We start from the raw sequence: 288,358 nt of genomic DNA on the forward strand, positions 1-288,358 counted from the left end.
GGCGACAGTCTGAATGAGTCCATGCTGATCCCACAGCATACACACAGAAATATATTTTGACTTCCTCATCTCAGGTGTTATATATTTCACTTGTTGATTGTGATCATTTATTGTAATTTGATTAGACAGAAATTCTTTATGCTGTCTAACAACTTTAACAGCACATTTACCTACGGCAGAAATGTGTTGGTTATGTCTGTTTTCTTTTCTGCCCCAAAAACAGGAAGAGGAACTCCTAATGACTGCATGCTAATACTGTGCGCCTCCTAGTGGTAGAATGTTTTTTGTTGTTGTTGATAAACCAACATCAGCATTTAAAATAGCAGTAGATTATTGGACAATTATTTTAACTCTATAAAGCCAATAAATGATCAACAATTATCAACAAAATAAGATATTTTTTATTAAATCTGAGAGCTTTCTGACCCTGCATTAACAGCAACACAACTGACATGTTCAAGGCCCAGAAAGGTTCAACCATAATGTTATGAAGCTTCTAGAATATTTTTTGTAAACAAAGAAAGCAAAATTAACAACTTGCAGGGTCAGAAAGCTCTCGGATTTCATCAGATATATTTTAATTTGTGTTCCGAAGATGAATGAAGGTCTTACAGGTTTAGAACAACATGAGGGTGAGTTTTCATGACAGAATTTTTACTTTTGGGTGAGCTATCCGTTTAATTGTTTTGCCCCTGATTGAAACTACAGAGCTTTGATCATAAAGACATTAATGACATATATATGACATATAAAGATCTCACTGATTTAGATTACAAGTGCTCAGATTTTACTTTATGATCATATAAATATCAGCAGCTGCATATTCCAAATTGTCACTATATCACACTGTTAAATTAGCAGCATTGACATAACGTAACAAACTTCTATTAACAAAAATAAATAAAAACACACCATGTTTATATGCCTACTATAAAATAGTAAATTTCACAAAGTATAAATAGGTATACAAAATTGAAAATCAGTAAACACTGTGTAAACAAATAAATAAGAAACGTAGAACGTTTATTAACAAAACGAATAAGAAAGCTTGGAATCATGGCATACAACTTGATGTAATATATATATATATATATATATATACAACACTGTGGAACCAAATAAATATGAAATTTCCACTATCACCTTAGATAAATGGCAGAAGTCAACAGGCTTTTCAAACTCCAAAATATTTTTTAAACAGGCGCTTTTGCATTTCATTTCGAAACTCTTCTGCCATGGTCTTGATGAAATTCATGATCATACGAATTTAAGACTTGCTGCTCTGATTTAAGATCTTTTCAAGGCCTTAATTCACGGAAAAGTGATTTAAGACTTTTTTAAAACCCGCGGAAACCCTGTGTGTCTCTTAAAGGGACATTTCACCCCAAAATGAAAATTCTGTCATTTATTACTTTATTAAAATGGCTCTAGGCTGACGCAGAAAAGAAGAATTGTTGAATAAAGTTATTATTTTAGGTCTTTTTGCACACAAAAAGTATTGTCGTAGCTTTATAAAATTACGGTTGACCCACTGATGTCACATGGACTACTTTGGTACCTTTGGTACCTTTCTGGACCTTGAACATGGTAGGACCCTTGCAGTCTATGGAGGGTCAGAAAGCTTTTGGATTTCATCAAAAATATCTTAATTTGTGAAGATGAGCGAAGGTCTTACAGGTTTGAAACGGCATGGCAGTAAGTAATTAATGACAGAATTTTTATTTTTGGGTAAACTATCACTTTAACCTGCGTGAAAATGACCATGCAAGATCACTGAAATCAAAATAGGTTATGAGCCTCTTTATTTTAATTCATGATTTCTGAGGCAGTGACCTTTTTGCTCACTTTCAATTTCAATCATCAATTTCAATCAGCAATTTGCATAGAACATATTTCACTGCAGGCCAGGAGAGCTACAAACAAACCATTATCTATGGATGTTTCAACATGTTCCCAAACTTTGACTGATCACTGTGAATGATCCTCATAAATTAAATTTTCCTTGCTCTGAAACAGTGCCTGCAGCGAAACGCTCCATGGTTTACACTAGACTGAAATGTGAGTCAGTAACGGGAAATTGTCTAGTGTTATGCAACAGATTGAATGTGAGCCGTGCTGTTCGTCCAAAGAAAATAAAGCTGAAGCAGACTAAAAAGGGCAAGAACATTAGTAAATACTCTCTTTACTGTCTAACTGGGCAATTGAGTAATTTCCTTGCCTTTCAAATCATATTTACTCTGTGGCTAACCTTCTATCCATTTATGTTTGGAACCTTTTAGAAATAGACTATATATATTTATGTTTAAGATTAAGTCACAAATGTGAGTCATAATGTAATATGAATAATAAAATATTGTCTGGTCATTAGTAGTTTTTTGGTAGTGTTTTACCAGAAAAGGAGCTGGAGGTAATTCAGCTCTCCAGAGAAAGAGCTGCTCCAGATGTTTTAGGCTCCTCCTCTCGTTCTGCTCTTTCTCTAAACATTCCAGCCAACTCAGTGCCTCTGCATGAGGGCTTTTCCACTCCGCCTGTCATACGCACATACTCACACACTCAGAGTTTCTAGGCAGTCTCCTCCGGTCTTTAAGATGAGAGCCCTTCAGCTCCTTGTCCTCGTTCTCTGTGGCCTGGTGGGGGCACAGCAGCAGGCCCTTATGGACTACTTGGAAAGAAGACTCCTTGCTATTGAGGTAAGAACAACAATGCTCTCCCATCCAGACCCTGGCCTCCAGTTACAGGCTGACATGGAGTTTTGAGAAGAGTGAAGCTATGGGAGAAAACAACAGAGTGAGTTTTGGATGAATTGTGGATTTAAGCTACACGTTAGATCATTAAAACTTAGTCGGTTAAGTTCTGTTAGGTTGCTTATAGGAGAACCCTCACAAAAATGGCTAAAACGTAATGTAATTACCAAACAAGTATGTATTTACATAAATATATAATGTATACACACACTACTGTTCTAAAGTTTGAGGTCAGTGAGATTTTTTTAAAGAAATGAAGTTGTATTCAACAACGATGCATCAAATTGATCAGAAGTGACAGCGAAGACATTTAGAATGGAAATGATCTCTATTTCAAACACATGCTGTTCTTTTTAGCTTTCTATTCATTAAAAAATCCTAAAATTATCGCAAAAATATTAAGCAGTACAAATGTTTCAACACTGATAAGAAGAATGTTTCTTAAGCAGCAAATCAGCATGATTTCTAAAGGATCATGTGACATCAAAAACTGGGGTAATGATGCCGATAAATTACATTTTAAAACATATTAAAATAAAAACTGTGTAGAATATTACAGTTTTTACTGTATTTTCAAATAAATAAATGCAGCCTTGGTGAAAAGAAGTGACTTCTTTTTAAAAACATTACTAACACTTTTCAACTGAAGTAATTTACATGTATTTTCTTTGAGTATTAATGGTTTTAAAAAATTTATGAGAAGTATTTCATTCATATCTTGTAAATGTTAGGGCAGCTAGAGGCCAATTTTACTTTGAATGCTAGGTAAAGAAGCTCCCAGTGGTACTATGGTGATATTTAGAGCAAAATTTGTCACTAAACGCAAGTGTTTTTTGCACGTAACATACAATTCTAAGCACAAACTTATTCAAAATTATAACTGTACATAAGTGTTTTATTGGTATACTTCTTTTAAACTAAAAATAGGAAAGTATACTTTTAGTCTACTTTTTATGTACTTCTTAGAAATGGCCTTTATGTACTTCTCAGAAATATACTTAAAATGACTTATACTTAGAAGAAGTCTAATTATATTTGAGCTATACTTGTGCTCCTAGAATCTGTGTTTTCATTGTTATACGGTGGGGGGTGCTATTACACATCTTCAGTACAGAATTTCCAAAAAACCACAAGTGAAGAAGAAACTGAAACAACAGATGCTTCCATACATAATCTAACAGTGTAGCGTTATGGAATAAAATGTCGACCAGTGAAGAGGAAATAATGACTGTCAAGCTTTGGGGTGTTGACCGACTCCATCTATGTTTTAATTTTTAAATAATTCTGAATCTTACCCACATTCAAGTGTTTAAAAAAAATGCTCAAAAAGATGTTTTGTGTTCAGATATTCAAATTATATATACAAATTATTACCTAGATAGGGACATAGTAGTATACTTAAAGTATGATGTAAAGTTCACTTAAAGAAAACTAGTGAGTATACTTGCAGTATAAAACTAGTAGTTTACTGAGACTATACTTCAAAGTGTACTAAAAATGCTACTACAAGTATTTAATTAGTAAACTATCAGTATATCTATAGGTTCACTTTTATTATACTTGCAGTACAAGCTAAAACATTGATGTAAACTAGTTGTGTACTCTGTTATAAAGTATACTTAAAAGTATACTTTTATATACTAGAAAGTGGGCCAAGGAGTACTGTTAGTATACTAGTATACTATTATTTGTATACTTACTATATAAAGTATACTAAAAATATACTTAAACTTTACTTACGTATACTTAATAAAATAAACCTGAAGTATACTACTTTTTGGTAAGGGATGTCTGACAAACACACCAACATAAGAAACATACGGACATGCACACTATCTCACTTCCTTTCTGCATTTGCTCCATTGCCAGGATTCTTTCTTCTTGAGTCGGTCACCCGATCTCCCTCTGTGTCTTGGATTCGGCCACATGAAGGAAATTTTGTCTCCTGTTTTCTCCCTGTGCTGACTCTGCACGTACAGTTCTTCTCAGACGAGTCATTTTGTGTGATTATGCTAAAACACACTTTGCTTCTTCTTTCCTTCCACTGAGTCACAATTCAAAAAAGAACATTTGCTGCCAAAGGTTGATCCATCTGCAGCGCAAATGATGCTGTTCCAATGCCAAAGCTCTCATGAATTCCTGCAGCTGTCAAGGGAGGGTTTATATTAGAATAATTTACACTCATGAGACTGCCTGACTCAGTATTTAGTGTGCTCGAGTTCACGGTTTAAAATGTATAATTGCTTAGAACGTGCATCGGCAAAAATCAATGTCTGCATGCATGATCTATGATAGTAATGTCAGTCAAGTCAAATTTATTTATATAGTGCTTTTTACAATACATGTTGTTTCAAAGCAGCTTCAAAGCAGAAAATCTTATTCTAACATACAAGGTCTTTAAAGTTGTGTTTTGGGCCATTATGCTTTGGCATAGTGTCTGTCGAGTGAACTAAAACTCAAAACACAATATGGCTTAATCCCTAATCAAGTTGTTTTTGCTGCGCGTTTCAAAGCGAAGCGATCCAGTGTTTTCTGCACCTCAGAATGGCTCAGTTCACAGCGAATGCAGTGAACTTGTTTATTGCATGTGTTGTGAGTTTAGCGCGCATCTGGCAACACAACGGCCACCGGTTATGCTTTATTTTCGGTACAAGCGAGTCAGTTGGTAGTAGGCTACATAACTATAATATCAAAGGTTAAAATTAACTGATAGAGTTCATTTACATACAGTCTGTATACAAACGCTTAAATTACTCTCAATGAAGTTTTTATAATAACAAAGTTACAACTAGATGAGTAAAGTCTGACAACAAACTCTAAGTTGGCTTGAGAAGGCCTAGTCTGAAAATTTGAAGCAGTTGTAAAAGTATGAAAGATGATGTTGCTGGCATGATTTATCACATTGCTTACATGATTTAACATATTGTGAGCATGTTTTAGCATGATCAGCTTGTTGTTTGCATTTTCATAGGCTGATTACAATGTTATTAGCATGATTAGAATGTTGCTAGCATGTTGTTAGCATGATTCACAAGTTAGTACTAGCATAGTTCTAGCATGAATAATCTAATAACATGTTATTAGCATGATTAGCAAGTTATTGACATTTTCTAGCATGATTAACATGTTACAAGCATGTTGCTAGCACGTTTCTAACATGATCAGCATGTCACTATCTTGTTAATAATATGTTGTTAGCATGATTAGCATGTTACTAGCCTGCTGTTAGCATGATTCACAAATTACTAGCATGGTTCTAACATGAATAATCTAATAACATGTTGTTAGCATGACATGATTAGCAAGTTATTCACGTTTTCTAGCATGATTAACATGTTACATGCATGTTGCTAGCACGTTTCTAACATGATCAGCATGTCACTAACATGTTACTAGCCTTTTGTTAGCATGGTTAGCATGTTACTAGCCTGTTAACATTTTTAGCAAGTTAGGGACATTTTCTAGCATGATTAACATGTTACTAGCATGTTGCTAGCACGTTTCTAACATGATCAGCATGTCACTAGCATGTTACTAACATGTTGTTAGCATGATTAGCATGTTACTAGCCTGTTGTTAGCATAATTCACAAGTTACTAGCATGGTTCTAGCATGAATAATCTAATAACGTTGTTAACATGATTAACAAGTTATTGACGTTTTCTAGCATGATTAACATGTTACAAGGATGTTGCTAGCACGTTTCTAACATGATCAGCATGTCACTAACATGTTACTAGCCTTTTGTTAGCATGGTTAGCATGTTACTAGCCTGTTGTTAACATTTTTAGCAAGTTAGGGACATTTTCTAGCATGATTAACATGTTACTAGCATGCTGCTAGCACGTTTATAACATGATCAGCATGTCACTAGCATGTTACTAATATGTTGTTAGCATGATTAGCATGTTACTAGCCTGCTGTTAGCAAGATTAACATGTTACTTGAATGTTGTTAGCATAATTAGCTTGTTACTATCATGATTAGCAAGTTACTAGCAAGATTTGAGCATGATTAACAAGTTACTAGCATGTTGTTAGCATCATTAGAATGTTGCTAACATATTTCTAACATGATTAGCCAGTTACTGGCATTTTGTAATCATGATCAACATGTTACTAGCCAGTTGCTAGCATTAGTATTTTTCTAGCATGTTGTTAGCATGATTAGCATGTTACTAGCATGACTGGCAAGTTACTAGCATGATTAGCATGTTGCTAGCATAATTAGCAAGATAGTAGCATGAGACTTTCTCAAGCCAACTTAATTACATGATTATATTTTTCAATTAGTTTTTTGAAATATAAACATCTAAGTGGTAACATTAGTTGTCATAAAAACTTAACAGATTTATTCAAACATAAATTTAACACCGAAGAACAGTAAAAATTATAATGAATATTTTGTATGGTGCATATATTTAGCAAAATACTGTTCTCTAGTGTTAATTTTTTTAGCTGACTAACGAGTTTATGGTCACCGAATATGCTTTTTTCAGTTCAGTCACTCCACAATAAACAGCGCCAAAATGGCATTTACTGTATGAATACTGTAATAACTTTGAAAGAATTTGAAATCTATATCCAAGGTAAAAAAGCACAAAGCTTATTGCGATTCACTGGATGGGTGGTGCACTACAAAGTTCCATTCATTAACAGGCTAGACGTAAAAATGAGAGTCGATTAAAATCGAGAAATCAATATATTATATATTGCTACACTATACAGTATGTAGGAAGCTGTTTAGTACACTTAACCACATAGCAACGCCCTCAGAACCACCCTAACATTATGGTGATGACTTTTAACCCGAAGAACCACTCACATTTATTTCAAAGCTAATTGCTAGCCTTCACTTCATCTTATCATATGAAAGCTGCTCATTTCACAGATACGTTTACAGCTGACTAATTCAAATCTCTTTTATTGAGGCTCTTGAGACTTGTTGTTGTTTATTTCTTCATTGGCAGGATCGCATCTCCTTGTGGCATGAGCAGACCAGCCGCTACGCCTCAGAGCTGCGCGAGTTCAAGCAGCAGATGGTGGCACAGCTAGAGGGCCTGGACAAGAACAAGGAGGCGCTGCGGAGCGAGTTGGACACAGTGGGTACACGCGTAGACCGCGTGGAGAGAGAGATGGACTACCTCGAAACACAGAATGGAGCGCAGCCTTGCGTGGATGTAGAGGACAAGCTGGTCGAGCAGCAGGTGACGGTTGTCAAGGAGAGGAATAAAGCCAAGTACTCCAAACTCACAGGTAAAGAGCTTTAGGTAACATTCCACAGGCGCAGATACTAGTAATGTTTGCCTCGCAGCATGATGGCACTGGCCATAGCTGGCTCATTCAACAAATTTAATACTCCAAAGAACTAGAGGCACAGTTTCCATGTTTTTGTTGTGCTGTTGAACTATGAAACATAAACATAAAATGGTGATTTCGGCCTCTTTCACTTTCTCAACTTATAATCATTCAAAAAGGTTAAATTGATTATATTTAATTGATTATTTGCAGTAAAACTGTTAAAAAAATGTTTGTAATTTTTACACAAATTGCAGTGTACCTTCAATCATGTAAAAAAAAAAGAAAAATATATAAACACTTGGTAATAGCAAATAAAAGTTTATCAGTAACTACAATAATAAAATTTCATCCAACATTTTATGACAGCAAACCTGTCACCTACAACCCTGTACCCATTCTGACATATATGTCTGATGTTAATATTTCTAAATAAAAATAAATTAATTAAAAATTAAATTATATTTAATCACTGTTTTGTCTGTATTATTTATATACTATTATGCCATTAATTAATATTTTGAACTAGCATTTATTTTTATATTTTTTTAGTTTTCGATTTTTAAGCCAAATGTCAAAATTGTCCTATTGTGTGACTGTCTCAAGCATGGTTAAATAAATTATAACTTTTATAAATTAAAAAGAAAAGTGTAAAACATTTAATAAATACCTCTGGCATAATTGTATTAATTGTACAAGTGTCTATTTTAGTAGTGTAGTTCATTTATTTCTGAAAGCACAGGAACTTGATACATTTTATCTCTGAAAACAATGTCCTTTGGTTTGACACCATGTCCTGATTTTAAATCGCACAATTCCAGAAACAAAATTTATTAGTTGAAGGACCCCCATTCATGATTATGTTACTGAACCCCCTTGTCAATGCATTGGTAAATTTTAGTCTCTTTTTTGGAACCACTACAAAAGTGTTACATTTAGTTGTCCTTTGGTGTGACACCCCTAAATTATATTGTTTATTGTTAAACTGTATTTTAAACTACATAATCATGGAAAATTGTGCAAATGTGTCTTGGTAACCGCTAATGACAGGTTAGGTTGGAATAGCAGGGTCATTAATTGACACAAAAGGATGAAACGTCCTTTGGTGTGACAGATGATGTCCTCCGGTGTGACGCCTGTACTGTCACACCAAAGGACAAAGATGTCACACCAGAGGACAAGGTCTCTTTAAGAAGCATTTAAAATAATTACATAAGATTTGTTTACTCCTTTTATTTTTTATTATAATTTTCAGTGTTTTTACGTGCAATAATTACATTAAACTATTTTCTGATGTTTTTGCAGAAAACTTGTACTGTTACAATGTCATGAAAATAAGTATAAAATGTGATACTTTGTTTTTGAAACAGAAAGAATTGAGGGAGAGAAATTAGTGGCAGAGAGAGGACACATAAATATGTCTCAAATCAGAAAATATTATAAAATATGTCTTTTTTAGACACATTTTAGAAAATGAACAGGGATCCACCAGAAGGGAGGAGATCCTAAGAGAACGATGCAAAAAGTAAATAGAATCAAAATGATGCCTTAAAAATAGTAACCATATATTTTTTAAAAATTAATTCTCATTTTAATGTATACAGACTACGAGACTGAATTTTGTTGATAAAAAATTATTTTGATTTGTTTAAAAAACATGTTGATGTTGTATCAAAATTACTCTTTCTTTCTCCTCTGACATGTTCAAAATTAAATTGAAATACTTAGTTAGTGTGACATAATGTCCTATGGTGTTACATACATAAAAGAACCAAAGATTTGTTTTTATCTCAAAATATCCTTAAAAAAAGTTGAGTATTGCAATAGGAGAGATATAAATATCACTTATCTTAAAATGGTATAATTTTCAGCTGTTTTGAATGAATGACTTGAAATCGTCCAACAAATCATGGGGAAAAAATTATGTTAATTATAATTTCATATTAAATAAATAACACTATATGAAAATAAGTGTCTAACAAGGAAGATACATTTCTCTTATGTTATTTGTATATTATTAAGAGTTTTTTTTTTTAATTTTTAATGTCACACCATACAATTCCGTAAAAATGTAAAATAAATAAATTAATTAATTAATTAAAGAATTGCAGAAGTTAGTGACCTATTATATTTTCTCAAAGATCAAACTTCACACTATATAAATATATGTATTTTACAAAAAAAAAAATTTTTACTGCCTATTTGTCAACTAACATATATATAGTGTTCATTTATTTTTTATTTTAGTGTTAGTAATTTTTGTCTTTAACATACTCTCATTATTTTAGTTAGTTAAAACTTATCAATTTTTTTTAAGTTGAAGAGTTTAATTTACATTTTTAATTTTTCTTTTAATTCATTTTTATTTCCATTCCTGAAAATGTCTGTAATAGTTTTAGTTTTAGTTAATAATAACAAAACTGTCAGGTTTGAAAATCTTCAGGTTTGAAAATCTTCCTAGAAAATTAAGAGGAAAACTAACTGTTAAAAGTGCCAACTACACTTCATAGATTCAATTTTAAGAAACGAATGAATCGAAGTTTCTTTGAGTAAGTGGCATGAGAACGACAAGAAAGCAGCTCAATCACACGAAGCTCTGAGCTATTATAACTTTGGCAGACTTTAATACATAATGCATTAAGTAGTGGGTCTAATCTTCCTAAAGTCCTCGTTTAGAAAAGCACTTAGAGGTACTAAATAAAATGTATTATTATTCCATCATTGAGAAAGACAGTAATTATACTGCTGGAGGACAAATCATGATGCTTTCCATATAGCGTCTCTACACTTCAGCAGCTCTACATTGCCTTGTCATAGCAAAACGCCTCCAATCTGATTAACCCAGACTGTCATTAGTGTACTGTGCGTTCCCATTAGGGTTTAGTGTTAAATCTGACTTTATTGGAAAGCACATAAGTAATATCATGAGGAACGGATGCACTTTGAAATGGATCACAAGAGGGCAATTATTGATATTCTAGTTTGGATAGCACCAAATATCTAATGAATAACAATGACGGATTTAATTTTTCCTTATTTTTAGACTGTAGTGACATGATCTCCAGCATCAAAGCCATGAAGATCCTCAAACGAGTGGGCGGCGCTAAGGGAATGTGGACCAAAGACATGGGAAGTGCCAGCGGGAAGGTTTACATCTTAAACGGGACCGAGGATAATACCCTGTACGAATTTGGTACAGTCCGTGAATTCACCTCCTCCCAAGGCACTTCTTCGGCCACCAGCGTCGAGCTCCCTTCAGCGTGGCGTGGTATGGGTCATGCCGTCTACAACAACCACCTGTACTATCTGAAGCAGGGTGCGGAGATGAAACTAATAAAGTTTGATCTTCAGAAGAACATAGTTGTAGACAGTGCCGTGTTTCCAGTTAAAAACCAGCTCCCCGTCTACAACCTGAATCCTGAGACCTTCATCGATTTAGCAGTGGACGAAGAGGGTCTGTGGGCCATCTACGCCACTCAGGAGAACGAAAGGCACATCTCTTTGGCCAAGATAGACTCTAAAACACTAGACATCGAGCAGATGTGGGACACCCCTTGTGTGAGGGAGAACGCAGAGGCGGCGTTCGTCATCTGCGGTACCGTCTACGTGGTCTACAACTCTAAACTACCCAGCCGCTCTCGAATTCAGTGCGTGTTTGATGTCAGCGACATGGTCACGAATGACGACGCTCCAAATGTATACTTCCCCAAACGATACGGCACTCATGCCAGTCTCAAATACAGCCCTGTGGAGCAGCTGCTCTACGCTTGGGACGATGGTTATCAAATCCTCTACAAACTTCAAATGAAAAAGAAGCTGGAGGTGTAGAAGATGTACCGAAGACAAAAAAGCAGAGAGGAGAGGAAATGCCCATGTTATTGGCTTGCTTTATCTTACGCAACCCAGCTGGGTCACACATCAATACGTTGAGCTTTGTAGTTACACAGAGAGGACAACATATGATTGATTGGACACACTTGTTTGGTTCAGTTGTTTGCTAGAAATCAATGTACCGGGCTTAAGAAGACCCCCTTTTTAACTTTGTTTGCCTGGAGCAGAACTAATAAAATGATTTTATATATTATGTTGACATAAAACGTGCTGTTAATAAATAATTGTACAAACACCACAAATAATTCTGCTGTTAACCATTACAGCAATACTGTACATATAGGCAAGAATCTGAAAGATTCATAACTGCACAACACAGATATATCTATGGTATAATGTCGTTATCTACCCTAAAGGGGTTTATTTTGAGTTGAATGATTTTATCACCTTACCTGTATGATCTTTAAGCTTCCGCTAAAAGGGAAACATAGTCCACGTTGATGAACTCTGCAGGAATATACTGTAAGTCTTCTGAGGTAGTCACTTTTCAAATGAGTTAAACTTTTAATGTTTCTCAGGAATATTTGTTTTCGTTTTCCATTCTACCGCTTGTCTTGCGATTTTAAATGTAAAACGTTTTCTGTGTTAGCAAGAAATGAAATAAAAACAAAACAGATAGAAGCCAGGAACTTTAATCACACCTTTCAAGTACAAGGGGATGTTCTGAAACAGTAACTGTACATTACAAATACAAAGTCTCAATATAAAATTGAAAAGTGGCTCTGAATCAGGCATTTCACACAGAAACACCAATTCCAGTGAAGATACAATGAGTTCCAGCCAGGCCAGCCAACAAAATACATAATGTTATCTGAAGAGAAAACACCTCAAAGGTGACAGGAAAAATACAGAACAATGAACATTTATCAGGTTTTATGTAAAATACAAAATTGGTCTTTGTAAAACAGTGCTTCTAATTTACATAATGATATAATTTCAAGTCTTGTTAGAAAGCCAGGGATTTTTGCATCCTTTAGATCTGACACACAATCCTTGGTATTCATTATGGTTTTACTTTGGAAGCTACAATTACTGCGTGATAAAATTATGATGGTTTTAGCCCACTGTACATAATGGATGTAGCTGTACATGGCTGCATTTAACTGAGCTGAACTTAGATCGAAGAAGAAAATAATGGCAAATGAATCAAAATACTCATAGATCAGCAACATAAAATTTTAAATACAGACAAAGCAAAAACTCTACAGATGATGAGATATTTGTAGACAGGATACAAATATACAGGATATTCTTGGCATTATCGTTTTTGGTGGCAGAACAGTTTCACTACTTCACAAACAAAAGGAAGATCAATGGAATATATCTCTGCTCTGTAAACAATATACAGTTCGGCTAATATATCTCAACATATTGAGGACTTCATATATCTCCATTCATAAAAATCTCTTAACACATGTATTTTATATTCAAAGAAGACAAAAAAGAACTAGAAGGAAGTTAAGGCTAAATATGTAATAAACTATATCTTCAAACTATTATAATGTTCATTAAAATATAATATACATCTACCAATTATACAATATTCATCAACAAATACAGCCTTTTACTCTTCTGAGTTGCTTAAATTCATCTTGAGGTGTATCGTTTAACCTCTTTGAGCTTGTGTGGCTTGTGGATTTACCCAATGTAGGAAAGCAACACTTCAATCCAAACACAAAAAAAGCTAAAACTCGGCTAGGCTCAGTTGCACTTGGAAAGGTTTAGACGGCACCCTCTTTCTTCCCGCTCCATCACACGTCAACACAGACATAAGCTGTGTCACACGTTGTCTGAGGACAAATCTTGGATCTCACCATCAGTCCCTGGGAGATACTTGGCTTGAAGACTTAGGGAGAGGCCATCCCTTCTTTATGGGCTGGATGGGAGTCTAGGGGATGGGCAAGACCCCTGACTGTCAAAACTTGCGGTGCGAGTCTTCCACTGAAAGAAACGAGAGATAAAATGATTGAAATGAAAATGTACTTTTCCACTCTGCAAGCTTTTGAGGATAGACATTCACCTCCTTCTCGGACTTCTTGGGCTCTACGAGCGGATGCCAGTGAGCGATGGGTTTTCGAGGATAGGCGAGCATCTCATTCCAGTGGTCTCTCCCAAGCCCCTCGGCATGGATCCCTACACGACAGACTCCAATGATCTCATTGTGTCCCACTCTATACACCAGGAGAATGAAGAATAGATTGTGAAACGCATAGACAACATATTTGTAGATTGAAAATATCACACATTGAATAACACTTACAGATCGTAGTCCATAACTGATATGTGCAAGCTGACTTGATCCATATTCTCTGGGGGAATGTCAAAGATAATCGCTTCATTATACGTTGGATTCAGTGTGTTCTTTTTTATGGAAGTTTTCTTCTTTTTCAAGCGTCTCCCATCACAAATCAGTGACACCTTCACGTACGGATCTGCCAACAGAGCAGGGAGGTGTGACACGAATTTCTCAACGTATCTTACGCCTTGTCTTTCATGGTCTGAATATGTCTGACTAAAGGACTTGTAATATGCTTACTGACAATGATAAATGTGACTGTCCAAATGTGTAAACAGGAAGATGAAGCCTAGCAGACTGGTGCAAGAAAATAAAGACACAGACAAATAAAGGACAGCAGCATACCTGAATAACCAGTAATATCCATGGCTTTGAGGTTCCTACATTTGATGACAGTAAGTGTGAGTCTCCCTGCAGTTGGTAAGTAGCAGAGAGAGAACATTATCTCTCCCAGATCCACACTCTCCTGCAGAGTCAAATGGAGACACTCAAAATCTAACAGATCATGTTGGCAATTGATATTTCTCCCATATTTAAAAGGGATAGTTCACCCAAAAATGAAAATTACCCCAAGTCATCCTAGATGTATATGACTTTCTTATTTCAGACGAATACAGTTGGAGTTATATTAAAAAATGTCCTGGCTCTTCCAAGCTTTATCATGGCAGTAAATGGGTGTTGAGATTTTGAAGCATAATAAAGTGAGTCCATCCATTATAAAATGTGCTCCACATGGCTCCCGGGTGCGTTCCAGTGGATGGCGTAGGACGTATGTGTAGTTAGAAGTAACGAACATGGAAATGCCAAGAAATGAGCAAAACAAATATTCAATATAAGATTTCAACATAAGCCAAGAGGAAACTGGTTTTCCTTTGCTGTAAACAAAACTTGGTTCTGGCGTCCTACGTCATCTACTGGAATGCCACTGTCTTGTGAACGTGCGTACGACAGTTAGCAGAAGCTAGAGAGTATGGTTTATAAAGTTTTAAATATGGATTTTCTTACACAAATGCACTGCTTTGCTTTAGAAGGCCTTTATTAACTTCCCAAAACTGTGTGGAGCACTTTTATAATGGATGGATGCACTTTTTTAGGCTTTGAAAATCTCAACCACTGTTTACTGCCATTATAAAGCATTTTCCAGAGGGAAAAACGATGCAGGGGGTCAAAACTTTTGAACAGAATGAAAATGTGTACATTTTTCTTATTTTGCCTAAATATATATTTTTTCATTTAGTACACTTCAGAAGCTATAGAAGACACTCACATGTTTCCAAGAAGACAAAATAAGTTTAATTTAAACTAATCTTTAAATATATATATATATATATTTTTTTTGCCATTTTTGCATTTTCTAGATAGGACAGTAAAGACTTGACAGGAAGTGAATGGAAGAGAGAGGGGAGCGGGATCGGGAAAGGTCCACGAGGTGGGATTCGAACTCGGGACACCCTAAGCGCAACCACATCATTTGTCGGCGCTCTGCCCCCCTGGCTCTTAATGCGTAATTTTTCCTTCTAAAGCATCAGTGAGTGTTTAAATCTTCTGTAATAGCTGCATATTAGTCCCTCAGTTGTCCTCAGTGTGAAAAGATGGATCTCAAAATTATACAGTCATTGTTGGAAAGGGCTCAAATACACAAAAATGCTGAAAAACCAAAGAATTTGTGGGACCTGAAGGATTTTTCTGAAGAACAGCAAACAGTTTAACTGTTCAGGACAAACAAGGGACTCATGAACAACTATCACGTAACAAAAAAATTCAGGTAACTGGACTATATGTAAGTGTCTTTTATGTGAAATATCTTATTCAGGTCAGTGCTAAATAAAAAATAAAATGCATTTAGTACGATCCCTCTTATTTTGTTTAAATAATTAACATTTTGCAGATTCTGCAAGATGTATGTAAACTTTTGACCTCAACTGTATATGATGCAGTAGCAGTAAATAGCTACAACATCCTCTGTCAAGTAGAAGCAGTGACGGTCTTGACTCAAATGGTGCCCTTGGCGAGACCAGACAAGACTCAGAAAGCTGCTTGGAAAAGTTCAATTTCAATGAAAGTGTCGGGTGGAACTGAAAGCATGCTGCACAATGCTGTCAAACTGCTGCGGGTGAGTGATACAGAAGTTGAGTGCGTGTCTGAGAGCTTTGCTCTGGAGAACCCTAGGCGACGGCATATACGGTCTATGCCAGAAACACCCTACTGAGTAGAAGAGATACAAACCTGGAACTCAAAACACTACACTCACATGTAGTAGTAAGAGTCCTGATGCAACAAATAACCCCATATCAGGATGTGCACCACAAAAATCGGAACAAAAAATAACCTTGAATAAAACAACAGTTTGGCAATAAATGCATCAGCAAGTTAAATTATTAAATTTAAAAAGAACCCTTCTGTCCTGAATACTATTAATATTTTATTATAAAAACAGAAGATAAAAAATCTCAGTGTTTTTTATCCATACAATGAAAGTAAAAAGATTTTTGACTCTATATTTGTTTTTGACACATATGTTTTTAATTATATGTACAAATTCTTTGATGTATTTTGAAATATTTCCATAGAAGAAAATGAGTTATACTGGTTTGGAATGACATAGAGAGTAAATGATAAGAGAAGTTTCATATTTTGGATGAACTATCCCTTTAAGACAGCTGAGATTATTGCAGACATATAATAAGGCAATAATTTTTCCCCTTAACGTTTTCAGAACTTAATATATGTACATTGCATAATTTATCATGTTTGGTAATTACCATATCACACCCCATAGGACACTATGTCTATGGATCATCTAATTATTCTCTGTGTTTTCAGCAAAATACTCAATACAAGTGAATTCCTATATTGGAAAACCAAATCATTAGGGTGACGTTAATGTGACATAAGCCACATTAATGTGATGAATCACCAGTGGGGTCTGAACTCACTAAGTAGTAAAGACGATAAATTGTCTTACGCTAGTGGCGTACTGGATGTCCTTCCAGATAGATGTCTCCCGGGACAGGTCTGAAACTTCAAAAAGGTTTTCCAGTATCACCTCGCCAATCATGTCGTGCCGTGAAAAGCGGTCAAAGTCAAAGACGCTCAAATGGAGCTTTCTGGACCCCAGCTCCTCGTACGGGACCGGAAACTGAAACGTCTCGTCAAACGTGGGGTTGAGCGTCTTGCGGTGCACGCGAGTCTGGAATTTCCGTTTGCGGTCAGGGAGCAGGTAGATCTTGACGTAAGGATCGGAGCTGCCGCACAAATCCTTCGCGGGTAGGTCGAACGCCTTGAGGATGGTGACGAGGAGGAGCTCTCCCTCGTAATCGTACTTTAGCGAGAAGCTGATCTTGCCGCATGTTTTGGCAGTGCCGTTCTTAGATGACTCCTCGGCTTCCATTGTGCTCTGTTTGTAAAGTTCCGGTTGGATGCGGCCAAGAGAGGCAGCGGTGCAGGTGGGATGGTCCTCCACGTCTAAAAATTCACTTCCGCGGTCCAGACTCGTGACGTGGTGCATCTGTCTTGGAAGGTGCTTTTTGAAGGAACTATGCCTGGCAAAAAAAGATTTGGCTGCTGAATTATACTGATCTGATGCACCGGTTCAAACAAAAGACACACCAGGTGTTAATCTACATTTGAATTATAACCCATGATTGAATGCAAATTGATGGTGATAATTCTGAACATGCTGCAAAGTTATAGACGTAGCATGGTTTTCCACCATCTGACCTTCTTTGTAGTCAATAAAACCAGAGACCTACTTCAGGTCTAATTCTGTCTGACATTTACAAGATTTCCTAAGTAATAACATGATTAGGAATGACTGGAACTAACCTCATAATGGCTTTGTATATACAGTAAACCATGATGACCTATATGAAGGTCTTCAGACACAAACATTTCTTCATTCTTCCAGAACACTGACCTGTTAGAGGAGGCCGGTTCGGTTGTTTGCCGTGAGATACGCGTACGTCTCAGCAGATGATCCTTCATGGACAGCTGCACGTCTGCGGGGATATCTGGCGACGTATGACTAATCTTCACTGCCGCCTCCAGAAAGTTCCCGGGATCCTTCAGCTTGTCTGCTGCCATAATGTCTCTGAGGGTTGGGTAGTAGTCACCGTGACCTTCTTCTCTGTGCTGGTCTCTCTCTGGCCGGGTGGGGGCAAGGGCGGTGGCGCTAGAGGAAAGCACTTTGCTGCGCCAGGGCACCCAGCACAGCTTCCAGGTGGCGACGCTGATGACACCCAGCAGGGCCAAACCACAAACCACAAATACAAGCAGCAGGAGACTGAAGGAAATGTCTGGACAGAAGATACAACATGGACAGAAGTGGACATTGTAAAAGTGCACGACTAATGGGCCTCTAGTTAGATTTCCATCAATGTTTCAGTTACACAATTATAAAGTGAGCTAAAACAGGTTCAAGTGAGTGTATGTTGATCCAATATGTGTTTATAAAGAATTAACATATACTAAATGTAAGCTGGAAATTACACTCCTGTACACAGTATACACATACTGGAAAACGATGCAAAACATAGTTTTTCAAAGACTATAACAAGTCATTTTTGCATATTCAACAAAACCTATATCAGCTTGACTCAAACTGGAAACTATAACTTTATACACTACCAATCAAAAGTTTTTGAACAGTAAGATTTTTAATATTTTTTAAAGAAGTCTCTTCTGCTCACCAAGCCTGCATTTCTATTTAAATATATTTTAAAATGTAATTTATTCCTGTGATCAAAGCTACATTTTCAGCATCATTACTCCAGTCTTAATTATCACATAATCCTTCAGAAATCATTCTAATATGTGGATTTGCTGTTTAAGAAACATTTTTTAAATTATTATTATTATTATCATCAATATTTAAAACTGTTGAGTACATTTTTTTCAGGACTGATGAATAGAAAGATCCAAAGATCAGCATTTATTCGCAATAAAAAGTTCATTCAAAAGCTTGAAGTCAGTGTAATTTAATTTTTTTTAGAAATAATATAGAAATAATGACTTCTATTTATCAAGGATGCTTAAAATTGATCAAAAGGTATGATAAAGAGATTTATAATGTTACAAAAGATTTCTATTTCAGATAAATGCTGTTTTTACAAACTTTCTATTAATCAAAGAAAGCTAAAAAAAATTCTACTCAGCTGTTTTCAACATAATAATAATAATAATAATAATAATAAATGTTTTTAAAGCAGCAAATCAGAATATTAGAATGATTTCTGAAGGATCATGTGACACTAAAGACTGGGGTGATGATGCTAAAAATTCAGCTTGGAAATCACAGGAATAAATTATATTTTAAAATACATTCAAATAGAAAACAGTTATTTTTAAATAGTACAAATATTTCAAAATGTACCGTTTTTTTCTGTATTTGGATCAAATAAATGCAGGCTTGGTGAGCTGAAGAGACTTCTTTAAAAAACATTAAAAATCTCTTGACAGGTAGTGTATTTGACTTTAAAAACTCTTGAACTAAAAGTAGAATTTGACCTAGATTACACTGAGCTGGATAACATTTGGTGACAATTCAGCAGAATTTGCATCAAAAATGTAGAATAAATCACATGAAAGCATATTTTCAAGGTGTAAAGGAAGATCATTTTCAGCGGCAACGCTGCTGCGGTCTACAAGGGTAGGTAACCGTTTTATCAGCTACCTTAAAACTCTTTCAAAATGGCCTTGGGCCAGCAGGCAATCCTTATTGTTGAGCCCTACCATATAAAATCAGCAACTGCAAGCAGTTCTGTATAAATGAGATGAAAAAGAGCCGCTTATACATCAAAGAAAACCTGTAGAGGCACTATCAATGACTTATATTATGTGTCTGTTTGCTTTAGCCTGTGGTGAAGGTAATTTAAAGAAATGTTCTGATCATGCCATGACTGTTGCACACTTCTTGGTCAATCACCACAGAGCACTCACATAAATATTAATCAGCACATGCTGAGAAGACAAACTCCAACATAGTTGTAGAAATGATCATTCAGTGTAAAGCACCGTCTGGTGAGGCTGCTTGCCTCTTTAGAGGCATGGCAATTGGTTTGTATGCCTTCAAAATGAGTCTCTAAAAATCGTCAGACCGCCAAAACTTCTCGGCACCGTTGTGTAGACGGTATTAACACTGAAGTTCACCCATCTTCCAGATGGAATTGCAAATGAGCTAAATGTAATTACAGACTTCTTCTTACAAGAAGAGCAGGTCATTGGTCATTCCTGCTCAATGGCAACAATTATATATCTGAGTGGATGAAAAAAACGCTGATCTATGATTATTAAAAATGCGTTGAAGTGCACGCCTCTCAGGGATGGAGCACTTGGCTGGCAACCAAGAAAACAAACAGGTGCAGCATCGATGTACATTCTCATTTCAATCACACTCTCACAGTTATTCGCTTCTCCTACTGGGGGACTGTGGGAGCACATAAACAACTTGACAAAATAATTAATGTGCCAATAAACGTGGAAAACTGGCCACTTGGGAGGCTTTGTGGCGAAAAATTATAAACGTACACCACACGCTTGTTGGAGATTCAAATGTAATAATTCGTCACTTAACTGCAGATGTGTCATTTCTGATTTCTGTACACTCATAACAGAGCAAATGTACCAGAGACAACCATTCTGCACAGCTGGTTGCTCTTGTTAGGTCTTGTCTTTAATAAAAAACCACAGGACCAACATTATCATTATCAGGACTTATAAAAGTACCACTATTATTATTTATAGTTTTGTTTTTATATATGCAATAGTGCTGTCGGCACAAGTTCTGTTAGGATAAACTGCACAATTCCCCTAAATGTAATGTAATGCTGTAATTGTTTTTGAGCTATTTAAAATGTCTGCACAAATCAAAACAAAATGATTGTATCTGCCCAGTTAAAAGAATAGTCAATCCACCCTCAGGCCATCCAAGATGTAGGTAAGTTTGTTTCTTCATTAGAACAGATCTGGAGATCTGTTTTTATAGCATCACTTGCTCACCAGTGGATCCTTTGCAGTGAATGGGTGCCGTCAAAACAAGAGTTCAAACAGCTGATAAAAACATCACATGATCCACAAATAATCCACACAACTTTAGTCTATCAGTTAACGTCTTGTGAAGCGAAAAGCTGTCCATGTGTAAGAAACAAATCCATAATTAACGCATTTCAACTTTAAACCATCACTTCCTGTAAGAGTCGACTCAACATATTTGTTTTTAACTGTTTTGGACTGCTTTCGCTGATAAACGAATGATTGGTGCATATTTTTGGATTTATTTATTACAAACATGCAGCTTTTGGCTTCATAAGACAATAATTGAGTCAAGCTTCTATCACCTGTTTGGACTCTCATTCTGACGGCACCCATTCACTGTACACTGGTGAGAAAATGATGTAATGCTTAATTTTTCCAAATTTATCTCAGTGAAAGAAACAAACTCATCTACATCTTGGATGGCCTGAGGTTGAGTACATTTTACAAAAGAATTTCATTCAAATTGTTCATTTTTGGGTGAATTATTAATTTAACTCTCAGGTTTTTAGTCTTTCGCATTTTGTGTGAATTATAAACATTGTTTACAATTTAAAAACAATGCTTCAAAAACAATAATGATATAAAGTTCATAGGTGGCCTGACTTGGACCCTCATCAAATCAGATACGCAGATAAGAACTGTATTATCCTCTCAGACAGTCAGACTCTTTTTTGCCACAAATGAAATATTAATGGGTCTGATGCAAGGTTATACAACCATTACACTGTTTACGTTTTGACAGCTTCACCTCACACAAGCTGGAGTGCATTAACAAGAACCAAGTGCAATCCTCTAAAGGCCTCTAAGACTTTGCAGGGATGTGAATGATCCTGTTTACATGCAGAAACAAAAAGACTAATATAACAGTACTGCATTCTTCTCAGTTTTATGATAAGTGCATGTAGTACTGAACAAGTGTTGTAGCCATACATGGCTATAAATATTGGATGGTTTTCTACGTTTGAAAGGAAGCCGTTCTACTTCTTGCTAAGCTTCATAATATCAATTACAAGTTGACTTGTCTACACTGAAGAAAATATGGGGAATTTAAAGGGTTTAATCATGTACATTGATTCTATGAATCAAGTTTCACAAACAAAACTTCACCAAATCCAATTATGGATTGACGTTATAATAAAGTGACACAATTAAGGAGTCTCAAATTGATTTTATATGGTTCACTGATGGGATCAATCTTTTTTTTTGTTCTCTGAATTATAAGATTGTACTAGCTCATTAATGAACTATTAGGGTACAACATGGCTAAAGGTGCCCCGGGGCAAAAGGTGCATTTGATACTATTTTGTTCTAAACCACTAGATGGCAGAAAAACGTGGGGTAGCACTTTACAAAACATTCACTTTTTTAACATACACGTGCAAAATTGGCTGATTCTTGATGCGATCGCGGGCAGCAGCGCAAAGTCGATTCTGTGCTTACTTGATCTAATATTTGATCTAAAATTATTCAATATATCTTGAGACAAAGGTCTTCTTAAAGGAGGAGTCCACTTCCAGAACAAAAATGTACAGATAATTGTCATCCAAGATGTTCTTTCTTCAGTCGTAAAGAAATAGTTTTTTTCCATATAATGGACTGATATGGTGCCCCAAGTTTGAACTTGCAAAATGCAGTTTAAATACAGCCTCAAACGATCCCAGATGTGTTTGTAAATGATCCCAGCCGAGGAAGAAGGATCTAGTGAAACGATTCATAAAAATAATACAGTTTAGATACTTTTTGTCTTGCTCTGCCTGAACTCTGTGTATTCTGGCTCAAGACAGTTAGGGTATGTCGAAAAACTCCAATCGTATTTTCTCCCTCAACTTCAAAAATCATTTCAAAATCATCCTACATCACTGCAGAAGTACTGACCCAGTCTTTGCAAAGTGAACATGCAAAGAAGATCAAACACCCTTAACAAAAATGGTAAAACAGCAATGGAGGACGATTTTGAAGTTGACAGAGAAGATGAGATGGGAGTTTTTTGACATACTCTAACTGTCATGAACTGGAAAAAAAAAAAAAGACAACACCAGCGTTTGACATTAAAAAGTACATAAATTCTATTATTTTTATGAAAATAGCCGATCGTTTCGCTACATAAAACCGTTCTTTCTCGCTGGGATCGTTTACAACTGCATTTGGGATCGTTTGAAGCCGCATTTAAACTGCCTTTTGTAAGTTCAAACTCGGGGCACCATATCAGTCCATTATATGGAAAAAAATGCTGAAATGTTTTCCTCAAAAAAACATAATTTCTTTATGACCGAAGAAAGAAAGACATGAACATCTTGGATGACAAGAGGGTGAGTAGATTATCTGTAAATCTTCATAACTTCTCCATAAGATAATTAAAACAGCCGTTTTTAAATAACTAAATAATATGGAAAAGTATGGTATTTGGGGTAAAAAGCACCCCTGCTGTTGGGGCTAAAAGGCACAATAATTAACATGATAATTAACAGAAGGCTGACTTTTCCATTTGTTGACATGACATTGCTAGATTCAGATGGTACATATCATGCATTATGTTGGGTGTCCATCTTGGAGATAATCACCATGTTTAGAATGATACCATCATATTTAAAAACATGATATTAATCATATCATATAATAAAATATCACTTGTTGTTACTGCTGTAAATCTATATTAAATTACTATGGTATCTCCTTCAATGCTTTCAGAATCTTTACATTTTAAAATGATTTTGTTTTTGCATTTTAAAATATATGTTTTAAATTAACATATTTTAATAACAGTATATTTCTTAAACAAAACATTATTTCACTTATCAAAATAAGCAGAAAATAGGACAAACTTTGCTAAAGTGATTGTTTTGAACAAGTATTAATTTAGGCATTATTAAAAAAAAAAACCTTATTTTATCTAAAGTATTTGTATCAGTACTGTGAGCCTTTTACCCCTTTCCACCTCATACGTTTATGAGATTTTTAAACAAAATAAACAAGTTGTATGATTTATTTTCACACAAATCTGTTGCACCAAAAATTTGTTCAAAACAAACGTATGTATTTTTCTACAGTCATACACTTTGGGAAAGTGAAAAGCACATTTTTTCTTAGGGCCTTTAGCCCCATTGAACCCTACCTATCGAAGAGTGCAAATTGCTAAGTATTAAATGCTCATTGAGTTAAGCAGCATAAACATGCTCTAAATGTTCCCATTTTCTAAGCAAATTGTTAGATACAACATTTTCCTCTCCCCATTAAGTTCCATTCAAAGCATGCTGGCAACTACATTGATTCACATTCACTTTACATAATTTAATCTAGTGAACTGCTTTCGACTGTAATTCTCTAAAATGTGAAAAGAAATCATGGTTAAAGCGAATGCAAGTAATACATTGCAAAATCTGTTTTTAATTTCTTGTTAAATAATGTGTGTATAAATAGAGTCTAACTTTATTGAGTAGCATTATTATTTAACCAGCCGAGGCTGAAACAAATCCAGTAAAACATTTCCTGTGACCAATAAATCTAATTAAGGCTTGTTAGGTACCAGTAGCGGACAGCAACCAAGCCCCAGGGTTTTTTTTTTAACTTCTCTTCAAGTGTCTTCCAATCTAACCTGGTAGCCATAGAAACCTGTCCATTAGACATATCCCACCCCCTATTTTAACTCTGCTACTTGAGAAGTACAGGTTTAGCGCCATTGTTGTTGTCACTGCTGCAAAACTGCAAACCAAGGCTATATTTTGCTTTCATCTCTCATGGTTTGTTTGAAATCCCTTATTCAGTTATCCGTCAACCCTTCATGCAATCATAAAAATAGTGCTGAACATGTTTGTCCAATTAGTTTCAGTTACAGTAGCTTTGTGATATAACAGTGGCGGTACTGACATCAAATGCTGTTCTGTTCAGCCATGAGATTAAATAGAAAAACTGATGAGGTAAAGTGTATAATATATTATAGCAGAACTAAACGCTTCCTTTAAAAAAAACAAAAAAAACTATGATTTTAAATAATAATTGCATTCAAAGACAATTACATTTCTTTCTCCAGAACAATAAACCCATTCAATTATTTACCTTATTGATTTGCCATATAAAGTAAATCAAATGCAATGAGAAAAGAGATTTATATGGGCCTAACACTTCCTTTCAACCTCGAAGACTCCATGTAAGCTCCATCAAATACTACTGAGCCCTATCAAATCAACCTCTGGAGGGGAGAGGGTGAAATCCAGTTAAATGTGCTCCTGCTATTAGCTTGCAGCCATTCACAAGTCCCTGTGGTATACGGTTGTGACAGCTGTGGTCAGTGGTGGCAAAGAGAACATACGGCTATAGCCCACTTTAATGAATAGAGCAGTGTGCTTGTCATCAGCACTCGAAACACAGGCTTAATGCAGATACAAAGCACTTTAATAAAGCATCTCGAAAGTGCTTCATTAAAATCGCTAAAATGTATGGTCGTGCCGGTATGTTGCGATGATTTGCTTTTTTAATCATTTATTTCATTCACTGCAGGACCAAGTATTCCCTGCATGAACAAACTGCAGGGTGAATTGATGCCACTAATAAGATCTTACGTCCTGGAGATAGTCTTTATACAGCTCGAAATAACACTTGCATGCTCGCATCAATCGTGTGGTAGGGTTCAAAAAAGTGAAAACTCCTAAATCAGAGTGGATTAAATAAAAATAACTGCCGTTAATATTTCCCTCTGCTCCTGCCGTCGTGGTCATGTTGTCAACATGGGAAAGTCTTCCTCGTTCTTGCCCTCCTCTAGCAGCAATTTGAAGACAAGCAATTACTCTGATTGCTGAGCGGCAATGGTCATAGGTTAACCTACGATTACTTCTCTCTATTGTAATTCCAGTGCCCCTAGTGTATAAAACCCATTTCAACTGTACAGTTATTGGTCTTATGCTATGTCTGTGTTGAGTTCTTGGCCTGCAGCCACCTACATTGATTAAAGCGTTTCACATCAGTGTGATTCATGCAATCGATGATTATGTTATAGCAACAAAATCAGCTACACTCTTAAAAATGCTGGGTTATTTTCTTTAACCCAAATGCTGGGTTCAACTTGTTGAGTCATTTTATTGGGTTATTTTTAATATTTTTACCCAGGTGCTGGGAAGATTTTCCTGCTGGATCATTTGTAACGCTGGGTTATTTTTTTTCTACCCAGCCGCTGGGTTGAGCCTGTCTCTGACGAAACAACCCAGCTGCTGAGATACAGTCAGAGTGTGGGCTTTTTAGTCCTCTACAGGAGAGACCCGTTCTCAGCGCCGCCGATTTGGTGCGCTTCTTCAGTGAAATAAAGGTTTGTATACATTTTATTTTATTTATAAAGTCTTTACTGTGTTGTAAATTCTATTATTTTACGCAACACAACATAAGGAGATGTCAGTCAGCTGCATCAGCAGCGGCTGTTCTGCAGGATGGAAATGCCTTTTGCCTTGCATAAAATAAATGGATTTTATTCATTATTGCACTGAGTTTAATTTAGTTTGGTATTAAAATATGTTCTCTAATCTCAGTACTGTTTGTTTATGGGCAGATTTTGGAGTCAGTCATGGCATCTTTCAGCTACAAGTGAAACGTGAGGCTGCGGTCTGAAGTTCGCAGTTACCCTGCCGAACAGCAGCCCTTCACCGGCTCAGATTTCCTCAACACATCGGCACGAGAATTAGTGCTATTTCAGTAAAAAGCAATTACAGAGAATGGTTGAATACACTAAAATTAAAATGCTACTTCTAAATGTTACATTTTTTTATGTCTTAAATGCTTGTTAAACAAGTTTAAATGTATGTAATGTTGTAAACTATGCTGTATTCACCTAAATAAATTAAATTTGTCTTATATTTGTCCATGTCTTCTTGCTTAATAATAAATGTTTATCTTTGGATTATTGCTGTTGTCTCTAGTAAACAATAGTTGACTTAAATAAAATAACCTAGCATGTTTGGTAAAAACATTTAACCCAACCAGCTGAGTCAAAATAACCCAGCATGTGTTCTGTCCAATATTTACCCTACGCTGGGTTGCCAAATAACCCAAGTTGGGTTGTTTTTAACCCAGCATTTTTTGGTGTGTATGGATACTTTTCCATTATTTGAAATGTATGCTAAATCTAAGACTTTTTTCTTCTGTACTGTTTATTTGAAAGTTGACAGTTGACAGTTGATTCCAGACTTATAACTTTTTGACATTTAGTATAACAGCAATGGGACGTTTTACTGTTCAGCAGCACTGTGTTTTGTATTCTAGAGCAGACCAAGTGAACAGCCAGGAGAGTTGTGTGATTTTGCCTGAAGCCAGGAGCGGGTTTTTTGAAAGTCGAAGCGCATGTGTTTTCTTTTGCTGCAGGATCGCTCGAAGCAGGGTTTCTCTTGCTCCAAGATTGCTCCGAGCGGGGGTTCCTCCCAGAGCGGAGTGATAGCTGGGACAAGGGCCAGTTTATGCATTACTTAGTGACATGCAAAATATGATGCTTTGGCTTATTTTTTAACTATTTTCATTGATAGTGAAAAAATACTTTCATTATTAATAATGGCAAAATACTGTAAAGAATGCTGCAAAATAAAAAGTAAATATTTGGCTTTCATAAAGCAGATTGAGACATGATGATTGGTGAGATGCAATGCCATGGATTATATTTCTTTAATTTTGTTTATTCTAACCTTTTATTTAACCAATCAATACATTAAAAATGTGAAACGGAAGTAATATTTCTGTATTAAGAAAAAAATTGTAGGGTGGGGCTTGATTCTATCAATCATTTTTTTGATTGGATGGAGGCAGACCTGAGTGTCAGCTTGCAGTTGTAATAAAGGGGTTTATGAGGACGAAATGATTGGAGAGGACTGGCATACGTGTATGGCATACTGGCATTTTTTACAAAGACTGACTCATGACATTTTGATTGAATGGCAAGGTCAATAATAAATGCTTAAAAATGTGACCACAAAGCCAGTTGTATTGTAGCATGGGTATATTTGTAGCAATAGCCAACAATATATTGTATGGGTCAAAATCATACATTTTTCTTTTATGCCAGAAATCATTAGGATATTGAGTAAAGATCAGTTCCATGAAGATATTCTGTAAATTTCCTACCGAAAATATATCAAAAGTTAATTTTTCATTAGTAATATGCATTGCTAAGAACTTAATTTGGCCAACTTTAAAGGTGATTTTCTCAATATGTATATATATATATGTATATATATATATATATATTTATATATTTTATATTTTTTTATATTTTTTTATATTTTATTTATTTTTTTATATATATTTTTTTTTTTTCACCCTCATATTTTGTATCTCAGCCAAATATTGTCATATCCTAACAAAAATTTCAGGTTTGTATCTCAGCCAAATATTGTCATATCCTAACAAAACATACATCAGTGGTAAGCTTATTTATTTAAAATCTCAATCTCAAGTTTAAAAGAATAGACCCTTATGACTGGTTTTGTGGTCCAGGGTCACAAATGTGTGCAGAATAATACAATCTGTAACATGCCTTTGGAAAATGCATAATGTGAATTTCTATCTCTGTTCTATCTCTATATCTATCTGAATTTCTATTACTTTAACAAGTTGGAAGGGAGTGTTGTTGATATAACGTGTGTAATTTATTTTGCATGGTTTTTTAAAAAACTAAAAATGATGAATATGAATGCAACTAGAAAAATTTCAAGAGAGCTTTTGAACTTCAGCTGAGTTCAACTTTAAATATAACCATTTAGCAAAGTCATAAGCAGTGCTGGATTAAAAAAAATCCTCCTAGTAATTAGGCGAAGCAGGAAAATCTCACTGCAGCTTTAACAAGTTATTAGCATGTTCCTCGCCTTCATTGCACCCCACAGGCTGATGTGTGTTCGGCACAGAAGAGAGAAGAAGGAAGTGCGAACTGAGAATGCTTATAAATACAGCTCATTACATGCAAAACTCAAAAGCATTGTTTTCACCCCAAAGGCCACATGCGTCGGATACAATTCAGGATGGTGTCTTTTCCAGATAAGCAAAAGAAATCACATCATGTGCCACTTTAGAAGTGCCATCCCCTTCCTTTAGGTTGAAACCGGGCTAGATTAGCATTTGTTGTGCAGGCGAAAGGGGAGTGTGAGCCAGAGATAAGGCGAGAGAAGAGCTAGCTTACTGGTCTTGATGGACACGGCCAGTCATTCACAGAATAGGCTCAAGTGAGTGGCCAATGCCGGTATTTGGCTACACAAATACCCCTAAATCCTTCTGTCAGCCAATTCTGAAAGGCAACAACAAGGGTCCCATGAAAGGTGAATTGAGGCATTTAAGATAAGCATTTGAGGACGACAATATGGGGTGACACGGTAGTAGCCGTACTGTAGCTTCAGAAGGCTACAGCCTTAAGCCTAAAGGTAAAAACTGTCTCTAAGTGTTTCCATCAAACATAGTGTACTTTGTGCCACTGAAAAAGCTAGAAGCTTTCCAGATAACCTCATACAGGTTTTAACAAAACATATTGAGGTTGGCCATATAGTTCGACCAAGTCATTAGTGCTGTACTGATGACACAGCGCCAATGCTACTATAAAAATACACCCATGTCAGCAAAAAGTCAACCAATATTAAGCATCCATTATCGGTAAAGCTGATAATAAAATCCTGCTACAGAGTTTGATGACAGAAAAATGATTTGAAATACAGACGCATTATAATAAGTGGTTAAACATACTTTTTACCAATTTTACTAACATCAAAAGATGTCTCATGTAGGTCACAACAAGTAAAATATTAATATCATTACTCAACAAGAAATCATTGTGTCTCCCGTATCTCTCGCCAGCGTATCGGGCGCAGCTGCTGCCGAGTTGCATTTCTTTTTATCAAAGACGTTTTATATATTTTTTCCCATTCCCACTTGTACTATAACAAGCCATTCTATCTTGGACGGCTAATGCACCGTCATTATCACCTAAAGGTTGGGACAGTGAGTCAGTGTAAAACTAAGGGATGATAAGCAATGTACCGCAGCCTGTTGTAGCCACATCTTTCGTTTGCCTACATTGCAGCTTTGGGAGATGCAGCTGACAACAATGCTTTAACACTATAACCTCCAGTGTGTTCAACTGCCAATGCAGGAAGAGGCTCTGGACGACCTGCTGAGATGAACCGTGATGGACCGAACTGCCACTGCACCAGAAAGCAGGTCACTGCACTTGCTGTACCCTCACTAAACATACACGTAAACAACACACAGAACAAAAGCATCCTGTGTATTATACACACTATATTCATCCTTCATGCTTTCAGCACCCCATTCACTCTGTGCTTGAATGAATATACATCTGGTATAAAATGTAAGCTCCTGCCCTAAGCAGCCCTAGGGCACCACCAACACCTTTTTTTTCCACTGCCATATGTTTAATATGCTCAAAGCTAAAGGACTTAGACACTATGGTGAGATCAATACAACACTGTATAAAAGACATCAACCTTTGTACTTAGGTCATAAAGACTTTCCCTGGGACGAAAGAGCCACAGATGGTGCCTATTAAGAGGTACTAAAAACTAGATTAGAAGGAAACGACATAAAAGTCTTCCACCCCCTCGCAAAGTTATGTTTTATGCAGATTTATTTCTTAATTAGCCTATTATGAAACAAGGCAGCCTATAATCTCTTTAGTAGTCGAGGGAGCTTCAAGATGTGTTAACGCAAATCATATGAACACCTGCATGCAAATATTATCAATGCTGCAGGAACTTTTAACTCTTTATTTAAACAACAAATACAACGAACAAAATCATAGTATAGATTATATATAGTCACAAACAGTCTTCAAGTAAAAAATATATAATGCGTCTTTGTGGGTAATGCGGTTGTGTCAAAGCACTGATAGTGAAAAAATACCCTTCCAACTTTATTGATAACACAAATATATAAATGAATTCTTACCGCTAAGCGTTTTTTCCTTCTCCCACTTCTGGTATTCCCACTTAAACTCGCTTTCTTGCAGTTTTTGAGACCCCCTGCCTCAAAACAGCTCTTGTCTTTCCGCAAGCTCGCCTCAGAATGAGCTCTCCACAGCAGCGCGAACGGGACCGCGTTTCTATGGCACCGCGAGGAAGCCAGCCATTGCTCAGCGAGAGGGATGCTGTATTGTAATTGTCTTGGGGCGCGTGCGTGCACACACACATACACGCACGCACGCACGCACACACAATACTTTTACCAAGACAGAGAACGGTCACAACTGCTTCAAACAAATAACCCCGCAGTTTATGCAACAGAAATCACTTTTGTTTCTTTAAAGTAAAAATAAATAAATAAAACATCAACCTGTTACCTTAGAAATTATATTAGATTTAATGTATAACTGTATTTAATTTACTGAAAGCTACACAAAACAGCTTTTTTTTTTTTTTTTTTTTTTTTTTTTTTTTTTTTTTTTAAATTGTAAATGTATCACCATATCATTGATGGTGAAAATCTATATTAGCCTACATTCAACAAGACATATTTACCAGATCCTTGCATTTCTTCTTATTTCTGCTATGCAGACTACATTAGGGCACATTTTACACTACATTCTTTTATTAATGTTTATCCACCTTATTCTTCAACGTGAAAGTAAGCTGTTCATTTGCCGCTATAGGGAAATGACGAGAAGAATAACAGCGTGCAGTAAACGGTAAAACTGTGTGCACTACAAACCAGTGTGTTCATAATTAAGATAATACACTAAAATATGGTAAGATATGCCAGTTTGCAATATCAAGCAGCAAACCCTGGTGAAAAAACCAGCATATGCTGGTAGGTATGTTTTGATGCTGGAATGCTGGTTAAGTAGGTTTTGATGCTGGTTTAAGCTGGTCCTTTGCTGGTTTTTGCTTGTCATGTTGCTGGTCAAGGACCAGCATGAACCAGCAAAGGACCAGCATCAACCAGCTAAGAACCAGCTTAAACCAGCATCAAAACCTACCTAACCAGCATCCCAGCATCAAAACATACCTACCAGCATACGCTGTTTTTTTCACCAGGGAAACGAGCTGTTTTGTACAGCTATAAATAGCTGGATGCGAAGCCAGACACATGGTCACGCCCATTCTTACGGGTAAAATAAGGTGGGTAGCATTATTATTATTAGACCTATTATTAGAGCAGACTGCGTGTTTAAATTGGTATATAACTTTATGAATTAATGATGGTTATGATTTGAAATACACAGGCACCAAAATGCCATGCTATAATATTTGTGATGCTCTCACTGAATTGTTTTTCATGTCAGCTGTCAGTTTTTTTTGTTTAAAATTATTTTTTTGCTAATAGCTGATATTATTATATATTTCAATTATCTACTAAATTGCTATTATTTCAAAAGTTAACTCATGGGAAATTGCATTGCTATAATTTTTTATTTATAATGAAGAACGTGTGACGTAAAAAGTATGCATGTTAATTCAAAGCCTCATGAATTTCAAAAAAACACTGAGAAGAAAGGCTTACTTGTTATTTTCGATTAAAAGGCAGGAAGGGTAATTATGAAAGACTTAAAAGGTTCAACTTTGAAATGCAATGAATCATGCAGGATGCTTTATTGTCAAGCTCCAAAATGACAAAGAAGTATTATAACAGTGATTCACACAACTTGTGCACTTTCAGTAATATAGTAGCTTTGCATGAAGACCATGAACATGAAATGGCAAACACAAAACAAAAGGTTCAAATTGTATTGCTATCCCTGGTGAAAAAACCAGCATATGCTGGTAGGTATGTTTTGATGCTGGGATGCTGGTTTGGTAGGTTTTGATGCTGGTTTAAGATGGTCCTTAGCTGGTTTAAGCTGGTCCTTTGCTGGCTTTTGCTGGTCATGTTGCTGGTCAAGGACCAGCATAAACCAGCAAAGGACCAGCTTAAACCAGCATCAAAACCTACCTAACCAGCATATGCTGTTTTTTTCACCAGGGATAGTATTGTGCAAAAAATTAATTTCAACCACTGGTTCTTCACATCATCATCTTTCGGCAATGAAAACAAAACAAACTTGCTTTCACAGCGCAGTACACAGCGTCTTCTTGACATGATGTAAACACACTAACTAGCTGAAGTGTTTGTGGGCAGGTATTTCAGGGGCAGGTGGGGATTATGCTAATGTGTTACCGAGTGACTTATATCGGTAACAGGCAGAGGATTCGAAAATATGACGACTCATTAAGGTGGTTTAGAGTTGACTCTTTCTTTTGAGAGACAATATCTTTATTTATCATGCACTTTTTCGATTAACAACTTTGCAGACTGTTTACACTGAAGTATAGCTATGTTATAAACTGCAAAAAATATATTTTTCCAATACCCATATGACCTGCTCTTTAAAGGGGTCCTATTATGCTTTTTCACTTTTTGAATTTTAGTGAGTGTGTGGTGTGTATGTTTGGGCATAAAAAAGATCTACAAAGTTACAAATCTCAAAGTCCACTCCAATGGGAGATATTTCATTTTTAAAAAATCCCTTTTCAAGAATTACAGCGAGCGGCTGGTTTGGACTACAACGTTGTTTTCCGGTTGTTGTGATATCACAAACTCATTAGAATATCATTCAAATAAATCCCGCATTTTTTTTAAACTGCTGTATACTACTGTATTTGCTATAACGTAAAATCTACTTAAATCTATGTTAAAATGAATGAATTACACACTGTAAAAAACGATTTGTTTAGTCAATGGCTGCCTTCAAATTTTAACTCAAAAAAGTTAATTCAGCTTGAAATGTTAAATTATACTAAGTGACAACTTAGATATTTGAGTTGATCCAACTTATAATTTTAAGGCAGCTGGGTTATTTACCCAGCTTTTAAGTTTAACAAACACAAATATCTAAGTTGTTACTTAGTACAACTTAACATCTGAAGTTGACTAAACTTATCTGAGTTGACTGAACTTAAAAATTTAAGGCAGCAGGGTAACAAATTATTTTAAGCTGACTCAACAATTTGTGTTTTTTTTTTACAGTGCAGTAGTATGCTGATGAATTAGATTTTTTAAATAGTAATTTGCTATAAAACAGTACAGTTTGCAACTGTAAATTAAATACAATCTGCCAGTTAGTTACTGTAAAAACCCTTTGAAATGTCTAACAGTGCAGTGTGGAGAGCTGCTTCAACGGAACTAGTCGAGCCATTTGTGCCAGGCCGGGGAGAAAGGTATTGTAATAATGTGAATTATGTAAAAAATAATGCGTTTTTCAAACCACCAGGCATGAGAGCATGTTCTAGTACACCCCCAAAATAAAATCAAGACTTTGTAAAAGAGCATAGTCATAAAAAAATCATATTTTGTGTTCCATGGAAGAAAGAGTGGGAAAGGGTGAGTAAATGGGTGAAATGTTCCTTTAATTTTAATCATGGATCCATGCAGGATCCAGGTCTGACTGTGTTGTATATATGCTCAGTGATGCATGCATGGCTGCATTAATAAGCTCCTCCGGTTTACAAACCCTATGTGTCTTGTTCTTACATTTATGTGGTTTGCTGCTACTTCTCCAGCTGCGATGTCACGGTTCCCCCTAGCCGACTTCTAGACAGATTAACATCAGTGATCTTGTAGCTGCATTGGGAGGGGGATGTGCTCTTGGATGTAGAGGGAAGGGTGGGTGAGCAGAGCCCTGGACTTTCATCTCTGCTTTTCTCAAAGGCAGTTAAGCAGCACAGAATACTCCATCCACACACTTTACTAAAACATACCGAAACCGCTTATGAGAACTTCAACAGATAATCTGATGTAGGCGCGTTCGAGCAGCCCACAGATATTTGCAATTTCATAAATATTATCTAAAAATTTCCACCAGTGGTGCAGTGCTATTTATTTCTTTTACACACAGCATATTTCAGTGTATTTTAAGCATGATACAGCACATCTATTATTAAAGACACAGTTTGCTTAGTGGTAATTGTGGCCTTGTTATCTTTTGTATCAAAACATGAATCAGGATTTTAGATTTCAAAATATGGGCTTTTAGAAAAGGATGCTAATGATGGCAGAGAGAAGGCTGAGGTTTGAATGAGGAGCCTCTGGAGGGTTCAGTCAAAAGCGCCAGGTCTGTTTTAATTTCCATCTCCTGCCTACAATGAGATACTGTACAACAAGGCTTATTCTAATGTAAATCATGTGGTAATTATGTGTGCTCTCAATCACATGGGCTAGGCTTTTCGCAGTGCAGACTGATTTTACAAACTAACAGAATCAAGCATGTGGGTTTAATTGGTAATTTATTCTCTGGACATGAGGATGTACCATAAGGCAGTTGTCAGCTATTGTTGAACTAGAATGGTAATGTGCAGGGAAAGCAAAGACTTTGTCTTCACTGAAAAACAAAAAGTCATCATTTACATACTATTATTTCTATGGAAGCTTGTTTCGGCCAAAAAATTAAGGTATTTGCCACTTTTTCTCACACAAATCTGACTTTATATCTCACAGTTTGGATTTTTTCCCCTCAGAATTCTCTGTCAGAAAGTTGTAAATACCATTTTATTTATTTATTTTATTTTATTTTTGTAAATTCTGTGGTGGAAGCAAAGAAGATATTATGAAATGTGTTTTTTTGGATCCCATTAACTTACTGAATGGACAAATAGTTTTAATCAAACTTTAATCATACTTCAAAATATCTTCTGTTGTGTTCAGTAGAAAAAAAAAAGTCACACAGATGAATAAATTATAAAACTTGGTAAAAATTATAATTATAAAACTTGGTAAAACTTGGTATTAAATTATAGTGGCATAAAAACAAACGCCCTAAAACAAATCAAATATTTTTGGATGAATGCATAGAGTTATATGATATCATACACTGCATTATATCAACACAAATCATTATACTGCATGTAAAGCAAAGGATCCAACGTGTGTTGAAGGGTGGGCAAATCTTAAAATCACTTAAACCTTAAAAAAGATGGAGGGGGGAACAATTCTTGATCATTCTTGTGTATAGGTCATTAATTATACTAATGGTGTATAAAGTTATTATTGCATGTTACCCGAGTGTCTCTGTTCCTTTGCTCAGTCCTGATAACTCAACCATGTTTGAAATCAATATTCACAAGCTTTGGATAATGATTCTGCCAGGCATGATAAATTTGCCTTTTGTCCTGTTTTGCAATACCAAGTCAATGTGTATGAATCTACGTGTGCTAGCAATACATGTTGACACACATGAAAAGAAAAGAAACGCTTACGACTCAAATCTCGCTCTCTATATGCACGCAGAGAGTGTGACCTCTGTGAAAAGCAGTTAATGTGGAACTGCTGAATAAAAACGGGAAAAGTGGCAGATAAGTAGGTGAGTAAAAGGTCTGTAAGAAACTTAATTAAAACAACTTGTGATAAACCTGTGGCCTGTGGATGGGTAATAAAGAATTGATGAGAAAATGAGGTTAAATGGTCATCACTGTCATTGTAGCGAAAAAAAACCTTTTTCTTGTTAATGTAAGCATTTCTGTAATTCCAATGTGTACCTTAGAAGCAGCCTTAATTTGTAATTCTTTTAAACCAAATTGAACCAAAACCAGTGCAAATGGTACAGTAAGCGATATCTCATGTGATACTAGTTATTATTCAGGTTATATGTTTGTGTGACCAAATCAAACCTATTGTGTTGCATGTCATATGCTAGTAAGAGTTACTTTGAAGTCTGAGCAGTTGGCTCAGATTACACTTATGAAATTATGTAGAATGATGTGGGCGTCAAGGCCTACACTGATCTAATGAATTATCATAAATGTATGACAGCAGATGAGTTTATGAACCCATCAGCTTGCCTTGGAACCACTGCAAGGCTGATTGTACCCCTGACCTCTCATGAATATCGGTCTCAATGGCACTTTGTATTTGCCGCTGTGTAATCAGCTTTATGAGCTGAAAAATTGTATGTTCTACTCCCAGGTGGTGAAAACAGTTTACTCCTTTCTGTTGCCAAGAATAGAGCTCCTGGGTGTTTGTACAGTTAACATGTTTATTTATTTTCCACTCTATTCCAGATCAAATTGTAGAGCTTACTGACCAAGCAAATGCTAAATTACATTTATTCATTCTATCAAATCAATTCTGCTTATAGTACCAAACACATCTTGCAGTCTATATGAGTGTTGAGTGTAATTTAAAGGGATAGTTCACCCCAAAATTAAAATTCTGTCATTAATTACTCACCCTCGTCGTTCGAAATCTGTAAGACCTTTGTTCATTTTTAGAACACAAATTAAGATATTTTTGATGAAATCTAAGAGCTTTCTGACCCTGTATAGACAGCAACACAACTGACATGTTCAAGGCACAGAAAGGTACTAAGCTCATTGTTAAAATAAACCATGTGACATCTGAAAATTCAGCTGTTGATATCATTCAAAACTACAAATCTCTCAATTTCAGTAAAAGCACATAGCACACACATCATGCTTTACCCAGGAGTTGTGCAAGCCCCACACTCCACTAAATATTGAAAATGCTGTTGAATTTCTTTTTGTTGAGAGGCTTGCCTCTGAGAGGCAGTATAACTGTCAGAATCTACATCTACTCGCAAGGCCTGTCAACGGCCGCATGCATGGCTTGTTAACCTCGGCCCATGCCACTGAACAGAGAACAAATTTAACACAATCAGGGATGAAATGTCACAGTCACCCATAACAGGCAGAACCTGGAAATTAGATTTTAGAAATGAGTCCATTTGGATGTTGCTCTCTGCCTAAACCGCTGAATCCCCTCCATGTCCTGCTACAGGGCAGCCTGTGATTCAATTTTCCGTTGTTATAGTCAGGCTCATTTTCAGTAGCTTTCTTTTTTTTTTGGCTCGGTCTCATCTTTTGAGATGGTAACAGCTTAAATGTCTTGATTCCTAGAAGTGATGCACATGGAGATGGACATCAGAGATCAATGTCCTTTGCAATGTCTAAACACATTTGGCACAAAAGGCCTCCAGTATCTTATTCTCAGTGGCATCATCCTAGAGATGTATACATGAAAGAAAGGGTGGTTTCAAGGGTGGATTTAAGCAATGTAGGATTTTAGGGATAGTTTACCCAAAAAATTAAAAATGTGTCATCTTTTACTAAGTCTCATGTTATTTAACAAACAAAATTTCTTCGCTGCTCTTTCAATTAAAATAAAAGAATAAACTGTCAAGCTATAATTGCACACTACAGTCCAGATCTTCTAAAGCTATTAAAAATCTGTGTGGGAGTATCCCAGAAATTCTAGTAATTGTTTGCTGAAAATCAGTTGTTTTGGAAAAACTAACTAGCTACAACCATTTCCTGAAAACTTTGTTGCACATCTGCTGTTCTGTCATGAAACTCTAGATGGCGCAGGCTGATGGGTCGTTATTGCAAAGTGATGAAGCGTTAAACTACTTGGCATAAGCTGACTGGTTCATATTGCATACGCAGTCAATGAGGTTGCATGAGTTCTTCTGAAACCCTCCACCTCCCCAGCTCCACCTGTACAGATCTGTTACATCATGCTGTGCAATGATTAATCGTGATTAATCACATAAAAGGTTTTGTTTTAAATATATCCATGCATGTGTGTATATTTAAATGTACATACAGTATATATTTTGAAAATATTCACATGTATTTACATTTATATATTTTTTGATATAATTAATATTATATATAAATATATTAAATATATATACATACCATATTTTTCTTAAATATATCCATGCATGTGTGTGTATTTTGTAAACAAAAACTTTTCTTTTGGATGCGATTAATAGTTGCACAGCACTAATGCTACACATTATTATATATGCTACTTGTGCAGCAGCAGTATGTCTTAAATACTCACGTATTTGTCACCATAAGTTCCTGTACTTGCTTTGCAGCAGCAGCAATTCAGCATCGTAGCAGATCTATTCAGCCAAGATCGAATACATTAACACTGTCATGTCTATTACCATGCTAAAATAGTCAGAAAGTTGTCATGATTGAACTACAGTTAATGGCATGGTGGAGTGAGAATTTCTGCTAATTTACCAGTTTCGGATCAAATTAATGTCAGAATATTGCTATTGCTATAATATTGCTATATAACAAACTGTGAGGACAAACATCTGAGGACTGCATATAAATTTATATGCATAATCAATTTTGTGCCAAAATTCATCGAAAAAAAATCCAGCGTTTTGCAAATAAACACAATCTGCTTTGCAAAGAAAAACTGAACTTTCAAACAAAACCTTTTCAAACAAAAAGTGATTGCAAATACAAAACTCTATCGGAGAGTAAAATGCAGAGGTATGGACAAATACATGTATTGTGCATTACAACTGTGAGACTCAGTTGCCGTTTTATGAGGAAACTTGGTTTGATTCTCTCACAAATGCGTGCAGGCAGATTTTCTCACGAATGCAATTGAGCAACTTCCTTTTCTAAAAACAGCAGATGGCGCTGTCGGTCAATTTATGCTAGTTTCCAGAGACCCAAAAGACCCGTTTAATTTTTCGGGGAATACAGCAGACCAACATGAGTGGGGAACAGGTGAGTTTCTGTCTTACTATATCTATAATGAACCAATGCTTTTCACAAAACAACCCTATTCTACAATGTCAATGAAATTCACACTAAGTGCTGTAAAGTTCTTAACATGATTTATTAGTTCAAAAACAGCAGAGACATCGAAGTTGCTCAATTGCATTTGTGAGAAAATCAAGGCAAGTTTCCCCATAAAAGGGAAGCTGTAACACACAATACATATATTTGTTCATACAACTGCATTTTCTCTCAAATAGAGTTTTCTATTTGCGAATCACTTTGCGTTTGTTTGAAAGTTTTCTTCGCAAAGCAGATTGTTTATTTGCAAAATGCTGGATTAGTCTGATGAATATTGGCACAAAAAAAATTATATCTTTTCACACAAATCTGTTCGAATATAGCACAAGTGTCATATACACTGTTAGACATTTCTGTAATTTCTACAGTTATTAACTGTAAATCACCCAGTATAATACTGCAAATTCCCTTTGCAGTAAATAACTGTAATAACCATTGCATTATGGGAATTTTCTCATACATACAGAGTCAGACCCCACATACAGAGACTTATTGTATTCCTTAAAATTGCTGTTTACTACTGTATTTGCTGTAACGGCCTCATTGGTGGCATTCTATTGAGGTCGTTTTATTTTCCTCATTTATTATATTTTCTCACAAATGCGTGCAGGCAGATTTTCTCACAAATGCACTTGGGACGGACTACACTGGATGTTTTGCATCACTTGTAATGATTGGAAAATCCGTTGGTCCTTCATGTCAGACACTGTGGGAGCGCTTGAAGTACATCTGTAAGTCAGAAATATACCGGGGGATTACTTTAATGTAAGCATTCACTGTAGATAGTATATTTAATGGGTTCTATATTGCCTTCTTTTGTCGAGTCACTCTGCGCTGTGCCACTCGTGTCCGAGGAAGATGCTGAAGCAGCGGGGCAGCGCCATGGCGTTTGCCTGGGGATGAACCCGTGAGAGCGGAAGAGTTACGGAGAACATCTACGCTGGGTGTCAATGCAACTTACGAGAGATTAAGACCAGCAAGTAAGATAAAAATATATATATGTTTGTCAGATTGTTGCACACCAGTTTAACCTAGTAATATTTACCCATCAAGATGGCAGTTCCAAACTTTACTATGGTAAACTGCACTGTCGTTTCAAACGGCTTTTGTCAGCTTGTTGAATTAAGTTACCGAACTAAAATAATTTTTAAGGAACAACGCTTATCTTATATTAACATTAGGTTAACTAATGTGAAATTTTGTTCAGGTAGCCTATAGCTAGGTTAGACAAGTTTTATGGCTAACTGTTAGCTGCCTTCTAGTTTTAGAATTAGTTTGTTATAATTATTCATGGAATTTAAGATTTACTGCATTTTGTTGTGTTTGTTTTTTAAAGGCAACTGCAATGAAGCATCAAAAAGACATGATCATGCCAACCACCCTGAGACTGATAGTTCATGGTAAGAGAACAACTATGGTTTTGAGATGTTTGTGTATTCCATGTGGGGTTTTCCTTTTAAAAGTGTGCCATTTCTACTTGTTTTTCAGAGAAGACATTTATGTCACTAACAAAGTGGATGGTGAGCAAAGGTGGAGGCCATGTTTTGGAGAAGCACCTGGGTTTTGCAGATGACTATGTATTCTTTGGCTGCATGTCTTTTTCTCCATTATGTTTCTGTTGCCTATAGATTCTTTGTGAGGATAAATCCAGAGGATACAACATAATGCACTGCAAAACGTCCTAAGACAGGAGAAATGGTGAAGATGCACTGTTCCAGCAGTGGAAGACTGTATTTTTAAACATTATACATGCATTGCTTTAAATAAAGTATTTGATATTTTGCAATTATTGTGTCTGTTTTAATTGAATGCCAGTAGTACCTATGTAGAGTAAATTTAAATGAATTCAACATAAAAATGATAAAATCTACTGAAATCTATATTAAAATGAATGAATTACAGTATACTGATGAATTTGACTTTTTTATAGTATTTGGCTGTAAAACATCTACAGTTTGCTACTGTAAATTCTAATTACAGTAACTTACTGGCAACAGTGTTGCTAGTAAGTTACTGTAAAAACTCTTTGAAATGTCTAACAGTGTAGATTACGATTCATTTTATGATCCTTTTGCATCTTTTTAGAAGCTTATATTATTTAAGGTGAATAAATGATGACATAATTTTCATTCGTGGATAATCTCTGTAGTTAAAGGAACCTTTTTTTTTAGTTCTGACACATACTGTCTGATGCCGGTGTGATATTGTGAAGTTGAGAGACAAGGTTGAAAAGCTAGATTGCTTCTCACATTTATTTCACTAGAAATATTGGGTGCCTGCAAGTATAAATTAACATTATTCATACTTAAGTTGATAGCACTGCCAAACCCCCAGAAGATTTTGCTATTATAAGAATAAGCTTAGTGCAAGTGAGAATGCTTAAGGCCCATAAAGAAAAATGACAAAGGATGTAATTTTGGCTGTGCCTAGTCTACACCTGTTCAGTAATTAACAAAGTCTATAAAGGTATGGTCACAAATTAGCTTGGCACACAGCACTGGGGTATGCTAAATAATTTAATCAGAACTCACAGGACTTCACCGGCACACAGGAATTCCCCAGTGGGTTACTGAGAATTAACTCCCCCGGTAGTTATTTCACACACACACAGCCACGCAAAACTCTCTATCTATCTTGTTCCTTCTTCAGCAGGGGAGGAGAACACATAGACAGAGTGTGTATGCTATTTTCCCTGCTGGTCTGATGTCTACTCGCTGTTTTATTTATTCATGGCCACATAATGCGGTAGCTGCAGTAGTAGGTCTAGAATGAGCGGTTGGCTCACTGCAGTGAAGCCTAGTGTGCTAAACTACTCTTCAGTGGCTAATAGTAACGTTCTGCTCAATGTGCTATAGAAACAGGGGGAGAGGTGCCACTTTGTAATGTGACCGGCATTCTGCATGGTTTCTCTTCATCTTTTTCAACACTAGTGGAAAGAAATGAGGTCCCCAATCCACATGCCCTCTATTGCTCAACCATTATACTCAGTCATATACCTCTCGTCATGTTTGAAAGGAAATGTAATTGATTTAACCTTGAGGGCTTCTATACAGCAGAAATGGGGTGAGAAAGATGGTCATCCCTAACATACGCTATCATCATGTGCTTGAGTAGCATTATATTGACTTTGACCGTCTTAAATTCACCTTCCTCAGCACCTCTTTTTATACAAGCAGGTCAATAAACTTGTAATGCTTGTTTACAAAGAGAATTAATGATGGAATGAGTGTTTACACTTTATGCTTTGGCTCTGATCGCCAGGCATGGGAGTAGCTATTAAAACACTATTAAAGAGGTCATCGGATGCCCATATTCCACAAGCTGATATGATTCTTTAGGGTCTTAATGAAAAGCCTATCACATACTTTGGTTAAAATTTCTCAGTGGTAGTGTAAGCAACACCATTAATACCTTCAGCTCTTTTCACAGCAACCTGTTTTGTTGCATGTCCTTTTAAATGCTAATGAGCTCCGCTCACCCCGCCGCTCTTTTCGGTGTGGTGACGAGACATCCTGTTTACTTTAGCCACATTTAGCCGCATTTAGCCGCATTTAGCCTTAAAGCTTGCTAACTAGCACATTATTAGGAAAGGTGATTTGCAACTTACTCTGTATAGGTGAAGCTGAATCACGAATGATTTGCGTGAACATAGATGCATGTATGTAGATCAGGGGTGCATTCCTTTAAAAAGGAAAGCAACATTAGTCCAATTAGTCTGCTATGTTCATAATAGGCTTGATATGAAAAAGGGGATATTAATTATAAGGATTAAAAAAATACCACTGGGTGAATTTTTATCATTATAGGGTGGCTGTGTACACACACTGCCAACACACATTTATGTTCAAACAACATTAAAAAGTGAATGCATTTGATGACCCCTTTAATTGATATTAAAAACCCCTTTAAACCCCTTTTGTTTTTAATTTTGATAAATAGAGAATTTAATATACAGGTCATTACTGAAATTGTCCTGGATATTCAGTGAATAAATGCATAGAATAGTACGAAAACATTAAGCATGATCTGTTAGTCTAGTGATAGCATTATATAGGGCCCTATGAAATCTGTTTTAATTTTTCTAAAATTCCATTTAATTTTTTTTTCCCCCCAATTCCATTTTTTTTTTTTCATTTTATTTTTTATGGATTCAGTTCTGTCCCCTTTTAACTTTTCTGGACTCTGTTTTAATGGTTAAATTAAATTTTATAAACCAAAAAGCATGCCTAATTAATACAAATTATGAAACGTACACAATTTAACAACAATTTATTAAAAGTTTAACAGAAATTACATTTTTAACGCCCTATGAAATACTTTTTTTTTTCTCAAATTCAGTTTTATTTGTACCAAATTCTGTGTTTTCCATTTTAATTTTCTGGATAAAATTGTAATGGTTAAATTAAATTTTAATAATCAAAAGCATCTTAATTAATTGGTTTTATTAGAAAAACACCTTTTTTATTTCTTTTTTTTCAGAAATACTTTTTTTCTGGTGAATAAATGAAGGCATATAACAGTAATTATAATGTTTTAATATATAAGTATAATTTTATTAGCAGTAGTACTATTATCACATGAAGTCATATTGTTACGGGATGAACGAGACGAGAGGCAAGCGGATCCAATTGCGAACTTTTATTTAATGGACGAGGCAAAGACATGGTCAGACAGGCAGGGTCAAAATCACAGCAAACAGGTATGTTGGGGCGATGCACAATAGAAGTCCGTGAGTCAGGCGTGGGTCGATCCGTGGCGAACATAATCCATAAAGGGGCTGAGCGAAGGGAATAATCCGTAAACACGAGCGAGGGTACAAAAGGCAGGCGGCTAGACAGACGAGAACGAGAAGACCAGGCGATAGAACTAAACACTAGGAACTTGGAACCGGGAACTAGGAAACACAACAATAACAACAACAATACTCCGTGAGTGCACTGAGGGGGAGCGGGGTTTTTAAGGATGCCTGATTGGTCACGGGGACTGACGCAATAAGAGCGGTGGAGGATGGGAGATGCAGTCCGAGATTGATAGTGACAGTCAGAGTGTGTAAGTGATGCGAGAGTGACATCTGGTGGTTGGTGGACAACGAGACACAGACCAGATTCGTGACATAGCCCCCCCCAAGGAGCGGCTTCCAGACGCTCGAGGGAAACAACAGTCCAGGGAGCGGTGGGGTGGGAGCGAGACAGGGCGAGGGCTGGAGGACCAGGTCCATGAGGGAAGCCCAGAGATTGAGGCAGGACCGACAGAGCAGGTACCCTCCAGGGTGGGGCCGGAGGCGGAGCAAGAGCCCTCCAGAGCGGAGGTGGAGCAGGAGCCTTCCAGGGCGGAGCCGGAGGCAGAGCAGGAGACCCCGGGACCTTCCAGGACAGCACCGGAGGCAGAGCAGGAGGCGCCGAGGCCCTCCAGGGCGGAACAGGAGGCGCCGAGGCCCTCCAGGGCGGAACAGGAGGCGCCAGGGCCCACCAGGGCTGAGCAGGAACCCGCATAATAGACTGGGACCTGGGGAGAACAGTGACAGAGGAGGCAGACAGAATGAGGGAAGAAGCAGAGAGTTTGTAGGGGGGCGCCACCTTCAAGGGAGGATCCACAGCCACGGCTGACACCTCAGGAGGCATTGGCGCGGCTTCTCCAACTGACGGGACCTCTGGAGCAGACTTGGGACCAGACGGGGCGTGACTTGAGTCTGGGCCGTCAGGCGGGGCGTGACTTGAGTCTGGGCCGTCAGGCGGGGCGTGACTTGAGTCTGGGCCGTCAGGCGGGGCGTGACTTGAGTCTGAAACCGCTTCGGGAAGACCGGCCATGATGGGTGCCGACTCAGGAGCAGAAAACATGACGTGACCAGGCTGTGGCTTGACTGAGATGGCCTGAGCAGGCTGTGGCTTGACTGAGATGGCCTGAGCAGGCTGTGGCTTGACTGAGATGGCCTGAGCAGGCTGTGGCTTGACTGACGGGGCTTTAGCAGGCTCTGACGTGGCGGCCATCTTGTGCGGTGGCTCTGGCGTGGCGGCCATCTTGTGCGGTGGCTCTGGCGTGGCAGCCATCTTGTGCGGTGGCTCTGTAACTTCACTTGAGACAGGAAACACAGTTTTAACCCGACTTGACACAGGAACAACAGTTCTAACTTCACTTGCCTTAGGAAGAGCAGCTCTGACTTGACTTAACACAGGAAACACAGCTCCAGCTTGATTTGACACAGGAACAGCAGCTGTAGCTTGACTTGACTTGGAAACTTGACTTGAATCAGGAAACGCAGCTGCAACTTCATATGGCTCAGGTATAGCAGCTGTGACGTGACGAAGCTCCGTTCTCGCCGCCATTTTGCGAATGAGCTCCAAGTTCGCCATCATTTCGAGAAGCCGATCCAACGCGGCCACCCCTGCTTGAGCGTGCTCCAGCAGAGCCGCCGTGTCGTGAGCAGGCCAGGCGGCCGGCGTGTTCGTGGCGTCGCGCTCCGGCGCGGCCGCCATTTTGCGAGCCGGCTCCACAGTAGCCGCCATTATATGACCGCGCTCCGACGCGCCCGCCACTCCGCGAGCGGGTTGCGCGACCGGCATCACTGGGGTATCGCGTTCCTCATTAGCGACCCCCACCGTGAAAGACGAGCCCACAGTCAAATAAGTACAGTCCATACCTGGATGATGTCCGTGAAAAAAGTTGCTGGATCCTTGTATGACGGAGTATTCTGTTACGGGATGAACGAGACGAGAGGCAAGCGGATCCAATTGCGAACTTTTATTTAATGGACGAGGCAAAGACATGGTCAGACAGGCAGGGTCAAAATCACAGCAAACAGGTATGTTGGGGCGATGCACAATAGAAGTCCGTGAGTCAGGCGTGGGTCGATCCGTGGCGAACATAATCCATAAAGGGGCTGAGCGAAGGGAATAATCCGTAAACACGAGCGAGGGTACAAAAGGCAGGCGGCTAGACAGACGAGAACGAGAAGACCAGGCGATAGAACTAAACACTAGGAACTTGGAACCGGGAACTAGGAAACACAACAATAACAACAACAATACTCCGTGAGTGCACTGAGGGGGAGCGGGGTTTTTAAGGATGCCTGATTGGTCACGGGGACTGACGCAATAAGAGCGGTGGAGGATGGGAGATGCAGTCCGAGATTGATAGTGACAGTCAGAGTGTGTAAGTGATGCGAGAGTGACATCTGGTGGTTGGTGGACAACGAGACACAGACCAGATTCGTGACACATATATTTGTCACAGTTTTTTAAAGTTAAACCAAACTTTTATTACTTATATTCCTCCAAAATCTGGCAAATTCCATGACACTCCACAGTAAATTCCATTTTTATGACTGGATTCCATAATTCTGTCCACGTTTTCCGCATTGCGCAATTCATAGGGCCCTAATACTATAAATACTTATATAAAAACCTAATACTTATAACTTTTTGTTTTTATAATATAGCAATAAAGGCAGCAAATGCAATCCAGTAATTTCCTTTTTAAATTTTAGACACAAAATCCTTTATTACATGCTTGCGTGTTTTCGTCATGTCCTTGAACAAGAAAATTTAGGGGTAACCATCATTTATCCACGCTCAAGATCAGTTGCGAAGCACAATTAGGCCTACTTTAAAATGTTTCTCCACAGATATCTCACCTAGACTTAGTATACAGTGGTATGCGAAAGTTTGGGAACCCCTTGCAGAATCTGTGAAAACGTGAATAATGTTAACAAAATAAGACAGATCATAAACATTTTGAATTTCTAGATCAAGGTAAATTGTACTTAATTTGTCTTTCGGGAAACATGCAAGTATCTCCTGTTGCTTCTGAAGGGCAGTACTAAATGGAAAAAAAATATATTTTAACAAAATAAGAAAAACTTCATCCTGTTCAAAAGTTTTCACCCCACTTAATGCATCGTGTTTCCATCTGGAGCATCAGTGAATGTTTGAACCTTTTTTAAATAGTTGTGTTTGAGTCCCTCAGTTGTCCTCAATGTGAAAAGATGGATCTCAAAATCATAAAGACACTGCTGGAAAGGGTTAAAATATGCAAAAGAATCTGGAAAACTGAAGAATCTGCAGGACCTGGAGGATTTTTCTAAAGAACAGTGCTCAGTTTAACTGTTCAGAACAAAAAAAGGACTCATGAACAACCATCACAAAACAAAAAAACAGAGATCATCTAAGTAACCACACATAGTATTAAGAACCAAGGGCTCCCAAACTTTTGAAGAGGGTTATTTTATAATTTCAGCTAATAGTTTTTTATTTTCTTGTGGACTGTATATAAACATCTTTTAAGTAAAATATCTTACTCGGGACAGTACTAAATTAAAAAAAAAACATGCATTTTGTATGATCTTTCTTATTTTGTTCAAATTATTCACATTTTCACAGATTGTGCAAGGGCTTCCCAAACTTTCGCCTGCCACTGTACATTTAAATAATAATACTAAATGAGAAAATAGTATTGATGTAAATGTAATCTACACTAATGTAACTATGGAAATAGTTAGTGTGACAATCTGTTACCTGTCTGTGTTTGATTCACTAAAAAGATCCAACTCATTTAAGACATTTGTTTGCAAATCTGACTACTCTGTCTCCACTGCTTTTGATTTCCCCTCTTAAAATTCATTTGTAGCGCTGTTTGCTTTGATTACCTAAAAATATCCGCTTTACAATGAGTACCTGTTGTGGAGTACCTGATTCTTTTGTTCCAGAAACTAATTACTACTGCATCTATATACCATGACATTTTTTTTGAATCACTAAAAAGAACCACCGACTCAAACAAATGAATCATTCGGTAACTACATGGCGATGTCGTAGATTCACTCACTGGCTATGTTGCTGTGACATCAGCAAAAGAATGTACGTGCAAGAACAAAATAACGTTTTGGATTACTAACAACCACATACAGAAAAAAAAAATCATCGCTTCATTGTCACATAACACACCTGCATCCTATTTTAGAGATGCATCCTATATTAGATACATCAGTGCCGCAAGCGATTTTATAAAGTGGTGGTGACTTAATTGACCGTGGCAAAAATCCACGATGCCTGTGGACACACGTAAAACATTGCTTTGTAGCTAGATTACAAAGATAGCATAAAGTGTCCTTATAAAAGCATAAAGTCTCATGCAGGCTTGAAAGCATCCAGGCCCTTGTACACATTCTTTGAGACAAAGTGAAATATAGAAAGATTCTTTGAACTGTGGGAGGCACACCCTGAATTATTAAACAAACAGCTTTTTTGTTACGTTTAGATCTGACATCTTTGAAATATTCATTCATGAGAAACTGAGGCATGACTTCAACACAAGCATCCCATGAATTCCTAATAAAAAGTGATGCTTTTTACTACAGTGCAGCTGCAGTAACACATGCTCTTCCGCTTGAGATCTATTCAAGAGGGATGTTGGACAATTGCTTCAGACAATTAACAGCAAACTGCAGAGTGCTGATCAGTGTTACGTACTCAGTGCTGCTCTATCGTGTCGGGTTTTGGCATTGCATGAGTGCTGCACCACCTGGCTCTCCTGATGCATGACCTTTGCTTTTTGGCAGGCTGGGTGCAGCTCCCGCCATGGGGTTGCGGAGGCCAGCGGCAGTCCTCCATTCATCTAGTATTACTGCCTGTGGACTGCAGGTTCCAGAGCTTCCCTCCACTGCTAGTCAAGTCAGCAGGCATCTCCCCTTCACACACTCAGTGCTTCCTTCCTAATTAGAGCTCAATCATTATGACTTTATGACATTATGAGCTGTGTTTTTTTTAGCTGTAGCATTACTCATGGAAAAAGCAGTATAGAGAATTGGTTTTATGGACATCAATTGGCGACCCAAAACAGTAGCTATGGTCACACTGCCAGTTTTTGGGATTGACAACCGCATTTACTTACAGGTGTGAGTCTCAAAATGTTCTGTTCAAACAGCAGCTTATCAGCGTCTCGAATACTGTTTGTATGAACGTGAACAGGAGTCAAGGCTGTATTCCTTACCAGTAACCATAGCAACAGTGACCAAAGTAATATCGACGTCGATGGCGACGTCCATGAAACTTAAAGTCTTATTACTTTCTCACAGGACAAGAGTCTAATCGAGCCGCGAGTTCATTCATCAAACCTTCATTAACCAGCTCCCGAAAGTCACTCTTCATTTGCATAAAGTTGAGGGATTCTGAATTGTCGCTGTAGCTCGATGTCGCGCTTGTCGCCGGAAATCGCCAGCTCTCCATTGAAATGAATGGGATCGTGTCGCTTTGTCGCTGCGTGTCGCTTGTAGTGTGAACGGGGCCTAAGTTACCGAAACCACATATGAAAGCACGAAACAGACGGTAGACGCGCGTTTCTCGAACTTAATGACGTGACGGACAACTAGTCGTCCTGTCCAGTTCCGTTCACACAGCGCGTGTTCCGAGAATGCGGTTGTGAGTCCTGAAAATTTACGGGTGTAAGTTCGGTTACAGAATGCGGTTGTCACCCCCGTAAATAACTGTACAGTGTGTGAACATAACCCTATTAAGGACTCAAACACAGGTCTGGCAAAGTATTGTGCTACTGTGTTAACGTGGCCATTAAGTCTAATGTGTGTTTAATGGAAGTTATTTTATATTTTCTTGTGAATTTTCTTTATGGTTGTCCATGGTTTTCAGCAGGACAAATTTGGCTAGCTTTTCGGTGTAAAAATATGATTTGATTGGATATGTGGTTTTGACATAAGCAATAAGCAATTACTAAATATTTAAATATTAATAATTCAAATAATTGTATTTTTTTTTATTTAAATCTAAATCAATATCAAAGATTTAATATTAATATTATACATTTTTTATATAAATATATTTTGTGCCAATTTATTACTTTCATTTAGCTGTTATTTTCTGGCTTCATCTGTGACACACCAGTTGTGAACTTGGTAAGAGTGAGATATATGTAGTGTTATATAGCAATAATTGTTGCTGTGGTTGCTCTTAAATGAGCAATAACGCATGTAAAATCTAGGTAGATTAGCATTAGATTACAGGTTAGAGGTTGCGGAATATTATGCTTTATGTCAATTTTAGGTGACTTAAGAAGTAGTTGAGCATTATTAAAGAGCTGGCATTAGTGTTTTTCTGTGGCATCAGTGATTCATGTTTATTTGTGGATAACACACAGTGGCATTCACTATCACTGTGGTCAGCGACAAGATGCAGGTCAGGGCCTGCAGTGGTTTATTTGATTTCTCCTGTGACAGAAAGTGAGAGTGACAATTAGATTCAGCGTCTTCCTCCATGGCAGTTGGCCAGATCAGGAATTCATTATAATTTGTATTGCTTTAGACATTCCTATCACCTGCCAACTAGGAGATATCACAGCTCCTTCGATCTTGTGTCCAAAATTCAATTTCATGTCAATTTCTTCTTGCATGACTGCCGTGAACCTGTAGTCTGGAGCAGTGCGTTGTAAGACACTCGCATCCATCTTTCTATGAAGCACATCAATGAAATTTCTCCATCCGTAGCTTAATTGTGCACTTGTCATTAGATGGGGGGAAAAAGGAGGTGCCACGGTTACAAATGATCTAAATCACCAATGACTAGCATCCTTAATTTAGAAGAGAACAACATCAAACACAAGCAGGCTCATTAGGCAAATCAAAAAGTGCCAGGTAACTAATGGCGATTCATTATTTATACAGAACTTACTTTCAAAAAGTCCGTTAGCACGCTTTTAATCGCAGAAAGTGGGCATATCTAAAAGGTCACCATCCTTTGAAGTCCTACCTCACTTTTGCGACATAAACATAAGCACGTCCTCCACCCACGTCACCCCCAACGAACAAGCTTCCCATCAAACACCACAGGAAACTTACCTGCGTTGGAGATGTTGGGGTTTTCATTGGTCAGAAGCACGAGGAAATCCTGACAGGTTCCCGGGTCTAGGAGAGGGCTGTCATCCAGGCAGAGGTCAACGATGAGGGCCACTGCCTTCTCGCAGAACATGTCCTGGTCCTCGGTGGCGATTGCACTCATTCTGTGAGCCCAAATCCCGAGCGTTTCGTCCCTTTATCATCTAGGTAGACCAACGGTGACCGTAGCACATCAAAAATAGATGCAACTACTTCTGGGTCCCTCTCTGTAACTCTTGGATGTTCGCATGTGGGCGGGTGATTGTCTGGGAAGGGGGGTTAATGAAGCAGTAGTATCCCCAGGTGCTCTGGGAGCCAAAGTGCTGCGTCACATTACGTCCAGATCTTCCTCTCAGCTACTGTTCAAATACAGGTCTTGGAGATTTTTGTCCCCAAGCCAGTTTTTGTCCACTCCCCTCCCCTTGTTCCTCCCTTCGCCTGTTACTCTCACATCGGATAGGGAAAAGGAGAGCTCCTCCTCCCGTCCACTGCTCCTCTCCCTTTCTTGACCCTGAGTCTTTTTCTTAATAGACTACATTCCCTAAAGTTTCTATTATTTAGTACAATTGAGTACCTGCAGTCTCTTCTTATGTTCTTGTGAAGGTTTTCTTTGATACTACAGCCAGGTTGTGAGATCTGAACATTTTTTAGTAGCTATTGATCACCTGATGATGCATTTTTGGTTGAATAATGGTGAGCGAGATCCTTGAGGGGAACTCATTTCTTGGGCCCATGCACTCTAACATCAATATCACGAAAAAGGGGTGAATGTCTCTTTTTTTCTTACTCTATTAATAAAATATTCCATCATGGAGAGTGGTACAGTTCTGTTTCAGCTGATTTGTGTCAGCTGAAGAGCCATAAGGCAGCTGAGATTTCCTTTAATTTATTTTGGCTTTGAATAAATCATACATCTTACACATATTTGATATTTAATTCATACTAGTGGTGTCAAGCGATTAAAACAAATATTACTGATACCAAATGATGTCTCTGAATTTTTTCCTAATATTTAATCATTGACTTTAGCCATTCAGCATTACAGTATAATTGAGAGCTTTCAATTTAACATTTATTGGACTTGTAATTTAAGTGACCTTAAATAATAAACACTTACATGCACAGTTTTAAGGCAGCTTTAGTCGCCTTTCTTGTAACTTCATGACTTAACTGACGACATAACTACGACTAACTACATACTTGTAATTTCATTTGGGTTTAAATATGATACAGCATTTTAATAGGCTATAACCTAATAGAATGCGTGCCGGCATATTTGTTTGACTCACGCCTGGCTCTGAAGTGACGTTGGAGTACGCGTCTGAAAATTGTCCTGTTTGATGTACTCGTTATTACGTTCTGCATCTAAATAAATGCAATTCTTTAGTGGTTGTTGGTGGGATGGCCAAACCTAGCCCTGCCCTTGTGTTAATTGCATTAAATATTTTTAACACGTTAAAATAAAAAATAGAAATTGCCTGCGTTAACACGTCAGTTTTGACACCAGTAATTTATACATTCCAAATTTTATGTATACTTAATATTTATATTAAAAAAAAAAACTATTTTTTGTGACCTCCATTGGTTATGCAAAACAAAGACACGCCCACTTTGTTATTGTTGCTATGTCTGAAAAAGCCACATCATTAGTGTTGCCAAGTCCACGGTTTTCCCGCGGAATTGGGCTACTTTAACACCGTTGCCGCGGGTTGTTTTTCATGTCTGTGGGTTGAAGCGACCCCAATAACGTTATATTTAGCCCCTGGAATGTGAACTGTACTGCTGCACCCTGGAACCCTTTTTTTTACCGGGTCCCGCCCTCGAAATGCGATTGGGCTTGTTTTGGGCTAGTTTTGAGTAGCAATTGTGCAGGTTTTGTTGTGAAAACCTGGCAACCCTGCACATCATGTTTTCTCACACAGTGAAAAATACATCACAGAGCAAAGAAAAAAAACTGACATTGCGCCGACAGACAAGACAGAGCAGGTATGCTTACTTTAGGTATGAAACAAAGTCAGAACTGTGGAAAGACATCAGTACATACCATTTTTCAAGTTCAAGTCCATTGATGTTAATCTACTCTCCTGTCTAGTTTGTTTGTCCAAAATAAATGGCAGATTCAGTGCTATGATCACCATATTGACAGCACTGAATGTAAACAATGCCACTAAACCGAAAGAAACTTGCATATTTTGCTGATTATTGCTGCTGAAAGTCATCAATTATTGTCATGTTTTTGGCTGTGCTAATCAGACGGAACATCTGGAGTACTATTGAATGCCAAAAGGCATAACAAATCAAGAGAAGAGAAGAGTACAAAAAACTGTCTGCGGAACAAAAGGCATTTGTGGTTGGCCAAACTGAAACAGGATTTCCAGGGCAAGAATCTTGACAACATTAGAGTTTGTTCTTATCATTTCCAGTCAGGTAGGTGAAATATCAGGCTAATCTCTTAATTAATATTGCTCATATGTATCTTTACCACCTCTTAACTTCAGTTTGTCAAAATATTGCGCCCTTTCCTGCTTACTAAGTCCTTCTCTATAGTAGCTTCCACACATTTTTTCAGGAGTTTAGACAGCATAAATTAGCATAACAACATATTCAGTAGTACATTAACGGTGCAATTCATGCTGTTGTTTACATCTGAGTATCCGATATGGCAACAGGTAACTGACCAATTGTGACCAATAAGTGCAAACTCTCTATTGGTCAGATTTCCTGTCAGTCAAACTCCCTGCGAAGGCTCAACTAATGCTTGAATTGTGTGGTCATGTCTAATGCGTGGTTTATCACGACAAGTAAAATTAAATCTGTCATTGTTAGGAGAACATTTAGGAGTGCTGCACTTCAAAACTGTCTCAGTTTCTACAGAAGACAAGATGTGTAGTAAAATCCTTTATTAAAAATTTACCAAGAAAGCAGAAGGGAGAGTGTAGCAAGGACGTGGCCTCAGTGCCGCTCTCCCTAAAACTTTTATGTCTCCATCTACAAAGCTTCTCTTTGCGCATAGAGAACTTGAAGCGTTTGTGTTACTAAGAGAGTGCTGAACTGAGAATACATTAAAGAGGGTTTGCTTCTCTCATTCAAAGTCACTGCATTCAACTGAAAACCTCTATAGGTTTTCACCAAGGATGAGTACTGTATATGGGACTATAAAGACTGAACCATATCATGGTTCCATGGAAGGTGACCTCATGTCACAATGTTCCTGTTCAACCAAAAAAAGGTGAGATTAAATGTTCCCTCATATCTTTTTGGAGGGGTAGAAATTCATAATTGATATTTTTCTTGTCGTTACATTGGGTACTATGACTGTACACGTTTGATTCTTTAAAATAAAGACAAATGGGAAATGAGAGAGAAAATTTTTTTTTTTTTTTAGGTAGATTTTATATACAGTTGAGCATAAAGTTTACATACTGTACACAGAATCTGCAAAATGTTAATTATTTGACCAAAAGGGATCATATGTACAAAATGCAGTTTTTATTTTGTACTGGCCAGAATAAGACGTTTACATATAGTCCGCAAGACAAAATAATAGCTGAATTTATAAAAAATGATCCTGTTCAAAAGTTTGTAACTGTGCTGTTACCTGAATGATCCATAGCTGTGTTTTTTGTTTGTTTGTTTGTTTGTTTAGTGATAGTTGTTCATGAGTCCCTTGTTGGTCCTGAACAGTTAAACTGCCCACTGTTCCTTCTCTGGATTCCTTGGTTTTTCAGCATTTTTGTGTATTTGAACCCTTTCCAACAATGACTGTATGATTTTGAGATCGATCTTTTTACACTGAGGACAACTGAGGTACTCCTATGCAACTACTACAGAAGGTTTAAACGCTCACTGATGCTCTAGAAGCAAAATGATGCATTAAGAGCCGGGGGTGTAAATTTTTGAACAGAATGAAGATGTGTAAATTTTTCTTATTTTTGCCTAAATATCATATTTTTCCCATTTAGTACTGCCCTTCAGAAGCTGCAGAAGATAGATACTTGTTTCCTAGAAGATAAAATAAGTTAAATGTATCCTGATCTTCAGATTCTAAAAGTTTTCACCCCCCGGCTCTTAATGCATTGTGTTTTCTTCTGCAGCATCATTGACACTTGAACCTTCTGTAATAGTTGCATATGTGTCCCTCATTTGTCCTCAGTGTGAAAAGATGGATCTCAAAATCATACAGTCACTGTTGGAAAGGGCTCAAATACACAGAAATGCTGAAAAAACAAAAATATTTTGTGGGACCTAAAGGATTTCCTGAAGTTTTTTTGCTAGGGTGAGAGTTATTTGCAACAAACTATTGAAGAAATTTTATTTCTGGGGTGTGATGTGATTCACTGCACCCCAATTATCTTATTTGCCTCTTTCCGCCTCCAAACTTAACTGAATCAAACACGTCTGCAGAAATGAGGAAAAGCCAGTAAGCAATAATATAGTCAAACAAACACAGGCAGAGTGTGAAAACTTTGAAGAAGAAAAACAAAACAAAACAGAATGCTTGTTCCTGCTCATATTCCTTAATAGGGAGCATCTGCTTGGAACAGGCTTATCTGCTCCTTCCGTGGAGGCCTAGAACACAGATGAATATTTCATATGCAAACAGTGTGGGGCCTCAGCTGCAACCTGTGACGGTCTCTACCAAGAGCATCTAGAGATGCACAGAGACCAGAGATGGAGAAAAATAGCCAGTCTCTGGAGAACTCATTTCAGCTATTCCGTTCTGTATGAGATGCTCTGAAACAGGTGATTATTTTGAGAGGTGAAAATCATCTCTGAAAAGCACAGCTGGAGCCATAACACTTTTTTTTCCTTTCAGTCAAACCATAAAATTGCAAGTATTTATAGGGATTCTTTCACTAAGGAATTCAAATATTGCATAAACCTGTCATTAAGTAAACCTCTGACAATAGTACAGATGGTTATACATACTTCACTCAGGCAAAATAAACATATATAGATACACTAACAGCCAAAAGTTTGGAATAAATCTATCTATCTATCTATCTATCTATCTACCCTGCAACATCTGCAACTACTTAATCTTACATTTCCTCAGTTTGACTTTGAAGCATGTTGATGGTCTCTGTATGACCCTGGCTCAGATTTACTGTATTTCTCCCTGCGTGCACGGCTGGGATAACTCAATTAGTATCCATCCTGAAGTGCTGAATCAGTATGCATAGATTTTCATTCAAACGGGGGGAACTCGAAGGTAATCCGTATTTTCCCACACAGCACATCCAGAATCACCTGTGGGAGTTACAGTACATGAACATGGCAGGTCAGTAATGTAGTATGCAGGCTGTGTTTTAATTTTCAGTGGTTTCTGCTGTCATATTGAAGGTATAATTTCACAGCATTTTAAAGGTTTCTATAGCTGTACTGGCAAAATCTAAATGTAATGTAAATGTGGGCATATCTTAACTCAACAGCTAGAGAAATAGAGGCAGTTTAGTAGCTGATCAGAAACTGAAATAGAATTTTAATCCATGTTCATGCAGTATTTCTGCTTTTTGACTTATTATAATTTAGACTGCACTATCTTCCCTTCCAAAACTAAATTCATCTCTCTGCCTGCGTTAGGGTGGCAGAACAGTTGGGATGCTAATAAGGTGCAAATTCCGAAGGAGGGCAACGCATGTGTCACCTTCTACAGATTCAAAGATGCTATACTGACGCAGTTCAAGAAATCAAATGTGCCTTCTAGGCAACAGCCCGCCAAGGATTTTACCCAAAAATGAACAATTTCTCATCATTTACTCACACTCATGTCATTTTTCTTTTGTAGAGTAACAAAGTTAAAGTTTATTAGAATATCTAAGTTGTTTTTATCCATACATTGAAAGTGAATAGGGGCCAAAGTATGATAAAGCATCACAGAAGTGGTATGACTTATACACTAAATTTAGAGTCTTTGAATACATGTGATCACTCTGTGTGAGGAACAGACTGAATTGGAAGTACATTTTCCTGGATTAGGTGTTATTTTTGGTTTGCAAGGCTGAAACTAATGTTTAATTCATATCTTCAGATTAATGAATAATGATTTCCTGTCTAAATGTTTTAGCTGTGTGTTTATTCTACTACAATAGTTCTCGCACCTCAGTTTCAATTGCAAAGTGTGAAAACCATACAGCTGAGCAGCTTTATGAAATCATGAACATATGTAAGCCCATTTCAGCCCAAGTTTACAAGAAAAAATGTCATGCTTCAGTACATGACAGTCATAATTATGACAGAAGGTCTACAAAGTAAATCATAATTGTGAGATAAAACATCAAAATTGACATAAAAATACAATTATGATAAAACATGAAATTTGCTGTTAAAATTATGACATAAAAAAGATGAAATTATGAGATAAAAAGCCATATATTTCATGTCATAATTTTGACTTTTTATCTCATTATTATCTCTTTCTTCCTTGTGTGGCTGAAATGGGTGTCCATTTTTGTCATTGAAGATAAAATATTTCGGACAACTCATCCATAGATCTATAGTTGAAAATGTCTTTCTGTATCATTTCCACTTTTTACACAAAGCACATATAAGACAGCTTGCTTGAGTCTTATTTCACATTAAATTTGATCCTTTTTTCTGTCATTGTACTTATATTTTGAATGTTGAATTAGTTTTTTAAGCATATTCCCTGATATTATGAAATTTGAGACTCCACTGGTGTTCCTTTTAATACTTTCCAGTTATATTCATTTAATTATTGTTTAGTTTTTTAGTGGCCCATTCTCTTTCAACCTGTAAAATACTCTTTTAGCCATCCAAATACACTTAGCAGAGCCCTAGATAGCAAAAAGAGCTCTGCTTTTTGACTCTGTGTTTGTGTAGAAACAGACATGGAGTCTAATTCGCGCTGACAGAATGATTAATAGTAACTCTGTGGCATAACACATTCTGAAGGATGAGTCTGTACTGTCCTAAGGAAAGTAAATACAGTAAGAGACCAATATTTTGTCCACAGAGTGTTAAAGCCTGGATTTGACATAAGTGGACTACAAATGCGAGTAAATTTCATGTCTAAAAAAAATGTATTCATTCATACTTGATCATTTTGCCAATTATATTAATAAAACCCAGAATCTATTTAGATATCTACTTTTTTTCTGAACGTGGAAGTCACACTCGACTGGAATGGTGCTTTACGTTTCCAGTCTCTGGTGTTTATAGTCCAATTAATTATTTTCCAAGCCGATAATATAACTGTCACGCTACGTTAAGAACATGAACATGAAGATAATCCAAATAAAATCTTTTAATAAGATTTCCAGATGATGAAGGTAAATCCAAAACAGAACGGAACTCAAGCATTCATATCAGTAATGACCGGCAACTGAAACAACCAAGGAGAGATCTTAATATATACGGCAGTAAATGAGGGACATACAGGTGCTGAGGGTTAACTGATAATTGACTAACGAACTAATGAGAACAGAAACAGCACCAAATACTGACAAACAGGAACTAAACACAACAAATAGTCCTTGGGTCTGACAGTTTGCCCCCCTCCCGGAAGGTGCGACCTCGCGCCGCAGGAACAACTAAAGGAGGGACGGAGGGGGACTTAGGAGGAGGACAAAGAAAAGGATGTGGGATGGTGACAGGGGATGGCAAAGGGCTGTCAGGAAGGCAGGCATATAATACTGGAGGAAGTTCAAGTGCAGGATGGACATCTGGGAGGAGGACGACGAGTCCATGTTGGAGATAATGGAGGGATGAGCCAGGGACAAGACAGGAGAGACTTGGAACAGGAGGAGCCAGGTGGGACCCAGGCCACAGCCATGATGGCGGGCCAAGGTGGAGCTGATGGAGGGAGGAGCCATGATGGAGAAAGGGCTGCTGACTCCAGGGGGCCAACAGACAAGGGAGAAGCAGGTGGTGGTGGAGTCCGAGGCGGAGACAGAGAGCCGACAAGCCAGGGTGACGCTGAGGGCTTTGGCGACTGAGGCGGAGAACCCGAAGGTCCGCAGCAGAGCCGGAGTGACTGAGGACCAAGGTGGAGGTGGGGGGAGGGAGGAGCCCAATGGAGCCGGTGGGACTAAGTGTCGAGTCGCAGCCAGAGGAGTGGAGTCCTGAGGCGATCGTGGGTCGATGACCAACCAAGGCAGAGCTGGAGGGACGAAGGAGGCTGGTGGAACTTTTGGGCCAGTGGATAAGATGGGGGAGCTAAGAGCCAGGGTGGAGCTGCTGGGTTGACGGACCGAGGCGGAGTCTGGGACTCAGAGGCTAGAGGTGGAGACAAGGGATCCTCCAGCACTGATGCCAATGGTGTCTGGCAGACCGGCGGCGAGCCCACACCACAGATGGTGAGCTGAGGGTGAGCTGGGGAGCTGGCAGGAACCAGTGGGAGTAGGGCAGATGAGTAAACAAAGTCCAGAACAGCAGGCGGGAGAGGGAGTTTGGGTGGGATTTTAGGATATTCCAACAGTTTATCAGGTAGAAGACATGGCATATCAGCATATTCATCCATATCCATATAATTCCCAGAGTCTTGAGTTTGCTCACCCACAGAGGTGCAGTGGGTGGGAGTTTTCTCCACGTCCACGTGCTCCACTGTAAAAACCACCATCGCCAGCGATTCAGGGCAAACAAAATCTGGGCTCTCCCAAGCCACAGCAGAAAACTTAGCTATCCACTCCAGTTTAATTAATTTAGACCAGAACACGAAGACACCTAAACGGAAGTTAGATTCCATCATGGTGGTGCTCATCGGTTACTCAGGAAAAAGGTGGATAATTGTGGTCCTTTGGACATTCCACTACTGTAGAAACCTCCAGCTTTTATATTATTCTCCTTAAGAGATTTTTCTGCTTTTTCCTCTAAAACAAGTGACTATAATGGAAAGTTTTAGTTCATATTATTCTCCCTGGAGTCAATGTGTCATCACTATTCTTGTGGTCAATACCTCTTTGGATGGTCTCCATAATACAGCATTTATATAACTTTATATTTATTAATGTACATGATCATGTGTGGATTTACATAATTATTTACAGTCAAATATAAAGATGTTTCTGAACATCTCATTGTGTATTTACACAAATTCCATTTTCATGCTCAACTTTCTGCAATGCTGCTTATCAGTAAAGACAAATGATACACACAGGAACGAACGCTATGGTGGTGGGTCACGAATGGCCACTGGCTTCCAGCAATCCAAGACTGTAGTATAAGATGGATGTCAGTGGATGCTAGAGTTAAGCTGTGATCTACAGCCTTGAGTGTCTTGTTTCCAGATGAGAAAACAACTAATGCAGAAAGGTCTCATTAGCTATCAGTCTATGTCCTGACCTGCACAACCGTGACACACCAAACAGAGAAACAGAGAGGAAGATTAAAGGATAGGGTAAGGCAAGGCGGATCACTTCGACTATAGAGGATTCCGCGGGTGTTTTATCTGTCCGGACCTTCACTCTTAAGTCTTTGTTAAAGTCAGCGAGCGAGGTCGTATTCCCATTAGTCTGTCAATCATCTAGATAGATTTACTAACACACTATTATGGCACCCTGGGAGAATTCACAATGCTTTGTGTTAATGCAGAGACCTGAAAATTGTGTTCGAATGTTAAATGGGCCATAAGTTATCACGTAAATTCACAATTAAAAAGCAATCGACTGGGACAAGCCCACGTTATGAGTCCATCATAGCTGTCAATTTCTCTTATGGTCACAGACTCTTTCTTTAGACTGTTTTGTTGAAAGCAAACAGTGTTTATTTTTCGTCTTCTTGTTGAAGAGTGTCAGTAATACTCACTGGGCAGATTTGAAGTAATGACATTGGGTATGTAGCACTTGATGCAAGGAATGCTAATGTGTTTGAGGTAATTTTGTATGTGTTTGGGAAAAAAATGACCTCTTGAATCCTCCTCATGTTCTTAGCTTCTGTAAACGTAATTAGGTTATATTTAGATGTTAATCAGACTTATATGATAAAAGTGAGGGTATTATTCTTACATGTTATAATCCTTTCTCTTATCTCAGCTTAATTTACTGAGAGAACTATTAGTAAACCGTTGATTCCTCTGAAACTGGTGAACTGATTTACAGGCAATAGCTTTGCGCATATTGAAACCTATTAAGCTATAGGTGATACTGAAGCTGATCGTTAAAAATAAAACTAAACTAAAATAAATTGTTTTTAATGTAACAGGTATTAAAGTATTATGTAAGGAATAACTGAGATAACTGGCCGCATCACCATCTCGGGTGTGTATTATTTTTTTATTATTCTTATACATTTTTACGTATCTTATCCACCACCTCTGTTGCTAATTCCAAAACATAATTTAAGACCTATCAGTGGAGGCCTGAGCCATTGATAGCAGACTAATTCAAACATGCGATATACGCCTCAATCGCGTCTTTCATGCAAGTTAAAAAATGTTTACTTGAACGTAAAATTTGCATGATCCATGGTTGTGTAAGCCAATCAACAAAAGCTCCAGCTTGACATGTCTGGCTGTATTGAATGTTTTTTTTTTTTTATTGTTATTGTGTTTTTATTCACACGAGTGACGCAAAAAACACGAGTAAACATAAGCAAGTAACGCAATGTAAACATTAGCTTCACGTTTGGTGCTGTATGCTACTGTACGTGCATGCGTGTGTGTGTGTGTGTGTTTGTAATGGTGTGTGCACACCAATAGCGAAATTTGTGTGAGTACATTACATATACAAAGTCGATGCAAAGAAGCAAATTTGCGACGAATAGACACGAATTTGTGAATGACACAAATTGGCTGATGTGATTATTGGGAACATGCAGTATATGCCTCAATCGTGTCGAGTATAAAATTTGCATGATGTGTTGTTGTGCAAGCCAGTCAACCAGCGCTTATTGACAAATTTGGTTGTATTACAATTTTTAGTTTTAAATTGTGTTTGTTTTTATTTGCACGAGTGACGTGAAAAATCTGAGTAAACTTAAGCGAGTAGCAAGTAGTAAATCTTCGCTTCGAATTTGTTGTGCACACTGTGTGTGAATTAGTCTGTGCATCTCTCAACAGTGTTTGGGAGCAGCATCTCTACTTATAATGAAACTGCAAGTTCATTATCTTAAAGGGGTCATCGGATGCTAAGTTCACTTTTACATGTTGTTTGAACATTAATGTGTGTTGGCAGTGTATGTACAAATCTACCTGATAATGATACAAATCCATGCAGTGGTTTCTAATTTATCTGTAAAAATACTATTCCCTTTTTCAAATCGAGCCATTCTCAGATGCCTGTCGTTGTGGCGTCACACCGACAGAGGCCGCTTCCACGATAGTTGATTAACATGAGCGTTTTACCTTAGATCAGCTGTAACAGTCCACCCTCTTTGTTTCGATGCCAGAGCAGGGATGTAAGTTAGACAAGAATATCTCGGATTGAACAATTGAGGTGTCGTGTTGCTGGATGTAATAATGAACATAGTGGTCATCATTTATTCCCGACATCTGAGCAGCTGAAGATGCAGTAGATTTGTTTGTGAAAGGAATGCGTCTGCCGATCTACATATATCCGTCTACGTTCGCGCAAATCATTTATGATCCAGCTTCACTTACAGCAGAAGTGAGTATAAAAGGTTTTTTTATGAATCTTTGCGATCGTCTTTCCTAATAATGTGCTAGTTAGCAAGTTAAACGCTAAAACGCGGCTAAATGCGGCTAAATGCGGCTAAAGTAAACAGGCTCGTCACTCCACAGAGAGAAGAGAGGGGCGGGGCGAGCAGAGCTCATCTGCATTTAAAGCAGCCTCGACCAGAATGAGATGATTTTTGCAGAGCTGATTTTTTCAAGGTAAAAAGGGTGTTGTTTTACACAACTATTGAGAATTTTTAACCAAAGTATATTATAGACTTTTCATTAAGACCCTAAAGAATCATATCAACTTGTGGAAAATGGGCATCCGATGACCCTATTAAAGAACAATACCGTTATTAGTGAAAAATGACATGCATTTCCTTGTGTGTGTGTGTTTTGATGTTTTTATTCAAATGAGTGAACGAAAAAACAAATATACATTTCGTGTTTGGTATGCACACACCTTACGGAGAGAGAAATATAGTATGTGCTTTCCATACATAATAAAACGCAATTTTGTGGCAAAAACATGGAAAAAATTTGGTGTTTTTATTCTATTGTTTACTATATATATTTGCTTGGTCAGGGTCTTTGTAGGTTTTGGTTCTTTTTTGGTACATAAATTAAATAATTTGGCGAAGTGATATGGGCACGTAAAGCGGTCAAGACCTGCCTGGAACTACTTTTGCCGTGCGTTTCCCTGAAAATAAAGGTGGGTTCACACCATATCGTAATTACCGTGATTATGAGATACCAACTTGTAAAAAGCATTAACATCCTTGTAAAACTGTGAACTGGGACTTTTTTGAGAGCTACAACTTGTACCACCTGACCACCTAAGATTCATTGCGCTATGTTTACGCATTGATAGTGTGATAGTTCAGAGTCCAGGGGTGTGAACAGCTCTAAGTAGAACGTCACATGTTGTCATCTCGAAATTACAGTAATTACGATATGGTGTGGATGGAGCGTAATCGCACACCTAGAACAGCCAATCAGAGTCAAGCATTCAACAGCCCCTTAGTATAAAATGTAAATTATTACTAAACATATTTACAAAAAGAAGTATATATTTACTGATTCTGAATATAACAAAAAACTAAAATCTCTAATATTGATTGATAACTCCTATTTGTACCGATATATTGCCCATGCATCCCTACAAAACTTTGATCATCCTTAACCGCCTGACACAGAAACATTATCTCAACCAGTGGTGATAATTTGACACATGACTGTAACTTTTTATGGACCAGTGGTAAAAATAGTGGCACAAAAATTACACTCATTTGCTGCTAGTGTTAGTGTACTTCAGACAGATTACTAAAGCTAGTTTGCCATGGACAAAATGAGACCATTTGAGACCCTCATAGACAAAAACAAGCTAGATCAGTACCTCTTCTGTTTACTTTCTTTACAACATGAACTAAACCATGAATTCAGCTAAAAAAAAATAGCCCTCACGGACATGTCATAACACCCGCGCTATGGAATCTGGCATTCATTATTCCCTCTTATTGCGATGGATGAGAGCTCCGCCGTAATGCAATCAGTCTGGAGGGGCAACCAAAATGAGAACTGTGAGCGATGGAGCTCCTGTAGGCACCTTAGAAGACTGCAGATCTTTAGAGGCCATCATCCATTTATTCACTTTTATACTTCTGCGTGTGGACGTGAGTGGAATCCTTGATTCCGGATCATTCCAGAAGGGTCATTTAGCCTCTCAGCAGCATATGACTAAAAATACACAAAGCTTCAATGTAGGAGGTTTCAGCAGGGCTAGTGTAACTGTGAACTGTGAGTTCACCATTGTTATCTTCGCTTCTTTTAACTGTGTCTAAGGAGAGATAAGAAGCTGCTGACCTCAGGTGGGGGCACTCTGGCATGTGGCCCTGTCTTAATGAGGCGAAATCCAATAGTTAGCTTTGTAATGAGCGGGGGTCAGCCTAAGAAAGACCCAAGCCTGTGGGCTAATCTATAACGTGTTTTCCAGGTGGGAGGATTGGAAATTGATTTGTGTCCATGGTGCGCTCTGTCTAGGCTTTATCTCTATACTAAGTCGAACCCGATCAGGAAGCAGGTGACGAAAAATGTAGCTGTCGGGCTTAGAGGTTATTTTAAATGTTAATTGGAATGGGTGGTTTGTGGACAGAAGTCTCGGATGAAGCTCAAAATGGTCTATAACGGCTCAAGAAATAATCAAGATAAGGTTTATTGCTGTGAAGTGATATAAAATGGAGGGTGGACAGAGAGTTATGCTAAAATTAACGTACAGCAGCTTTTCAAACCAAGGAGCAACTGTGTGTACCATGTGTGTTTGTGTAAGTGTGGGTGGATGGGTGGCACACGTATGCTTTACATGTGCTGTATCTATTAACTAGAAAACAACACATGGAATTCACACATACATTCAAATAAGTGGGAGGCTATTTATAGTCGCTAAGTGATCTTTTTGCTTCAACACTGTTAAAGGGATAGTTCACACAAAAATAAAAATGACCCCATGATCCACTCACCCTCAAGCCTGGGTCTATATGACTTTCTTCTTTCAGGTGAATACATTCGAAGTTTTATTAAAAAATGCCCTGGCTCTTCCAAGCTTTATAATGGCAGTGAATGGGTGCTGAGATTTTGAAGCCCAATAAACTGCATCCATTCATCATAAAAAGTACTCCACACAGTCCCAGGGGGTTAATAAAGGCCTTCTGAAGCGAATTGATGTGTTTGTGCAAGAAAAATATCCATATTTAAAATTTTATAAACCGCAAAATATATTATAAACTATAGTACGCATGCTCACACGAAAGTGGTATTTTATGGTGGATGGATGTACTTTTTTGGGCTTCAAATTCTCAACTCCCATTCACTGCCATTATAAAGCTTAGAAAAGCCAGGGCATTTTTTAATATTACTTAGATTGTATTCAAAGTAATTTTAATTTTTTAATTTTCATTTTTGGGCAAACTATCCCTTTAAGCTCACTTTAAGCTTCAAAAAAAAATTAGGTTTCTATATAATTTAATCACAGATAAACTTTACTTTTAGTTTAATAAGTTGCACAAATAAGCACCCACAACTAAATATCCAATATGGATTGAAATAAATCCACTCTCATACTTTTTACTTACTCATTTTTTTTTTTTGTTTGTTTGTTTTTTATTTTCATTTTTTTAATGGTGGTTATTTATTTTCCATTTTGTTTTATACAGATTTTTTTATTATTAAAATTGTTTTTATTAAAGCTTGGGGTCAGTAAGATTTTTCCCCCCCAGAAATAAATACTTTTATAAAACAAGGACATGTTAAATCGATCAGAATTTAGATTAAATACTTTCTATGTCATTTAATTCATAAAAGAAAGTTTTCTATTTAAATAAATAATAATAAAAAAAATAGAAAATTAAAAAAAAAATGTGACTTTCTATTTATCCTGAAAAGTAACTTAAAAGTAAAAACAGTGAATTCTACACTTTTTTTGTTTAATGGCTGCTGAAATTCAGCTTTGCCATCACATGAATAAATTAAATTTTGAAATATATTACAATAAAATGTTTATTTTAAATTATAGTATTTCAGAATATCAGTCAGTAAACTATTTAAATCAAGTGAATGTCACCATTTGTAAGCATAAGAGACTTCTAACAACATTAAAAAATCCTAAACTTTACCCCAAACCCTATCATTAAACCTAACTGTCATGCAAACCTTTCTGCATTTGTACATTTTCATTCCAGCATTATTTCATATATTCATAAAGCCGTTTTCCTTGTGAGAAATGTTGGCTGGTCCCCACAATGCAGGTGATTTTAGGTTTTTATGATCCTTGAGGATCAACCCCCTCCCACATAAATATGAACCTGCAATGCAGCTGCAACTGGCTAACTTCAAACCCACAGTGCTTTCTCTGTTGATGATAGCCTGCAGGCTGGATAGACTGAACTCAGTATATTTGTGCCTGAGGGAATGAAATCTGACAGCGTGAGCCCAGAGGGATATCTAGCAGCACACTCACTCTCACACACAAGTGTTAACAGCTCCTGTCACCAGAAAAACAGCAGAGACAAAGTGTAAAGGCCCAGGTGACTCAGAATTTCAGTCTGTAGATTTCATGTGATGGCAGAATCACTCTGATAGACAGTCCTGTATTTACTGGGTTGTGCCACCAGAGGGAGTAGATACATATGTATCAAAATCAAAGGTTTTACTTCAGTCATTTACTGCAGACCTACAATAACAATCTGTAGGCAGAGCTCAAAATTATCATTTGATAAGCTAAACATCCAAAAAGCTATGCACTGTGTATTTGTTCACTAAATGTTTTGAGTAGTTTTAAGCTTTTAGCAGTTTAGCCCAATAAGCACATACTTGGTAAATTTGCGTAACTTGCTTTTAAGTGCATTGTGCCGATTTCACAATAACAATGCACTAAGGTAAACAGTTTCCATCTTGCATAGCTGTATCTTATTCATAGGGGTCAGAGGTGGGTATGGTGGAAACAGAGTAGAGAAAATGCAAAAACTCACTGCAGACATGAGGCATTGGAAACTGGAGAAATAAACTGAAGGGAAAGGGCAAGACAGGGGAGTGAAGGAAAGGAACTGATTAAAAACCATCTGATCAAGACCTCAGGCAGTTTTTCTCTTTTTCTCCTCACTGTTTCTGACTGCAGACTTTGGCTGTATGCTGCAGACAGTTCCAATTTCAAGCATCCAAATTTATCCTTGAAGAAAAATGAACAGTTGAGTTGAGTAGGGGAGACCAGGGGCTATAGTGACAGGGGGAATTATGAAACACTTTATGTCTGAATTTCTGAAAATGATGTTGAATGTCCAATGTCCATTGATTGTCCATCTCCTCCAGCAATCTGTCACTCAGGTGAGAACCCAGTTCTTAAAAAGATAATGTATCCAAAAAGTAAAATTACCCCATGATTTACTCACCCTCAAGCCATCCTAGGTGAATATGTCGTTCTTCTTTCAGAGGAATACAACTGGAGTTATATTAAAAAATGTCCTGGCTCTTCCAAGCTTTATAATGGCAGTAAATGGGTGTCGAGATTTTGAAGCAAAATAAAGTGCATCCATCCATCATAAAAAGTACTCCACATAGCTCCGGGGACTTAGTAAAGGCCTTCTGAAGCGAAGTTATGCGTTTGCGTAAGAAAAATATCAATATTTAAAACTTGAATCTTATTTAAACTTTAATCCATATTTAAAACTGTAATCTCTAGCTTCCGCTAACTGTCGTACGTACGTTCACGAGGGAGTGGCGTTCCAGCATAGCGTAGCGTAAGCTCCGGTGAGAAGTGACAAATGCAGAAGTGCTGTGTAGAGAGAAAAACAAAACACCGGTCACAAATTAGAAGTACAAAACGAGGATTTGTAAAGGAATGTAATGTCGGAGTCTAACATATTCTCACCGGCGCTTATGCTACGCCTACGTCATCCGCTGGAATGCCACTCTCTCGTGTACCTGCGGACGTTAGTTAGCGGAAGCTAGAGATTACAGTTTATAAAGTTTTAAATATGGATATTTTCTCTATACAAACACATCGTTTTGCTTCAGAAGGCCCTTAATAACCCCCGGGGTTTAACCCATGTGGAGTACTTTTTATGATGGATGGATGCACTTTTTTGGGCTTCAAAATCTCAACACCCGTTCACTGTGAATATAAAGCTTAGAAGAGCCAGGACATTTCTTAATTCTCAAATCTTTTCTCATTGTAAATGTTTAATATTACTGTTGGCATATATGTGTGTTTCCTATACTTAAAGATTATGGATAGATTTATTATACAGTTTTTGCGAAAGTTTGTGAACTCCTTGCAGAACCTGTGAAATGTGAATAATTTTATCAAAAAGCATGTTATTTTTTTATTTAATACTATCCTGAGTAAGATATTTTACATAAAAGATGTTTACATATAGTCCACAGTACAAAAAAATTGTGTAATGCTTAATACTGTGTGTGATTACCTGGATGATCTATGACTGCTTTTTTGTTTTGTGATGGTTGTTTATGAGTCCCTTGTTTGTTCTGAACAGTTAAACTGAGCACTGTTCTTCAGAAAAATCCTCCAGAAGGAAACGCGATGCATTAACAGCCAGGGAGTGAAAACTTTTGAACAGGATGAAGATGTCCAAATTTTTCTTATTTTGTTGAAATTTTTTTTTTTTCCATTTAGTATTTCCCGAAAGACAAATTAAGTACAATATACCTTGATCATCAAATTCAAAAATTTTTCACCCCCTGGCTCTTAATGAATTGTGTTTCCTTCTGGAGCATCAGTGAATGTTTGAACCTTTTTTAATAGTTGTGTTTGATTCCCTCATTCGCCCTCAGTGTGAAAAGATGGATCTCGAAATCATACAATTACTGCTGGAAAGGGTTCAAATATGCAAAAGATGCCTGAAAACTGAAGAATCTGCAGGACATAGAGGATTTTTATGAAGAACAGTGCTCAGTTTTACTGTTCAGAACAAACAAGGGACTCTTGAACAACCATCACAAAACAAAACAAAAAAAAATAGGTCATAGGTTATCCAGGTAACCACACGTAGTATTAAAAATCAAGGGTTCCCAAACTTTTGCAGGGAGTTATTTAAATAATTTCAACTATTTTTGTTGTCTTGTGGACTATATGTAAACATCTTTTATGTAAAATATCTTAATCAGGACAGTACTAAATAAAAAAATAACATGCATTTCGTATGATCTCTCTTATTTAGTTAAAATTATTCACATTTTCACAGATTCTGCAAGGGGTTACCAAACTTTTGCATAAAACTGTAATGCGTGAGTTAAGTAAAATGTGAAATAAAGCTGCAGTTGGCCCCAGTCTGCTCTTCTGATATAATGGCCTAAATGTATTCATTCTATTTCCAAACTAATGAATTAATCGGCTGAGCTGCTAATCAGCTTAAGAGCCTGTAGAGACAGTTAGCCATGAGTCTGAGCAGACACACATGTTCAGCTCACAAAAGCCAGTGATAATTTCCAATAGACAGCATATGTGAGGACGATAATGATGAGTATATCATCAAGACCATCATTAATGTACTGATTTATTACTCTGAACAAGGGTAGTGAGATCATAAAAGCATGTTTACTTTGGCAAACAGGACAGCCTGTGTATATTTGCGTGCACATTTTATCAAAATTGAGGTAATCTGTTTTAATCTGTTTCAGATTATAGACCACGTTCAGGTTTAGGATAAGGGTTAAGACCAAGCAAACAGATTTACCCTCCCCTAAAATGTCTGACAAACCCAGTTTTTAAAAGCATAGTTGTTGCCAACCCGAACAGATTAGGGATTTGTCACACCTGATAAGAGCGATCCTTTACACGTCGATGGGATCTGATCCAAAACAACCCAGGTATAGATCATCCAAGTCTGTCGTTCACCAGCTCAGGGCACCAATCCTGACAGCTCACTGTTTTGGAACATTTTGTCCATCTCATAGGTTCAGGCACCTTCAGCATGTTCACATTCCATACACATGATTCACTGTCTATAGCAAGAACAAATAAATCTAAAATGTGATGAATAGTACAATGACTGAGTTTTTTTGCACATCAGTGACAGATCTTTTCTCCAGATGCGCTGTGTCAGAAATGGCTATAAAGAACCCAAATACTAATGATTGTGAGTATTTGCACAGAACATCGAGGCAGTATTGTCTGTTTTGCAGGCTGTCTGAGTAACTGTGGTTTCTGCTCAAGGTGTTTAATGTAGGGGAGATGGGGGGGAGAAAGAGCTGCAGAGGGTTAATACTCCACATATGGTCAGCTTGGCAAGCCAGGAACAGGTTTGCTTGTACTTAAAAGAGATGAAAAGAGATGGGGGTAGGCTGGGAAGAGAGTGCCTCCATTATTTTAACTCACTTGAGTCACCACTGAAATAGAGAACAACCATTTCTGAGGAATGTCTGTATGTGATTAATGTTGAGAATTTTAAATATACAGTCATGTGAAAAAGTTAGGACACCCTATTGAATTCCTATTGGTTTTCTGTATCAGGACATAATTTTTTTTAAAAAAAAAAAAAAAGGTGCTTGGCTGGTCTTATTTTGAAAATAAAACCTCAGATGAACAACAACACATGACAAATTGCACCGTGTCATTATTCACTGAACAAAAATAAAGCCAAAATAGAAAAGCCATGTGTGACAAAGTTAGGACACCCTTACTGTTAACATTGGAATTAAGAGGGTAAATAACAGTTAAGCACTGATAATTAAATACCTTTGATTAACTGATCATCAGCAAGTCTGAGCACCTCTATAAAAGCATAAGCTTTGGTAGTTTACTGGTCTGGAGACTTCAGGTATGCGTTAACACATTGCCAAGGAGGTAAGACATCAGCAATCATCTTAGAGAAGCAACTGTTGCTGCCATCAATCTGAGAAGAGTAATACGGCCATTTCCAAACAATTTGAAGTTTATTCACAAGTGGAAGACATTTAAAACAGACACCTTTCCTTCCAGGAGTGGACGTCCCAGAAAATTCACCCTAAGATCAGACTGTGTAAAGCTCAGAGAAATAGCAGACAACCCAAGAACTACACCTCAGACTCTACAGGCCTCAGTTAACATGTTAAATGATAAAGTTCATGACAATACCATTAGAAAAATATGGGACGAAAATGTCATGTTTGGAAGACTTGGCGGAAGAAAGCTTCATTGCAGCATTGCAGCACAGTTTAGGTCTGCAAAGTTGCATCTGAACAAAACACAAGTCTTCTAGAATAATGTCCTTTGAACAGACGAGACCGAAGTGGAGATGTTTGGCCATAACGCACAGCACCAAATTTGGTGAAAACCTAAAGAGCATATCAGCACAAACACCTCATACCAAAAGACAAACATGCTGGAGGAGGGCTGATAATTTTGGGCTTGTTTTGTAGCCACAGGACCTGGGCACCTCACAGTCATTGAGTTATCCATGAACTCCTCTGTACATCAAAGTATTCTACAGTCAAATGCGAGGGCATCTGTCCGACATCTAAAGTTGGGCCAAAATTGGGTCATGCAACAGGACAATGATCCCAAGCACACCAGCAAATCTACAACAGAATGGCTGAAAAGAAAAGAATCAAGGTGTTGCAACAGCCCAGTCCATGTCTAGAGCTCATCCTGGCTCAAATGCTGTGCATAAGCAAATGCCCACAAACCTCAATAAACTGGAGCAACGCTGAACAGAAGAGTGGTCCAAATTCCTCCAGAACGATGTGAGAGACTGATAAAGTCACACAGAAAATGAATGCTTCAAGTTATTGCTGCTAAAAGTGGATCTACAGGCAACTGACACATAGGGTGTCCTAACATTGTCACACATGGCCTTTCCATATTGGCTTTATTATTGTTAAATAAATAATGACACAGTGTGATATGACATGTGATGATGTTTACCTGAGGATTTATTTTCTAAATTTTAAGACCTGCCAAGGACCAGATAATTTTTTATTATGTCCCGATACAGAAAACCATGAAATTCAATAGGGTGTCCTAACTTTTTCACATGACTGTATATGCATGCGTCGTCTTCTCCTAAATAAGTTGGCTTCGAAGTCGAAGACTGACACGGAAGAGAAAAAATAGTCAGTTATTTTAGTTTTTTTTTGTGCACAAAAGGTATTTTCACAGCTTCATAACATTACGGTTGAACCACTGATGTCACATGGACTATTTTAACAATGTCCTTACTACCTTTCAGGGCCTTAAACGTGTCAGTTGCATTGCTGTCCATGCAGGGCCAGAAAGCTCTTGGGTTTCATCAAAAATATCTTAATTGGTTTTCTGAAGACGAACAACCCTGGTAAAAAAAACAGCATATGCTGGTAGGTATGTTTTGATGCTGGTTTAAGCTGGTCCTTTGCTGGTTTATGCTGGTCCTTTGCTGGTCCTTGTCCAGCAACATGACCAGCTAAGACCAGCATAAACCAGCATCAAAACATACCTAACCAGCATCCCAGTATCAAAACATACCTACAAGCATATGCTGTTTTTTTCACCAGGGAAAGGTCTTACCTGAGCTGAGGGTGAGTAATTGATAACAAGAATTTTCGTTTTTTGGTGAACTATCCCTTTAAATATCATGTTTAAAAGATAAAATTAAATGTCAGATTACCATGTAAGATGAGGATGGGGAGCCGAGCTTGGGGAAACGCCTGCGTGTTTAAAATAGGTGAGACACAATGTAGTTGCTGGTGGTAACATAGGACACGAAGGTTTTTTGTGGAATACTATGTATGTTTTCTTTTAACATGACACAAAGCTGTGTGTGCTAAAAAGATGTCATGTTGACTTTGAAAGAGGATATGCCATGTTCTTACAACGCAATTCAATAAGTTTCAGTAAACCTTGAGGCCAGAAAAGAGACAAAAACTTCGTGCGTCAACGACACAGTCAACAGGTCCTTTTGTGTCTCCGCAGCGCACGCAAGGTGAAGCACTCAGGACGTCAGTCAAGCATACAGATGAGATATTTTAAAGTAACTTAAAAGTTTTGCGCTATACTAGAGGGGCCATTACAGATTATACACGGACGTACATGTCAACAATATCAAACTTAGTTCAAGTGTATTGTCCGACGCTTGTTTTTTGGAGGACTGCCAAAAGCGCGTCAGAGCCCAGGTCTGCTCTACAGCTGATACTCAGCGGACGGTATGGTCGGGTGTCTCATCATTGAGAACAACACATGAATACGCCGAACTTGGAAATTAAGCCACATGGTTAACAGCACATAATGCATCGATACGGATCGCCACCCAAGAGCTGGCTTGGGCTTCGTTTACGACTAAGTAAGTGGAATTTTGCTTTACGTGTTACCGGCTGCGATTAATTAAAAAAGATGTGAGGTGTACCTGTATATTGTGCTTTTTTGTGAGGCAATAATGACAACTAAGGTAAAAACAGGGATAAGTTTTTATGAACTTATCCCTTAAAGGGATAGTTCATCCTTAATTAAGTCTATTTGCTCACCTTCATGTCATAAGTTTGATGAGAATGAATGACTGAAGATATCAAACTTTAAAGATGTTGCGAAATCATTATAGTAGTATGATAAATAGTGTAATGCCTGAGTAATTTCAGTAGAACATTCTGACCCTAAAATAGCCAGACTCTGTACAGTTATATTTGGCTGACTTAACTGAAAATAGTCTGAATTCTGTTGAACTTTTACTTACTGTAAGTTTGTCTGTCTGTTAAGGATTATTTCCTTTTATAGCAATGTAAATCCAGATTTTCACTTCCGCTCCTGGTTTTGGCTATTCTCATTCCTCAGAATTAGATTTGGGCTAAATTGTGTTTAAGTTGTGACAGGTAGACAGACGGCTCTGTGCTTTACCTCTACTGGCTTATCATAAGGAAATATGATCCACTCTGTATCAACAGTGAACAGCTCTGTTTCAACAGAGATTGCATTTACTTTGCAAAAACATGGAAAGTTAAAAATATATATATGATGCTGTGATAGAGTGATAAGAAATTTTGAAAAAAACTTTGAAATCCCTTTATAAACTCTTTATCCAGATAATATTTAGAGCAGCTGATGTTTACAGAAATTGGGAACTGATTCTAAATCATAAAGGGTGAAAATTATAATTAGAGGTTAGTATTAATATTATTCTATTTAAAGATTATACCCATGTATATTTTGTATTTATTTACATGCACTCTTTTACCAAAGGAACTCTATAATGTGCAACTGGTTAATTATAATTTTTTTTTTTTAACAAGATTGACCATAAGATCATTATTTTATATTCTTTTTGGCAAAAATAAATAGTTTGAAATCCTTATAAAACCTAGTTTGACAGTGGAAACAAAGTGACTCTTCCAACCGAAGGAATTCCTCTTATGTTCTGTCTGTGAGGTCCGGGGCCACGGTTATTAAATTCGAACTTCAAACTAACAAACGGGGCTTTTTATGAAGCTCACAGTTTATCAGTGAAGCTATTGAGTGGTATTTCTTAAAATAATGTCAAATATAGTCTAAGTGTTTGAATTTATGATGAAGAACACCAGTAATATAGACTTGTTTACTTGATTTTGTATAGGAGCCGTTGCACGGAACTGTCTTGTCTATTTGAGAACTGTCACTTGGCTGACTAATTTGCCATCTAGCCTCCAAACCAAGCCCATTACTGCTTTTAGATCGACTGGCCTGTTCGCCATGTGCATGACTGTCCTAATGCTAGTGTTTTAAACAAAGATAAACAATGTCAGGGGAATCACAGATCAGAGGATTAGCCTAGTTATTATAATTGACTGTAGTAGCTGTCACACCACAGTGTTCTTTCATGTGTGGCCAGCATGCTGGTGGTAACATATGCTTTTCATGCTGAGAATTGTGAGCTGAAGATAGCATTATGACCAGCAGAATGCAAAGCTGCAAACAAAAGTTGGGTGTGGTATGCCATGATCATTAGCTTTTAAACAAATTAATAATACTGTGTTATTTTACAATCTCACTTGGAGTGCTAATAATTTGTTTTTTTAAAGAAGTCTCTTCTGCTCACAAAGCCTGGATTAATTTGATACTAAGTACAGCAAAAACAGTAAAAGTTTTTAAATATTTTTAACTATTTAAAATAACTGTTTTCTATTTGAATATATTTTTAAAATGTCATTTATTCCTGTGATCAAAGCTGAATTTTCAGCATCATTACTCCAGTAATTCAGTGTCACATGATCATTCAGAAATCATTTAATATTCTGATTTGCTGTTCAAAAATTATTATTATTATTATTATTATTGTTGTTGTTATTTATTATCATTAATATTTAAAACAGGTTAGTACATTTTTTTTTTGGATTCTTTGATGAATAGAAAGATCCAAAGATCAGCATATATCTGAAATATAAAGCTTTTGTAACATTATACACTATACCATTCAAAAGCTTGGAGTCAGTATAATTTATTTATTTATTTATTTATTTTTTTTAATTATAGAAATTAATACTTTTATTTAGCATGGATGCTTTAAATTGATCAAAAATGATGATAAAGACATTTATGATGTTACAAAAGATTTATACTTTATTTATACTTTATTTATACTAAGTTTCTATTCATCAAAGAAACTTGAAAAAAAAATTCTACTCGGCTGTTTTCAACAACAACAACAACAACAACAACAATAATAGTAATAATAAATGTTTTTAAGCAGCAAATCAGAATATTAGAATGATTTCAGAAGGATCATGTGACTGGAGTAATGATGCTAAAAATTCAGCTTTGAAATCACAGGAATAAATTAAATTTTAATATGTTATTTTAAATAGTAAAAATATTTCAAAATTTTACTGGTTTTGCTGTACTTTGGATCAAATAAATGCAAGCTTGGTGAGCAGAAGAGACTTCTTTAAAAAAAATATAAATATAGAACATCTGGTTATATATATCTTTATTTGCTTGCTTATATGAGAGAGATTGTATGATTAATTTGAGATAAAAATTGAGATTAAATTAAATGACAGTCTTAGTCTTAATTGAAACTCTTTTGCATCTCGACTGAACAACAGTACACCAGACAGCAGAAACAAAACCACACTAGTATGCCTCAGTGATAATGTTCAACTGTAATTATTTCATGTAATAGCCAGATGAAGCAAGCTGTAAATATAAAAGGTGTTGTCGTACACCAGCTTGCAAAGAGAAATGTTTAGGTGAAGATCAAAAGAGCTTTGTTTTTTGTTCATGTCCCAGCGAATGATTGAGCTGACAGAGTCTGAGACTGCGGCGTATTGGCTTGACTGCCACTGGAAGCCTGGTCATTAAAACTAACCCCTGCACGTCACACTGCTCCAAATCACTACCATATGGCTGGAAATGTTGGATCCCGACAGCTAAGACTCTCCCATGCTACTCTCTAATTTGTTAGTGCAAAATTAGAAATTGTGGGAACTCTGGAGGGCACTCGCGAACTCTTGCAGCTATTCTCTTAATCTTTATCTTAACCCTTTCTCACTTTCAAAACTCTAAACCTGCTTTTGAAAGTCGTTCGTCCTCCATTACTTGCTCTACTTGAGCGTCTGTGAACCGAGTGATTTCTAAATCATTGCTCTATATGATACTGTAACCACATGGAGATGCATCGCGTTTGTGGGCTACAAGTAGGTGGACATCTCAAAAGGCAGCTTTGTATCTCTTGCCATTCTGAAAAGTCACAGGTCCAAATCTCCCTCACATCCCAGCATGCACTTCACATGTGGATGAATGCATCGCTTGTCTGGCGTGCTGTGTGGGTCAAGCCCCCCCTCTTTTTTCCCCTTCACATATTGGCTCACAAAGTCCAAAGCACCCTGCCTGGAAACTTTAGAGAAATCCAGTATTCTGAGAACTTTTCTCCATAAGAGAACTCACTCAAGTTTTAGTACGTTCTGTAACATGGGGAAACATGAAGAGCAGTAATATTTAAAATATTGATGTTTGGTTCAAGGTGTAAAGAACATCATCTTGATCTTCACAAGTGAGATGCCGTGTTAGATTTATCGGTTTGCGCTTGGATTGTGAGGCACAATGTTCTATTGGCGACGGCATGGCTCTTATGAACTGGAAACTCTGCCATGTACACAGAGTGAGCTGGGGGTGGAGAAGTACACCTGGACCTCCCTCATGGACATTACCCAGAAGTCTTGTGGTAAGAGTTTTTAAATGAATGGCAAACAATGTGAGACAGTTCGGTTGAATCATTACCTGTTTGTACCTTTATAGGTAAACTGAGGAATTGTTTTTAACGTTTGTATTTTTTTGAAGATATTACATAAAGTTTAAGATGGATAGGCTATGCATTATACCATATTCCCATGCCATGTGTCTTCATACAGCCAAATGCATTTTCATTGAATGACTAGTATATGTTGTCATCATTTACTCACCTTCATGTCATTTCAAAACATGCATGACTTTCTTTCTTCTGTGGAAAAACTGATGAGATATGAGATACTTAGCAAATTCTCCATGCTGCTCTATTCCATAATGAAAGTGGACCAAGACCTGTAATAAAACTATCATAAATGTAGTACAAACAACATATGCACAATCTTCTGAAGTCATATGAGAGTTTTGTGTGAGGAACTGGCTGAAATTGTAGTTACTTGCAAAATATCTGGCCTAGAAGATCAGTGGTCACCATATACTTTCATTGTGTGGAAGCAGCAACAACAAAGAACATTGTGCTATAAATAACTCCTTTTGTGTTCCATGGACAAAAAGTCAGTCATCAGGTTTTGCAAGACACAGCGGTGGAAAAAAAGATAGAGTTTAATTTTTTGGAGTGAACTGTGTGAAACAAAGTGGCTTTTTTGGGCTTTGTGTGGAGAACCACATGTTTGGTTTTCACTAAGTAGTCAGAAGGTTTTAGAGTCCACTGTGACACCGAAGTGCAGAAAAAGAAAATGAGTTTTAGCTTGTCCATTCTACCCTTACTGTTTGATCTGTGTGCTAATGCCCCAATTAGGACCCACTTAGAATGACCTTTGCCTCTGGAAGTATTTTGTCTGCCTAATCACTCACTCTATCCCTCTTTCAGTCTTTGTAGTCAAACAAATGGCCTTTTCTTATTGCCTGCATCTTTAGATTCCTTTTAAAGCTTGGGGGAAAATGTAGCAGTTGTGTTTCATTTCTGTGCCTCAAGTGGCACCAAATAGAATTTGTGAAAATGACTGTTTTAAAATAGGTTTCCACCCATCTGTTATGGTTATGTAAGCAGGTTGTGCCTCCCTGAACTCACAGCATCAGTTGAGCCAGTGTTGCTATGTTGGGCTCTATCACCTAATCTCATTTAAGCCCAAAACGCAAGAAGATTAGTTAGCCAGGAACAAAGAATCAGTGACAGCTCCCCTGCCAGTCTTACAGCTGGTAATGTTTTGACATTTTCAGAACTTCCAGTTCATATACTGGCATCCATGGTATCAGGTTGGTGTTTCTCCAGTGGATGAGTAGGAAATGAGTATCAAAGAAAAATATTTCCGCTCTAGCACTTGAGACAGTAGATGTGCTTAACGCTTCTTGGGAACTTCGGCAAACGACTGGGTAAACAGAGGGGCATGAAAAACAGATCCCTGGCATTCTGCACATTCCTTACATAGAGGATTTCTTAGGAGGTGCCCTCTGCCTCTCTGACTAAAGAAGGAGAAATGGAATATTCTTCATGGAGAGATTGAAGCGAGTATGGAGATGGAATGTGAGCAGTGTAGAGGATAATATCTAGAGTCTGACTTGGCCTATATGGTGATGTTATGCTTTCATGATGTTGGATGAAGCAGGCACTGTGTATCTAATACCATGGTGTATGAGTGTTTCATCAACCTCTGACACTTTTATTTTGCTATAATGGGTTTAATGCTTAGTTTTTAAGGCTTTACACTTATCCTAGACCCAGACGTATAAATTGTTACACATATTATCACTCTCTCAGTTGTGGCGTCATTTCCCCCACAACCAAAATTTGCCCCTGATAAAACTTTTCCAAATTAAACAAAATGTTTAAAAAGCCATTTCACCACAGAATAAATGGTGGTTGAAGATATGGTGCAAATGATATTTGTTCATGGTGGTTTAGAGGAAAAAAAGGAATTGGAAAACTGTTCAAAGTTGTAGTTGATAGTACACAAATTAAATAAAGTTATAATATATTCAAAAAGTCAGATTTGGTTTCTTGTCTATGTGGTCATCTGTACTCTGTAAACATCGATGGCTTCTGTTTGCCTGGTTTTGAAGTGGTAGCATTGCTAGAATGGAGAATGGGGGCAAAATTGATGAAAATATCATGCGCTTTTTTCACATTAAAACCTGTGGGTTTCTAGGTAAGTGGAATATCACTGCCATCACAGAAGGGAAAATCAGCCAGTCTGCCAGCAAACTTGTAATGTCTGGAAATCTCAGATTTCCGCCAACTTTTTTCGCTCTGTCTGTTTTTCTCTCCTTTTCCTCTTTCTTTTCCTTTTTGTGTTACTGTCAGTCTTTCAGTTTTTGTCAATCCATCTCTCAAAGCGTAACATTTATTTGCCATTTTAAATAATCTATCCCTAGTACGCTGGTAGTCAATAGTCTTTATCCACTTGACAACATGGCTTGAAATATGTAGTAGAAAACCCATGAAAAATTTACATTATTTAAAATATCCACATTGTTTTATACATATTTTGGATTATGGGGATCGCCATTATTTTGATGATGTTAAATGATTGCACTTGTTGAGCTACGGACACTACCTGTTGCTATTTTTACCATAACACAACTCAAGAAATAAAATACTGATATGATGACCACAGCTACTAAAAGAGCTTACATGTGGCAATGAATATAAGTGGCTTAAACCAAATGCAGTTTTCCCCACAATGAGTCTAAACGCCCCATAATATCAAGTGAAATCTGTGCTGAGAAACTCCTTCAGTGGCTGCGGCGTCGTGACCAGCGTCAGCATGTTTACATCCTGCAAGGATGGAATCTAGCGTTTCTCGTCTCTGCCATTTGTAAGCTCTTTCAGTAGCTGTAGTCTACTAAAAGCCTCAAAGGCTGAAGAGGTACTGAAGAGGAGAGAACAAAAATGTGGGTATTTAGGACGTTTTGTTCGTCCACAGGCATCTACTTATTCTTTTCTCCTCCTCTTATCGCTACGAAAAGCAGTGAGGGCTCACATCACTTCTCTTGTTGCCCTCCGACTGAAAATTACAACCAAAAGCCTTACAATGTGGCATCGTGTCAGTGTTTTATTTTCAGAGTTGTGTTGCGGTAAAAATAGCAACAGGTAGCGTCAGTAGCTCAACCACGTAATCAAAATAATGGCACCCCCATAGTCCAAAGTATGTCTAAAACAATGTGGATTTTAAATAACATAAATCTTTCATGGTTTTTCTACTAGTAAGAGACATAATTTATGTTATTTTAAGCCATGCAAGTCTTAATACCTGAGATTCCCTTTAAGGAAGGGATTTCATGGCTAAATAAACTTATACTGTATATGTTATAATGTGGCGTATCAGCATATTATGCAGTTAAGTAGTTGAGTTGTCGCTTACTGTATCACCAGCTCTTCTTTGTGGCTTTTCAGTTGTTGATTGAGTCATTTTTCAAACGCTCCCTCCTACATATCCTCCAGCTGCCTCTTCTTTTGTGTCCCATATTGCTGTTATGTCTTTTGGCTCATGCCCAAGGACATAACCTCCACAGGCTCACTGTGTTCACAAGAGTCTCTCCATGGTACCCTGGTACGAAATGTCTCAATCATATTTATTTCCTTCATTCATCTTCTTTATATTACTCTCGATACTCGATGCTTCCATAGAGAGCTGTTCAGTTGGTAGCATTTTCAAAGTTTCTTTAGTATTACTAATGGGTTTTTATAATGTTTTAGTTTGTTTCATTGTAAAAGGTGCTATGTAAATGTAAAATATACATGACTATGTAGCAACTTGCTAACAGCAAACATTTTCAAAGAGCAGTTTGAAAATTCACATTTGAGGACTGTGTAATTTATGCTTAAAGGAGAAGTTCACTTCCAGAACAAATGTGTACAGATAATGTACTCACCCCATTGTCATCCAAGATGTTAATGCCTTTCTTCAGTAGTAAAGAAATTATGTTTTTTGAGGAAAACATTTCAGGAATTACCTCCATATAGCGGACTTCAGTTGTGCCTGTGAGTTTGAACGTCCAAAATGCAGTTTAAATACAGCTTCAAAGTACTCTAAATGATCCCAGCCGAGGAATAAGGGTCTTATCTAGTGAAACAATGTCATTTTCTAAAAAAAAGTACAAATTATATACTTTTTACTTCAAATGCTCATCTTGTCTAGCTTGTCTAGCATCTGAAATCGGTGCATTCTGGTTTTATACAGTTAGGGTATGTCGAAAAACTCCCATCCCATTTTCTCCTCCAACTTTAAAATCGTCCTACATTGCTGCAGAAGTACCGAACCAGTGTTTACAAAGTGAAAATGCAAAGAAGGTCAAACGACCTTTACGAAAAAAGGTAAAACAGCGATGAAGGATGATTTTGAAGTTGGAGGAGAAAATGAGATGGGAGTTTTTCAACCCACTCTAACTGTATTGACCCGGATTACACCGAGTACGCATGTGCATCACAGAGCTAGACAAGACAACCATTTAAGGTTAAAAAGTATATACATTTTTATTTTTTTTTTAGAAAATGACTGATCGTTTTGCTAGTTAAGACCCTTATTCCTCGGCTGGGATCGCTTAGAGCCCTTTGAAGCTGCACTGAAACTGCATTTTGGACGTTCAAACTCGCAGGCACCATTGAAGTCCACTAAATGGAGATAATTCCTGAAATGTTTTCCTCAAAAACCAGGCCAATTTGGCCTACAACGTGTATGTAGTGGTTGATCTTTAACCTTTATTTGTATGTTGTTTCAGGTGAGAAGCCTGCACAGGAGGAGAAAACCGGCATCTTGTGTCAGCATCCCAACTGTCCCGATCGACGGCTTGCTTCCAAGGTGAGCTGTCAGAATGTGTCACATGGCACAGGGAAACCCTGTAGGGGTGACTCAAGCTTGTAAATGTGTTTTCGTGGACTCTTATGGACAAAAAATCCCAAGTATGCCAGTTGCATTTATCACATGGAATATTCCAGCACTATAATCATTTGTTAGCATGTGCGCTTAGGGACCTGACAGGAAAAACAAAAGTTTTGTTTGTCTTTGTGCTGTCGAAAGTTCAGTGGCGAGAGGGCGGATATGATGTTATAGGCGACATTTCATCAGCCTTCTGGGAGTCTGGGGACGCAGGCATGGAAAAGTGAGATTACTGCTCGCGTGTAGGGTATATAAGGCTGTTCGCACATAAACACACCTACACAAAATATCTCTCCCTTCCTGTCTTTCTCTCCCTCTCTCCCTTTGTACACACTGTCTCTCTTCCTATGCCTTCTCTGTTTTTTATTGCTGTTTATTGTATTAGAACCATTGCCAAACTGGTTTGACTTAAAAGCCAGTGTATTCCTCCCTGTGCCCCTCTTTCTTTTAAACGTCAGTCACTCCCATTTTTTTTTACTGGCAAGCCTGGTGCCTATTCATTACCAACACTTTTCACTTTTGTATTTTAACAGGTGTTCCTTTACCTTTAAAATCGTCAACTGCAATGCAGCCACAGTAATATGGATACTGATGTATTGGATACAGTCGTTGGTTAAAAACATGCCAGTATTCCCTTCGTTTGTGTATATAGAGAGACATAAATCAGACAGTTCAGATAATTTGAATATATTGACTCTGAATATATTAAAGTGTAGAATTTTAACCACTTTGAATGCATGCTGGTCTATTACCCAGCTCTAAACATCACATAAAAACAACTCATATCTGAATGGAGTGATTACTGGCCAAAATAATGGAGATTATCAAACCAGGTTTGTGAAACTAACAGTCTTTTGTCTAGTAAAACCAATGAGGCAGACTGTCTTGTTGAGCAGGTACAGATGAGAGTACTGACAGTTTTTGTATGTGAAAATAATTGCCAGTACCAGCCTTCTTCAAGCTCTGGATACAGATAAAGGAAACCGATAAAGTCTGTTTACACAGAGAATGTCTGATTCATTATAGGACATTGCAGTGATGTTTGCTTGTTTTTTTGGTGTCCTACATTTCCTGTCAGCTCAACTCTGCCAGTGTCCTCTGAACTTTAGCAAGCTTTTGAAAAGTCTCTCTGGGTAAACATGTCTGTTTCTAGTCTTCTCTGATCGAAGCCAGACTTAACTTAATGTACCCAGTGTTTTTATCTGAACCAGGAACACGCTTATGTCATTACCCTTAAAATATAGAAAGATGAGAGGGGCTCTTGTTTATTTGAAAAGGTTTCTGCTGAAAAAGAGCGAAGGAGAGTTTAAGTGTGTCTGTGCGCTTGTTTATGTTTTGAGGTCTTTGTGGCTTGTCTCTAGTGCGCTACAAGTTTCATGTAGGTTTGCTCTTCCTGTCTCCTGCAAGGGGTCAAGAGGTGAAGATACACAAAGTTAATGACTGTAGTTTGCTATTGATGTTTAGTTATTCTTTCTGCTAGCCGTATTTAAAGGTGAATTGTGTATTTTTTTCAATGTTAAAGGGATAGTTCAGCCAAAAATAAAATTAACCCCTATGAATCACTCACTCACAAGGAATCGTAGGTATATATGTCTTTCTTCTTTCAGATGAATACGATCAGAGTTTTATTAGAAAAAAAATGGCCTGGCTCTTCCAAGCTTTGTAATGGCAGTGAATGGCGGTCAAGATTTTGGGGCAAAATAAAGTGCATCCATCCATCATAAAAAATGCACCAAACAGCTCCAGGGGGTTAATAAAGGCCTTCTGAAGTGAATCGATGGGTTTGTGTAAGAGAAATATCCATATTTAAAACTTTATAAACTGTAATCTCTAGCTTCCACTAACTGTTGAATGCCTGATCACGAGAGAGTAGCGTTCCAGCGGATGATGCAGGATGTAGGGCAGGCGTAGTGTAAGCTCCAGTGAGAAGTGATGAATGTGGAAACTTAGAGGAGAGAGCAAAACAAAACACCGGTCACGAATTAGAAGAACATTTGTAAAGAATAATGTCAGAGGATTTCTATATAAGCCAAGAGGAGACTGGTTTTCTTTTGCTGTAAACAAAACTGGGTTTTCGCAATACTAGCATATGCTACACCTGCATCCTACGTCATCCGCTGAGATGCCACTCTCTCGTGAACGTGAGTATGACAGTTAGCGGAAGATAGAGATTATGGTTTATACATTTTTAAATATGAATATATTTCTTACACAAATGCATCAATTCACTTCAGAAGGCCTTTATTAACCCCCTGGAGCTGTGTGGAGCACATTTTTATGATGGATGGATGCACTTTTTTGGACTTCAAAATCTCTACCACCATTCAATACCATTATAAAGCTTGGAAAAGCCAGGAATTTTTTTTTATATAACACCGATTGTATTTGTCTGAAAGATGAATGTCTTATACACCTAGGATGGCTTGAGGGTGAGTAAATCATGGGCTAATTTTCATTTTTGGGTGAACTATCCCTTTTAAAATACTCTTATCTCAGAGACAGCTTTAAGTACATTAATATTTATCTTTTAGCTATGGAAGCTTGTTGAAGCCACAGGATAAAAAAATAAAAAATAAAAAAGGTAATTGTGACTTTTCACCTAACAATGAACTTTTTTCTCGCAGTTCTGAATTTATATCTCCCAATCCTGACTTTCCATTTTTAGAATTGTAAGATATAAAAACTTACAACTGCAAGAAAAAAGTCAGAATTTCCAGGCGTAAACTCATAATTCTGAGGGGAAGAAAGTCAGAACTGTCAGATGTAAACTAAGAATTCTGAGGGGAAATAAAAACAGAAAGTCATAATTCTGAGGAAAAAGTCACAATTGCCAGATGTAAACTCAGAATTCTGAGGGGAAAAATGTCACAATTGCCAGATGCAAACTCAGAATTCTGAGGGGAAAAAAGTCAGAATTGCCAGATGTAAATTCAGAATTCTGAGGGGAAATAAAATCAGAAAGTCATAATTCTGGGGGAAAAAAATCACAATTGCCAGATGTAAACTCAGAATTCTGAGGGGAAAAATGTCAGAATTGCCAGATGTAAACTCAGAATTCTGAGGGGAAAAAAGTCAGAATTGCCAGATGTAAATTCAGAATTCTGAGGGGAAATAAAATCAGAAAGTCATAATTCTGGGGGAAAAAAATCACAATTGCCAGATGTAAACTCAGAATTCTGAGGGGAAAATAGTCAGAATTGCCAGATGTAAACTCAGAATTCTGAGAGGAAAAAAGTCAGAATACCGAGAGAAAAAAGTCACAATTGCCAGATGTAAACTCAGAATTCTGAGGGGAAATAAAATCAGAAAGTCATAACTCTGGGGGGAAAAAATCACAATTGCCAGATGTAAACTCAGAATTCTGAGGGGAAAATAGTCAGAATTGCCAGATGTAAACTCAGAATTCTGAGAGGAAAAAAGTCAGAATACCGAGAGAAAAAAGTCACAATTGCCAGATGTAAACTCAGAATTGTGAGGGGAAATAAAATCAGAAAGTCATAATTCTGGGGGAAAAAAATCACAATTGCCAGATGTAAACTTAGAATTCTGAGGGGAAAATAGTCAGAATACCGAGGGAAAGAAGGTCACAATTGCCAGATGTAAACTCAGAATTGTGAGGGGAAATAAAATCAGAAAGTCATAATTCTGGGGGAAAAAAATCACAATTGCCAGATGTAAACTTAGAATTCTGAGGGGAAAATAGTCAGAATACCGAGGGAAAGAAGGTCACAATTGCCAGATGTAAACTCAGAATTCTGAGGGGAAATAAAATCAGAAAGTCATAATTCTGGGGGAAAAAAATCACAATTGCCAGATGTAAACTTAGAATTCTGAGGGGAAAATAGTCAGAATTGCCAGATGTAAACTCAGAATTCTGAGGGAGAAAATAGTCAGAATACCGAGGGAAAGAAGGTCACAATTGCCAGATGTAAACTCAGAATTGTGAGGGGAAATAAAATCAGAAAGTCATAATTCTGGGGGAAAAAAATCACAATTGCCAGATGTAAACTTAGAATTCTGAGGGGAAAATAGTCAGAATACCGAGGGAAAGAAGGTCACAATTGCCAGATGTAAACTCAGAATTCTGAGGGGAAGAAAGTCAGAATTGCCAGATGTAAACTCAGAATTCTGAGGGGAAGAAAGTCAGAATTGCCAGAGGTAAACTCAGAATTCTGAGGGAGAAAATAGTCAGAACTGCCAGATGTAAACTCAGAATTCTGAGGGAGAAAATAGTCAGAATACCGAGGGAAAGAAGGTCACAATTGCCAGATGTAAACTCAGAATTCTGAGGGGAAGAAAGTCAGAATTGCCAGAGGTAAACTCAGAATTCTGAGGGAGAAAATAGTCAGAACTGCCAGATGTAAACTCAGAATTCTGAGGGAGAAAATAGTCAGAATTGCCAGATGTAAACTCAGAATTCTGAGGGGAAGAAAGTCAGAATTGCTAGATGTAAATTCAGAATTCTGAGGGAGAAAATAGTCAGAATTGCCAAATGTAAACTCAGAATTCTGAGGGGAAGAAAGTCAGAATTGCCAGATGTAAATTCAGAATTCTGAGGGAGAAAATAGTCAGAACTGCCAGATGTAAACTCAGAATTCTGAGGGAGAAAATAGTCAGAACTGCCAGATGTAAACTCAGAATTCTAAGGGGAAGAAAGTCAGAATTGCTAGATGTAAATTCAGAATTCTGAGGGAGAAAATAGTCAGAATTGCCAAATGTAAACTCAGAATTCTGAGGGGAAGAAAGTCAGAATTGCCAGATGTAAATTCAGAATTCTGAGGGAGAAAATAGTCAGAACTGCCAGATGTAAACTCAGAATTCTGAGGAAGAAAATAGTCAGAACTGCCAGATGTAAACTCAGAATTCTGAGGGAGAAAATAGTCAGAATTGCCAGATGTAAATTCAGAATTCTGAGGGAGAAAATAGTCAGAATTGCCAGACGTAAACTAAGAATTCTGAGGGGAAGAAAGTCAGAATTCTGAGGGGGGAAAAAGTCAGAATTGGCAGAAGTAAACTCAGAATTCTGAGGGGAAAAAGTCAGAACTGCCAGATGTAAACTCAGAATTCTGAGGGGAAGAAAGACAGAATTCTGAGGGAAAAAAGTCAGAATTGCCAGACGTAAACTAAGAATTCTGAGGGGAAGAAAGTCAGAATTCTGAGGGGGGAAAAAGTCAGAATTGGCAGAAGTAAACTCAGAATTCTGAGGGGAAAAAAGTCAGAACTGCCAGATGTAAACTCAGAATTCTGAGGGGAAGAAAGACGGAATTCTGAGGGAAAAAAGTCAGAGTTGCCAGATGTAAACTCAGAATTCTGAGGGGGAAAAAAATGTCAGAATTGCCAGATGTAAATTCAGAATTCTGAGGGAGAAAATAGTCAGAATTGCCAGATGTAAACTCAGAATTCTGAGGGGAAAAAAGTCAGAACTGCCAGATGTAAACTCAGAATTGGATGAAAGTAAGTAAGAATTTTGAGTTTGTATCTCAATTCTGACTGTTTATTTTATGAATAGAGTTTTTTTTTCTTTCTTGTAATTCAGAGTAATGTACAGTGCCAGGTTTATTAAGTAAGCCATTCATAGATTCATTTCCCTGAAAAGTGTGATACTGTGACTCTGTGGCACTTTCAACATAACATCCTGTACTGGCTCCACCAATGGGATGAGTTTGAGACAGGGCTATCTGTTTGCTAACTAATTGTAGCTAGAAGCGAGAAAATACACACTTCAGCTTTAAGTTTGGCTGTTTTTTTGAGTGTATATGAAGTGGTATGTGTCTTTATTTTAGTATGTGGAAAAATCAGATCCATTACAGTTTAATTCCACACGAAACCAACACAGAACAGGATCTGTAATATGTTAGTACAGTGTTAGAGTGTGTGAGTGTATGCATATGTGTATATGCATTGATAATTTATGTATGTGTGCATTTGCATGCTCGTGTGCACATGTAAATGTGTGTGTGACAAAGTTGCGAAATAGGTCGACCATCCTCATCCCTTATACAAACACAGACTAAACAGTCACTGCACTATAATAAACACAGACATTAGCAGCTGACTGTAATTTGTGTTGTAAAAGATGAATGTGCTGCTTACAAAGACACTAAGCTGGAGCAGGACAGAGTATTATGGGTTAGCAGATGGGATAATGGTGTCTTTCAGACACTTTCTTCATGAGGACGCCAGAACGTCGCCCTTTCACCGAGTTGCCAATGTCTTGGCTTCAAAGACTTGATTTCAGTTGGAAAAGTAGGTTAATTACTTTTCAGTGCTCAACAATATATTTAATCTGCTGGCTTGAGGTTAACCTGGCATCCCGTCGCAATGGATTTTCCTCACAAAGTAATTTTAAAGACATCAAGAAGCTCACAACCATGAAATGAGCTTATTAATTTGATCGTTCACCCAAAAATGAAAATTGTCATCAATTATTAAGACTTCCCCTGTTTCAGAGGAATATGAGGTTTTAAAAAATCTCTTTTTGTACATACAATGAAAGTCAGCGGTGTCCAAACAGCATTGGACATTGTTCATAATATCGTATTTTTTGTTACTTTCCCATAACAGGTTCTCAACCTCGTTTTCAGCCGTTAATATGATTGAAAGGATTATTTCAACTTCTGCAGCAGGTCTGTGCTTTGTCTCTTCTGTCACTGCTTTACGTCTCACTCTGTGTTGCCTAACCGCTGAGTGTGGGAAGAGCCTGAACTCACATCTGTAGCACAGCAGTCTCAGGAGATGTACACATTCAAAACTTTATGTGCTGCCTGAAATTTTTCAAGGACAAAAGAAGTGAACAGTGGAGTAAATCAGTGTTCACAGAACATTTTGGATTGTAAAGCCTCACTATTGCCTTCTACCACCAGATGGAGCAATAATACTCAGCTACTAGGAAAATGTCTGTTGTGTATGTGCCTACGTACCCATATTTCAAGGAGAAATTTGTACCTATAAGTGAGCTAAACCTGACAAGACCTCCCAAAAAACCTTATAAGGGTATCCTGTTTGTAAAAAACAAGACATTAAAGTCCACTTCCAAAACGAAGATTCACATATAATGTACTCACCCCCTTGTCATCCAAGATGTTCATGTCTTTCTTTCTTCAGTCGTAAAGAAATTATGTTTTTTGAGGAAAAAATTTGAACATGTTTCTCCATATAATGGACTGCTATAGTGCCCCGATTTTGAACTTCAAAACGCTTCAAATGATCCCAAATGCCGTTGTGAACAATCCCAGTCGAGAAACAAGGGTCTTATCTAGTGTAACGATCAGTTATTTTCATAAAATTTATATACTTTTCAATGTCTGGGCTGGGATCATTTACTGGGATCATTTACTGGGATCATTTACAACTGCATTTGGGATCGTTTGAAGCCACATTTAAACTGCATTTTGGAAGTTCAAAATCGGGACACCATATCAGTCCATTATATGAAGAAAAATGCTGAAATGATTTCTTTAAAAAAACATAATTTCTTTACGACTGAAGAAAGAAAGACATGAACATCTTGGATGACAAAGAGGTGAATACATTATCTGTAAATCTTTGTTTTGGAAGTAGACTTCTTCTTTAAAGTAAATAAAGTTTAGGATAGTAATAAAGTTATCTGTAAAGGGTTTGGCGTTGGTTAAGGTTAGGTTATAGTATGTATAACTAACTATATATAAAAACAATATAAGCCAATATAAGTCCCCATTTAGATAAGTAAGTAAACGTACACGTTTTTGCATGTGTGTGCTTGGCCACATGAACAAAATACAGATTTTTAACTTGAATTTAATTAGATTTTTTAATTAGATTAGAGTTAATTTAAAACTAAATTACAGATATTGTAATTCATTTTGTAAAATTAAATTACAATGATACAATAATTATTAATATAGCTATTAATATTTCTACAGGAAGTTCAATGAATTTCAGTGGGTAGTATGATTTTAATCTTTATTTTTTTCCTTTTCTTTTTTTATGTTAGAGGTGTGTAATTATTTTGATTTTAAAATACTCTAATATCATACTTATATCTCTTACTTCTAGCTAATACCTTTGTAGGTTGATTTCTTGAAACACAGAAACATTGCTTGTCTGAGGCGCTATCAAAACATTTTTCTGTTTGTTTAAAAATCCTGACCAGTCCTGCCCGGCAACATTGGCTTAACCAATGGTGTTAAACTAGGATTTTGGGGGCGTGGCTATGTGTTTCCCTGACCAATGAAAGGCATTAGGAGTGTTTTATGAAACCCTTTGGAAACAGTCATTGTTTAAAATACTGTTTTGCGGCACCAATATAGGTAGAAATGACATAATTAACCTTAAATAACAACTTTGTCCCAGTGGTACTGACATTGGACCAAGTGAGAAAACAACCTATATTACCTCTCATATTTCATGCTGTACCGGCTGTCAGCACGAAGATCTCTAATTCTCTCCTGCTTGTTTGCTCTGTTTTGCCAAATACAGCTCTCTGTTCTCTCATTCACTCCTTTAAAGGAGACGTCTGATGTCACCAAGCCAGAATTAAGACTCTGGATGAACAAAGAGGTCAAAATGCATAACCTCTGTAAAATTACAGTCATTTTTTGTAGCTCTGCATCAGGTATCGGAAACTTCCTTGCCTAAGGCGAATTCATGTATAATGACGACATGCTTTGAAATAAAGCCAAATGTCAGTTTTTTTTGGTAAGCACATAGGATCATCATACTGTTTGTATCTGAATGTAATATGCTTCATTTCTAAAGCACAGAGCAGAAAAAGATTCTGTTTAAAATAATTCTATAACATTGATGTCTTATATTAATAGTTGGCTAATGTTCAGTCAAAAGGTACAAACTGATGCCATGATTAACCCAGGACATTTCTCAAATGCTTGTGTGCTTCCCATCATTCACTGAGGGACACACAGTGAGATCACACTTATACTCGTACACATCCGAGTCCTCATAAGGGAAGACCGAGAGACGTAGCCACAGGAAGTTGTTGTGGATTCAGAGTCGAGTAAAAACAGGAAATGGATATAAGAATGACGTTTAACTGTTGGAAACGTCCTTCATGATGGCACTTCTGTCTCCCCATGTTTCTGAGAGATTGCTGTCTCTGGGGCATGTTTTATTTGACCTGTTACATCCTTTGCTGTTTTGTTTAGTTTTTTTTTTAATAGTCTTGTTTTTCAGTGATGGCATGTTATAAAAGATTTCGAGTTTAGTATGTTTGCGCATTGTTGTTTTATCATTCTGAGGTTCTTTGGACTTTAATAAAGCACAGTATTTTATAAAGTAGGACATTATTAGGCCTTACATCAGCCTGCTATAAAAAGCGCAGACAAAGAAAGAGAGGAAGTATGGAGAGAGTAAAAGAAAGGGGGTTTTGATACTGTAATATTCTGGATTTGGTAAAAGTAAGCTCAGCCGCAGGCTTCAAAGACTCTGTTTTTGTGTAGGATATCCTGACACCACATGACCTAGCCCCCTGCAGGGGTGTACTCTGGGAAGAGTCTGAAGCAGATGATGGCAGGAGAGAGTTGGTGTAGATATAAGAGAGAAATGAAGGAAAAAGATCAGAGACGTGTCTTTCATATGACGCCACTGTATTTACTCATCATTTAAAGGGATTGGCTACCCAAAAAACACAAATTAAGATATTTTTGATGAAATCTGAGAGCTTTCTGACCCTGCATAGACTACTACCACGCAACTACCACGTTCAAGGCCCAGAAAGATAGTAAGGATATCGTTAAAATAGTCCATGTGACATACGTCAGTGGTTGGACCATAATTTTATGAAGTTACGAGAATACCTTTTGTGCGCAAAGAAAAAAAAAACAGCTTCAACAGTTTGTTCTCTTCCGTTTTAGTCTTTGACACATTTTTGTAGTGAATCTTCTACTTCATCAAGGCTGCATTAATTTGATCAAAATACAGTAACAATGTAAAAATATTATTACAATATACAGTTGAAGTCAAAAGTTTACATAAACCTAGCAGAATCTGCAAAATGTTAATTATTTTAGCAAAATAAGAGGGATCATACAAAATGCATGTTATTTTTTAACCTGACCTGAATAAGGTACCTCGCATAAAAGACATTTACATATAGTCCACAAGAGAAGTTGAATTTATAAAAATGACCCTGTTCAAAAGTTTATATACATTTGATTCTTAATACTGTGTCCCCTGATAGCACACATATATCTTGGAGACATCTATTTGACGCCTGCATTCATTTTTTAGAGTGTTTGCTCATCTGCAATACGTCTATTGGACATTTCCTATCAGATGTCAAATAGACGTCTATTAGATGTCTTTAAGATGTTTATGATTTAGAATGTATATAAAACTGACATCTTACAGATGTCTGTCAGATGTTTGTACACAGCAGATGATTTCCAGATCATGTGATCTTTAGCAGACATCTTGCAGACGTATGTGTGCTATCTGGGTTGTTACCTGAATGATTTTTGTTGTTGTTGTACATTATATATTACTAGTTACTGTGTTTTAAAAGTAATTAGTTACATTACAATATTACTTTCTCTGAATTGTAATGAGTTACACTACTTTTAAGTTACTTTTGAGTTACTTTCACCAAAATATCCACAGAAGTATGACTAGGCATTATAAAGTACCAAAATGTAGTTTATTGTTGCTCATTATAGTGGAGGGTAATGAAGTAGGTCAATATAGCATAAAATTATAAAATCATATTTAGATAGGCTACTGGTATGTAAGTCTACATTAACGCTACTTGTAGTTTAGGTTAAACACAAATAAGCACAAAATTATTACATTTATAAATAATGCCGGTAAATAAAGCTAAGTTTTATAATGTTCAACAGGGGCGATTCTAGGATTTTCATTTTAGGGGGGCTCAGCCCCCAATGAGGGTATAATAACAAAAATTAAATAAATAAATAAAATAAAATAAAATTGACTAATAGGGGTGGTATGCTATGCTTATTGCAATATTCCACTATATTGTATAGATAGGTATAACATTTGATTACTGAATAAGCCAAATACAAGTCTTTCTGATCTCACACACACCTGTTTACTGTACAAATACAAAATTTTACTGTTTGCATCTCTAGTACAAGCCTCTTTCCTTAGCTGAAGTATGCAAACCTCTTTGCCACATGCACTAGAAACAATTGAAAGTTAAATTTTCAAATGAAAATGGCAACAGGATCGTTTTATAAAGTATGCGTTAATGTGCTTCATTTTAAGCTGGAGGAAACAGCTGTGGTGTGATGAGGGGTGTACACAGCGAAAACGTAGGCTACAGTACATGCGTCATATTCTGAGTTTGCATTTCAGTTTTTATACTGAATGTGTTTTTTGTGAGTGAGATGAATTAAAGCGTGTTCACATTTAGTCAGTAACATAATGTTTACTCCCAATTTCCTGACAGGAAACTTGTCAATCAATAAATGGGGAAAAATGTAACTGGCGTTACTTATTTGAAAAAGTAACTCAGATATTTTCTTAGAAATTCAAAAGTAATGCGTTACTTTACTAGTTACTTGAAAAAAGTAATATTATTACGCAACTTGCGTTACTTGTAATGCCTTACCCCTAACACTGATCATGAATTCCGTGTTTGTTCTGAACAGTTAAACTGTCCGCTGTTCTTCAGAAAAATCCTTCAGGTCCCACAAATTCTTTGGTTTTTCAGCATTTTTGTGTATTTGAACCCTTTTCAACAATGACTGTATGATTTTGAGATCCATCTTTTCACACTGCAGACTCATATGCAACTATTACAGAAGGTTCAAATGCTCACTGATGCTTCAGAAGGAAACAGAATGCATTAAGAGCTGGGGGGGTGAAAACTTTTGAACGGAATGAGGATGTGTACATTTTTCTTATTTTCCTTAAATATCATTTTTTTTTATTTAGTACTGCCCTTCAGAAGCTACAGAAGATACTAACATGTTCCCCAGAAGACAAAATAAGTTAAATTTACCCTGATCTACAAATTCAAAAAGTTTTCACCCCCTGGCTATTAATGCATTGTGTTTCCTTCTGAAGCATCAGTGGCATTTGAACCTTCTATAATAGTTACATATGAGTCCCTGAGTTGTGAAAAGATGGATCTCAAGACTGTACAGTCATTGCTGGAAAGGGTTCAAATACACAAAAATGTTGAAAAATCAAAGAATTTGTGGGACCTGAAGGTTTTTCCTGAAGAACAGCAGGCAGTTTAACTGTTCAGGACTTATGAACAACCATCACTAAAGGAAAAAAAAACACAGCTGTGGATCATTCACTTAACAACACAGTATTAAAAATCAAGCGTATGGTCATTTTTATAAATTCTATTATTATTCTCAAACTGTTGTTTAAGAAACTACTGTCTCTTGTGGACTACATGTAAATATTTTTTTATGTGATAAATATTATTCAGGTCAGTACTAAATAAAAAATAGCATGCATTTTATATGATCCCTCTTATTTTGGTAAAATAATTAACATTTTGCAGATTCTGCAAGGTGTATGTAAACTTTTGACTTCACCTGTATTTTAAAAAGTAATTTATTTTTGTGATGGCAAAGCTGATTTTTTCTCAAAAGCAAAAGAAAAGCATTTCTTAATATTATTTATGCTGTAAATAGTTTTGTGTATTTTACATAATCTTTACATCTCAGAAAGAGAAATTAACTTTTTAATTACTTTTTTATCTAGCATACACAGTCTGCTAATCCAGCGACTGGAGCTGTACTTGTATGTCTGTCACCAACATGGCCGCAGAGTGAACTGATTTGCCTTAAAGGGACCAGACAGACACTACTAGTGCTGATAATCTCAAAGTAAACAGATTTTAAGATTACCATGCCAATATATTGGCCTATCACTACTAGTACACTTTTTAGTGCATTTTTTAAAATTATGTATAAGGTATGTTTCATCTGTGGATGATAAATGACAGCAGTAAAAACGAGAACAGAAAATGAGAATAGGCAATGAAAGACAAGTGAGGCAGAGTTTTGTGTGTTTGTTTTTTGTATGGGTGGTTGGACAACTGTGTTTCCGAACAGCAAAATCAGTGGGAGCGGGTGTGGCTGGAAAACCGCAACGGCTCTTACACCCTCTTTTAGATCTATCAGTCGGTACACACAGCTGCTCTATCTGAATCACCTACATCACACACACAGACTCTGAGCTGTTCAGAAGCAGCCAGTAAGAGAGGAAGGAAGCAGGGGAAGTGGAAAAGGGGAGAGAGGGAGAGCAAGAGAGGGGGGCGCTTGGCGCTCAAAGCATCGAGTTGTCCCGAGACTCTACATTGCTCTCTGCCATTCTTACAGACCGCCGAGAAGCCATCACTTCAGGGGGGAGACGTGCACACACACATGCGTGTGACACCGGCATCAGGTGTGTGTCATGAATGCGTTATTGTATGTTATTTCACGGTGGCAGCTGAGGTTTTATGGTTGTTATTAAAAAGTCTCTGAAGTGCACGAAGTGCTGCGGTTTTTTACCACAGATGTGTGAAAGGTTTCAGATAAATGAGGCATAGCCAAACTGATGACAGAGTTAGCACTCTCTCTCTTTCGCTCTTAGAGCTAACTAAAGTCTGTGTGCTTTCCTTCAATGGCTTTTTGTTTAGTCACAGTGTTGTGCTTTATTGTTTGGTGGTCATTTCAATCACTCTTCTTCTTACAGTGACCTTTAAATATGGGCGTACACTGGTGTGAGATTGTTTGTGGTCTGTTCAGGTTTTGATAACTGTGAGTAGATAACAATAATGGACTTTTTTCCAGCCCTCTCCAGGCCTTTTGTAAATGTCGGCACAAGATAATCACAAGCTGATTTTATTAACATGACTCTCGGGGGTCATGTGGGGCAAAACTAAAGATGGATTTTGTACTCACAAGGCCTTGTAAACCTTACTGTGCTGTCTTTAGACAAAATATGTTAATGTAAGATGTTAGTGTTTGGTTTTAAGACAATTTATCTAAAATGTTATCTATGTTTTATTTCCTCAAATAACTTGAGAAACAAAGTCAGTGTTACGAATAATACACAGATACGAATAATTGACTTTCGTGATCTGATATGCACTATTTATGGAAGTTAAATATATATTTAGCATCCATAAATATAGTAGATCAGGTCATGAAAGTGAAGTGTATATATATTGTAAGTCGCTTTTAGATAAAAGCGTCCGCTAAATGACTAAATGTAAATGTGTGTATATAATGTGTGTGTGTTTTCAACATTGATAATAATGTGAAATGTTAATTGCAATACATTTTTAACGATATTTCTGATGTATTGTATTTTTTATCAAACTGTTGTGTGTGTGTGTGTGTGTGTGTTTATACACAGATATCCATGAGAAATACTCACATGGCCTTTAATAGAAGATCATTAGTAGTGACACATACCTGAATAATATTACACATGAAGATGCAGCAATGGCCACTCAATTAATGTTGCTGTTTCTTATTTTCAAAAAATATTGAAGTGTTCAAAAGTTATCTGAATTTTGAAAAATGAAAGAAATACTCAAACAAAAGAAACCAAAAGGCATTTTTTCAGCTTTCGGAGTGCTTCTCCTGGCTTTTTCCTTACTTTAACTCATTTCAAATGCATTTCAAGTAAGAAGACAAAGGAAAAATAGGAAAAAAAAGTTCCAGGTAGGATAAAGTAACAGTTTGGCTTGGCAGTTGTTCCTCTTAGCCTTATTTAGCCCTAAATTTTTACTTACGAGCAGCAGTCTGGTTTTACTTTGTTCCCAGCTGGAAGCTGTATTGATAAAAATACATATATAATTGATCGTGAATGCAAGTCCTCACATTTTCAGGCAGAAAGATTATTTTTCAATGTGTGGTTTTTGTGATTATGTAACCTCTAGAATCTGCCCATTTTCCTGTTGCTTGTCTCCAATTGTTTGTTAGGGTTTGCTGGCACATGCTCTCTGTCTTGCTTACTCACTTCTTGTGGTTTTCTCTCAGAAAGCGCTCAGGCGCTCCGTCACTACTTCAGCATCTAGGAGACGTGTTTGTTTTGGCACCTTCAGAAGGTTTAGCATGAATATATTTTGAGTGGATTTCATACTGAATTTATGTGAGAAGCAGCTGTAGAAGTAGCCTTGAAGGTAAAAATCACCACTTTCTATATGGCGGCTCAGTTTTTGCCCGGTTTTTGCCCGGTTTCGGTCTGAGTGTGAGCTATCAAGAGAACAATAGAAGGAAGCGCACAACCAGGAGGTCCTAATCCCTCTTTCTTATTCTATCTTTCCACACTTTATTTCCTGCTGCTGTGGCCTTACAACTTGTCCCTCAAATGGCCTTGGGTAGGAGTGCTGATGTAAATGAATGGTAATGTCAATTTTTGAAATTAAGATTTATACATTATCTGAAGGCTGTATAAATAAGCTTGTTAGGATAGAAAAATATTTGGTCAAGATACAACTATTTGAAAATCTGCAATCTGAGGGTGCAAAAAAATCAAAATATTGTGAAAATCGCCTTTAAAGTTGTCCAAATGAAGTTCTTAGCAGTGCATATTACTAATCACAAATTAAGTTTTGATATATTTACAGTAGGAAATTTACTAAATATCTTCATGGAACATCTTTATTTAATATCCTAATGATTTTGGCATAAAATAAAAATCAGTAATTTTGACCGTTCCAATGTATTTTTGGCTATTGCTACAAATATACCCGTGCTGCTTAAGACTGGTTTTGTGGTCCAGGGTCACATATTATGTTGCATAATACCACAGCAGTCAGTTTTTGAACTTTTTCTGCCCCAGTGGTTGTTTTTTTTTTTTTTTTTTAATTTTATAAATTTCAAAATAAAACATTGAAGTCCTGGAAATATTTTGATTTATTTGTTATTTATTTATAAATTTAGTTTAACCCTTATGTTAGACCCAGACTTTATTAAGCTGTGGAAATCATAAAAGTAAAAATATTGCTTATTTAATTTTTAAAAACTGTATTGTTTTGTACTGTCACACACTAGGATTTTTAGGTAAAAATTAGGTAAATATCACTTTTGAACAAAAACTAAAGTCTTATTTAGCACAGGTGTATTTGTTGCAATGTGGCAATTATTATAATGATAATAATAAAAAAGTATAAAAGACACCATAGGCTAAATGAACATCCAGCATTGAATATATTTTATGTGAAAATTGTTTATTATCAGTTTTTATGGTAATTTAGACTGCCACTTGTTGTAATGTCATTTCCACCAATGAACAATTTTGCACTTTTAATTACAATTTTAAAAAGTGTAATTAACATATAAATTACTTGTTTCAAAAATTAAAGTATTTGAGTACTTGAAGTGTAATATGAGACATGTAATGTATGAAAACAAAAATAGGTAAATATCACTTTTGAAGTCTTATTATTAATTGTTTTATTTATATTTTATGTTAACAAGGCTATTTTGTTTCAAAAATGTCCATCACTCTCATTTCCAAAATGCTATAAACATAATTTGAGTAATTAAAATATAAATTACTTGTTTAAAAAATTAAAGTACTTGAGTGCTTAAGGTGTAATATGAGACATGTAATGTATGAACACAAAAATAGGTAAATATCACTTTTGAACAATATTTTATTGTGCATCATTTCCAATTAAGCTGATTTTTTGTTATGCAAAAATTGTTAAAATCTTTTTATTGTAATTTTTTTATTTATATTTTATGTTAGCAATGGAATTAGCTTTAGCAAGGCTGTTTTGTTCCAAAAATGTCCATCACTCTCATTTCCAAAATGCTATAAACATAATTTGAGTAATTAAAATATAAATTACTTGTTTAAAAAAAATAAAGTACTTGATTTGTAATATGAGGCATGTAATGTATAAAAACAAAAACAGCTAAATATCACTTTTGAACAAAAAGTAAAGTCTTATTTAGCACAGGTGTATTTGTGGCAATGGCTAAAAATACATTGTTTGGGTCAAAAATTTTGATTTTTCTTTTATGCCAAAAATCATTACGATATTAAGTAAAGATCATGTTCCATGAAGATATTTTGTAAATTTCCTAACGCAAATAAATCAAAACTTATTTTTTGATTAGTAAATATGCATTGCTAAGAACTTCATTGGACAAATTTAAAAGTGATTTTTCTCAATATTTGGATTTTTTTTGCACCCTCAGATTCCAAATTTCCAAATAATTCTGTCTCGGCCAAATATTGCCCTGTCCTAACAAACCATACATCAATTGAAAGCTTATTTATTCAGCTTTCAGATAATGTATAAATATGAATTTTGAAAAATTTACCCTAATGACTGGTTTTGTGGTCCATGGTCACATGTGAGACGTGTAATGTATGAAAACAAAAACAGGTAAATATCACTTTTGAACAATATTTTATTGTGCGTCATTTCCAATTAAGCTGCTTTTTTGTTATGCAAAAATTGTTCAAATTTTTAATTATATTTTTTTTTTAATTTATATTTTATGTTATCAATGAAATTAACTTTAGCAAGGCTGTTTTGTTCCAAAAATGTCCATCACTCTCATTTCCAAAATGCTATAAACATAATTTGAGTAATTAAAATATAAATTACTTGTTTAAAAATTAAAATACTTGAGTACTTGAGGTGTAATATGTGACCCTGGACCACAAAACCAGTCTTAAGTAGCATGGGTATATTTGTAGCAATAGCCAAATATACATTTTATGGTTCAAAATGATTGATTTTTCTTTTATGCCAAAAATCATTATGCAGTTACACTGCATTGGAATGTTCAACTTTCAGAAATAGTGGTTACATGATGGAATACACTGTTGGAAATTGTTAGAAGACAAATTAAACAAGCTAATGAGAGTGTGAATATTGCTTTAAGAAGGTTTATTCTCATTTCCCAGTGCCAGAAGTGCCCATATTTTAAGAAACACCCATTAATGTTGGAAAAAGAAAATTGGGTTTTGGCAAATTGCGAAAAAGAAAATGATGCACACAAACTTGGATTTCACACTGCTGTGTTTGCAAATAATGACACTATTGCTTCATGATTTATGCCTCAGGTGTGTCACCACCCATCGTGTCAGGACCTTAGAGACGGCAGCCCCCTGCACCTCTGTGAGTCATGTGACTCAAACTCCCATCCCGTCGCCCGTGACGGCATGCTCTTTGACAGGCACCCGCGGTTTGACCTGCAACCACAAGGTAAAGCTCTCTCTCTGTTCTCTTTTTCAACCTATCAGTTGTTTCAGCAATTTTAAAAAAATGAAAATAGATGTCAGTCGTCCTCAAGTCGAGGATGACACTTAGCACTGAATGTGTAGAGGTTAATTGTTATTACCAGCTTCTGGCAGGATGTTAGTGATGCCTCACTTCCTCTCCCACACAGGTTCCATCCTGGCCCGGAACGTGTCCACTCGTTCCTGTCCGCCTCGCACCGGTCCCCCCTCAGACATGGAGGACGGAGAGGATGGATACTCTGACCTAGGGTCAGTTCCATTATTACATCCATTATGGGCACATGCTTGGGTTTGTTATAATGAAAGAGGAAGTCTGTGTACTTTCCACTGGCGTCATCCACTGGAGAACATCTGGGATGGGAATATCTTTTCCTTTTTGATAGTCAAACTGCTTGAGGAAAGGAAAAGTGGAAAGGAGAGCGTAAATCTGACCTCTTGATCTTGAGCGAACTGGCAACCTTATAAATGAATGGGTACAAACTGTGTTTCTGGCAGGCTTCCTGAAACAATGCGAGTTACGCAATGAATTCAATTCGAAAGGCTAAGTAGCTTTAGCTTACACGTATGATTTTTTTGCTCGTTACGCACACGTGGGGTTTTAACTAAGATTGCATTATGACTACTAAATTAGTTTAGTACGCAAGTCACTAAAACAAATACGGTAAAAAAAAGGTAACTAATAGGGGGCCGGGATCCACCAGAGGACCTAAGGCTTAAAGTGATTTGAAATAAGATTTAAAATAAGCTGAAACTATTTGTTTTTTATTTCTAGACCTGGAAAATTGTAGAAATTAATACATTGATTTAAAGTATTTTAAATATTTTATAATAAATGTGTATTTGAAAAATTGATTGTCAAGTTTTAAAATATTTTATCAAGTAGAAATGACCATTTCTGAGTTAAAAATCATTTTAAAATGAGAGGGAAAGCAGACAAGTGTAAATGAATTGGTAATAAAAATGTCAGTACAATCCAGTTATTGAAAAGTGTAAACAATAATCTCATTTTAGTAAAATTTTTTGGATGGCAGTAGTATGTTGTTGTGCCAGGCACATTATACTGAATTTTTTTAACAAGGTGCAATCTATCATGATTAATTTACATAAAATGTGGGTGTTTGTGCTGAAAAGAATGACAATGACTAGCTGTAATTGAAATACCTGTGCTTGGTTAAACTGAATTATAGTTAGTGAAAAAGACACTGGCATTCCTTGTAGGCTTAGTCATTCCTTGTTTGTTTTTCCTCAGGGATCGCAGGAGCGGAGGAATGAAACTGGTTAAAAAGAAGACCAGACGCCGACACACAGATGTAAGAGAAGAATTCGAGTTCTGATTTTTATTTAGTCTGTGTACTGCTTTTTTGTCTCAAACTAATGATTTGATGAACTTGAACTCAATACTCTTCAACTTTCTTTGTCTGAAAATGGAATCTTAGTTTGCGTTCGCAATAGCTGGTGGCTTGTTTTTTTAAAGCGTACACCGATTGATCCATGTTTCACTCCTGCAGGACCCCAGCAAGGAGTGCTTCACTCTGAAGTTTGATCTAAATATTGACGTCAGTATGGAGATCGTCCCAGCTGTGAAGAAGAAAACCTTGAGGTGATTTTGTGTTTGAACCCCTAGGTGGTGCAATAAACAAATCAATGCGGTTAGAAACGATGGTTAGCTGATCTGTTAGCTTTGTGTTCCAGAGAAGTCCTGGGAGCTGTATTTGAAAGAAAAGGCATTGAGCTGTCACGGGTCAACCTGTTCCTAGATCAGTCCAATACCCCGCTTTCACTGGGATTTGAAGCCTACCGCTTCGGTGGCCACTACCTCAGAGTACGAGGTAATGCCCTGCTAACTCTAAGCACTACACTGTGAAATCAACTGACAGGACTCTGTCTATATTGGCTAGCAATCAGATTCAAAACAGATGTATCTCAGAACTCATGTAAATATTTCACTCATTATCTTTATGTACAAATAGAGATTTGTATGTAGATGAAGATCAGTAGTAATGTATAAAGAGTGAACCAGTTATTGTATTGTACATTTGACTTTATATTAGTATTGTTCTTTAGTACATTTACTGGTACTCCAGCCACAGTTTATGTAGAATAATTCTTTGGGCAAATTCTGTGTTATTTATCAACAGGAGAGTTTATCAAAAATTAGATAAATTCATGTCATGTCAACTGTGTGTGTGTGCAGCTCGACCAGGAGAGGAGCTGAGGGTGGAGAGGTGTGTGAAAGACCCCCGTTCTCTCAGTCTGCCCATCATGAGGTCCTCCAGCATACATAATTCCTCTACTGATCGAGCCGAGCACGGCTCTCTGGGACGCAGAGAGGCGGCAGACCTTCTAGTCGGCCTGGTAGGTCACTCTCTCTATATAACACCAACTGGGGCTAGTTGTCACAAGAGCTTTGTCCTTTAATTGTTGTTGCATTCATTGTTTTCTTTCTTTTACTGTTTACACTGCCCTCCAAAAGTTTGGAAACGCCCTGGAAAAGTGGGGCTTTGGACAATATTGGCATGAATCCTTTTTCATTTGTGATCATTTTGCACTGAAAAGGGACAACACAAACTACGAAAACATATTTTATTACATCAACAGTTTATACATAGAAAAAACTTACATTTTCAATTCATCAAAATATCCACCATTAGCAGCTATTTACAGTTCTGCATAATCTGGGCCTAAATTCATTGTGTTCTAAACTTAATTGGCAATCAGTTGTCGAAGCTATTAAGGTGTGATGACCCAAAAATCTTTTAAAAACCTGGGCCAAGTTTAAACCATTAACCAGGTATCACAGCTGGCAAAGGGGCTTGTCTGACTTTGACATGTATATATTGCCATTATGTGATCAAAATGAAAATTATTATTGCTGGTCTTCAGTGATAATGTCAAGTTACTTTAATGTATTTGCACCAAAAAATGAGAAGGATTTATACTGATATCGTCCAAAACCAGGGGTGTTTCCAAACTTTTGGAGGGCAGTATAGATTTTATTGAAAAGCCTTAAAGGAGTAGTTCACTTCCAGAACAAAACTTTACAGATAATATACTCATCCTGTTGTCATCCAAGATGTTCATGTCTTTCTTTCTTCAGTCATAAAGAAATCATGTTTTTTGAGGGAAACATTTCAGGAATTATCTTCGTATAGTGGACTTCTATGGTGCCTGTGAGTTTGAACTTCCTAAATGCAGTTTCAATACAGCTTCAAAGGGCTTTAAATGATCCCAGCCGAGGAATAAGGGTCTTATCTAGCGAAACGATTGGTCATTTTCTAAAAAAAAGTTGGAGGAGAAAATTAGATTTTACTACATACGCTAACTGTATTAAACTGGAATGCACAGAGTACATGCAGAGCTAGACAAAACGAGCATTTGAGGTTAAAAAGTAAATAATTTTTTAAGAAATGACCGATCGCTTTGCTAGATTAGACCCTTATTTCTTGGCTGGGATCATTTAGCTGCATTGAAACTGCATTTTGGAAGTTTGAACTCACAGGCACCATTGAAGTCCACTATATGGAGATAATTCCTGAAATGCTTTCCTCAAAAAACATAATTTCTTTACAACTAAAGAAAGAAAGACGTGAACACAAGGCATGAAGACATTTTGGATGACCATGGGGTGAGTACATAATCTGGAAATTTTTGGTCTGGAATTGAACTACTCCTTTAATAACAAGTTCCACGGTGACAAGTGTGACAGCATGCCCCCATAATGTGTCCTGTGAACTTTATTTTATTTCTTGTGCATAAACGCATGAAATGTTTGGTGTTTTTTTTTTTTTTTTTTTTTTTTTTTTTTCGGCATGGTACCTAACCATTCAAAAGTTTGGGATTTTGAATGTTTTTTGAAAGAAATATCTTATGCTCGTCACGGTTGCAAATAAAAAAAATTATTTAAAATTTAAATCAAAGTTTCCTCATTTCTATTTTAATATACTTTTATACTAATTGTAGTTTATTCTTGTGATGACAAAGTTACATTTTCATCAGCCACTACTCCAGTCTTCAGTGTCACATGATTCTTCAGAAATCATTTTAACATGCTCATTTGGTGTTATTATTAATGTTAAAAACCATGGAAGCCAGTTTCCGCCACTGAATAAAGAATAAAAAAAGGTAATTGTGACTTTTTATTTCACATTTTTGACTTTTTTTTTGGATTGCTAGGTTTACATCTCGCAATTCTGACTTTTTTCTCAGAATTGTGAGATACAAACTTGCAATTGCAGAAACAAACCCTGAATTTGTGAGATTTAAACTCAGATTTTTTTTTCTCAGAATTGTGAGATATAGACTCACAACTGCAAGTTATAATGTCCTATTCTGAGGGGGGAAAACAGGTGTTTTCTTTTGATATTGACTTTTGAACCCGCAAATGCGAGTTTATATCTCATAATTCATCTCATAATGGGAAAAAAGTCAGAATTGCAGGATAAAAAAGTGGCAATTACCTTTTTTTATTTGTTATTCAGTGGCAAAAACAGTTTGCTGCTTGATGAAAAGAAAGTTTATTTCCATTTATTTTAAATCATTTTTTTGGAACATTGGAAAAAGTCTTTGTTGTCGCTTTTGATCAATTCAAATAAAAAAAAAAAAGACAAAAAGAAAAGAAAAGAAAAAAATACTTAACCCAAACTTTCTGATCAGTAGCGTATGTGCCTATACAGAAGACTTTCAAAAAATAAACTAACCTTGAGAAATAGTCTTTGGTGTAAACAAGGTGATTTGTCACTCTGTAGCATTTCTATCACATCCTTTCCTTCATCTTTTTTTACTGTTCTTGTATGATTTTTCTCATCTGAAACCCGGCAGTTCCACCCATTGTGCAATCATGTTTCGCGAAATGCAATTACAATACATGTTTTTTTCCAAAGTCTGTGTTTTTTAAGTACTTACCGCAAACCCTGCGAGTGACTGAATCATTGTTTTTACGACAATCTTGTGTTGACACCTGTCACTTATTTCATAACTCTTAGTGACCACAAGGTTTCTAAACCAGCCTGTCTTTTTTCAGGATCATATCAGAGATACGCTTAGGGTTGAGTTTGTTTGAATAAAGGGATGTGTCTCGGAAATCCTGATAGCGCCACCAAAATGACTCGACTTCCACATAGGCAACATGTGCCAGCCTGAATATTCAAGCTCAAAATCAAACAAAGAAACCTTCCCAATAAAGTAAACACACATGTCCTTTAGATGTAGACATTTCAATCCTACAAAATTTTGAATGTGTTTCTAGGCCCGTGCTTAAATCAGCCACCTCCAGATTCCAACGAGCATTTGCATACGGTATCAAACGGGAGCAAAGTTCAAAGCTCATGAGATTTTATTTCCTTGTGACTGTCCAAAAGTTCTGTCTGCTTCATCAGCAGTTTAGTATAGCACAAGGTTAACCATTTTCACCCGGGATGTCCCTGATGGAAAATCCTGTGGAATTAGTTGGAAAGATTGGCTCCTTGTTGTAAACAACATTGATTTTTTTTCCCCAAGAGGAAGTACACAAAAAACTTACCGTAAATTATTAGATTTTTTTAGGGGGCGATTCTGAAATTCAGCAAAAAGCATTTGTACTCATTAAGCCTTCATACATACTGATCTTGTTTAAGCTCGTATTGATGTGATTTGTAACGACATGTGCAGTTTGCTCTGAAGATACAATGCAGTAGTGACCTATAAGGGTCTTTTTATCATAATCATGTGTGCTAACCAGTTAGGCTTATGTAACTAGCCATAAAATTGATTGTCAAGCCATATAGAAATGATAAGATATAGCCATACAGTCTGTTAATGCCATCTGGGGAGGCAACAGTGTGTGTCATCTCAGAGAAAAACAGCACAAAGCGGAACAGACCGGCCAGGAAGAATGGCAGGAGGCTTTCGCTCCACCTTTCATCAGCACTGGCACTGAGGTCAAAGGTCGAATCAGAAGACTATCACACAAGCAGAGAGAGACACATGCAGAACAACACAGGAAGAAAACGAAGAGTGAAGTGGAAGTCTAATTTTAAAGGACTTGTCTTCACCCATAATGCTTCTTTTTTTAACCATGACTCAAAACTACAGGACATTTGAAGAGGACTAAATCATTCTTAAGGTGTCTTTTATACCGGATCTACTGGAACTACTCCATCCATACTTTTACGTCTTACATCATCTTGTATGGTAAAGAAACCTGTGCCAGCATAGAAATGCTGAATTTTCGTCAAAGGACATGGAATGTTCCCAGCATGTCAACTTTACCAGAGGCTCCAGGTGGAATGCTGATCTACTACAGTCCTCTGAATGAGCTTCCGCGGATTCAAGGCCAAAGGCCTCGTACTACAGGGCTGGTGGCTGCCCGCGTACAGCACTTCGAAGCTGGAGACACGCCACCTCCGAGCCCCATGCCTGTGGCTGCACCAACCTCTCCTAACAGCGCCACATATCCCCCGGGAGATACTAAACAAGGGATCAAGGTATTTTTGTGTTATGCGGGTGTAATATCAGTCTCAAATCCTTGAAGTTCAGGAGAAGATTGCCGTTTATTTATTCTAAAAAATGTGGCAGCATTTAAATTAACTGCTTATATTGTATTATATTAGTGTTTAATACAAAGTAATTTCAAGTCAGGTACTGTAGATAAAGCTAATTAAAGGCTCATTAAATTATATGTATTCTCCTTTTACAGTGAAAACAGTCAGTCATATTTTATAAACTGGAATATCATTCCAAGTATCTAAGTTTATGTATATATATATAGGATTAATATGAAATGTACTATTTTTATGTTTTAATTCTCTTTATGACATAAGGTCTTTATCTTTTGTGGGAAACAGAAACTTATACTATCTCACTTGTTATCTTTAAGCAGTGTAATATGATTAGAGGCGTGTTACTTCAAGAGGAAATCTGGGTAAATGTGTAACTACGTACAGAAGAACCTATAAAGTTTAACGTTTTTGCTGGCCTAAGTGTTTCTTTGTTTCTGTATGTAAAACATGCCTCAGATGGGTTTGCACTCATCTTGCTATCCTTACCTGATCTCAGTGTTGGTTTTGGACAAGAGACCCTTTGCAAAATGCAAATGAGGCCATTATGCAAATTGCGCAGGCACCTAATTAGTCACAGTCACTTAAGTTACCTTTGGATTTGTCACAAAGTGAAGAATTGTGTGCTGTGCCTCAGAAGACAAGACCCCCAAATGTGTTTATATTCACAGTGCATTTTAAACACCTATTGGGTTGCTTGTTCAACCATCATAAGATGTCGAAAGTTTGGGGACCCCTTTCAGAATCTGTGAATAATTTTAACAAAATAAGAGCGATCATATGAAGTGCATGTTCATTTTTTATTTAGTACTGTCCTGAGTAAGATATTTTACATAAAAGATGTTTACATATAGTCCACAAGACAAAAAATGTCTGAAATTATTTAAATAACCGCCTTTAAAAGTTTTGGAACACTTAGTTCTTAATACTGTGTGTGGTTACCTGGATGATCTACGACTGAGCACTGCTCTTCAGAAAAATCGATTCTTAAGTTTTCCAGCAATCTTTTGCATATTTGAACTTTTTCCAGCAGTGACTGTATGATTTTGAAATCCATCTTTTCACACTGAGGACAGTTGAGGGACTCAAACACAACTATTAAAAAAGGTTCAAACATTCACTAATGCTCTAGAAGAAAACACGATGCATTAAGAGCTGGGGGGGTGAAAACTTTTTGAATCTGAAGATTAAGGTAAATTGTACTTAATTTGTCTTCCAGGAAACATGCAAATGTCTTCTGTTGCTCCCGAAGGGCAGTATTAAATGGAAAAAAAAAATTTATTTCAACAAAATAAGAAAAATTTGGACATCTTCATCCTGTTCAAAAGTTTTCACCCGCTGACACTTAATGCATCGGGTTTCCTTCTGGAGCATTTTTTTTGAAGAACAGTCTTGAGTTTAACTGTTCAAAACAAGCAAGGGACTCAATGACCAAGTATCACAAAACAAAAAGATCATCCAGTTAACCACACACAGTATTAAGAACCCAAAAGGGTTCCTAAACTTTCGTATGGGGTTATTTGAATAATTTCAGCTATTTTTTTGTCTTGTGGACTATATGTAAACATATTTTATGTAAAATATCTTACTTAAGACAGTACTAAGTAAAAAATAACATGCATTTTGTATGATCTCTCTTATTTTGTTTAAATTATTAAGTCTTTAAGTCTTTAAGAAATACTACTGCTGCACAAGTAGCATCTGTACATGTGGAGCTGGGGAGGTGGAGGGAGTGAATGTAACCAGCCATTTAAGTATAAGCAGCAAGCTTACTGACTGGGTATGCAACATGAACCAAGTAGTTTAATGCTGTTAATATCATTAGTTTGCGTTAAGGACCCATCAGCCTGTGCCAATCATGACAGAACTTGCCATTTCATTATATCGACCAAAAAAACACATATATTTTTCTAAATATCTTCTTTGTTGTTCCACAAACGTCATACAGGTTTGGAACAATGTGAGGGTGAGTCCGTTTTTGGATGAACTAGCCTTTTAATATCCAGAAAGAACTAAAAGTAAGCCATTTATAGGTTGAGTTCCCTTAAAAGTGTAACCCTTTGAACATCCTGACTAGCCTGACATGGCAGCATTGACTCAACCACTGCCCAGTTTGTCCTACCAAACTGATTCTGCGAATATATATTCATTACACATTTAAACAGTCCATAAACTGCGTGGCATCTGCTACGTACATGAAGCAGCCGTACGGTGCCCAGCATCAATATTTCCTTTCACCATCCGCATTCACAGCAGATGTGCAATAAACCCTGTTTTGCAGTCAGCTCATGTCACTCGTTCAGTGCTGTTGATTTTAAAGCCAGCCGCTGCTAGGATCGGTTGTTTGAGGTAGCTGAGGTAGCAGACGGAGCTCCTCCTCCCCTGCTCCTTTCCCCTCTCTTCCTGCTCACACAATAGGAGGGCAGGATTCTGCAGTTACTATGACACCCGGCCAGCCCTCCTCAGCAATGCAGCGGTCTACCGTTCAGTCCTCTCAGCCTCCTTCAGGTTCACTCGCACGCACATATACGCGCAAACCGACGAGCCTGTAGAAGTGGATTCGAATGCACTAGTCCTTTGACATCAATGTAGCTTTTGTGAGGGTGCAGGTTGCAGGAGATTGATTGTGGGAGCAGCATGGGCCTTGCTGTTTTTTGATGCCGTGCAATGCTGTGGGCTGCCTTGAAATGCCTCTGACATCTACGGTGAGCTTATTATTGCTTGTCTTCTGTGTTTGACACTTTGGCTTTGTCTGCATAGTTTGTGTAAACCTTTTTAATCAAATATGAATGTTTGAAGAGCGCCAGTCTTGGAACTGATGGGAAAAATGTTCCTTGCAGCGCTTGTATTGCTCCTTCTAATCAAACTCTCAAATCTTTTAATAAATGGAATGGTTTCATCAAGCATATTGGCTTATTTTAAAAACAAATTTTGTTAGCGGATGAGCCAAAATCTACTTTTTTGGCATAGCTGAGTGTATACAGAGGTTTAAGTGATAACTCTTGGAAATATAATATCATCACATGTTGTCTGGGCGCAATGTTGACTTTGTGTTCCTCAGAGAGGAACCGACCAAACAAAAAGTCAAACAGGTTCTCCGGATGGACAGAGACCAAGACAATGTCAGCTTGTCAACTTTGAAGGATGACTTTAATTAGTTTTCTGCAAGTAGGGGAGCATCGACTGATCAATGGTTTTCAGAGATCTGCTGAGTGAATTTCTCTGATCAAAGCTAAGGGCATATTGAGTTGATCTAGAAATGTTTATCGATCTGGGTAAGCAACAGATTGGCTTTTGTCTTCATCATTAAGACCATCTTGGGCACAGAACATTCTGTCTGTTCAGAAACACTGGCATTGTCCCAGAACATTGACGAAGGAAGATCTTCAAGATCTTTCTCTGACGAAAAATGCCAGTTTGTTTTTAACCCATTGTAATTGCATTTTCCATTCAAAAGACAGGCATCATCAGAACACAATGTTCAAGTAATGAGCCCTGAGGGATTTTGAGTGGCTTTCCCTGCTACACTCACGCATTCTTCATTTCTTTCCATTGTCGTGAACAGGGAAAAAACCTTTCCCCTGTTTTCCGAGACATGCCTTGCCTCTTTTCCTGTTGTTGCCGTAGGGTTCCTCTCGCTGGCCCGGGTCACAGGGTTTGCTAATTCTTGTCAGTCAAGTCTCTAATGCTTTAACCTTTCTTAGCAGAGAATGTTGGCAAAACCCAAATGGCCTTTTCACCTGTTGACAGCTGAATGTGCTCCCTAAGGTCAACAAGGAGTTTTTTTTTTCTTTTACTTTTTTAACGCACATGTGCCGCCCCATCCTCAGGTGAAAGATGTCTCTGAATGTACAGTGATGGTCTGAGAACAGGCCTGTCTTTGTTTATGTATAAATATCTTGAGTGTTTTGCTTGCGCTTCCTTACCTGACAGAGCCAGGCTACATCTGGCACTTAAAATTCCACAGTTTAGGCTGACGATTTCACAAAAGGTGGCTGCTTTGACTTGTTGTCGAAGTTTTTACGACAAAAGTGTTTCCTCTGTGGCTATTATTGCTACATTGTTGATTTATTCAGCTTGTCTGTGTATTGTTTAAAACATCAAAATAAAGTAGCTTCTTACACAACATTTCTGCCAGGTTTTTTTTCAGAAGATGATCAGAGGTTAATTGTTAATTGTTCCAGATATTAATAAAGTGTGTAAATAATCAAATGAAAAACAATCATGCTGTATAGGGCAATGATTTGAATATATATATATATATATATATATATATATATATATATATATATATATATATATAAACTAATATATATAAGCTCATATATATACGCTACCGGTCAAAAGTTTTTGAACAGTAAGATTTTTAATGTCTCTTCTGCTCTCCAAGCCTGCGTTTATTTGACCCAAAGTACAGCAAAAACAGTAACATTTAGAAATAGTTTTAATATTTAAAATAACTATTTGAATATATTTTAAAATGTAATTTATTCCTGTGATCAAAGCTACATTGTCTGCATCATTACTTCAGTCTTCAGTGTCACGTGATCCATCAGAAATCATTCTAATATGCAGATTTGCTGTTCAACAAACATTTATTATTATTAATATTTAAAAGAGTTGAATACATTTTTTCAGGATTGTTTGATGAATAGTAAGTTCCAAACATCAGCATTTATCCAAAATAAAAAGCTTTTGTAACACTATACCATTCAAAAGCTTGGAGTCAGTATAATTTTTGGTGAAAGAAATTATAGAAATTAATACTTTTATTTGGCCAGGATGCTTTAGATTAGTCAAAAGTTATGATAAAGACATTTATAATATTACAAAAGGTTTCTTTTTCAGATAAATGCTGTTCTTCTGAACTCTCTATTCATCAAAGAAATCTGAAAAAGATTCTACTCCGCTGTTTTCAACATAAGAATAATAATAAGCAAATCAGAATATTAGAATGATTTCTGAAGGATCATGTGACTGGAGTAATGATGCTAAAAATTCAGCTTGGAAATTGCAGGAATAAATGACATTTTAAAATATGTTCAAATAGAAAACAGTTACTGTAAATAGTAAAAATATTTCAAAAGTTTACTGTTTTGCTGTACTTTGGATCAAATAAAAGAGAGAGACTTTTCTAAAAAACATAAAAATCTCAATGTTCAAAACTTTTGACTGGTAGTGTGTATATATATACATATATGTAACAATTAGGATTCAACCCATATGTTTTTTTACCGACATTTGAACCGATATATATGTCTGGCGTAAAAATAAAAAATTAATGTCAAAATTAAGAATAACAAGGGCTCTGACAAAAACTTCTTTAAATGCTCCTAAATTATTTTATCTGCAAATCGGTTTTGAAAATGACCCATACGATGCTTAATATCAGTGCCGATAATCGGTCAACCCCTAACAACAACAATTATTATTATTATTTCATTAATAATAAATAATGTACAATTACATGTTACGTTATTAGTTGTTGTTAAAATATGAATTTTTTATTCATTAAAAAACTACAGGACCCCCATGTTTTGTTTTATTTTTGGTTTGATCTTTTTTTGTCTTTTCAGCTCATATGGGCGGTCCAGGATGACCCCAGACCCTGCTTCAATTCAAACACTAGTCTCTGTTTACTTTTCCTTTTTCTCATTACTTCTCTTTCTCTAACTGTCTCTTACTCTCTGTGACAGGGTCAAGCGCGTCGGCGAAAGAACATGCCGGAGTTTCTGGGTGATGCCAGCGTCCCCAATCAAGACTCGGTATCCCAGCTGAGCGGTTCCCTCCCAGGGTCTATAACAGGTACAGACCGCTGGAGGAACCGTGCCGCCAGCCGTTTCAGCGGCCTCTTCAGTTCCAACTCAGGAAATGGCTCTCTTGGGAAGGTGAGCATCTGTGAGCATCCAAGGGTTGTTTTACATGTACAAGGCACTTTCCCATATGCAAAACAAGCACTTACATATTCCTGGCAAGCTTTTTGCATTTCACACTTGAGTGAGTGTTTAACCACTAAGGAAAAGATGTCAATTTGTCAAAGTATTGCTCCACTTAATGGTGGAACTCGCCAACCGAAAACAGGAAAATGTGCAAGTAGACTTTTCCTATAAGTCCACACTCAGTTTTCCCTCACGTGCGGGACCTTTGGTGTGTTTTTGTTAGCGTGCCCTAGAGATTTCGGTTGGTTGACACTCTGACTGGCTCAGGAGTATAAAGGTGGGGTCAAACCTCAGGCTGGGCTGTTTTCCTCTCTATGTGATTCTTGTAAAAATCACATAATAGCTTGACGTTGGTCCGGTGTGGACAACAATGCCTGCTTAAGGGTGACCACCGCTTATGAGATCATTAAATGTGCCTTGAGATTTACACCATGCTGCAAACAATACACCATAGTGTCGATATATGAGTAATTGCATTGTGTCTAATATTACACGTAACTCATATTGAGTACAATAAAGGCTTTCCAATTGTTAGTATTTTTGCTAGCTCATGTTATGATGTTAAAAGCCCTAAGAATTTATTAAAGGGTCATTTCAAACCTGTAAAAGCTTCGTTCATCTTCAGAACACAAATGAAGATATTTTTGTTGAAATCCGAGAGCTTTCTGAACTTGCATTGACAGCAACACAACTGACATGTTCAAGGCCCAGAAAGGTAGTAAGGACATCATTAAAATAGTCCATGTGACATCAGTGGTTTAACAGTAATTTTATGAAGTTATGAGAATGCTTATTGTGCGCAAAGTAAACAAAAATAACAACCTTTCTTGTCCTTGAGTGTGTTCCTGTCTATGCAGGGTCAGAAAGCTCTTGGATTTTATCGAAAATATCTTAATTTGTGTTCTGAATGAAGGTTTGGAATGACATGAAGGTGACAAATTAATGACAAAATTGTCATTTTTGAATGAACTGTCCTTTTAACATTGTTAAATGTAATCTGTTACAAAAACAAAGTAGTTATAGAAGTTTATTCATATTTGATTTCCTCTCCACTTTAAATATTTACATTTCTCTTCTCAGGAGTGTGACCGTGTGGAGCAGCTGCAGAGTAAACTATACTCGTACACTATGTTCGGATTACCCAAGATGCCTCCGCAGCTCTCGTTCCACAGAGACTCATGGGAAGAGGAGCCCAACCTGGAGCTCGAAGAGAGCTGGAAGCAGCTTTTGGACAATCCTGAGGTAAACACACTACTCTGCATACCGCATATAGTTTCATTAGGACATTATAACCCATAATAAATTGTAGAGTAACGTCATCTGACTTAATGTGCGGCGATAATTCTGTCAGGCTAATGACTGTAATCAGTTATGAATGATTTTATTACTTCATCTTTTCCATTGGTGTTTTGGTTTCCGGCCTACACTGTGTTATAGAGATGGGTGATTTATTGTTTTTGTCATAAGAGGTTTTCTAGAAGTACCTATAGTAATAAAACAGTGCTTTTTTTTAAATATTAAAAAAAATGTCTACACTACACTAAGTGTCTGACAGATCAGACAAATGTGACCACAAAATAATCTTAAGTAGCACGGGTATATTTGTAGCAGTAGCCAAAAATATGAATTTTCATTAGGATATTAAGTAAAGATCATGTTCCATGAAGATATTTTGTGAGTTTCCTACCGTAAATATATTAAAACGTAACTTTTGATTAGTAGTATGCATTGCTAAGAACCTCATTTGGACAACTTTAAAGGTGATTTTCTCAATATTTTGATTTTTTTTTTTTTTTTTGCAACCTTACATTCCAGATTTTCAAATAGTTGTATCTCCAACCTAGCAAACCTTACATCAATAGAAAGTTTACTTATTCAGTTTTCAGATGATGTATATATCTTAATTTTAAAAAATTGACTCTTATAACTAGTTTTGTGGTCCAAGGTCACAAATAAGCATAATTTACTATCATCAATGACCCAAGTTTCTGTGAAATCTATTTTTTTGCTACATATTATCATTGTTTGGGGTATCGCATTACAAGTAGCTTCAGTTACGTAATCAGATTACTTTTTTTCAAGTAACTAGTAAAGTAACGCATTACTTTTTAATTTACAGTAAAATATTTGAGTTGCTTTTTTTAAATAAGTAGCGCCAGTTACCTTTTTCCCATTTATTGATTGACAGGTCTCCTGTCCCCATTCAGTATTCCTCAAAATGAATAAAAACCATAAAATGCAACTCAGAATATGACGCAAACCTGCAATAATTAAATGTTAAATAACACAAATATCCTTTATGTATTTAATCCCATTTTATTAACCAATGTATTTGCTGCTGACCTTCGAAGATCCAATTCAACCATACTAATAAGCAGTGTTGGTGGCAACGCATTACAAGTAACGCAAGTTACGTAATAATATTACTTTTTCAAGTAACTAGTAAAGTAACGCATTACTTTTGCATTTCTATGAAAACATCAAATAAGTAAAGCCAGTTTTTTTTTTTCCCATTTAATGATTGACAAGTCTCCTGTCTGGAAATTGGGAATAAACATGATGTTACTGTATTCTAGACTAAATGTAAACATGCATTAATTCATCTCACTCACAAAAAACAGATTCAGTATTCCTCAAAATGAATAAAAACTGTGAAATGCCAACTCAGAATATGACACAACCCTGCGATAATTAAATATGTTAAATAAAACAAATATCCTTTGTGTATTTAATCCCATTTTATTAACTAGTGTCTTTGCTGCTGATCTTTGATGATGCAATTCAACCATACTAATAAGCAAAAATTACTTTAGATTAACATTTGTGCTTTTTTATAGCTGAAGAGTGATCTCCTGCATAAATGTGCTTTTCTTTCAGCCTGAGGTGAATTCATTTCACTTTTGGTGTAAAAGGGCTTTACATTAGAATCGTTTTACATTAAAAACAAAGAAGCAAGCCCTGCCCAGATTTAAAAAGTAACGCAAAAGTAACGTAATGCATTACTTTCCATAAAAAGTAACTAAGTAACGTAATTAGTTACTTTTTCAGGGGAGTAATGCAAAATTGTACTGCATTACTTTTAAAAGTAACTTTCCCCAACACTGCTAATAAGCAAAAAAAATACTCTAGATAAACACTTGTGCTTCTTTTTTTGAGTTGAACTGTCTTCTTCTGCGTTCTACTGTACAGACGTGAATTTGCTTTTCCTTCACCCTGATGTTTATTCATTTCTCTTTTGGTGTGAATGGGCTTTTATGTTTGCCAAAATAGAACTTTTTATATTAAAAACAAACCCAGCCCAGATTTAAAAGGTAACACAAAAGTAACATTACTTTCCATAAAAAGTAACTAAGTAATGTAATTAGTTACTTTTTTTTAGGGAGTAACGCAATATTGTAATGTAAAAAGTAACTTTCCCCAACACTGCATATTATTGCTACCATGAGAGAGATATTCAGAAAACGAGACAAAATACATTGTTTTTACATGATTTTTTTTTTTGTAGATTTTAACCAGACGTCAGTGCCATCAGCAAGAGGCCATTTGGGAACTGCTGCAGACAGAGTCAGACTACATCAAGAAATTGCACGTTATTACTGATGTAAGAGCCCACTGATGTTTGCTTCAATACGTTATCTTAGTATCTGTCTGTGATAATGCCACTGAAATAGGTCACACTGTTTTCAACAAGAGAGGAATTTATAGTATTTATCTTGTCCAGTGCTTACTGACTGCAGCATTTATGGTACTTTTATGTGACTTGTGACAGACTGTATGTGAAACTTTATAGTACAGTATAATCAGAGTCTCATCTTCTTTCGACAGCTGTTTCTGTGTGGCCTGCTGAACCTGCAGGAGAGCGGTTTACTAAGTGAAGTCGAACCTGTGCGCCTCTTCAGTAACATTCAGGACATTGTGCAACTTCATACATCCCTGTGGGCTGAGGTCATGCTGCCGGCACTAGAGAAAGCCAGACAAAAAAGATCAGTGATCAGCCCCACTGAACTCTATCAGGGCTTTAGCACTGTGAGTGTGTACACTATTTCACACAGGGGACACTGGTTGCTTCACTCATTCAGCTTTTTTAGGATTTAAAGAAATAGTTGTAGTGACAGTTTACACTGGAGGAAGTGTTATTATGGATTATGGACTAGTATTTTGTCCAGAAGCAATGGTTTAGAGTTAAAACGTCTTGATGATAGATTTGTTTTTACAAGCATGCATCAGAAGTACCCTATTTTATTGACCTGATTTTTTTTGTGTGTGCAGTTTGGTTTCCGATTCAAGCCCTACATCCATTACTGCATGGAAGAAGAGGCTTGTATGGAGTACATGCGCACTTTACTGAAAGACAATGAGCTCTTCAGAATATATGTAACTGTGAGTAATTATTATCATCTGTATCCAGTTGCTCTTCAGCCAGACACGTTAACCTTTGATGGATTCATTCTGGCGGCAAATATAAAGGCAACTCTGAAGGTTTATTGTATATGAAAGATATGAGAGGTCTTTAGCACGATCACCTGTGTTGTAACAGCACTCTCATTATGACTCAGTGATTCATGGTCTGCTTGTGCTGTGAGTGCATGTTTATTGTTCTTCAAATGAGACTTTCAATAAACTTTTCCATCCTGTAGTGGGCAGAAACTCATAAACAGTGCAACCGGCTAAAGTTGACAGACATGTTGGTGAAGCCTCATCAAAGACTCACTAAATACCCACTGCTGCTCAAAAGTGTGTTGAAAAAGACAGATGACCCGCCAACTCGTGAAGCTCTTAACAAGATGGTAAGAAAGTTATTCTTTCTAGAATCTTTGCAAGAAAATTTTAATGTTGTTTACAATAGTGTATTCAAGCCACTGAGTTTGGAGTTTTGAGTTTCACCAAATTGAACTGAATCATAACATAATCACTATAATTTTCTGAAATATTCAAATGACTAAGACCATTTTTAAATTATTTAAATTAATAATAATAATAATAATAATAATAATAATATTAATACATTTAATTTAAATATTGTTTTTAATTTTTAATAAAATAATTAAATTGTAATATTATAAAACATTATACATAATATTTAAAAATATATATTAATATATATTTTTATATTATATAAAATTATATAATTTATATTATATAAAAATTTAAATATATGTTTTAATATATAAATATATTTTATATATATATATATATACACACACACAATATTATATTTAATATTATAAAACTATACATAATATTTACAAAGTTATATAAATAATTATAATATATATTTTAATATATATATATTCATAATTTTATTTTACACATTTTATGTATATACACACACACACTTTATTTTATATAAATACATTAAATATATATATATATATATATATATATAATGTATTAAATATTTAATATAAAATATACAACATTTTTATAACATACACATAATATTATATATAATATTATAAAATATCTAAAACATTATACATGGTTTTTACAAATTTATGTTAGTGTGTGTGTAAAATATTTACATTTTTAAAATATATAAATTTATTTAGCATTTTATATATTTACATATATACACACACACGTTATATTTTATGTGTACATTTAATATTATATGTGTGTATATATATAATGTATTCAATGTTTAATATAAAATTTATCATATAAAATATTATATATACACACACAATATTATATATATATATAATGTATTAAATGTTTAGTATAAAATATAGAACATTTGTATAATATATATATGTGTGTGTGTGTGTGTGTGTGTATAAATATATATATATATATATATATATATATACAATATCATATATCACAATATAAAATATCGCACATGATGTTTACAAATTTATTTATAATATATATGTAATATAAAATATGTAATATATATATATATATATATATATATATATATATTATACACAATATTATATATAATAATATAAAATATATAAAACATTATACATAATATTTGCAATTTTATTTCAATATTATATTAATTATTATTATTTAGAACGATTTACATAAACTGTAAAACAAATATTTAAGATACAAATTGTGATCATATAAAAAAAAATCTCTTAGAATTATAAATATAATAAACATTTTGGAGATTTTGGAAAAAATGATAGTTTTTGTTTTTTATAGTCTTTATTTCTATTTTCAGTAGAAAAAATATTTATCCATTGACAGCCTCATCGTAAATATTTGTTTTTGTGGTCAGGTGGCTGCTGTTGAATGCTTCATTAACAGTGTGGACTCACAAATGAGACAAAGGGAGGAAAAACAAAAGCTGGCTGCCATCGCTGGACGTATAGAGGCGTACGAGGCCGTGGAGGGAGCCAGCGAGGAAGTGGAGAGGGTGAGACGCATAAACTTATTATCAATTCATGTTCATCATTAAACAATTCATCATTGTTTATATGATGAAACAAGATCTTGATCTTGAAGAAACAAGTAGCAACTCAATTACTTGCCTGGTGTCTCTATAATCATTCATTGTGCTGTGCATTGATCCTTCAGATCCTCAGGGAATATAATAATTTTGACCTGACCGCTCCAGTCATGGGTGCCCCGCCTGAAGAGATTCGTCAGCTGCTTCTAGAAGGAGCTTTGAAGATGAAGGAGGGTAAAGAGAGCAGGGTACGATTTCCTTTTTATGTTCGTTACAACAGAGCCAGCATTTCTGAGTGCACTTTAGTAAGAAATTGATTTTTAAACTAACAGCCAAAACTTGTCTAAAAGCTTCTAATTGGTTTCCATTACCTTCTGCTTCCGACAGATGGATGTGTACTGTTTCCTGTTCACTGACGTTCTGTTGATTACCAAGTCGGTGAAGCGTGTGGAGAAAGTGAAGGTGATCCGGCAGCCTCTCGTCATCCATAACGTGGTGTGCCGAGAGCTGAAAGACCCAGGAAGCTTCCTCCTTATCTACCTCAATGAGTTTCGCTGTGCCGTGGCCTCTTACTGCTTTCAGGCCAACAGTGGCACTCAGGGCCGCAGCTGGATTGAGGCCATTCACAACGCACAGGTATTCAAATTAACCCACTGCACCCTTTTGGTTACTAACAGTTGGTCACTTAACCCACTGGGCTTGGTTGCTGGTTTTAATATGAAGAGTTTCCCCGTGCAGAACCAGCTCCAGAGACTTCGCTCCGAGTCCCAGAGAGATGACACAGATGACAGAGATGAGGATGAGACAGAAAGTAGCATGTCCACCTCCAGCTCTCCATCACTACAGCACAGAGAGCCGCTCGACAAGAGGTACTGCTTATGAAGTATTTCTTATATACTGTATATATAGTGTATGTTTTGTGTATTTTGTGTTTTGTGTATTATTCCTGTAGTTCAAACAGTACAGCATAGCACTAGCAAGACCATAGGTTTAGTTCCTAAGTAATGCAATGTAAGTCATTTTTGATAAAAGCCTTTGACAAATGAAAAATTGTATATATGTGTATATATATATATATATATATATATAAAATGTAATGAAAGATCAAAAGTACAGTCTAATAAATGTATATAAAAAAGCGCATGTTACAGGTAAGATGTATTAATACATTAGTAATTTCTGTAGTAAAATATTCATAAATATATATAAAAATAACTATGTATGTGTGTGTAAATAATAAAATCTAAATATGGTTATATTCAAAAATATGAAAATGTATTATATATATAGATAGATAGATAGATAGATAGACAGATAGATAGATACACACACGCACACATACATATATGTAAAATTATTTTTTATTATTATTATTTTGTTGAGCTCAATAAAAATGACACAAAACTATAAGTAATAAAATTATATATATATATATCATTTATAAAATTAGAAAATACAAAATATTTTATTATAGTATAAAACAGTATCATTTAATAAGTATATGTAGACAGTTATATAGTGTATATATAGACTCAGATTTTATTTTGATTGATTTTATTACATTCCATCAATAAAAATGACATATAAAATGTCATATATATATAATTTAATGAAAGATCATAAATACATAAAGCAGTCTAATATATTTACAATTAAAACAAAGAAAACATATATAAATATATATATATATATATAAATATATATAAATATATATAAAAATAGGTATTAATAATACCTATTTTTACCTTTTACCTACCCTATTAATACCTATTTTTAAAATTATATATATCTATTTCTATATCTATATATATGTGTGTGTGTGTGTGTGTATATATATATATATATATATATATATATATATTTAATTTAATGAAAGATCATAAGTACGTAAAAATCTAATAAATGTGTATATTAAAAAAAAACGATAATACGCATTAATATTAGTATTAGTATTAATAAGTAGTAAACATTCATAAACAAAGAAAACATAAATGTATATACAAGATAATTATATATGGGTGTATAAGTAATACCATCTAAAATATGATTATATATGTATATAAATATATATATATATTAAAATAATTTTCATTATGAATAAACAGTTTTTAGCATTAGTTGCTCTAAAATGACAACAATTTAAATATATTTTATATCAGTAAATATATATATATAAACTGATATGTATTAACACATTATTAATATATGTAACTAATACAATTACATATAAATATTATGATTATACATAAACATGTTTAAATAAAAGATATGATATATGAAATTAATATATGAAAATATAATATATATATATATATATATATCATCATGAATAAATACTAGCATCAAGTATTACAGTATCTGTACAGCTCTTAACATGACACAGTATATTTACTGTAAGATCAAAGTTCATCAAGCAGTCTAATAAGTATTATTTTTTCTTTTTCAAAAGCCTCTCTCTTTCGCCAAGTCACTCTGATGGCTCTACGGAAACCCTTTCTGTGGCAGCTATGGAGGAAACGGATGAGGTTGGGTCCTTGTCGACTGTTCAGACTGCATCGCTGAGAAACTCCCTGCTGTCTTCATCAAGCCTGCGGGATTCCTTCTCTACTAATGATAGCAAAACTCTTGAATGTGATTTGGTCACCACAGACTTGGATCCAGAAAGTCGCTCTCTTTCTATAGACAGTGCGTATGGAACTCTCTCACCTCAGTCCCTGATCACAGAGCTGGACTTGAAGGGAACGGTTTGTCAGAGCGAGGGAGAAGAGACCGATGCTGGAGAAGAAGAAGAGGCATTTGAGGATGATGAAGATGGCGATGAGGAGGATTCAATAACCTGGAACGGCTCTCAGATAACAGTAAATGAGTCCTACGTTTTAGACGGCCGTGCAAGCAAAGAGGAGAAGAATAACTTTTCTGGGATGTCTCAGGTCCCAGGTTGTCGCTCGCATACCCTGCGGCGCCGTTCGCCCGTCCAGCCCCGTCCTGACTACCTGCAGTACTTTGCCCTCAGGTCACGCTCCGAGGACGACCTCCTTCAATGCCTCACCGGTCCTCACCGCCCCTCTAGCAGGAACAATATGAGCAAGAGCTTGACACACCTCGCCAAACAGACGTCTCACAGCACGGAGCTATACCAGACGGACGAGGAAGACCTCCATGAAGACCCTAACACACTGTCGAGCAAACTGACGAACACTCTTAGGAGAGCAGAGGCCAGGCATGTGCAAAGGACCCTCAGCTGCCCCAATGGCCAGGCGGACTGTGAGATTAGAGAGAGTGAGACAACGCCCTCTGGTGATCAGGAGGAAAAGCGTGACTTGGTGCTATCCCAGCAGCCACATCAGCAGCACAAGAAACTGACGGTGGCTCAGTTGCACAGGATACGTGCTACCATGGTGCTCAATTCAACACTGACAGCATCGTAAGTCTACAAACAAAGCTAATATTTCACATATTTAGGTCATATTTCACTTCAAAATTAAAAGTATAAAAATAAAATACACTGCCATTCAAAAGTTTGGGATCAGATTTTTAATGTTTTTAAAGAAGTCTCTTATTCTCATCAAAGTTTCATTTATTTGATAAAAAATACAGAAAAAACTGTTGTTCTGCGTAATTTTTTTGGAAACTGATGGTGTTTTTAGGATTCTTTGATGAATAAAAAGTTGAAAAGAACACATCCTTGCTGAATAAAGTATTGATTTATTTCAAAAAAAGAAAGAAAAAATGTACTGACCCCAAACTTTGTACGATAGTGTATACTGTCACAAAAAATTTCTGTTTTAAATAAATGCTGTTCTTTTTTAACATTTTATTCATTATGAAATCCTGAAAAAAGTATCACAGGTTCCAAAAAAATATTAAGCAGCACAACTGTTTCCAGCACTGATAATAAATCGGCATATTAAAATTATTTCTGAAGGATTGTGTGACACTGGAGTAATGATGCTAAAAATTCAGCGTTGCATCACAGGAATAAATGCTATTTTAAAGTATATTAAAATGGAAAACCACTGTTTTAAATTGCAATAATATTTTACAATATTACTGTGTTTTTCTGTGTTTTTAACAAATAAACACAGCTTGTTAAGCAAAAAAAGACTTCTTTAAAAAACATTAAAAATCTTACTGACCCTGAGCTTTTGAACGACAGTGTACATTTTTACATTATGTAATGTACAATGTAAAAACAATACTTTTAATAACACACATATTTATTTATTTACTATAAGGAACCCTATTTTAGGGTATTTTTGCACTGTGACATTATTTTTATGACAATTAAGAATTGATATCCCCCAGTTGTTAGTAGCTTGTAACAGCTTGTTGCATTTATTTGATCTGAAATACTGTAAAAACATTAACATTGTGAAATATTTTTACAATTTGAACAAAGTGTTTTAATATATTTTAAAATGTCATTTATTCCTTTGATGGCAAAGCTGAATTTTCAGCACCATTACTCCAGTCTTCAGTAGCCGGGTTTCCATTCATAGTTGCGAATTTAAATTATGCGCAAAAATTGAAATGTCGCATAAAACATTTGCAAATAATTACCGTTTCCATCGAACACGTCAAAGAGAACAAAATCGTCACTTCCTGATCAAGTGATGTTACTAAGAAAAGTAGGAGAAACCACTGAATATAGTCATTTTCATACTTAATAAATTACTTGAGCCTCAGAGAGACAGAACTTGAAAACAGTTCTGCTTAATATCTTTGTGGAAACTGTGATATTTTTAGGTTTAAGTTCAAAACAACAGCATTTATCGAAATATAAATGTTTTGTAACATAGCAAATGCCTTTACTGTTATTTGTGACCAATTTAATGCATCCTTAAAGGAGAAGTCCACTTCCAGAACAACAATTTACAAATAATGTACTCACCCCCTTGTCATCCAAGATGTTCATGCCTTTCTTTCTTCAGTCGTAAAGAAATTATGTTTTTTTAGGAAAAAATTTTTCTTCATATAATGGACTGCTATAGTCCCCCGAGTTTGAACTTCCAAAATGCAGTTTAAATGCTGCTTCAAACGATCCCAAATGCGGTTGTAAACAATCCCAGCCGAGGAAGAAGGGTCTTATCTAGTCTCCCAACTTGACCAGCTAAGACCAGCCTTGATAACCAGCTAAAACCAGCCAACCAGCTTAGGCTGGTTTTAGCTGTTTTTTATTTTCAGCAGAGATTTTAAAGGCTATTGTTAGCTTAGGTCTATTTTTATTACCTTAAAAAAAAATGATTACTCGATTACCAAAATAATCATTAGCGACAGCTGAGAATTTGAGAATATATTGTCATAAAAATCCTAAAAAAGGTTTTATTTTTAATGCAAAATAGAATTTCAGTCATGTATCCACAAGTTGCAATTCAGACATGTTCCTTAGTCCTCGTCTTTCTTCACCAACTGCACATTGCAATTTAGCCATTCTTATAAACTTGCTATAAAAAGATGTCAACACCACACATTAGTATGTCCTCCTCTAACTCTTGTCTTCTTACTAATAGCTTGCTGACAGATTGTTCCTGCTCATTGTTACAGAACTCTCCCTTATTGTCCAGACATGCTCGCACAGCGTGTCCTCCTCATTGTTAATGTTCTCCGCAGAGTGTGGCACGCCATTAGCCATCAGTGCAGACTCAGCCCATTAGAAGACAATGTGCTCTTCTGATATAGCTTTTAATAGATTGAGACACAGTGATCTCAGTCAGTCAGACACAGGGTAGCCAAGCCCCTATTGTCCAGCCTTCATGGGAAGTTGGCATTTCAACATCCAGCGCTTTTGTCCCCAGTGTCTTTTATCTAATAGTCTCAGTCTCCACCCAGAGTTTATTAGAGAATGGGACCTTCAGAGAGAATGACTGCATCTAGAATCCTGAGTACTGAGTTTTTCACTTTTGTCCATGTATTGTATCTATTTTTATCTTGTGGAAGGTCTCTAATTGTTCCCTGATGTTTGAGTGAACGATTTGTTGTTATGAAAGGCTATGCATTTGCTTTGAAATGGAATAAACGGTGATGTTACATTATTAATTTGCTATTTATATTAACATTTTTCTGTTTCTCTGTCTCTCTCTCTCTAGGGAAGTTTAGTGTTTGCGTAAATGAAGCTGATGCCATTAGCTGGTCTATTGGTGGGACTTAAACCAGGTCTTTGGTCCAAGACTACAACTGCAAAGAGGACGTCCAACTCAGTGATTCAAATACAAACAGGCAGAACCAGGGAGAACGCTGTGGAACGCTATTAAAAGCCATGATCATAATTCACTAATTTAATATTGAATATAAAGGGTCATATATACAAAGACTTTATTTTGTATAATACCTGTCTGACAAAACAAGACTTGAGTCAATTTTTATTTAACGACGCACCGGTCACGGCTTTTGCAGAGTAAAAGGGACATTGTTTCTAACTTCTAACCTCTACTCTGTGCCCTGTGGAGGTCTGTTTTCACAAAAAGTATGAATATAAACTATAAAGCACTCTTGATTTCAGAAATTACCTGAATTGTCATTTTGCTTGAATTGTCATTTCATTTGACCTCGGAGTCCTAAGGGCTTTTTTGCAATGCTAGATGATGTAGCTCCTGAAACGCCTACTCTTTTAGGTTGTAGGAATTTACTGAATCACACTTGATATGAAAAAAATAAAAAAAAGAACAACTGTGGACTACTTTCGCTTCAAACGCCACAATAATCAACTTGCATGCATTTGTTTTTTTTCAGTGTTCTGTAAATATGGTATTTATTGAACCTGCTTTATTTTGTAGAAAATGTCCTCATTGTTGATGCCTTTTGATTGTTATGTTTCTTTTTGCTATTTGAATGGTTAGCACTGTCTGATTTGTCTATTGACATCAAAATAAGGGCTGAATCCATGTCTTATCCCTGGATTTTGATCAGTTTACATATGTAGCTTCAATATTTACAGGTTACAAATTTGCACAGTGCTTTTAAAAAGAGAAAACACGACCTGCAAACTTCCAATTAAAATGCTTCAGATGCCAAATCCACTGCCAAAATGTGTCCATTTTGTCATTTTGCTTCAACTCTTTGTGAACTCCAAATGTTGATATCCTTCCAAGCAAACCTGAATGCTCCTTGTCTCACCTTAATCAAGTTTAGTTTACAATTTGTGCATATTTTTCTTGTAACCTTTTACAGCAACATGGCTGCAGTGCAGTGCAGAAAATTACAGGATCATACTGAGCATCAAATGAGAAGTTGCAATATTCCATGTATCCACAGGGTGGCAGCAAAGATCTATTTTTTTTTTTTTAATCTTTGACATCACATGTTGTTTGTACAGCTGATAGAGAGACGTGTGGTCATGCAACTTATTTTTCCATCATCACTAGGATCATCATTTTTATGTAAACCCAAATATGAGAAGAGGCCGAGAGTATACTATTTAGAAATAAATGTACTAAGTATTACAGTATCATGTATTTATCCACCTTTTTCTTTAATGCCAAAGTAAGCCTATGGGCGAGACTTCCGGTTCATTAGCCGCTAAACATAAATAACAAGAAGAATAACAACGTGCAGTAAACTATTTGCACTAAAAACCAGTGTGCTTATAATTAAAATAATACATGAAAATAATATGGTAAAACAGACCAATTTGCAATATAAAGCAGCAAAACAAGCTGTTTTGTACAGCTAAAAACATCTGGACGTGGATGAGACTTGAAGCAAGACCTTAAAGGGGTCATCGGATGCCCATTTTCCATAAGTTGATATGATTCTATAGGGTCTTAATGAAAAGTCTATGATATACCTTGGTTAAAAATTCTCAGTTGATTTGTAAAACAACACCCTTTTTACCTTGCCAAAATGAGCTCAAAGCGCAAAAATCCTTTTCTGGTCGAGGTTGTTTTAAATGTTAATGAGCTCTACTCACCCCGCCCCTCTCTTCTCACTGTGGAGTGACCATAGACTGTCAAAGATATGGACGTAGTGTCTGTGACGTCACCCGTACGTTTCTGAAGAGCATTTTTGAAGCTCTTAGTGGGCGGGAGTCGGCCGTCGCCATCTTGGAATCACGTCACTGCACGTCACTCCCGGATAATCGAAAATGGGCAAAGAGGTGGGATGTGGGTGGAGCTGGTTGCTGAAACCACGCCCGCTTAGCGCGACAGTGGTGACAGCAGCGGCAATCCACCTGTCACTCAAGCGGCCACACCCTAAATTATGCAGAACTTTAAGGCTTAATATAATTTAAATGGATGAGTTATAAAAAAATTCAACCCCCTCACAGTTGACATGAAGGGCAAAATTAGCTATATAGACCAAAACCACTGTACCAGGCTGTAACTATATTTTTTTCTGCTGTAAAGTTGGGGAGTCTATGGGATTGACTCCCTTTTTGGAGCGGCCAGTTGATGAATTGCAGTTTAAGTCACTTCCGTGTTGGTTTCAATAGAGAGAACGGGAAGTTGCCGCTTAGGAGTGACGAGCCTGTTTACTTTAGCTGCATTTAACCATGTTTAGCCGCTAAACTTGCTACCTAGCACAATATTAGGAAAGGTGATTGCAGAGATTCATAAAAAAAAACCCTTATACTCACTTTTGCTGTAGGTGAAGCTGGATCATGAATGATTTGCATGAACATAGAAGCATTTATGTAGATCGGGAGGTGCATTTGCTTCACAAACAAACGTAATCTACTGCATCTTCAGCGGCTCAGATGTCGGGAGTAAATGACCACTATGATCATTATTACATCCTGCAACACAACCCCTCAGTCGCTCAATCCGGCATCGAAACAGTGGAGGTGGGACTGTTACAGCTGATGTAAGGTGGGTCTGAGGTAAGACCCTCATGTCAACCAACTATCGTGGGAGCAACCTCTTGGGTGTGAGGCCACACCGACAGGCATCTGAGAGTGGCTCAATTTGAAAAAGGGGAGATTATTATTACATATTAATTAAAAACCACTGCATGGGTTTTTATCATTATAGGGTAGATGTGTACATACACTGCCAACACACATTATGTTCAAACAACATGTAAAAGGGAACTTTGCATTCGATGACCCCTTTAAAATTTACAAATGGATAAGCTTCTGAAATTAGTTTTTAGTATGTTTAAATGTTTGATTAAATGATAACTGAGCATAAATGCCAGAAACTGCTTCAACATCTTTATAGCCTAAAGTAACTTAAATGTACAAAATACAGTTGTCTCTTCTCACTTAGCAGACGTCTTTGGGTTCTTAGGAGAATGAGGCTGTCTTTAACGTTTGTTCCCCTAGAGTTTTATTGGTCATTGCGGGAGCTGAGTCTGCATTGTGGTTTATGACCATGCTGTGAGCAACGCCTGTAAACACACCACCAACACCCAGATGAAACAGTGACTGGGGCCACCTTCCTTAATTATTACCAGGTTTTTATGTCACTTTCTGTATGTTAGACCATGCAACTGAATGATCATCTGTAAAATATTAATATAGATTTTGTGAGATACAAATATGTTTTTGAATAAAAAAAATTACTGACAAGTTTGTATATTTTTATGCCGCAAAGACTGTTAAAATATCCTACTCATACTTCACCTGTCACCAAATGCACAGATTTAAAGCCGACTTGGCACAGCAAATATTAGTTGAATGAAGTGAGAGTGATTTCTGTGGATTCCCCCTAAATTGGAGGAAAAATTAATGTGATGAAAGGAAAAATTGTTTCAGTGCATTCTCCCGAGAGATTTCGGTTGCCAATATTTCGCATTCCCTCGAGAAACTTTGCATTCACTCTCAAAACATTTGTGGTGGAAATAACATGAAGTGGGAAGATAAACTATATTTTCAGGTTTCTTTGGGCAACACAAAAAAATTACAAGCGAATGAAAAGTTTTTGGAGGGAACGCAAACGTTTATTTAAGTTTAGTTATGTAAGCGTTTAGTTATGCAATTCAATTACACATTAAATGTAACGTAATCTGTTACAGTTACTGAGAAAAAATGTGAACTGCAGTTTTGAAAATGTTAAAATTACAAAATTACAAAATTACATTTTCAAGGGGAAGGGGATTATGTCTGAATATATTCTCTCACACACACATACAGATTTAAATGATTTTTTATTTTATTTTTTCTTCCCAAATTGCATTAACTGCTCTAAAAGATGAGAAACCAGTGTTTCAGGTCTGGTTTAAGGACACAGAACGTCTGACAGTGTTGAGTCCCACTGTAAGGCTAACACCGCCTGCTTTAAATGTTAAAAAAAAATTAATAAGAGTTGAATACGTTCATTAGAAATTTAGAAAGGTATTTCAAATCAAATCTAATCAGTTACTTTAATTTAACCCTTTAGATGTCACCCCCCATTTTTGAACATAGTCATGTGCACTATCAGAACTTAAATTGTTAGAATTCAAAAACACTCTGGAATACAGACATGAAGTTGCCTTTTTTTTTTTTTTTGTTAAAGAAGCTGCTGGTCATCATGCTGGTTTATGCTGATCATGTTGCTGGTCAAAGACCAGCATAAACCAGCAAAGGACCAGCTTAGACCAGCACCAAAACATACCTAACCAACATCCCAGCATCAAAACATACCTACCAGCATATGCTGTTTTTTTCATCAGGGACAAATGGCCACTGGTTGCTGTGCAAACTCCATAATTTTTTTAAATACATTTTTTTGTCACAAATCAAATTCTCTGTCAATATTACTCCTATCATAAAATAACAACCAAATATGGACTCCAACTTTTTCAACAGTATTTTCTCAAGATTATAAAAAGTTTTGATTGTAAAATACCATAATACATTTTGTAATATGACACTCACTCACCACCCACTAATGGGGAGGAGACCGCCGAACGATTTTAAAGTGCCATTTCCATGGTAACGCAATGGCCGATTTAAAAATGGTTTTCACAGGATGAATTTTGAGGTTTTAGCTTTTTGAGGTTTGAACTTTCAAACAATTTATGATTACTACTTATTACATTTTAAATAGGGTAACTTGTAATCTGTAACCTATAGAGTGTTTTCACAACACCAATCACAATCAATCGGCCATATTGGTGGCACTGAACGTAAATAATATGCCACTGAACTGAATGAAACTTCCATATTTTGCTGATAACTGCTACTGAAAATGGTACATTTTTGTAATCGGACCAGGAAAAACATTTGAAGTACTATAGACTGCCAAAAGTTAAAACAAATTAAGGAGAAGAGTGCAAAAAGCAGTCTGAGGAACAAAAGGCCTTTGTGGTTGGCCAAACTGAACCAGGATTTCCAGGGAAAAAAACCTTGACAACATCTGTGTTTGTTCTTATTTCTGCTCAGGTAGGTGAAATACTAGGCTAATACCTTAATCAGTTCTACTCGTTGGTATCTGTAGCACCTAACTTTACATTGTCAAAATATTGCGCTCTTTCCTGCTTACTGAGTGCTTCTCTATATGATTTAGCAGCTTCCACACGTTTTTCCATGGTTTAGAAAGCATAAATTAGCAGAACAAGGTATTCAGTAGTACATTAACCATACAATCCATGCTGTTGTTTACATCCGAGTATTGCCAATACGTCCGCGCATCCGGGTAACTGACCGTAAGTGCAAACCCTCTATTACATTTCCTAAGTAACTTTTCAACACTGGTCCTCATATAAAACTTTTAACATTGTTTAAACCTTTACACAAATTTCGAAAACAAAAATGTGTAAGACATTAGGGCATTTGCTGCTGCGCATTTGATTTATTTGTATTTGAGATTTTCATATTTGCTCGCAAAAACGTGAGTCATCAGCAAATATACTTTATATTTTATATCTCTGAGGGATTACGAGGATATGAACAAAGACAGTAGCTGAATGGTTTGTTGTTCGTGTTTAAAAGGGGCTGGTCAGGCGGAGAGAGCGTGAATACTGAAGGTGGGTCTGCAGAGCAGACTGCCGCCGCTGCTGATGTCGCTGGTCGACAAACAGCAAGTCTTCCTTCGCGATAGAAGTTTGTCAAAGCCTGCTAATTCTGCTTTACACTGCTTTCAACACATTCTAGAGTGATTAACCCAAGAGGATAACGGACATGAAGAACTTGGCTGTGCCCTTGTGCGCTCAAGCGCTTTTCTTGTCTCAACGTGAGTATTTGATTTACCTGCAGGCTTTCCAAAGACAAAGTCTCTGTTGTTCTTTAGCTTTATTGTGGATTTGTTTACATTGACAGCTGAGAGAAGAATAGATAAATAAATAAAGACGGTCTATTATATTTAAACAGACGTCTAAAATGATAAATTGGGTATCAAAGTGTGTGTGTATAGGCTATAGGGTGTGCAAGAAACATGCCAGTCTTTTCACCTGAGTGTATATCTGTATGTCTCTTGAGATTCACTGTAAATGTTTGCTAATATTCTCTGCTGTTTAAACGTTTTATAATGTCATGTAATGGTTTTTCAGTCTGTATTTTGCTCTGTTGAGACCCAGACCCAAATGTCAAAACCATCTGGCGCAGATAACTTCAAACTCATGTACAAGAATGATGACTTTATTTTGATCTAACCCAAAGAAAAGTTTCTACTCCCAATATGGGCACCAAACGTTAAGCACATAAAAGAAAAAAAAGCAAATGACAATTCTGTGGAATAAATATCAGATGTGGTATGGCATTTTATTTTGTTTGGAGAAGAATTCAAGTGGTGAGCATGATATGTTTGTTCATGTTAGCCTGGTTTTTCTCTTCTTGCGTCTTATTCAGTGATGGCTTACACAGAGCTGAAGCTTATTATAGTGGAGGTCTTTGCACTGAAAAACAAATGAATCAAGAAAATTCCCTTTACTTAACATATTGGACCTTGAATTGCATATTCAGAGCTCAGGAGTGACTCAGAGTGATTCACTTGACAAATGGCAAAGGCATAAGGTTTTATTCAAAAACAGTGTAGATGTATAATTATGCAGATCTGCTCATCTTATCAGAGGTTGAGTCAGTATTGTAAACTTATGATTAACCAGATGATCAACCAATTTTGGTCAGTTAAGACTACTGCATTGGCCAGTGTCGTTTTTTTTAAATTATAGCTTAATGTTTCAGTGTAAACTAAACTCTAAACTCTAAAACTGTTTAAATTACACATGTCCTTGCCTCCAGACTGCTGGATGCTGCATACAGTGAAATACATTAAAATGTCCACTAATCACTTTATTCCCTATCTTGACCATTCATCTTAAATACACTAGACATTTTGTTGTAGTTTTTTTGTTTTGAGTGGAAAATCCCATAACATTATGATTCTGCGCACTCAGCAGGTCTGTAAGGCAACAAAAGTCTTACCTAATTTAACCAATGTAAACAAACCTTGGCTGCAAGGCTTTAAATAACCAAACAGCACTGCTGTGAGTTTTCTACTGAGAACGCTGGTTAATTGCAGGTGTAGAACTATTTATGAAATCATTTCCATCATTAGAAACACAGTTCCTCATTCAATTATATTCAGTTCCTTTGAAGCTGTGTTCCATGAACTTCATAAAAGTACATCTGAGCCCTGACGTCAGATTTCAACATTTTCTATAAAAAGGGAGAATGAGAGTTCCAGAAAGTTAATGAAATCCTTTTTAACATTTAAACCCAATGTGTAGAAGCTAAGTTTTTTTATGCATGTAAGCATTTCGATCAACTCTTAACAAATACTGAGTTGTCACTTTTAAAAGTAGTTCACATTTAGGGAAACTTCACCAAAAAAAGAATTTTCCTCCTACCTTTTTCCTTCTTGAAATATTGAATGTCAGATAAGAAAGATATGTAAAATTTTCCTTGAGCACACTTTTTTTTTTTGTCTTTTATCAGCAGTTTTTCAGCATAAGAATGTCTAAATGTAATTCAGTTCTTGAAATGAAAAAGTATTTTTCATACAATAAAGGCCAATGGGGTCCAATGTTGTTTGGATGAGAACATTCTTTAAAATATCTTCACTGAAGAAATACAGTCATAATGACAAGGGGGTTAATATGTGGCAGAATTGTCATTTTTGGGAAAATACACTACTGGTCAAAAGTGTTTTTTTTTTTTTTAAAAGTCCCTTCTGCTTACAAAGCAAGCACTTAATTGATACAAGGTACAGCAAAAACTTTAAAATAACTTTAAAATGAAATAAAAACCAAAAAAAAATAAAAGCTGCTTTCTATTTTAATATATTTAAATTTAAAATGTAATTTATTCATGTGATTTCAAAGCTGAATTTATAGCATCATTAGTCTCTCATGATCCTTCAGAAATCATTTTAATATTCTGATTTGCTGCTCAAAACGCATTTATTATTATGGTTATTATTATTATTATGTTGAAAACAGCCGAGTAGAATTTTTTCAGGTTTCTTTGATAAATAAATATTGAAAGTTCAGAAGAGCAGCATTTATCTGAAATAGAAATCTTTTGTAACATTATAAATGTGTATAATATTACAAAAGCATTTATCTGAAATAGAAATCTATTTCAAACAATCCTGAAAAATCAGCACATTTAAAAATTGAGAATGATTTCTTAAAAGCAAATCAGCACACTAGAATGATTTCTGAAGGATCATGTGATACTGAAGACTGGAGTAATGATGCTGAAAATTTAGCTTTGATCACATTACATTTTAAAATATATTCAAATAGAAAGCAGTTATTTTAAATAGTAAGAATGTTTTACAATATTACTGCTTTTGCTGTATTTTGGACCGAATAAATGCAGGCTTGGTGAGTAGAAGAAAATTCTTTAAAAAAACATAAAAAATCTTACTGTTCAAAAACTTTTGACTGGTAGTGTATGAGACAGATATAGAAAGAGAGATGCAGTTTTGTAGGTTTACAGTCTCATGTGCAGGTGTAACTTTGCCCTCAACATGTTTGTGCGAATATGAGTGTGCATGTGTGAATGAAATCCAGATATATGCGCAAACGGACAAGTCGTTGCATTTCAAAGTGCTTCCTCAGCAGATTCCAAACCCTTGACCCTCTCCCTCCTCCTCCTCTGCCTTTCACTCTGATGTTTGTGGTTTCTCTGGCTTCTAACACATCCTTATTACTGCCTTTCTAATGCCCTCAAGATTTGCTGTACATTCGGAAAAGTATTTCTTTTTCTCTCATCTGACACAAAATTATTATGACATGCAACAACCCTAAAAGGCCATATAGAGATGAAACCCTGCTGTGAAGTTTAGCTGTGATGAATTTCTTTCTTTATTGTCAAAGTCTCTAAAAAGCATTATTTTAGACTGCTCTTTCAGAGGAACTGCCACTTTGGAACAGACATTGACCAGTTACTGCTCCCGTGGTTAAGTCATCTAAATGGTAGTCACAGCTGTTAAAGACAGCTGTGCGAAAAGGCCTAATTTGCTCTGAAATTTCACGAAATGCTAAGTGTGTTTCACATGGCTGTGAAACGTTAAAATGTCTGCTTGTGTTTTGTATTGTATTACTTTAAGCATGTGGGTTGTGTGTGTATAGATTGAAAAAAAGGAACTAAACTATTTTATATAAATCTCTCATATTTTAAAAAAAATTAAAAGGGAGAACAGAAAATGTTACAAGTTTATGACTAAGGGAGTGGTTGGATTTTCCCCAGACCCTCTTAATGCAGGAGGATCTGAAACTATCCAACCCCTCTCTTAGTCATAAAATTAAAATGGTCATCATTTACTCACACTAATGGTGTTTCAAACCTGTATGAATTCATATGACTGTGTTGTTCGCAAATCAAACATTGTTACTTATATGTCGAGCATTTTTCCTTTTTTTTTGGTGACCTGTCCCTTTAAGACAAAAATTTCAGTGATTGAGAATAATTTAGTCTTAGGTAATATCTAGTTAAATGTTTATATTCTAAGTCTAAAGTTTACCAGATATTACAAAGGAATGTTTTATTAGGCAGGAGTGTTTTGATTCTTCTTAGACGCGCAAAGAGGTGTTTATTTCTGAGGGTTACAGACTCATGCAAACATCCATAAATAGTACTTCCAGGCATAAGGGCCACAAAATATTGGTGTTGCTCATTTTCCTGAAATGTTTGCTGAGAAAGAACTGCTATACAAACAGAGAAACTTACACAGCTGTCCATCATTTCTCTATTTCTTTGTGTATTGCTGCTTTTTTCACATATTATACATACAGTATATTGTTTTATTGTGCTCAGAAGCCCAGTTTGCCATAAAACATCCTGCCTGTCAGATTAGCAGTGCCGCTTAAGTGCATGTTGATTTTTCAAAGCTAATTGTCTAAGCAGTTATTTCTAAAAACACAGTCATAAATCCCATATGGTATATATTTCTAGTCTTTAACCTAGTGGGAAGGAAACATTAAAAACAAGAAAAACATAACGTGGCCTATGTGTTTAATTTTAACTAATTTTTCTGTTTGCTCATTTTACAGTTCTGGCTTCATTCCTCTTCAGCCCTGGTAAGCACATTACTTGAATCTTAAAACTATACAATTTTAATCAAAAGTGTATTAAGCATGTTAATCAGTGATGAGAATAACAGCGTTATAAATAAACAGTGTTACTAACAGCATTATTTTTTCAGTAACGAGTAATCAAACGACTTACTGTTTCCCCCGTTACAACTCCATTACTGACAATAAAATGCAGCGTTACTATAATTCACTATAATATTATTATAATTATATTTTTCGTCTGAATAGATGCACAGCGTACCTGTATTTGAAGAACCGTATACTCTTAAGTTAACCGTCGCTTTGTCTCACACACACACACACACACACACACACACAAAGAAAGATACAGAGCCAAAGAGTCTTATACCTTGCAGAATTGACACGCTACATGTAAACGATATTCATTGTTGTTTCTGTCAAAACAACGAAGTTCCTTTGGAATTTTTCAGCTTTTAAGAACCGCCGGTTTCTCTGGTAGTAGGCGGAACTAATGCGCAAGCGGCAATTTCATTGGCTGGCGCTCACCTATTATCGTCCCTATTTTGATTTCAGCAAATCAGTTCGAGCGAACGCAGACCGTGATTAATATTCATGAACCCAGCAGCTCATTAATCCTTTGTGCGTTTTATATTGTTATCAGTAGTAGAATTCATAGTAGTTGTGTTATCTTAATCACTATTATTTTTATTGTTTTTTCCGCTTTTTTATAGAAACACTAAATTACAAACAATATCTTAAGCACCACCACCAGTCCTAAGTTCAGTCAACATGACAAATATGCATTCATACATGGTTATTTTAATTACTAAAGTTCTCATTACTGAAGTTTAATGCTAAATTATCATAATGTCATATTCGCTTGACTGACTGATGCTAAATGCACTTTAAGATATTTAAAAAAACTGTGCTATTATATCAGATATTTAATATTAGTCTGGTGAATAAACTACAAATTGAATTAATTTCATTTAAATTTCATTCAACATATTTAATATTGGGAGCATCCAAGTTATTTTACATATTTGAACATTTTTTCACAATAGTAACACAATAGTTACTTTCCCTGGTAATTAGTTACTTTTATAATGATGTAACTCAGTTACTAACTCATTTGTGTGAAGTAACTATAACTAATTACTTTTTTTAAATTATAGTATAAATATGCAAAAATAGACTACCATTCAAAAGTTAAAAAAAAACAAACATTAATGTGCATTAAATTGTGACATAATGACAAATACATTGTTACAAAAGATGTATTTAATGTCATTTAAAATAATATTTTATAAACCACATGTAATTTAAAATTACAATTTTACAATGACATATTAATATTTATTGTTAATATTTAATTAGACTTGTATGGCTTCATATAATGTAAATAATGTCTCTTACTGAAATATGTAGTAGAAAACACATAAAAGATTTACGTTATTTTAAAAATCGGTGAGCTGCTGGCACTACCTGTTGATATTTTTACCTCAGCACAACTTGGAAAACAAAATACTGATACAATGCCATGTTGTGCAGCTTTTGGTTGTAATTCAGTCGAAGGGCAACAAGAGAAGCGATGTAAGTCTTTCCTAGCAATAAGAAGAGGAGAAAGAATGGGGAGATGCCTGTGGATGAATAAAACTTCCTAAAGATCAGGGTCTTTGTTCTCTCCACTTTAGCCCTGATGCCTTTGAGGGTTTTAGTAGACCACAGTTACTGAAAGCGCTTACAAATGGCAGAGACAAGAAACGCTAGATGCCATCCTGACATGATGTAAACATGTCGACGCTTGTCATTATGCCACAGCCACTGAAGAAGTTTCTCAGCGCGGATTTCACTTGATATACAGGGGCATTTAAACTCCTTGTGGGCAAAAATAAATGGTACAGCATTCGTTTTAAGCCTATGCTTATATCCATCACCACCTGTAAGCTCTTTCAGTAGCTGTGGTCATCGTATAAGTATTTTATTTTCCGTGTTGCGGAAAATATAGCAACAGGTAACGACAGTAGCTCACCGAATGCAACTATTTGACATCATCAAAATAATGGCGCCCCCCATAGTCCAAAATATGTATAAAATGATGTGGATTTTGGCTTCCCTTCACCTGGGGTTCCCTTTGAAAACTTTCTGATCAAATAAATGCAGCCTTAGAGGAATAAGAGGCTTCTTTTTAAAAACATTCAACTTACCGACCCCAAACTTTTGAACAGTAGTTCTGCAGCTGCAGGACTAGTTCCAGGAATGCTGGACCTACTTCAAACACCATTTTACTGTTGCTGTAGTGAAATATGGTTGATAACAACAGTTCTGCTCCATTTACTTTGGGTAATCACACATGATAGTGCTTTTCAATGATTAGGCCTAATCTGTGTATGGGAAACCGGTTCTTTTTGTTTCAGCGCTAGGCCAAAGTGATGGCAGTGGCGTAGTGGTGGCCATGTACAATATCAGCGCCCCCCAAGGATCTCAGGCGGTATTGCAATGTCATAGTCAGCGCATGGTGTGGACGCAAGACCGCCTAAAGGACCGCCAAAGGGTAGTACACTGGGATTTACTTCGTAGTGGCCCAGACCATGCAATGGAACGCGTTATAGACATGTTTTCCGCTGGAGACCAGCGCATTTACAATGGCTACAACCAGGGGCGCATTAACATGCCCAAGACTGCTTTTAAGGATGGCAACTTCTCATTGGTAATCAAAGGTGAGGTACTTTTTTAGCAGCCACTAGTCCGTCAGTGTACCACAGAATAGCTATATCCAGAACATCAAATCAATTCAAACTGCTCATGTATTCAAACGACATAAGGACTACAGTATATAACCTTCACATAAAGCTCAAAAGTTTCTTTTCTATATAAATGAGTACATTTTTTCTGGGTTCATACAGATGTTGCAATGAGTGACAAAGGAATCTACTCCTGTAACCTGCATCATCATTACTGCCACCTATATGAGTCAATCAAAGTTCAGCTTAATGTCACCAAATCAGGTTGGTAAATTCACTTCATATTTCAGAGGAGGTTTTTGTCTGGCTATTCTTGGCATTTAACCTGCGTCTTGATCAGACTGCTCAAGTTCATGCCAAATAAGGAGCTGGCTGCTGATTAAAGAATGGAAAGAATGTGAGGACTATTTGAAAAGAGAATTTTGCACACTTCTTTTCATCTCCAGTTACCAGCCTTTCAAAATATATGTAGAGAGTGTATAATCAGTAATATTGTGAAATATTATTATAGTTTAAAATAACAGTTTTTTATTTGAATGTGTTTTAAAATGTAATTTATTCCTGTGATGCAAAGCTGATTTTCACATGATTCTTCAGAAATCATTCTAATTTGCTAATTTGGTGCTTTTAATTAAGAGTTCTTATTGTCTTATTATCATCATATATAGTTGGAAATGTCTTGAAAGAAATGTATTTTTGCATGCAAATTGTATAATATCTAAGGTACACTTTTTTTTAGTAATTGTGCAATTAATTCTCATATTGTATATTCAGAAAGTTTTGGAATTTGTTTTCCCCCTAAAATTTTCACTACCAAAACACAGTAATAATAATTTAATTAGAAGGGTTATATTGACCTTTTAAGATTTTGCTTACATCTACATTCTTTGTAAAAGACAAAAAGTTTATCCTGATGATTTCAAAGTTAAGGCTTCATTAGTTTGAATATACACTGAACCAAAAGCAATAATAACATCTTAGCTGATCATTCAGTATACTTTATTTTTGACAAAACATCCCATGTTTCGGTAGTGACTGCACATTTTCGGTAGCGACAGTAATGTTTTAGTAGCAACCACATCACATTACAGAATTTTAACTGGTATACTAAATACCACTAAAACATACTAAATTACTAATAATTTGCATAACTGTACTAAAATTTTGTTTATTTCCCCCAAATAAAGGATTATGTGTTCCTTTTTTGTCGAATCAATGATGACATGTTTTGGTTCTGACTATTACGGTATGGTAGTGTCAATTTTATGGCATAACACCCAGATGTTACTACCAAAATGCCACCAAATGTTTTGGTAATAAGTGTTTCAGTTGTGGCAATTTTAGACAGTTCAGCTTCAAAAATGCTAATCAGCACATGGTTAGCTAGCACAGTTCTGAACAGTGGTACACACATAAAAACTAAATGTTAGGGAATAACTCCCAAAAAAGATTTTCCAGACTTTTGAACACATTTACCTGAAAATGATGGGGCCTATATCTACTCACACCTTGTAGCTGTTAGAGAGAAGAACACAGGAATAATTCCTGATCATAAATGTAGGGGTGTAGTTAAAATCAGTCTCAGCCATTGGACTAAAACATACACTGTTTCGATATTGACATGAAAAATGCGGGACACATTTTTTTTTTTACATAAAGTTTCACAATTTACAAAGAAAATATAAAATATTGTTTTGAACTTCACTTTTTTAAAGAATCAAAAAGATAATTTTAAAAACAACAATGTTAAAAAATACAACAATTATTTCAATATAATTTTCATAAGTTAAAATTTAGGTGTCAGTGTTTGGGACAGCCACCTCCCAATTGAAAGTACCCAATAAATTATGATTTTAGATATATATTAAGTTTACTAATATTTTAAAAATTATTGTGGGTTACAATAGATGATATAAGGATCTTAGTAAACATCTAACAATTGAATACATAAATGCTTTTTAAATGTGTGTTTTTTTTTGGTTGTGAGATAGCAGTTTGCACCAATTCTGTAGAATGGTTCATTTATGAAATATATATGTTGCACAAAAAACTCATAAGTCCAAGTCACTCAAATAATGTGAAAAAATATAAAAAGCCTTTATTCACATGGCTTTAGAGTTTTAAAAACAACACATTTGTGCATCCAAACAGCAAAGATTTATGGATTTGTACACCCCAGCAGCATTTTTTTTTTTGCATTTTTGCAAATATATATGTGCATACTCATCCAGCTGTGGTTTTCTCTCAGCACGTAAGGAGAGGCGGTTTTGGGACGGTCAGAAGGCAGTGTATGTGGTTCTGTTGGGCAGCACGGTGGTTCTCCCTTGCGTTAACCGCCGGCCCATCTGGACAGAGGGCAACAGTCAGGAGGACCAACAACAAGTGGTTCACTGGGACCGTCAACCTCCAGGGGTCCGACACGACCGTGCCGATCGGCTCATCGACCTGTACGCCTCTGGTGAGAGGCGTCACTACGGACCGCTGTTTGTTCAGCAAAAGATGAATATTTCTGCCACAGCGTTCTCGCAGGGAGATTTCTCTCTGATCATCTCAGACATCCATCCCCTGGATCAGGGGCTATACTCCTGTCATCTCCACCATCACTACTGCGGCCTGCACGAGAGACGCATCTTTCAGCTTACCGTGACGCCTCCAGTCCCTCAGACCCCGCAGATCCCTCAGGAACCCACAGATGAACCTCAGTATCTTCCTAATGAAGACCCAAGTAAGTGAAGCACCCACTTTAATTCGAAACTACTAGTAAAAGAACTACCATTTTTTAAAACACGCTTGCTTTTTTTAAATTATTACTAGTTTCAGGATTTTAGGATTATGGAATGGTGATTATGCTACTGAAATTAATTATAATTGAGTCTAAATTGAGTCTAAATGATCTAAAGTCTAAGATTTTTTTATTTCAACTTGTTGCTAGTCATGTACAGTATAACATTTTCATAGCACACAAGGGATTTTCCAGAATCATCCCAGAAGTTTCCCAAATGTTGCTGCTGTCAGGAGTTCTTTTTTGTTGCTTTGGCTCCTTATGAGTTGTTTGCACCATAAATTCCAGTAAATATTTTTCTTCTGAATGCATGTCTGCTGTTCATAAAGTGTGTCTAAATGGTTGTCAGCAGAATTGACACACAGCTAACAATTTGCATGTGGATAAATGCCAGTGTAGACCACTTAGACAGCTAAAAGTAAATGTAAGACAACAGAACGCCCTTCTTGAAGCATCTTCAGCATGTTTCTGAAGAAATGTGTTAATTGCTATATTTGCAATTTAGAGCCCCAGCCTAGGTTGTCCTGATTAAATTTGCCTTTGTTTATTAAAGATCTTGGTTTGTCATTTCCTTGTAATCACAAAAGAAAGAGGCAAGGGTTGATGCTCAGATATACAGTACAGTTTTCCAGTATTTGGCCAGCGTTTATAGAGCCAAAGAAAGAAACCCTCATCACCCTGGAACTCCCTTTTATGTCTTCTCAATTTAATCTGTATTGACTATGTGATAAACACATGTAAGAAAAAAGAAAGGATAAAGAAAATAGGGTGGATGTAATCACAGGGCATGAACTTACACAAACAATTGTGACCTAACAGTCTGAGGTAAGTCTGCAGATATGGTTACCCTGCTGTCTGGTTTGCCACGTTCGCGTTCATTAAAATGCAGCAGTTCTCCTTTAAAGCTTATTCTTCTTTTGCTTCAAGCACGCTTCTTTTTCTCTTGTTTTTTTTCACTCGCATTCCACTGGCCGTTCCCTCTCCCACTGTCACAGCTCGCTTTCTCAGTTTGAGTTCTGCTCTGGTTTGGATCGTTCAATAGCCATATGTTTTCCTTTGAGGTACTGCCAGGCAGACAGGAGGAAAGGAGGATAAGAAAGTGCTTTTTTATTTGCACAAGACAGGGAGGTAGGCGATGTGAAGTGGGAGATGAAAATAAGGAAGGAAATATATAAGGAACTGATGCATAAGTTTTAATGATTTTTTAGAGAGTTGGGGGAAAGACGGGTGGGGATTCGGCAGAATAACCACTAATAAGAGAATGTGGGAAAGTGATTTTCTGTGGTTTAGTAAAACTGCGTCTACTGGACCATAGACTACACAAACCTCAGTGGAATCTTGTGGATAATCACAGACTTTTGGGCAATAAAGAAAAGAGCTAAACATTTTCTACACGGCTGAATTCATTATTAACAACAAAATATTTCTGCGTAGCATCTGCAGTGACTGCTTATTTATACATTGTGTTGTTCTGATTGAGGAGTGTCTGTATTTTGTTTTGTTGTCAAGTGTTTGTGTTGGATCTCTTCCTTGAGTAAAAGGGAAAGTTCTGTCTTAATTAATCACCCTCATGCCATTTCAAACCCATATGACTTTCTTTGTAATGTGGAACACATCAAAGCGTTAAAAAGGTGATAAAAGCGCATTAAATTCCCCATAAATTCAAACTTTACGTTTTTTGGCTTTTAGTATGAATATATTAGCCTTTAAGGAGAAGTCCACTTCCAGAACAAAAATTGACAGATAATGTACTCACCCCCTTGTCATCCAAGATGTTCATGTCTTTTTCTCTTCAGCCGTAAAGAAATTGTGTTTTTTGAGGAAAACATTTCAGTTTTTTTCTTCATGTAATGGACTGATATGGTCCCCCGATTTTAAACTTTCAAAATGCAGTTTAAATGCGGCTTCAAACGATCTCAAATGCAGTTGTAAACAATCCCAGCCGAGGAAGAAGGGTCTTATCTAGCGAAACGATTGGTTATTTTCATTAAAAAAATAAAATTTAAATACTTTTTAATCTCAAACGCTCGTCTTGTCTTGCTCTCTCTGAACTCGGTGTATTCTGGCTCAAGACAGTTAGGGTATGATGAAAAACTCCAATTGTATTTTCTCCCTCAACTTCAAAAATAATTTCAAAATCATCCTACATCGCTGCAGAAGTACTGACACAGTCTTTGCAAAGTGAACATGCAAAGTAGATCAAACACCCTTTAACAAAAAAAGGTAAAACAGTGATATAGGACAATTTTGAAAGGGAGGGAGAACATGAGATGGGTTTACAACTGCATTTGGGATCGTTTGAAGCTGCATTTAAATGGCATTTTGGAAGTTCAAAATCGAGGCACCATATCAGTCCATTATATGGGGGAAAATCCTGAAATGTTTCCCTCAATAAACATAATTTCTTTATGGCTGAAGAAAGACATGAACATCTTGGATGACAAGGGGGTGAGTACATTATCTGTCAATTTTTGTTCTGGAAGTGGACTTCTCCTTTAAGGTTATATATCAGCTAGTGTGCTCCAAAACAGTGACATAATTCGCATTTACAAGATATAAGTATTTAAATCTAAAGATGTGCTCACACCAAACGCAAATTTAGTTATTTGCGCAAGTAGATTACATACAAAGTCAATGCAAAGATGCAAATAGAGGTGAATTTCGTGCCAGGCGATGCCAATGACGCAAAATATGCGTAATTTATGGGTGGGACGGGTGGGACATGTATTACATTAAAATAAAGACAAATTTAATCAGCCTATTCTACTTCCATTTGTATGTGAAGTCGAAATCAATCCCAACTTTGCTTTACGATGCATCGCAAGAGCTCCTAACTGAAGATCATAAGATCACAAACAAAAATCACTTGCATGAAGTGACCATTGAATGTTCCCTTCGCTAACGGACTTCTGGAAGGGCCCTTCGTGAAGGGATTCAGTTGCTCACTTTCTTTTGGAAAGTCCCGACAAATGCTTTTTCAATGGGTCAAAAGGAGTCGGCAGCGCACATACAGTCTGCTCCGGTCCAAAGACCCAGGTCATGTGCGTGAATCGGTGCAGACCACTAAACGTATCGGACCCATTTGAAAAACAAAAAAGCCGTTTGGACTTCACCCTCTAACTTCCACCAATATGGAACAACGATTTTGATGACATCACCCTGCACTTCAGCATCTCATCTAATTTTCTGTCCAATCAAATGCTCTCTAGAACCCGAACCCCCCCGTCCCCTACACTTTGAATAGACGCTGAATCTGAGGCTGAAATCAGTCACTTGTTGACAGAATTAGTATTTTCTGTAGGGTGAATGGCATGTAATGCAATTTAAAGGGGAAAGGGAACGATTCAGACAGTGCAAATATGCTTTCCATTGGGTTGAAAGATGTCTGGTTTCGAGCTATGTGATGCGAACAATGGCAGCGTGGATACAGTCTGCTCCGGTCCAAAGACACGGATCATATGCGTGAATTGGCGCAGACCACTAAACATATCAGGCCCATTCGAATTCTACACAGAATGTTATATTTTATAGCAATATGGATAAAATTGTGACTGTTATATGCTGTCAAATGCGGCTTTACCAGCTCAACGGCTCAACGGTTTTCACAACAAAACCCGCACAGTTGCTTCTCAAAACTAGCCCAATCGCATTTCGAGGGGGGTCCCTCATAAAAAATCGCATTCTGGGGGCTAAGTATGACGTTATTGGGGTCACTTAAATCCACGGACATGAAAAACAACCTGCAGGAACAGTGTTAAAGTAGCCCAATTCTGTGGGAAAACCGCAGACTTGGCAACACTAGCTCTGGCCCAAGGTGTGATATAAACAAAATACTATTGGCTATTTAAAGGGGGCGGCACTGCTTGATAGGTTTTTTTTTTTAAATTACCTCAACAGAATAACGCTGTGTGTTTCAAAGCACTTCAGTGGACCTTGTGGCCCTGTATTCCAAGTTTTATGAATCATTTTGCCACCTTTGTGTTTGGAACAAATCAAAATTGATTAAGTAATTAACTGAAAAAGTGAAAAACATGACGCTTATCTTTGAGTATTTGTGAGATGAGTAGCTATGACTGATCAACTAATCATTTTTTTGAGTCATTTGATTCTTCTGAATCATTTTGAATCATTCTTTTGATCTGATCTGGCTGATTCATTCACGAGTTTTCAAGTTCAAATGACCCAGTTGCAGTGCTTCAGCTCACTGGAGGGAAAAATAATCAGTAGCAAATGACTCTGAAGCAGTAAAATGTGGTACTTGATGACTAAATGTTATTTTTGGGGTGAACTGTTCCTTTAAAGCATCAAATTTCCTCAAGACTTTTAGCTATATTTTGTTCGTTCTTGTTTTCTTTCATGATTTTTGTCTCCTCCCTCCTTTTTGTGCATTCCTTTTCCCCTCTTCTGTTTCTTTAGTTTTCTGTTGGTCTATCTTGCCTGTCCTGCTTTCTTTCTCACTTCTTACTGCATGGTTTTCTCTTTTTAGGCCATTTTTTCTTTTTTACCCTCCCGACGCTGTCCTTTCTGGAGTTTTTTGGACGGCGTCTTGTTTATCTGCAGGAAAAGGGAAGTTTGCTTCATCTGTAAAGCATCTGGCCAGCTGTAGCTAGAGCTCAACATCAGACCATAAGCCATAAGGAGGAGACTGTAGTGGATTTAGGTCAGCCCACCCTCAACATCCCCTCATTCCCCCTTAAACCTTCCCTCAACCCTTTCCTAAGTCATCCAAAATGTGTCAGGCCTTTTCTCTGTCTTGTTCTAAGCATGAAGAAAAAGACAACTGTCTGGATCCAGCACAGCCATTACATAAAAGCATTTCCTTTTAGGACTTTTCATAATTCAGTTTATCTTCCTATAGTTCAGACCAGGTGGTTGTAATCATGTGAATCACTCACTTACATCTTTCCCAGGATCTGGCATATCAATAACTGTTCAAAAGTTGCAAGGTTTGAGCATATTAATGCTCCTCTGTAGTCTTTGAAGGTGGACGGTCCAAGACAAGTCCCTGTGGAAGCGCTGTTCTGGATTGTTTGGCTCATAAATGTTCAGCTTTTATCAGAAGCCCAAACTTAACATCATCATAAACACAGCTATTCTTAAAGACATCTGTTTGTGAAACAAGCAGGAAATAGTCTACTTCTCAAGATCTGGAAGATGCTTTGTTGCTTTTAAGCAATTTATTTATTTAATTATTTGTGACGTGAACATACAAGGGAAGTCTGAAGCTAAACAAAACACGTCTTTGCATAACAACCATAAATCACTGTTAGGGAACTACTTTTGTGGAGAGAAGCCTGCTTTGTGGTTTACTTGAGGTGAAGATAAAGAAATTAATGTGTTTTGAAATTATGTAGTTGCTGTTTTTGTAAAAATGCTTTTTATTAAAGGCACAACAACACAGTGTTGTGTCAGAGCACATTATATTGCCTTTACCACGGCTCTTGACTGCCAGTAACCAGTCATATCCGGCTTTTTATGAGGTCTTCTAAAAAACGAGGGTAGAAGATCCTTCAGCTGTTACTGATTACAGTAATCTACCCTACGATATTAGCCTGTGTTTGTTCCCCTCAGTGCTCTGGGTTCAGACATATACAATAGAAGGTTAAGATTGAGATTAAAAGGCAGAAACTGTTTTTTACAGGTAACAATTACTTAATTGCTATGTTTTAACACAGTAGTAGGCAGAATTTGCTTGTTTTCACAGAGTGTGGGTGGTAGAAAGGTTACATTACAAGCATCTGCATTTGTAGTGGTCTGTTATCAGTATTACAATATTATTGTTTACATTTTTTTCATGGTAATAATTATTACATTTTACATACATTGCCATTCAGATGTTTAGGGTTTTGTAAGAAATCTCTTAAAGTGATAGTTCACCCAAAAATGACCCTCATGTCGTTCCAAACCCGCAAGACCTTTGTTCATCTTCGGAACACAAATTAAGATATTTTTGATGAAATCAAACAGTTTTAATTTCTTTTAGGGCTTTATGCTTACAGTCAAAATTTCAGGAGCACCTTCCCATTATGAGGTGATATTTGACTCCTTAAAGTGATTTACAGGGGATTTTGTTTTTACCTTTGTACTGGCATTTTTCTAACTTTATTAAAAGTAAAAAGTCATCTTTTATGTCAAATTTGTAAAAAATAATAATAATAATAATAATTTCTGATTAAAACTATAGAATAAGAACAAGCAGAATAAGAATAAGTTACCAATCAAGTGAAATCAGTATTAATAAAATTAATTTGTACTACAGAGGTGGCAGAGAAGAACACAAAAGTGGCTTGTAGGTGTGTTTTCATATGTTTAATTAAGCTCAGAGGTGCCATTAATGTAATCAGATTCATAAATTCATGTTAAAGGGGTCATCATCACAAGTTGATTCTTTAGGGTCTTAATGAAAAGTCTATAATATACTTTGGTTAAAAATTCTCAATGGTTGTTTACCTTGCCAAAATCAGCTCTGCAAAAATCATCCTATTCTGGTCGAGGCTGCTTTAAATGCAAATGAGCTCTGCTCTCCCCACCCCTCTCTTCTCTCTGTGGAGTGACGAGCCTGTTTACTTTAGCCGCATTTAGCTGCTAAACTTCCTAACTAGCACATTATTAGGAAAGGCGATCACAAAGATTCATAAAAAACCCTGTATACTCACTTCTGCTGTAAGTGAAGCTGGATCACGAATGATTCGCGCAAACATAGACGGATATATGTAGATCGGGAGGCGATGACCCCTTTAAGATTAATGTTTTAAATATAGAATTTTGAATACAGTAATATTAAATTATTTAAATAAGTGAAAAAATACTTTAAAAATGAAACTAAATCTGGCGTCAAGTCACTAGTTTAATTACTGAATCATTCATTCATTTGATTCGTTTGAACGGCTGATTCATTCAGGAATAAAGCAAGTGACTATCTTTAAGAATGGGAAATTGAATCAATGACTCACTAGATTAATTTAAAAACGCACGTTCATTCATAAACGAAACACCGCTGTGTTTGAATGGAGATGCGCAGCAGCTCAGTTGTGACTTGTAACAAACTACTTTTGACAACGAAATAGAGCAAAATCAGGCAATAGTGTTATAGTCAGACAATGTATATCACTTAATATTAACTTCTTGTTTATTTAACTGTTGTATTAAATCAATATCTCATTTACAAACTCCCTTAAAAATCATTAAATGCTGTCACTCATCTCAATTTGCGATCTCACAAAGTTCCATTATAATCAACGAAGCTCTCTACACTGCACAATGAATCTCTTATTTACACTCTCTCTACACTTTGTTTATGAAAGGATTCATGAGATATGTCTGGGATACATTATTCAATGTTGCAAAAACACTTTGAAGCCTTTGAAGCTCCCCTCAGCGCAAACACTAATATGCTGATCGGGTCAGTTGCACTTGTGCTTCTAAATATTTTTTCGTAGTCGCACGCATGCAGTTTTCAGTCGTCTTTACTACCTTTCTGGGCCTTGACCGTGTCATTTGCGTTGCTGTATATGCAGGGTCAGGAAGGTCTTGGATTTAATAAAAAATATCTTAATTTGTGTTACAAAGATGAAGAAGGCCTTACAGGTTTGGAACGACATGAGGGTAAGTATTTAATGACAGAATTTTCGTTTGTGGGTGAACCATCCCTAAGAAGCAAGAATCTCTCATTAATTTTCAGCCATGGCTCTTATGTAAGGTCCAAACATAATAGTCTCTGAGTGTTTTTCCACATCTCATAGCACTTTTTCTCTAAGAACTATGAAATCATACAGTGTTTTGTCATCTGCTGTCGTTATTTTAGTCTTTATTATGTCTGTATCGTAGACAAAGAGAAAGTTTGGCTTATTTATTTATTTTATTACATTTTCCTGTGGAAGCAAAATAATGACGTCACTCAGTAAACTAGACCACATAGTACCTCCCCATTTCCCCTCCATCCTCTGTCTGTTTTCCACCACTCTTCTTATTTAAATCCATGTTTTCCTGCCAGGAAAAAAAAAACACAGATCTCATTGTAGCTGAAAAACACGTGGCAGTTTCCGGTGTTTTTTTCACAGAATTCAGAGTAAAATTAAAATAAATAAATGCATAAAATCTGTTTCTTAAAACTAAGCATTTACATTCACAAGTTTGTCCAAAGCCGCTCAGAATGCAGTCGAATTACACATTTATCAGTGTGTGTATTTTCTGAGAATCAATCCCATGACGTTAATGTTGCTGACACTAAGTTTTGAACTCCAGAAATGAGCAATGCACTCTTTCACCTCTAACATCTGTTTAGCCCTAAAGCCAGATCTCTCTGTACTGCTTCTTCAGTTGTATTTAGCGGAAGGTGAAGCCCTTACATGTTCACATGTTTACTTGTTTTTGGTATTCAGTTATTTTTCTTTGGAAAATAAATTTATAACAGGTGAATCCTAAAGTGTTGTCATATTTACAGATTATGTAAGCTAATGTGAGGCTGAATAAATAGCTCGGGAGATGATACTGGTCAGGGTATGAAATCAGATTATGATTATATATGTAATATCTCTCCTTTAGGAGTGCTGAAGTTTGCTTTTTCACAGCACAAGATTCTGTGCTAACCATAAACCTCTGTATGTAGCTTTGTAGTAACACAGGGCCCTCTGGTGGTTACTGAAAATTACAAAAAACGATTAAGTTCAAGGCCAAACTTCTTAACACATATTCTTGATCTTCTATTTAGACATCAATATGGTGGAAGTGCCGCCACATGTAATCAACGTCATCATGCCAGAGCAAAGGAATCACTTCCTGCATCAGTTGGGCTACATCCTGGCAACTCTTCTCCTACTGGCCCTTATCGTTTTGGCTATTGTTCTCCTCACACGTCACCGGAAAAGACAAGGTTATTATTGATCCTTTTAATCTGTCATTTTGCATTTTATTGCTCTTAAAAGGCATATAATTATATTTCAGGTGTCTACATTCTACATAACTGTGACTAAAATAGCTTCTTTTTTACACTACACACAAAAATGTTTTTCAACCACATATAAATATTATGTACTTTGTGCTTGATTTATTATTTGCATTTTAAACATAGGCCAAGATTTTGATCCACGGAAAGTCGAAAGTCCACCTCTGCCGACGGTGACGTATGTGTGAGTACCCACTGCTGTTAAAACACCATCTGTGAGCATTAGTTATGCATAAAGCATCAACTGTCAATGTGTGTCATATTTTTAGAGGCCACACGTCATGTGTTAATAAAGAATATGAGCGAAGCGTTCAAGAGGTGAAGTCAAGCAACCAAGAAGAGACGAAATTGGGTGAGTTTACCTCATATTTCCTCTTAAAACGCTCCACCTGTAAAAAGAAATACAAAAAGTGTTTCTGTTTGTCTCCACAGACTACAAGAACAATCTTCTGAAGGAAGCGGAAATGTCCAAATTTTGCTCCCCTAAAGCCATTGACCTGGACAGAGGTAAAATCATTGGCTGTGATTGTTTTTTATCATTTGTCATAGTCTGAGAGAGCATTATAAAGCTAAAATGTGGGTCACATCAATGAATAAACCCAAACATTCACCAAGATGACTAGACATAGCAAACAACTAGTCGTTGATTGCAGATAAAATGTATCAAATTGCATTCAACTGCTTTGAATTGTATAAATATCACAGTAAAAACATTTACATTGGCCCATTTGTACATTGTTAGTTATTTTGAACTTTCTTTTCATCAAAGATGAAAAATATCAAGCAGCACAGTGGTTTTCAATTGTGATAAATAATATCTTTTACAGCTTACAGCTTTTTAACAGGTCAGCATATTAAAATGATATTAGGACACTGAAGGCACTATAGGCACAAATAAACGTAAACAGTCTTTAATGAATGAAACACAGTGGTAATCCACACAATAGGCTTTGGAACAAACACACATACATAACGGGAGAACTGAACAGAGAGGAGCTTAAATACACAGGGTAATTGGGGAAACACAGGTGGCACTGAATATAATCAAACTAACCGAGGAGAGGAACATGACCAAATAAGGAAAAACTGGAACTGAAACAGTGGCAAAACAAGACAAAACAGGTCAATGGTCCTGTCATATTGCCGCCCTCCCGGAAGGCGCGTCCTCGCGCTGTAGATAACAACAGAGGGAAGCATGGGTGAAAACTAGGGATGAGGCTTGGAAGGAGGATGGATACCCGGGAGGAGCACGACGAACAGAGTCCTGGGTGGAGATGATGGAGGGAGGAGCCAAGGAGGAAACAGGAAAGACCTGGGAGGCGACAGGAGGGACCAGGGCGGACCAGACGGAGACAGGAGGGACTTTGAGCAGGAAGAATCAGTTGGGACCCAGGCCACAGCCATGATGCCGACCCACGGTGGAGCCGATGGAGGGAGAAGCCATGAAGAAGGCAAGGCTGACGACGCCAGGGTGTCGACCAATGGCAGTGGAGCAGATGGTGGAGGAGCCAAAAGTGGAGACAGTGAGCCAGGGTGATGGGGAGGATCCGGAGGGCCGAGGTGGAACACGTGGCCCTGGCGACTGATGTGGAGGCGTGGATCCTGGAGGCTGCGGTGTGGCCAGAGCGACAAAGGACCAAGGTGGAGCCAGAGGGATGGAGGAGCAAGATGGTCAACGTCAGATCAAGGTGGAACAGGAGAAACTAGGGAGCTGGGTGGAGCCGCAGGGTTGACGGGTCTCGCCAGTCTCCTCTCCATGAAGACATCGAAGTCCTCTCGAGGACCACCTTCGGACAATGGCGCTCTGCACGCGATGTTTAAACTGGTGTCGTAGAACGCACATAGCACATCGTCCCAGTTATCTGGTGGTGTTGGCTCGCAGCAGGAACATAGTATGGTCCTCGAGAGCTTTGTCTCCCTGCTTCAGCAGGAGGAGGAAGTATTTAGGGCAGAGAAGGGCATCCATACAGGGAAACACTACGGAAGCAAAAACTGTGCAAAAACAAGGAACAAAAACGGAGGGATGACACGGAGTTAACTGTTGCCGGTCGGGTCTTCTGTTACAATACACTGTTTCAGGAAGCATGCTGGAGGCACAAATAAACATAAACAGTCTTTAATGAACGAAACAAAGGGTTAATCCACACAATAGACTCTGGAACAAACACACGTACATAACTGGTAGACCCGACAGGGGAGAACTGAACAGAGGGGAACCTAAATACACAGGGTAATTGGGGAAACACAGGTGCACTGAAAATAATTAAACTAAACAAGGTGAGGAACATGACCAAATAAGGAAAAACAGGAACTGAAACAGTGGCAAAACATGACAAAACAGGTCCATGGTCCTGACAAAAAGAAGATAATTTGAGAAACATCTCAGCATTTTTTGTTCATACCTTCTTTTATGTTCCACAAAAGAAATAGTTGAAATTACATGAGGGTGAGTGACAGAATCCCTTTAATGTTTTTATTTGTATTTTTATTTATATTATTAAGATTTTTTAATGAACTGATACTCTAAATAAGAAACTAAATCTGCCAGCAGGTAAGGGTACCCTAATAAATGTTTTTATGAGTCATTAATTCGATCAATTCGCTCAAACAGCTGATTCATTCAGGAATTAAGTAAACTGCTCTCTCTATGAATGGGACTTTGAATCATTGGTTCACACGATTCATTCAAAATGCAGATTCATTCAGAAACTAAACACCACTGTGTTGCCTGGAGATGCACAACAATTCTCCTCTGGCTTCAGAGGTAATATGCTCTTCAAAATTGAGCAAAAACACGTAATATTGTGTTTAAAATATAACACAATATCAACTTCTTATTTACTGAACTGTATAACATTTTAGCTTGTGATAGATCAGGACAAAATCAGCACTCGTGTCATATTGCTCTTGCTGCTCGTGTAATATTGTGTGATATGTGATATATATAAATGAGACAAAACACATACAGGGGCATTTTTTCAGATTTTAGGGCATAACTGCATTTACGGAGTTGTTGTTCTCCATCATATTTGTCAACAGTCCACTATATGAAATATAAGATGATGTACAGGTCTGTGGGCGGGTCCAAGGCGTTAACTGCATTAAAATATTTTAATTGCGTAATTCTTCATAACTAATTACTAAGTTAACGCGTTAAACTGACAGCCCTAGTTTTAATGTATTTTTACACAAATAAATGCAGATTTGGTGAGGAGAATCAATCAAGCAATCAATCAATTTCAGCCCAAACTTTTGAGTAGCGTGTAAACCAAAATTGCTCTGAATTTGATTGTTTCTTCCAAAATTCACAAATGATCTCTTTTTAATGTTTTTCTCAGCAGAGATGGAAAAGCCATCTTGGAAATAAGAGGTACTCTTGCCACTGGCTGGTCCAGGGGCAGATTTGGAAACGGATGAAGAATGAAATGTGGAGAGTGACAATTTGGCAAGGAAATAAGTGAAAAGGAGAGAAGGACACAGTTGTATCATTTTTTTTCGTCCTGACTCAAGATCCTTCGTATTTTTTGGCTCTTGTGAAGCTTGCAGGAAGCAGCAGAGTCTCAACAGCAGTATTTTGGACAACTGATATATCAGACTAATGGCAAACAACTGTTTTAGAGCACTAAAACGACAAGCAAAAAGCTTTAAAAATGCAAGAATATAGTCTGCATTTTTTTTATTACTGAATTTGCCTAATGCTGCCAACCACTTAATGAGTGAGAATTAAACACACCCAGAATTATGTGTCCTGAGTGTCAGAATGTTTATACTGGTGTGAGGTTTGAGCTATGTAGAGATGAGGCTGGGCAGAGGCTGTGATGAACGGTTAGCTCAGAAGCTTTATGTGAGAAAGAACCTTCTTATTCATTGTGGAATCAGAAAAACGTTGCAGTTTTAAATGATTTTGAAATTAAAAGTGCACAGCTGTATGGTACAAATATTGCAGAAGCTATTGCTGCATCACAACATTTGCATTTTTATGCTTTGTTCATATTTCTCAATAGGTTTAAGCTATGCTTTCTTAGGCATTCTTCCGAGTACCTTTACTGTATTATATGAACAGCATGATTATTAAAAGATCCATTTTAATAATCATACTAGATCAAGTATATTTTGTTTTTTAAAAGCTCATAATTTAGCCCATACTGGATCCTGAATTTCTATGCTGGATTTGTATAACAGTGTAAACATGGTAAATTGTTAAATGGAGATTACAGTCTACATTCTTTTTGGTATATAAAAGCATAGTCAGTTTAACCAAAATATTTCATACCTCAAGTCATTATAATATTCTAAACCCATTTAAATCAGTGTTTTTTCTGATATTCTGTTTTCATTACTAACTGTGTTACCACTAAAAGCTGCGTTTCCTTTAATGTATAAAACTTTCTATCACAATCCTCTGTATCCTGTCATACTTTCTCTGTTATGAACCTTTTCATGTTATCGTTTTTATATTTTCATGTTTACTTTTCTCATGTTACAAATCTTACTAATTGTCTTCGTCGCAGTTTATTTGAATATTCTAGCATTTGATGTATTTGCTTTCATCAATACTTGCAGGTCATTTAAAGTCAAACAATTAAGTGTGAAACTGATGCAAATGCATCAAGGTACCTGTACAACATGAAAATAACTGAATTTTAATAGGCTATTCATACATGATCAGCATAATGCAACGTGTACTGCTTTATTTTAGATTATTATGGTGAAGCTGAAGCAATGCTTTTGCCCATTATGATGATTATAAGACATTCAGCCGACTCCAAGGCTGCAAATAAGATTGTGTAAACATTAGTGATTGAGGTTGCTAGAGGAATTTGCTGGGTAGACCACAATGCTTTTAGTACATTATGCAACATAATGGATACATGATTATTCCCATGCTGGGGCGGTTTTATTATTGATGATTTAATTTCTAGTGCATTGTCAATGTTCTTTCATTCAAAGCAGAATAAACACATTTTAACCTCTGGATTATTTTTGCATGATGTAGGTGGTATTTTTTATATTTGTAGGCTCAAGTGCCTGTGATGTTAAAGATTTATGATGCTCAAGCAAAATCAAACACCTTGAGGTTTTAGATACTGGAAATCATTTGTACAGCTCATTCATGATCATAATTAAAAACAAAATCTTATTCAACAACAGCAAACTGAAAACATACAAGACTACAGCTGCGTTTTGACAGACATTTTTAATAATGTTACCATAAGTCATATCAGTGTTGTCTAAACTATTAACACATCAGAACAGAATTTAGCTTTGTTATACAGTGCTACAAAATTTCTGTCACATTATTCTTTGGATTAACTTATAAAAGCTGTTTTAAATTAGTATTGTAGGAAATTAATCATTTTCTACCATGAACCATAAAGCGCAAGCTAATTTATTCAATACAAAGAAACATAAATTAATAAAATTTTCTGTAAGTGAGATCAACACTGATCAGATTTTTTAAAATATATATTTTTTAAATTATTTTAAGTAATTTTAAATACATTTATTTTAATTTGGATGTCTTTTTCAAATCTTCAGCTTTTCTGTTTAGTGATTCAGTTTGAATTTAAATTCGCATACACAGTAAAATTTTAAGATGAAGAGGCATATTTATATTATTTTTAATTCTTATTTGAATTCCTTGGTAAAAATGTACAATAAACTTTCATTTTGATCAACGTTAGAACAGATTAATAAATACTGTAACAAACATATTGCTCATCGTTAGTTAAGTTAAGCTAATGTTAACGCTGAAACTAATGGAACCATATTGTATAATTCTCCAAATTCGTAATTCCGGTTAGTTAGTTCACCCAAAAATGTGACCCTGGACCACAAAAACAGTCTTAAGTCGCTGGGGTTTATTTGTAGCAATAGCCAAAAATACATTGTATGGGTCAAAATTATACATTTTTCTTTTATGCCAAAAATCAATAGGAAATTAAGTAAAGATCATGTTCCATGAAGATATTTTGTAAATTTCTTACTGTAAATATATCAAAACTTAATTTTTGATTAGTAATATGCATTGCAAAGAACTTCATTTGGACAACTTTAAAGGCGATTTTCTCAATATTTTGATTTTTTTGCACCCTCAGATTCCATATACTGAAATAATTGCATCTCGGCTAAATATTGCTCTATCCCAACAAACTATACGTCAATGGAAAGCTTATTTATTCAGCTTTCAGATGATGTATAAAGCTCAATTTCGAAAAACTGACACTTATGACTGGTTTTGTGGTTTTGTGGCTACTCACCCTCATGCTGTTCATCTTCGGAACACAAATGAAGATATTTTTGATGAAATCCAAAAGCTTTCTGACTCTCCATAAACAGCAAAAACAAAAACAACAATTCTTCTTCTCTGCCTCACGCAAAATTAAATTTGAACCATGTCACATGGACTATTTTGTTGATGTTCTTTGTACCTTTCTGGACCTTGAACGTGGAATTAAGGTCTCGCGGGTTTGGAACAGCATGAGGGTGACTAATTAATGACAGAATTTTCATTTTTGAGGGAACCAGCCCTTTAATTCAAATCCAACTCGAATCCGGACTAAGTGTGCATGGCTTCTGTCTAGCACACGATGGCAGCACTGCGCAGAAGAACGGCTCGGATATTCCAGGCTGGTTCTCTCAAGGATGTGAACCTTTCCTTCCTGTTTCGGTAACACAGGCAGCAAAACCTCCGCATAGTGGGCTGCAATAGACATCTATCAGGCCTCCATAATGGCTGTGTTCTTAGCCTTAGCGTTACAAAGTCGCTTAATTCATAGCTCCAATCGCGCCAAATGCGTGATTGTATTTATTTAGCATCCATTATTGTAGACATTTTATTTATTGTCGCCGCACGTCTGTATAGACAGCATCAGGAACACGCGCTGTTCTCCGGCAATTGTTCCCACCATATTCTCATGGCGGAGACTAAAATCATTTACCATATAGACGAGGAGGAAACTCCTTATTTGGTGAAACTGTCAGTAGCTCCAGAGAAGGTAACTTTGGCAGATTTCAAAAATGTCCTCAGCAACCGACCGGTCAACAGCTACAAATTCTTCTTTAAATCTATGGATCAAGATTTTGGGTAAGTCGAATGATGGGAATTGTCATTGTGTTTATTCACTCATTGTGTAGCAATCCAGGGTGCGAATGAAGCTGTCATCGCGGCGGCGGTGATTTGTCATCATTGGCACCTGCCTGTCAGTGGTGATGATGACTGTATCATCTCCTCCTTTGTGGGATCAGCATCAGAATACGGTCATGCTCGTAGCCGTTCAGTATGCCATAGCACAACATACTCTACATCTTTTATTTGCATTTTGAACTGGTCTGTTTGCATGGTAACTGAAGTTTGACCTTTAGCAAGACGAGTTAGAACACAACCAGAAATAACAGACACTTGTCAATAACAGACTAAAATGAGATTAATCTTTGTCTGATTCCTGATTCTGTCAGATTATGAAATCTCGCTTTACAACCTTGCTGAAAAACAACCCAAAACCAGTTTAAGCTGGTCTCCCAGTCTGGACAGGGTAGTCAGTTTTTGTGTGTTTTTTCGTGCTGGTCAGACTAGGAGACCATCTTAAACCCCCTAAGCTGTATTTTCCCCACCTCTGTATGTGACCCTAGACCACAAAACCAGTCATAAGTGTCAATTTTTCGAAATTGAGCTTTATACATCATCTGAAAGCTGAATAAATAAGCTTTCCATCGACGTATAGTTTGTTAGGATAGAGCAATATTTAGCCGAGATGCAGTTATTTCAGTATATGGAATCTGAGGGTGCAAAAAAATCAAAATATTGAGAAAATCGCCTTTAAAGTTGTCCAAATTAAGTTCTTTGCAATGCATATTACTAATCAAAAATTAAGTTTTGATATATTTACAGTAAGAAATTTACAAAATATCTTCATGGAACATGATCTTTACTTAATTTCCTATTGATTTTTGGCATAAAAGAAAAATGTATAATTTTGACCCATACAATGTATTTTTGGCTATTGCTACAAATAAACCCCAGCGACTTAAGACTGGTTCTGTGGTCCAGGGTCACATATGTGTCATATGGACATTTGTGGTGTTATGATGGTAATTCGTTATGGTTGGATTTTATTTCGTCTTCATAATGCCAATGCAGTGTGGGTCTGAATGCTGTTTCAAGGGATAAGTTGATCAGGTGCTCTGGTTGATGCAGGTTCATTTATAGTGTTTAAGGTGACGTATTGCTTTGAGTTACACTATGTGTTTTAGTCTTTTCAGAAGTCTAATGTGATTGTCATCCTCTGTGAACAGGTAACACTTTCCACAAATAGGGTAGGTAAATAAAATGAGTTAATAATTCAATTTTTACAGCAGTTAAATAGCAGATTATGTAAAAAAAAAAAAATTAAACTATTATTAATATACACTTGATGGCTCCTTTATTAGATACATCTGTTCAACTGCTCATTTAAAGGAGTAGTTCATTTCCAGAACAAAACATTTTTTACAGATAATGTACTCACCCTGTTGTCATCCAAGATGTTCATGCCTTTCTTTCTTCAGTCGTAAAGATATTATGTTTTCTTTGACTCACTGGCTGGAAACTGCTTATTTGCAAAATTTTTATGCAATATTCCAATTTTGCACATAAGTTAAATTCACAAATTTGGATGGAAACTCATTGTGCGGGTCAGAACAAGGTGATTTAACCGTCTGGTTGTATTCGGATTCCTGTCACACTTGTGGTGTTCCCGGTCAAAAATGACCGGAACAATTGCTTATAAATCTCTCATTATGCTATATTTTCGCCAAATATTGTATTCAATCTTTTTGTCAACTTGTTTTCTATTTGCATCTGATTAATCGTAGGCCTCATTTATCTGAGAGTAGGAGTCTTGGTCATTTTTGACCGGGAACACAACTAGTGTGACTTTGTGCAATTTTGTACAGTTTTGCCTACTTTCAGATAAATGAGGCCTACGATTAATCAGATGCAAATAGAAACACAAAACCAGTCCTAAATGAAAGAAAACAAGTTGAAAAAAAAGATTGAATCCAATATTTGGTAAAAATATAGCATAATGACAGATTTATGAGCAGTTGTTTTCGAGTCCGGTCATTTTTGACCAGGAAGTGTGACTTTTTGCAATTTTGTAAAAAATAAAAACATTTAAAAGCAAACTTCCTTATTAAACATTAAAGCACACTAATGTGATACACAGTGCAAATTTTCGTAATTTTTTATCTCATATTGTTAAAATTATTCATAAAAAAATGTTTTTTCACTCAAAAAACAAGGTTTTTTGATTTATAAGCAATTGTTTGGAGTCACCACAAGTGTGACTAGGTGAAATAAAACCCACAAAAAATTACGAAAATTCGAAAAAAAAAGTGCTTATACCCAGTGTGAACAAAGTCAGTAAGTTTGAGTCCAATGTGATAACATTAACTAGTATTTTCGGGAAAAAGAAAATCTTTTCCAGGTCAATTTGACCCGAACACAACCAGAGGGTTAAGTGACTTGGCATGATTGTTGTTGCCCAATGGGCTGTTCTGAGTATTTTAGAAACTGCTGATCTACTGGGATTTTCTCGCACAACCATCTCTAGGGTTTACAGAGGATGGTTTGGAAAGAGAAAATATTGAGCGAACAGCATTTCTGTAGGCGAAAATGCCTTGTTGATGTCAGAAGATAATGGCCAGAGAGGTTTCAGCTGATAGAAAGGCAACAGTAACTCAAATAACCGAGGTATGCAGAAGAGCGTCTCTGAACATGTCAAACCTTAAAGCAGATGGGCTACAGAAAATGAAGACCACAGTGGGTGCCACTCCTATCAGTTAAAAACAGGAAACTGAGGCTACAATTCACACAGGCTCAGCAAAATTGGACAATAGAAGATTGGGAAAAGGATTCAGGTCTGGTGAGTCTGCTTTCTGCTGGTAGGATCAGAATTTTTATGTAATCAGAATGAAAGAATGGATCCATCCTGCCTTGTGTCAGTGGTTTAGGCTGCTGCTGGTGGTGCAGTGTTGTGAAGGATATTTTCTTTGTACAAACTAAGCCATGTCACAAATCTCAAATCATCTCAAACTGAACGTAATAATGAATTCACTATACTCAAATCGCCTCACTAGATCTCCAATAGAGCACCTTCAGGATTTGCTGGAACGGGAGATTTTCAACATGGATGTACATCCGACAAATCTGCAGCTGATCATGTAAATATGGTTAAATCTCTAAGGAATGTTTCCAGCGTCTTGTCAAATCTATGCCACAAAGAATTAAGGCTATTTTGACGGCAGTCCATCTTGGTACTAGCAAGGTGTACCTAATAAAGTGGATGGTGAGTGTATGAGTAAATGTTTTTTGTTGGATACAGTTAAAACTGCTGAAGTACATATTTTAGAGTCTGCTCATCCCCTTTGGACCATTGTTTTATGTAGTTTGATTCCTTTTATCAGTTCCAGCCTTTACAGTAGCTGCACGCACATATCTGGCTTCATTTATGTGCACTCACAGAAATAGCTGTAAGCTGCAGACGTGCTCTGCTTCTGATCAGGTTTTCAGAGTTCTGTGCTGTTTTTTTAAAAGGACTGCAATGAATGTTGGCTTTAATGCCTGTTATGCAGATTCCAGCTGTATGATTTCAAATGTTATTTTGCAGTTCTGGTCAAATTTTCTTTGAGTTAATCCACTTCAGACCAGTATACTTAGATCCCGAAAGGCATTCTTTGCAAGGCTGCCTCAGGCTGTTCATACTAGAACGCACCATTAGATCCTTAGGTAATTAGCTTACAAACTGCTTTATAAGTAGTTGATTATTACTCATGTCTTCACTTGCAGAGCTGGCATCGGATGTGTGTTAATAATTGTTTTCTTTTTAATTATTGGCAAAATCTTTTGTGGTTCACTATACAGATATCTCAGATCTGAAATTGAGAATCAAGTAACAAAGTGAAAATCCATACATCTATCACATTTTATTGCTATTTATAATAGAACTCTTACATCTTACATATTTTTTTAAAACATCCAGAGTCTTGGACATCTACACTACCAGTCAAAAGTTTTTGAACAGTATGATTTTTAATGTTTTGTAAAGAATTCTCTTCTGCTCAACAATTATTTGATCCAACGTACAGCAAAAACAGTGCAATTTTGAAATATTTTTACAATTTAAAATTAATAAAAAATTTAAATTAAAACTGTTTTCTATTTGAATATATTTTAAAATGTCATTTATTCCTGTGATTTCAAAGCTGAATTTTTAGCATCATTATTGCTGTCACATGATCCTACAGAAATCATTCCAATATTATGATTTGCTGCTCAAAAACATTTATTATTATTATTATTATTATTATTATTAGTAGTAGTAGTAGTAGTATTATATGTTGAAAACAGCTGAGTAGAATTTCTTTTAGGTGTCTTTGAGTTCAGAAGAACAGCATTTATCTGAAATAGAAGTCTTTTGTAACATTATAAATGACTTTAACATCCTTGCTAAATAAAAGCGTTCATTTCTATAATTTCTTTCCCCCAAAAAAATAAATAATAATATATACTCCAAGCTTTTGAATGTTATAGTTTATAATGGTACAAAAGCTTTTTATTTCAGATAAATGCTAAGCTTTGGATCTTTCTATTCATCAAAGAATCCTAAAAAAATGTACTCAACAGTTTTGAATATTGATGATAATAATAATAAAAATGTTTCTTGAACAGCAAATCAAAATATTACAATGATTTCTGAAGGATCATGTGACACTGAAGACTGAAGTATGTGCTATGCTATAAATTTATCTTTGATTACTTTGATTCAAATAAAAAGCAGTTATTTTAAATAGTACAAATATTTCACAATATTACTGCTTTTGCTGTATTTTGGATCAATTAGAAAAAAAAATAATTAAAATGAAAAATCTTACCTTTTAAAATCTGGTAGTGTAACTTTTTAAAGTTGTATAATTATAGAGAGAAATTTTGCTTATTGAGCTTGTAAATACTATTCACTACTTCTTGTCAACTATTCCTTTCATTTGAATATCATTTGTTTCAACAATGTAGAATAAACTTTCCTATTTAAACACCACTGTGGCCTCATTCAAATTCATTTCAAGACTACTTAAGGTGGCGTCAGATCTTGTAATAGTCACCCGACTGTCATACTTAAGTTTGAGCTTCTTAGCGTCCTGCTGTTACATTGACTTTAAATTCACCTGTATCTTTGTATTGACTGTCAAATGTCATGTACTCTTGATTGTTTATAACAAAACTTTGCTTTCTCAAAAAAATACGAATTTTCATTGCAAAGTACAGATTAGACACCAAGAGATTAGACACCAACATTCTCACTGAACCGCTTAATTTAAATACATTTACATTTACATTTATTCAAATGCGTGCGTTCTAGGTAAACAGGTAAACATTCTTCCTTGTGTTAGGTACATGTGCATGAGTTTGTGAAGGGTCACAAGTGACATTCCTGTTATGTAGTACCTTTTCTGTCTTTAAAACTTAAATGCTTTTTCTACCTCTATCATTTTAAATTATGCTTCTTAACAAACAAAGCCTTAGATAAGAATGAAGTGAAGAATCTCAGCAGTTCTGCCAACCAGCTTTGGTAGGGTGACTTTTTAGCTTATTTACAACTTGGTACTTGTTGGATGAGACCATATCCTTTTATTTCAGCTAGTATGTAGAGTGTACCTCAATGAACAAGCTTGGATATTGGTATACCACAAAATGTGACACTGAACTATTCTTTGTGTGCAGTTTCTGGAGATTGGGTCTCAGTCAAAGAAAACAAAACTTGGCAGAAGGCACAACGACAGTGTGAAATGCATCACACTGGTCTTGCAATTATACGCAATTCTGTGGAGAACAACTATAGATGTTCTATGTTGGGAAATAGTTTGGCCTTGCTACAATTAAACAAGATTTTCCTTTGAAGGAGACATGAAGATGGTTGAACAACAAGCCTGTCACATTCTACCAGTGGAACAGAACCTTGATTGGAGAGGATTCTGACATGAACTTACATATTTCACATACTGTTGAAAATCTAGCGTTTAAGCGCTTATTGTCACAGTTGTAAACACGGCAGCTTTCTTCTTTCATGAGGGGGTTTGGCATCACAGCTTTTTTGTTTCAAGGTGAAATGTTAAAAAACACAATGCACACATCTTCTGGAAATCCTGTATAATTCAACTAATCCAATGATGAGTTTGAAAATCTTGAAGTGTTTCCAATTTTGTGTGCCATATGCATCAGATGTTGAGCCAATGGACTATGGGCTTGATGTCTGAGGCTGAGACTATGGCATACACAGTTCTTTTCTGGGTTATCTGTTCTTTTGGATGAGATTGTATAATAACTAGAGATCGACTGATATATCGATTTACTTAAGCATTTATTTAAGCATTTTACCATAATCGGTTATCGTTTTGTAATATCGGATTCACCATCTTGTGGGTGTTTTGAGAATTACCATCAGGATCGCCATTTCAGCGCGTCTGAGGGGAGACGAGACAACAACAACGGCATGCATAGGTAAAGCACTTAATTAGCTGTAATTAGTAAACTTTATTTAACATGCACATATGAGATGTGTTACATAAATGCCTGATATGTAGCTAGTTTATGCAGGTTTGGATCTAAGAAATAGACAAACTCACAGAGTCACAGATCCAAATTGGAAATAAAAGCGCGTAATTTAATTCTCTCAGTTGTGTATATCATTAATCTCATGAAGTTGCTTTCATTTTGCTGTTCACCCACCAGGTTGATGCTCAGGAAATGTTGCAGCACTGCCATCGCATGTAACTTTTAACAAGATTCACTTGTTTAAAACGCTCGAAATTATATTAACGTTTACTATATAACCATTATTTCATTAATACACATCTAAAAATATACAACTCTAAGGAAATTAATTATTATCTTCGCGAGCGATTGCAGTTTGAGTGTAGTTCTGTGTAAACAGCGCTTTTTTCAGAATCTAGAACAAAATAGTGATTCTGATATAACATACCAGTTTAGAAATGCAATTAAATACGATGTTTTGTTTGTTATATTCCAATATTTCAGAGAATATAATTCAGTGAATTAATATTATTCAGAGAGCTATTCTTCACTCTTTATATTAAACAGCTTATAAACCTACTAAAACTGTAGTTTGTATGAAGTTTAAGTTGATACGTCTCTTGTCCTTTATTTATTTTCTCAATTTGAAAACATTAGACATTCTATATTTGTTTTGCTTAGTGTTGCAGCTGATGCATTTTATATATATAAAAAAATTATAAATAAAAAGTATTTTATTGGTGTAATATGAAGATTAAGGAGGAAAAATCAAAGTGAAGTATGTACTTACTTAACTCAGTCATTTTTTTACTTTATAACAGTAAATAAATATGGGTTATGGCGCACATAAACATGCAAATAATCGGTATCGGTTATAAAAAATCAATATCGGTCGATCACTAATAATAACCTTTGGATTTGACTTGATAGTGGAATAAAGATCCAAAATTGGAACAAAATGCAACCTGATAAAGCCTTAAAATCATGGATGGAGGCCTTGTAGAGAGACACTGTAGAGACAGATATCTGGACTTGGTCAGTCTGTCATCAGTTATGGAGCAACACACGGCTGAGAATAAGGTTGAAGATGTCCAGAGTAATTATGTGTGGACTGGGCTAAACTTTCTGGTGGGTATCAGGGTGTATGGTGATAATATACAGTATGTGAACTAGGTGAATGTCCAGTTGCTCGTTGCTGTGGAGCCAGGGCCACACCTGCCAATGGCTGGTGACGTGATAAAATTTACTGGCCAATTTTTTTTTTTTACCAGGAATGAAACTCTTTTTGCAGTTATTACTACTGCAATGACTAACCATGTTTACAATGTTTTTAATTTGTCCTTATATTGGGGTCTATATTAAATGCATTTTCCCTCAATTTGACCTATTAATTATAGCCATTCAACATCACAGTATAATTGAAAGCCATTATTTTTAACTAGGGCTGCGCGATAAATCGCATGCGATTGTCAGGCGTGTTTAGTCAGTAAAGCTAGTTCTTTGATTAGTAGTAAATCTCCATCATGTGCTTTCAGCTGAAGCAGCAATTAATACACAGAGCCGTAAATCACTGACAAGCTATGCAAAACCACGCTCATAATCAACTGCGATTAATCTGCGATTATGAGCGTGATTTTGCATAGCTTGTCAGTGATTTACGGCTCTGTGTATTAATTGCTGCTTCAGCTGAAAGCACGTGATGGAGATTTACTACTAAACAAAGAACCAGCTTTACTGACTAAACACACATGATAATCGCATGCGATTTATCGTGCAGCCCTATTTTTAACATTTAATAGGTTCTGATATATATAACAACTTTTAATTGAGTTGTTAAGTGATTTTAAAACAAGTGATTTTAAAACAATCTTCACATAAACTGTAAAATGTATATGCATAAACTATACAGATTAATCTTTATTCAAGCTACAAAAGTTAATCAGCAACTAGAGCAGTCCAGTGATTTCTCTTTTTCTTTTGTTCTTTGATTTACATCAATGACAGACTTCAGCTGGTTTCACTTTAAAATCACTGCTGTTTCTTTTAAAACCTGATGCACATGACGCAGATCTGACACATAGCCGATTTTCTCCCTACTCTTTACGGTCATTTAAGACTTTATGACTCATTAAAGACTACGTATATGAGGTAACTCGCCAAACCCATGCATTTTCTTATTAATAATTGTGTGTGTTTTACGTCCATTGAAGTGTTAGTGGTGCGTTGTCAGAAGTGACTCAGCGTATGCGTTCAGACGAACTTGCAACCTTTCCAACTAGGCTATATTTCATTGCACTGTTTAGGTGGCGTAACCCCAGGTAACTGGTGACTGACACTGTTACATATACTTGCCAACACCGATATTTATTTGCATTTGGCGCCTGGCGAGTGTTCATTTTAGGCCCTGTGTGGAGCCCTTACTGTAGCAAATGGCAAGTGGGAGCCAAGACTATGTAAGGAGAAACCAGAATTTGTTTTCAGAAATGACTCAGTACAGGTAAGGAGAGACGAAGAGAAAGAGAGAGACTGATGTCATACAAATACATTTCATACTTGAGCTTCTAAACCAACTACTGCTACTGTACTTTAACATTAAGTTTGTCTGTATTTCTTTGTTTTCTGACAGATTTTTGACAGAATTATTTATCACAAAGCTGTGGTTTCTCAGGAGATGATGTGAATTTTCATTGCAAAGTACAGATTAGCTGAACCTTTTCATTTAAATACATGCTTTCTTTTCTCAGGTAAACTCAGGTGACTTATTCCTGTAATGCAGTACCTTTTCAACTTTCAACTGTGCGTTAAGGGCACTAATGTTTGGACTAACAGCCTGTCCCAGTACCCACAACTGTGGTCTTGGCCACTCGAGAGCGTGTGTCTGTGACAGAAAGTTTGTGTGCAAGCCTGTCCCAGGTCTGAAAATGGCGATGCTCAGTGCCCATAATGCACACACATTCAGAAGTATCTTTAATATTGCTTCAGAGTGGTATTTGAAGCTAACATTGTGTCCTAACTACACGCGACGCAACATGCCAATCAGGAGCGCAGAAGTGCACTGCACTCCCAACAAAGTTTATATTCTAATTCATAAATATTAGACCTTTTTAACATGAATAAAACAACATACTGAGTGACTGATACCATCTTTGTTATGGAATAACGTTATGGTTGTTCATTCGCATTAAGCATATAATGGACTGCGATGGTGCCCCAAGTTTGAACTTCCAAAATGCAGTTTAAATGCGGCTTCAAACGATCCCAGCCGAGGAAGAAGAGTCTAGCGAAATTATCGGTTATTTTCATGAAAATAATACAATTTATATACTTTTTAATCTCAAGTACCCATCTTGTCTTACTCTCCCTGAACTCTGTTTTTTTTGGTTCATGACAGTTAGGGTATGTCAAAAAACTCCCATCTCATGTTCTTCCTCAACTTCAAAATAATCCTATATCGCTGTTTTACCTTTTTTTTTTTTTTAAGGATGTTTGATCTTCTTTGCATGTTCACTTTGCAAAGACTGGGTTGGTATTTCTGCAGCGATGTAGGATGATTTTGAAATGATTTCTGAAGTTGAGGGAGAAAATACGATTGCAGTTTTTTGACATACCCTAACTGTCTTGAGCCAGAATACACAGAGTTCAGACAGAGCAAGACAAGACGAGCACTTGAGATTAAAAAGTATATAAATTGTGTTATTTTTATGAAAATAACCAATCATTTCGCTAGATAAGACCCTTCTTCCTCAACTGGGATCATTTACAACCACATTTGGGATCGTTTGAAGCTGCATTTAAGCTGCATTTTAGACGTTCAAACTCGGGGCACCATAGCAGTCCATTATATGGAGAAAAATCCTGAAATGTTTTCCTCAAAAAACATAATTTCTTTACGACTGAAGAAAGAAAGACATGAACATCTTGGATAACAAGGGCGTGAGTACATTATCTGTAAATTTTTGTTTTGTATAGTATAGTAAGAAAAAACAAGGGTCATTTTTGTTGTGCAGTACCTTTTCAACTCTATAACTTGTCTTCATGGCAAAGTATGGAAGAGTTTAACTACAGTGCAAATGCAACCACAAGTTTATATTATCTATGATTGTTGTTCTGTGTTTTAACACCCTCTAAACTAGGTTTGGTAACTATAAATCTGAATGTTTTTGGTGGTTTCCCTCATTTCAATGTGGCAAACTTGAACATCCATGTTTTCTTTACACAATAGCCCAAAGCTTTGTATGCAAATCACTATGACGTCATGCAAATAAATCTCAAGACTAGTTTAACATGACATGTTCTTGTGACAGTTGCTGTCGGTCTAACCATGGAGATGTTTGGGCTTCTTAGCTTCATGCTACTGGTGCTCCATACCTCTGCTAATACACCCGTGCCAAGATTAGCGAAAGAAATCGTCCATGTGGAGCAGAAAATGTCATGGTTTAAGGCAAAGTATTATTGCCTGAGTACTTCTGGACAATTCTTAGTAGTCTCGGATACAAATGTTGTGAAGAATTTCAGCAGTTCTGCCAACCAGCTCTCTTGGGTGGGACTTATAAGATTTTATAACATTTGGTCCTGGGTGGATAATACTTTATCCAGTTATTTCAACTGGTTTGGAAAGTGTGCTTCATTAAACAGGGATGGATATTGGAATGCCACAACATGTGACAATAAACTATACTTCTTGTGTAAAGACCTTTTTATTGGTTGGATCTTAGTCAGAGAAAACAAAACTTGGCAGGAGGCAAAACAACACTGTGAAACAGCTCATGCTGGTCTTGCGATCATATCTAATGAAGTGGACAACGGCATTATATGTTTTCTGATAGAAACTGGTTTTGCCTGGATTGGTCTAGCTACGGTTCGACAAGCTTCTCCTTTGAAAGAGACATGGAGATGGGTAAACGGACAGCCTGTCACATACTCGCGTTGGTACCACACTTTGTTTTGTGCAGTGATTGATTGGGGAGGATTCTGGCATGACCGCGTTTGTTTTGAGGAACACCCATTTATCTGCTTTAGACAAGGTAACAGTCTGGAGTTCACCTTGGTCGATGAAAATAAAGTCTGGAAAGAAGCTCAGAGTCATTGTAAGCTGTTGAACATGAACCTAGTGATTGTGAAAACAGAAGTAGATTTGACTGCATTAGTGGTTTATATCCAAAGCATACACCGCTCTTTTGTGGATAATCTTTACTTTTGGATAGGGTTGTATAATAACCCTTGGTCTTGGTCTGACTACCAGTCAAAGATTCAATACTGGAACAGACTGCAACCTGATAATCTAAGTTTCAAGAACAGAACCATCGCACCAGCATTTCAACCTTGTGGAGCTTTAAAGGATGGTGAGTTGTTTGATGAGTCGTGTAATGATCCACTCCCCTTCTTTTGTATGGCCACAGTGCGCTCTATGATCCTGGTGTCAGAACCCAAATCATGGTTGGAGGCCTGGAAGCACTGTAGAGACAAATACGTGGACTTGGTCAGTCTGTCATCAGCTATGGAGCAGTACGTGGCTAAGAAAAAAGTTGAACGTGCTCAGAGTAGTTATGTTTGGGTTGGACTGAACTTTCTGGTGGGTAGTTGGATCTGGGTGTATGGCGATAATATACAGTATGTGAACTGGGTGAATAGTGAAAACCTACAGTGTCCAGTCGCTCGTCGCTGTGGAGCCCTCACTGTAGCAAACGGCAAGTGGGAGGCAAGATCGTGTGAGGAAAGACTGGAATTTCTCTGTTTTCAGACTTAGAGATAAAGAGAGACAAAAACTTGCTGAAGTTAATCAGTAGTTTTATCGAGAGTAGTTTCTCCTTTTTTTGCATATTAGATGAATAGAAAGTTTGCCAGACCTTTCAAACAAAAAGTCTGAATCACTGTAAAATTAGCTAAATGTTTGACTCTAATGTGTGCTACTTAGTTAGCTGAGAACTCTGTTTCTGTTGGAGCTGTAGTACTTTAAGTATGGTTGCTAACAAAAAGCTGTTAATGGATAATGGCTCCAGAATGTCATAGCTGATAAACATTAAGGACCAGATTTACTAAACAGGACAAGTTAGTGTTGGAGCGCAATTCTGCGTGTGATTTACTGGCAATGCGCACATTAAAGAACACAGCCAGATCATTTCCGTAATAACCAGTGCAATCTACCAAGAGCAGCGCAAATTACCGCCTGCTTTTTTCGGGTGTTAAATAATGGCACAAACACCAGTAATAATAAATGACCAGTAACATTTTAACACTCTCTCTAAATTTTGTGTCTGCACCTTTTCAGTGCTAGTTCTTCAGTAAATACTGACAGTACTATTTTAATGCCAAAAGGCAGTTTGCACTGGCACAAACTGTTAATAAATCTGGCCCTAAATGAAGAATGTTTTGCAAAAACATGTATAGACCTACTGCTTTGTCTAAAATCAAAACATACTAAACATTTGTTGCTCTTAAGATGTAGTTTTTGTATAGTCCTGAAGCATTAGTCTTGTTTCTGTACTCTTTTCAGGGTTCCCACAGTCATTAAAAACTTAATTAACCGCTGTACAATTGTTTGGGGTTGATATGATTTGTTTTATGTTTTTGAAAGAAGTCTCTTATGCTCACCAGGACTGTTTTTATTTGATAAAAGATACAGTAAAAAGTAACATTGTGAAATATATTGTTACAATTTAAAATAACAACTGTTTTCTTTTTGAAAACATTTGAAAATGTAATTTCTTCCTGTGATGGCAAATCTGAATGTTAAGCAGCTGTTATGTCAGTCTTCAGTGTCACATGATCCTTCAGAAATTATTCTAATATGATGATTTGGTGCTTAAGAAATATTTCTTATTGTTTTAAACCGTTGTACTGCTTAAAGGGCACCTGTTATGCCCCTTTTAACAAGATGTAATATTGGTCTTGGGTGTTCCCGATGTGTCTGTGAATTTGTAGCTCAAAATACCCCACAGATCATTTATTATAACATTTGGAAAATGTCATTTTTGGGGCGTGTCTAAAAAAGGGCTGTTTTGGTGTGTATCACTTTAAATGCAAATGAGCTGCATATTCCCGCCCTGTTTTCAGAAAAGGGCGTACCTTATACATCTCTGCTTTGAAAATGAAGACTCTTATGGCAGCATACTACCACTGAGGGTGGCAATGCAGGACTGTCAGTCAGCCGCCGTGGGCAGGGCCTTAGCATTGTGATGTCACATTGCTTAGAGAATCAAAATGGCATGCCTAATGAGATAATTTAATAATTTAATGGGGATTAAAAAATAAGCAGTGGGTGGATTTTTATCATTGTTGGGTGGTTGTGTTTACACACTGCCAATACACATTTGTAACTGTCCAAACACCATGTAATAGTGGATTTTGCATAATAAGTGCCCTTTAACATTTCTGTAGAAACTGATAAAAACAAAATTTCAGAATTTTTTAAATTAAATTCTTTGAAATTAAAACTTCAAACAGAAATAATTTCAAAATACTTTTTTTGTAACAATTTGCTGTCACTTTTAATCAGTTTAATGCAACCTTGATGGATAAAAGTATTTATTGCTTTAAAAACAAATTAATACTGACTCCAAACATTTTAATGGTGATGTAAATATTAAATATTTTAATGAAAAGCTTATATAATGTTTGTTATATAGATGTAATGGATTAAATGATGATCATTTCTAATGCGTGTTATTATTATTTTTTTAATACATTGAGCTTGCCATGAAAATATCCATAGATGCTGCTATGACAAAGAAAAGCATATTGATAAATAATAAACAGGTTTAATCTCTTTACAGGTTTGTCCTTCTGTTCATTAGAAAGCTGAAAAATAAATTAAGTTACATTACATTTTAAAATGTATTCAAATAAAAAAATCATTATGTTAATTTGAAACAATATTTCACAATCACACAATTTTTACTATTGATGGAATACATGTAGTCTTGGCAAGCATCTTTCCCAAATATTTAAACATCTTTTAAATGATAGTGTAATTTAGAAAAAATGTAAGTACATATAGCCCAAAGAATGCTTTATGGCAAAGGGGTTCTTTATTTTGTATGTAATCTTTTTGGCATAAAGTGTTCTTCAGAGCTGAGCAAAGAACGCTAGTGTTCTATGGAACTCAAATGGACCATTTTTTCTAATAGTGCAATGTGCTAATTCTAGACACAATAGCAAGAACAGCAGACTAACACAATTAGCAAAACATATTTGTTTCTCAAATATAACGTGTAGAAGACATCTGAGTAGTGGTATAGTAAACTGTCATTTATATGAAATTACTCTTCCTTGGTATATGTTTATTTTCTGACAGATCTCACGTATCAGTTCTGTCGTGACAACTCTCGGAGGGATTGGCATGGTAATGTACATGACAATGTTAAAGTGTTAGGCAATATGGTCTAGTATCTGTAAATATTACGCCGCAAAAATACCAAATTTAAATGTGAATCCTGCATGTTTTGTGTGTCTCTGTTTTAATGAATGGAGCAGACGAGCGGTTTTGTTTACTACACACACTGAAACGTGCATGACGCTAGCGGTGATTTCAGTGTCTGTCGTCTCACTAAATGAGGACATAAATACATGAACACGAGAGTCACTTCATGAGCATTTGACTGTTCCATTTTAGGAAAACTATATCATATACACACAGAAATCCAAAATAACCCATCAAAATAAAAGTCTGATTTAACTTGAAGACATTGTGCCAGATATATATTACTACTATAAATACTACTACTAAAATGAAACGAACAATTTTTTAGGATATAATCACACAACATTTCTTCCGTTTTTTTTTTATTATTTTTATAGCAAATTCCCCTTTGTTTGCCAAAAAAGTTTGCTTAATTTTCAATAATTAAAAGATAAATGAAATTCATGTTTTATGCCATTTGATAACCAGAACATTTTAAATACACAACACAGAATTTCTGAGCGTAAAAAAAAAAAAAAAAAAAAAAAAAAAAAAAAAAAAAAAAACTTAAGCCTATCTTAAGAATAAATTTGAATAAATTAAGTATGCATTCAAATAATTAGACATGCTAAAACAGAATTTGATAACAATAAAACATATGGTGATAAAAAAAAAATAAAGCATTTCATAGGGCCCTATAATTTTCCCTGTATAAGTTTCATGATTTTAATTAGACATACTCGGTTTAATAAATTTTAATTTAACCATTAAAAATGGTTAAATGGTCATGAATGACTAGGAAAGACTCAAATGCGGGGCAAAATAGGTTTATTGAAAAAAAAAAAAAAAAACACACACACACACACACACACACACACACACAATATTTAAGGGAACAAAGTCCTCCCAGCGCTCCACCCTGGAGGTAATCTGGGGAAAGCAAAAACTCAGTCCAAAAGTGTCCTGGAGGTAATCTGGGGAAAGCGTTGAAAAAAAAACAAAACGGAAAAACTCAGTCCAAAAGTGCACAAACGGGGAGGAACAATCTCAACCCGTTAAGGGCAGTAACAAACAACAAACAGAGAATCCCAAACGGAGGGAGCGATCTCAACCCAGCGTTCAAAAATCACAGCAGAAATGAACGGAAGAACCTGGGGAGCGATCTCAACCCGACGTAGAAGAACAGTAACAAACGGAGAATTCCCGGGCAGTAACAAACGGAGAATTCCAGCAGTAACAAACGGAGAATTCCCGGGAGCAATCTCAACCCGACGTAGAACAATAACGGCAGTAACAAACGGAGAATCTCAACCCCGGGGAGCAATCAGTAACAAACGGAGAATTCCTGGGGTAGAAAAATCACAGCAGTAACAAACTGAGAATTCCCGGGGAGCGATCTCAACCCGACACGAGGAAGCACACTGAGGTTGACATGGCACGGTATGCAGAGCAGCAACACCATCAAGCTGACAAAGCGGAACGCCAGCGGGTACTATGGGCAAAGAGCAAAAAATAAAAATAGAGAAAAATAGCAGAGAATAAACAGGACTAGAGTAAACTTGGCAAGAGATCAAAATGGCCTCAGCAAGACATCAAAACAGACTCCGCAAGAAATCAAAACGGACTAACCCAGGACAGACGGGGACGTGAGTTTAAATAGAGAGGGAGAAATTAGCAGAGAATGAAAACAGGTGTGAATGTGAAAATGGGAAATGAGAAACAGCTGGAGGGAGACCAGGTGGAATCACTGAAACAATAATGAGGTAACAATTGGGTGGGGTCAAACAATAAGTAGGAGAAACACATGGCACCAAACAAACACAACACAAGCCATGTGCTTCCACCAACAGTGTCCTCTGGTGGCCATCCTGGGCACACCAGCTGACGACTGTGACAAAAAAGGAGTTAAAAAAAAATGGAATCCAGAAAAAGTAAAATGGAAAAAATGGAATTTTGGAAAAAAATAAAACTGATTTTATAGGGCCCTATAGCATACATGAATCACCCCGTAGCAGCTCTATACAAGTGGAGCTGGGGAAGGTGGAGCAGCGAGCTCATTGGCTACAGATGCAGGAGAAAAACAGTCAGCTCTGTCGTTTGTTAATGATGTCATTATGTCAGATTGAGTTAGACCTATTGGACTGCACCATCTAGAGTTTCATGGCAGAACTTTGTATTTGTCACAAGGCTTTGCTTTCTCATGAGATTAGAAGAATTTCCATTGCAAAGTACAGATTAGCTAAACAGGCACCAACATCCTCACCTAACCTTTTCATTTTACATACATGCACACCTGTTTCAGGAAAACATTCTCTTTCCCTGTTAGATACACATAATTGAATTGGTCATTTAAAACTTTACTTCCATAGGTTAATCAAAACTTGAACAGTTGGGCCAAATACAGGAAATTCGTCATGTAAGAAGACGAGTGGTCATGTGCAAAGACTTTGGCTATTGAGGCAGGCCCTAAAACTCATTTCATTGTGAACAGTTTGAATAATCATGTTGGTTTTTATACAGTAGCCCAAAGCTTTCTATTCAAATCCATATGACGTCATGCAAATAAATCTCAAGAGTTGTTTAACATGACATGTTCTTGTAACAGTTGATGTCTGTCTCACCATGAAGATGTTTGGGCTTCTTAGTTTCCTGCTACTGGTGCTCCATACTTCTGCAGATGGATCCATACCAGGATTAGTGAAGGAAATCATCCATGTGGAGAAGGAAATGTCCTGGTATAATGCAAGGACATATTGCCTAAGTAACTCTGGACAAACCTTAGTACTCTCGGATAAGAATAATTTGAAGAATCTCAGCAGTTCTGCCAACCAGCTCTCTTGGGTGGGACTGTATAGAGATTACGCCACTTGGTACTGGGTGGATGAGACCGTATCCACTTATTTCAACTGGTTTGGAAAGTGTGCCTCACTAGAGTGGACTGGATATTGGTATATCACGGCATGCGACAAAAAACTCTTCTTTGTTTGTAAGAACATTACTGGAGATTTTTGGGTTTTAGTCAAAGAAAACAAAACTTGGCAGGAGGCAAAACAGCACTGTGAAACGAATCACGCTGGTCTTGCGATCATATCTAATGAAAAGGAAAACAACATTACCCGTGCTGTGGTAGAAACTGGTTCTGCCTGGATTGGTCTAGCTACAGTTCAGCAAGATTCTCATTTGAAAGAGACATGGAGATTGGTTGGTGTCAACAAGTCAGTCACATTCTCCCGGTGGTTCAGCCAATTGTTTTGTGCAGTAATTGATTGGAGAGGATTCTGGCATGACCGCGTTTGTTTTGAGGAACACCAGTTTATCTGCTTCAGACATGGTAACTACAGTCTGGAACTGGTCAATGAAAGTAAAGTCTGGAAAGAAGCTCAGTCTCATTGCAAACAGTTGAACATGAGCCTGGTGATTGTGAAAACAGAAGCAGAATTGACTGCATTAGTGGTTTATATCCAAAGCTTACACCGCTCCTTTGTGGATAATCTTTACTTTTGGATAGGGTTGTATAATAACCCTTGGTCTTGGTCTGACTACCAGTCAATGATTCAATACTGGAACAGACTGCAACCTGATAATCTAAGTTTCAAGAACAGAACCATCGCACCAGCATTTCAAGCTTGTGGAGCTTTAAAGGATGGTGAGTTGTTTGATGAGTCGTGTAATGATCCACTCCCCTTCTTTTGTATGGCCACAGTGCGCTCTATGATCCTGGTGTCAGAACCCAGATCATGGTTGGAGGCCTTGAAGCACTGTAGAGACAAATACGTGGACTTGGTCAGTCTGTCATCAGCTATGGAGCAGTACGTGGCTAAGAAAAAAGTTGAACGTGCTCAGAGAAGTTATGTTTGGATTGGACTGAACTTTCTGATGGGTAGTTGGATCTGGGTGTATGGGGATGATATACAGTATGTGAACTGGGTGAATAATGAAAACCTGCAGTGTCCAGTCGCTCGTCGCTGTGGAGCCCTCACTGTAGCAAACGGCATGTGGGAGGCAAGATCGTGTGAGGAGAGACTGGAATTTCTCTGTTTTCAAACTTAGAGATAAAAGGAGAGAAAAACCTGCTGATGTTAATCAGTAGTTTATCAAACGTAGTTTGCGTAGATCAATTTTAAATAGAAAGTTTGCCAGATCTTTCAAATTTCATAGCTGATAAGCATTAAATGAAGAATGTTTTGCAAAAAAATGTATATTGCTATTCTCAAGTGACTGTCTGTTAAAATTTCAAATAATAAACTATTTAAAGCAAAAAAAAAGTATATTGCTTTTCTAAAATCAATACTAAACATTTGAGTTGGTCTTAATGTAGTTTTTGTATATTCCTGAAACATTGTTCTTGTTTCTGTACTGTTTTCAAGGTTCCCACAGTCATTGAAAACGATATTAACTGCTGTACAATTGTTTGGGGTTGACAAGAATTGTTTTATGTTTTTGAAAGAAGTCACTTATGCTCATCAAGGCTGTTTGATATGATGGCAAAGCTGAATTTTCAGCAGCCATTACGCCAGTCTTTATCGAAAGATCCTTCAGAAAAAAATTCTAATATGATGATGTTTTAAGCAGTTGTCATGCTTAAAGGGATCGTTCAGCCCACAATGAAAATTCAGTCATTAATTACTTACCCTCATGTCACTCCAAACCCGTAAGACAAATTAAGATATTTTTGATGAAATCTGAGAGCTCTCTGACCCGCCATAGACAGCAAGGGTCCTACCACGTTCAAGGTTGAGAAAGAATATTGGTAAGAAATAAAATTAAATTTCATTAAATTACGGTCGAACCTCTGATGTCACATGGACTATTTAGTCGATGTTCTTGGTACCTCTCTGGATGTTGAACGGATGGATCAGGGAGCTCTTGGATTTCATCAGAAATATCTGAATTTGTGTTCCAACGAGGAACTAAGTTCTTGCCGATGAATTAGTTGAACCAGTTCACGAATCAGTCACAAATAGATTATTCATTAGGCAGTTTGTTCAAAGAAGTGTGGGTGCCCTGACTGTGTTACATTCGTCATATCTTTATATTTAGCATAATAAATGGGTTTTATGCTTTGTTGAAATGCACTGCTTTAAGCATTTTTATTCAGAAAGTTCTTTAATGGATGTTTTTAAAAATGTTTTTTTTTTCCAATTAATTATTGAAATGAAAAATCTTATAATGTTTGTTTATACATGTGATTGATTTTGTTTGTCAAAAGTTGTTAATCATAATGTACAGTATGGTTTATATTTATTTCTTTTAAAACACATTGAGCTTGCCATGAAAATATCCATAGATGCTGGTATGACAATTAAAAATAAATTAATAAATAATAAACAGGTTTAATCTCTTAATGTGTTTGTCCTTCTGTCCAATTGGAAGCTGAAAATTTAGCTTTGTAATCACAGGAATAAATTACATTTTAAAATATATTCAAATACAATAGGTGTTTTAATTTGAAACAATATTTCACAATCACACTGTTTTTACTGTTGATGGAATACGTGCAGTCTTCTCGAGCATCTTTCAAAAATATTTAAAAATATTTTAAATTATGGTGTAACTTACATGTAAGTAAATACAGTAGCATGAAGAATGCTTTTTGGCAAAAGGGTTTCCTTGTTTTGTATGTAAAATCTTTGTGGCATTAAGTGTTCTTCAGAGCTGAGCAAATAACGCAATTGTTCTATATGGAACCTCAATTAACCTTTTTTTCTAAGAGTGCAAAATGCTAATACTAGACACAATAGGAAGAACAGGAGACTAATATAATTAGCAGAACATATTTGGTTCTCACATTTAACATGTATGAGACATCTGAGCAGTGATATGGTAAACTGACTTCTTTAGAATATGTGTATTTTTTGACATATATCATGTACTTTACTTTCTCATGAGATTAGAAGAATTTCCATTGCAAAGTATAGATCAGCTGAACAGACACCAGCATCCTCGCTAAATCTTTTCATTTAAATACATACTTTTTATTTTACATACATGCACACCTTTCTCTGGAAAACATGTCCTTGTTAGATAATTTAATTGGTAAAGGGTTGGTCATTTTGTTTTTGCAGTAACTTTTATACTTTGTAACTTAAAAAAATCATTATTTCGTCACCTTCGAATTACAACTTTCCATCTGACATTTTTGTCAAAATTGAGTTATTCACATACTCTTATTTGGTGACAACTTATTTACATTATGTGATGTTTCCTTTGTAAGCGGTGTACATTTTGGGCCTTTTTTTTTAGAAAACAAAAATGGTTCTATCTACAGAAGTCTATAAAACGCAAAAACTTTGAAGCTCGTTATCTCAAAAGTGCTTAGAATGCAGACAGAACATTATAATTGTAAAGCAAAGATTTGTGTATGTGTGTGTGTGTATAGATGTCTGACAGATTTCAGATCTGTCAATTATTATTTATTATTATCTGTTAAATGTCAGCTTATAGTAGTAGATTGCAGTATGTGTTGCGACATGCATTTCTGTGGAAAGAAAGAAATCCTATATAAAGAATGCATCCTATATAAATTTCTAACTGGGTAATTCCATGCCAACTCAATGCCAATTTGAAAAAGATGAAAAAAGAAAGCCAAAATACTAAATGCCTTGGATGAATATTTAATGAGTGATCTACTATTAGGCCAGGGTCAAAATGAGATTTTCACACAGAAGTAGGTCTATTAGTAAAAGCTCACTTTTCAATCTTTGTTGCATTATTATATCACAGGTGACATTTAAAAAAAATGGGAAAAAGCATGGCACACTTTTTCCAAAGTTTGTGCCACTGAATTATCAAAGATTTCTCAGGGTCCTGTTAGATATGGTTAAATCCAAGAGATGCGGTGATATGAGTTTGGCTTCATGTGCAAATTGTTGAAAAAATTTACAGAAAGTAAGCGCACAAGACTGTCCCAGGTCTGAAAATGGCAAAGCTCAGGGTCCTTAATGCACACTAAATCAGAAGTATCTCAGAGCGGTATTTGAGGAAAAGCATATCCCATCATTCATCACTTCAGGTACTCTCATACCCTAAAAACACAAGATGTTGAAGACTTTGCAGTGAAAGTTAATTTAATTAGATATATATCATATATAATTTGTGTAAAGTGTTTTGCACATTTTCTTGCTACAAAGATGAGTATGTATATTTTGTAAAACGTTGCAACTAGGGCTGTCACTAATGATTACTTTGGTAACCGAATAATCGGTCGATTATTCTGACGATTAATTGAGTAATCTGATTTTTTTTTTGTAATAAAACTAGACCAGAACTAAATGAAGAATAGCCTTTAAAATGACTTAAAATACATATATAATAGCAATGACTCAATAATAATTAGTTAAAATGAAGTAACAAAAGCAAATAATCATATGGTTTCATTGAACAAAACTGTTAAAATACATAATGTATTATAAACAATAGAGCAAACGTTCATTACGCATTATAACAAATGCCTGCAGAGGGTTTTTACACTTTAATGCAATCAAGGACATTTTATAATCGAGTACTTGAATCGAGGAGTCATGACAGCCCTTGTTGCAAGTCCTTTTTATTCATTATAGGCACCACAATTAAATTGTCAAAAGTTCTACACAGACTTGCACCTGAACAATTACAATTACAAATACAGGAAATGTGTCAAGTGCAAAGACCTCAAGAGTGGCTATTAGGGCAGGCCCTTAAGCTTTCATTTCAGTGTGGAACATTTTAATAATCGTGTTGTTTTTATAGAGTAGCCCAAAGCTTTGTATTAAAATCACTATGGTGTCATGCAAATAAATCTCAAGACTAGTTTAACATGACATGTTTTTGTGCCAGCTGGTGTCTGTCTAACCATGGAGATGTTTGGGCTTCTTAGCTTCATGCTACTGGTGCTCCATACTTTGCCGATGGAGACGTACCAGGATTAGTGAATGAACTCAAGCATGTGGAGAAGAAATTGTCATAGTCTGAGGCAAAGGCATATTGCCTAAATAATTTTGGACAAACCTTAGTAATCTCAGATAAGAATGATGTGAAGGATCTCAGCAGTCCTGCCAACCAGCTCTTTTGGGTGGGACTGTCTAGATTTTATGCCCGGTGGTACTGAGTGGATGAGACCATATCCAGTTATTTCAACTGGTTTGGACAGTGTGTCTCATTAAACAGGGTTGGAAATTGGTATATCATGCCATGTGACAATAAACTCTTCTTTGTGTGTAAGAAGGTTTCTGGAGATTGGGTGGCAGGAGGCAAAACAATACTGTGAAACGAATCACGCTGGTCTTGCGATCATATCTAATGAAGAGGAAAACAACACTGGTTTTGCCTGGTTTGGTCTAGCTACAGTTCAACATGATTCTCCTTTGAAAGAGACATGGATGCATTTGTTTTGAGGAACACCCATTTATCTGCTTACATTTTGGAATTCTAACTAGTCAATGAAAGTAAAGCCTGGAAAGAAGCTCAGATTCATTCTATGCTGTTGAACATGAACCTAGTGATTGTGAAAACAAAAGCAGAATTGACTGCATTAATGTTTTATATCCAAAGCATACACCACTTGTTTGTAGATAATCTTTACTTTTGCATAGTGTTGTATAATAACCCTTGGGTATGGGTTAATAGCCTATTAAAGATTCAACATTGGAAAAGCATGCAATCTGATAATGTGGATTCCAAGAACAGAACCATATCACCAGCCAGACAAGCTTGTGGAGCTTTAAAGAATGGTGAGTTACTCGATGAGTCTTGTATGATTCACTCCCCTTGTTTAGTACGGCCACAGTGCGCTCTATGATCCTGGTGTCAGAACCCAAATCATGGATGGAGGCCTTGAAGCCTTGTAGAGACAGATACGTAGACTTGACCAGTCTAAAAACAGGAAGTAAACTATTCTGTAGCTGTATGCATATTGGCTCCAGAATTTTAGCCTTTTGTCACTCTCGTCAAACTTGCCGCTGTTTGCAGACACACTCTCGCCTATGGAAGCTTATTTCCGCCACAGAAAAAAAGTAATATTAAAGAAATAATTGAGACTTTTTATTCCACAATTGCAAATTTCAGTTTTTCCCCTAGGATTCCGGTTTTGGCAGGGGGTGGGGGGGTATGTACCAATGGTACTGTACGGTACAGTATACTTTTTTTTGGTAACAGTTACTTTACTCTTTACTCTCTGTACATTTATTTCAGTGAAAAAAAATAAGTCCAAAATCTCAATTTCAACATTTTGAACAATAGGGCCCTACAATCGTTTTCTTTTCTTTTTATCAGAAATTCTTGTGCTTTAATTCTTCTGATAATTAAATGAAGGCATTAAATATTTATTTATTTTTAATTAAATGAAAATTAATCCCTATGATGCCAAAGGTTTGTCTTTTAAAATTAATACATGGAAGAAAATTTGTAAATATTCTTTTTCAAAAAAATTTAATAATAATTGTAGAATTTTTTTTTCTACAATTGGGTTGTTAATCTTGTTGTAATATTTTTTGTTTTTTGTTTTTTTAATTTGCCAGAAAAAGGAATATGTAAACACCTACATTACTGAAGTAAAGGCTAATACATTTCTGTTACATGTTAAACCGTTCTTTTTTTTTGACAGGTTGCCGCTTAGTTTTTATGTGTATCTGTACACTATGATATGATGCTAATTTTCTCAAATGAAACGGTAAAATTCAAATGAAGTGACTCTCACAGCAGCTCTGGAGATTAAGTTCATGTATTTATGTCGTCATATAATGGGACCCAAAGACCGAAAATCACCGCGAGCCTCATGTCACGTGTGCTTCACTATTTGTCTAGTACACAAAAGTGCGTCTTCGCCATTCATTCATACAGAGCCAAGCGGAACATGGAGGATTCATATTTAAACCGTCTTTTTGCATTTTAATATTTACAGACACTAGTCCATATCGCGATTCGAATTAAGTGAGAGACATATCTTTGATTTATTCACCCAAAAATTGATGAATTCCGCAGCATTTCGCGCTATAGAGTAAATCCGTTTTTATAAATGGATCCCGTCCGCATATTCGCGGAGAAATTGTAGACGCGCGTCCACGTAGAGACAGAAATAACATGCCGTTGTGTAAATAAGATAAATAACATAATAATATTTAGTTTGTTTAATAAAAGAACAAGTTATAGACCTGTTCTATAGCAAAAGGTAACATTAAATGACTTCTGTTGTGATCTGGCCCTATATAGAAAGTAAAGTTTATTTGACTTTTAAAGGGCCGCCCCCCTAATATAATGGCAGGGGAAACACTGAATTTACATCTCTTCACTTTTTTTCTCAGACGTAAACTCGCAATTTGAGACAAAAAGTCGCGATTATCTTTTAAAATGGTTTATTCTGTTTATCTGTGACAAGCTTCCATACTTGCCCCGATCCTCAAGCAATGCCGAGTGTGTCATTCTCACCAGTCCTCACAACAAACATTTTTAATACGGACCCAGATAATGGACCTAAATGCATTATTCAGAAAAACTCTCACACTTTCATGTATGTATTTACAGTTTTTTTCAATTGCTTACAAGCATTTACCAATACTTAAAGTACTTTTTCTAAACTCTTAACACAGCAACACACCTACATAAGACAATTAACCAAACAGTACATTTTGTGGCCAAAACCACATTTTGTTAAATGAATACAAACTCTACATTTCAAAATGCTGAATACCCTTTTCCACATGTACTAACTCTTTCAAAACACAGCAAACCTGATTCAAAATAGAGTCATTCAGTCAAAACATTACCACTAGTTTCCATCCAACAGAAACATAGAGTTTTGAAAATGTGACTAGAGATTGGACAAAAGGATGTTAGCAGCTGAAAAAAACTGTAAGATGAAATTACATTTTATTATATAATTATATATGAATTATATAATACACATAATGCAACATACTTCAATATAATTATACACTATAAAAGGCAATTTTTTGAGTCAACTTAAAATAATTTGTAACCTGGCTGCCTTAAAATTTTAAGTTCAGTCAACTTAAAGAAAAAGTTAATTCAGCTTCAAATGTTTAATTATACTAAGTGACAACTTAGATATTTGAGTTGAATCAACTTAAAATATTAAGGCAGCTGGGTTACTTACCCATCTGTTAAGTTTAGCAAACACAAATATCTAAGTTTTTACTTAGTACAACTTAACATTTCAAGTTGACTAAACTTATTTTAGTTGACTGAACTTAAAATTTTAAGGCAGCAGGGTAACAAATTATTTTAAGTTGACTCAACAATTGTGTTTTTTATTTTTTACAGTGTAGTCATGTTAGGATGAAATACAACTTCTTAAAACAATTACAAGGCTGTACAGTGATTTTTGCATGTGTGGTTTCAGTTGTTCCTATATTTTTACGTAAATTTATTATGAAATTTTTGGTGAATCATGATTTGTTCTTAAAATTGTTTGTACACACATTTCACGCACAAATTTGTGCGTACGCATGCTCAGTGAATTAAGTATTGTTTTTTCATTTTTTAGATTCCCAAAATGAAAACATACTAATCATGTAATTATTTTAAATTTTAGTGTTGGTCTTAAAATGCAGTGTTTGTAAAATCTTGAAACTTGTTTCTGTACAGTTTTCAGGGTTCCCACAGTCATGAAAAACTTAATAATTCTAAATAATTAATGTGTTTAAAGTACTGCTAAAAACAAAAATATTCAGCCAACTATTGCTCTTGTGTAGATCTTTTATGGGAGTGGTACCAACGTCATAGCATTACATTTGTCATAATGGGTTCATATTTTTAATCTTCAAATGGGTATGTCCAGTGGATTTTAAGATAATCTTACAATTATACTTTACTGTACATTTTTTTAAGGTCAGTAAGATTTGTTTTATGTCTTAGAATTTGAATTTTCTAGAATAAAATTCTTTGAAATGGAAACTTCAAAAGAACAGAATTTATTTAAAAGAGTCATTTTTTGTAACATTTTATGTCTTTGCTGTCACTTTCAATCAATTTAATGCATCCTTGCTGAATAAAAGTATTTATTGCTTTAAAAAGGAAGAAATATAACTGACCCAAAAAGTTTAAATGGTGTTGCAGCTTAAATAATGTAAATACATAAATCAATTCTTTGCTTTCATTTTGTTTTGTATATAGAATCTTTCTGCATAAAGTGTTCCTATATAGAACCCCAATGAGCCTTTTTTCTAAAGATGTGATAAGCTAGGAATGGACCTTAGTAAGAATATGAGACTAATATACTTAGCATAACATATTTGACTTGTTTTTCACATTTAATATGAAACATGAACATCCTCTCTGAACCTTTTCATTTAAATACATGTATATGTTTGCTCTAGTAATGGGTCACAGATATAGAAATGTTTTGCAGCATTATAATTGTCTCTAGAGTTGGTTTACAGCATTACAAATTTCGTAAAAACAAATTAAAGCACCCTACGAAAAGCAAGCGCACTGATTACACAAATACTGACATTAAGAAAAAAAAACATTTTTGATTAAAATTTGATTTGGTTTCCACATTTGAATGTGACTTTCTCAAACTTGTCTATTCAAACACTCACTATGATGCCATGCAAATGAGCCTCAGTGTGGAAGAAAAAAATGACTTGGTTTGTTGCAAGGCGATTGTCTAAGTAATTCTGGACTACTCTATGTAGTCTCAAATAAGAATGATCTGAATAATCTCACCGGTTCTGCCAACCAGCTTTCCTGGACTGCACTTCTTGGTGTATTTTTGTTATGGAAGTGGGTGGATGAGACCAAAACCAGTTATTTTAACTAGAGGTCGACCGATGTATCTGTTTTGCCGATTAATCGGCACAGATGGTGGAACAATTGGTTACTGGCAAAAAATCCATGCCGATAGTTTTTTCCGGGTTGGGTCCCTGGGTGCCTGGAGATGCTGAGAAGGTCTTCATTATACAGCAAAGTCCCTATAGTCTTTGTTATACAGCACGGGAGCGGCCTCTAGTGGCGGAAATCACTGACAGCACACGTGCCCTTTGTTTAGACACGTGACACTGAGAGCTGCACAGAGCGGGACACTTCAAAGGCGGATTTTTAAAATATCGACAAGGAAAAAACATTGACAAAGTATACTGTAGCGCATGTTTTCATGTCATTACTAAGCGATGAATTTGTTGACTAGATGCTGCATTAGTAGAGAAAGGACAGCAGTATACTTTTGCCCGTTTGGTGATCAAATAAAGTCTTGTAGAACGCCGCTTGAGCTGAACGCGACGCATCCAGTGTGTGTGATACCGGATAGCTGCGAGTTCTAGACGTGGCACTGCACTTTTGCTTGTTGTGTGACTAACATATTTTTATATTTTGATTAGATAACCACAAATGTTCTAGAATAGAAGCAGTTAAATTGTAAAAAGTACACAATATCCATACGAATGCAATTTCCATACTGTGGCCTTTGTGTAGATATTTAAAGATGGCCGTCTTTAGTTTGATTGTTGATATAATGGTAGCACTTTACAATATGTGACCCTGGACCACAAAACCAGTCATAAGGGTCCATTTTTCGAAATTCAGGTTTATACATCATCTGAAACCTGCAGAAATAAGCTTTCTATTGATGTATGGTTTGTTAGGGTATAGGGTAAACATTCCAGGATTTTTCTCCATAATGGACTTCAATGGGGATCAGCAGGTTGAAGGTCCAAATTGCAGTTTCAGTGCAGCTTCAAAGGGCTCTACACGATTCCTGCGGAGGAATAAGGGTCTTATGTATCAACATCTTATGTTAACAACAAATGCTTACCTTGGACTAGCTCTGCGATGCACATCTGTAACTTCACACATTATGTAATCAAGTTGGAAATGTCACACGTATGACTATGTTTTACCGTCATAAAGGACTTGTGACTTTCTTTGCATGTTCGCTTTGTAAACACTGGGTCGTTATTTCCACCTATGTCATGCGTGACCTTTCAAACATGACAGCATAATCCATGAGGTTGGGCTGGTGCAAGACAAGCATTTGTGGTTAAAAAGTTTTTTTTTTTAATTACCTATTTCGCTAGATAAGACCATTATTCCTTGGCTGGGATTGTGTAGAGTCCTTTGAAACTGCAAATTTGGACCTTCAACTGGTTGATCCCCATTGAAGTCCACTATATGGAAAACCTGCAGAAATAAGCTTTCTATTGATGTATGTTTTGTTAGGATAGGACAATATTTGGCCAAGATATAGCTAAAAAAAAAAATCTAAATATTGAGAAAATCACCTTAAAAGTTGTGCAAATGAAATACTTAATAATGCACATTATTAATCAAAAATTAAGTTTTGATATATTTACAGTAGGAATTTGACAAAATATCTTCATGGAACATGATCTTTACTTAATATATTAATGATTTTTGGCATAAAAGAAAAATCAATCATTTTGACCCATACAATGTATTTTTGGTTATTGCTACAAATAAACCCCAGTGACTTAAGACTGTTTTTGTGGTCCAGGGTCACATATGAGTCCGTTTGTAACATTAAGATTGATAAAAGCTGTAGAATAGAAGTAATGTTCCTTGTTAGAGTGTGTTAATTTCAGCATTTACTGATATATTTTAAAAATTTTAGTTGCTTTTTTAACATTAATGAACAATGAACTAACTGTAATGATCACTATATAATTAATATTAATATTTGTATTCATTTACAAAGTATGGTTCAGTAGGCTACTTTTTTTTTTAAATAGTAGAGCACTATTTATTTTCCTTTCAGTATCTATTTTAAAAACTATCGGTTGATTAATCGTATCGTCCAGTGTGGTCCAACCTAGTTATCGTTATCGGTAAAATCCAATATCGGTCGACCTCTAATTTTAACATGGTTGGAGAGTGTGCCGCAGTGATCGATCCTGGAAATTGGTATTCCACAACATGTGACGACAAAAAAACTTTTTTTTCTGTGTAAGAAAGTTTCTGGACATTTGGTCTTAGTCAGAGAGAGAAGAACTTGGCAGGAGACGAAGCAGAAGTGTGAAACGGATCACGCTGGTCTGGCGACTATACATAGTGAAGCTGATAACACTGCTGTCTGTGCTGTGCTAAATAATACCTTGATTTGGATTGGTCTAGCTAGAGTTCCTTTAAAAGATACCTGGAGATAGGTCAACAACGTGTCTGTCACATATTCCAGTTTGTCTGGCGCTTTGTTTTGCATGGTGATTGATTCGAGAGGATTGTGGCATGGTTTGCTTTGAGGAACATCCATTTATCTGTTTCAAAAAAGTTAACAACATCCCTGAATTCAGGCTGGTCAGTGAAAATACAGTATGAGAACTGGGTGAATGGTGGAAAACTACTGTGTCCAGACACTCGTTGCTGTGGAGCCCTCACTGTAGCAAACGGCAAGTGGGAGCCAAGACCATGTGAGGAGAGACTGGAATTTCTGGAGTTTATGTAGTGTTTTTTTTTTTTTTTTTTTTTTTTGATGGTGATGGTGGTTATTATAATGCTAATGGATAATGATGCAGTAATTTCAAAGTAGTTGAAAGCATTAATAAATGTTTGTCTAATGTTTAATTTTAACATGAAAACAGTAAATATTTAATAAATTACAAAAAAGTTTTTAACTAGTATTTAGTCTTGAGTAGTTGTTCATATGTAGTCCTAAAACATTGTACTTGTTTGTGTACAGAGGATGGAAAACCTTTTTTTGTCAAGGAATTTAGAAAATAACTGTCCAGGTCTGAAAACTCATTAAAAAAAAAATCACATCAAAATCCTATATTTTCTACTTATATTCAGCTCTAAGATATTTAACCTGTGTATTGTACCACAGTTGTGTTTGATTTGTGAGTGAATAGTTCAAGCCAGTTCTTTTCAATGAATCAACTAATTTAGTTCGCAAGTCAGTCTGAATGATTATTTACTGAATCTGGTCAAAAATTGTAGGAAACTTGACTATTTTACACATTTGCTGTAATAAAATAATTTAATCTCTCAATCTCTCAATTTTGAAGTTGGAGGACGTTTCGTTTTGCTACATTCGTTTTGCTTGTTCCTCAGCTGGGATCATTTAGAGCCCTATGAGGCTGCATTTAAACTGCATTTTGGAAGTTCAAACTCTGGGGCACCATAGAAATCCACTGCATAGAGATAATTCCTGAAATGTTTCCTCAAAAACAAATTCTTCAGTTCTGTTTGGCCACATTTGCACTGCAGGCCTTGATGACCAATTCAGATTTTGTGACTATATCTGACATTATATATATGTATATAACATAATAACTTGATATAATATTTAGTATTTTATCTAAGTGGAAAAAACAACTTGTACCACAGTCTACGTTCCGAATCGGTGGGCGGAAAAAAAGAGGAAGTGATGTAGAAGAAGCACTGATCTTCTGCAGAGGTGGACTTTCATCGCACTGTGATGTCATAATGTGGCAAAATCCAAAACAAGTTTCAGTTTGGTTTTAAAGGATTAGTTCACTTCCAGAATGAAAAATTTCCTGATCATTTACTCACCCCTATGTCATCCAAGATGTTCATGTCTTTCTTTCTTAGTGGAAAAGAAATTAAGGTTTATAGGGTAAACATTCCAGGATTTTTCTCCATAATGGACTTCAATGGGGATCAGCAGGTTGAAGGTCCAAATTGCAGTTTCAGTGCAGCTTCAAAGGGCTCTACACGATCCCTGCTGAGGAACAAGGGTCTTATATATCAACATCTTATGTTAACAACAAATGCTCACCTTGCACTAGCTCTGCGATGCACATCTTCAACTTCACACATTATGTAATCAAGTTGGAAATGTCACACGTATGACTGTGTTTTACCGTCATAAAGGACTTGTGACTTTCTTTGCACGTTCGCTTTGTAAACACTGGGTCGTTATTTCCGCCTATGTCACGCGTGACCTTTCAGACATGACAACATAATGCATGAGGTTGGGCTGGTGCAAGACAAGCATTTGTGGTTAAAAAGTACATCAATTTTAAGTTGTTTTTTTTTTTAATTACCTATTTCGCTAGATAAGACCATTATTCCTTGGCTGGGATTGTGTAGAGTCCTTTGAAACTGCAAATTTGGACCTTCAACTGGTTGATCCCTATTGAAGTCCACTATATGGAGAACAGTCCTGGAATGTTTTTCTCAAAAACCTTATTCGACTGATGAAAGAAAGACGTGAACATCTTGGATGGCATGGGTGTGAGTAAATGATCAGGAAATTTTATTCTGGAAGAGAACTAACCCTTTAATAAACGCTGCTTTTGAACTAACAAGAAAGTTTTGAGTTTTAAAACTTACAGGATGTTTTTATAGCACAATGACCTGTTATATATCAAAATATCAAGGGAAATTTGCTTTCTCAGTTTATGACCCTTTAAAGTCTTCCTTCTTTGTCTGTTGTTTCTGATATATTTGTTTTCTCATGAGACAAGATGAATTTCCATTGCAAAGTACAGATTAGCTAAACAGACACCTGCATCCTCACTCATCCTTTTCATTTAAATACATGCACACTTTCTTAGCCAGACACTTTTACTTCTGTCAGATACAAATGCTCGAGTTGGTAAGAGCTCACAGGTGTTTTCTTGAACCATATGATAGCTTTTGTGGACTAAACCTAATTTAATTTGTTGAAATATCTAGATTATAATAAATATCTAGTTTCAATACCATGTAAATAAGCAATAATATAACAGCATTTATATAATAAATTTGATGTATGTTAATTTAATAGCTCATCTCATGCTAAAAAAAACAGGCTGGTTTGCTTATGGTTAAAAGTAAAAAAAAATAAATAAATAAATAAATCTGTCTACATAAGGTTGGCATAATTGAGTTGACACATTCATGACAAGCTGTCATGTGGGAACCTCACCATATGCCCCTCTATTCAAATCCATTGTGACAGTTTACAATGAGCAAAGTCATTCTGAACAACACATTTAAACAGCATCACAGTTACACATCACACGGCACATGAAGCTCTAGTCCCTGTGAGCTCATTTGTCAGCATATGTCGGTGGATGCTGAAAACAGCAGTCAGTCCTGCCAAGATTTTGCAAAACTGTGATTGCAGGTTTTAAGCAAACTTTGTATTAGGTGTAGCAGCTTGCATTTTATTTTATTTCAGCAACAAATTAATCAATACTGCACAAGCAATTCAATGCCTTGTTAAGAGTGTTAAGAGTGTGGGATGTAATGAAAATTTCTAGAGGTTTAACAATACTATTAAACTACTTATTTGTAGTACTGAAAATAATATATATAGGGATGAATATTTGCTAGTCCCCGTAATTTTTCCAGTAGATTTAAATGAGTATTTTATTGGATTTGCATTTTTTAAATTTTTCTAGTGAATTCAATTTGTTCTGGAACTTCTCCAATTGATTCAAACTTGTGACTTTGATTAAAAACCGATTGAATTAAAAGAGTCAATTATTTTTTAATTTCGTTAGTTTTAAAAAGCAGTTTTAAAAAGCACGTAGTGATGGGTGAAAGTGCGTTTTTCAAAACTCCAAATCAGTTAAACCATTGCTTCGCAAAATTATTCACTGTTTCGAAGCGTACAAATCGGATCGCATATTCAGATCGGGACTTCAGATTGTGTATCACTAATGATTTGATTTAGTTCAGGACTTCAGAGTGGATTCGCAAATCATTTGATTTAGAACTGAACTTTGGAGCGTGGAACGCAAATAATTTAATTCAGATTGGAACTATAGATCAGGTTTGCAAATCATTTGATTCAGATCGACAATTCGGTGTAGGTTCGGGTATCATTTGATTCAGATCAGAACTTTAGAACAGGTTTGTGAATCTTTTGATTCAGATCGAGTCTTCCGTGCATGTTCGTGAATCACCTGATTTAGATCAGGACTTTGGAGTGGATTCCCAAATCATTTGACTTAGATTGGAACTTCACACATTGCGAATCGGGATTTAGATTTGAACTTTGGAGAATGGATCACAAATAATTGAATTCAGATTGGAACTATGGAGCGGGTTCACGAATCATTTGATTTAGATCGAGAAGTCTGTGGAGGCTCGTAAATCATTTGATTTAGATCGGGACTTCGGAGTGGAAGCACGGATCATTTGATTTAAATCAGAATTTAATTCAGATTGGAACTATGGAGTGGGTTTGGGAATCATTTGATTCAGGTCAGAACTTTAGAGCGGGTTCGCGAATCATTTGATTGAGATTAAGTCTTCGGTGCAGTTTCGTGAATCATTTGATCTAGATTGGAACTTCGGAACTGGTTCACGAATCATTTGATTCAGATCAAGACTTTGGTGCAGGTTTGCAAATCTGTGATTCAGTTTGGGACTTCAGAGTGTGGATCACGTATCATTTGTTTCAGATCAGGATTTTGGAGTGGTTCACAAATATTTTTTTCAGATTATTATTATTATTATTAAACAGTATAAAAACAAAACTATAAAAACAAAAAAAAGTAAAAAGAAAGTATATGCAAATACAAATCCCTTAAAATAATAATAATAAAAAATATAAATTAACAGTGGTTTTAATTTGAAGACACTGTTTGTTAAGTGAGATCTTTGAAAATAAAAAAGTAGTGCTTGAAAAGTCTGGAATTTTATTTTACAGTATCTGTATGAGCCCTGCAAAAGACAATATAATTATTAATTAATTAATAATAAATAATTATGAAATATTTATTAATAATTTATAACATTTAAAATGTATAGTATATAGTCAGTGTCATGTTGTACATTATTATTGGTGTTTTTTTTACTGCAAAATAACACAGAAAACCAGTTTTGAGAAAAGCTGCAAGTTCAGTCATTTTAGGATGCAAAAATCAAAGAAAAAAAAAAAAGTTTCTTCAAAATCCTGGTGGGACTGAGCGGTGGTGTATGTATAACATGCACAGCCAATACAGCAGTTTTATTCAAACGCTATTCAAATTAATAATACATGCTTCTTTTTCCTTTGTGTCTCTGCAGGGTTGTTAAAGAGGAAGTCTCTGACGATAACGCCAAACTGCCTTGTTTCAACGGGAGAGTGGTGTCATGGGTGAGCTGCGATAACCTTTGCATTATATAACATCTGAATCAGAGTGGAAAAAGCAGGCAGTCATGCATTTATATGTCATAAGAAAAGATGCAGCACATGTGTTAAATCATACGCTGCATCATACTGGACATCGCCAGTTTTAGTTCACCGATTCATTACACTAATTAAGTCTGAAAGGCACTTTGAAGTCGGATCGACACTAAAGTGTAATGCATAATTCAGGAAATTGCGTTCTGCTGGATGCCATTTTTATTTCATGCCTTTGAGGCTTTTGTTTGTTGTCGTCTTTTGTCAGGAGTTTAGTATAAGAGTTCAAACATCCTGTTCATCCAAAACTGTGTGAGGGATAAAAAAAGAGCTATTGAAACTTGAAAAAAAATCTGAACTAGACATTTTTTATGCATTTATGTGTCTGTTTGTAGCTTGTGTTGGCTGAGAGCTCCCACACAGATGGGATGTCGGTATGCACTGACAGTCATACGGAGCTGCCCCCACCGCTGGAGAGGACTGGAGGCATCGGAGACTCCAGACCCCCCTCATTCCAGTGAGTGTCAACACACATGTATCCTGTGCAGCAAACACTCCAGAACTAATTCAATAAACAGATGCCACTTGTGCATGTGGTATTTCAGCACAAAAATCTGGATCAGAGCGTTGGAATGATGCTGTATAATCCCAGCAAAGTATGCCAGATTACAGTAGTCTGCATCATCCATCCTCCTCAAATCTTTTTTTTTTATTGGTTTTAGTTACTAGATGTCTAATTCTTCAACCAAGGTTCATTGGAAATACGTGCCTCTACATATATTTCTGCAGCACCTTAATTACGTATCTTGCCGTTTCGTGGCAGTTTCAAAATGAAATGTTCAGAGAGTGGCACTAAAACACACGTTCAATGCGTGACCGTGCCACGGTTTTATTGGCACGTATTGCTGCGATTTTAGCACGTTGCTTGAGGTACCTATTGCGGCTGTTCAGAATTCAAATATACGCAGAGGGGTCACTAAAGGTTAAAGGGGTCATTGGATGCAAACTTCACTTTTACATGTTGTTTGAACATTAATGTGTATTGGAGGTGTATGTACAAATCTACCCTATAATGATAAAAATCCGTGCAGTGGTTTTTAATTAATCTGTAAAAATAATATTCCCTTTTTCAAATCAAGCCATTCCCACAATAGTTGATTGACATGAGCGTCTTACCTCAGATCAGCTGTAATAGTGTTTTGATGCCAGAGCAGGGATGTAAGAATGGTTCCGATTGAGCGACTGAGATGTTGTGTTGCTGGATGTAATAATGAACATAGTGGTCATCATTTACTCCCGACATCTGAGCCGTTGAAGATGCAGTGGATTACATTTGTTTGTGAAGGGAATGCGCCTCCCGATCTATATAAATGCGTACAAATAATTTGTGATCCAGCTTTAAGTAAACAATCTCTCAGATCAGCAGAGAGAAGAGAGGGGTGGGGCGAGCAGAGCTCAGTTGCGTTTAAAAGAACAATCCCTCAGAATGTTACGATTCTTGCAAAACTCATTTTGACATGGTAAAAAGGGTGTTGCTTTACACAATCATTGAGAATTTGTATCTAAAGTATAGACTTTTCATTAAGACCCTAAGGAATCATATCAACTTGTGGAAAATGGTCATCCGATGACCCCTTTAATGCTCTATCGTGTTGGAAATATCCCCTACACCAAACCCAACCCTAAACCTAACCGATAGTGTTAACAAATGCAAAAGTGATATAAAAATGCATTTGTTGATGCAGCCATGCTATTTGAAATCCTAACATTTTGTTGAACAGTAGTTTTACGGGGTTCGTACCGGAGCTCTTCATCCCTCAAGTGCAACGCTGTATCACGTGAGCTACCGAGTAAACCTACTGAATTAGAAAACGCATGCATATGAAGCTGTATATGTGATGACAACGTTCAAAAGTATCAGTTTTTAAATCGCACAGGATGTTAAAATTGCTTTATTTCCAGTTAGCCTATGTTGAATTCTTTTTAGATTTTGATTTTTGTCTGGTTTTTTGTTCCTGATTAGGTTAGCTTTGCTGTCATTTAAAGGAGTAGTTCATTTCCAGAACAAAAATTTACAGATAATTTACTCACTCCTTTGTCATCCAAGATGTTCATGCCTTTCTTTCTTCAGTCATAAAGAAATTATGTTTCTTAAAGAACACATTACAGGAATGTTCTCCATATAGTGGACTTAAATGGTGCCTCCAAGTTTGAACTTCCAAAATGCAGTTTAAATGCAACTTCAATGGCTCTAAATGATCCCAGCCGAGGAAGAAGGGCTTTATCTAGCAAAACGATTTGTCATTTTTGAAACAAACTGGCAATTTATATAGCTTCTAATCACAAATGCTCATCTTGTCTCATCTCTGCGATGCGCATGTGTAGTGTGTGTAATCCGGGTTAGTAGAGTTAAGGTTATGTCTTGTTTTCTTCTTCAACTTCAAAATCATCCTACATCGCTGTTTTACCTTTTTTTGTAAAGGGCGTTTGATCTTCTTTGCATGTTCTTTTTGTAAACACTGGGTCGGTACTTCTGCAGGACGATTTTGAAGTTGGGGAAGAAAACGAGATGGGAGATTTTTCGACCTACCCTAACTGTATTGACCCAGATTACACAGACTACGCATGTGCACTTCAGAGATGAGACAAGACGAGCATTTGATGTTAAAAAGTATATAAATTGTCATTTTTTTCGAAGATGACTGATTGTTTTGCTAGATAAGACTCTTCTTCTTAGACTAGGATCGTTTGGAGACATTTGAAGCTGCGTTTAAACTACATTTTGGAAGTTCAATCTTGGGAGCACCATTGAAGTCCTCTATATGGAGATAATTTCTGAAATGTTTTCCTCAATAAACATAATTTCTTATCGACTGAAGAAAGACATGAACATCTTGGATGATGAGGGGTGAGTAAATTATCTGTACATTTTTGTTCTGGAAGTGAACTACTCACTTAAACCTAAATTATAATCACTATTAAATGTAATCTTCAGCACATTATAATGTTCTGGTGCCTAAATTTCCTTGTAGTCTTTCAAATAATTAATTTGATTTTTTTATTTAAATAAAATAGTAATTTTAGTATCTATAGTATGCAATTCAAAAGTTTGGGGTGAGTTGTTTTTTCAGTATTTTTATTCAGCAAAGATGCATTAAATGAAACCAAAGTGACAGTAAAGGTATTATTATTACAAAAGAATTTTATTTATAAAGATGTTCTTTTGAACTTAATATTCGTCAAAGAATCCTAGCATGGTTTCTTCAACACTGATAGTAAGAAATGTTTTTGAGAAGCAAATCAGCATATTAGAATTATTTCTGAAGGATCATGTGACACTGAAGACTGCAGTAATGACTTGAAAATTCAGCTTTGCTGTCACAGGAATAAATGACATGTTAATATGCAAAATGTTAATATTTTAATTTATTTTAGGGCGTTTCCTGATTTCATAAGTTCTTCAGTGAACACATGCAAATAAACAAGAATTCCCTCCTTTTAAGGATTAGTTCACTTTCAGAATAAAATTTCCTGGTCATTTACTCACCCCTATGTCATCCTAGATGTTCATGTCTTTTTTTTCTTCAGTAGAAAAGAAATTAAGGTTTTTGAGGAAAACATTCCAGGATTTTTCTCCATATATTGGACTTCAGTGGTGGCTAACGGGCTGAAGGTCCAACATTGCAGAGCTAATGCAAGACAAGCGTTTGTGGTTACAAAGTATATAAATTCAGTTTTTTTGATGATCAATCACTTCTCTAGATAAGATGCTTCTTCCTCGGCTGGAATCGCGTAGAGCCCTTTGAAGCTGCATTGAAACTGCAATTTGGAACCATTGGCCACCATTGAAGTCCACTATATGGAGAAAACTATTATTAGTATTATATAACTGAACCGTGTGGGCCTGGTCAAGTGAAACATTCAGTGTTCTCTGGAACAATAGTTACTTAATAGTTAATTTTATATTGTTGTCATTGTGTTTTATGCTCAACTGCTAAACACTTCCATATATAGTGCGCACCAGATGTGCTGATTATTTCTTTTGAATGCACATACACACTCTCATTAGCGATACACTCCTTCCCTCTCATACATTATGTACAGTCTACACCCATTTATACACCTCCATGCTGCTTTTACACAAGCTAAAGGTTTTGCTCCCACGGACTCTCTGATCATTCGGCATATCATAATTTCCCTTTTTTTTTGTCCCATCTACAAGGCTCAAGCAGTCTGTCATCAACATCAAACCAGAAAAAGGTTGATTTTTTTTTTTTTTTTTTTTTTTTTTAGAAAGGATATCTGGTGTTTCATTTTTTGCTTTAAAGGATCATGAAACCCCTGTTTCAGCACTGGTTAGTTCTCACCATGGTTTTGAAAAATGCTGCAAAAGTGGGCGTGGTGTGCTGCGGAGCGGAGGGGGAAGAGGGTAGAGAGTCAACTTCGGGTTCAGACAGTTTCATTTCACTCCCATTGAGTTAACAACACAAATAAATGCACAGGCATTTGCACTTTGCATCGAAAACATATATATATATATAAACGTGCTGTTGCACCTCTATTAACTTTTAAGGTTTTTTTTGTGGCATTTATAATCCTTTTGATAGGTTGCGTTAAGGAGTTGTAAAAAACGCTATTACACTCACCTTATGAATAAATCGTGTTTGTGCCGAACTCTACTTACAAAGTAAACAAAAACAAACAGTCTCCTTCGATTCATTAACGTTTCTCTCAGTTATTGTATACAATCTCACAGTCTGAAGTGTCTGTCATAGCAAATCAACACGCGCTGTCATGAATAATTAGACGAAGTGTCTTCCCATAGGATAAGAACACATGGCCTCATGAATAATTATGAGACATTGACGCGTCATCGATGTACTGTAGTCCATTGCCACGTCACAAAGTGTGACGTCAGCACAATGTAGATTTTAAACCCGGAAGATGAAAATAGAGCAAAAAAGTTCAAAATTAACCAGTTTTCTCCAACAATTAAAATTAATGGATGCTAACATTGTCATATATGATGTGCAACACAAACACCTGTGCTCAAATTCCAGAAATAGTAGTCTGGGGTTTCATGAACCTTTAAAAAATGAACTAATTGATATCACTATACTTAGCCAGTTGATTGATTACATTAAGAATTGCAAACACTTTTGTATTACAAGTTTCATAATTTAAAGGGGTGATCGGATCCCCATTTTCCACAAGTTGATATGATTCTTTAGGGTCTTAATGAGAAGTCTATAACATACTTTGGTTAAAATTTCTCAGTGGTAGTGTAAGAAACACCCTTTTTACCTTGTCAAAATCAGCCCTGTTCAGAGCGAGCCATTCTGTTGCATGTTCCTTTAAATGCTAATGAGCTCTGCTCACCCCGCCCCCCCTCTTCTGAGCTGGTCTGTTTACTTTAGCCATATTTAGCCGCGTTTAGCTGTGAAATTTGCTAACTAGCACATTATTAAGAAAGGCGATTTGCGAAGCTGGATCACGAATGATTAGTGCGAACATACACAGTAAAAAACAATTTGTTGAGTCAACTTAAAATAATTTGTAACCTGGCTGCCTTAAATTTTTAAGTTCAGTCAACTCAAAAAAAAAATTTTATTCAACTTGAAATGTTAAATTATACTAAGTGACAACTTAGATATTTGAGTTGAATCAACTTAAATTTTTAAGGCAGCTGGGTTACTTAAGTTTAGCAAACACAAATATCTAAGTTGTTACTTAGTACAACTTAACATTTCAAGTTCAATAAACTTATTTTAGTTGACTGAACTTAAGGCAGCAGTTTAGTCAACTTTTAAGGCAGCAGGGTAACAAATTATTTTAAGCTGACTCAACAAATTGTGTTTTTTATTTTTTACAGTGTAGATGCATTTAGGTAGATGGCAGGTGCATTTTCTTCTAAAACGAAAGTAACGCTAATCCTCTGCGTCCTCAGCAGCTCAGATGTCGGGAGTAAATGATGACTGCTATGATCATTATTACATCCAACAGAACACCTCAATCGCTCAATCTGACACATTCTTGTCTTCCCCTGCACCGGAGTCGAAACAGTGGCGGTCGGAGTCGAACTGTTCACAGCTCAATCAGGGCGGGTCTAAGGTAAGACGGTCATGTCAATCAACTGTCGTGGAAGTTGAGAATGGTTTGATTTGAAAAAGAGAAGAATTCTTACAAAGATTACAAAAATACTACTGGGTGGATTTTTCTCATAATAGGGTGGTTGTGTACACACACTGCCAACACATTTATGTTCAAACAACATGTAAAAGTGAGTTTTGCATCCAGTGACCTTTTTAAATATACAAATGTAGGTAGATGAAGTGCAATAAAATAAACACTTAAACCTGTCTGTGCCACTAGTCTGAAAAAAATACCTAAAACATGTTTTTGCATGTAGTGTTATACATATATATATAAAAACAAATGTTTTGTTAAATTAAACAATACAATGACAGTGACAATATAATATGCCAAGACAAGACAATGCAATGACATTAATCACAATTAATTATCAGATGAATTTACAGCTCATACATTTTTCATTTGTAATTTATGTTTTAAAGGAAATTGAGAAAGAATCTTTCCAAGAACCCCCTGAAACCCGCTGATGCAACCACGGGGGTTCTTTACCCCTGTTCGGGAATCCCTGATTTGCATAATAATCTCTGTCTCACACGCTTGTATGTTTATATTGTGGATGTAGGAATATCAACAGCAAAAAGAGAGCAGATCCCTTTGGCTCTCGCTCCCCCACTGGGCTCAGTCATCCAGAAAGCATGAGACACTAATGTTGAAGGGAGTTGTGGTAAACAATGAGTGGTGTAACTGCCCATAGCAGAACACCCCAGAACGGACTTTTGGGAATTTGCTTCACTCTTATGCAACTTCATGACCAAATATAAAATTGGTAATATTCAAGATTCTAATGTTCAGGGAGGGGAGGACAGAGAGATATCTTTTGCATTTTTTTTTTTTTTTTTTTTTAAAGAAAATGACCTAGACTAGCTTAGATAAAACTTAATTGTCATTATGCAGAGTACAGTTAGCATTTAACTGGAACTGAAAAAAGTTATGTATTTTGCAAGTGCGAAAAGGGTACGGTACTGTGCGGATTAAAAGGGATATGAATAGAATAGGTCCACTGAACAGTGATAATAGTGTTTTAATGTCTATAAATAGAGAAGATGCTCTGAATTCATTACAATAGCAGAAATAGTCAAAATGTTCATGGGCAGGACTGGTATAGTCATTATAATGTATGATACTAATATAATGTATGATACTTGCACAAAATAACCTGTTAAACTGCTGTTTTATCATTATTTATACAGTAGTTCATGTAGTTCATAGTTTTCACTTTCAAGTCATGAGAGTATTTTACAGTAAAATTACATATGATGCAGTATTCTACTATTTGCATTTTTTTCTTTTTTTTTTTTTTTTTTTTTTTTGTATTGTAAGGTAACTTGCAGTTATCAGTTTTTAACTGCAGCACATTCACACAGCCTGTTCCTTTTACAAGGCAAGAAAGCAAAACAAGTTGTTAATTTGTGTGGGTTATATTAGTGGCAGAATATTAAGGTTTTTGCAACACTTATGTAATGCCATATGATATCCAATAGTAAAAATGGACCCGTTGCTTGTTTGGTGTTGATAAAGTGGTATGTGAGCCATACAGATGGGAATGTACGCGCTGATGTAGATCACTAGTGGTGTTGCTGTAATATTTCTGCCCTCTTGTGGCTAATTTTTAAAATGCAGAGCAGAGCACAAAGGCAATGGGTTACATAACAGTAATGGCATGTTCTTAATTCCTTACAGTGATTGACTGATTAACTGCTTACACATTTGTATCATGTTGCATTAATGCACTGTAACTCACATTTTTGGTTAGAATAATAATGTCATAATATGCTACCATTCAAAGGTTTGGGGTCAATATTTTTTGTTATTTACGTTCAGTAATACTGCATTTATTTGTTCAAAAATACAGTAAAAACAATAATGTAAAATATTAACATTTTTAAAATTACAGTTTTCTATTTTCATTTCATTGCTCATTATTATTAATTTATATAGTTATTTATAAAGTTATTGCTGTAATGGCAAAGCAGAATTTTCAGCAACCATTTGTCTATTTTTCAGTGTATTAGCATTCATTCAGTGTATCAGTGTTGAAAACAGTCATGCTGTTTAATACTTTTGTAAAGGCCGTAATACATTTTTGAACAAATTTAATTCATCCTTTTTTAATAAAAAAAAATGAGGAGACGAAGTTCTCAGGTTTTTAGGGGTTCAAGCACATAGCACTAAAACCCAATTGTAATTGTTAGAATGGCCAAGGATCAGCGATCTCCACGTAAAACTGATCGGGCAGACCAAACCATACGTCGTAGAGACTTGAAACTTGGAGGGATGGTAGTACTCACACCATCTACAACGTCACCAATGCTCACCCCAGTCGGCCTAATGGGGGTGCTACAGTGATCAAAAGCACGAAATCGCTCGTAACACCTAAACCCAGTGTTGCCAAGTCTGTGGTTTTCCCGCGGAATTGGGCTACTTTGACACTGTTGCCACGGGTAGTTTTTCATGTCTGCGGGTTGAAGCGACCCCAAAATAATATTTATTTTGTATATAAATAATATACATAATAAATATATGTAATATAAATAATAATATTGAGCACCAGGAATGCTAAGTTTACCAGGGGAACCCCGCCAAAAAAATGTGTATTTTACCCCCATGGAACAAGATTGTTACCAGGGGACCCCCTCGAACCGCAATTGGGCTTCTTTTGGGCTACTTTTGAGCAGCAGTTGGGCGGGTTTTGTTATGAAAACCTGGCAACCTTGCCTAAACCGTTCGCCACAGGCTCAAGTGTCTCATGTCTTTGGAATCCTTGCCTCACATTGAACAAAACACAAAGCCTCAGATTAATTTTCAGATATTTTGCTTTTTTTTTTTTTTTTTTTTTTTTTTTGAAAAACCTACTTTTGTAGTCCTATGTTTTTCACCTAATTGGAACCAAACCAGTGTAAAAAGATTCTCTGAGATATCTCCGAGATGTCTTCGCTAAACTCAAAACGTGTATGTAATGTATATCGGATTTTTCAAGGGAAGTAAACGTTTGTATATTGTGCTGTTTTTTACACACATTTGCATCAAAGGACAAACCTGATTGCGATGTAAAAAACCTACTTTTGTGAATTAGTCCTAGGTTTTTCACTCAATCTGGAAAAAAAACACTGCAGTACAATTCTCTGGATTCCCTAGGTCAGGCATAGGCAACGTCGGTGATGGAGTGCCACTGTCCTGCAGAGTTTCGGTCCAACCCTAATCAAACACACCTGAACAAGCTAATCAAGGTCTTCATTACTAGAGCTTCAGGCAGGTCAGGGTTTTTTTCAGGGTTGGAGCTAAACTCTGCAGGAGATCGGCACTCCAGGACCAACGTTGCCTATCCCTGCTCTAGGTCAATAATTATCAAAAAAAAAATTAAATTTACCCTTTGGGAAGCTATAACAGGGTTGTTTAGAAAAGGAGACTGTCCAAATATACACAAAAGCCTATAAAACCTAAACAGAAACTCAAAACTTCACAAAAGATAGATAGATAGATAGATAGATAGATAGATAGATAGATATCTGCATATGTATGCATCCTCTTTAGCCTGTGCATTTAAGTATTCTGGCTTTCACTTTGGAAGGAACATTTTCACTTTTTGTTATATGATTAACAAAAAAAAAAAAAAAAATCGAAAGGTTATCACATTCAGGGGTCATGACCTATATACAGGTCCTTTATAGGGCAACTGTACTATATTAAGACTGGCATGGTCGAGAGGTTAGTATTGTTTCTTAGTGAAGGTGGAATAAATTTCTCACCTCGCTCAGGTTTCTGCTGAAAACACATATAGATGTAGTTGCCTGCCCCAGGGGTGTAATTCAGAAACCAATCTTTCATGATGAAACACCCCCTGTGTCATCATCATTATTCACTGAGTAATCTATCTCTCTCTTGCTCACTCTCGTCCCCTTTCTGCCCTTCTCACAAGCTAAAATAGTCTGCATTCCATTGCTTAAACATGAGCGGTATATATCTGATAATACAGTTGTTGCAGTGTGTCTAATGTCGTGCTGCATGTGTTTGTTTGTATGCTTGCTGCAGTGCTAATGCAGTGAACAGCAGAGACGGGCTGGACACAGAAACTGGAAGCGAGTCCGTTCTCCGCCACCGTCGAGAGCGGGAGCGAGAAAGGACCAGACGGAGGAGAGATGAATGTGAGTGTAGCTCCAGAAATATGCCTAAATTCTGTCATTTTAGCATAGGTGACCAAATCCCTTTTGCACATGGCACTTTATTTTTACCACAAACATTTTACATTCTTAAACAAACTTGATATAATCATGGCTTGATCCTACCATGAGAATGGCAAATGTTTTTACGCCCTCTTATTTACCTCATTAGTGTGCTATACATTTGTCTTTTCAAACCAAGGTCAAAAAGTCATTTCTGTTTGTCTGTGTTTTGTAAACATTGGTGTATTCATCTTTTGTGTATGCACTGGCTTATTAGTATTAAGCTCATTTATCATCTCGGAGGAAAGTCTTAGTTTATCCTTAATTACTTTCAATGACGAATGAAACAACTTCATCTTTTAAGTATGTTCTCACATTAATATAACAGAAATCAATCTAAATGACGTTTAACAGACACTCTCATTGTACACTTTGTTTCTCGTGTTTCTTTGTTTTGTATTTGATTTTCCGTTCATTGATTGTTGGTACAATAAATAAATGCACAAATAAGGAACATGGTACAATAGCAAAAATGTTAATATTATTTACAACAACAGGCGTTAACAGAGTAGAACCACACGCCCTTCCTGTCATCCATTCAACACAGTCCTCACCCTAGCAAAACAAATGCTTTCTCACACACAAACACACCCAGACCTCTCACAGTAATTTATCTGTGTGTTTGTGGCGGAGCGCGAGGCTCTCTGTTGGCCCATTAGTTCCTGCTGATCATTAATCAGTGTGACTTAATTAGGCGGCCAGTCTGGAGACGGTGTCAGCGGTGACAGTGCAACACTGAGCTCACAATTAATAGGACAGAAAGGAGAAACAAATATTAGGTATACACGATGTACTCTTCCTCTGGGAATAGCCAGGCAAGAAGCTAGGGATTCCGGGACTATAGACTGTATTTTGTGCTATGCCTCTTTTCCAACAAAATGCAAAGCAGGGATGTGTATGTATGAATGTATTTATTTACCATTCATTTTTTCCCAATTGTAAACACAACACAAAAATATACTTTTGGTATGGCAAGATGTCTTAAAATGTATTTATTTTTCTAACATTTAAACTTAGACCACATTATTAGATTACCTTTTGACTTTATGAGTACACATAAATGACAGCTTAATTACTTTTTTAAAAAATCTTTTTTGTGCATTTATTTAACCATAAGAAAAGTAACACCAGCCAGTGACAAAAACACCAGTGGCAATTTTCATGAATAATGCATTTTACAAAATGACTGTTGCAAGGTATCAAACCACTTTGTCAGTCATGGTATACTCACTAAATTAAGTAGTTTAATCCATTTGTATTCTGTTTTTTTATTTATTTATTTTTTTTACAATTCCCTAACAATAAGGCAGGTCATAAAAGTGACTTCAACTAAAAGCTTGAGATGAAATTATGAGATAAATGAGAATATTGAAAACTGAAAAGAGACAGTGGACTTATCATGGGCCTTTCTTCATGGATTTTCAGGAAATAGGAAGAAGGAAGTCAAGTGATGTCATCAGTGTGATTTTTATTTCAAAATAAACAATTTTTGTTAAACGGTAACACACCAGTGACACAATTCCAGGGGACGACTACTTTCATTATATATTTTATAATATTTATGCAGCATTTTGTTTTGTTTTTTGTGCAATTTACATCATATATTTGATAGTTATATATATTGTATTTAAATTAATTAAAATAATTAAAATAAAGCACTTTCCCTCTGTACATGGCTGTGGGGATGAGCAGTTTTGTGGTGCTTGGAATTCAAAATAATTCATTTCAACAAAATGAAATTCATTCAACAACAACAAAAAAAATTAAATAAAAAAAAGAAAAAAAAAGTATATATATATATATATATATATATATTGCCACATTGATAGCTCAAGAAATATGTTTCAAATAACATATTTTTTCATTTTAAAACAAAGAAATTGCAACCCTGAAGTGTTTTTCAAGCACAATGTACATTTCCATAGAACAACCTACTTATGTAACAAGATATCCAAATAACAAAAAAATTAAAATAAAATAAATAAATAAAAGTGGGCATAATATTTATTTATTGCTTGATTGATTAAATATTACAGTATTTGTTGTTAAATAAAATAAAACTTGAAATGTGGAGATGTGTATTTGGAGAACGTAAGGCGTAACATTCATTCATTCAAAAGCATGTTTCAGACACTTTCTGTCCAGACTCTCTTCTCATCTCTCGGGGGGTTTGTGAACACGCTCCATTATCTCGTCGCGGTCATAAGTTGCTCGTAAATTATAATTGCACATGACTTTGGCTTTGGTCTTATGCTCGAGCAGCGGAGGCAAAGTCGAAATGGTCGCGCGCCTAGTGCTGCAATTGATGAATGGCAGTGCGCGCCTGGACGAGAGCGCGAACAGAAGGGGCGGGTAATAAATTCATAAAGCGCGCTCCCGCGGGAATTCGGTCTGTGTAGTAGTAGTTTATTTGTTTGAATCGGTGGAAAGCAGCTCTTCTGTTGTTAGCGCTTTCTGAGGTAAGGCGACTTAATTTACACGTTTTATTTAAAATACACAGAATTCGGTTTTCAATTCATATGTTCTGTAGTGTTTAAAAATCATGAATTTAATAGGAAGACATTCGTAATTGGCGTATATTATGGATAGAGCAAGTAAAACGAGTAGACTAAGGCAAAGAGATCGTACCTACAGAATAACGGATATATATGATAAAGTGATTTTTCTTAATCAGTGTTTTGTACAGTATTTTAAAACACAGTTTTAGGAAAATATTAATTACATTTTTAGTTTTTCACCCCATTTGATTGTTTTAAGAGTAACGTTACATTTTGTATGACTAGAAAAAATGTAATTAAGTGGAAACGATCTACAGTTTTAACTACCATGTGAAGAATTAATTTTCAGATGATTGTAACCTAAAATACCTTCACACAGTGATGTGTTGTTATATTATTCCTCTAAACATGTGCTATATCTTTAGGCTAAATAGGCTGCTTACATGAACAGTGGTGATTTATTGTGTACTTTGTTTTCATTTCATTGCTGGAAGTCAAACATGGCTCTGTAATGGATTGCCTAGTTTGCTGTGTCGAGATACATCAAGCTATATCACCATATTTTGTAATTACTTTGCTCTCTATCCTAAATAAATACAAATAATATAGATGCAAGCAGTGATTACCAGGGTTCAAGTTATTTAAAACATTTAAGCACATATGAAAAAGACATTACATATGATTTAGCAAGCCTGTAACCACCTAAATCAGAAAAAAAACAAACATTTTTGACAAATCCTGGTAGTTGACCATAGAAATATGATGTTTTTAATATTTATGACTGCTACAGCGCTAGCTGTGGTCTGATCTCCCTAAAACTTTGCATGCTTGTTTAGAGTCACCTTTCGCAAATGCTCACCAGGTTTCAAGAGTTTTGAGTTTTCGTTTAGGCTTTGTCGGCTTTTGGGTATATTTGGACAGGCCCCTTTTCTAAACAACCCTGTTATAACTTCCCAAATGTTTTTTTTTTTTTAGATCTTCTCAATCATTTGATTCATTTTATCATTTGTGACCTTGGACCACAAAACCAGTCATAAGTGTCAAATTTTCAAAATTGAGCTTTATACATCATCTGAAAGCTGAATAAATAAGCTTTCCGTTGATGTATGGTTTGTTAGGATAGAACAATATTTGGCCGAGATGCAGCTATTTCAGTATGTGGAATCTGAGGGTGCAAAAAAATCAAAATATTGAGAAAATCCCCTTTAAAGTTTTCCAAATTAAGTTCTTTGCAAAGCATATTACTAATCAAAAATAAGTTTTGATATATTTACAGTAGGAAAATTACAAAATATCTTCATGGAACATGATCTTTACTTAATTTCCTAATGATTTTTGGCATAAAAGAAAAATCTACAATTTTGACCCATACAAATATTTTTGGCTATTGCTACAAATAAACCCCAGCGACTTAAGACTGGTGTTGTGGTCCAGGGTCACATTTGGTTTGATTGACAGCAAAGTTGTTTGGAATGAGGAGGTCTATTGTATGATGCGCATATCATACATATGTGTGGAAAAACTACGCAATGTACAATAATTTGCGATATTGCCCCCAGTGATACACAGACATTAGGGGGCCATGAGGCAAACAGGCTCACCAAGTTTCATTCTGATCAGCCTCTGTTAAGCTTGTCTAATAGGTGCTCAAAGTTCCATGTTTTTTGAGATGCGCAGATGTCCTTATAGCCACTTGTGACACTTTGGAGCATGACCGTGTGTACCATTTTTCAAATGGTTGCATAGTTATGGCTGTTTTTATGTTTTTTTCCTCTTATAGCGCCACCAAGTGGCCAAGCTTTGCGACTTTTTTCATGAGACCTCAGATTCAGTTCTTACAAACGTGTTGCAAGAGTTTGGCCAAGATATCTCATTCTGTTCAAAAGTTATAGCCATTTTAGTAAAAGCAGCTCTGCCCCTTTCGAACATTTTTGCATCCTTTTGCATCGGAGGGTCAAAAGTTCAAAAAAATTTTTATCCACTCTCCAGAGAATCTTCCTGCACTGGTTTGGTTCTGATCGATGGAAAAACCTAGTAGGACTAGTATTAAAAATACCCAAAAATTCCAGCGACATAAGACAGTTGAGACTGTGACAAACGGTTTAGGAGTTACAGCGATTTCGTGCTTTTGATCTCTGCAGCGCCCCCATCAGGCCAATTGGGGTGAGCCTTGGTGCCGTTGTAGACAGTGTGAGTACTACCATCCCTCTAAGTTTCAAGTCTCTATGACTTACGGTTTGGTCTGCTCGATCAGTTTTATGTGGAGATCGCTGATCCTAACAATTATAGTAGGTTTACAAAAGCGCTACATGCTTGAACCCCTAATAAATGATTTTTTAAGTATATTTTGTTCTCCATTACTCTTTTGTTGTGCATTTCCCCACATCTCTTCCTTTCTTCTGCCTTTCTTTTGTTACCAAACTTTACCCAGTTTACTAGCGACTGCAAATTAATCAAGTCAAAAGCAAAAGACTGGCATGTGAGTGAGCATATCATAGACAGTATGAGAGAGCGATATCACCCCGCTGAAAGAAACACTGGCCACCCAACCCTCCTGGAGTGTTTCGGGTTCCACCAGAGGGAATGTACAAAGCCCGGCTTACTGGGATGCCACCGCCTAACTAGAGCCTTCCAGCCAATCAGATGCCACCCCAAGGCAGAGCCACACCCACAAGCGTGTATGTTTTCTTCTTTTAAAGTCGTCTTTGTCACTCAAGGTTTGATCAAGCCATGAATATATCCACATATTTAGACCTCTTTTTTGATATTTTGATGCTCTGAGGCCTTCACAAGCCTCACTGTATGCATGATTGTTGTTATCAGTCCCACGTGTGAATGGTCACTCCAAAGCCGAGCGGGTGGTGAGGGACACAGCCATGGCCTGTGACAGCGGCTCTATGATGAGCAGTGAGTTGGAGTCAAGCTCCTTCATTGACAGCGAGGAGGATGAGGATGCTAGCAGGTTTGAAGTGATTTATTAACATATAATTTTTCCTGTGTGCTAGCAACTGATTATTTAGTCTTGGCTCTTGGTGCATAATTATATGTTCAGTAATCAATCTGTTTTTCTCTCCTCTGTCTTTCAGGCTGAGTAGTTCCACAGAGCAAAGCTCTTCTTTTCAGTTAATGAAGAGACACAAGCGCAGGCGCCGGCGACACAAAGTGGCTAAAATCGACAGGGTTAGAGCATGTGCTTATTTGTAAAAACAATATGAAATTGAAGTAAATAAAGTTATTGTATTAGAAAATGTAACCAGATTTCTGTTTTCGGTTTAGGTTGTGAGCTATAGTATAACTAGCTGTCTGTAAGGGACAGTAGAAGTTTAGCTAGTTTAGCTCACATATCTCCTGGTTTTGTTTCCACAGTCATCTTCCTTTAGCAGTATCACAGATTCAACCATGAGCCTCAACATCATCACTGTTACCCTTAATATGGGTAAGTTTAGTTCGCCTTGTACATGTGCACATACAGTACGTCACAAATTCATCACCTCCAAGTTTTCTTTCATTTGCACAGAGAAATATAACTTTCTCGGCATCAGTATAGTGGGCCAAAGTAACGATAGAGGAGATGGTGGCATCTACATCGGCTCTATTATGAAGGGAGGAGCGGTGGCAGCAGATGGGAGGATAGAGCCAGGCGACATGCTGCTGCAGGTAGTTTGTTATTAAATACTGTATTAGCAAAACCGCTAAGACTGTGCCTTAGCAAAGTTTTCCCTCTCATTTGGGGAGACCACAAATACCCAAAAATGAAAATTCTGTCATCATTTACTGACTCTCATGCTGTTCCAAACCTGTAAGACGTTACTGTCTTCTATGGAACATAAAAGAATATATCAGTTACAGTTACAAATTGACCATACAGTGATGAATATTCATATGTTCTTCAAAATATTTTCTTTTGAACAACATGAGGGTGAGACAAGATGCTAATTTTATGTGGACTAATCTCTGTAAAAACAACTAATAGCTCAGTTTTTACTCCTTGTTTGAAAAGCAGATTAGTGTAATGCAGTAGAATGGCTCTGCCAGTGGAAGATACTGTGGTGTATTAAAGCGATTACACACTGCAGGGACATACAGCTGGTATTTACATTAGTTTTTAGGGATGAAATTTGGCCTCTGGGTTTAGTGATCGTCTGTAGATGTAGATACAGCCTTTAAATGCCTCCAGCAGCTGCTGATCCCTGTTGAGCAGCGGATTACATTAATAGTTATGGATCAGAGCGTCTTCATATTGGCATGGCGCAGTGTAGCACACTGATATTAGGAACATTACCTTAAGGTATGAGTATTAGATCAGTTCATTTTTGCTGTGTTTATTTACAGGACCTTAGAAGGTCCCAGATGTCTTGTTTGTTAATTAAAAACAGTGCCAAAGGATCTGAGTTTCTACAAGGTTTATACTTAAACTAGGTTAATACTGAATAATTGTGAATATTCAAAATATTGCCTCGGATAACATCTTTATGCTACATTTTGACTTGCAGGTAAATGATGTGAATTTTGAAAACATGAGCAATGATGATGCAGTCAGGATCCTCAGAGAGATTGTCTCAAAGAATGGGTAAGACTGACCAGGAAAAAGACGTCTGAATATTTACAACGTAAGATATAATTGAGTAACTATTATACTTGTTTTCTCTAGCCCCATCAGTCTCACTGTTGCCAAATGCTGGGACCCTTCGCCTCGCAGTTACTTTACAATACCTAGAGGTCAGTATACACAGACACATTTCTTTCAGATACGCAAACACCATGCTCTGACTTGTTCTGCTTTTTTCTTTTCCAAAGCTGAACCAGTTAGACCTATTGACCCGGCAGCATGGATTTCCCACACTACTGCACTTACAGGATCTTACCCACAAAATGGTACAGTCTATTCTATCTGACAGGTCACATTCACAGCATCTTCTTTTTTGCAAAGCATGATGCTAATCATCCTGTTGTCTTTCACAGAGTTTGACGACCTCCCTCTTACAGTGGGAAAGACAGACATGGCCACTATTGTAAAGGTGATGCAGCTCCCAGACTCAGGACTAGAAATAAGGGACAGAATGTGGCTGAAGATTACTATAGCTAATGCTGTTATAGGTAAGCTGTCTTTTTCTTCCTATTTGTGAGATCTTCGCACTCATGTTACTAAAATGATGTTCGCCGAATAAGATTGTTGTAGTTTTTATAAATATTCTTAAGTTTAATTTTTAGGGGTTCAAGCGTGTAGCGCTGAAACCCTATTGTAATTGTTAGAATGGCCAAGAATCAACAATCTATACATAAAACTGATCAGGCAGGCCAAACCTTAGACTCTAAACCTAAACCTCTAAGACTTAGAGGGTTGAAACTTAAAGGGATGGTAGTACTCAGACCATCTACAACGTCACCAAGGCTCGCCCCAGTCACCCTGACAGGGGTGCCACGGAGATCAGAAGAACAAAATCGCTCATAACTCCTCAACCGTTCATTGTAGGCTCAAGTGTCTTATGTCGTCGGAATCCTTGGCTCATGCTTTTTTTGGTGAAATTTACAGATATTTCCCATTTTTTGAAAAACCTGCTTTTGCGAACTTTCGACCCTCTGTTAGAAAGGGGCGCCAAAGTGTTTAAAAGAGGGAGCATCCCATTTACTAAAACGGCTATAACTTTTGAGCGGAATGAGATAATTTCGCCGAACTCACAACACGTATGTAAGAGCTGAATCTGAGGTCAAGTTGCAGAGCTTGGCCACTTTGTTGAGCTACAAGAGGGAAAAAACATAAAAACAGCCATAACTACATGCCTGTTCGTCCTATTGCTGTGAAAATTGGTACAGATGTCCTTGGTCCAAAGTGACATTTGTTTATCTCAAAAAACATGGGCGCCATTGGCCGATGAAATTTCAGCACATAGTAGACAAGCTTAACGGAGGTCGATCGGAATGAAACTCAGTGGGCCTGTTTGCCTCATGGCCCTAAAGGTCTGTGAGAAATTTGAAAGAAATCTGCCACTGGGGGGTGATATCGCCTTTTTTTCATAGGGCGTAAACGATTGTATATTGTGCAGTATTCATATCATACGATAGACCTCCTCATTCCGAACAACTCTAAAACCACTGTTGTCAATCAAACCGTTTGTTAAAAGATCGAGAAAATGTAAAAAACCTACTTTTGCAAACTAGTCCTGGGTTTTTTGCTCTATCTGAAAAAACAAAACACTGCAGTACAACTCTCAAGGTCAATAATTATCGAAAAAAATGTTGAAATTTACCTTTTGGGAAGCTATAACGGAGTCGTTTTAAAAAAAAAAAAAGGTGGCCTGTCCAAACCTGGTGAGCGCATGCGGCAGGTTATTCGAAACAAGCATGCAAAGGTATAGGCAGATCGGACAACAGTTGGCACTATCAGTCATAATCATTAAAAAACATCATATTTCTATTGTAAATTATCAGGATTTGCCGAAAATGCTTTTTAAATTATTGATTTAGGTGGTTACAGGCTTGCTAAATAATATGTAATGTCATTTTTAATACGTGCTTAAATGTCTTAAAGCGCTTGAACCCCCATAATCGTTGCTTGCAGCTAAATTTATTTATTTATTTTTCTTTCAGTTAATGGAAATGGTATTAGTTTTTCATAATTTTTTTCCCCCAGTAATTTAGTTAAATGTTTTTCATGTCTTTTTTATGATAACTATGATAATGGTATATAGATGCTTGTAATCACATCTCATCGCATGTTACAGGAGGTGATGTAGTGGACTGGCTGTACTCACGGGTCGAGGGATTCAAAGACCGGCGGGATGCCAGAAAATACGCCAGCAGCCTGCTGAAACATGGCTATCTCAGACACACTGTCAACAAGATCACCTTCTCTGAACAGTGTTACTACACATTTGGAGATCTCTGCCAAAGTACAACACATCTCTACATTTCCTTTAAAGGAATAGTTCACCCCAAAATGAAAATTAGATCAAATGTATGTATTCTAAGGCCATCCAAGATGTAGAGGAGTTTGTTTCTTCATCAGAAAAGATTTGGAGAAATTTCACATTACATCAATTACTCACCAATGGATTCTCTGCAGTGAATGGGTACCATCAGAAAGAGAGTCCAAACGGCGGATAAAAGCATCACAATAATCCACAAGTAATCCACACAACAATCAGTGAATTAACATTTTGTGAAGTGAAAAACTGTGTTTGTAATAAACAAATTGATCATGAGGACATCTTCGAACCATTATCTCCAGCCTCTATCTAAAATATTGCTGGAGGAAATGTTATTATGGTATAGACTGGTGTTTTGGCCAGAAGCCACAGTTTAAAGGTAAAATGTATACAAGATGTTAATTAATCACACAAGTTGTTAATTGATGTACTGGAGCCATGTCGATTACGTGGATTATTGTGATGTTTTTATCAGACTCTGATTCTAACGGCACCCATTCACTACAGAGGATCCATTGGTGAGCTAGTGATGTTTCGCTAAAGTTCTCCAAATCTCTTCTGATGAAGAAACAAACTCATCTGCATCTTGGATGGTTTGACAGAGAGTAAATTTTCAGCCAATTTTAATTTTTGGGTGAGCTATTCATTTACGTTTTGTACTGATGCATTAAAATGGTACATTTAACCTCTTTCCTTCCTTCTTCTTAGATATGGCTACACTAAACTTGAATGAGGGGTCGAGTGGTGCTGGATCAGAGCAGGACACATTGGCGCCTCTCCCCCCTCCGTCCACTAACCCATGGCCCATGGGCGGCCAGCCCTTCCCCTACCCACCCTTCTCCACAGCGCCCTCTGGGTTCCCTCCAGGATATTCCGACCCCTGCCACAGTTTCCACAGTGGCAGCGCAGGAAGTCATCATAGTGAGGGTGAGTAGGGAAAGGTCGTCCATAACTTAAGACAATCAGATTAACTGAATCACAGCACGAACTTCCAAAATAAATCTCTGCCTGGTTCAAAACTGAAATAATAATATCTTATAATTTCAGGGTGTTGTAAATGTAAGAAATATCCAGCTGTTTTTGAATGCAGGAGTTATGAAAATATATAGCTTTGCACATCCCTAATATGAATTTCATGCATGACTTATATTACTAATATACTGCTATCCCCGCACAAGGGTTGTTTCATGAAATTGTCTTCAAATCCCAGCTGTAGTATTTTGTGGGCTCTCTGAAGGTTGTAACCTTTCAGGCATCTCTCAGTTTATTGTCTTCATTTTTGGCCACATTTTAACAATTGATTTCAGCTCTTTTCATGATTTCGCCTGCAGTGCTTGCATTCATCTCATTCTTTAGTGTTTTTTGCCTTTATCGCTGATGCATTGCACAAACACATCTGTCTCAATCCGTCTGCTTCACATTACTGCATAACCTGTTGCTCATTTCACACATGCCATGCACTAGCTCAGTGAAGATGTCAGGAAGGAAACTCAGCAGCCTGATGTGTATGTGTTTATGAGTAGAAATCAGTTGGAATGATCTGCCATCTCTTGAGTGAAGGCTTAGGTGTTGTGAGGTTTGAAGCATATGGATAGGCAGTCAAACAAAGTAAAACTAGGGCAGATGTTTGGCTGTGTGAGAAAACATCTTAAATATTTCAAGTACATGGATTTTATGTAGTATATATGCACTACCGTTCAAAAGCTTGAGGTCGGTAAGTTTTTGATAGAAGCCTCTTATGCTCACCAAGGGTGCATTTATCAAAAACACGTTAAAAACTAATATTGTGAAATCGTATTACAATTTAAAAGAACAGTTTTCTGTTTGAATATATTTAAAAGGGATAGTTCACCCAAAAATGAAAATTCTGTCATTACTTACTCACCCTCATGTTGTTCCAAACTCGTAAGACATTAGTTTATCTTTGGAACACAAATTAAAATGTTTTTAAAGAAATCAGAGAGCTTTCTGACCCTGCAGAGACAGCAACACAACTACCATTTTCAAGGCCCAGAAATGTAGTAAGCACATCGTAAATTGAAGGAGAAGTTTACTTTCAGAACAAAGATTTACTCACCCCCTTGTCATCCAAGACGTTCACGTCTTTCTTTCTTCAGTCGTAAAGAAATTATGTTTCTTGAGGAAAACATTTCAGGAATGTTCTCCATATAGTGGACTTCAATGGTGCCTGCGAGTTTAAACTTCCAAAATGCGGTTTAAAGGCAGCTTCAAAGGGCTTGAAAGGAAGAAGGATCTTTTCTAGCAAAACAATCGGTTATTTTCTAAAAGAATTTACAATTTATATACTTTTTAACCTCAAATGCTCATCTTGTCTAGCTCTGCTATGCGCATGCATACTCTCTCTAATCCGGGTCAGTAATAATAGGTCTAATAGGGTTTGTCAAAAAACTCCCATCTCTTTTTGTCCTCCAACTTCAAAATCATCCTAAATCGCCCTTTTATCTTCTTTTGTAAAGAACCTTATTTGCGCGTTCACTTTACACTTGCGTGAACACTGGGTCAGTACTTCTGCAGTGATGTAGGACAATTTTGAAGTTGGAGGAGAAAAAGAGGAGTTTTTCGACATACCCTAACTGTGGTGACCCGGATTACACAGAGTACACATCCGCATCGCAGAGCTAGACAAGACGAGCATTTCAGGTTAAAAAGAATATAAATTGTACATTTTTTTAGAAAACAACCATTCATTTTGCTAGATAAGACCTTTCTTCTTCGCCTGGGAGCATTTAGAGCCCTTTGAAGCTGCATTTAAACTGCATTTTGGAAGTTCAAACTTGGGCACCATAGACTATATGGGGAACACTCCTGAAATGTTTTCCTCAAGAAACATTATTTCTTTACAACTGAAGAAAGAAGATGTGAACATCTTGGATGACAAGGGGTGAGCACATTATTTGTAAATTTTTGTTCTGGAAGTGAACTTCTCCTTTAAGGTTGAACCACTGATGTCACATGGATTATTTTGATGATCTGCTCACTACCTTTCTGGGTGTTTTAGTACAGTTGCTGTCTATGCAGGGTCAGATAGCTCTCGGATTTCATCAAAAATATCTTAAGATGAACAAAGGTCTTACAAGTTGGAACGACATGGGGGTGAATAATTAATGACAGAATTTTCTTCTTTGGGTGAACTATCCCTTTAAATTGTCATTTATTCCTGTGATAGCAAAGCTGAGTTTTCAAAAACATTTCTGATTATTAGTGTTGAAAATTTTTTTGTTGTTGAAACTGATACATTTTTTAAGGTTTCTTTGATGAATAGAAAGTTTTGAAAGAACAGCATTTGAAATGAAAATCTTTTGTGATATTATAAATGTCTATTATAAGCGTCATTTTGACAAATTTAATGTATCCTTGATGAATAACAGTGTCAGTTTCTCTAAAGAAATTACTGACCCCAAACGTTTGAACTGTAGTGTAGATTTTCAATAGAAATCACATGGGTTGTCAAAAGTATACTCAATACACCGATTCCATTCAGTATTAAATATCCTTGTATGAGATAGTTACATTACTCAAACAACAATACTGACATGACCTCTCAGAATTTATTTTTGATCTTTATTACTGGCTAATTACTTAAACAATTATTTGATTTAAATCAAAGTTAAATTATTAAATCAAGCACTATGTTAAATAGCATACACATTTTCACTGGTACTAAATTTAGTATCTAATCTTGTGAAGTATCGACTACTGAAATGTTGGCTTTCTGACCACCCTAGATAACGCTATATTACTGTAAATTCTAACATATCATCACAACATGTAAATAAATATCTTATATGAGCACATATAAGATTTTATTTTTACTGAGCAGATCCCAGTAATGCTCTTTGGCTGTGAGGATGATTTGTACTTCATAGAGCTTCTGGTGTTAAGATAGACAGGCGGCTTAACTGTGTTGTTTCCTGTTCGTTTCTGCTGTGCAATGGCAGACTGATGGAGGAGGTAGTCCCAACCCTGGGGTGTCCGGTAAGGCAGCATCCCATCCTCCCTCTCTCTCCCCCTCTCTCTTTCTCTCTCTGACAGTCATGTCTCCCTCCATGACTGGGGTATTTCTGTTGCTGAATTTGTCCTGCTGCCTCACCTCTCGTCTGTGTATTTCTCAGCATGTCGTGTTGTGGAAAAACTTAAATGCATACACACTAGTCTAGGAATGCACATGACAATATCAATGTAGATTCCATATGTGTATGTAAAGCTTCGCCTTGCCTGTTATGTAAGAGTGAAATGATGTGGCTTTTGAAGTTTGACAGTGTTTTAAATTTAGGATGAAGCACTTCATGATCTCATTTGCATTGCCATTTGACTCCAGTCTCATGTCATCCAGTTTTAATTGCACATCTGATAGATGTATGTCATCAGCTCATTAATTGCCATCATTCTTCATCAGATTTTAATAATTCTCTTGGATCGTGACATGACGGAATGAAGAGCAAGAAACGTTTGTCTTTATAGAGTTAGAGAGGGATGGAGAGCTCATTAAAAGCAAACTCACACGCTGATTTGTTACGATTAAAGATCATCACAGTATTGAAATTGTTACAAACAGTGTAATTTGATATTAAAGGGATAGTTCATTCAAAAATGAAATTCTGTCATTAATTACTCACCCTCATGTCTAAACCCGTAAGACATTTGTTAATCTTCAGAACACAAATTAAGATGTTTTTGATGAAATCCGACAGCTTTCTGACCCTGCATAGACAGCAAACGCAACTGACAAGTTCAAGGCCCAGAAATGTAGTAAAGACATTGTTAAAATAGTCCATGTGACATCAGTGGTTCAATCTTAATTTTATGAAGCTACAAAAATACTTTTTGTATTCCTCTCCAAATAATCATGTAAACTTGTGTTTATTTTACAGGAAGTCGAAGCAGTAGTTCCAACCCTAGCGTTGGGAGGAGCCAGCGGCCTGTGCCGAGAGACAAGGACCGCAAATCAGCAGGCAGCGGCGGCAGCGAATCGGATTCAGGCAACCGAGCAGGTGGGAGGCGGGTTGAGCGTTCAGCCAGCCAGTTGAGTCACCGTAGCCATGCGCTGTCATCTCGCAGCCACACTCATTCCCGCGTCCCGTCCCAACACAGCCGCACGTCCTTCTCCTACAGCCACGCTCCTTTTTCAAAGTATGGTCACACCTCTTGCGCACTCAGCGAACGGAGCCACGCCTCCTCTTACGGACCCCCAGGCCTGCCTCCTCCCTACAGCCTGGCCAGATTGACCCCTAAGGGGGCTATCAGCAGTGGGCCCCCAGGGGCCCCTCCAGTGAGGGAAATAGGGGCCATACCACCCGAACTCACCGCCAGTCGCCAGTCCTTCCAGCATGCCATGGGCAACCCTTGTGAGTTTTTTGTGGATATAATGTAATCTCATGAACAAATAATAAATAGCAGTACAATGGAATCCCACAAGATGAGTGCCATGAATACACGCTCAACTTTTACCAACAGCAAATGTGGCTGTGCTGTAGTTTCTGTGGAAGGATCAGATGTGTTAATCATGTGTTAATCATGTGTTGCGCAGAGGGCAAATACCTGCATACACTACTGTTCAAAAGTTTGGTGTCGGTAAAGAAAGAAGTAATATTGTAAAATATTATTACGAATTAAAATAACTTTTTCTGTTTTAATATATTTTAAAATATAATTTATTTCTGTGGTGGCAAAGCTGAATTTTCAGCAGTCTCTCTAGACTCTAGTCTTCAGTGTCACATGACCCTTCAGAAATCATTCTAATACGGTGATTTACTGCTCAAGAAGCTGCTGAATGCTGAAAACAGTTGTGCTGCTTAATATTTTTGTGGAAACTGGTATTTTTCGCCAGTGGGATTCTTTGATGAATATTACCATTAAATATAAATAAAAACAAGGTAGAAATCTTTTGCAACATTTTTTACTGTCGAACTGTTTAATATGGAAGCCCATTTCTACCACTCAATAAAAAATAAAAAAGGTCATTGCGAGTTTTTATCTGAAAATTCTGACTTTTTTTTCCCTCACAATTGTGTTTACATCTCACAATTCTGACTTTTTTCTCATAATTGCATGATATAAATTTTTGCAAGAAATAAAATCAGAATTGTAAGAAACTCTCGGAATTGCGTAATTGCGACTTTATCTCAGAACTGTTGGTTTAAATCACACAATTCTGAGATTTTTTTCAGAATCAAGATAAAATCACAATTCCAAGAAAATATCTTACAGAGTTTATATCTTACAGTTCTGAGATAAAAAGTCAGAACTGCGAGATAAACTCAGAATTGTGAGAAAAAGTCAGAATTCAGAATTGCGTCTTTTTCTCAGAATTGCGTGATATAAACTCACAGTTGTGAGAAATGAATTGTAGTTGTAAATTGAAAAATTGAATTGTAAGGTAAAAACTGCAACCTTTTCTCAGAATTGTTGGTTTAAATTACGCAATTCTGATTTTTTTCTCAGAATTGAGATAAACTTGCAATTCCAAGAAAAAAGTCAGAATTCTGAGTTTATTTCTCACAATTCTGAGAAAAAAGGTCTGAACTGCAAGATAAACTCAGAATTGCGACTTTTTCTCAGAATTGCGTGATATAAACTCACAATTGCGAGAAATAAAGTCAGAATTGTAAGCTAAAATCTTGGAATTGTGAAAAAAAAAGTTAGAATTCAGAATTGTGACTTTCTCAGGATTGCAATAAACTCACAATTCCAAGAAAAAAAAAGTCAGAATTCTGAGTTCATATCTCACAATTCTGAGATAAAAAAGTCTAAACTGCGAGATAAACTCAGAATTGCAAGAAAAAAAGACAGACAAAGATTCTGACTTATTCTGATTCCCAATTCTGACTTTCTTTCTTAGAAAGTATTGTTCAAATCTCGCAATACTGACTTTATCACTCGCAACTGCAAGTACATATCACAATTATGAGAAAAAAAGTCAGAACTGCGAGTTTACATTCTGACTTTATAATGCACAATTACAAGTTTTGCATTTTTTTTTTAATCCAAAGTTTATATCTCGCAATTCTGACCTTTTAGTAAAGTATTACCAATTTGAATCTCGCAATTACTGACCTTATAACTCGCAACTGAAAGTTTATATCTCATAATTCTGAGAAAAAAAAGGCAGATTTGCGAGATAAACCTTAGAATTGCGAGAAAAAAAGTCAGAATTCAGAATCGCAATTTTTTCCTCAGAATTGCAAGTTTATAATGTCAGAATAGTGGGATATAAACACGCAATTACAAGAAATAAAGTCAGAACAAAGATGCAATTTTGGAATTGCAAGAAAAGTCTAAATTGTTTTTTCTCAGAATTAAGATAAACTCGCAATTCCGAGAACTCAGAATTCTGAGTTTATATCTCACATTTCTGAGATAAAACTGCTAAATAAACTCAGAACTGCAAGATAAACTCAGAATTGCATGATATAAACTCAAAATTGCAAGAAATAGTCAGAATTGTAAGATAAAATCTTTTTTTGAATTGACTTTTTCTCAAAATTCAGAGTTTATATCTCATAATCCTGACTTTCTCAAAAAGAAATCACACAATTCTGAGAAAAGAACTGCGGGTTTAAATCTTACAATTTTGACTTTATAACTCGCAATTGCAAGTTTATATCTTAGATATATCTTAGATATAGATATAAACTTGCAATTGCAACAAAAATTCACAAATGCATTTATTTTATTTTTATTTAATTGTTAGAAACTGGCTTCCATAGTTTAATTATGTATCCTTAAAAATCTTACTGACCTCAAACAATTAAACAGTAGTGTAAATCCAAAAGTATGGCAACAAAAAAGGGAAAAAAGTATTTTATTTTTTATTTCTGTCACCATTAACAAAACAAAACAACACATTAACAAAAAAAAAGTGTGGTCAAACAAGGTTTATATTACAAATTGGGGTCAGCACAGCTTTTTAGACTATTATTAACCATTTTAGCAATAAAATAGCACACCAGCAGCCACATTTTTAATCCATGCTATTAGCAAACGGTAAAGACAATCAGACAATGCTGCCCTCTGCTGGTCAGGAGCTGTTAGTCCTTTCCAAAGCTATCAATGGACTAGGCTACTGATCATCTTTAAGATCCAGCAACAGTCAAGTATTTTCATTTTTGTGTTTGTTCCTCTTAAAATGCTATTTAAAACAATCTTTATATTGTAGTTTCATTTTGTGCACATGATTACTGCTAAAGCAGCTAGCTTGTGCATTACAAGCTGACTGGGCAGGTGGCGGAGATGGGTGGAATGAATCATTTTTGAACATATTTCCAATTATTACCAAGTTGGAAACCTGGTAGCATGTCACTGTTATGACTCTCTTGGCTATGAAGCACTAGCTAGAATAATGTATTTTCAGGAAATAAAAAAAGCTGCTGGATATCAGGGTAAACTCAAAAACCAGCACTTACGGTGTGTATGCACAAAACAAATTGGCGCTTGCTGAACGTCTGAAATTAGTTGTATTTTCTTACATAAGATGTTCTTAAATATTGTCTGAGTTTTTTTGCCCCTGGGATAATGTGTCGGTTGTATGATGTGATATCTGGTGCTGGTAACCTGTTCAATCAAAATGTCTCAAAGAGAAAACGTTTGCTCTAAAAGCTTGTTTGAAGTAACTTAATGAAGGAGACTAGTTAGCATATGGACTGTGTACTACTGTTTGTGTAGTATTTAACCATTTGAAGGCTGACAAATTGGCACTTTGTTCTGATCTGCCCTTTTATTGTGAATCTACATCTTTAGATGTGTTGTCTATTTTTCTCTCTTAGGAAGACTTGGGGGGGGGAAATACTGTATATAGTTCATTTTTATTGTATATATGAAAATAGATAATTGTATAAAGTATATGTACAGAGCTTCTGGTCATGCCTTTTTGTAGTTATGTATGATGTAAATTGGACTTGTGTGTTTGTGAGTTTCAAGCAGTTTTTTTAAATCTCATTCTGCTCTTTGTGTTGTATTTGTCTGGCCACTTGTAAGTGAAACTGTCTGAAATAAATGATTCATCTAAAATGTCTCTTATCATTAACAGGTAAATAATTTATTAAAATGTCTGTGTATTTTAACTTTCAAATTGCAACTGCTTACCTGCCAATTGTTTTTTACCTCTTAGTTTTTTTTTTTTTTAACAGAACTAAATATACTGCTCCAATAAGTAACCAAGCTAATGAATTTATGGTCCATATTAAAGCCAACCAATTATATTTTATTACTTTAGTTTGCCCACAAATTTAAATTCTGTTGTTAATTACTCACCCTCATGTCACTGGATATGATTCTTTAGGGTTTTAATGAAAAGTCTATAATATAATTTGGTTAAAAATTCTCAATGGTTGTGTAAAACAAGACCCTTTCTACCTTGTCAAAATGAGCTCTGCAAAAATCATCCCATTCTGAGGGACTGTTCCTTTAAATGCAAATGAGCTCTGCTCGCCCCGCCCCTCTCTTCTCTCTGTGGGGTGACCAGCTGCTCTGAGAGATTGTTTACTTTAGCCACATTTAGCCGCGAAACTTGCTAACTAGCACGTTATTAGGAAAGGTGATTGCGATTGCAGAGATTCATAAAATAAACCTTATACTCACTTCTGCTGTAGGTGAAGCTGGATCGCAAATGATTTGCGCGAACATAGGCGCATTTATGTAGATCGGGAGGCGCATTCCCTTCACAAACAAATGTAATCCACTGCATCTTCAGCGGCTCAGATGTCGGGAGTAAATGATGAACACTATGTTCATTATTACATCCAGCAACACAACAACTCAATCGATCAATCGGAGATATTCTTGTCTAACCTACATCCCTGCTCCGCCATGGAAACAATGGAGGTCGGACTGTTACAGCTGATCTGAGGTAAGACGCTCATGTCTATCAACTATCATTCCTGTCGGTGACACCACACCGACAGGAATGGATTGATTTGAAAAAGGGGATATTATTATTGCAGATTAAATAAAAACCACTGCATTGATTTTGATCATTATAGGGTACATTTGTACGTACACTGCAAAACCTTTAACTGAGACAATAGCGAGCCAAACAAATATGTACTGTATAGACATACATTATAAAGTTGAAGTGCTAAAATGTATTTGCCACTTTGAAGGAAATTAGCTGTTTTCGTTTAATACGACACTGCAAACTACCGAAATTGTTTTTGTTGTTGTTATTAAAGCGACGTATGTAGTGCAGTACATCAACTGTCGGTTATGCTTTATTATTTCATCTTCCGTGTCACATGATCCTTCAGAAATCATTTTAATATGCTGATCTGGTGCTAATTAAACAATTGCTCCTATAAATGTTGAAAACAGTTGTGCTACCTAATATATTTGTTGAAACTGTTACTATGAAATGTATGATGTATGTATGTACATAATATATAATTTTATCCTGGAAAAAAGAACAGTATTTATTTGTAATAGAGATATTTTCTAATAATATGAGTGTCTCTTATAAATGTCTCACTTTTGATTAAATGTACCGTTACTGAACAAAAAAAAAAAAAAAAAAAAAAAAAACACTACACATCTGAATGTATACCATGCTCAATGTATTCTATGTGTACTAGCAAAACGGACAAAACAATTGGTTTGCATGTTTATTGGTATGACATACATTCTGGAATAAAACAATGACTTTACAACAACAGAAATTACAGAATGTGTGAATTGCAAATATGAAAGACGTACAAGCTTGTACTAGACAATAAGCTTTAAATACTTACACGAGGCCTCTCTAATCTTGTGCGAAAACATTTAATGTCATCCTTTATTTTATGAAAAACTTCACCCATAAACTGGCATTACACATTAGCGTCTGACTTGCCTTAAAAAAATTGCTTAATTTAATGAAACAACACATCACTATAATTAATTCTGCTGGTCTCAGGACTGGGACAACTGACAATATGATAGACTGACACAGGACAACATTCAGTGCATATTCATAGCAAGAAGTCTTGTGTTTTTATATTTTAGTGAATATACTATAAAATAATGGGAAACTCTCACAAATATCAAAAAACTGAGGTGAAAGCTGGTTTGAGAAAAAGTGATTGACAGTATACACACCTCTGTAACCCCTGCAATTCGTACAATGCACTTAGACAAGTTCAATTCTCCAAAATCGAGACATTAAAATTGTGCGTGTTTTTAGGGAGAAAAAGGTCTAAGGAGTCTGGGTACGGCCGCCTAATTCACAACCACAACAGGGCTTTATACTCCATGTGTTCAGAACGATTCAGTGCTGGGTCCATTTGATGCTCTTGAGGTCAATGCCCTCCTGGACCATTTCCCATAATGGACTAGGAAACAGAAAGACGAAGGACAAAAAAAAAAAAAAAAAAAAAAAAAAAACACATGAACAATCCTTATTTTTTCCACAGAAAGATTTTGCTTACAAGGGATTTCCCATGTTTTCCAAAATGTGAAACCCCACGTCAGACATTTGATTTAAATCAAGCATGAACAGCTCACCTCATCTCTCTTAGCCGTTTGACCTGCTGAATGCACTTCTCCACTGTATAGTCCACTTCCTCCTCCGTGGTAAATCTGCCAATGCCAAATCTGAAGAAAAAAACATTGGTCATGTGCATCAGATCCCCTCATTACAGTTTGTGTGGTCATTGTTCAAGCAGGAAATTTGTGTAATGAAACTAGATAAAATCTAAACAGATTACACAACACAAGAGCACACAGAGAGAAACAGGCGTGTTCAGCATGACTTGGGGAAAAATGTAACATTTAGACTGATATTATATAAAAACTACGAACCGAATAGACGAGTGCGCCAGATCCTCATCTGCCCCTATTGCTCTGAGAACATACGAGGGCTCCAAGGAAGCAGATGTGCAGGCACTGCAAGAAGAACAAAGTCACTTTAGCATTTATATTTTATAGTATTTACAGTTGAGGTCGAAAGTACCTTGCAGAATCTGCAAAATGTTAATTATTTTACCAAAATAGAAGGGGTCATGCATTATAATGCATGCTATTTTTTATTTAATACTGACCTGAATAAGATATTTCACATAAAACATGTTTACATATAGTCTTCAAGAGAAAATAATAGTTGAATTTATACAAAATGACCCCATTCAAAAGTTTACATACTCTTAATGCTGCGCTGTTACTTGAATGATCTACAGCTGTTTTTTTTGTTTAGTGATAGTTGTTCATGAGTCTCTTGTTTATCCTGAAGAGTTAAACTGCTTGGTGTTCTTCAGAAAAGTCCTTCATTTCTCAAAGATATGTTGTTTTTTCCCCCAGGACAACTGAGGGACTCACATGCAACTATTACAGAAGGTTCAAACACTCACTGATGCTTCAGAAGGAAAATCAATGCATTAAGAGCCAGGTGGCTGTTTTTGAATCTGAAGATCAATTTAACTTATTTTGTCTTCTGGGAAACATGCGAGTATCTTCTGTAGCTTCTGAAGGGCAGTACTAAATTGAAAAAATATGATATTAAGAAAAATGCAAAATAAGAAAAATGTACACATCTTCAATCTGTTCAAAAGTTTACACCCCTGGCTTTTAATGTATCGTTTTGCCTTCTGAAGCATCAGTGAGCATTTGAACCTTCTGTAGTAGCTGCATATGAGTCTCTCATTTGTCCTCAGTGTGAAAGATGGATCTCAAAATCATACGGTCATTGTTGGAAAGGGTTCAAATACACAAAAATTCTGAAAAACCAAAGAATTTTTTAGGACCTGAAGGATTTTTCTGAAGAACAGCAGGACAGTTTAACTGTTCAGGACAAACAAGGGACTCATGAACTCACTAAAAACAAAACAAAACAAAAACATATAGCTGTGGATCATTCAGGTAACAACACAGTATTAAGAATCAAGTGTATGTAAACTTTTGAACGGGGTCATTTTTATAAATTCAACTATTATTTTCTTTTGTGGATCAAACGTCTTTTATGTAAGTATTTTATTTAGGTCAGTGCTAAATTAAAAATAACATGCATTTTGTATGATCCCTCAAATATTGTAAAAATAATTAACATTTTGCAGATGTAAACATTTGACCTCAACTGTATATACCATTATAGTTTATATTAATATTTTGAATTAGAGATTTTTTTACTGACCTTCCAGATGAAAGTGCAACATCTTTTAACGCCATCAACAGACTCTCCCCCTCAACATATGCAAATGATAAATTGACACATCCTGAAGGAAAAAGGTTTTTTGGATTACAAACTCAAGTCAACTTAGAATCTTATGAAGAAAAAGAGACGATTAAAAGCTGAGTCTTACCCGGGTACCTCTGATCTGGGTCTCCATTCATCACAACATCAGGAATCTCTGACATGATCTTCTGCACAAGGCGATTTGCAAGCACTGTCACACGCTTGTGATCATACTGGAACATAAACAGGAAATGAAACCTGAACATAAGCAAACTTGCAACAGACTAGCAGTAGCAAGTTTAACTCGGACTCTGAAGCCTCTACCTCTAACTCTTGCTGGGCGATCTCACAGGCGGCTCCGAGGCCTACGACCAGAGGTGTGGGCACAGTCCCTGAACGCAGACCCCTTTCCTGTCCCCCTCCGTTCTGCAAAGGCTCAATACGAACTCTGGGTCTCCTCCTCACGTACAAAGCCCCAACTCCTATTAAACACAACCACTCATTAATATATTTAGCATAACGAAACCATTGTGCATTTAAGTATACGATACGATACCTTTGGGCCCGTAGATCTTATGGCCACTGATGGACATCAGATCCACCTTCCAGTCACTGACACTAATAGGGATCTTTCCAACAGCCTGAGCAGCATCAGTGTGGAAGAACACATTTTGGGACCTACACAGATGACCTGAAATCAAAAACATGATTAATACTGATGATATGAAGATATGAAGGCAAAGCTGGGTAGATTACTTACAATTTGTATCCAGATTACATGAAAAACATTATGGAATCAATTACATTACACATTTTAGGTAATATAATCAGACTACTTTTAGATTACTTTTGACCTAACTCGTTTATCACTTTGATTTCAATAGGATCATCTTGTACCATATTGACATGAAAATACAAAGAGTAAGAAAATACATTACATTTGCTGTTATTAACAACATGAAGCGTATTAAATGTTATATTACGCCAAGGTTTCCCAAACTAGTGTTTGTGAAGAAACTGCAGGGAGCTAATAAAATGAAAAATCATAAATCATAAAAAATGTTTAATTAAAATAAATCATTTTAAAATCAATCAAACTAAAATGTTTTAGTTACCTGCATGTCATGTGACCATAACCAGTGTCAAAGAACTAACGAACATGCAAATGTGTTACTTTATTATTAAAATATTACTTGATACTATAAGTAAATATATTGAAAGAGGATGGGACAAGAAACAAAAATTATGTAAATTTATGCATTTTAATGTGTTTGAAAGACAAAAGCCTTCCAAAGACACAGAAATACAGTTTTATGCTACATTTTGGGAACCCCTTGCAGAATCTGTGAAAATGTGAATAATTTTAACAAAATAAGAAAGATCATACAAAATGGGTGTTATTTTTAATTTCATACTGTCCTGAGTAAGATATTTTACATAAAAAATGTTTACATATAGTCCACAAAACAAAAAACAAAACAAAACAAAAAAAAAACTGAAATGATTAAAATAACCCACTGCAAACGTTTGGGAACCCTTGTTTCTTAATACTGTGTGTGGTTACCTGGAAGATCTATGACTGTTTATTTTGTTTTGTGATGATTGTTCATAAGTCCCTTGTTTGTTCTGAACAGTTCAACTGATCACTGTTCTAGAAAAATCCTCTAGCTCCTGCAGAATCTTTGGTTTTCCAGCATCTTTTGCATATTTGAACCCTTTCCAACAGTGACTGTATGATTTTGAGATCCGTCTTCTCACACTGAGGACAGTTGAGGGACTCAAACACAACTATTAAAAAAGGTTCAAACATTCACTGATGCTCCAGAAGAAAACACGACGCATTAAGAGCCGAGGGGTGAAAACTTTTGAACAGGATGAAGATGTCCAAATTTTTCTTATTTTGTTGAAATATATTTTCTTTCCCATTAAGTACTGCCCTTCGGAAGCAAAAAAAGATATTTGTATGTTTCCCGCAAGACAAATCATGTACAATTTACCTTGATCTTCAAATTCAAAAAGTTTTCACCTCCCAGCTCTTAATGCATCGTGTTTCCTTCAGAAGCATCAGTGAATGTTTGAACCTTTTTTAATAGTTGTGTTTGAGTTTGAGTTTTATTCACATTCTCACAGATTCTGCAAAGGGTTCCCAAACTTTCACATAAAACTGTACATGGTTAAATAATCCACTGAGAGGTATTTCAAATAAAAATCAATGTGTTCAGTATTTGATGAAATGTTGAAAGTCTTCTTCAACCTGACATGATTTTAGCAAATCAGTGGTCACTAATGACTGATTTTGTGTGTCAACAAAACTTTCTCAATGTATATAAGCAGTGGGCTATTTTAGAAAGAAACATTTAAAAGATCAATAAATAATGAATAATTTTATTACTACTGTGTAAATAGTATGTAATCATGTAATCCATAAAAAAGTAACTATAGTCTGATTACAAGTATTTTAAAATGTAATCTAATCTAATTACAAGTATTGTACTCTAATTTTTGGTCTGATCTGATTACGTAATCCAGATTAAATGTAATCAGTTACTCGGCTCTGGTATACGGAGCATGGTTTAGAGCATGAAATTGATAATAAGAGTTACCTATTTCTTTGATTGGCTGTTTGACACCAATCTCATTGTTGACAGTCATTATGGACACCAAACTGGTATCAGGACGGATTGTTTCCTCTAATTGCTGAGAAAGCAAAATATAAGAAAAAACATTATTTCAACCAATGGAGTTAGTCTGAGGCAGGATTATCAATTTGTCAAACAAGAGAGCTGAGTCTATTTTTGCTATTCTGACTGGTGCTTCAAGTGGCATGAAAACTGGATGTTTTCATCTTACAAAAGCTTACCTTCAAATCAATCAGTCCATTATTTTTCACAGGTAAATAGGTTACATCGAAACCTTCTGCCTCCAGAATTCGGCAGGAGTCCAGCACACACTTATGTTCAGTCTGGGTGGTGATGATGTGGTTTTTCTTAGCCTTATAAAACCGAGCCACACCCTTTAAAGACAAGACAAGACAAGACATAAAAGAACAAACATGAGACAGTCATTTTTAAACACTATTGGGACTACGGTCACAGTGTAATTATGCATTTAAGTACTTAAGTTAATATTAATTAACTCCATGTAGTTACTATATGGTTAGGGTTACGCTTAGGGTTACTTACATGTAATTACGCATAAATAATTGCTATTATAATAGTGCGTACATGTAACATGTATAACAAGGACACCTTACAATAAAGTGTTACCGACTGTCGCATCCTATATAAACTTCACCCAACTGTTTATTTTAGAATATGCCTAGTCATTTCTGTCCCAGCGTCCCACTTTCTCCTAATCCTAATCTTGCCTCACAGTAATGACATACTTACTTTGATTGACATATTGTTGGACTCAGTCGCACCACTGGTGAACACAATCTCCCTCGGGTCGGCACCAATAAGTTCTGCTACTTGCTGAAGAGAAAATAAGCATTTGTGTCACAATAAACAGTGGATTTTGGCTTAACCAAAATATTATGCTTCAATGCTCATAAATACAACTCTTAGTTCTTGCTCCTCTTATAAAAACATACAGACTTACTTTTCTCGCTTTTTCCATTGCGCTCTCGCTCTCCCATCCATAAGCATGGGTCCTGGAATGTGGGTTCCCGTAGTAATTCACTTGATAGGGCAGCATGGCATCCAAAACCCTTGGGTCCTGGAACAATGTTCAATGAAAACAATGGCATGTAAACATCCCAGAAATGTTCTCATGCACTAGATTTACGAGTACGAAACTTATTTTGATGGCAGGAGTATTATTAAGATGACAACAGCTGATGGGTACCATGGGTGTGGTGGCCTGAAAGTCCATATAGAGGGGTCTCAGTTCATCCTTTTCTAGTTCTCTACTTTTGATCAGCTCTGTGGAGAAAGACAAACATGTTCATCTTTATAAGTTATGGAGACTGGAATAAATACAGACATAATAGAAAACCAAGCATGTCATCCTGCTAATATCTATATTAGCACAGCCATCTAGAGTACACAAGTTTAATTCAACTGCGTCACTGTTAGTCTCTGGACTACAGAATGACCAATACTGTACCTTTCTGCCTCTGCACAGTGTTGACAGCGCTTTGAGCGAAGCTCAGTCGAGGGCTGGAGATCCCACACATGGAGCCCAGGAGTTTTCTCGATAAAGTCCTGTTCATCATGTTTATGCAATTACAGTGCTCTCGACATAAACAATGACAAAAATAACAAAAATAGCTTCTTATAAAGCCTTCGTCAACCAACAAGCCCGCCAAATAAATAAATGTATTAATCCGGCAACTTTATAGGAGACAGCATGCTCACTCTCTTCATAGACCAGTGTGTCATCAGCTCTCAAAACACTCGGCAATGCTTACCCAAGCACACACATAACTTACAGCTGGGGCGGGACGACTGTTATTACAATTCTCATTGGTTATCCAGGTCTCTTGTGGGCGGGTTTTTGTGACGTTACCAGAGTTTATTGGTTAAAACCTAAACCTTCCTTGTTTCTTTTACCGGAAATTGTGAATGTGAACCAATACAATGCTGTTCTAGCTGGATCGTTCCTCTGTCCTTGGAAATATAAATATCCAGTCAGTTTTGAGAAAGTCGACAGCGTTTAATGAAAGACATCTTCAGCTTTTAGTCTTTAGTTTATATACGTTCTCACCAGCAGTAATGGGAAATCCAAATCATTTCTGCGAATCGGTTCTTTTGAACAGTTCGTTTCAAAGAACCGATTCGGCGGTGGCTTGTGTCGTTACGTAATTGCGTCATCAGCTACGTAGTTATGAAAAATCATAATTATAACAAAAAGTCGAAATTATGACTTTAAAAACACAATCATTGCATAAAATTCGAACTTATGCCAAAAAAGTCAAATTTTTAACAAAAAAAATCGAGTAAATCTGATCTCATTTTTATGACTTAATATCTTATGTCATTTTATCTCACAATGACGACGTTATGTCATAATCTCGACTTTTTATGTAATAATTATGACTTTTTTTAGGGTTCGGCTTCCATACATTTTACTTTTCTACTACACTGAAATTAATTGTCACTCTGTGACGAGGAAGGCGCGCTCCCGCGCAGGTAAATAGAGCGGACTTTGTACTTTCCCATTCCTTGAAAATAGCTTTAAAACAACGTGTGAAAACGAGGAAGCAGATCTGTGAAATATAAAAGTCTGAAAAAGTGCGAATATTCAGATATTCAATATTCTGTTAGGCTCTGACAGCCTTGAAGGTAAACAATTCCATCTATATATATATGAATGTACTGAAAATTAATCATTTGGTGTCTTGAGAGCCTTTAGTAACAGCTACACTTGCATGCAGTCATTTTGTTGTTGCCACTATACAGTATGACTTAACTATATTCACGATAATCAGTTACAGCTGAAGTCAAAAGTTTACACCTTGCAGAATCTGCAAAATGTTAATTATTTTACCAAAATAAGAGGGGTCATGCAAAATGCATGTTATTTTTTTATTTAGTACTGACCTGAATAAGATATTTCACATAAAAGACGTTTACATATAGTCCACAAGAGAAAATAATAGTTGAATTTATAAAAAATTACCATGTTCAAAAGTTTACATACACTTGATTCTTAATACTGTGTTGTTACCTGAATGATCCATCGCTGTGTTTTTTCTTTCTTTCTTTTTATTTAGTGGTAGTTGTTCATGAGTCCCTTGTTTGTCCTGAACAGTTAAACTGCCTGCTGTTCTTCAGAAAAATCCTTATGGTTCCACAGATTCTTTTTCTTTTTTTGTGTATTTGAACCCTTTCCAACAATGACCGTATGATTTTGAGATCTATCTTTTCACACTGAGGACAACTGAGGGACTCATATGCAACTACTACAAAAGGTTCAAATGCTCACTGATGCTCCAGATGGAAAAACAATGCATTCAGAGCCAGGGGTGAAAACTTTTTGAATTTGAAGATCAGGGTAAATGTAACTTATTTTGTCTTCTGGGGAACATGTAAGTATCTTCTGTAGCTTCTGAAGGGCAGTACTAAATGAAAAAAAAGTAAGAAAAAATACACATCCTAATTGCTTTCAAAAGTTTACACCCCTGGCTCCTAAGGGCAGTACTAAATGAAAAAAAAAAAAAAGAAAAGAAAAAGTACACATCCTAATTCCTTTCAAAAGTTTGCACCCCTGGCTCCTACTGCATCGTTTTTCCTTCTGAAGTATCAGTGAGCGTTTGAACCTTCTGTAATAGTTGCATGTGAGACTCAGTTGTCCTCAGTGTAAAAAGATGGATCTCAAAATCATACAGTCATTGTTGAAAAGGGTTCAAGTACACAAAAATGATGAAAAACCAAAAGATCTGTGGGAACTGAAGGACTTTTCTGAAGAACCGCTGTGGATCATTCAGGTAACTACACAGTATTAAGAATCAAGTGTATGTAAACTTTTGAACAGGGTAATTTTTATAAATTCAACTATGATTTTCTCTTGTGGATTATATGTAAACGTCTTTTATGTGAAATATCTTATTCAGGTCAGTACGAATTTAAAAAACAAGATGTTTTTTGTATGACCCCTTTTATTTTGGTAAAATAATTCACATTTTGGAGATTCTGCAAGGTGTATGTAAACGTTTGACTTAAACTATATATGTTTATGTATAGGCCTATTCCTGAGCACAAAAAAAATCTTGATTACTTACATTGGTTTGATTGGTTTTTACTCATTTAACATAAAACATTCACAGGTGCAGAATCCATCCATAACTTCTCAGCATAAATGTCTGCCTCTTCAGTGCACCACTTTCAACATCAGTGGTCATTACAGAGATGGAAAGCAGCAATACAGGGATATTTGACTTTGGATACAACCACTGCATTGCACTCAAGATCTACAATCTGCACACCAGGCTTCAGAAATCCACCAGTGATTCTAAACCCCAGAAGAAAATACGATGCCAAAGCAAAACAGATGTCACTCCCACAAATAAACCATGTTTTAAAGGCTAATGAATATAGTTTAAAACCAAACGTTTTTTACGGATCAATAAAAGGGTTTGACAGTAATATCCTACCATCAAACTCCCCAAGTGAAGACCGACGTAGTGCTGCAACGTGTCTACAGAGCCGTGGCATGCTGTTTGGAGTATTCGATGGCCATGCAGGGTCTGCTTGCGCACAAGCAGTTAGTGAACGCCTGTTTTACTACATAGCCGTGTCTCTTCTTCCATTGAAGACTTTAATTGAAATAGAGGAGGCTGTGGAGACTGAACGCCCTGTGCTTCCAGTGCTACAATGGCACAAGCATCCCAACGACTATGTTAGCACAGATGCTGGTAAACTATACTTCAATAGCCTGAGGACATATTGGCAGGAGAGGATAGATCTGCACGAGGATGATGACAGTGATATACAAACAGCTTTAAGAAATGCTTTCAAAAGATTGGATAATGATATTTCCTTGGAGGCCCAGGTGGACTATGGAGTTCCTTTTGCTCATTTCACACCTCTCAGAGTGGCTCAGTCTGGATGCACGGCTTGTGTGGCTCACGTGGACCGAGAAGATCTTCACGTGGCCAATTTGGGTGACAGCAGAGCTGTTCTCGGTGTCCAAGGAGATGATGGGAGGTGGTCAGCTCTCACTCTTACCAACGACCACAATGCCCACAACCCAGATGAGATGCAGCGGGTTCTTTCGGAGCATCCCGTTTCTGAGGAGAAGACCGTAGTGAAACATGACAGGCTATTAGGCCTGTTGATTCCTTTCAGGGCTTTTGGAGACATTAAGTTCAAGTGGAGCAGTGAGCTGTTGAATCACATCTACGAGGCACGTCCAGAGCTGCTCGTCGGGAATGAAAATGCAAAAATGCTGCTACCGAACTACCACACACCACCTTACCTCATAGCCGATCCAGAAATTGCTCATCACAAATTGCGACCACAGGACAGATTCTTGATTCTAGCTACTGATGGTCTCTGGGAACTGATGCACAGGCAGACTGTTGTGCAGGTCTTAGGGGAACATCTGTCTGACATCCAGTGGAAGAAGCCAGTATCTGGATTGGGTTTTACAGTGGGACAAATGCACAGACTGCTGAAGGAGAGAAAGAGTAGAGCTCTTTCTGCTCTGGAGGATGAGAACAGTGCTACTCATCTGATCCGTCACGCTCTGGGCAGCGATGGCTGCGGCTCTATTGAACCCAAGCGCATAGCCAAAATGCTCAGTCTGCCACAGGATTTGGCAAGGATGTACAGAGATGACATAACAATTATAGTCATTCACTTTAATAATTAATCTACTTACGGAAACCAATATGAGCATAATAAAAATTTTGTACAAATTAGACAATAAGTAGAATATTTTTAAACAGTCTAATTTATACCTACAGTGTATATGTATATATGGTGGCTTCTCTGATTTATTGTAAAGTTAATTTAAAGGGGTTGTGAAATGTTTTTAATATTTACACATATATGCTACTCTGTAATAAAATATGGAAAGAGATTTTTCGTTTGCATTCTTAAATAGGAATTTACATTTCATATGAAACAAGGACCACTTTTTCAGTTATCTTGGCTTTATTTGAAATGAACTTTCATCAAGGACTTTACAAAAATCAAATCTTGATTAGAAAAAACAAGATGTTTCTAAACCTTATGGTCTCTAAATGAACAAAAGATATTTGTCAGCCATTTAGTTGCCACAGCTCATAGAGCCAAAAAGTTGAATATGTTCATGTCTGATCAGAATTGCAATTTAAATCCAAGACTTATTAATATTGTGTATCTGTCAATATTGTACACTTTCTCAAGTGAGAAACATGCCAATCAGATCTATCACAAAGACAATATATGTGAAAGGGGGGGGGGGGAGAAGTATGTACGAACAATAAAAGGTCAAGAAGCAAAATTCAATAAGTAGGCTGTACATAGGAAACTTCTTTTAAACCACAGAACTTCTCTCAATGTCCAAGACCTGTAAGGACACTATGCAAGTGAATCGTTTAACCTTACTGGTTTTGTAACCAACTTAAACTGAAACAAAACAACTGTGCCACAGCTTGCAGAACTGTTATTATTGTCCAAAAGTTAAAAAGAGCAAGGCTGAAAAAGTTCCAGGGGTGATTGATCACCGGCGACTGGGCATGAGAAGCTGTGTTGCCTGCACTGACTCTGGAAAAAGGTTGTGGTATGTAGGAAGAGGGACATAAGCTGCTGTGATCATTTTACCTGGAATACAAAATTTAAATATTAAAATACATAATACATATCAAATCATAATACATATTTCTTTAGAATTCAGACAATCCTCAACCGAGATACTGTGCAGAATTCAGAATTACCTCCAAACCAACGTCCGTGTAATGCACTGACGGCAGCCATAGCAGCAGGAATGCTGGGACACTTTACATAGACATTACCCTGAAAAGGAGGACAATACAGTTTCAAATTAATATATATAAGCTCAACATTTAGTAAAGTAATTAATGATAACATTTAAAAGAAGATACATACTTCAGCTGATTTCTTGTCCACGTATATGTGTATAACTCCTCCGTGTTTGTTGCACTCTTCAATGACATCATCCTGAATTTCAATTTCCCAACCAGGATCATTTTCTCTGCAAGAGAACAATGCAATTCAGGCAAAAATACTCCATAACGTTCTCCATACACACCTGCATTTTTCTCCTGCTACTTACGAGTTTGGATTGAACATGTTAGACAGCTGGAAACAATGCGTTGCAATTGGTTGTGATGGTAGATTCAAAGCCTGGTTTGTGGGCACATTGATGTTAAAACTTAACCCAGGGTTCATAGCAGCTGAAAGAAAAGAGATTATTGATGTTAATTGCAAACCCCACAGACCTTATTTAAGGCAAATCTACTGTACCCAAAAGTCAAGGGACTGACCAGTAGCTGCAGCCATAGCTACCATGGAGCCACTCATCTGAAGGGCCTGTTGAGCAGCAGGTGGGATCTGCAGACCAGTACCTAAAAGAAAAAAGTACACATTTTAATCCCTCAAGACATTATTTACTTCATAACATAAAAATTATACGGCAGGTCAAAGAGTGCATCCCTACCTTCAGCCAGTCTGGCCATGAGTTGAAGTCTACCAGTAGTCCCCAGATCAATGCCGGTCCTTTCCAGCTCATCATTGTCCAAAAACGAGCTGGCAGTGGAGGCATCAGTGCGCTCCGTCACATGTCCCACTTTCATTGGTCTGCCAGCCAACTCGAAGCCATTAAGCTGTTCCAGAGCCTTCTTAGCACATTCAGCATCAGCAAACTGTGGGGAAAGACGAAAGTGAGCTCTTGAGATGATGAATTACTTCTTCCGGAGCTTGACTCCACCTACTTGTCTTATAATGTCTGAAACTGTGCACTGAAACAACTTACTGTGATAAAGCCATATCCTTTTGATCGTCCTGTTTCACTGTCCATCATAAGTTGAATGCTATCAATCTATATGAAAAAAAACAACAACAAAAACAATATGAATAAAAATAGTTTCACATAACGCGAAATGAAAAAAAGGCAATATTTACCCTTCCAAAAGGTTCAAAGATGCCTCTGAGCATATCTTCTGTGATGTTAAAATGCAATGAGCCGACATACAGTCTCATAGGTCCAGAACTGCCCTTCTGTAAGTTGTTGGCTAACGCAGCTGCTCTGTTCTTTTCAGCCTGGTCAAACACAATTTGAATTTAGAAGATAACATATGCAATCAAAGATTGCTCAAATGTTTCCACATTCGGATTGACCATATTACCTGTGAAGCCTGTACAATGATTGGTACCCCAAGAAGTCTTTGACCAGACAAGCCGATTGCCAAAGGTACAGAGGTGGCATCCACAAACTCGATGTATGCAATTCCTTTGGATCTTCTGGAGTTTCTATCAGAGATGATTCTCACATCTCGCACCTTTAAACAGGAAGAACAACAGACATTAGAGGCGTCTATCCAAATCCAAAGTAGAATAGGCACTGGGTTTTGTTTTTTAACCCAAATGCTGGGTTCAGCCTGTTGGGTCATTTTATTGGGTTGTTTTTAATATTTTTACCCAGGTGCTGGGTTATTTAATTTTTTAACCCAAATGCAGGGTTCAACTTGTTGGGTCATTTTATTGGGTTATTCAAAATATTTTTTACCCAGGTGCTGGGCAATTTTTCTGCAACTAAGTTGCTGGTTCATTTTTAACGCTGGGTTTTTTGTTTTTTTTTACCCAACCGCTGGGTTAAGCCCGTCTCTGACAAAACAGCCCAGCTGCTGAGGTACAGTCAAACCACAGGCTTTTTGAGTCCTCTACAGGAGAGAGCGGTTCTCAGAGCCACCGATTTGTTGCACTTCTTCAGCAAAATAAAGGTTTGTACACATTTTATTTCAGTCTTTTTTCAGTATTTAAGTCTTTACTGTGCTGTAAATTGTATTATTTTACAAGGACGAGATGTCAATCAGTTGCCTTGCATAAAATACATAAGATTCCATTTGTTATAGTACTGAGTTTAATTTAATTTGATATTAAAATATGTTCTCTAATGTCAGTACTGTTTGTTTATGGGCAGGTCATGGAGTCAGTCACGGCATCTTTCAGCTAAGAGTGAAATGTAAGGCTGCGGACTGAAGTTCGCTGTCACCCTGGAGAACAGCAGCCCTTCACCGGCTCAGATTTGGGCGACACAGCGGCACGAGAATTATTTCAGTAAAAAGCAATTACAGAGAATGGTTGGATACGCTAAAATTAAAAGGCTACTTTTAAATGTTACATTTTTATGTTTACAATTCTTTTAAATGTAATATTGCTGTATTCACCCAAAAAAAATTCAATTTGTCTTGTATTTTGTCCATGTGTTCTTGCTTATTAATAAATGGTCATCTTTTGATTATTGCTGTTGCCTCTAGTAATTGTGTGTATAAAATAACCCAACATGTTTGGTAAAAACATTTAACCCAACCAGCTAGGTCAAAATAACCCAGCATGTGTTGTCCAATATTTATCCAGCGCTGGGTTGCCAAATAACCCAAGTTGGGTTGTTTTTAACCCAGCATTTTTTTTAAGAGGGCACTGAATAAAACACTGACTTTTCCCACTGCAGAAAAGAATTCTTCCAAGTCTCGTGGTCGGATTCTGGCTGCCAGCTGCATGCAGAACACTGTGCGTGCATCCCTTTCTTCGGGGGTGAGATTATCAATGGGCTGTCTGTTAGCAAAAGACAAAAACAAGCAATGAGTTGCTATAACCAGTTGGGGGAAATGTAATTATCAAGGCTGAACTAAACTTACCTTATAGGGCTTTTGTCTTTCTTGAAAGGACTGCGGCTTCTAGACCTTCTACGGCTGAGAGAGAATTTCTGTAAGTACTTTTGGAAAGACTTTCCACGTCTGAGTCATACACAGAACAAGCAACTACCCACACACAACAAAAATAGTATCATAGAAACCTTAGTTTGATGGCAGGTGGTGGGCCAGTCTTCCCCCTGGGACCACCGTTAAATTTCAGGCCAGAACTGTGATTTAAAAACAAGGTTTTCAAGGTTTTTAATCTCAGTAGCTACGACTACTCGCTCTACTGCTAATTCTAAAGATATACTGCAAGCTTCAATGGGGAACACAAGGGTAAATGTTGTACACATTACAACAAATTCCTTGTTTTGGGGGAATCTACTCATCCTCTCTGCTGATTCACAACAGACATGTAAATTGGCATGGCAGCTAAACTCCTCTACATACTTAGTATTCTCTGGAAGACATTTTCACACTTTTCAGGAGCACTGTGGGAACCTTTTAGGTTAACATGCTCACTATGGTTAAAAAGGCATTGTATAAGAGCGCCGTTTCTCCGAACTGTGTGGACACTTGACATGAAGATTAAAACCCAAGGCAAAAGATGTCTACGTACAATGGAGCTCTGTAGCGACCACCACGCTCCCTGCTCCTGGAACGGCTGCGTCGTCTATCCCTGCTGCGGCTGCGCTTCCGTTCTTTGCTGCGGCTTCTCCTGCGGTCGTGACTCTTCTTGCGATCACGACTCCTGCTTCTCTTCCTGTCCCGGCTGCGGCTTCTGCTGCGACTTTTGCTCTTCTTTTTCCTTGCAATTAAAAAAAAAATTAAAGTTTAGCAAGTAAAACATTAAGGAAGAGACATAAAATTAACCAAAAAGGTTATAAAAACATACTTCTTGCTCCGCTCCTCGTGGCCATTGGTACTTAAGGACTTGTTGTCATCCTAAGCAGGGTCGATAGAAGACAGCATGAGGAGGACGGCGAAACATTTCAAGTCGTAAGGATAAAGAAGGGATGGGAACAAAAGAGAATATGATATGATCATTAAATAGGAGTTCATTACAGGGTTTGAGTGGGAAGATGACAAATACAAGGGGGACCTTTAGAAAGAAACCAACCACATGGCTGCCAATGTCGTTCTTCCTTACTAGTGCTTGCATTACTTGTGTAAGACGGACAAAAATTCAATTGCTATGCTGGGTATGTAAAATAGCATTTCATTCATTAAGCAGCCCAACAGGTTCAGTACCAAGGCTATCTGAGCCTAAGACCCAAAGTGGCAACGCTAGCAGCCAGCCACTAAACGAGCTCCAGTGGTGGATGCCATTCCAGTGATCTTCACCCCATTTGCCTTCGTGGATTGAAAGAGCTCGATGCCACCTCAGTCACACATCTCGCCCTGAAGCAAACAGGGATTCACACGGCTTAGTAATAGCGACTCCCACAGACCATCTAAAGTTGAGTTGTTCTTTTGTTGTTGTTGTTAAGAGGCTAGATTGTTTACAAGATAAATATATTTTACGGTGAACGTTATGACATTAAATACTGAGCCCCATCATTTCCAGTTTGTAAAACCGCAGAATAACCATTTAAGTGCTTTTAAATGTCAGCAGCATGCATAATTACTTGTATTTCACCAAAACAGATGACATTTACAGTATATTCATTTTTAGTTTATTTTCAAGTGATGAAAATAAGGAGACTCTGTGGATTTGCTTGTGTATGTCAACTCCAGGATTTCTGCACTGATGACATATTTTAAGTGGTTACCCGCCATATATTTGCACTGTAAAACATGCAATCTAGTTCTAGCCATTTTGAAAGTAAACTTCCTTATGATAAAAAAAAAAAAAAATATATATATATATATATATGAAGCTAAGAATACCATGCATATAATATCATGACTACAGTCTCCACAGAGTTCATACCAGCTCTTATGTGCATCCACTGCATTTATTCTGGCGGTACCTATGTATCATTTTGCCTATGTATTTCAACCAAGGGTACCACAGTACATCAATATATTGGGCAATTACTACCTTCATTTTTTTGACAGTTCACACTGGAATTCATGGGAGTAGAGGTGAGATATAGGCAAGTCTACAAAAAGAGATAGATGGGCAATTTATTCATTGAAACCACTATGACAGAAACATTCAAGTTATTGATCTGACAATAAAGACTTAGAGAAAACACGACTGGTTAGCAGTTTCAAATGAAAGCTATACAGATTCCTGACCGAGTTTATTTACTTGCACAAACACCCACCTTTTTATATGGAGCCTCGAGCATTGCTTCAATGTCCAAATCATCGGCCATGTTGTTGTTGATCTGCAGGCGAGGAAAACACTGTTTTAAGTGGTGTTTTAACGTTAAATTTAAGCATAGAAACCTGATTCTAAACTACAACACATATGTGTGTCTGAACTGTCTCCCAAAATAGCAGTTTAATTTCGGACTGTACATTTCTGACATGCGTGACTGGACGGGGTCATGAAACGCACGTTTAAGCACGTTAGCTTCCCGGCTAACTGTTTTTCCTCACACTATCGCGAACCGTCTTTTTATTTATCATATTTTGAACACCTTCAGAAAACATAAGTACATATAACGAGGTCGTATCTAGGTTTGGACATCATATGTCCACATCTTTTGTATTATCAGTAGAGAATCATGAAGCTTGCTTTGTTTGCGAATTAGCTAACTGGCTAAAGTCGCTTCGTCTTCGCAAAAGGCTTTGCAAGTCGTCGTAAATACAGTACTTTTTGATATTTGATATCAATGTGATTCACATATGATACAAAATTAAATTGGTATTGCTCAGATTAATCTTATAAACAGATCCAAACAGTAAGCAACCATTAGCCTTTCCGTCTTACCTCAGACACTGCGGCCTACAAAGCTTTACAATCCCGTCTCCACAAACGAGCGGTAAAACCCGGATCTGCCGTCCACTTCTGCTACCGCTGCAACCCCAGGTGATTAATTCGAATCCACACAAACCTAAAAAACACAATTGTGTTAAGCCAGAACTCGGTCGTTTCAACCAATACTAGTCACAAAGCGCGTGTTGCGGTTATAAACGACAAGCTGACTGGCGGCAAACAGCCTCTGCGCGTGCACGTCTCGTTCTTGTTGCATAAGAGGAGACGCGCATGACTGTCCACCAGAGGGAACTCGAGTAACACACACTGACAACGGAAGTGCGAAAGGCGAAGACACAAACAATTAACACACTCTGAAACTTTTTTTTTATATATGTAATCCTCTGGTAAGTTATTGCTCATTTAACTTTTGTTGAGCGTGGTCAAAACAGGTGACCAATCATATAATGTCAATGACGTGCGGCTAAATATTCTGTCCGATTGCATTTTTTTCTGTTTAAAATTAGTTGAAGTCCATTGAAAAGATGTCATATATATGAATTACCTCTTCCATGTATGGACCCACTTTTTTCCCCAAAAATATTAGTTATTTGTCATTTTTATGTTTTATGTCTGGCCGTAACTGTTGTTCTGAAACTCTTTGAAATTACCCTAAATTTATTCTGATTATATTTCTGCACTATTTAGCATGATTTCCAAAGTGTTTTGTAATCCTGTATAGAACTGCAAAACATTTGTATTTATTTTTCCATCATAATTTACAAACAAACTTTGTCCAATGATTTCCATCTAATGAAATATCATGTGGTGCGACCATCAAGAAACTACAATTTTGGGACCTTTCTGTTGAAATCCATTCAAAGAAAGGACTTTGCATCATATACCAATTTGCCAATGACCCATGGAAACATCAACCAGGTTTCTAACTCTCTTTCAGATTTGGAAAAACAACGTTTTTAATGGCTGGTATGTAGTTACCACATTTGGATATCATGTGGTATGACCTCAAAACAAACAAACAAAAAAACAATAAATATTAAGTTATTTTTACAAGTATTTATTTTTTATTATTTAATAGTGAACTTTTGTGGGAAGCTAGCTTATTTTAGGTAGCCAATTCTGTGCTTGTAAAGTTTTCCAACATTGGAAATATCATGTTGTGCAACCACTGCAGAGTGTTTTCCATTATAGATATATGTCTAAGATTGGACATTTTTGTGCATTTATATTCAATTGATAGTTTATTGAAATGAAAAACTTTATTTTAGTATTATTTGGAATAGATTTTTATGCAATTTGGGTCATTTAAGTTTGTTTAATCTTTGTACAATATAAGAAAAATGAAAAAAAAAATAATAATAATAATTTAGAGCATATACTTTTAGTTGTGTAATTATGCATTTATTAGTAACATATTATTTATTTATTAATAACTATTTTAATCTATTATACCAGATTACACAGCCAAGCAAAGTAAAATAAATGCTCGCCATAGACAACGTTAATTCTGACCCTGCCGTTGAGCACAAACTCCAGATTTCTTTTTTTTTACTGTAAGAAATATGTTCATGCTGTGATCTCAAAACCTGAATCAGCCACCTTCCCCTACTCTAAATTGAGCTTTCGCAAAGACCCGCTCCCCCCTTAGTTACTGTTGCTATGTCCCACAAACCACTCATGTTCTCATGCAGTGAAAAATACATCACGGAGCAACGAGGACACTGACAACACACCGACATACCAGACAGAGTTGGTTACTTTTGCTATGAAACAAAGTGTACATGTTTAAATTTTGTCATTTTTTAAAAGAAATTCAAACAACAGATACTGTTTTGTGGCTATTTAATGTGTCCTGACAGATCGTTGTAGCGCCCCATTTCAAATGGCGCATGAATCGATCATCTCTTCATCTTTCTCTCATGAAATAAACATGAATGAACATCAGAAGGTATCTTGGTTCACCCATGAAAAGATGTCAATACACACCATTTTTTAAGTTCAAGTCCACCGACTTTAATCTACTCTCCTGTTTGTCGGGCAAAACGGCATATTTGGCTTTATGATCGCCTGCTAATCAAATTCCTGGTGAAGGGCTAATTGAGCAGCCAAAACTGGACAAAATTCAGAAATATCTGGGGCTAAAGAAATGCCACGTGCTGCACTTTTCACACGTGTCTCTTTAAATAGGTGCGACCAATAATAGGAATAACTGTTAAAAATAAAAATTTAAAAATAAAATATCTCATTTCTGTGGTTGAAATATGAATCACTGCTAAGTGAAAGGTATTTTTAAAACATTTTTATCAGTTTTATGCAATTTACAGGAAAAATAAGTCTGGTAACTACATTTAAGAAGGCAACTTTGAAATTGAAAAACAGAAATATGAGTTCATTATTTACAAAAACGTAAATAATGCAAATACTTTGTTTCTAAACATTTTAATTATTGAGAACATCTAAAAATGTTAAGCATTTTAGGGAAATTAATTAATTTTAATATAAATCATGGTCACACCGCATGACAGGCTATGGCCAATCCATTGGAGAAAAAAAAAAACACACACTAAAAAAAAAACACTAAAATTACTTAATTTTAAATGTTTATATGAATTTATGTGTACACAACATTCTTAATGTTTGAACAATTACAAGAGATATTATATATTTTTTTGCATTTTAAAATTGGCCTGTCGAAAATCCTGATACATCAATGACCCATATATAATTTTTATAATAAAATGAATGTACTATATTTAATTTCTATAATGTTACCCATAATCTAATTTGAACATCAAAATTTAGTTAAAAAGTTAACAAAAATTAACAGGAATGCTTGGTCTGTCTATCTAGACAGATAGATGGACCACCAATGGTCTGGAATAATGTGATCTTTAAGGCACAAAGGAAGTGTGGGGGTACAAAAAGAAAAACAAACAATGAGTAGACTTAGTTTTTATCCAAAAAATAAATAAATGATTAATCCCTATAGAGCATTAAAATCAATGGGGAAAAAACAGCTGCTCTTTTCCTCTCTCAGGCCTTGAAATCAGTGTCACTCAGCTGACTATGGCTTTACACCATACCTCTGAGGCCACATAACAGTTAGTCAGACAGTGAACCAGAACAGTAAACAAACATGCCTTCAGAAACAGGCTTATACAATGAAAAATGCAAATTAACAAATCCATTACTCATCTTTTTGACAAGTTTAGAAAATGAGAAAAAAATATGACCCCACATTTTTCTTGGTTTAATCTCATTCTTTCCACTGACTCTCGCCACAGCTTGCTTGATGTTCTGCTGGCTGCCAACTTTCCGTAATTAGCTCTCTCTCTTTCTCTCCCTGTGCTCGCAGTGAGGCAGAGTGCAGCCAAATGTAAATCTCTCCAGAGGCTTTCCACAGTATGAACATGACACACATCTGGAGGACGCCAGATTCTTGACACGTTACAAGAACCAGTCAGTGCGACCAGTGCAGGACCATTCGTCTTCCTGTATGCACTGCCACCTCCTTGGCCTTATTCACTTTTTCCATTCTGCTCTGCCTCTCTTTCTGTTTCCCTGTTGTGTTCATTTTTTACTGCATGGCTCTGGTGAATGAACCCCCTTTAATCTCATGTCAGACACTTAATGCACAGTTATTTTTGGTATTTGGAGTAAACTTCCACTTGTTATGAAAGGAAGAAACAGCCTTGCGTGTGTTTCCACCACAAAAATACCTGCTGGGTAGGGGCAGAAGTTAATTGTTACTTTGTAAAACAGCTTGGGAGATGAATCATAGTTCAAAGCAGTTTAAAGAACAGCACATCTGAACTGAAGATGGCACCAAATGTTGGTTAGCTTCAGCATTTTTCAAATGTTAACTACATGCATAAAAAAATAATCCTAAAGATGTTTATTTGCGTGTGATCTGCATGTACATGTGTGTAGGCTGCATTAGCTGGGGGAAAGGTTGAGTGTGGAGTGGAGCATTCTTTCCATTACCCTGACCAAATCAATGCACTGAGCTCCCAGCCAGAACGCCATGTCCCCTCCCCCACTCCAGTGGTGACAAGGGGGCCAGTGGAAAGAGCTGACCCAGGCGCAGCACACTGGCTGGCCTAATTGCAGTTCTGGCCTCCTGCTTCATTTCCTGGTGCTGGACAGTGGTTGCCCCAGCGCATGTCTTCCCTATGCAGATAAACACTTAAGCACATGGACAACAACACATATCTATTGGATATGAAAGGAATGGTTCACCCTAAATGAAAATATCATGAAAATGTTCTCACCTTCAGGCCATTCACAGTGTTTGTTTCTTCGTCAGAACAGATTAGCATTACATCACTTAATCGCTCACCACTGGATCCTCTGTAGTGAATGGGTGCCATCAGAATGAGTGTCCAAATAACAATAATCCACAAGTAATCCACACGTCTCCAGTCCATCAGTTAACATCTTGTGAAGTGAAAAGCTGCATTATTAAATTTCTCCAGATCTGTTCAGATGGAGAAACAAACCCATCTACATCTTGAATGGCTTGAGGATGAGTAAATTTTCAGCTAATATTCAATCAGCTAATATTTTTTGGATGAACTATTCCTTTAAAATGAATATTTTGTGGAACATAAAAGAAGATATTTTGAAAAATGTTTTGGCCATACAATGAAAGTCAATGGAGGGTAAAGGTGCGTTCACGCTATGTTGTAATTACTGTAATTACGAGATTCCAACTTGTAAAAAGCATTCACGTCCTCATAGAATTCATAATTACCCCTGATAAACTTTTGAATTTCTCTGAGAACTACAAGTGCATTCAAGTCCTCCTGGGAAGTTTGTATTTATGATTTGACATATCGTAATTACAACAGGTCCAAGTCATTTTGGTCGGAACAAGATGGCGATGGAAATTTTCTACATATAATTCCACGATTTTTTTCTACATCTGCAAAATTATGAATAAAGAATGTGCAGCATTATGTTTTTGCTTTTTTCTGTTTTATTTCATTCATGAAAGTGATGTGAACTGTATCATTATAGAGTGTTTTCACGATCATCAATCGGCCATATTGGTGGCACTGAATGCCACTGAACTGAACGGAACTTGCAAGTTTTGCTGATTATTGCTGCTGAAAATGTTCAGTTATTGTCATGTTTTGAGCTGTACTAATCGGTCAGACCGGGAAAAATATTTGGAGTAGGCTACTATAGCCAAAAGTTATAACAAATCAAGGAGAAGAGTGCAAAAAACTGTCTGAGGAACAAAAGGCATTTGTGGTTGGCCAAACTGATTCCATGTTGGCCAACATGATTTCCAAGGCAAGAATCTTAATAACATTCGTGTTTGTTCTTATCATTTCCAGTCGGGTAGGTGAAATACTAGGCTAATATCTTAATTAATACTGCTCGTATGTATCTTTACCGCCTATTAACTTTAGTTTGTCGCCCTTTTCTGCTAAGTCTTCTCTATATGATTTAGTAGCTTCCACATGTTTTTTTCAGTGGTTGACAGCATAAATTAGCAGAACAACGTATCCAGTAAAACATTAACTGTGCAATCAATGCTGTTTATATCTGAGTATGTCCAATATGGCCGCGTATCCATGCAAACCCCGACATAGCCTGACTTTTAACCTGAAGAATGCGGTTTCCAGTGTTTCTAGTCAAATTAGTGAGTTATTCCTAGTTGATAATCTAATGTTAAACCTATTAAAATGTTTTTAAAAAGCACATGGCTCCATGGCACCATCACGTTGCAATGTCGCAATGACCGTCATTTGTCAGTGCCTCGCTGCTTAAAGTTTAATGAGTGTGTAGATAACACGAAGCTGCCGGCGTTATCTACATTAAAAACAGATGGGTGCTTTTTGAATGGGTTCCTATGGAGACCGGAACAGAAGAGCATCCAATCGGAAGTTAGAATTTGTAATGGCGGCACTCATCATTTACTCAGGTCTATATTCTGAGGTAATTATATGATAATACAATATTTTGTAAATGTTACTTGCATACTTTTTTGTACATGCCATAATAATAATAATAATAATAATAATAATAATAATTTTATTAATTTCAACAAATGTACCGTCAATACAGGTGTTGCATTTTTGGCTGCATCCACTGCATCAGACTTGTTTTCTCACTGACATGCCCCTAACTCGAAAGCTTAAAGAAAATGTCAAGTTTCCCACTGGTAATAACAGCTTTGTGGTGGCGTTCATGTGCGTTCAACTCGTAAATACGCAGTGGACACCAACTGACCAAAATAAAATGTCTTTGTGTTCTGCAGAAAGAAAGTTATACAGGTAATTTTTACAAAACATTTGGAGGAACATCTTTGGAAAGGATGGACACAGATAAAATCTAACAGTAAACATTTTTTTTTTTCCATTGGTGACCTTTAACTGACAGTGTAACTTTATCCATGAGGCTTAATCAGCGTCTGGGAAAGCCTCCATACATAAACTTAACCTTGACGTCTTTACAGTGGCATTCTTGGTCATTTTGAGGACTGACTTTGTGGTATGAGGAACACAGACTGCAAATAATCATTTGTCTAAACATCTGTTTTTGTATCAGTTTAAGATGTTAAGATTACAAATGATGTCATGCTATGAATAAGGCGTAATAATTTTCAGTTGCATTGCATTTATGTTTGGAATATATTTGGCCTAATGTATGATATATCCACTGAACATTCTCTAAAAATTAGCATTTGACAGAGTGGAGCACTAAACTAAGACTGGCCATGGCATTTTATCATAGTGTTTTCTGAAAATCATTTCAGTGATTGAATTTCACTGATTGTTTCCATGTTGTAGAAAAGCCCTCGGAGCCACTTTAACTCTGTCGGAGAACAAGGACAAATACGGGTTATTCAGGACAGCATCCGCTTAAATCTGAACCATTCTTTCACAAATAATAGTAGAAGGTTCAAGGTGAGACCACAGAACATTAGCAAATACTTCCATTATAAACAGCAGTGCACCTTATGAATGAATCAATATACAAAAAACACTTTCTAAAATTAAAAAAAACGAAATTTTTCAAACGAAATCAAGAATGGTAGACTTGCGACAAAGAAATATGACAACTCTGTTTGTCTTAAAGATAGATACTGGGTGGTATTTGAAAAAAAAAAAAAAACAGAAACTGAAAACACAGATTAAGTTTTAATAAAAAAAATCACTGAAAGTTATTATGTCTGCATTTCCATGCAAAACATAATTGTATTTACATATTTCAAAGCCATTTATTATTATACAAATTTTGGAAATAAATATTTACAAACCAACAACATTAAGTTGTACAAAAAAACATTTTCCCCTCTATGTCCAGTGCCAAAAAAGTAGACGAAATACATGAGAGCCTATAAACCATTATTTTTGTTATTCCTGCAAAAATAGCTGACACCTTTATAATATTTACTGAGTTTACTGACCAACTAGCTCTTTCAAATAAACTGTAACAGGCTTATGGAGGATATTCACATGCCCTTTTTAAATGATGATTGACATGTCCATAATATTTTTCGCTTTAATAGAGTAAACTTCTAAGAAAAAAATAACATTGGTCTCAGCTGTCTCTCCTTAAGCATTTCCAATGGGCTGTGATTTTCTCATAGCAAAAGTCTTTCAGTGTATATAAAATACTTTTTATGTTAGAAAAAACAATAAGGTGAAACTATCATTTTTTAAGGAAAAACATAAACAATGAATAATAAATATTACTTGTTTGTTACTTCTAACTATTATCTATTCAGTCTGATAAGGCAAACATTGATAAAATGTTCATTAGAAAACAAAGTCCACTTAATTGGTGATATACAGTAATAAACCTTTGGTTTAATTCAAACAACTATCAACAAATTGATCTTTGGGACATAGAACAATGAGCAAAACTGCAAGATTTTCAGAGGAATAAGTAAAAAGGTTGTTAATGCTAGATTTTGACAAATGAATAAATAAAAACAAACAAAAAAAGTGAATTAATGTTCAACTTAAAAGAAGACTTCTCAGAAAGACAACTCCTCTTTTGCCTTCCAAACAGAAAACAAAGAAACCCAGAGTTCAAGGTCTGTGAGTGATCTGTGAGTTCATAACACTGCGAGGTCATGACAGGACTTGGAGCGCACTTTCAGGGCCATTTTCTTGTTGTTCTTGGCCACAAGTCGATCTAGGAAGCGTCTGGCTTTCTTGGTGATGCTCTCTTTTCGCTTGTAGATGGAGCGTCGGCGCTCATTGATCTCTTTGCTGTCTCGCCGCAGTCGGATCTGCCTCACAATGCCCTCAAAGAGCTCGTGAACGTTGTGGTGGAGGGAGGCGGAGGTTTCTATGAACTTGCAGTCGAATACCACCGCGCAAGCCCGACCCTCTGCCACAGAAGACCAGGATTGTGTAAAACCAAACCCGTCACAAGGCTTTGAAGGCACCATGTAAAACAATTGTGCATTCATGAGCTAGACTACCCTACCATTCAAAAGTTTGGGGTTTTTAAAAATATTTTTGAAAGAAGTCTCTTGTGCTCTCCAAGGTTGCATTTCTTTGATTAAATGTTTCCATTTTAATAATTTTAAATGTAATTTATTCATGTGATGGCAAAGCTGAATTTTAAGCAGCCATTGCTCCAGTCTTTAGCATCACATGATCCTTAAGGAAATCAATCTAATAAGCTGATTTGGTGCTCAATAATAATTTCTTATTATTATCATTGTCAAAGCAGTTGTGCTGCTTAAAGGGAACCCCAGGTATTAAGACTTGGAAAAACCCATGAAAGATTTACCTTATTTAAAAAATCCATATCGTTTTATACATATTTTGGACTATGGGGGGCACCATTATTTCAATGTAGTGAAATTTGCACTCGGTGAGCTACTGGCGCTACCTGTTGCTATTTTTATGGCAACACAACTTGCAAAATAAAATATTGATACAGTGATCCCAGCTACATGTGGCGATGAATATAAGCGTAAGCTCTTTTACAGATTCTTGTTTTTGTTTTGAGGGTGTAATAGAACATGCTCTCATGCTTGGTGGCTCGAAAAATGCATTATTTTTCACATAATTTACATTATTACAATACCTTTCTACCCAACCTGGCACAAATGGCTCGATTAGTTCCGGATTTGATGAAGGCCCGCCTTCCGAAAACCGAATGTGTTGTGATTGGTTAGCTGTCCCAGTGCGTTGTGATTGGCGAACAGCTTAGACAGTGTTTCAATACTGCCACGCCCCTTGCAGCAACTTCCGTCTGCTCCATTATAGTTAAGGATATATTAAGGTATAGTTAACGCTACAGTAGTGTCGGGTCCTATCGTCAGCCTGCAAGATTGTGATACATATTAATGTGCTAATTTATTAAATTATTTACATACTTCGTTTCATTGCCCGAAACCAGTTCCAACATAAGCCTAAAATCACCCTAATGTTTTTAATATGACTTAATTTGAATTTAACATTACAGTAATTGATTAAAAACATTGTAAGTTACTAATATAATGTTTACATTTTCTTAGTTATTCAAAAAGCAGCTACAGAAAACAAGCAAAGAACATTAACCTTATCAAAGAACATCATCACTGATTAGCCTAGCCTAGTATAGTGCAAGTTTATGCATTTTAAAAAACACTCGCGTTATAAGTGAAGCTATCTACACTGTATGATGAATACATTTCTTACCACACACTGCACACGTCTGCGGCGCACTCTGACACATTCTCGTATTTATACCAGCCACGCTGCATCACTAAAGTTAGGCTAATCCCCCACCTCGTCCCCAACTATTCGAATTTCCGTAGGCAAGATTTATGTGAATGATATTCTAATAAGCCACGTTGTGACATCACAATACCCGGAAAACAACACTGTAGTCTAAATGAGCTGTTTGTTGTAGTTCTTGAAAAGGGATTTTTTTTAAACAAAATATCTCCCTTTGGAGTGGACTTTGAGATTTGTAACTTTGTGGATGTTTTTTACTCCCAAACAAACACACCACACACTGACTAAAATTCAAAAAGTTAAAAGCATAATAGGACCCCTTCAAACCAAATGCCGTAACAAATTTTTCCCCACATGGAGTCTAAACACTCACAGGTACTGAGTGAAATCCACCCTACGAAACTCCTTCAGTGGCTGCAGCATCATGACAAGCGTCTGCATGTTTACATCCTGCCAGGATGACATTGTTTCTTGTCTCTGCCGTTTGTAAGCTCTTTCAGTAGCTGTGGCTACTCAAAGGCATCAGGGCTAAAGCAGAGAGAACAAAGACACAGGTCTTTAGAAAGTTTTATTTGTCCACAGGCATCTTCCCATTCTTTTCTCCTCTTCTTATCTCTAGGAAAACAGTGAAGACTTACATCGCTTCTCTTGTTGCCCTCCGACTGAAAATTAACCAAAAGCCACACAACGTGACATCGTATCAGTATTTTATTTTCCTAGTTGTGTTGTGGTTAAAACAGCAACAGGTAGCGGCAGTAGCTCACTAAGTGTAACCATTTCACATCATCGCAATAATGGCGCCCCCATATAGTCCAAAATATATATAAAACAATGTGTATTTTTTCAAATACATATTTTCTACTACATATTTCAGTAAGAGACATAATTTATGTTATATTAAGACATAAAAGTCTTAAAGGAGAAGTCCACTTCCAAAACAAAGATTTAGATATAATGTACTCACCCCCTTGTCATCCAAGATGTTCATGTCTTTTTTTCTTCAGTTGTAAAGAAATTATGTTTTTTGAGGAAAATATTTCTGCATTTTTTTTCCATATAATGGACTGATATGGTGCCCCGATTTTGTACTTCCAAAAAGCAGTTAAATGCAGCTTCAAACGATCCCATCTGAGGAAGAAGGGTCTTATCTAGCGAAACGATCGATTTTCATTAAAAAAAAACAACAATTTAAATATTTTTTAATCTCAAACGCCCGTGTTGCCTTGCTCTCCCTGAACTCTGTGTATTCTGACTAAGACATTTAGGGTATGTCGAAAAACTCCAATCATAGTATATAAATTGTATTATTTTTATTAAAATAAGTGATCGTTACGCTAGATAAGGCCCTTCTTTCTCAGCTGGGATCGTTTACAACCGCGCTTGGGATTGCTTGAAGCCGCATTTCAAATTCAAACTCGGGGCACCATAGAAGTCCATTATATGCAGAAAAATGCTGAAATGTTTTCCTCAAAAAACATAATTTCTTTACGACTGAAGAAGAAAGACATGAACATCTTGGATGACAAGGGGGTGAGTACGTTATGTGTGAATATTTGTTTTGGAAGTGGACTTCTCCTTTAATACCTGGGATACCCTCTGATATTTCTGTGGAAACAGTGATACTTTTTTCAGGATTCTTTGATGAATAGAAAGTTCAAAAGATCTATTTATTGCATCCTTGCTGAATGAAAGTATTAATTTCTTCAGATTCTTTCCTTATACTAAACCAAACTTTTTAATGGTAGTGTATAACAACCCACTATGACGTATCTGTGTGAATGATACAAATCAAAACACTTCTCACCTTCTACTGCCACCTCTCGAGACCGCACTAAGTCACTTTTGTTTCCCACAAGGATGATGGGAATGTTTTCAGCCTGCCGGATGCGGCGCAACTGGATTCGTAACTCTGATGCACTCTCAAAGCTGCTGCGGTCAGTGATGGAGTAAACAATGATGTAAGCATTGCCCACCTGCATGCAGTAATCCTGCACCCATTTCTCATCTTCCTCCTAGGGGATCAAAAAAGAAAAAAAAAAAAGCGATTAAATACTTTAAAGGGGTACTTCATGGAAAATTAAAATTCTGTCATTATTTATTCAACCTCATGTGGCTCGAAAAAACCTTTTCTATCTTTTAAAGGGATCCTATTATGCTTTTTCACTTTTTGAATATTAGTAATAATATTCCGTCTACAGAAATTCAAATGGATAGGGGATGGGTAGGGACGAGGTGGGGGATTAGCCTAACTTTAGCGATGCAGCCCGGAGAGCCACTTTCGGGACGCTTCAATGAGCCACGGTGTGGCTGGTATAAACACAAGCTTTGATTAGAGTGGCCGCGATCAGCTCTGGTGGCTGTGTCGGAATCGTAACGCGTTGCAGATGTGTGCGGTGTGGTAAGAGATTTATTCATCATACAGTGTAGATAGCTTCACTTATAATGCTAGTGTTTTTTAAAATGCATAAACTTGCATTAGACTAGGCTAGGCTAATCAGTGACAATGTTCTTTGCTTGTTTTTTGTAGCTGCTTTTTGAATAACTAAGGGAATGTAAGAATTATAATGAATAACTTACAATGTTTGTATTCAATTAGTGTAATGTTAAATACAAATTAAGTCATATTAAAAACATTAGACTACTTTTAGGCTTAAGCCGGAGCTGGTTTCGGGCAATGAAACTAAGTATGTAAATAGTTAAATAATTAGCACGATAATATCATGTATCAGCGATCTCGCAGGCTGGCGATAGGACCCAACGCTATTGTAGCTTCAACTATACCTTAATATATCCTTAACTATAATGGAGCAGACAGAACTTGCTGTTTTGGCAAGGGGCATGGCAGAACTGAAACACCATCTAAGCTGTTCACCAATCACAACACAGTGGGACAGCTAACCAATCACAACACATTTCGTTTTTCGGAAGGCGGGCCTTCATCAAACCTGGAACTAATCAAGCCATTTATGCCAGGCTGGGGAGAAAGGTCTTGCAATAATGTAAATTATGTAAAAAAATAATGAACCACCAAGCATGAGAGCATGTTCTAGTACATTTAACTTAATTTTAATCAATTTAATGTGGAGCACTCTTATTAAATTTTATGTTGCTTTTTGTTGTCTTTTTCGCAATCCCAGTCCTCATTATATTGGGAAGCATTCATTATATTGGATAGAAAGCCAGGGTGCTCTTAAAAAAGTAAACAGAAGAAAGAAAGTCACAGAGGTTAAATAATGACAGAGTTTTCATTCTAGGATAAACTATCCCTTTAAACACTTGTGCATGTGCTGAAAGATAACCATAAGCAAACTATAAGGAAAATGCTGAGCAGCACTATAAATTTTTTTTTCTGTATTCTGTAAGTACAGAATTATTTATCTCTATAAACAATTCTTGAGTCCAGAAAAGCCTAGTTGCCAGACAAACCTCACAGAGGAGAGTCATCGATAGGGGTGTAATTAGGCCCCAGAGCGATCAGTGTACTTGGCTGCGTGGTCAGCAGCAGGGGCCAGCTGTATGTTGCTTGCTCACTGCAGGGCATCGCTCAATGGAGTTTAGCCACTGGCAGCAAGTGGCCACGTTTTTTTCCACAACACTGCACAAAGGGCATTGTGGCCCTGTAGGTGAGACTTGTGTCTGGAAAGCACAGACTCACGACTGGCAGACACATGCAACCCCCTGAAGACCACATGCCTTCAGATTTTCTTTTATTTACATTTGCTAATTCATCAAGTAGGTTACTGAGGTGAATATTTTGAGACATGTATAATGTTTGCATACCTGTTTTTCTGTTTCCCATGTGTCCATCACAACTAGGGTTGTCTCTTCCCCATCGACCGTAAGGGTTCTCTCATATGTGTCCTCTATAGAGACATACACAGTATTTTCAGTTGAACTGGCACATAAAGTAACTTCCAAAACATCTGTGACATCAATCTGACATCCAATACAGCATTGCCAACTAATAATAGATGCTGCAAACAATTAGGTCAATCACACTGAATTCATTTTTTGTCCTAGCTATTAATTTACTACTACACTGTAAAAAATAAAAAAAACAATTTGAGTCAGCTTAAAATAATTTGTTACCCTGCTGCCCTAAAATTTTAAGTTCAGTCAACTAAAATAAGTTTATTCAACTTGAAATGTTAAGCTGTACTAAGTAACAACTTAGATATTTGTATTTGCTAAACTTAACAGGTGGTTAAGTAACCCAGCTGCCTTAAAAATTTTAAGTTGATTCAACTCAAATATCTAAGTTGTCACTTAGTATAATTTAACATTTCAAGTTGAATAAACTTTTTTTGAGTTGACTGAACTTACAATTTTAAGGCAGCCAGGTTACAAATTATTTTAAGTTGACTCAACAATTTGTTTTTTACAGTGTACTACTACTACCAAAAAAACTTCATCTCTTCTATGATGAGCATGTTTTTAAATTTTTGAATTTGATGTTAATTTTTTTTTTTTTTTTTTTTTGGTGGACGTAAAGTTGAAAATGGGCAATACAGCAGTCCTGATTACTTAATAATAAAGAAATAGACTTATTATAAATATTAAAGTTAATAAAAGCATTTCAGTGCATATTAATATATTAAAAACTCTCATCCACAAATCAAAGACGTGATCCAACTAACATGCGGGGGGAAAAACGTAAAACTGGAAATATCATAGAAATTACTCAGTGTGACTTCCTAATAACATACTTTTTACCTTTAAATATATTTTTAAATAAACTTTTTATATTAAAAAAATATATATATTAAAAAAAAACAATGTGTACACAATGTACAAGGAAATTGTATTATTACTTTTTAAAGTAATTAATTAACTAGGTTTTTTAAAGTATTGTTTATACTCTGTTAAAAACCAACATTTTGGCTGCCTTTACTCTGTGATACATTTGAACAGTGCTTTGTTATAATCACAAGCGTGAAAAATGCATGGGAAGTGGAATAGTGGAAAAATCACTGAGCTGTGTCTGATAAACTGATCGCATAGCTAGTTTGACAAGAAGATAAAACACAGTTTGCTCCAGTCTAGGTTGATACTGACCTTGTCTCATTTTTCCACTTTAAATTTACTCTGTCACTTTTTGAGACCTCCACAAGATGTATAGCACTTAAAGACAAACTTGGCCATGAAACGTGAATTCACAATAAAGAATAACAACTTCAATGTCTCAAACTTAATGTCAGCTGACATCTAAATGTTAAGACCAAATATAAAATATAATCCAGGCATGCTCTAGAGAAAAGTGTCCTCAACTGCTTAGGTGCAAAGATATGATAGTACTATGTTAAGGTGCATCTGCTTAAAGGATTAGTTCACTTAAAGATTTTTTTTTTTACTTATCCAAGATGTTCATGTCTTTCTTTCTTCAGTCAAAAAAAAAGGTTTCTGAGGAAAACATTTCAGGATTTTTCTTCATATAGTGGACTTCAATGGAGATCAACGGGTTGAAGGTCCAAATTGTAGTTTTAATGCCGCTTCAAAGGGCTCTATGATCCCAGCCAAGGAATAAAGGTCTTATCTAGTGAAACGATCTGTCATTTTGTAAATAAAATGGAAATTTCTATACTTTTCAACCACAAATGCTCATCTTGCAGTAGCACTGCGTGTCTTCACGCATTACGTAACCACGTTGAAAAAAATCAGGTGCGTTTAGTTCTTTGTTTACTCAAAAATGTAAGGTAGGGCGAAAAACTCCATCTCATTTTCTACTCCAACTCCAACTTCAAAGTCATTTGACTTTCTTTAACACACTTTGTAAACACTCGGCCTGTACTTCCGCCTACGTCACAAATGTGTGATTACGTAATGCGTGAGGTCAAGCTAGTGCAAGACAATTTTTATCAGGCTCCTTTGTTTATGTTCAGTTATTTCACTTTGATGGCAATGAAAAGAAACTAATAATTGCCATTAAAGTGAAATTACTGAACCTACACATAGGAGCCTGATAAAAATGCTAATTTTAGAAGAAAATTTCAAACAGCACTTAGAGGCTTTTGCATCTGAACTCAAATATCAAAACTTAATTTTTGAGTAGTAATATGCATTGCTAAGATCTTCATTTGGACAAATTTAAAGGTGATTTTCTCAATATTTAGATTTTTTTTTTTTTGCACCCTCAGATTACAAATTTTTAAATAGTTGTATCTTGACCAAATATTGTCCTATCCTAACAAACCATACATCAATGGAAAGCTTATTCAGCTTCCAGGTGATGTATAAATCTCAATTTCAAAAAATATATCCTTATGACTGGTTTTGTGGTCCATGGTCACACACGCATATATATATATATATATATATATATATATATATATATATATATATATGTGTGTGTGTATATATATGTGTGTGTGTGTATATATATATATATATATATATATATTTATATAAAATAAAAATATTTATATCAAATAAAAGTTTGAGTTTGCCTAATATATGTGTGTGTATTGTGTGTAATTATTATGTATATATAAATACACACAAATTAATGTATATATTTAAGAGAAATATGGTGTTTATTTACAATATATATATATATATATATATATATATAATATAAATTCTATTAAAATTATAATACATACATAAACAGTATACACATATATGTAGGCAAACTCAAACTTTTATTTTGTATGCGATTAATTGCGATTAATCGTTTGCCAGCCCTAATATATATATATATATATATATATATATATACACATACATATACATTGTTGCACCCTTAATGCATCCTTGGTGAGCATCTTTCAAAAACAGTAAAATCATTCATCTAAATGCACAAAGCACATTCAAATACATCGAAACTGCTTTTATTTAGGGTCACGCAGAAGTGTAACCTACTAATATGTCTCCGCTGATACAAGAATCAATATACACACATCAGCCTGTCAATGGCATGATTATTTACAGGATGATGTTCTGCTCAGGTCAAAGCCAGCACAGCCACGAGACATAAGGTCATATGCCGTCAGACAAAAAACAACATGTAGGTCAACAGATTGCCACTCACAGACGCTCACTTACTGCTTTGATAAAGGCATTTTGCATAGTTCAGTGCATTCAGCACATGCCAGTTTAAACTGTTAGGTTTATACGTAGGTCTCTGAGGGAGCAGTTTTGTGTCAGTCAAAATGGATTGTCTCACACCCCTGGGAGACCAAAAGATGGACAGAACTTGACAAATGGGACACACAATGGTGCAGACTTTAAATCAGTCATGTACTGTCTGGTTATAAGTAATAAACATGTTCAGGCAAAACAAAGTAAAATCATTCCATATTTAAGGTATATAAAGAACATTTCAATATTAAAGTCTGTGTTTAGAGGCATTAAACGGGCAACAATGCTCTAGATAACAGCTGGTACACAAATCAATGTACTGTGTGTACTGTTTGCTCTGACCGATGTATGAATCAATATCACCATACAATTAATGTTTCAGGATCAATCTTGACGCGTGACAATTTGAGAGTGCAATCAATCAGGCAGACCTAACAGTTTAGTCAAGGTTATTTTAGGTCCTGCAATGCCATGCGCTTTTATAGTAGTGTGTCAGTGCTATATTTACTGTTAAACAATAACATTCTGCTGGTTAAAACGAACAGAGTGAATCAACTAAACTGACCTGATACAAGAACAAATACTCACAAAAGCCAGAATATACTTCAGATTGTATACCTCCAATGTGTTTATGCGCATCCTTCTCTTGTATTCCAGCAAAAATGTTGGCAAGGCTTGACTTCCCCACGCCGTGATCCCCCAACAACACCACACGATAAAGACACTCGGCTCCAGAGCTGTCCGACTCGGAGTCTGAAGACCAGTTGGCCCGTGAGTGGATACTCTTGTCCCCAGGGTGGTACGAAGCTGACTGGGCGAGCGGCTGGTGATACGGGTCAGCTGAGGGGTCTCTTTCTCCCCGGCCTGTTTGACGAGAGGAGGGAATGGGAGTACTCGCTCTTCTCCTCAGTGGTTGCTTTCCCTCTTTCTGTGTGTTGAGTGTCATCTTATAAACATAGGTATACCTAAACAAAAAAAGGGACTTTATTATGACAGGAAAACAAATAGATAGACTACATATACATCATACATTACCAGTGCATTAATTAATGTATTAACTAACATGAAAAAACAATCAACAATACATTTATTACACTATTCATTAATCATTGTTAATGTTAGTTAATAAAAATACAATTGTCCATTGGTCATGTTAGTTCACGGTGCATTAACTAATGTTAACAAACACAATCTGTGATTTTAATAATGAATTAGTAAATGCTAAAATTAACATATGAGATACTTTTTAAAGAGTTTTTAAAGAGCTTGTTGACACCTAGTGAAAAATAAATATACTTAATTGTATTCAAAATACATTTATTTAATGATAAGTAAACTAAAAAATAGATTGACATGTCTATAATAATTGAAAATACACTCTAAATGCAGTTATTTCATGCTTTCATCAAGCACAAACTTCGTGCACTGCAAATTGATTTGTAAAATAGTATACTTTTTACAAATGCTTTTGGGGTAGGGTGACAAGTACTTTTAACAATTTTGCATGGTTGCAGCTTTACATAGATGTAGAAAGTAGTTACAAAAGTAAAGATATGTAAACAACATATAGTCAGTATAAAATGGTACAAAATTCATACTTGATCAGAAGGTTTATAACTTCAGTATATTACCAATACACTCCAATGCACCTGTACCAAAACATTTTTTTCCAGTAATAGTTCTTTAATGTACTGTACAGACATTGCACTTTAAAATGTGGCCTGCATGCAGCCCTTTGGGCTGTCAAAGTATTATGAATTATTAAACGAATTATTAAAATTATCTTGACCAGCCCTCAAAACTACACAAAAGTTAAAATGTCAAATGAATGCAGAGATGTTAACTACATGAAACGTAGGATTAAGATTAAAATAATTATTAAAATAGTAAATATGTGACCCTGGACCACAAAACCAGTCTTAAGTCGCTGGGGTTTATTTGTAGCAATAGCCAAAAATACATTGCATGGGTCAAAATTATTGATTTTTCTTTTATGGCAAAAATCATTAGGATATTAAGTAAAGATCATGTTCCATTAAGATATTTTGTAAAATTCCTACTGTAAATATATGAAAACTTAATTTTTGATTAGTAATATACATTGTGAAGAACTTTATTTGGACAACTTTAAAGGTGATTTTCTCAATATTTTGATTTTTTGCACCCTCAGATTCCAGATTTTCAAATAGTTGTATCTCGACCAAATATTAACCTATCCTAACAAACCATACATCAATGGAAAGGTTATTTATTCAGCTTTCAGATTATGCATAAATCTCAATTTTGAAAAATTTACCCTTATGACTGGATTTGTGATCCAGGGTCACATATATTAAAATTATTTCACTTCATGCATTAGGAAGAGTTGTGCAATGCATTGAGTTGAAGCGCGCAGAGACAATGGGCAGGAAATGTTACAGATTTATTCCTTCCACATGCACTGAACAACAAGCAGTTCTGCACGTTCACATTCCAAACGGGACAGTCTGTTTCGCGTGTGCACGAATAGAACTATAACGTTGTGACGGTTTATCCAATTGTTTCCTGCAGAGTTAATGACAGGTGATGTTAGGTAAAAGGTAAGCAAAAGACTGTAAGGATATTTCATGTTGTGTCCGCTGGCTTTATGTCTTTAAAAGCTTCAAGTTTAACGCACTTTCGTGTTCTATACAGGCCGTTTCACGTTTATTTTTACGCACCGCTTACTGCGCCTATATTAAGTCCATATAATTTGTGCTGTTATTCGTGGTGGAAAAAACTTCTGTTTGCTTATAGTAGTACTTGTAACAGTATAGAAAGACCATAAAGTGACCGCAGTTCAATACGGCAGATGTCTGCTTTGGTAGCGCAACTGATAAAGCGAGTGCGCTCGTGTGACAGCGACACGGATTCGAATCCAGTCCGTAGTGTTTCCTACGTTCAATATTGAAATGTCTTTGCCCATTGTCTTACTGATGTTCTCTGGATAATTGAGTTGGTTGTGTTAGTAATAGGCAATAAGTTGTTGTAAATAGTAATACGTTGTTTTTTTTTTTTTTTTTTATTGCATCAGAGGCACACATTAATGGTGCCATTACCACACTTCAAGTGTTCTTGGAATGCCATTGCAATGTGTTTTAAAGTCATTAAAAGTAAAGGATAGTAGAACTTAAGTTTGTTATTAGTATATTAATGTATGTTCAACACCCTTACAGTGTAATTGAACTGCACTTCTTCTGTCACCATAATGCATTTAAAGTGCACAATGCAAAACTTAAATACAAGAGTGGATATTTAAATTGTACTTAAGTATACTTGAAATAGTTCCACTTTAGCACAAACATGTATATTTAATACAGCTTACGTTAAACTTCAGCACTGCTTTTGCACAACTAAAATGCATTTAGTACAACATTAGTTGTTCCAATTTAACAGACTTTGTGTATACCAATTTATAGTGTGCCACAAATATATTTAGTACATATGAAGAAACTATACTTAAGTATACTATTTTTTTTTTTTTTTTTTTTTTAACTAGAGACTGCTTCTCCTTTATTATCCAATCTCATCAAAAATGTAAATTTTGTTACAGATTTTGTAAAGAACTTATGTGTCTACAAAAATTTGAAGCATTGGGCATTTAAATGATTATGAAAAAAAATTAAGTATGTGCAAACTTTTTACTGGTAGCATTGAAGAGACTGGGGTTAGTTGTCACACCTTTTATTTTAGTGAATATTTATTTTTTTACAGTCAGTTTCGGTATGCCAATACACTGACTTTAAAAACTACACCTAATATTCACAACTTAAATATTACTTAATAATACAATACTTGGTAAAATAGTTGTTACGTTTTAATAACAGCTCTAACACTTTTATATTATTAAAATATTAATAAAATAAATTAAAAATATCAACTGTATGCACGACATTTAAAACATGGGACAATTTACCCCATTCTAAGAACAAAATGTACTTGTTCTCTTGTGTGAAAACATGCCAGTGTGGCTTTGTGTTCACTTGTTTACTAGGAAAAATGTAATTTTTCTAATTAAGTGAACTAGTGTTTGACACGAAACCACTGAGAGCGAAAAAACAAGCATTTGTCTATCGCTCCTGACATCCTTGTGTGTATATTCATGCATTTTATCATATTTCATGCATTAATAAACACACAAGCTTAACAAGTTAGACATATCCCAACAAAAAACATCCGGAGAAAGTGAAGTGTACTCACAACCATGTCTATAAATGAACGTTTCAAAGCGTACAGGTTCACATCAAGCCGCAGAATGAAGTTTAAAGCTACTTGGTAGTGAATCAATCAGTTTGCGCGCAGTGGAGTTTGATGTACCGGCTGCAGGGAAACGCTACACCGCTGCAGTCATGGCAACAGCCCCGCGAGTTCCACAACGCTTTTAAAAATTTAAGAGCGGAATGAAGCATTTCTCTCAATCTCCCGCGCTGTCTGTCACAGGCTCATCTCGGAAAAAAACATCTATGACCTTTCACTCACCTTTTTCTCACCACGAGCAAGTTTTGGGGGTCCAAAGGGCGACTTCTCAGTTCATCCTTCCCACTTGTAGACTTTGCGCGTCAGCCCTCGGAGCTGGATCGGTGTGAAGTTGCATGTATCGTGTCTTTGTGATTAAACACAGGTGGGCTCCTCTTGCCAACTCAGCTCGAAACGTGCCTTCTGTTTATATTACTCACATGATCCATAAACACAGCTCAACAAATGGGCCCTCAACTGTAAGTCTCGTGGGTCCTCGCAGAGCGTCTTTCAAAATCATCCAGGGCCACGAAATGTTATAATGTGTCTTTTTAGCACCGTCCCACTCCATCTCCATGACGTCGATGTTCTGTCATTTCCTGCTTGAAGCTGAGCTGAGATATCATGTTATCGGAAGGTTCTCATTAGTCCTTTTGCTTTGATGTAAAACGCATCTTGATTTAATGATGTCATCACTGGGAAGTCATGCAATGTGAAACCACACACATTGCATTTATTTTTCTTTAGAGACAAACATTCACAGCTGTTTCTTTTTTCTTGGTGCTTATGCAATTGGATAATGAATGTTGCAATTTTATTGCATCTATTTAGTATTTTGGTTTCTAAAATAAGTTTTATTTATTGGAAAAAGCATTCCAGTACTGGATACACATGGAAAAAAAAGAGCCCCGAATCTTTGCATCAGTAAAATAGAGGAAATAAGGTTTATCCCCTGCTTAGATCTCACAGTTGTTGTTTTTTTTTTTTTTACCAGGAATTTTTAATTCTCTGAGGCTCAGCTGAAACTTTTCCAACTGAAACAACAAAAGTAATCAAACCAGTCGCCCGTACACTGGGGTGCTGAAATCCATAACTGTTTACGGAGCAAACCTTGTTCCCACACTTCGGTCAATTACATCAATGTCACAAAACTACTGTTTTAATGTTTGCAAAGTGGCTTAGAAATGCTCCATTTGCAAGATAAATAAAGTCATATATAGTCATAAAATGCATACTTTGAGGATTGACACTTTAAAGTGTCATTAACTGCAAAAACATTTGCTCATTGACTGGAACCAAAATTCAACACTGTGGTACCACGACATGGGAACATGAACTGATATGAGCATCTTCTGCAAAAATTCAGACTGCAGTTGCATTTTTATTTGCTTTGCAAACAATACAAACTAGTACTGTGAATAACTTTGTAATCTAGGGTATATATATATTGATTTTGCCATACACCTCCATTCAAAAGTATGTGGTCAGGTTTTTGTTTTTAAATTAATATATCTATTTTGTTTGACAAGAGATTAGTATCTAGCGAGGATACATTAGATTGATCAAGTGACAGTAAAGACATTTATAGTGTTACAAATATTTATATTACAAATGCTGTTCTTTCAAACTTTCTATTCATCAAAATATCCTGAAGAAATGATAATGGTTTCCATAAAAATATTAAGCAGCACAATTTCTTTCAACATGTTTCTTGAACAGGAAATCATCATATTATTGTGACACTGAAGACTGGAGTAACGGTTGCTGAAAATTCAACTTTGCCATCACAGGAATAAATTACACTTTCAAACATATCAAAATGGGAAACTGTTCTTTTAAATTGTAATATTTCCCAATTTAAATGTTTTACTATATTTTAAATCAAATAATTGGCCTTGGTGAGCACAAAAGACGTCTTTCAAACATTTCTGAATGTATTTTGTTACTACTCACCAAATAAAAGTGGTCATTTAACATATGCAGCTTAGTTTTTGTGCAGCACAGAAATATATATAGTATATAGATAATGTCTAAAAGCCCATTACTAAATTATATTACTTGCACTAGAGTGCAATTGTGTTTTTAGAAAAATAAAAAGAGTATAAAGCCCATAAAACAAATTGAAAGCAAAGACAAATTAAAAAATAATATCTGTACAAACTGTTTGACTGAGTAATATGATTTAATAAAGTGGCCTCATTGATTTTCTTCTGTAATACGTAGCAGCTCAAAGGAAGACTCAAAAAAGAAGTGCCTTCAGCACAAGGCTACAAAGAAAGTAAATCCATTTTGGGTATTTCGAGATGGACATCCATATCTGGAGTACACCTAAAATACAGACAACACAGTGAGAGTAACTACATACAGTCATTATATGACCTTAAAGTGATAGTTCTTCAAAAAATAAAAATTCTGTTATTAATTACCCTGATGACCTTCAGAACACAAATTACGTGGTACTCTCGTAAACATGTCAAAGACTGACACAGAAGAGAAGAAATTGTTGAATAAATTCGTTATTTTTGTTTTCTTTGCACACAAAAAGTATTCTCATAGTGTCATAAAATTATGGTTGAATCACTGATGTCACATGGACTATTTTAACCATGTCCTTACTAGCTTTCTGGGCCTTAAATGTGTCAGTAGGGTGACCACCCGTCCCGCTTTGCGTTGTACCACACAGCATTTTCACCCCTTGTCCCGCACGTTGCATATTGAGAAAATGTCCCACATTTTCATCAGTCTGTTGGTTTAAGAAAACGTTCATGCGTTCTTTTGCCTTTTTTATTTATTCGCCTTCTTCTTATTTTATAGCTTGTTTGAGGTGGCTTCTATGGTGTTATTTTAATGACAAATGTCTAGAGCGCATTATTGTAATGGGGGGCGCATCAAAATGTGCAAGCACAAATCTCTTCTCTTGCATGTGGATTCTCTTTGCTTTGATTCTCTCATAAAAAAGACGCGCTTTCTCTCGCTTGCATGTGCGTGCTCGGAAACATAAACAAAGCGCATATGACAACGGATGTAATCAGTATTTACATAGCATAACAGTAGAAAATGTATCTGTCTCACACGTGTCCCGCAACAGATCTATTGCCAGGTGGTCACCCTATGTGTCAGTCGTGTTGCTGTCTATGCAGGGTCAGAAAGCTCTTGGATTTTATCGAAAATAGCCCAATTTGTGTTCCGAAGATGAACGAAGGTCTTACGGGTTTGGAACAGCATGAGGGTGAGTAATTAATTACAGAATTCAATCATCACTCACAACTTTCTTTGTATGGACAAAATGACTACTTTTGTTCCCCACAGAAGATATTGTAATAACACATGGTGACAGAATCTTTATTTTTTGGGTGCAAAAATCATGTAAATCAGGAGGACATCTGCCCTTAAACATGGTCACCACAGCCTGAGACAGTTTGTTTAAAACAGGAAACATGAGAACTTTCTCTGCTGGGCCTTAGTACATCTGCAGATACTAAAGCCATGTCTCTGTCACGAGCAGAGCAGGAAATCCCAGATCTGTTTATCATTATCTCCATTTAATGGAAACCTTTATAATTTGGTGCTCAGTGTGACATGACAAGTAAATGTTTTTGCTTGTTTTCCATGTTCTTTTCCCCCTAGGCCAAAACACTTAAGGACCAAAGTTCCATATGAATAAATCTTATCAGTAATATAACAGCTCCCATGGGTGGCAAGAGGTTGCGCATGCACTCGCAGGACCTTGGAATAAAGTGTCCGATTGTTTTAGAGATATGACCGATTGTCATGGAGAGGAAAATGACATGCTGTTTTGGAACAGACTGTTGGGAAATGTGAAACCTTCATTAACCTTTAATAGGCGCCAAGGATTCCATGAATGCACAGCATTCTCTTGTTCTTCATTTATCTTTAAGATGGCCTTTGGAGTCTTTTCCAAAACTGTGTAATATAACACCATCTCCAACAGCCCAATACTTTTTCCAAGCCAAGCTTTTGTTTGAAAGTAGATAGGGTACTTTTTTCTCTAGTTTATCAGATTTGCCACACTCCACTCCAACCTCTAAAAAAGCTCATTAGGTTGATGAATGTATTGCTCATCATACAAATATCCATGATAGTTCACCCAAAAATGAAAATTCTGTCATTGTTTAATCAACCTCGTGTTATTCCAAACCTGGTGTGTGTTTCCCACACAATGATGTAACTCGCTGATTAACTAGCATAGCATGATGCATCATTGAAGTAAAAAACATCCAGTCATGATCAAGTCTGCAATGTTGTTTGCAAATGTCTGGTTCAACTATTGTTTTAGACTAAATAATGCCAGAATTTTCATTTTAAGGGATCTCTTTAAATTGTTTTTCAGTGCATGAAATGAGCATCTTAACCCATACTGGATGTTAAACTATCATGGGCTGTGTGCTGTCATTGTGTTTGAGAAGCCTCTTGAAAGTGAAGTCCTCTAAGTGTTGCTGTTCTATATCCGTTTATGGGAGGGGTTGGGTCATACTAACACTGTTAGACATTTAAGGGGTTTGTTGAACTTCCTTTCAAGTGGCCAATTTTGTGAGAATGTTTCTCTGCAACTGCAGTTATTGAATAACTTGGGAATACTACAGCTGAAGAGCTTGGCAATGTTCTTGTGTTAATTGAGGACATCAGAACTGTTTGTGATAAAGAAGCTGTTTGTTTCAATAACTCAATGTCTTCGTCCACTTACTTGTCTGATTTCAAGAAAACATGTGGAAAGATCTCACTCCTGCATGGTCTCGATCGTCGCAGTTCCTGAACACTCTTCTGTAGCTCTTTATTCTTTCGCTCGATCTCCATTACTATCTTAAAAAAACATGCAGTATATTAACAGTGTAAATTCATTTCCAAATTAACATACTTTATCAATTTTCAAATATGGATTCCACTTTAATAATAAGACAATAAGAAACTTCAAATTGAAAATTACCCTGTGACTTTCTGTGAATTATCCTGTGTATATGACTTTCCTCTTTCATATGAATACAATCAGAGTGATATGAAAAAAAAAATGTCCTGGCTCTTCCAAGCTTTTATAACTGCATGGCTGTTAAGATTTTGAAGTCCAATAAAGTGCATCCATCCATCATAAAAAGTGCTCCACACTTAATTAATAAAGGCCTTCTGAAGTGAATCAATGCATTTGTGTAAGAAAAATATCCATATTTACTTTATGAGCTGTAATCTCTAGCATCCACTAACTGTTGTACGTGCGTTCACTAGAGAGTGGCGTTCCAGCGGATGATCTAGGATGTAAGCATAAGCTCCAATGAGAAGTCATGAACATAAAAACACATAGAACAGGGCAAAACAAAACACCGGTCATGAATTAGACAGAGGATTTGTAAAGAAAAATGTCTGAAGATTTCTGTATAAGCCAAAAGGAGACTGGTTTTCGTTTGCTGTAAACAAAACTTGGTTCTTGGCTACCTGGTGCTTTTGCTACGGCTACATCCTATGACATCCGCTGGAACTCACTCTGAACGCACGTACTGTAGTTAGTGGAAGCTGGAGTACTTTTCATGATGGATGGATGTACTTTATTGGACTTCAAAACCTCAACAGCCATTCACTGCCATCATAAACTTTGGAAGAGCCAGGACATTTTTAATATAAATCTAACTTGTATGAAAGGAGAAAGTCAAATAACCCTAGGATGGCTTGAGCAAATCATGGGGTAATTTTCATTTTTGGCTAAACTATCCCTTTAATGTAAAAGGTACCTTTCTCTGATCATGAATCATTTTCCTCATTGTGTCGTTCTCTGAGGCCACCCGTTTGACAATGGGAGGGATTTTGGAAGCATGTTTCTGAAAATCAATCCACTTTTTTTTTATAAAGCTCCAAAAGTCAAAAATAATGATTTATAATAAAATCAATATAAAAATGGACATAAAAGTGCTACTTTACCATAGCAGCAGCAGACAGCACTTCCTGTTCTCTTTGGCGTTGGCGTCTCTCCAAATTGACCATTTCTTTCTCAAACAACTGATTTAAATCCTCCTCCTCTTTCTGGCAATTTTAAAAGGGGAACTGTATTACAACATTATTAAAAACTGAAGAGTTCTCATAAGAGATGGATCTACATGTGTTTTTTTAATAAATAAAGGATTTTCCTAGATATACTTTGGATTATATTTTATTCTTTACCCATCAGTTTGCCAGAATGTCGGCTTTTGGTCATCCAGCAGTGAGTCCTGCTCATATTTTACCTGCTGCGTCTCTTTTAGTCTCTCCAACTTTCTTTCCAATTCTGCAATCTGCAAGGCCTTGGCTGGGAACTCCGTATCTTTGTATGTCTTCAGGCTGCAGAGCTCTTTCTGAGCCTCTACCACCTTCACTTTTAGCAGATCCAACTGCTTCTGCAAACCTACGCGTATAGGATGAAGCCAGCTGAAATTTGTTGTTTCAGTTTGGGGTTGTTTGTTTGTGCTTTAGCATTAACAACCATTGCAGAAGCAAAACTATATGGCCAAAAGTATGTGAATACACAAACATGTTGATCTCTCTGGGTGCACAGCGGCATTATCAGGCTGGAACAGAAGAGGGCCTCATTCTACATGAAATGTATTGTATGCTTGCTTTTATGTGCCTGCTTGCAATAGATGTTCAGGCGTAACGGTAAAATGATAAATAATAATAAGTGAAATAACATATTTACTCTGCAAGGATGCATTACATTGCTTTATATAAGATTTAGATTTTTTTGGCTGTGTAATGTATATATTGCATTTAAAAATGATAAAAAATAGTTAAAGCATAACTGAAGAAGTATTAACTAACCGCTGAGATGTGTCTGTGATTCTTCTTTTATATTTCTCAGCTCTGCTTTGGCACTTTCAATGAGACTGTCATTCCATCGTTTCAAAGCTACTTCTGATCTCTAGAAAGAATATGAGAGATCATATAACTGGCTAAGGATATTAGACACTTGCAGTTCTGAAAAAAAAAAAGTTCAGTGCTCTTTGTGTACAGTAGCCTTTAAAAATGCAATTCAGTGTAGCTCACCCTCTTTTGCTCTGTCTGGATGAGCAGTTCGTTGGCTCTGGCGAATGAGCTTCTGTTTGTAGCCATAATGCTTTTGGCCATCTGCAGGTTTCTCTCTTGAAGCTGTTGACAATGCTCTTCCAAGTCTTTTATTGCTTCTTTCCTGGATTTGATGAGTAACTACAACAGACTGCAGCTGTTGACATGGCGTATACCAAACTAAGCACAAGTGAACTATTAAAGTCTGCTTTCAAACTTTATAGTACACACCATCAGCGCTCTGGTATTGTATTTCATCTTTGAGGTGATCTGGTCCTGTTCTGCTTTTTCAGCTGTCCTTCTTGTAGGAATTTTGGGGAGTTTTGTGAAGTCATTGTGGATATGAGATTTTCCTGTTCATAAAGCAGAGATTACAAAAGAATGCATAAAGATAGAAGAAGCATTAACTTGATCCTTACTTAGCCACGTTTATACCTGGTTTTCCAGTCAGAGATGGTCTGATTTCTCGTTTGTTAGACGATATGACTGCTTTATCATGATGAGATGCCCAGAGCACAGGTTTTGTTCTTGTACTTCGCTCCCATTTGCTGTAATCCTTGAAAAACATTTCATTATCTGTTACAAAATGCCAGAAGATTATATTAACATTACAATACATAAACAGAGTCAGTCATACCATGAAATGAAAGTTATGGATATCTTGACCTGCCATAATGCTGCTTTCTTCTTCAAACCCGTCGATATCAAAGTTGCTAAACAATTCCAGCATTTCTCAATTTTGCCATAGCAACCGGAGATACACGCCTGAGTACAACGTACTTCTGCTGCCATCCAGTGGACATACTGAGAATGCGCAAAACTGCGTTGTTTTCCTGCTGTATTTTCATTATGTAGCTTGACAGGAAAGAGTACGTCATTATTCATGTGAACTTCTATAAATCCATATATATTTTATGTGATTATAGCAAGAAAAGTGAATAAAGAATTCATTTGTGAAATTAAACATAAAGTCTTGTTATTGCTGCATTGCAGAACAATGAAACATTTGTAAAACAATGTAGAAGTGTAAAAATACACTTAAAGGAGAAGTCCACTTCCAGAACAACATACAAATAATTCACTCACCCCTTGTCATCCACGAAGTTCATGTCTTTCTTTCTTCAGTCGTAAAGAAATTATGTTTTTTGAGGAAAACATTTCAGCATTTTCCCCCATATAATAGACTGGTATGGTGCCCCGATTTTGAACTTCCAAAATGCAGTTTAAATGCGGCTTCAAACGATCCCAAATGCGGTTGTAAACGATCCCAGCCAAGGAAGAACGGTTATTTGAATAAAAGTAATACAATTTATACTTTTTAATGCCAAACGCTTGTCTTGTCTTACTCTGCTTGGACTGTTTTTGTTCCTGTTCATGACAGTTTGGGTATGTCGAAAATCTCCCATCTCATGTTCTCCCTCAACTTCAAAATCGTCCTATATCGCTGTTTTAAGCTTTCCATTGATGTATGGTTTGTTAGGATAAGACAATATTTGGTCGAGATACAACTATGTGAAAACCTAAAATCTGAGGGTGCAAAAAAATCAAAATATTGAGAAAATTGCCTTTAAACTTGTCCAAATAAAGTTCTTAACAATGTATATTACTAATCAAAAATTACGTTTTGATATATTTACAGTAGGAATTTTACAAAATGTGAACATAATCTTTACTTAATATCCTAATGATTTTTGCAATAAAAGAAAAATCAATAATTCTGAACCATACAATGTATTTTTGGCTATTGCTATAAATATACCCCAGCGACTTAAGACTTAAGTTTTTGTGGTCCAGGGTCACATATATGTAATTAAAAACACTATGATGTTGTAAATGATTAAATAATTGTAAACTATACAGTTTTTCAAAACACTTTTATTGCTTGCATTTCTGCATTATAAGATGCATTTTATAGAAGAGAAGGTTATACAAAAATGTCTATATCCCATGGCACATTTACACTGCATACTGCAAATATAAAATGTATTATAAATAGCATAGATCAATGATTTAAATATCCAACTATGTCATCAAAATATGAACATTAGAAATTATATTATTTTGTATAATGAACAGCAGTGCATTTTTTTACTGCATGATTCCTCACATAAAGGTGGGCTTAATATTATCTAACACCAATATACAAATGCATATACAACCTTCACAGCACAAAAAAGATAAATATTTACTGAATAACATATGGAAAAGCCCAGTGTTTTAAGTTTGTTATTATGGCACCATCAAACAAGATAATTTTTGTGATCACTGCAAATAGTAAAATCTTAACATTTTATTGAAAATGAATGAGTTATTGAAACACAAGTCTTGTAGTTACATTCAAAAGTATAAAGAAATGAAAAACATGATCACATAGCTGCAGATTGTTCTGGATGAGGTTTTGATTGACAGGTCCAGTGTTGATGACATCATGCCGTGTTGTTGTTGATGTCCATGCGGCTGATGAGCTCCGTGACGAGCGCCTGCAGCGTCTCTGAACGCATTTTGCTCACTTCCAGCACGGCTTCATGATTGACAGACTCATTGTCCTCATAGCTTTTCACCACTTTGTTAGTGATAAGCGAGAGACCAAAGACTCTCATGCCACAATGACTGGCAACCAGCACTTCCGGTGCAGTACTCATTCCTTTAAAGGCAAGTTAGACATAAATTTAAAATAAAATGCATAATAATGAAAATATAACAATATGACTTACTATTTCTATACAATACATACAGTGGCATGCGAAAGTTTGGGAACCCCTTGCAGAATTTTTAAGAAAATAAGAGAGATCATACAAAATGCATGTTATTTTTTAGTTAGCACTGTGCTGAGTAAGATATTTTACATAGAAGATGTTTACATATAGTCCACAAGGCCAAAAAATTATTGAAATTATTTAAATAACACTCTTTAAAAGTTTGGGAACCCTTGGTTCTTAATACTGTGTGTAGATGATCTACGACTGTTGTTTGTTCATGAGTCCCTTGTTTGTTCTGAACAGTTAAACTGTGTGCTGTTCTTCAGAAAAATCCTCCAGGTCCTGCAGATTCTTCAGTTTTCCAGCATCTTTTGCATATTTGAACCCTTTCCAGCAGTGACTGTATGATTTTGAGACAAATCAACACAACTCAGACACAACTACTGAAAAAGGTTCAAACATTCACTGATGCTCCAGAAGAAAACATGATGCATTAAGAGTCGGGGGGTGAAAACTTTTGAACAGGATGAATCCAACATGATGTCCAATTTTTTCTTATTTTGTTAAAATATAATTTTTTCCATTTAGTACTGCCTTTCAGATGCAACAGAAGATACATACATTTACATGTTTCCCGGAAGACAAATTAAGTACAATTTACCTTCATCTTCAAATTCAAAAAGTTTTCACCTCCCTAATGCACTGTGTTTCCTTCTGGAGCATCAGTGAATGTTTAAACCTTTTTTAATTGTTGTGTTTGAGTCCCTGTGTGAGTCCCTTGTCCTCAGTGTGAAAAGATGGATCACAAAATCATACAGACACTACTGGAAAGGGTTCAAATATGCAAAAGATGCTGGAAAACTGAAGAATCTGTAAGACCTGGAGGATTTTTCTGAAGAACAGTGCTCAGCTAACTGTTCAGTACAAACAAAGGGACTCATGAACAACCATCACAAAACAAAACAAAACAAAACAAAACAAAACAAAACAAAAAAACAGTTGTGGATCACCCAGGTAACCACACGCAGTATTAAGAACCAAGGGTTCCTAAACTGAAGGGAGTTATTTTAATAATTTCAGCTTTTTTTTTTTTGTCTTGTGGACTATATGTAAACATCTTTTATGTAAAATATCTTAATCAGGACAGTACTAAATAAAAAATAACATGCATTTTGTATGATCTCGCTTATTTTGTTAAAATTATTCACATTTTCACAGGTTCTCCAAGGGGTTTCCAAACTTTCGCATAAAACTGTAGGTGTGTATCAACTTAGCAATGTGAAAATGTTAGTCTAAGTTGAATTTCTTGAAAAGCTTAAAGTGATACTTCACCCAAAAATGAATATTCTGTCATTACTTACCCTCATGTCATTCCAAACCTGTAAGACTCCAAACAAAAAGTATTTTCGTAGTTTCATAAAATTACGGCTGAACCACTGATGTCACATGGACTATTTTAACGGTGCCCTTACTACCTTTCTGGGCCTTGAACTTTGTCAGTTGCATTGCTGATTTGTGTTCCGAAGATGAACGAAGGTCTTACGGGTTTGGAACGACATGAGGGTGAGTAATTAATGACAGAATTTGTTTAGAGTGAACTATCCCTTTAAAAATGTCCAGTCATTTAAAAATTTGGATTACATATGAGCTTACCAACTGCATCCACTCCCAGTTTGTGCAGAAGGCGGGCCTCAGCTATGCTCTCAAAGTTGGGTCCTCCCACCATGCAGTAGACACCCTCTTGGATATACTGGGAGACACCCATGCTCTTACAGATGTCGAACGCCATCTTCCGCAGGCTTTTGTCATAGACCCCAGACATGGGTGGAAATCGAGGACCAAACCTTGACAGCGGCCAATAAATGATTACATTCTGTATACATGTGATTCTAATGAATGAATGCTTTCCTAACTCACTCTGTACATTGATACTCACTTATCATCATTAGGGCCATTGAGAGGGTTCAGTCCAGCAAGCCCAGGGAAGTTAATGTGGTCACGTATGATCATAATATCACCACAGCTATAACTGTCCGCTAATGACCCTGCAGCATTAGTGACAATCAAGGTTTCGACACCCAGGAGTTTGAATACTCTTACTGGAAAAGTGACCTGAGGAACACAAGCACAAATTCTGTTACTTTTAATCCATTTTCAACATCCAGCACCTTTGTAAAAAAAAGCTTAAAAAGCTTGCGGGTGCACTGTACATCCGTACTACCAATAAGCCATTTTAATCTAACCCTGTGTTATATAAACCACACAGAAGTTGAATAGTTCATTGTGCTCTGATACACAGCATGTGACTTCAATCAGCATGACCAGGATGGAGTGAATATACTGTGCGGGCATCCAAAAAGAAAAAAGGAATCTTCTTATTCTAACATTTTACACTGCAGCATGACACAGCATGAATGGAACAGTGTTTTAAAATTACTTTTGGAATGCAGTGTAATTCTGTTATATAATATAATTCAATTTGCGACACGTGATGAAACTGTCAAGACAGATTTTGTATTTAACCTGAGCCATTAAGCAAATAAAGCCTGATGGGTCATTAAACTCCGTTAGCTCAAGAAAGATGCAAGGTGAACTGAGTTCAAGGTGAAAAGTGTTCAAAATGTACAATATCGCTGAAAAGTTCAAGGTCATTAAGAAATTAATACAGTACTTTTATTCGCATTAAACTGATTAAGGTGCTAGAAAAATATTTAGATTTTAAATAAACGCTGTTTCTCAAAAATATTACTAATTTCCCAGAAATATTTCTTAAGCATTAAATTAGCATATTAGAATGATTTCTGAAGGATCATGTGACACTGAAGACTAGAGTAATGGCTAAAATGACAGAAATAGAAAATATTTATTTTAAATTGTAATAGTATTTCACAATATTACCATTTCTAAAAACAAAACAATAAAACAATAAAACATCTTGGGTATATGAAATGTTTTAGTAATAATTTATAAAAAGGATGTTGGGCATGTAATGCCATTGGTTTTAAAAGGACAAACCTTGCTTAGTGAGTGTCCCTCATACATGTGGAATCGGCCCTGCATGCACACACAGGTCTTCCCTTTGAGCTCCCCAAAAACCAGCCTTCCAGCATGACCCTTCACTGTTTCAATATACAATCACATATAGATGCACATTAAAATTTAAGGCACCATTTGAGCCAAAATTTTCGATTTTGCTAAAAGTTTAACAGTGTACTTTTTGACTTTTTTAGCGAATACTGTCTTTATTTTGGCAAATGAACAAAACCACTGAAGCAGCAAAACTTTGACCTGCGTCTTACCTGTGCTCTGAGGAAAGCCAGGGATGTCAGAGTATTTGAACGAGTCTTGGCATTTGAGCGCATCCGCCAGCATTCCCAATCCAGAACCGCAGATGATGGCTACTTTAGGTCTGTGTTGTGTCTGGGACAGCAGCCAGTCTGCAGTCCTCTGATAGTCCTCATGGCTGGTGATGTAAAAAATGCAACTTTTAGTTTTATTTAACTAAAATCTATTGCTCATTAGAGGGAACTGTGGTATTTAAACAAAAATAAAGCATTAAATTTATTTGCTGCACATTGTTCACTGTTCCATATCAGTTTTGGAAAAGCTACTCATATCAGGTCTATTGTGACTAATACAAAGTATTATATTAGCATTATTAATTAAATGGCAAACATCCCTTTGTTTGACCAGAATCATATTTTATACTGTACCAGAATTAAACAGCATTAAAAAGACCAAAACCTTTTTTGACAAAAAGTAGTTATATATGCTGTTTTCCTATATACACACAATCCTCAGATTTGTTTTCAACCTTAAGATGCGAAAAAAAAAAAAAAACCCTTACCAGATTTGATCTTTGCTGTGCATGTTGGACTTGTGTTGTCTTGAAGCAAGTTGTAAAGTGAAGAGTGATCCTGGATTTGAGCAGTGTGTGAATGAGAGAGCAGCTCTCTCCATTTAAGTAAACCTAATGCCTGACCTCACCAACACACACAAACGCTCTGATTGGTTACAACTCAGTATTATAGTTTAGTCATGGTAAATTAAATGGCATGTCATTTGTAGGTGTGTCTGAGTTTAAATATCAGAGGCAAGCTATACTTTCAGTCAGATTTGGGGGATGTAAGCTAAAATCAACTACTTAAGAATATCTGGTGTTTATATGCGTATAGAATTTTTTTCAGTGTTTTTGTGTGGAAGCCCATTTCCATCACGTAAGAAAAAAATTCATGCCTTAAAATGTCGAAATTACAACATACTTGTGTCATAATTGTGAGATAAGTCGTTTTGTGACTTTAAAAGTCGTAATTACAAGATAAAGTCAAAATGATGACTTATAAAGTCTAAATTATGACTTAGTTAAGTCATAAAATACAAGATAAAAGTCGAAATTATGACTTATAAAGTCGAAATTATGCGATAAAAAGTCAAAATTATTACTTAATCCATAATTATGAGAAGTTGAATCATGAGATAAAAAATTTTGACTTTCTATCATAATTATGACATAAGTAAGTCATAACTTCCACTTTTTATCTCATAATTATAACTTAAGTATGTCATAATTTCAACTGTACATTTCATAATTATGACTTAAGTCATAGTTTCGACTTTATCTCATAATTTAGACTTATCTCACAATTATGACTTAAGTCATAATTTTGACTTTTTATCTCATAATTTCAACTTCATAAGTCATAATTTCGACTTTTTATCTCTTAATTATGATTTAAGTCATAATTTCGACTTTTTATCTCATAATTTCAACTTTTTAATTTACAAATGATTTACTCACCCCCTTGTCATCAAAGATGTTCATGTCTTTCTGTCTTCAGTCGTTAAGATATTATAGTTTTTGAGGAAAGCATTTCAGGATTTTTCTCCATATAATGGACTTCATTGGTGCCTCAAATTGAACTTCCAAAATGTAGTTTAAATGCAGCTTCAAAGAGCTCTAAATGATCCCAACCAAGGAAGAAGGGTCTTATCTAGCGAAACGATCAGTCATTTTTTTTCGAAAAATACAAATTTGTATACTTTTTAAGCACAAAAGCTTGTGTAGCACAGGCTCTGGGATGCGCGTCCACGATGCTACGAATCTAAGTTCATCGTCTGTGTACCCCGGCTCAAAAAGGTAGAGTATGGTGAAAAACTCCATCTTATTTTCTCCTACAACTTCAGAATCATCTGACATCGTTGTACTTGTTTATTTGTAAACAGCGTTTGACTTACTTGCACTTTCTTAGTCTTTGCGCGTTCGCTTTGTAAACACTGGGTCTTTAGTTTAGACCTTTCAACGTGATTCAATAGTACGTAGTGTAGTGGACGTGCATCCCAGAGCTAGTGTTACACAAGCCTTTGTGCCTAAAAAGTATACAATTTTTTTTTCCGAAAAAAAAAAAAGACTGATCGTTTTGCTAGATAAGACCCTTCTTCCTCAGCTGGGATTGTTTAGAGTCCTTTGAAGCTGCATTTAAACTACATTTTGGAAGTTCACATTCAGGGCACCAATGAAGTCCTTTATATGGAGAAAAATGTTTTTCTCAAAAACCATAATTTCTTCACGACTGAACACAGAACATCTTGGATGACAAGGGGGTGAGTAAATTATTTGTAAATTGTTCTTCTGGATGTGGAGTTCTCCTTTAAGTCATAATTTCAACTTTTTACCTTATAATTTGGACTTTTTGCTCATAATCACTTTTACAGTCATAATTTTGACTTTTTATCTCATTATGACTTAAGTATGTCATCATTTTGACTTTATAAGTCATAATTCCAAGTTTTTATCTAAAAATTTCGACTTTTTATCTTGTAATCATGACTTCTAAATTAATAATTTTGACTTTTTTATCTCGTAATTATGACATAAGTATGTTATAATATTGACTTTTTAAGGCATGATTTATTTTAACGCGGAGGAAATGGGCTTCCATATATTTGCATGTGAAAGCATTTATAGTATATTTAAAGCAATTATAGTATCAGTTGGGGAAAAAATGCAAAAATTAATTACAATAACAAGCACAACATGTGACTACAGATAAATTAGACACATTAATTTCTTCCTATACTGCATTTGTTTCCTAGTTGTAGATATTTTCTAATGTAAGCAGAAACATAATAGATGATAGATGATAATTACTATTTCTTACTTTTCAAAAAAATAAAAGTTTTATGCAGGACTCAAAGTGTGTATAGATACAGTATGCAGTATGAGATTCGCCAGTGGGTCGAGCTTGAGTTCTGCCACAGTATCGGTAACATGTGAGGCCCATTACTAGAGGTACAGACTCCAACCCAAATCCAAAGCACGGGACCAGAAAAATTTAATTTGGGAATCTCACAAGATTCATCTGATTGCAAGCAATTTTCCACTTTTAGATGCAGATCCAAAGACTTGTAAAAATGTTTCAAAGGTATAATACAACTTCTCTTCTTTTGACATTACTATTATCAAGAGTAATGCATTTCACAGTGATTGAGCTAGCTTCTCATTGGCTTGCCTTGGGAGTGTATGATTTGTTCTTCAGCGAAAGTAAATAAATAAATGCACTCGGACTATTATTTTGGATTTTAGAAAATCTGTCTTTTATCTCACAAGAAAAGACTACAGAGTGATACAAGATGTGTGAAACTAACACAACTGTGTAGGAAATCAGTTGCCTGGCACAGTGGTCAATTATACAGTTTAACAGTCATTACAGAAAAATATTTGTCTGCAGAATGCAGTGACTGACCAATCAGACCACGTATTCCAGAGAGCTGTGTAAAAAAGGAGCTCATTCATCAGGTAATGAAAAAAACCCTAATATTCAACACTTTTAAAGACATTTAAGCATATACAGTTGAGGTCAAAATTTTAGATACACCTTGCAGAATCTGCAAAATTAGAGGGATCAAACAAAATGCATGTGATTTTTTTATTTAGTACTGATCTGAATAAGATATTTCACATAAAAGATGTTTACATATAGTCCACAAGAGAAAATAATAGTTTAATTTATAAAAATGACCCTGTTCAAAAGTTTACACACATATGATTCTTAAAGGAGAAGTCCACTTCCAGAACAAAGATTTACAGATAATGTACTCAGACCCTTGTCATCCATGATATTCATGTCTTTCTTTCTTCAGTCGTAAAGAAATTATGTTCTTTGAGGAAAACATTTAAGCATTTTTCTCGATATAGTGGACTTCTATGGTGCCCCGAGTTTGAACTTCTAAAATGCAGTTTAAATGCGGCTTCAAACGATCCCAAATGCGGCTGTAAACAATCCCAGCCAAGGAAGAAGGGTCTAATCTAGTGAAACGATTGGTTATTTTCATAAACATAATACAAATTATATACTTTTTAATGTCAAACGCTCGTCTTGTCTTACTCTGCCTGAACTCTGCCCATCTCATGTTCTCCCTCAAATTCAAAATCGTCCTATAGTTTTTCAACATACCCTAACTATTTTGAGCCAGAATACAAAGAGTTCAGGCAGAGCAAGACAAGATGGGCACTTGAGATTAAAAAGTATTTAAATGGTATTATTTGAACGAAAATGACCAATTGTTTCGCTAGATAAGACCCTTCTTCCTTGGCTAGGATCGTTTACAACCGCATTTGGGATCATTTGAAGCCACATTTAAACCGCATTTTGGAAGTTCAAACTCAGGGCACCATAGCAGTCCATTATATGGAGAAAAATCCTGAAATATTTTCCTCAAAAAACATAATTTCTTTACGACCAAACAAAGAAAGACATGATTATCTTAGATGACAAGGTGTGAGTATGTTATCTGTAAATTTTTGTTCTGGAAGTGGAGTTCTCCTTTAATACTGTGTTGTTACCTGAAAGATCCTGTTTTTTTAAGTTGTTCATGAGTCCCTTGTTTGTCCTGAACAGTTATATTGCCCACTGTTTTTCAGAAAAATCTTTCAGGTCCCCCAAATTATTTTTTTTTTTTAGCATTTTTGTATATTTATACCCTTTGCAAAAATTACTGCATGGTTTTGAGATTCATCTTTTCAAGCTCAGGACAACTGAGGGACTCGTATGCAACTATTACAGAAGGTTCAAACACCCACTGATGCTTCAGAAGGAAACACGATGCATTAAACAGCTGCGGGGTAAAAACTTTTTGAAGATCAGGGTAAATTTAACTTATTTTGTCTTTTGGGAAACATGTAAGTATCTTCTGTAGCTTCTGAAGGGCAGTACTAAAAAAGATATTTAGGCAAAATAAGAAAAATGTTCAAAAGTTCACCCCTGGCTCTTAATTCATTGCTTTTCCTTCTGGAGCATGCTTCTAAATAATTAACATTTTAATGACATTTTACTAACTGAATCTGAAATGCAGTATTTTGATTTCAAGAACAGACTCAATCCTGTAAACGTTGTCATTCCTCTGAGGCACATTCAGCTCTAGACAATAATATTTACATTTTCAGCATTGCTCTCTCACATACCATCAGTCTGACAATGTGCACCAGAGCTGAGATAGCTTTCAGACACATGAAAACTTTTTGTCCCAAGAGGACGTGGAAAAATGTGAAAAAAAAAACCGCATTCCCGGTCACATCTAACTAGGCTCATGTGAGCGATACAATGTAATCAGACAGATAAAGAGAAAGTCAGAGAATGACAGACAGAGAGGGAGAGAGAGTGCATCCCTCTCTCTGTAACTACATTAACAATGTCGAGTACCAAGCATACCCTATACTATGAGAGGCCCTTTAAGACATATTTCAAACTTTATTCACACTCACTATCAAACTCTCCCTCATACACTACTATAACGTCTCTCACACACTAGCAAAGCTTTCACACGCACTATCAAACTCTCTTTCGCAAACTACCAAACTCATTCTCACACACGCTATCAAACTCTCTCTTGCAAACTACCAATCTCATTTCACGCACTAGCACACTATCAAACTCTCTCTTGCAAACTATCAAACTGCCACTATTCATTCACACACGCGCTATCAAACTCTCTCTAGCACACTATCAAACTCTCTCTTGCAAACTACCAATCTCATTCACGCACGCGCTATCAAACTCTCTCGCGCACACTATCAAACTCATTCACATACGCGCTATCAAACTCTCTCTAGCACACTATCAAACTCTCTCTTGCAAACTACCAATCTCATTCACGCACGCGCTATCAAACTCTCTCGCGCACACTATCAAACTCATTCACATACGCGCTATCAAACTCTCTCTCGCACACTATCCAACTTTCTTGCGCAAACTACCAATCTCATTCATGCACGCGCTATCAAACTCTCTCGCGCACACTATCAAACTCATTCACATACGCGCTATCAAACTCTCTCTCGCACACTATCCAACTTTCTTGCGCAAACTACCAATCTCATTCTCACACGCGCTATCAAACTCTCTTTCGCACACTATCAAAGTCATTCACACACGCCTTATCAAACTCTCTCTCGCACACTATCAAACTGTCTCGTGCAAACTACCAATCTCATTCTCGCACGCGCTATCAAGCTCATTCACACATGCGCTTTCAAACTCTTACACGGTACGTTTTGATAGTTTGTTCTTCAATTTGAAATGGAATAAGAAACAAGAAAATGGCTTATTTTTTCGTTTGTTCAGAAGAACGAAAAAACGAGATTTCGGCTAGATTTTTTCTTTTTTCTTTCTTTTTTTTGGTTAACGGGTAGAAAATGGATAAAGTACAAAATTTGTTTTCCACACAAGTGGGCGATCCCAGTGACGTCATCAACTGTTTCTCTGTTCCATCAACAAAATAATAGTCCTTTATTTATTTGTATTCTTTTGTTAATCTGCAATCTTAAGAACAACGAACATACAAGGGTGATAACATAAATTACATAAAAAGACAATTAAAAACATAATAATAAAATAGGTAAAGCAATAAGAAAATCACGTCCAATCACATTACAATGTAATCAGACAGATAAAGAGAAAGTCAGAGAATGACAGACAGAGAGTGCATCCCTCCCTCTGTAACTACATTAACAATGTCGAGTGCCAAGCATACCCTATACTATGAGAGGCCCTTTAAGACATATTTCAAACTTTATTCACACACACTATCAAACTCTCCCTTATACACTACTATAACTTCTCTCACACACTAGCAAAGCTTTCACACGCACTATCAAACTCTCTTTCGCAAACTACCAAACTCATTCTCACACACGCTATCAAACTCTCTCTTGCAAACTACCAATCTCATTCACACACGCGCTATCAAACTCCCTCTCGAATACTATCAAACTCTCTCTTGCAAACTACCAATCTCATTCATGCACGCGCTATCAAACTCTCTCGCGCACACTATCAAACTCATTCACATACGCGCTATCAAACTCTCTCTCGCACACTATCAAACTTTCTTGCGCAAACTACCAATCTCATTCTCGCACGCGCTATCAAACTCTCTTTCGCACACTATCAAAGTCATTCACACACGCGCTGTCAAACTCTCTCTCGCACACTATCAAACTCTCTCGTGCAAACTACCAATCTCATTCTCGCACGCGCTATCAAACTCATTCACACGTGCGCTTTCAAACTCTTACACGGTACGTTTTGATAGTTTGTTCTTCAATTTGAAATGAAATAAGAAACAAGAAATTGGCTTATTTTTTAGTTTGTTCAGAAGAACGAAAAAACGAGATTTCGGCTAGATTTTTTCTTTTTTCTTTCTTTTTTTTTGTTTTCCACAGAAGTGGGCGATCCCAGTGACGTCATCAGCTGTTCCTCTGTTCCACCAACAAAATAATAGTCCTTTATTTATTTTTATTCTTTTGTTAATCTGCAATCTTAAGAACAACGAACATACAAGGGTGATAACATAAATTACATAAAAAGACAATTAAAAACATAATAATAAAATAGGTAAAGCAATAAGAAAATCACATGTCCATAACAAGTACAAATAGTTACAAATTATTCAAACTATAGATTTAAGGCTTTGAAATAAATTACAGCTTTTGTCGCTTTGTTATTTCTTGTTTCTTTTAATACATATTTTATTTTTTATTTGTCAAAAAAAAATAGTCTTTTGTTCAAAACATATAGCCTACATTATTTCGTTTAATATAATTGAGTTAGTCTTTGTTCTACTGTTGTTGTAAAAATTGTTCATTAAAGTTGTACATTGTACATTTGTTGTTGTACATTTAAAGTAGTAATGAACCATAAACTGTGCGTTCGTTTTGAAGGAGAAAATCCAAATACCTTAATTTATAAGGTTACATGATATATTTCATGTCATCCGCCTTAATCGTCTTGTTAATAAAAGTTTATGTTTAATATACACAAGTGTTTAATGTGCTATTTTATTGTTGTGTTTTCATTAAATTAATAATGATCCAAAAACTAAGTAAGCCTATTCGTTTGAAAGTATGAGGAAAATCCATAGGGCTTTCCATTTAGGCTATTTGAGTTCCAACGCGGATCATGTCGTCTTATTCGTTTTGTTAATAACGAATAATGGTAATAAAAATCGATCAAACAGTGGGGGAAGAGATGAAGATTAACAACATTATAGATCAAAATATCGCTAATGCAGAGAGCGTTACAGGTTGACTGTTGAGCACATAATGTTATTGGCTTCTTCCATTACATTTGGTTGGAAAGTCAAGTCAAAGATTTTTTTGTTTTTGTGGATTACAAACTGTATTTAGTTGGTGATCCAGTGTAGATGTATAATACAGCATAAAATGTCAGTGATTTGCATTACAGTATTTGCACTTACCATGGCTTGTCCAAAACTGAATGTGATATCTAAAAAAAAAGTTATGACTTGACTGAACATTGATCTGTGCTTCTTTGAGCTGTCTAGTTGGTAGCGCAGCTTCATCACTCAGATTTAAATCCATATCCATACAGCAAAATAACACAGGCTGGGTGCAGATTAATATTTCTGAAATAAATATTTCTGCGAAACGCGTTAGGTTGTATAGAAGAAAGCACCGTCAAAGGACTATCATTTTGTTGAAAAAAAAAAAATCAAAAACAAACTAATTTTACTCATTTTAATATAGAAACAGGAACCTGTATACGTTAAAAGAAACAAGAAATAAGAAAGGGACAAAAGCTGTAAATTATTTTAAAATCGTATTATTTTAAATCTATTATTTTAAATCTATTGTTTGAATAATTTGTGACTATTTGTACTCGTTATCGACAGGTGATTTTCTTATTGCTTTTTCTATTTTATTATTATTATTTTTTAAATTGTCTTTGTTTATTATATTTCGATGCAATTTATGTTATCACCCTTGTATGTTCGTTGTTCTAAAGATTGTAATAAAAAAGAATAAAAATAAATAAATAAAGGACTATTATTTTGTTGAAGAAACAGAGGACGTTGGTGTTGTGGAAAACAAATTTTGTCATTTATGAATTTTCTACCCATGAACCAAAAAAAAAAAAAAAAAACGAAAAATCTAGCCGAAATCTCATTTTTTTTGTGTTTCAATCAAAAACGAACTGTGCGAGAGAGTTTGATAGCGTATATGTGAATGAGCTTGATAGTGTGCGCGAGAGAGTTTGATAGCGGTGTGAAAGCTTTGTTAGTGTGTGAGAGACAGTATAGCAATGTATGGGAGAGAGTTTAATAGTGTGCGTGAAAGCTTTGATAGTGTGTGAGAGACGTTATAGTAGTGTATGAGAGAGAGTTTGATTGTGTGTGTGCGAATATAGTTTGAATAATGTCTTAAAGGGCCTCTCATACTATGCATCTCCCTCTCTCTCTCCATCTGCTCAGACGTAATCCGTAGCATATGAGGCACATGTGATTTCACCCACTGGAATCTGATTGCCCAATTCATTCATTATTAATGGATTCTAAATAAAAACCCAAAATAAGAGAGGAAATTAAAAACCTCTGCAGTTCTGTTTTTGTTGTAACATACTGAAATAGCATCAAAACAGATTAGGAGAAATCTAGCATTACATCACTTCCTCACCAATGTATCCTTTGCAGTGAATGGGTGCCGTAAAAATGAGAGTATTATACAATATTATGGAGACATGTATTTAGCAATGGTTTTAAGTTAAAAACATTGCAATAATGGATTTGCTTCTTACAAACATGCAGCTTTTTGCTTCATAAGACATTAACTGATGGACTGGAGTAGTGTGGATTATTGTGATGTTTTTATCAGTTTGAACTCTCTTATTGATAGAACCTATTCACTGTAGAGGATCCACTGGTGAGCAAATGATGTACTACTAAATTTCTCCAGAACTGTTCTGATGAAGAAACAAACTCAACTACATCATGAATGGCCTGAGAATAAGTAAATATTCAGTAAATTTTTATTTTAGGTGAACTATTACGCATTCATGTGGTACTACATTCATATCTATTTTGAAGACCAAGGTATCCTTGGTCTTCAAAAGCCTGAAGATCTCTGGCCTAAACATAAAACATGAAAAGTGAGCAATTTCTTAAATAAAAGCACAGTGCTTGGAACGTGCCAGGCATTGCTCCTCCGTGAGGCATTTCACGTGCTTCACAATACTCACTCTATGCTCTGACGTTTGGCCGGTCATGTGGAGGTGTGCAGTAATTCGTTTTTAGTGAAGCTGCTGGGAAACTTGTGACTTGTGGATGGGTCATATATATGTCTGAGTCCTCATCCTAACCCTGACCTCACAGCTTTTCTTTTTATTTTTTGGCTCTTGTTAGTTTTTATGAATGAACATGTTTATATGTAGGTGTTCTCAGTGCTTTACTTGAAGAACACAAAATGCAAAACTGTAAAAATCTAGAAACTGCAAATTATAGAGATTACTTCAAAACTTCCCATGTTTCTAAATAAACTAAACATAATGAATTTCATAGAGCCCTACAGTTTAACTACACTGTAAAAAACAATATGTTGAGTCAACCTAAAATAATTTGTAACCTGGCTGCCTTAAAATTTTAAATTCAGTCAACTCAAAAAAAGTTTATTCAACTTGAAATATTAAATTATACTAAGTGACAACTTAGATATTTGAGTTGAATCAACTTAAAATTTTAAGGCAGCTAAGTTTAACAAACACAAATATCTAAGTTGTTACTTAGTACAACTTAACATTTCAAGTTGACTAAACTTATTTTACTTGACTGAACTTAAAATTTTAAGGCAGCAGGGTAACAAATTATTTTAGGCTGACTCAACAAATTGTGTTTTTTATTTTTACAGTGTACAGTGAAGCTACTGTAGTTAAACATTTAGAATTACAAAATAGATTTGTTTCTGATGTGCAACTGAAAATATGACTGGGACATGAATTTACATTTAGTTTTTTAAAAAACAACTGAAAAAAAATCAGAACACCACCGCACATCACTGGTGTATTGTCTTTATGGCATAAATAGGCAAAAATATAAAGGATTGTATTAGATATATTTCAGCAAAATCTATATTTACTGATATATATTTCAGTTGAGGTCAAAAGTTTACATACACCTTGCAGAATCGGCAAAGTGTCATTTATTTTACCAAAATAAGAGGGATCATACAAAATGCATGTTTTTTTTTAGTACTGACCTGAATAAGATATTGTATATAAAAGACATTTACATATAATCCACGAGAGAAAATAATAGTTGAATTTATAAAAACGACCCTGTTTACAAGTCATTGCTGGAAAGGGTATAAATACACAAAAATGCTGAAAAAAACAAAAAAAAAATTGTGAGACCTAAAGGATTTTTCTGAAGAACAGGAAGCAGTTTAACTGTTCAGGACAAACAATGGACTCATGAACAATTATCACTAAAAAAAAACAAAAACAAAAACAAAAAAAAAAAAAAAAAACAGCGGTGGATCATTCAGGTAACAACACAGTATTAAGAATCAAGTGTATGTAAACTTTTGAATGTGGTCATTTTTATAAATTGAACTATTATTTTCTCTTGTGGACTATATGTAAATGTCTTTATTGTGAAATATCTTATTTAGGTCAGTACTAAATAAAAAATAACATACATTTTGTATGATCCCTCTTATTTTGGTAAATTATTTTGGTGTATGTAAACTTTTGACCTCAATTGTATATATGTCAGAATCTCATCAGGTTAGTGTTTTTAAACATTTTACATTTATTCCAAAATAATAGCTACTTTTAAACTTTTAACTATTTTAGAATTTTTTGGATCATCAAAGCTCTGTAAATATTGGTCACATACACAGAGATTTACTTTAAATTTCAGAGATTTACTTTAAAAGTTGATTACTCACCAAAAACTCCCACAGATCATGTTTTTATCCCAGTTTAAGTCTTATTTTGATGTAAAAAAGTGGTTATATTTATATGTGTGAGTTGTTAACTTACTTTTTTAAATTAGTCTTCCCATTAACCATTATATTGTTCATTCAGACTGATTTGCGAACACAGGACGCACACAAACACAAGAGGCGGGATTTATTGCATGAACGAATCACAGCCAAACATAACCAGTTATAACCAATCATATTGCTCATTTGCCCATTCATTCTCAATCAGGTGTTCTGTTAAAACTCAGTGGGCTCAGGGGAGGCGAGAGAGACGTGAGTCCCACTGTAACTTTACCTACTGGTGTCGCTGTTGGGCAATATTTCTTTAGAAAAACAAGTGATTTAAAGGGGTCATCGGATGCCCATTTTCCACAAGTTGATATGATTCTTTAGGGTCTTAATGAAAAGTTTATAATATACTTTGGTTAAAAATTCTCAATGGTTGTGTAAAACAACACCCTTTTTACCTTGTCAAAACGAGCTCTGCAAAATCATCCCATTCTGAGGGGATTGTTCCTTTAAATGCAAATGAGCACTGCTCATCCTGCCCTTCTCTACTTTCTGTGGAGTGACGAGCTGCACGGAGAGATTGTTTACTTTAGCCGCGGAACTTGCTAACTAGCACTTTATTAGGAAAAGTGATAGCAGAGATTCATTAAAAAAACCCTTATACTCACTTCTGCTGTAGGTGAAGCTGGATCACGAATGATTTGTGTGAACACTGACGCATTTATGTAGATCAGGAGGCGCATTCCCTTCACAAACAAACACTGCATCTTCAGCGCCTCAGATGTCGGGAATAAATGACGACCACTATGTTCATTATTACATCCAGCAACACAACACCTCAATCGCTCAATCTGAGATATTCTTGTCTAACTTACATCTCTGCTCTGGCATCGAAACAATGGAGGTCAGACTGTTACAACTGATCTGAGGTAAGACGCTCATGTCAATCAACTATCGTGGGTGCGGCCTCTGTCGGTGTGACGCCACACGTGACAGGCATCTGAGAACAGCTCGATTTGAAAAAGGGGATAATATTTTTACAGATTAATTAAAAACCGCATGGATTTATATCATTATAGGCTAGATTTGTACATACACTGCCAACACACATTAATGTTCAAACAACATGTAAAAGTGAACTTTGCATCCGACGACCCCTTTAAACACTTTTTAATGTTATATTTTGTAATACTACCTTTGTTTTTTTTTGGTACTATGAATTTTTTTCATCCAATATTCTGAGGAGGCACTGCCTCCCTTGTCTCCTCGGAGGAAACTCCCCTGATATACACATACCTGTATAGGAAGTGACTTGGATGAGGGCATTACATAGCATAAAACACTGATGAACAGAAGCAAAATATTTCTCATTTCATCCTGACTTGACCCAAACCAAAAAGCGCACCCTTCTCCACTTTTGCTCTTTCACGGGCCATATGAAGGTGAGTCAGGCAGCCAGTGTGGTTCTGAATCTTAAGCAGCTGACC

At 36.2% G+C, this 288,358-nt stretch overlaps 11 protein-coding genes across 22 annotated transcripts in view; 5 read left to right on the forward strand and 6 right to left on the reverse strand.

The window, feature by feature from the left end:
• Nucleotides 1–2,333: 2,333 nt before the first annotated feature.
• Nucleotides 2,334–12,125, forward strand: olfml3b (olfactomedin-like 3b). The gene is made up of 3 exons (XM_051122621.1): nt 2,334–2,690; nt 7,714–7,999; nt 11,085–12,125. Exons 1-3 carry the CDS (start codon nt 2,508–2,510, stop codon nt 11,867–11,869), a joined length of 1,254 nt encoding a protein of 417 aa, XP_050978578.1. The 5' UTR covers nt 2,334–2,507; the 3' UTR covers nt 11,870–12,125.
• Nucleotides 12,126–12,548: 423 nt separating this feature from the next.
• On the reverse strand, nt 12,549–52,061 carry syt6b (synaptotagmin VIb). Its single transcript, XM_051122620.1, has 7 exons — nt 51,666–52,061; nt 18,145–18,523; nt 17,194–17,770; nt 14,574–14,694; nt 14,193–14,364; nt 13,953–14,103; nt 12,549–13,873 (listed from the first exon to the last, which is right to left on the reverse strand). The coding sequence occupies exons 1-7, from the start codon at nt 51,823–51,825 to the stop codon at nt 13,802–13,804; spliced, it is 1,632 nt and encodes a 543-aa protein (XP_050978577.1). The 5' UTR covers nt 51,826–52,061; the 3' UTR covers nt 12,549–13,801.
• Nucleotides 52,062–73,808: 21,747 nt separating this feature from the next.
• On the forward strand, nt 73,809–127,222 carry plekhg5a (pleckstrin homology domain containing, family G (with RhoGef domain) member 5a). 3 transcript variants are annotated; one of them, XM_051123018.1, is made up of 20 exons: nt 73,809–74,078; nt 82,664–82,743; nt 100,819–100,960; nt 101,145–101,244; nt 102,245–102,305; nt 102,504–102,595; nt 102,688–102,824; nt 103,190–103,350; nt 113,225–113,416; nt 114,548–114,709; nt 116,973–117,068; nt 117,293–117,493; nt 117,737–117,847; nt 118,105–118,254; nt 119,700–119,837; nt 119,999–120,118; nt 120,258–120,506; nt 120,609–120,739; nt 122,320–123,294; nt 125,957–127,222. In XM_051123018.1, exons 1-20 carry the CDS (start codon nt 74,024–74,026, stop codon nt 125,964–125,966), a joined length of 3,363 nt encoding a protein of 1,120 aa, XP_050978975.1. In that variant the 5' UTR covers nt 73,809–74,023; the 3' UTR covers nt 125,967–127,222. The 3 variants fall into 3 exon arrangements, with proteins under 3 accessions (XP_050978975.1, XP_050978974.1, XP_050978976.1); XM_051123017.1 differs by lacking the exon at nt 73,809–74,078 and adding an exon at nt 77,908–77,924; XM_051123019.1 differs by lacking the exons at nt 73,809–74,078; nt 82,664–82,743 and adding an exon at nt 95,986–96,183.
• Nucleotides 127,223–131,738: 4,516 nt separating this feature from the next.
• mxra8a (matrix-remodelling associated 8a) lies at nt 131,739–155,679 on the forward strand. 2 transcript variants are annotated; one of them, XM_051123029.1, is made up of 10 exons: nt 131,739–131,962; nt 136,230–136,256; nt 138,650–138,952; nt 139,139–139,240; nt 141,225–141,701; nt 150,469–150,630; nt 150,829–150,886; nt 150,972–151,054; nt 151,135–151,209; nt 154,041–155,679. In XM_051123029.1, the coding sequence occupies exons 1-10, from the start codon at nt 131,911–131,913 to the stop codon at nt 154,067–154,069; spliced, it is 1,368 nt and encodes a 455-aa protein (XP_050978986.1). In that variant the 5' UTR covers nt 131,739–131,910; the 3' UTR covers nt 154,070–155,679. The 2 variants fall into 2 exon arrangements, with proteins under 2 accessions (XP_050978986.1, XP_050978987.1); XM_051123030.1 differs by having other exon boundaries at nt 131,740–131,962; nt 154,044–155,679.
• Nucleotides 155,680–157,258: 1,579 nt separating this feature from the next.
• Nucleotides 157,259–219,889, forward strand: dvl1b (dishevelled segment polarity protein 1b). Of its 3 annotated transcripts, XM_051123021.1 has the most exons (16): nt 157,261–157,789; nt 192,582–192,651; nt 193,074–193,195; nt 198,733–198,789; nt 202,861–202,973; nt 208,373–208,511; nt 208,636–208,729; nt 208,916–208,985; nt 209,067–209,206; nt 210,043–210,119; nt 210,201–210,268; nt 210,347–210,424; nt 210,512–210,646; nt 212,272–212,439; nt 213,184–213,402; nt 217,368–219,889. In XM_051123021.1, exons 1-16 carry the CDS (start codon nt 157,497–157,499, stop codon nt 217,865–217,867), a joined length of 2,343 nt encoding a protein of 780 aa, XP_050978978.1. In that variant the 5' UTR covers nt 157,261–157,496; the 3' UTR covers nt 217,868–219,889. The 3 variants fall into 3 exon arrangements, with proteins under 3 accessions (XP_050978977.1, XP_050978978.1, XP_050978979.1); XM_051123020.1 differs by having other exon boundaries at nt 157,259–157,789; nt 210,201–210,424; XM_051123022.1 differs by lacking the exon at nt 198,733–198,789 and having other exon boundaries at nt 157,264–157,789.
• Nucleotides 219,890–223,074: 3,185 nt separating this feature from the next.
• On the reverse strand, nt 223,075–230,050 carry nfs1 (NFS1 cysteine desulfurase). Its single transcript, XM_051123031.1, has 13 exons — nt 229,736–230,050; nt 229,475–229,551; nt 229,229–229,345; nt 229,018–229,101; nt 228,489–228,641; nt 228,232–228,325; nt 226,185–226,319; nt 225,953–226,110; nt 225,756–225,861; nt 225,587–225,668; nt 224,263–224,346; nt 223,966–224,055; nt 223,075–223,793 (listed from the first exon to the last, which is right to left on the reverse strand). The coding sequence occupies exons 1-13, from the start codon at nt 229,842–229,844 to the stop codon at nt 223,730–223,732; spliced, it is 1,353 nt and encodes a 450-aa protein (XP_050978988.1). The 5' UTR covers nt 229,845–230,050; the 3' UTR covers nt 223,075–223,729.
• A 593-nt stretch (nt 230,051–230,643) lies between these two features.
• Nucleotides 230,644–234,107, forward strand: si:ch211-15p9.2 (uncharacterized protein LOC562650 homolog). 2 transcript variants are annotated; one of them, XM_051123028.1, is made up of 2 exons: nt 230,644–230,760; nt 232,398–234,107. In XM_051123028.1, exon 2 carries the CDS (start codon nt 232,430–232,432, stop codon nt 233,942–233,944), a length of 1,515 nt encoding a protein of 504 aa, XP_050978985.1. In that variant the 5' UTR covers nt 230,644–230,760; nt 232,398–232,429; the 3' UTR covers nt 233,945–234,107. The 2 variants fall into 2 exon arrangements, with proteins under 2 accessions (XP_050978985.1, XP_050978984.1); XM_051123027.1 differs by having other exon boundaries at nt 230,691–230,913.
• Nucleotides 234,108–234,209: 102 nt separating this feature from the next.
• rbm39a (RNA binding motif protein 39a) lies at nt 234,210–241,078 on the reverse strand. 4 transcript variants are annotated; one of them, XM_051123024.1, is made up of 17 exons: nt 240,817–241,078; nt 240,206–240,268; nt 239,977–240,037; nt 238,828–238,877; nt 238,552–238,740; nt 238,094–238,159; nt 237,936–237,989; nt 237,735–237,852; nt 236,424–236,576; nt 236,200–236,337; nt 236,051–236,116; nt 235,736–235,940; nt 235,563–235,643; nt 235,352–235,472; nt 235,165–235,270; nt 234,993–235,071; nt 234,210–234,879 (listed from the first exon to the last, which is right to left on the reverse strand). In XM_051123024.1, exons 3-17 carry the CDS (start codon nt 239,980–239,982, stop codon nt 234,779–234,781), a joined length of 1,533 nt encoding a protein of 510 aa, XP_050978981.1. In that variant the 5' UTR covers nt 239,983–240,037; nt 240,206–240,268; nt 240,817–241,078; the 3' UTR covers nt 234,210–234,778. The 4 variants fall into 4 exon arrangements, with proteins under 4 accessions (XP_050978981.1, XP_050978980.1, XP_050978983.1 ...); XM_051123023.1 differs by lacking the exon at nt 239,977–240,037; XM_051123026.1 differs by lacking the exons at nt 238,094–238,159; nt 239,977–240,037.
• A 6,888-nt stretch (nt 241,079–247,966) lies between these two features.
• rem1 (RAS (RAD and GEM)-like GTP-binding 1) lies at nt 247,967–262,514 on the reverse strand. Its single transcript, XM_051123034.1, has 5 exons — nt 262,092–262,514; nt 258,213–258,559; nt 254,298–254,380; nt 252,322–252,529; nt 247,967–249,174 (listed from the first exon to the last, which is right to left on the reverse strand). The coding sequence occupies exons 2-5, from the start codon at nt 258,538–258,540 to the stop codon at nt 248,897–248,899; spliced, it is 897 nt and encodes a 298-aa protein (XP_050978991.1). The 5' UTR covers nt 258,541–258,559; nt 262,092–262,514; the 3' UTR covers nt 247,967–248,896.
• A 1,379-nt stretch (nt 262,515–263,893) lies between these two features.
• c11h20orf96 (chromosome 11 C20orf96 homolog) lies at nt 263,894–269,659 on the reverse strand. 2 transcript variants are annotated; one of them, XM_051123032.1, is made up of 10 exons: nt 269,527–269,659; nt 269,325–269,445; nt 269,121–269,242; nt 268,872–269,030; nt 268,647–268,746; nt 268,076–268,233; nt 267,774–267,875; nt 267,587–267,673; nt 266,554–266,669; nt 263,894–264,176 (listed from the first exon to the last, which is right to left on the reverse strand). In XM_051123032.1, exons 1-10 carry the CDS (start codon nt 269,617–269,619, stop codon nt 264,116–264,118), a joined length of 1,119 nt encoding a protein of 372 aa, XP_050978989.1. In that variant the 5' UTR covers nt 269,620–269,659; the 3' UTR covers nt 263,894–264,115. The 2 variants fall into 2 exon arrangements, with proteins under 2 accessions (XP_050978989.1, XP_050978990.1); XM_051123033.1 differs by having other exon boundaries at nt 269,325–269,465; nt 269,556–269,652.
• Nucleotides 269,660–270,777: 1,118 nt separating this feature from the next.
• The window catches only part of pnp4a (purine nucleoside phosphorylase 4a), a 99,372-nt gene continuing 81,791 nt past the window's right edge, over nt 270,778–288,358 (reverse strand). Inside the window, exons 2-7 of one of the 2 annotated variants that reach the window (XM_051122804.1) lie at nt 275,436–275,505; nt 274,888–275,051; nt 274,604–274,707; nt 273,525–273,700; nt 273,242–273,432; nt 270,778–271,533 (exon numbers count right to left, since the gene is read on the reverse strand). In XM_051122804.1, coding sequence (XP_050978761.1) covers nt 271,316–271,533; nt 273,242–273,432; nt 273,525–273,700; nt 274,604–274,707; nt 274,888–275,051; nt 275,436–275,458 — 876 coding nt within the window. In that variant the 5' untranslated portion in view covers nt 275,459–275,505 and the 3' untranslated portion in view covers nt 270,778–271,315. Of the gene's footprint in view, nt 271,534–273,241; nt 273,433–273,524; nt 273,701–274,603; nt 274,708–274,887; nt 275,052–275,435; nt 275,569–288,358 lie in introns of those variants that run through there. The other variant, XM_051122803.1, reaches the window with a different exon arrangement.

The sequence above is a fragment of the Labeo rohita genome, chromosome 11, assembly GCF_022985175.1.
Source record: "Labeo rohita strain BAU-BD-2019 chromosome 11, IGBB_LRoh.1.0, whole genome shotgun sequence".
Classification (NCBI taxonomy): domain Eukaryota; kingdom Metazoa; phylum Chordata; class Actinopteri; order Cypriniformes; family Cyprinidae; genus Labeo; species Labeo rohita.

Coding starts and splice junctions, on each gene's coding strand:
- olfml3b (XM_051122621.1), top strand. CDS start 2,508: ATGAGGGCTTTTCCACTCCGCCTGTCATACGCACATACTCACACACTC. Junction 2,691..7,713: donor GAAGACTCCTTGCTATTGAG/GTAAGAACAACA, acceptor CTTCATTGGCAG/GATCGCATCTCCTTGTGGCA. Junction 8,000..11,084: donor CAAGTACTCCAAACTCACAG/GTAAAGAGCTTT, acceptor CCTTATTTTTAG/ACTGTAGTGACATGATCTCC.
- syt6b (XM_051122620.1), bottom strand. CDS start 51,825: ATGAGTGCAATCGCCACCGAGGACCAGGACATGTTCTGCGAGAAGGCA. Junction 18,524..51,665: donor CCCCAACATCTCCAACGCAG/GTAAGTTTCCTG, acceptor TCTTCTGTCCAG/ACATTTCCTTCAGTCTCCTG. Junction 17,771..18,144: donor GAACCGGCCTCCTCTAACAG/GTCAGTGTTCTG, acceptor TTTTTTTGCCAG/GCATAGTTCCTTCAAAAAGC.
- plekhg5a (XM_051123018.1), top strand. CDS start 74,024: ATGCATCGATACGGATCGCCACCCAAGAGCTGGCTTGGGCTTCGTTTA. Junction 117,494..117,736: donor TCTATCAGGGCTTTAGCACT/GTGAGTGTGTAC, acceptor TTGTGTGTGCAG/TTTGGTTTCCGATTCAAGCC. Junction 119,838..119,998: donor CCAGCGAGGAAGTGGAGAGG/GTGAGACGCATA, acceptor TTGATCCTTCAG/ATCCTCAGGGAATATAATAA.
- mxra8a (XM_051123029.1), top strand. CDS start 131,911: ATGAAGAACTTGGCTGTGCCCTTGTGCGCTCAAGCGCTTTTCTTGTCT. Junction 136,257..138,649: donor TTCATTCCTCTTCAGCCCTG/GTAAGCACATTA, acceptor TTTTTGTTTCAG/CGCTAGGCCAAAGTGATGGC. Junction 141,702..150,468: donor TCTTCCTAATGAAGACCCAA/GTAAGTGAAGCA, acceptor TCTTCTATTTAG/ACATCAATATGGTGGAAGTG.
- dvl1b (XM_051123020.1), top strand. CDS start 157,497: ATGCGTGATTGTATTTATTTAGCATCCATTATTGTAGACATTTTATTT. Junction 208,986..209,066: donor CACTGTTACCCTTAATATGG/GTAAGTTTAGTT, acceptor TCATTTGCACAG/AGAAATATAACTTTCTCGGC. Junction 210,647..212,271: donor TATAGCTAATGCTGTTATAG/GTAAGCTGTCTT, acceptor CGCATGTTACAG/GAGGTGATGTAGTGGACTGG.
- nfs1 (XM_051123031.1), bottom strand. CDS start 229,844: ATGATGAACAGGACTTTATCGAGAAAACTCCTGGGCTCCATGTGTGGG. Junction 226,111..226,184: donor TAAGATCTACGGGCCCAAAG/GTATCGTATCGT, acceptor TGTGTTTAATAG/GAGTTGGGGCTTTGTACGTG. Junction 225,669..225,755: donor CCCAGATCAGAGGTACCCGG/GTAAGACTCAGC, acceptor TTTTTCCTTCAG/GATGTGTCAATTTATCATTT.
- si:ch211-15p9.2 (XM_051123028.1), top strand. CDS start 232,430: ATGTCTGCCTCTTCAGTGCACCACTTTCAACATCAGTGGTCATTACAG.
- rbm39a (XM_051123023.1), bottom strand. CDS start 240,256: ATGGCCGATGATTTGGACATTGAAGCAATGCTCGAGGCTCCATATAAA. Junction 238,160..238,551: donor GGTCGCTACAGAGCTCCATT/GTACGTAGACAT, acceptor TTTAAATCACAG/TTCTGGCCTGAAATTTAACG. Junction 234,880..234,992: donor ACACGGACGTTGGTTTGGAG/GTAATTCTGAAT, acceptor TTTGTATTCCAG/GTAAAATGATCACAGCAGCT.
- rem1 (XM_051123034.1), bottom strand. CDS start 258,540: ATGACACTCAACACACAGAAAGAGGGAAAGCAACCACTGAGGAGAAGA. Junction 254,381..258,212: donor TGCGCATAAACACATTGGAG/GTATACAATCTG, acceptor ATGTCTCTATAG/AGGACACATATGAGAGAACC. Junction 252,530..254,297: donor CATGGGAAACAGAAAAACAG/GTATGCAAACAT, acceptor TTGATCCCCTAG/GAGGAAGATGAGAAATGGGT.
- c11h20orf96 (XM_051123032.1), bottom strand. CDS start 269,619: ATGCTGGAATTGTTTAGCAACTTTGATATCGACGGGTTTGAAGAAGAA. Junction 267,876..268,075: donor GACTAAAAGAGACGCAGCAG/GTAAAATATGAG, acceptor TAAAATTGCCAG/AAAGAGGAGGAGGATTTAAA. Junction 266,670..267,586: donor TGATTCATGATCAGAGAAAG/GTACCTTTTACA, acceptor TGTTTTTTTAAG/ATAGTAATGGAGATCGAGCG.